This window comes from Neltuma alba, unplaced genomic scaffold, assembly GCF_004799145.2.
Source record: "Neltuma alba isolate B1F8T4 unplaced genomic scaffold, ASM479914v2 tig00011422_pilon, whole genome shotgun sequence".
Taxonomy (NCBI): Eukaryota; Viridiplantae; Streptophyta; class Magnoliopsida; order Fabales; family Fabaceae; genus Neltuma; species Neltuma alba.
Window position 1 is genome coordinate 165,796 of NW_021636106.1, and position 280,154 is coordinate 445,949.

Below are 280,154 nucleotides of genomic sequence, written 5' to 3' on the forward strand. Positions count from 1 at the left end.
ATCATCTGATCACTACCTTTGCTTACACCACGACTTTTGGAAGTTACTGATTGAAGTTACTGATTATGACTTTTCTAGTTCAATTTCCAGTCTACACAAACATATCCCACTTTATACCCACTACTTTTTTTAATTTATGATCTAATCTGAACCATTCACTTGCTATTCCTACGCTCTCATAATTTAGTTTTGCCTTTAGCAAGAAGCTAAATTTGTAAACTTTTCAAACTCTACACCTATTATGAACATTCAAATATGATTCTATAAAAGGGACATATGTGTGTTTATATATATATATATAGAAATTTTCAAAATAAATTAAGGAATGCGTTCTTCAATCATGTTGGAGGAATTTCTCTGGTCAAGATATTTAGTTGCATGTCCTAAAAAGAGTAAACTAGTGTGTGTATACTATGTTACTTTTTCCCAACAGTGTTCTGAATTTTTTTAAATTAAAAGGTTACGATATGAAGTTACAAGCGAGAATTAACCTATAACCTCCTATTTATTGGAGAATTATTCACTGTGTCTTTAGATACAATGTGATTGTTGTTTGGTAAACAAGAATTAGGCTAGTGTTGGCAGGCTACTAGTGATTTGGAATTTTAGATAGCTAGCTAAACATATTAATTAAGGCAGTGTTGTTTGGTATTTGCTTTGGTGATAGAAATTAAGAATGAAGGCAATTGATTCTGGTTGACATGTCACTTTACAAGGGAAGGGCCAATTTGGTCAAGAAGTAATTAGTCGTGCAATACTGTGTGATGTGTGCATTCGAGAGGGTTGGAATATTGGATTATGAATTGAGACCCATGTGAACCCTACACACTTGCCAACAAAATATCCCAACCCTACCTTTTACGCACACAGGCACAAATACAATACATTTAGATATATATAAAAAGTATATAATAAATGTATAACTGAGATAATATCATCCATACAGAATCACATTCTTTCTTTTTTTTTTTTTTGAAATATAGATAATCATAAATGCATAAATATAGACTATATACATTACAGCCTTTATACAGTGTAACATCATTGTCAAAATTTCCTTTGATTCTTTTGAAAGCTTTCTGCTTACATAATCCGATTTATGAAAGATGAATAAATTAAATTAGTCACTTATAACTAATCAGATAAGAGGCCATTCAGATCCTTTTTATGACCCAAAAAAAAAAACGAATATGTAGACGATATATTCGTTGACAGATATAAAAAGAGATGAGTAGATGAATATATATATAAATATATATATAATTATGAAACGTGAATTTCTTATACCATTCTTTCTATAAATACATGTAAATATAAATGGGAAAAAAAATCCAAATTGGATTTAAGAACCGAGTCTCAACCAATATATGAAAAATAAGTTCATCATGTGTGTATATATATTCATACATATATACTGCATCCGATATTTAATATAGGACCTTGTTTGACTTTTATTTTGGTTCTAAATATAAGATCCCAGTTCTCTTTGTCTCTAATATTTACGTATTTTTTTTCTAAGATAATCCTTCTAACAACAGTAGTTCTAGCCAATACACTTGATTAGTAAAAATATTTTAGGAAAGACAACACCTATTTATGACAAATAACTAACTTAATTTATTTTCTTAATCTCCTCAAATTAGTCAACTAGCTCTTATAATTAGTACTGGAGGTAGTATATTGACAGTGATTACTTAACTTATCTAGCTATCTCTTTTTCTTTAACAGACGATTGGATTTATTCAAGAGATTTTCTCCGTTCTTCTTTCCCCATTGGAAATTAAATTAAATTAAATTGACTTAATGACCTGAAACGGGGTGCATTAATGAGACTCCAATAAGTGTTTGAAGAAATTAAAAGGGACCAAAAGTGAGCTTGAGGTCATATATATCTGATCTGTTCAATTCTTTTCGACAGTACTGAAGAGCTCATTTTGGGGCCGGGAAAGGCTTTTTCCGTGTTTCCTGCTTCCTCTTCCTCATCTTCTCTTTCTTCTCCATGGCGGAAAGCTTATAACAACGCAAGTCACAAACAGCTCCAGCTGGAATCTTCTCTCTTTTTCTCTCTCCCCCCCCACGTAAGGTACAGTCCCGTTAAACTGAATTATTAAAGTTGGTCTGTTCGTTACTCTTTGCATTCAAGTGTTCTCAGTACCACTGATCCAAATGATCCTTGATTTGGCATAATTTTCCTGTCAGGCCATCGGATTTTGGCCTCGATTTTATTTCATAAACTTCGAATTTAGTGAATTCAGTTTCTTTGCCCTAATTCTGGAGCAAATTACACAACTTTTCTGCACCAGCTATGGAACTGTAAGCCAAACTGATTTCACCAAAGAATTACTCATTTTTTTATACTTGAACTTAGATCTCTATATCATGATTCTGAACAAACGCGAACGTTTTTCATATCTCTCCATGTATTGAGTATGCCAGAATTTCGGAAAACTGAAACAGACAGCATTAAAGATCATTTTTATATACCAATCCTATGAAATTAAACTTCTTTCTCATGTTTTAGAGCAGTTCGATCGACGAGGAGACTTCATAAGGTACTGTATTGGATGTTATGAAGAAGGAGACAACCAAAGAGAGATAATTAGAAAGAAGAAGATGAGTGAAGATTCAAGAGAAGGCTATTACAAAGCCAAGCAAGAGGGAGCTACCATGAACAACAAGATCGACAAATTCTCAAAGGTACCTTCTTCAAGACAGTGGCCTGGCTTTAGAAATCCAAGAATCGTACGAGTTTCTCGATCTTTCGGAGGAAAAGATAGGCATAGCAAAGTCTTCACCATAAGAGGACTAAGAGACAGAAGGATTAGGCTATCAGTTCCCACAGCAGTTCAGCTTTATGATCTTCAAGATAGGCTTGGATTTAGCCAACCCAGTAAGGTCATAGATTGGTTGCTTGAAGCCACAAAGTATGATATTGATAAGCTCCCACCTCTTCAAATGCCTTATGGCTTCCCTCAATTTCATCCACAAGCCCTACTTCCTCACCACCATGAACCAGCAATATCTTTGCACTCTTCTCTTGATATAGGATCTGTGTTTGAGAAAGGAAAGTGGGTCAAAGCAAGTGAAGAAGAAAATGAGGATAATGGGTTTGGTGAGATCCCATTTCAGAAGCATTTTCCCTCGGGGGCTCATCAGTACTATAATGGCATGCCATGTAATTATAACCCCTATCAGTTGGAACCTGCGAGCCTATCTTTATCCCAATTTGGAAGCCATGGATTAGTGTTTCCTTCACAGACAGAATATGCGAACACTCAAAGCAGTAGCGGCAACGGCGTGCAATTTTCATCTTCTTTGCCTGCTGTAGCACCACAACCTTCTGGTTCTAGTAAATTACTGTTTTGCCCACCTTCTTCTTCTTCTTCTGCTGCCACAGTACCCTCGTTTTTTCTTCCACATCAGATTGCCACCTCAGCAGAAGACAGTGATCCGAGGGGACAATTCAGGAACCATGTTCAGTTCTTGAGCTCGTCAAGTTCTCATGTACCAGCAGCAACTCCTAATTACCCTCACATTTCATGTCTGAAACCTCTCCCAGTACCATTTACTTCTAAGCTTCTTGATTCAGATCATAATAATAATCAACCAAACAAAGGAAGTACCCTTCCATTCATATCTCATAGTTGATATTGTAACCCTAAACAACTTCTTCATCATCATGCGAGATGCTTACTTCTTTTGGATATTCTTCAAAGCAGTCTGTCTATCAACATGCTGAAGCATGCTCCGTTTTATGAAGCTATATGGTGATGAATATACGAACGCACGCTCGTTTGTAAGTATGGCATTACTATATATACGTGTGTGTGTGAGATTATATTTGGGATATGGTTAAGTTTGAATCTGTGGTTTCTGGGTGCTACATATATATACCAGGTGTTGGCAAAACCATATTATTATGGGTGCAATTCAGAAAAAAAATAAAGCTAAAATGACGTTCATTTTGCTTTTATATGCATGCACTTATTTAATTGTTGGGAAAACCCACCACTTTGTTTTCTAATTTCTGTTCATTAGGGCAGTGTCGTCACAGAGAACTTTACCAATTAAGTATGCATCTTGAGATTTTGATCATTTTATATAATTACTTACTTTCATTTCGGAAATGCATCAAATGGATGATCAAGAAATAAGAAGTAACTAACCTTAAAAGCCAATCTCTTATTAGTTGAATCACCCTAACAATTAACCATATATATTATAGGAGAATTTAACTAGGTTTTTAGATAGTTAATAAAGACAGTAATCAATTCATCACGCTACGTACATACCTGGAGAGAGAAGGATCACATACAAGAAAATCCCAGGATGTAGAGGTATATACGTGTGATGTAGATAATTTTATGGACTTGTTGCTTTTAGGCTCAATATGTTTACGAATGTATAATTGAAAAAGCTCACACAATATAGCTACGTACACAGAAGCAGCTCTGTTACACACACACACACACACTGATGTAGTATTGTTGAGCTTGAAAGCAAGAGTGTGTGTGTGTGTGTGTGTATAGCTAGGCATATAAGTAGATGAGGAAAAAGGCTGCTGAAATGCATGCTAGCTAGCTGCTTATATAATTAATGAGAAAGCTGAGTATGTGTTTGTATTATTATTGATTATGTTGCTTCAACTTTAAAACCCTTTTATTTACTCATTCTACTTTATAGAAGCATTGAGAAAACCGAAGCAAATAGAGTTATATTATTGGTCATTATTTCAATTTGGCAAAGCCTGACTAGTGAGAAGGATTACCCATGCAAGGTAAATTTTAAAGCTTCGTACGTATGCCTTGGGTTAATTTGCATAGTAACTGCAGGATAGTCAGTTAGCTGTTTTACGGTCAGGATCATATAGATGGGGTTCTTTTGTTTTCTGCTTTAATGCTATTAGGGTACTGTGTCTACCTTATAAAAGAGGTTAATTTACATGCCACGCCTATATATTCTGGAACTTTTTTTTTTTGGAAAAAAAATAACTGCATGCTATCATACTATTATTATTAAATTATAAAAATATTTGTCTAACGTTGTCTGGTCGCAATTGGTTAGGACGGTTTGAATACTAAGAAATGACGATGATTTAATTATTGCTGGTGGAGACTCTAATTTAAAGAGAGAACTTTACTAGTGTGTATATTCACACATAGTTTCGAAAGATATAAATAATCTTTTCTTGCACCAAATAAAATTAAGAAGCCAGCAGCGTATACTTCTAGCATACATAAACAAAAATAAGTTATTCGTCGTTTCTCACTAAGAAGCTTGATATGTATAAAAATTATTTGTCCATATCTAGCTAGCTAACATTATTAACATGCAATCATATATATATGTGTGTGTGTGTGTGTGTGTAGAAGATGCAAAATAAATGGTGACTTGATAGAGAACTTGTGAGAGGCTTGTAGGGTTAATTAACATATCTCATCAATTCTAGAAATTTTCAGTTAATAATCAAAACTCTCATAATATATTGCATACATACGCAAGGTTCAATAAAGTACGTACCTAACTGAACGAAATTAAATATCACCATTACTAGTCATATGTACTATACATCAAATTATTAAATTAGGCCCACTACTAAATTAATTGTGGGCATGCAGAAACAACTTTTGCAACGATTGTTAAATTCGTCGCTAGTTAATCTCTCTCTCTCTCTCTCTCATATGCATGCAGCTAGCTACAGCAAAACATGCATTAGAGGGTCTGCTGAAAACCTACTACCTTAGTTTTTATCCAACTAAATACGATCAAAACGACCACAATATATTTTACACACACACACACACACCTTAATTTGAAACATGATGAAGAAATATATATTGAAAGGGAAAAAAGGGGAAAATGAGTCCAAATATCAAGGACTGATGATGGACCTCTTTTTAAGATAGGGATAAGACAGTATGTGGCAGAGGAGTGTTCATGTGTGTGCCCTATTTGCACAGCATGTATATTGATGAATTACGCAGAGAAGCATCCATATATATCCCGTGCACAAAGTGGAAAAGGAAGGGATTGATTATAATATATTATTGTTTTTGGAATCTGCAGTTGTCTGACACTGAAAAGGAAGGAACATAAAATCACAAGAAGCAGAGACTGAATTATCAGACATATAAGCAGTCTCTGCATCAATGCGCAATAATATATCACAAGATCCAAGAACAGCGAAATTAAATTCAAGCAGACCCAGTTATGCATCGCTGCACATTATAGGGTCTTAAAAGCCTTCTTCAACTTGGGGTGGCTTCAAACACAGTTAGAAAACGACCAAAGAATACACACATATACATATATACATACCACATACACTTGTTTTTTCTTCTCGATATGAAGTTTCTGCAGTAAAAGGTCTATGATATTTATGACTACTTTTCTAAAATCCTTTAACATGTGTAATTGTCATAAGAACTATTTTAGAGGGAAAATAAATAAATATGTGAGAAAAAATAGATTAAGATCTTATGTTTGGAACCAAATTAAATATCCAATTAGATCTTATATATATCTAAGACCGAAGGGAGTATAATATTGTGACTTATGCATGACTTCTTTAAGTTTGAATATATATGATGACGAAAATAAAGTCAATTAAGAACGCATACTCATTTTGATCTCCAATGTAAATTAATAACTTAGTGGAGAGTACTCATAGTGAAAAATGCAAGTCATATATTGTAAAATATTTGGATTATTAAATATTTTTCTAGTAAATATACCTCATTAATCAGCGAGGGAGAGAGATTAATGATAGTAAATTTATGTAAGAAGGTAAAGTATTTATCAAGAGAAATTCTTCAAAACAAAACAACTGCGGTAAATTTAAGAAGTTAAGCTATCTTTAACAACTTATCTTAATATCAGTGAAGTAATTTAGTTGTGACATACACACAAACTCAAGACCATAGGTAGTAATTAGCTTTTCCAACAAGAGATAAATATGAGTACGGTGATACAATGTTGGAAACAAATTAAAAAGGGGCTGTATATATATATATATATATATATGTCAGCACTATAGTCTAAGCTAGTTAAATATATATTAATTAATGTGATTCTCTGAAAATGAAGTATATAAAACTTCAACATGAGGAGCTTGTTAAATGGGTCATGTCCTGGAGAAGTTGGGAGTTTTCACTTTCAAAGACCATTGAATGAATGTAGAAATGGACAAAAATTAATCCTTGGGTGCTTTAGTAGGTGGGTGTGTGCGTTGTGCATGCGCTTTGTAGGCGTGCAGAGATGAATACATCTTTTGGCCTTCTGTACAAAAGCAAAACAATTTATGTGTGGTCCTTAATTGCTCTTTATAACTAAAACAAGGGACCACTTTTGTTTTCCAGAAAGAACGAACCGCATTCATATATCATCATTCATCATAATAGCTTTGGTTGATTTTTTCCCCCTCGGAGTTTAATTAGGACTATGAAGTCATGCATGTATAGAGAGTATCTCATAAGATTCACAGTTTCCAGAAAATTTGAAGGACTTCATTGCCTCACCAAGACATGATGAGAATATAGGTGGTTCTGGGAGGATTTGGATTCTATTTTTAATTTTAACATTTTGAAATGAGGCCACATTTTTTATTTGAAAAAAAATAGCGTGGAAGCTTAGCAGAACGAGAACATGCCCTTCAACGATAAAAGACAAAAGTAGCGTTTGTAGCTTCCGCTGCCCTTCAACGATGAAAGGAAGCCCCCGGCGAGGATCGAACTCGCGACCTTTCGCTTACGAAGCGAACGCACTACCACTATGCTACGGAGGCCTGGTGATATTTTCGCCCACTAAAAATTTAGTTATTGTAATTGATGCTATATCAATTCTGACGGAATTTACGGGTTATCTATTTGTAATGTCATGCCCACAAAACTACATGCGCACACACGCAGAGAGACGCTCAACTCTTGAAATTCACAATATTGTTAAAAGTCAGTTTCTTTGGTTTTTTTATGGTAACTCCCCCCCCCCCCCAAAAAAAAAAAAAAGAAGGAAAAAGCTATCTGTTCTCCTACATCTTTAACTCACACAAGAACCGTAATATTCTGAAGGACACTTGTTGAGAAAGTTTCAACGCTGTCGGTAGCGTCATGTGACCCTTGAAGGAGGAAACTTTATTTTCCCTTCTATCACTATCATTCGCCAGTTTCTTGTATCCAATTAATTTCATTGACACGTAGAACTTGTAAACACCCGGGACGGAAGTTGGGGAAACATGTGGCTGCTTCTGAGCGAGAGATATTTGAGAGCGTGTATGCTCCAAGTTTATCCCAAGTTAATAATTTTTGTACAGCTCCCCGAAAATAGTCGAGGCTCCTTTATATTGTGTGCGAGCGCATGACCTTGAATATGAGAAAAATATAAACTTCTACCCCAGAGTGAGAGGAACAAAAAAAATAAAAAACAAAAATGAAAATTTGGTTTACATTACGTTGGTCTTCGTTGGTAAATATCTGCAATGCTGAACCAAACATGCAAAACTGTTACATACGCTTCAATATAAGAATTAGTATTATGATCAAAGCCCCATCACTGAAATATTATCAAAGCATCATATCAGACATTACCGTGAAATGCATGAGCAATCGAGCATTACATGGGTAGGAGGATCCCTGAAAGTTTGACTGTTAGTGTACATGGAATAATCAGTCAAGTGACTCATAACCCTTTTGCATTGATTCCTGATGTTCATTTAACAGGGCATTTGCACAGAACAATAAGATATCTCTGGGAACAAAATAGGTAACGTATTGCAAAATTACACTTTCTCTAACTTGTGTCAGAACAGAACTCAAAAGACCTAATAACAAGATTCAGTGTGTACTTCCCTAGGTTGGAAGTCAAGTACTGTAAAACTATATGTAACACCTAAACACGTCTGACTTAAACAGCAGGCACATATATAATCAATACAATGTAAAATCAGAACCAAAACCCAAGTCATCAGAGACTAACAAAAAACTCTCCATTGCATTAAGGGCTTTGCCCTTAATTGGTCAGTAAGATCTTCGCTCCCAGCTAGAAGAGGTTCTGAAATCATTGGAGGCATTTACACTATCTATAACTTTGCGATAATAACGCCAGGATGGATTTGCTTCCCTTATCGGGCGTTGGCCAAATGGATTTGAAGCCACATACTCTCGAACATCTTCAGCCATTGCCAGCCCTTCAAGATAAGTCCGAAGATCACCTCCAGGTCCTGTGGCGACCAGAAAAGAATGCTATTGCCTTTATATACACGTCAGTGTTGTCAAGGAACTAAAACAATCTCCGGCCTATCAAAAGAGAAAAAGGAAAAAGATGTTTTTTTTTTTCTTTTTTTGGGGGGGGGGGGGATCAGAGGATTCTCACCTAACGATGAGTCTCTGAGATCTCGGTAACGGTAAGAATAAGGAAATATCGCGGTGTTCATCTGAATACGATTAGCACAAAGAAGGTAAGCAAGAGCAGGAGATACTATACAAGACTGTAGCCAGGCCTTATAAACCAATAAAAAATATTGCGGCTTACTGGATTAACTAGTGCCTTGTGAGGAGAGTCATCCAACAATAAAGTGTTTGACTCATTGAACTCTCCCTTGTCCCATGGAAGACCAGGTTCAAGCTTTTCCCACAACTTTCTAAGTTCCTTCAACACAAGGGGTTTGTCTCTGTTCTCAACGGTGCTGAAGGCTGTCATAGTACAGTGGGACTGATTCTGCAAACCCCATCATAGAAAACTCAATAGAGTCTAGAAAGATTTTATGCAAAGTGAATAACTAACTGTCATTATTTAATCAGCCGCATCTTTAGCAACAATTCTATGCGAGAAAGAAAGCTCCTTCCCCACTACAATATTAGTTGACCAGCAAGATCGTCTCCGTAACAAGAAGAAAGAATGCATAAATCATAATAAGTGCTCAACCTCTTACCTCCTTAAAAAGCTATTTAGAGTAAAAATAAGCATGCATTACAAAATATACATCTTAATAATGTCCTGAGGGAAGAAATTATATAACGTGACTGCTTGAGTTTATCACCTAACCAAAAACCCCAGCAAAAGATATGCTTCAAACAAAAATAGTTCGACAGTTTACCCAACAAAAGAGTAGCTTGGATGCAGACTTCCCCATAAGAAACTGGATCGCAGCATCAACATTATTCCTGACAATGATCAGATGCAAGTGTGAAAGAACAATTTTCTACATAGATTTGTAAATCCAACATCTCTGATGCTGAAATGCTAATTCAGTACAGCATTGCAGTTTAACCGTACGTCATATTAATAAACAAAAGCAAGCAATCATGTAACATCAGTGAAAGATTGGCAAATACTTGTGTCTTGATGACCAAACACCCACGTGAAATTTGTCAAAGCAGAAATTTAGAAAATCATCACAAAAGGGCCTCTTGAAAACTGCAAGAAGAAAAAAGCAACATATCAGTCAAATTCAATCAAACTTTATATGGGTTTCAAGTCAAAAGACAACAGAAAACAAAACAAGATATTTGACCTGATTTCTTAGAAATCCATGCATCCGGTTCATATCCAAAAGGAACATGATCAACAAAGTCAGCAAGCAATCCATTCACGTCAAGAACAAGAAGCTTCTTCTTTGAGTGGCTAGTAATAGTTCTATCTAGTGGAAAGTGTGATATCATGGAATGATCATCTTTGTTGCAGACTAAGCTTGAATCAGAAACATCACCAGAAGAAGACACATCATTTCTCAAAAATTCAACAGCACTCAGCTTTCTACCATTATCCTCTTCAAGTTGCACCTCAGGGATGTCCATAACAGGCACATCAGTTATCATTTCCTCTGAACCTCCAGCATTTGAGGTAACTTGGTTAGCTTTAGTTTCTCCATCCACCAAGTCAACTGCCAAAGGTTCATCAGAAATTTTATTTGAATAATTTTTATTATCAAATGGTTCCACGTCGTAATTTACACAACTGGAGCCAACTAATTATCCCATAATCATCATGTTTCTTCATCAGATTTTTTAGCATAACCATTGTTATCATCAAGTCCATGTTCATAAGAGATTCAATAGAGTTTTGTTTTGGCTATTGAGGACTTAAAACAACCCTTCTTCTTTACCCAAGCTTGGAACAGTTATAAATTGTATCTTGCACTATGTTCAAATTTGACACTTCTGAGATAGATTCTTTGATAAAATGCTCACCATTTACTAAAATTGAGCAGGATCTGCTGCTTGCTCCCTGAAGATCCAACTTTGAATCGCTGTTCTCTTCTGTAGCCTTTTCAAGCTTATTTTGCTCCTTTCCCACATTTTCTTCAGAACAGTTGCTTCCTGCATGTAAATTTCCTGTTACAGCATTGATGAATAACTATTGAACTAGATGCGATGGAACTATATGTACAGCAGGGACAGAAGTGTCAGTTGAAAAGGTATCAACAATACCATTAAGGTTGCTGATAGTGGCATTATGTATTGGACTCGAACTTTTCCTTCTCTTACTCGTTGTCAAGCTTACTTCTGCACTTCTTTGAGAACTTGACAAATCAGTCATAGTTGAAGAGTCTTTACATGAGTCTTTTCTAGCACCATCAGTCTCCATGAAAGAACCTTCTGGCAAAAAGTCAGGACCTGTATCTATGTTTTCAAAAATACCGTCTCTTTTCCGCTTTGTCGAGCTTCCTTCTAGACTGTTTTGGGAACTTGACAAATCAGTCATCAATGGAGAATCTTTACACAAGTCTTTTATAGTACCATCAACTTTGATTGAAGAAGCTTCCAATGAAAAATCGGGACCCATATCTACCAGTTCACCAACATTATCTCCTTTCTGCTTTGCCAAGCTTTCTTCTGCACATCTTTGGGAACTTGACACATCAGTCACAGCTGGAGACTCTTCACACGAGTCTTTTGTAATAGTGTTGGTAGTCATTGAAGAACCTTCCAGCAACGAATCAGGATCTATGTCAAATAGTTCGACTTCTTTAGTTTACAAGAATCTTCCAAATTATTATTACATCAGACTATGCATATGTTATTCACTACATCATTTTCTATAGGGCCTCCTAAACTAATAGTACAAAAAACACGAGAATCCTCCAGAACAGAATCTCTAAGAGTACCTCCTAAAATATTCATGAGGAGAGACTACAAATTCATTAGCATAGCAGTAGGATTAATCAAAACATTACCCTGTAAAACATCTAATTCAACATTCAATATTTTCAGGAAGCTTAACTCCGTATCACTTTTCTTGATATTTTTCTTTTTGATGTCAAAATAATGTCTACGTTGACCATAGGAGTCAAACTCACTTTCCAGACCTTTCAAAAAGGTAAATTCGTTACGTAGTACCCAGTGTTCACCTTATCTGTTGTTTTATAGGTCGCTACTCGCTAGTTAAGCATAAAATACAATATCTACAATATCTCCCGTTTAAATTCAGCTCTCCATCTTACCACAAGATGCAATGCATAACTCCAGCTTCCCGATGCTATACCATTCTCAAATAAACATCTTCCCCCAACCAAGCATTTTTCCTCATCAATCTTCAGTAATCATTGTTCATATCAATCCAGAAATAAGCTTTAACGAACTCATCTAGTTCAATTCCAGCAACATGAGTCAGCAATTATTATATTATCTTTCTGCCCTTTACTGAGATGCCTGTAACAATTGTGAGTTCAAGAAAAGATTAGCCTACGATGACCAACTGAACTTTCAAACCCATTGTACTCATATCACTGCCTTGAATGTTAGGCGCAGAGTACAGGGCAAAAACACCAAGGCAATCTAATACGATGATGTTGGTTGAAAAGTCAGCAGAAATGATGTCCTAGAGGAACCGAGAGCTAATCAGCAGCAGAAAGTAGATAGCAGAGCAATACGAAGTAAATTACAGAGAAAATGGAGGAAAATGAACCTGAATGGCAGGCGCAAATCGAGGGGAAAGAGAGGAATGTGCCAATAAGCAGTTAATCAGAGACGCCAACACAGAAGAAGAACAAGAAAACGGTGGAAGTGAGAGCGCCGAAAAGGAGCAAGAAAGGACAGCGACAATGAGGAAAATCGATCGCTCTGAGGCCCTAAGGAGGGATTGAAGGGCGGCTTCCCTTTTCAGTCCAAACAATCAGGACAATGGACTCTATCCCAGTGAGGATTTAAGGATTTTGAAACAGTTAAGATGGACAAGATCAAAAAAACCAATTTTCCTGTCAAAAAAATAATAAATAAATAAAATAGATCACCCAACAGATTAACATACCTTGATAATTTTTATGTCAAGTTTGTTGTTTTTTTTTTTTGCTGTAAATAACTCTGTAAGCATTTTGAATAACTTCAACTATTTCACTAAAAAAAACAGTTGGAGGATTCTATTCTAACATGTCATGGAAGAAGAGGATCTGGACAAAAGATATATACAGTAATGGGTCCCACTTATCAAATGAAATCTAGAACTTCTTTTAGTTCAATATGATCACATCATACTTCAAACTTTAAATAAATTTTTATTTAAAATTATCAAATTCACAAATTTAAATAAATTTTTTTTAAAAATATATTTGTTATATAAATTTTTATAACAGATGCTATTGTGTGAAAATTTATACATAATTTTATTTCTCTAACCACTTTGAATAACTTCAACTACTTCATAAAAAAGAGGCATATATGGAGGAGAAAGAAGAGGATTTTGTGAGAAAAAAAAGCTAGACAAAAAAACATATAGTGATGAGTTCCATTTATCAAATCAAACCTAAAACTTCTATTTAGTTATTTTGAGTCATGCATGACATTGCCAAACTTTGATTTTTAAGTAAATTTTTGTTGCCAAACTTTGAATTTTAAGTAATTTTTTTGTTAAAATCTATTAAACTTATGAGTTTATTTAAATAAATTTAAAAGATAGGTTTGTAATGTAAACTCTTAGAATAAATACTTTTAAAAAAAATTATTTTTATTAATAATTAATTAAAACTATCAAAATATACAATCATCAATATTCTTTTCATAACTTTTTGAGTAAATTATCTTGCAATTCCACACAAATAATCTAATTACTAAAAAGTCCACTGAGTTATCAATATATTATGATCTATTGTTATTATTGTTGCATGGAATATTGTTATTATCACAAGACTCATTTGTTGGGAGAGCATAGTAATTTTCTTAATTTTTTTTTTTGTCGAACCTCGCACTTGAGACATTCAATCAATCAATTTAAGGTAAAAATATTAGAGAATAGAATCCATAATATAATATAAAATTCAGAAATTTGCAATATATAAAAGGAGACCCGTATAATAATTCAAAACAAATCCATATTGATGTTCAAATTTATTTTATCTTTTTTTTTTGCCACCACAAATTTATTTTTATCATCAATAAATAATTTTTATGATCAACAACACAAATACATCGAGTTTTGCCAGAGGAGCACGGCATAAAAGATAGCAAATTAATTATGATAACTTTTAGGATGTACTGCGAAATCCGGAAGTAATTTCCCCTTTAATTTTAACATATTAGTTAAATTAGATTTACCAAAACCAAGCTTGTCAATGAGATCATGAATGATGTTTTCTTTCGTTGTTTCTTTTGGGCGACTGAATAATGTGGTATTAACATTTGCATTCTTACCCACTCATTGATCTCATCAGCTGTTTAGATATATAGACTTGTTTGGATCCTTCCATGGAAAAGTTGTTTCATGAGAGAGGAAGGGTAAATAAGAGAAATGACGAAACGAGTAGAAAAATTGACAGATAATTTAAAATTGTGATTTCATTTTTAATCAAATTATCTCTAAGATCAATGTAGATTATTAAGCATATATTAATACTAGAACTAAATCACTATAGTAGGCTTGGGAACATAGGTGATTATTTAATAAAAAAAACAAAGCCCTCCCCCGTTTTTTGTTCTGCTTCTCTATTGCATTTTCTTGTAGTCATCACATCTTTTATAAAAACATCAAAACCTAGGGCAAAACCAAATGCGTAATTGGCAAAAACTAAAATAGTAAAATGGATGAACTCTCCACGAACACTACTATACTAAATATGAAACGGTAGCTATAGATTAGAAGCAACTCACAGCAATCACTGTATAACAAAACAAAATGCATTACATACAAATTAGTCGATGCTTGATCCTGCAGCGACCTGGATTGCTGATTAACCATTGCCCCACACACTCGTCTTCTTGTAAGCATTAAATTAGGCAAAACAAATTTCCAAGAAGCACCAAAACATTCCTATTGAAATTCCACTTCTACCTGATAAGTGGCCGTTAGGAGATTGAGTATGTGGCATGAGTGACGATGGAAGATGAAGAAACATCAGGGCATGACTTCCAAGTTTCACACCTTCACATACTTATCAACATAGCCCTGCAAAATGATTAGAGAAAGGAACGTCACTAAAAGTAAAACAAAATCCCAACGACCAGACGTGGAGTTAACCGTAGATCAACTTTCAAGTATAAAAAAGGCAAGGAGAAAATTTTGCAGCGACAATTTCCAATAGAAAACTCATGAAAATCAAGTTAAAATGTCACAGTACTAGCTACGGGGGTGGGGAATGAGGGATGAGAAAATCACCATCACAAGTTTAGTCAACTTTCGCTGTGAGGAGTCAATGTATTGATTTATCTTTGCCTGAGACTTGGGCACACGGTGACCCTTCATGGCCCCTGACACCTTATCTACAGTCTTTTTCACAATGGTTTTAAAAGCCACCTTACTCATATTACCCTGCCTCCAAGAAGGCTTCAAAACCTCTTTCACAAAGTTTGCAATGGAAACTTTAAATAGTTTCATCGATCTGGAATCCTTGCTCTTCTTTCTTTTACTGGGAGATTTAACTTGATCAATCTCAATCTCACCTGTGGCCATCTTTGCACCATCCGCAGGATTACTTAGGCTCTCATTTTCCACAGCACCTACTTCTGCATCTGCTGTCTCACCATATTCATCATTATTCTGAGATGAGGTAGAGGCAGTAGCACCAACTTCCCATTGCTCGTTCTCTTCCACATCCAATGACTTTAAAGAACTTTTGGGTCTAAGACTGACGTTAGATTCACCAGTAACTTCCTGTTTTTGATCAAGATGAAATTTCCTGAGAGAAGCGGATGATGGTTCTATGCTGTCAAAAAGTGGATCATATTGGTCACTACCAGACCTTGGTAAAATCTGTCCAGTACCTCTAGCAGAATCAGGAGAAGAAGCTGTTTCTCTCGCTCCAGTGCCAAAGAAACCTTGCCCATTTACTGAAGTCCGGTGCACACTAGAAGAAGAGCCATAATTATTAACATGGATCATGTCCTTTTCCTGTTTAAAGATACTTGAACTGAATTTGGAACTGAGTGGCTGTTCAAAGGTAGATGCATAGGGATTATAGTGAGCAGAAATTCTTGATCCCCCAAGGTCCGGAAGAGAAGCTGAATGATTACTATCCAAAACATCTGGTGGATATCTGGATGCAGTTACAGTCTCCCCATGCACACCCAAATTACCATCAGATGCAGAATAATGAGAACCATAAACTGTCTGTTGCTTCTGCAACGACGGATGAATAAAGGTAGCTGACTTAAAATGCTCTTCTGCAGGCAACTTGTAACTTGAAGTCTGCAGTCTGTTGACGCCTGCCTCCCATGAGAAGGGCTTGGATTGTGATTGCAGGCTGGCAAAAGATGGGGAGCTTAAACCTTTTGAATCATGCATCGGAAGTTGCTTATAGTGGTCTTCTTTACTAATTTTAAGGTCCGAGTGTGATTGACTGACTAAGTTTCCCTGAGACAGAGGCCTTGAAGAGAAAGTTTCCACATGTGTGAGAGGTCGAGAATGCTCCTGCACTGTAGGGAAAGCTTGATCCTGAGACTGAGCACCCTGAATGTGAGAAGGCTGCCCAGTCCTCACAGAAGTCTGAGAAACAAAGTCAGTCCTCAGATGCAATTTATTTTCATTAGACTCAGAAGAAACATGAGAGGTTGGAGCCCCCGAATTCAAACTGGAACTATATGCAAATTGCGGCGGCGGCGGAGGCGGTAAAGACGTCCATGAGTTATTAGGTGGTACACAAAAGTGAGGATTTGGAGCATGCAAGATTCCGGGGCAAGGCTCTCTTCTGGTGGATTGGTAAGGAAAAGGTGTATTTTGCTGCATTGCGCCATAACCCTGGGACATTTGTGGTTGGACAGAATTTCCACTGTAAGAATGTGAAATAGCAGGTGGTAGAGGCAATTGGTAAGGATAATGCGGAAAACCCACAGAAATCTGTGCAGGCAAATCTTTTTCTTTAGAAGCCTGAGATCTCAGTGGAGACCGCTCTGATGAAAGATGTTGACTGATCGAACTTGAAGCAGACTGTAGCTGAGTTGATGGTAACATACACGGTAAAGGCTTAACATTAGAGATCTCACCGGAAAAGGCTGTCAATGTGTTACCATCAAGAAATAAATTGGGCACAATGGAATTATTTGCAATCTGTGATGGGCGATCAGAATGTTCCGGCATTCCCATAGAAACATTTGGTTGCAATAGCTGAACAGATGAACCATTTACTGAGGGGAAAACATCCTGACATGCACCATCAGAGAGTTTCAAGGCATTACCATTACTAATAGAGTTGGATGGAAAACCACCAACCAAGAGTTGCTGGCTTGAAGAGGCCTCATTATCATAGATGAAAGTTTTCAGCTCCTCTGCAGCTGCTAAGGTTTCTCTCACTTCAGGGGCAACTTCTCTGGAACTTTCGCATAGGGTTGAAGCAGCATTGACTGGTTGACTATCATGATCTGACACAGTTGACACAATAGCATTCTTAACAGAGTCTTCCTTTCTCTGTTCTACTTCCTGGCCAGTAGAAGAACCACTTACTTTCTGACAAAGTAGCACATCCTTAGTTCTCACTCTTTCACACTCGTCATCAGACACTTTCGCGGACATGCTTTTCTTGGCTTCATGACCCCTAGAAGTTTTTGAAGAAGAGACTTCTAGATCACGTTTATTCCTATGCCGCCTTGAACTAGCATTTTTGTCAGGTTCATGGTGTAAATAACGACAAGATGCTCCCCGGTAGCACTTTCCTCGAAGAAAATCAAAACATTTTCCCTTGCCTCTTTTCTTATTCTCACAACTGAACTCACCTGATCGTCTCAAGATTGGAGACCTGCTCCTGCTCCTGCTCATTCTATTCTGAGGGGACCAGCTAAAACCAAGAAAATTGAAAAAGAAAAAAAATGACATGAATTTGAATAAGTATTTTAAAGCATTACAGAAATCAAACAAAAAAGACAGCAGTTAACCCAAAACAAGAGGGAAATTTTAAGTAAAATTCATGAAATGAAGGAAAAGAACCCGGAAAAGAATAACTGTGCATCTACCACTAACTCTTTGTCTAAGGACAAGTATCAAACTGAGACAGTCATCAAGGCATTGTAAAATTAGAGACAAAAGCACATACCTGCGAGACCGGCTTCTCCTATCTTTTCTTCTCCAGGGACTCCTCTTCCTCCTCCTCCCACTCCTTTCTACAGGAGAACGGCTGCGACTCCAACTTCTGTCTCTTTTATTCCGCCTCCTAGTCCAATGATTTCGAGAATCATCAGAGTCACTGTCTGTAGGATCTTCCCTGGCAACTCTTCCAAATTCATCCACTTTTAAAGGATTCAATTCAAGCTTTGATGTCTTTTTATCACCTTGCTCAGCATTACCACTCTTGCTACTAGTGTTGATGCCGGCACTACTCAAGACATCTCTTCCCTTGGAAGGTTCAATAGATGCAGCAAAATTTACAGAAGCCTGGTTTTCAAGGTTATGTCCAGTACATACATCATTAGTCCCACTTGCAATGGCTGTGTGGGTAACATCATTCTCTTGCACTGGATGTAAAGACATTTTTGATTCATTCAAAGATGTATTGGAAAGCAGCTCACATCCCTTTTGAGTAGCAGAGAAAATTTTGGATCCAACATCTGTCTTCAAATAACTCCCAAGATCTTTATGGGCAACAGATGAGCTAGTGGCAGAAACGGTTGAGACTGTCAAAGTGCTAGCATCTGCAAGGCACGCTTCATCTTCATTACCTGCAGTGTCATCTGAAGCATAATCTTGAAGAAGTTTCATTGGACTACCACTTCTTAATAGTTGTCCAGAATCTCTATCACGATTAGCTATAGCAGGATCAGAAGCGCCATGTTCTGTAAGATCATCTGCCTGAGGAGCTGCACCTTTGCCTTCAGGAAATTTAACCACTTCTACAGAATCACCCATTGTGCAAAGAAACTCGGTAGCTGATTTTGCAGTGTTCATCTGCTCCGATTCAAATAAATGCTCCAGTACTGCATTATGAAAAGCCTTATCAATACAATACAGAAAAAGGCTGTGACTAAGACAACAAAAAGATAACACTAGGATGGCTCTGACATCGGATATCAGAACAGTATCTTAAAACTCAAAATACATAATGCTTTTAAATTTGGATTGGGCTAAAAAAGCAAGGAACTAAGAATTTGGAGGACATGGAACTGTAAAAAACAAAAAGATTCCATCTCCTGAAGAAACCACTCTGGAAAGACCCTAAGCAAAATATAATTGTAGCATTACTTCCAAAATAAACAGACAAAATTGTTGGTGTCAGTTTTCAAGCATACTCTCCCTAATTTCCATGAACATCAATGACCATCAATGATAGTCAGCATTTTATTGTTGCAACCAATTAAAACTTTGAAACTAATACTATAATAATTTTTCCCCGAGTTGTTTATGCATATGAATAGGGTCTCTGCAATAAAACCTTCATATGAGTTGCCGGTTCTTAAGGGTCCAGAGCAGGTGACATCACCGGGAGGGTTGTTTTCTACGGAATTCTGCAGCTGCTGTGTCTGGTTCTTACCATCAAATTCAATGACTTCATCATGCTGCTGGTTTAGAACTTCATCATGTTGCTGGTTCAGAACTTCAGCTGTATTGTTCAGGCCCTGGTCCTTGTCAGAAAGAGTGATATCATCTGGATCAACCCAAGGCAATATTATAAAAAATGATAATTTGATCCAAAACTAAGATATACTTCAGATAGTAATTTAATTGAAATAAAAAAGCAACCCAAATAAGCATATCCAATTTTCAAATGCTTATTCAGCACTCCCATCACTTCTTAGCAATACTCATGCCATACCAGAACCGAAGATTCCACAATTTAATTCCACAAAGAAATAGTCCAAAATCAATATCATTATTTCAGCGGTGGAAACATAAAATATTTCTATTGATAAGTCCAAGGATCAGGATCCAAGCAAGCAAACTAACCTTCCATCTCCATGTCAGAGTCTGCAGCTGAATTGCATTCAGCTACAACATTCAGATGATCATGGTGCCTTGAAGGCCTTGACAATGATTCACTTTTCTTGGCATGCCATCTATATTCCAGAATAAACTTCCTCTTCATCCATAGAAAATATTTGTGGGAAATATCTGCTTCAGTTCCTGAATCACCTCCAAACAGAAATGCATACTCAGGATTCTCACCTTCGTCATGGCGAGTCTTATCTTCAACAGCAGGACCATTCTGTACAATAAGCCGACATAAAGCTTCAATCTTTTCAACAACTGTATCTTCTGTTGGACGACAAGGAGGTGAAGGAAGATCTGAAATTGCATTTGTAGTTGATGACAGCCCATCTCTATCAGGAATAGCTGCCTCTTTACTACTTCCACTCTCCTTAGGAAAAGGAGCAGATCCCAACAGATCAGAAGCTACCACCTCATCAACAGAATCTATGGCTTTCAATTCAGAAATATGAAACTTACTAGACTTACGATCAGAATGCAGGTCATACGGCAAGTTAGAAACATCCCGGTTAGATGCAGAAGTCATAGGAGAGTTAGAAGGTGGCGGAGATGGCAGAATAGGGGGTGGACAAGATGGCAGTGGTGGGCGACTACAGGAAACTACTTGGTCGTTCCCAACAGATGAATGAAGATAAACTTCATCTGGAGTAGAAGCATGAAAACCAGAAGTAGAAGGGGCTGGTGGGGGTGGGGGAATATGCCGAAGGCTCTGTACATCACCTGGCGGTGGGGGGCATGGTGGAACAGAATGTCGATACATTGGCTGTGCATGTGAATGAGACGAGGGAGGCGGAGGAGGGGGTGGAGGTAAAATTCTAGATGATGGCCCCGGGGTCCAAGATGTTTCATGGCGAGGGTTGGAAAGAGGAGGTGGAACTGATGGGCGAATATGATGAGCGTGAACCCCCAAATTCGAAGAATGCTGTGAATTCTGGCCAAAACTAGAGAAAGTTTGAGGCATCAAGCTGTTCCCATGCAACAAAGGGCGAGGAGCAACGTAAGACTGACCATTATTTTGGACCAAACTAGATGAAACTTGCACAGAAGAATTAAGAGGAACTGTAGACGATGAAGCTGGAGGCCCATGCGTATAGATATGAGGAGCAGACAGCCCAACGTGAGGTGGGACGGCAGCAGGTAAATGTTGACCTGGGGGTGCTGGAGAACCTTGCTGGAAGTGAAAGGGGGGAGGCGGAGCTTGGTGGCGTTGTTGATAAGCTGGCTGCATGTGAGGACCGCGATTCACTTGATTATACATCTCACATGCAAAGGCTCAATTAACTAGCGTTGCAAAAACTCCTTTCTTAAAACCCAATCTTCAGTGTTTGGATACTCAATTCAAGACTCCAAAGGATCACCTGAAGGGGAAAAAAAAAAGGATAATTTTAAGAACAGCATAAAGCAGCAAAACGTCGAGGGAAAAACACCCATTAAAAAATTATGCACCATTGTGACAGGGTCATTCAGTCAACAGGATGAGAATACTCCAGAAATTCATGGAGAACATATGATTCCGGAATAACCATAGAAATCAAAAAATCACACGCGACTGACAATTGAAACAACTTCAAGACGCTGTTTTTATGTTAACTCAGATTTTTTTCCCCCTTTCATTTCTTTATAGTGGGTCTACCAAAAATTCGCTCCAGCTAATAACAAGTTCATTGCTCATGCAAGTCAGCAAATGCTCAATACTGCATCCTTTCTGTCTCTTTTCTCTTCATATAAGTTAGAAGATTATACAGATTCCACCCAACAAATTGAAATAAATTTCTTGGACCAATTTTCCCAGTACTTTCTCCTGCGCAACCCAGAATTGCACCACGTGAAGTGCTTCAACCGACAAAGAATAAAATTTGCAATTTTGGGAAAAAGCGTTTTGGCGCCAACTAATCTTTCGGTAAAGGGTAGTGACCAAATATTAAGAGCCCGGAGATTTGAAAGTTTCCATCAACAACCCAACGGTTCGCTTCTTCTTTCGCGTATGGATAGGACCTCAATAAACCGTCATCAACACTTAAATTTCCCCAATTGTCAGAGCTACCATACTGCAAATAAGTAGCATATAGCAAACTTTCCAAAGAAGCAAAACTAAGCAGAAGCAACCTTAACGTCGCGGGCAATCACAAACTTGCACGACTTACCGTATGGAAGTGCGAGAAAATTAGAGCTCTGATCTTTGATATTAGAAGGGGGTAAAGAAATCACTAATTGTCCTTTGAGGACTCTAGGGTTTTCTCATCAGAGTGAGAGTGAGGGCAAAAACAAAAAACTTCCCGCAGCAGAGACCCTAAGTAAGAACCTCCCTTCTGCGCAAGCACATTGGAAATCCGAGACCCAACGCTCTTATCAGCGTGAAAACCAAAAAGTTTCTGCGAACAGATTAATCTAGGAAAGGAAGTTAGAAGGGCCTTGAATCGGAATCGCTGTTGGGAACCTGGGGTGATCTGTATCCTGATTTTCAATTTTGTTTCTTCTTTATTTCCATTTTAACTTCTTTTCTTTTTCAAATGCCTATTTAATTTAATTTAATTTAATTTAATTGCACTAACAATTTTCAAAAATTCGGGGACTTTCTGTTTGGGGGTGGGGAGGCAATAGGGGCTTGTTAAAATCTATGCGATCTAGCATAGATAATCGTCCTACAGATTTTTTATAATTAAGTTGAGCTTGTTCGCCCCCATAATCTGTGTTCTACATTTTATTTTAGCCGGATTTAGCTAGTTTTAAAATTTGTTTCATTAAAAAGAAGATAATACAAAATTTTTCAAAAAAATATAAAACACTGTCATCATCGATAAATAAATCAATTAATATAATTAAAACAATTTTTAATGTTATTTTGATTGTTGAAAATTATTTTGAAGGTAAACCCCTCTCCCAAGGCAATAACTAGTTATGAAATTTGAAAAATTAAATATATGATTTCATATATTAGAAAAAAATTGATAAAATATCAAAGCAAGAGTAAGTTACCAAAATTATTTGCAATAAGAAGATACCTAAGAAACTTTAAAAAAAATTTCATCTGAGTGCTATAAGATTAATTATATTGTACAGTAGTAAATACTAGGCGATAAACAAAAAACAAGAACATAAAATTAGGATAGCAGAAATAAGAATGTTAAAATAAATGTGTGGTTATACATTAAAAAAAAAAGACTCAAAATGAAAATATTAGAACAAGAGAAGGCATTATGCCTATTCAAAAAAAAAAAATAGTTAAACATTGTTTGAAGTGGTTAGAACATATACAAAGGAGGCCATTAAAGGCATGAGTCATCAGTAAGAAGGGTAAATCATACAATTTGAAATCCCATAAATAAAAAAGGCAGAAGAAGACGAGGGAGAACCTTTAATAAGATCATTAAACAAGATCTCCTTATCAACAATATATCTAAAAACTTGATTGTTAATGTGCAATCCATATAGCCGACCCCACCTAATAGGATAAGATTTGTTATTAGAAAAAACTTGATAAAAAAATTTGAAAAAAAAATATTATTAAGAATTATAGACATGATTTCATGTAAATTTTATAATATTGTTGTTGAATATTTTCATTATTCATAGCCAAAATTTGCAAAATGCTAGTCCAATTTGCTATTTTTGGATACTTGCGGTATTTCCAAAGAAAATTATAGATTTAAAGGCTCACATTGTCTCCGTTACATTGGTTTGATTATATCTCAATTAAATTTATTCTCCTGTAACCCCAAAATATTGCCCGACTTAATTAAGCATCCCATGATTATCTTTATCAATATGACGACTATGTATCATAGTCATATTTTCCATTCTTGTCAACCAAACCATTGTTGGTATCCCTCTCTCACACATTGGGCAAACAAAGATAGAAGAGAGCCGCAGCCAGAGGGGAGTAAGAACAAAGAGAATCTTCCAATTTAAACCAAGAGTCCAGACGGTAGTGCAGATCTGTATCCTACCATTCTAGTTTGCTACCAAAAAGAACAAGATAGCTACTGTAGTAAACTTCCAAAAAAAAAAATCTATTTCATTTCTTTTCCTTTTCCTTTTTTTTCCCCCCCTTTTCCCCCATCTTGTAGGGGCTACCATGTTCCATCAGTTAGCAGGTTATCACAAGTTATATGCATCTATGATCACCTTGAGACGAGGAATGTACAAACAGCAAGCATGCTAAGTCTATGCCATTATCGTCAGCAATTATCTCTCGACTCCTGATTTCAAAAGAATTTTGCCAGCTCACTGCATTCTTCTGCCATTGGAGGAGCTGAACTCGAGTAATCTGTCATTTCAACAGTCAGTTAATCAGAATGAAATTCTAACGTTACCAAGAGTCCAATCTGAATAACAGCAAATAATAAACTCCAAGCTCAGAAAACCGGTGTACTTGAAATGTTCATACAATTAAAAAGGGAAACCCTTCCTAAAACAACCATTCAGCTTTGAATCATTTTCCACTAAAGGGTACAATATATATAGCTGAAATCATAATCAATCTCATCTCTGATTCTTCTATTCTTTCCGCTAATGGATAAAACTGAACAAGATTTAGGTTTGATCAGATATACCAGATGCTATCTGACTCCAAATGCAAAATCATGTCCTCTTTTTTTTTTTCGGTGGGGGAGGGGACCATGGCTGATCCAGTCAGACTTTTTTTTGGATAGATTTATTTTTTTCCTATAAAAAAAAATGGTCATTATCACTAGAACAGTTTCATCCTATTCATCCGTCTAACAATCTTACCTAGCAAGATTTTCACAAGAGAAACGAAAAATGGCTTCTTCTGTGAGAATTCTTCAGCAAGGCAAAGAATATCTGCCAACTGTCTTTTGTTTTCATACCTTGATTCGAATGAGATGCAGCACCCTCAGCCACAGCTGGCCTGGGAACTTCTGCATTGAAGCTCGGTGCAGCAGTTGTTTGATGTCTTGGAACTTCATAATTCAAACTTAGTAAACGATTCGCTTGATCATCAGTTGGAAAGCCAGTTCCAGAACAGGGCGCATCATTCAAATTTTGCCCCAGTGAATTTGGTGTCTCATTTTTCTTATTATCATCTTGATTCAAACAAACAGCTCCTGTTTCTGGGTTGGCAGAAACTACCTGCAGTATAGTCCAAAGATAAATAAAGGGACCTTCACGAAAGAGCAGACTACTAGGGATTTGTATCGCACTTGGCCATTTCAGGACATCAGTAACCAACTAGGACTCACTAGATCATATTTGCGCATCACACTCTGAGATCAGATTCATTATAGCTATATAGAATGTAAACCATTCGTGTATCATAACTAGAACCAAGCAAACAACCCTTTATTTGGAAACCCCAACAATGTCAACCTATCGAAATCATAAAAAGAAACATTTGACACGATTTAATTCTGACCAGACAGAAAGAACTTCTACAATGGAAAACATATCTCATAAGCATTGAATGAATTAGATCATAATCAACCACGTTGCATGGGAGGAACACTTGAGGCAAGTTCAACAAGATAGATTTGTGCTATAAGCTATTAGTAGGAAGTAGAGCATCATTCACAAGGAGAATATGTATAAAAACGCTTTAAAAAGTGAAAACAGCAGTCTCAGGCACTAAATATTCTAACTGGCAGTAGTTCTTTCAAAATTCCAGCAATGTAAGAAGCAACAATTTGTGCACGCATGTACACACACATATAGAAAGGATACCAACTTCCATTCAATCAATGACAAATATAATATTTGAAAAACACCAACCAAGCCTGCTTCAAGGACTCTATCCAATGCAAGTATGAATTTAAAAAAAAAGGAAAAAGAAAAGAGAAGAAAACTTAACCTTATGCGGCTCAGAAGCATCAGCAGTTGTGGGAATACTTGATATGAGAGGAGCAACAGCTTCCGAGAGGTTTCCATGACCAACATCTGTCCTTTCATCCGGCTTGAGCACTTTAGAAACCTTTAATTTGTTCGGTCGTGTACCACTTGTGACAGCACTACCAGGTTCATAAGACATCCTTTTCCTGTTTTGAGAATTATAAATCATTTTTTTCTACTGAAGAGCATCAATAATTAATAACAAATTGTCCGCTGAAACATGAAATAAAACAACATCAACAACAACAACAGCTTACCTACTGCTGGAAGCATGGATAGATGGCTGCAGAGAAATTGGTTTGTTTGAAAAGAGAAATCCACGAAGAGGCTTTCCATCAATAACAGTTTCGATAGTGTATCCTTCTGGGATGCTATCAGTAAGCTTGGCTTGAAACGTTTTCTTTCCAAGAGGGAGGGATTGATTTGCTTGGATATTTTGTCTGCCTGTAAACAATATACTGGATTTTCAGCTGTCAACTAGAGGTACTTTGAATATGAATAAAATGCCTTAAACAACCCTTTCCATGAACGTAAGTTATCCATTTTCGTCAACTACAACACGTATATTAGCTGGAATCACGCTGACACTAACTTGACTAAATGAATACTGTGACAGATTAGAATAAGAACAATGATTTAGTGCCTTCAATTTCACTAGCCAAGTCACCCCAATCTTTATATGACCATGACCAACATAGCAAAAGGAGGACATATAAGTATGCTATCAGCTCAACTTCCTGAATCCTGTATGCCGATAGCATTATGTAGAAGTATGGCCCATTAGGAAAAATTTTAGATAATACCATCGGAATTTCCACACATGACACAAATTCTCACTTGGCTGATTAAAATTCAACACTGCAAGGGGCTGGCTAACGTCAGAAACTCCATATCGAACAACACCTTGGTTTTGGATAGCATTGAGGTTCTGCTCTTGGCATTTCAATTTCAATTGCTTCCTTAAAGATAACTTCTCTGGTCTCTGTTCAATCTCCTTAGCAAGCCCTAAAAGTCAGAGAAAATAGAATTATTAAAAGCAACAATTTGTCCCATACTTGATGTCAATATTGTTTTCTTGTGTTTCCTGAAACTCTTCCTATGATGGTAAACAATAATATTAATTGGCATCATTGAAGGAATAAATTACTTATGATTTCATGACCAATAAAATTATCATAAATTATGAAAAGCACTTTCATGAGCATTTAGGTGAAATTATTATTGTGAGTATTTTAAGCACATAATAATTAACAAATTCACAATTCGAAAATATGCTTTCCAATTTATGATGGTAAGATTTCACCATTAAAGCCTGATATAATTCAAAACATCACTTGTTTTTTAAGTAGAATTAATATCCCTTCCGACTTTGACCATACTTAAGTTATATTAATCATTACAGTAAGTGGATGACTAATAAAGAAGTGCTTAATTTGGTACCGTCAAAATGAAACCTGATTTGGTTAGCTAGGTTATGTGTGTTTGCTACAGAAAAAGGTATCAAAACCAGTTCAAATGCCAGGGACATCATAAAAGCAGCCTAGTCGTCAATAGTTTACAGAAATAACAATATCCAAATATTACTAAGTAAATTAAGTAATATGTATAAAAGAAACTTAGCTGAACCTGTGTTTAGGAAATACATATCATCGAGGGCCTCAAGATTTTTATTACAACCACCAATGAATACAAGAACACCACCTATGATTGGGTCCAAACAGTCACCAGATACAGAAAATCTAGCACAAGGACTATCGCCTAGAGTTGCCACCTTGGTCCAAAGACCAGTATCTGCACCAAATCAGAGTTGAAGCATGATGTGAAGGTTAAATAAATAACACTAAAAATATCTAGCTAAAATTTCAGATCTAAAAAGATGACATAAAAGGTTAACTGCATAACCCAATTAATGGGAATCAAGAAGTGACAGGTAATTGAAATGACTACCAATATCAGATTTCAAGAAAATTAAGTGGCCTGTACAAAAGGTTCAAATCAAATGACAGATAGATCAAATATCTTTCTAAGAAGGTTTAAAATTCTGCACCTAACAAATACGTGGGAAATAATATTGTTAAACACTGACATATCCAGCTTTCCTCCATGGAGTCAAAACTATCTACCACCAAGTGTTATGAAAATGATGGAGCTGTTACACTAATAGTCTGAAGTTTCTGTAAACAGAGGTTTTCATAGTAAGGTTCTTCATTTGTTTAAACAGCATAGCAAGAACAGAAATCCAAACATGAAAGTATTAGGAGAGCTACAGTAAACATACCAACATCAAGCATATAAAGATCATTATATAGACTTTGTGAATCTGTAAATCCCCCAAAAACAAACAAGTTCTTCCCAAAAGAAACTGTAGAATGACCAGCCCGAGGTGGTAACAACTGGCCTGACGTATTCAGCTCCCTCCAAATGAGAGTATCTAAGGATAACAAAAATTCCAAAACAAATCATAAATATGCATATAATAACAAATTAAAATATATTTCTATCACCAAAATATATATCTTTCTATGCATTACAGATAACATACCAGTATCAAGGATATGAACATCAGACAAGTAATAGTCATGTCGATCTTCGCCACCAATCACAATAATTTTGTTTTTCCAAGATGAGCAGGTATGGCTATCACGAGGAGATGGTGGAGTGCCTGATGTTGCAGCACACTTCCAAACAAATGTCTCTAAAAGTGAGAGTACAAATGAATTATCAGCATCTTTCCAACCAACCATTTAATTCAAGCTACAGTATAGAAAATTCCTACAAGCACTATGAAGGTTGAGGGGAAGGGATGTGGGGACTAAAATGTTTGGTATCTCAAGCTTTAAGAACTCCGACTAAACCCCAGCTTTTCACTGAGCACACAACCACATACTCAAGATTCCTCTCGTTTTGATTCCTGATTAAAATGATAATGGAGTTACAATTAGTCCCGCATCTCCCCAACAAAAGCTCATAGCCTCTTAAACAAGCTAGACAGTAAATTCCAAGTTCAAGAAAATGTCCCCAAAAAAAAATCATTAAGGATTTCTTTTAGAATATGTATATATGATAGCTGATTTCAACATACTTTTACCGCCTATTTGCAAGTTAACATACCATACTATGGGTATAAATTATATAGTGAACTAGCCTAATCGATAGCTGGCAAATATTTCATGAAAAGTCACCTGTATTCAATATGTACATATCATTATAGTAGACCTCATTGTTTTCTGTAGATTTTCCACAACCGCCAAATATGAAAAGCCGTTTACCAACGAGAGCAGAACTATGACCCTCGCGTGCCTCTGGTCCTTCTCCTCTTATAGTTGGAGAAATCCATGTATGTGATGCTACAAATGATTAAACATCAGTAATCAGCAAGTACATTATGGTGAATTGAAAAGATTCAGCAAAGAGATTACAGGCAAACATAAAGTATTCAACCAAAGCCAGAAAAGCATTAATTTTTTGTTTTTCAAGCTATAATTAATATATGAATTAGACCAACAAACTGATATAGTGAAATAGCAGAATGACGACTCACAAGTGTCTAGTATGTGCAAGTCTCTAAGCGGGTTCGTCCCATCTGTACCCCCAAACACAAACAGATTATCACCAACAGTTGTACAGCTATGGCTGTCCCTAGGAGTTGGTGGGGTGCCTTTGATCACAGGTTGGCTCCAAGTCTGCATGACTGCAAATCAGCGACAAGGAATAACATGAACAATGTTCACATTGAGTTGCCAGAGTGACAGAATAAGCCCGTGAATAAATAAACAAATACATCAAAGCCATTCACATACGAACTAAATAATTGCTATATGAAACCAACCACTAAATGTATCCAACAGTTTTTCTCGCATTTCTAAAACCAACAGAATAAAGAAACAAATGTCGTCCTTAAAAGAGAGAAAAAGGCAACATCAAGCTTGCAAGAAACCAAAAAAGGAAAGAAAGAAACTATCTTTTCTCACAGGATACCGAGTATGTCGCTGGAAGACATGGGAATGAATCCACTAACAAAAAAATGCCGAAAAGAAAGACGAATAGATCCTCTCAAGAGCAAGAAAACTTTGATTCGAAAGCATGACAGCACGCATGCAAGAATTGTTTGAGATGGGGGGACGAAAACAAAGAGCGAGAGTGGCAAAAAAACCTTCAGCACCTGGATTTATTTCACATTTCATCTCAGAACACCGAGCAAACAACAATGCGAAATCAATGCGCCAGCAATGTCTTATTCCAGACAAGATAGCGTGAAAATAGATAAGACGCAGGAGATTGCAGTGTAGACGCACCAGTGTCAAAGACGTGCACTAGGTTCGTCTGACAGTTATCTCTGCCGTAGCCCCCGAAGACATAGAGAAGTCTCCCTCCTTTGATGGCGTTACAGGTGTGACCCCACCTCCTCCCTGGCCCAGAAAACTCATCAGCTCCTCCTCCTTGACCCTGTGTGGGTTTTCCCTGGACCTTTTCCCACCTCATTTTCAAGATTCAATTACAACGAAGCAATTGCTGAGGAAAACCCACAGGAAAAATATAGAAAGTGAAGATTAGGGCGCCGAAAGTAAGATTATCGACCACGGGACTGCTGGAATGCGTATTTTTTCAAAAAAAATTCATTCATGCAACAGAAAATAAGGGGAACAGGAAAAAAAAAATCCTTGAGGGCCTGTTTGGTTTGAGGGGAGGGAGGGAGGGAGGGGAGGGAGGGGAGGTTTTATCCTCACCTTGTTTGGTTTGATTAAAAAAGAGGGGAGGGGAGGGTATTTAATGATCCATTGTTTGGTTCAAGGAGAGGAGGGGAGGGATAGTAATAATCAATTTACCATTTTACCCTTACATATTAGTTTATGTTTTTTATTGATATATTATATAAATTAATTTACATCTTAATTTAAATTATATAATTTAATAAAAATTCAGTCTTATCATGTTAATATGTGTGTTAAAAAATTGGTATAGTAATTTTTTATTCTAATTAATATAATAATATATTTAAAATAATTAAATTAACAAATTTTATATGCTCTAAGAAAAATGAAATTTTATTTTCTTTAGGCTATCTTTTTTTCCAGCTTTAAAATATATTTATAAAAAACAATTAATTTTATATATTATAATTTTTTATTTAAATAATTTTTTATTTATAAATAATTTTTATAATATATTTTTAATTATAATAATGTATATATTTTTTATTTTTTACTTAGGATAATATATTTTTTATTTGAAATAATTATTATAATAATATATTTTATGGGTAGAAGTGGAATATTAAAAAAACCATAAGGGCATAATAGTCCAAAATTTTGACTCCCCTCCAAAAACCCCCAATTTGGAGGGGAGCCAAAATGGGAGAGAGGAGGGGAGGGGACATTTGAGCTCCCCTCCCCTCCAAAATTTTTAACCAAATGAGGGGAGGGGCTCATTTTCCCTCCCCTCCCCTCCAACCAAACACACCCGAAACTCATACCAAGGATAATTCTGATTAAAAAGCTTACATTAAATTTTGCAGAACAAAAAATTATAATTACTAAATTTTATAGGAAGTAATAAAACTTCTCAAACGGAAGTGTCATTACTCATTGGGTATCACGACATGAGTAAAAATGGTAAACCGATAAAGTGATAAAAACCAAAGCCAGTTAAAAAGGATTCAACCTGAGAGCAAGAGGGTTAGTCTGAATCCGAGGAAAAATGGAGAGAAGACTAATCCGAAATGCAAATTAATTATGAAGTGCTTGGAAGAAAATCAACCCATGTTTTTAAAAGTGATTATGTGGGGGGAAAAAAATTTGTCTTAACTTATATGAAAATACACACTTTTTAAAGTTTTTTTTTTAATTACAAAACACCTCCTACATCATACATGGAGAACTTTGATTGGTTGGCCCATTGATAGGTTAGTATAATTGTGGAGTTTGAATTAACTTTTTGAAAATAATATTGCAAATTTTGAGGTGAGTTCATGAGAAAAGTTTTGTGTTAATTTGTATGAAAATATTTTTTGAAATGTTTTTGACACCCACTTATTTGTTTGAACTCAACTTAGCAATGGTGATTTTTACCCTTGCTGGTTTTTGTAAAATTAATATTGAAATAAAATTTAATTAATATAATGTGATTTGTTTAAATAATACTATCTCATGTCCTTAATATAAGACCTCGTTTGATTTTTATTTTGGTCCTAAATATAAGACCCCAATTCACTTTGTCTCTCATATTTATATATTTTTCAAAATAGTTCTTCTAATAATAGTAGTTCTAGCCAATACACTTGATTAGCAGGAATATTTTAAGAAAGACAATACATATTTATTACAAATAACTAATTTAACTTATCTTTTAATCTCCTCAAATTAGTCAACTAATTCTTATAATTAGGATCAGAGGCAATATATTAAATGAAATAAAATGAGTATTCATGTTAAGCAGTAAGTTGAGGCGAATCCAGCAACCAACCGCATTAAACATGTCTGTTTTGACCCAGACATCTCTAGTCTCAATGTCGAACAATCTATTAATACTCTTCCGGTCCTTAATATAAGATCCAATTAGTGAATTGGTTTCGGTCCTAAATATAAGACCCATTTCTCATATTTATCAATTTTCTCTAAATTACCCCTATGGATACTCCCTCAACTATAATCAAGTAGAAGAGGAAGATGGGGTATTAAGAAAGATGATTATAGTATTTTAGAAAAAACATGTCACATTTCTTATAATTAACTAGTTTATCTAACTTCCTTAATCTAATCAAATTAGTTAAATGGGTTTTATATTAAAGACCGGAGGAATAACATTATTCAGATTTAGATGTATAGTTTTAGGAGAAAATGACCAAAAAATAACTGTTAAAATTTGAAATAACAAAATGGGCATGCGAATATATGAAATGACCAAATGGGTATGAGGTATCAATCTAGAATTTTAATAATTCAGTAGAAAGACTAAAATGCCCTTGACACGTATTTGGAGCCAATTTCACTATTCCGGTAATAATAATGACAATATTTATAATGTGAATTACAATTTTCGTAATGAGAGTTACCATCTCATTATTGTCATTTGCAACTCGTTTTATTCAAACCCAAATAACATATATTTGGAACTAATTTCACTACCCCGGTAATGATAATGACAATATTTATAATGTAAATCACAATTTTTTTAATGAGAGTTACCATCTCGCTATTGCCATTTGCAACTCGTTTATTTCAAACCCAAGTAATATGTATTTGGAGCCAATTTCACTATCTTGATGATGATAATAACAACATTTATAATATGAATTATAACTTTCGTAATGAGAGTTAACATTTCGCTATTGCCATTTACAACTCGTTTCTTTCAAACCCAAGTAACATGTATTTGGAGCCAATTTTACTACCCCTGGTAATGATAATGACAATATTTATAATGTGAATTACAACTTTCGTTTTGAGAGTTACCACCTGTTCATGTCTTCAGAGAGGTTCAAGAGTATTTTAGTCTTTCTACCGAATTGGCAGAATTCCAAATTAATACCTCATGCCCATTTGGTCATTTCATATATTCACATACCCATCTTGTCATTTCAAATTTCAACAGTTATTGTTTTGGTCATTTTTCTTAGTCTTAGTGTGCCTATTATTCTGAAACTGCATTTGATTAGTTTAAAGTTTGATGCCAATTATATGAACTACTAACTAAATTATGACGTTTTTATGCTTTGTTGGTTCATCTTAGAATATATTTCAAACATTATGATGTCTATTTAAGAGTAAAAGTGACATCAATAAATTAATGCGTATATTGTTTTTTGGTCAGATATAATTAATGCGTATATACTATAACTTAAGATTTTTTAAAAAAAGACTCCTTTATTTTTGTCATAACTCTCACGCACAATCCTCAATTTTTACTTAATTTTTTGTGCGTTCTTTGATTCATTTCTAAATATTACAACCATTTCAAAGCTAGTGGTTATAATTTTGGGCGTTTTGCTTGCTCCAATTGAAACACTGCTTCTTGTTAATTTGAAAAATATTCAGAAGAACTATGAGCTGCTATAGATATTATTCCTCATCTTTTTAATATAGGACCTAATTAGAATGTTGATTTTAGTTCTAAATATATGACATATTTCTTATATTTACCAATTTTTTTAAATTACCCGTATTAAATAATTAAATACCATAATAATACTTATTACTCATTAATAATACACCTGCATATTTTATAAAATGAGTGAGTTATTATTACTCATTAATTACATAGATACACTAATTCTACCGTTTTATATTTTTTACAAATTATGTTGGAGGTGAGTTAACCATAGTCCAAAATTTTTTAAAATGTCAATTTTTTAAAGAAGTTTTAACCGAGGGTATTTGGAAAATATGTCATATTTATGATTATTACCTAATTTAACTAACTTTTTTAATTTAATCAAAGTAGTTAAATAGCTCTCGTATCAAGGACATAAAAGGGTATTGACTTTTTTTGGTAGTAGAATAGTACTTGTATTAACTGTCTTGAGGCAGATTGATTAGGAAAAACATGTTAATATGGGGAAAAAATGCGCGCTTCATGCAAAACCTTTGGAAATGCAAGTACTTTTTTTTTTTGTGACTAAATTTTAAGAAAAGGGTGGAGTTCACTTATGATCTAAGAGTAGAAAAATTAGCCATTGGCTCTAGTCCTCTCCAACACCGTAGTTTAAACTGGGACGAGGAAAGCTCTAGGTGAGGAATCATCACATGTTATGAGTTTCAAATATGTCTATGCTTCCTCCAACACCTCAACTAATTTCAAGATTGAACCCCTCCATATTGTGAGAAAGTCTGACCCTTTCATCACTTGGACGCGGGGTTGCAAGTACTTTGATTGTGCCGTTGTATTATAGTAGTAATTTTTTAAAAAATTGATTATCATTTCTGCCGGTATGGTCTTTTTTATTACTCCTCCAATCTTAAATATAAGACATTTATACATACTAGTATAAGGATAGTATGACATTTTTATATTGAGTACAGGAGGAGTATTATTTTTAAACTAAAAGGACTAATATTTCATGAGGCAAATAAAAAAAATATTAAAAACTACAAAAATGATGTTCAGGAATTAAAAACTAAAGTGTAACTTATAAATCTCTTAAAAAATAACAAATCAAGATAACCACTGGGTAAAAGGTATTTTTAATCCATAAATTTTGACCTCATTTTAAATTTAGTTTCTGAAATTTAAGACTTCGATTTTATTTTTATTCAGTTGAGAGTAAATTCGCTCACAACCCTCAAAGAGACGGCATCTGGGATGCGGGAGAGAAGAAAAGGAAGCACTTTCTATGTGAGCCAAGCCGTACATGGAAACGGCAATGGTGGCAAGCTTCGCAGCCAGAAGAAGCCTCTGGTGTATCCTCCTAAATCGCGCCCACTACTTTTCAACGGTCTCCAGTTCTATTGACCCCTTTGATACAAAATTATCCCAGCAATCTCAGTACAGGAAAGAGATTTCACTTGCCAACCTCTTCCAAAGGTATGGGTTCCCACCATCACAAATTCAAGGATTTCTCGCAAAGAATCGTTTCCTCTTGAATTCCAATTTACAAGAGTTAGAAAAGTGTCTTTCTACTCTATTATCATTCAGGATTCCGCAAAACTCCTTCATTTCTTTGGTACGCGATTGTCCTGGGATATTGGAACACCAGTTTCTCAAGAAATGGGAAGCATGTTTCTCACAACTGCGCGTTTTGACCCCTTCCCCACTTATGATCAGAAATTTCTTGCAATACTTTAGGAGGTATCACCTAGACCCTGGTGAACTTTCAAAAAGCATTGAGATCTTGAGGGGTTTAGGCTTCACGCATGGTGCTATAGCTCGGGTTTTCGAGGACTTCCCTACTGTGGTCGTGATGCCTGAGGGAGAAATTCTTTCTATAATTGAATTTCTCACGGAAATTGGGATTCCCAGGGACAAGGTTGATCGAGTCATAAGTTTGCATCCTAGAGTTTTGGGACTTGGGATCAAAGACCGGTTGAAACCGTTGCTCTGTGAGTTGAGCGATTTGGGATTTTCTGATGATGAGATTATAAAGGAGATAATTAGGGAGCCCAAGATTCTGGGAATGGAACTAGGGGAATTTTCACGGTGTTTAAAATTGCTCAAGACTTTAGAATGTAGAGAACCTATCAAAGAGAAGATTTTCAGAGAGGGTATACTGAGAGCCGGTTTTGAAGTAAAATTGAGAGTGGATTGCTTGTGTAGTCATGGTTTAATCCGCAGAGATGCTTTCAAGGTCTTGTGGAAAGAACCGAGGTTGATTACTTATGACTTGGAGAACATTGAAAAGAAGATTGACTTTTTAGTACACAGGATGGAATATAGTGTGGATTGTTTACCTGACGTTCCAGAATATTTGGGTGTGAATTTCGAAAAGCAGATTGTGCCTCGACACAATGTGATGGAGTATTTGAAAGCAAAAGGTGCAATTGACTTTGAGGTGAGATTGAAGGACTTGATTAAGCCAAGTAGACTTAGATTTTACAATCTATATGTCAAACCCTACCCAGAATGTGAAAAATTGTATGGGAGATTTTCAGGAAATGTTGAAGTTAAAAGCAAGCATCCAACGGGACTCTGGAAAATCTTTAAACCAAAAAAGTTCCCTGAAACCAACGAAGATGTGAAGAACATGAAGTCCTTTATGGAGGGAGTGGTGTAGTGGATGACACTGTTGATATTGATCCCTCTTTCCTCATGTAGTTGATTGCTTGCTTTTCCTTGGGAAGACTTGTTTGTTCCTGAAGCTGCCGCTTCTTGTACTGTTCAAAGTTGATCGACTTGCTAGATCCATCATGTCCTGTATTGGTTGAGAGCGTTGTTGTGATCCCTGCCTCCATTTCGCCTGCCGAAAAAAGGCCGCGCTTTGAACATCTGCTCATGCAAGGAACTTAAACGGTATGTTGAGGCGATTGAGATGCCAGCAAAAAGACATCATAAAAGAGTAAGCTGAAGAAGCTACAGATGACACTCAGGTGGGTCTGAAAGAATCCTTGCACCTTGCTGCTTGCGTACTCTGCCTCCTCTTTATTCCGAAGAGCTGGACGATAAAACCGTGCCTGTCAATTACCCCCTCCCATTTGTACGTTTACATCTCTGACTTTTTTCTGTCCTTGTTTGCAGGAAACTTAATCCGACGTTCATATTTCGGTGACGTTCATTTTTTCTTGGCGGATCATGTTGGGAACGCGTGGAGATATATAGTGGATAAGAACAGTAACAGCAGGAGAGAGCTCCACGAATTGTTCTTTGGATGCAACTGAAATTCTTTGATTAGATCCTCATTATCTATATATAGAATTAAATGTTTACATGTCATTTGGAAATGTAATTTATTTTTTAAACTCCCTTTAACATTCAGAAAATTATTTAGTTGCATGAAGCTAGTTAAGACCGAAGAAATCCCTAAGCAGCGCTGGGTTGTGCGTGCCGCCTGGGTACATGTGCGTGCGTATGTGTGTGTATATACGTATGTATATGAAGAATTCAATTCAAGGGCCAAATTTGTACTCCGGTTTAAAATATGAGTTAAATTTTATTTAAACTTTATTTATTATGTTTATCAAGAAACTAAATAAAATCAATTTAAAACAATAAATGTGCAAGGTATATATTTGTTTTTCTTAAAATAATTTTATTAATGAAGAGAATCAATAAAAAATGTAATAAATGAATTAACGATAAGAGAGAATACATGATAGTAAAATTAAAAAAATATCATTAAATATTTGGATAAAATTGAATATTATCTTATTAAAAAAAAACCAACCTTTTAAAGAAAATTTAGCTTATATTTTAAACCGGAGGGAGTACTATTTAAAGTCTTCTTAACATAAAAATATTTAATTATAACATACGACACCAACTCTTTAAAATATTTATATATATCATTATATTATATACTAATTTATCAATATATCAAATTAGTTTGAAAAAAAAGATAAATACGTTAAAATAATTTAATAATTTTTTTATAAAAAAATTAGTCAACAAATTAGTCAACTGGGAGAAGGTAGTTCTTTCCAGTAATGCCTAATAGAGGAAGGCGAAGTAAAATTTTGATCCATCATGGATGGCGTATTCTTCAATTTTCAGTCTCTTTGTACGGCACAGCTGGCCCTCAGCCGATGTTCCATTCAGAGTCAGAATAAGAACCCTAGCAAACAGGACTTTATTTTCTTGATAACATGGAGAGCACATAACGCTTCTGAAAAAGAAAAAAAGTGGTCTTAAAGTTCAATTTGGTGTTAGAATTAATATTCTATTAACTAATAACAGAGTAGTTGGGCATTAAAGTTCCGGCACAAATCATTCTGGAAGAGTTATCGTGTGCCGACTGCCTTGGCGGATTGGATAATATATCAGGATTCGAGAGGCCATCGCAATGAATCATACACAGTCAGCTAAGTGACTAGATTTCAGTTTTTGCTGTTTGTAGTTGTCTTCTGACTAAGGAAGTATAAACACCATTCTTGTTGAGAAGTTCATCGTGGGTGCCACTTTCAACTATTTGACCATCCGAAATAACTGCTACAATACTTGCACTTTTAACAGTAGACAGCCTATGAGCAATAACCAGAACTGTCCTTCCCTTCATCAGAGAATCCATGGCATCCTACAAGGTAGACATCAACATCGTAATTTGTTAACTTCTTGGCTGCAACAAAGGAAAGACAAACAGAATAAAGTCTACATGCTTCATCAGGCTGTGATTTTACCTGTACTAGGTATTCGCTTTCAGCATCCAAGGCACTAGTGGCTTCATCCAGGAGAAGAATTTTTGGGTCCATAAGCAGTGCTCTAGCAATAGCTACTCTTTGCTTTTGTCCTCCCGAAAGCCGAACCCCACGTTCTCCAACATGTGTTTGGTATTTATCTGGGAACTTCGATATAAATTCATGTGCATTGGCCATTTTCTGCATATAAATCCATATTCAATGAGGGAACAAGGTTTCAGAGAATAGGGTATATTTGATAAAAGATGATATTGAATCTTACAGCCGCATTTTCTATGTCAACAAGATTAACTTTGCCATCAAGTCCATAGGCTATGTTCTCCCCTATAGAACAGTTGAAAAGGATAGGTTCCTGACTCACTATACTGATCTGCAAATCAAAAGGCAATCTCCATTATTTTTAAGCTCATCATCATCACATAGATATTAGAGATTGGATGATTTTTAGTGTGAGCTTCTTAAATCTAATGTATTGTGCCTTCTGAAACATTTATGAAATTTACAAAAGCATGGTACTGCGTCAATAATTTAAGTTGGTAAAGGTTTGTCCACAGCACATAAATATGTTATATTCAAGACTATATGGTCTGAAATGCAATGATCTGCCAAGTTCATATGAATGTGTACTGACCATAAGGAAGATGTAGACGTGTCTCCCATGAGGGAACAACACATTGCCTACTTACCAATCGTTGGTCCCTGTTCGGGAGTAATTAAAATAAACACATTTTCTAATAATTAACTCTCAGCTCAAGCAACCAAATAACAATAGTAAGATACCTTTTTGTGTAGATGCTCATGTGATATTTCTACCAGAGGAACCCCATTCAGCAGGATCTTTCCCTTGGTTGGGTCATAAAATCTTTCAATCAAGTTAGCTATAGTAGTCTGCAGTAAACAAGAAATAAATCCATGCGCTTAATTTTTCCTCTGTCAACTTCATAGAATACTCCTTTTCTACGCTTCAATCCACAGCATTTCAGTGAACATGGTTGTTGGTCCATATAAAACATGTTACTCGACCTTGTGGAGTCACGTGCTGTGAATTAAAACACACACAAGGAGGGAGGGGGAGGAAAGAGAAGAGCTGAAGAAATGGTAAGAACTATACCTTTCCACCACCGCTAGGACCAACTAGAGCAACCTTTGAGCCAGGCTGCAGTTTCAATGTGATTCCCTACAGATGGCATAATGCGGTAAAATTTGTTATTTACTTTACCATTCAATTTGGATGATATATATGACCCCAGAACACAAAACTACAGAAGCAGGTACCTTGAGTATTGTATGACTTGGACGTGATGGATAGGCAAACCAAACATCATCTAGTTCCACTTCACCATCTTGGCCACTACAGTAATAGACAATTTAGTCTTATTTCTCAGTGCTCAATTAAGTATTTTTGAAGAAGCCTTTCCTCTTATACATCACAAATCCAACCTAAAGTGAAGAATTTTCAATATATGAGCATGATTTTTTGTTTTTTTGAATACATAGGAAGGTAAAGCCTTAGTAAGGGAAAGGAAAAAAGAACATGATTCTGAAGTTCACATAGATAAACATGGAGAGAACAAAAGAGACGTTCCTGAGTCCTGTATTGTCACCCAACATTGTGCCATGGCTGTCTGTTTATTTAATAAAGTTCCATTTAGCAAAACACGGTCAATGGAGATGTTAAAAATTGCAAATCTGCTCACACAAAGAGCTATAGAATACTTTTGAAATGGCATAGCCAGTTTTGGATGCGGTGATAGGTTAAGAGGAAAGTGTGACTATATCATCGTCAATCCCAACTAAAATTTTAGTACAAGAATCCAAAAGGAAAGCCCCTTGGTTTTGGCATTCTAAAACCAGGCGTGTTTGAGGAGAGCAAAAAAGGTTGAGGGGAGGGGGAAAATCTGTGGAAAAGACAAAATTCAGTAGATCGAGGAAACTAACCCCAAAGGACACTTGTTTCCTGACTTAGGCATGGAAGAGACTCGATCCAGAAGTTGAAACACCCGTCTGCTAGCACCTGCAGCTTTCATTGCTACTGTATACAATGATGACAGACCAGATACAGCAGACCCCACTACAAGATTGAGACAGTCAAATATAATCTGTGTCAGTTCAAACGCAGCAGATTAGAATGCCACTGGAAATAAATTAATGCACAATTAGACTAGTACATTGATCAACTAGAGACTATAACATCTGTAGATGATAAAAACTTTCACTTGATGATGTGTAGTGATATCGTTCACATGTAGGTAGTAAAAATTTTTTGGCCAACAAAATAGACATTAGAACTCACCTGTTAAACTATAAAGAATGAAAGATGTAAGGTCACCCGCAGACATGGAACCCTTGATTGTCAAGTTAGCTCCATATATAACAACTACAATAACGGACAGTGTAGATGCTGCATTGAGGCCTCCAGAGAAGAGTCCAACCACTTTCTGTGCATCACCAAGGCACAAGAAGCCCAATGGTTCAGATTGGGAAAGGCTAATAGATGCATATATATTCAAGCACACCGATCAAAATAGAACATGGGCAACTCACAGCCTGTTTAAGTCCAAGCTTAAGTGTTTCTTCAACTTTCTCAGAATATCGTGCTATTTCATGTTCTTCTTGGGCAAAAGATCTCACCGTTCTTATAGCGCCAAAGGATTCCTAATTAACAATCGTACGCAAAATTAATATCAGATAAAAATCTCAGACTCAGCTTTAACTTCCCATAAAATTTACAATTTTTAATAGAATAGACATGCCTCAGCGATCGAAGAAGCTACTGCTGCTGCAGCTTGAGTTTTGTGAGAAAGTTCACGCAAGAACCGGCCAAATTTACGAACAGCAACAGAAATAGCAGGTACAACAGCCAAAGCCAATACTAGATGATTTTGCCAAAAGAAAAATTAGGATGAATGTAGAGAAAATATATGACAGCATGCCTCCATGTGACATTGTGCTTGTGTGCAGTTATTTAAACAAGCATCAATTTACAAGCACGTACAAGTTAACTTCCATGATGTTGCCAACATGAAAGAGAGACCGATAAAGGCAGTTGATAAGTTTCTTAAGGCCTCAGAGAGATTGGTAGTTGCGGCGTTCTTTATTATCTGTGTATCTTCAGATAGCCTGCTTAGAAGCTCTCCAGTTCTAGTAACATCGTAGAAGGCTATCTCCTGCAAATTCATCATGCAGAATAAGCAACACTATGTTCTAAAGCATTCACAAAAAAAGACAAAAAATATTATCTTCTGAGGCGAGGGAAAACAGACCCTCCAAAGTTCAATGTTCTACGCTCCAAATGACCATATATAACATAAACAAGGAGAAGCAATGAAGATTTATCAATGAGAATGTTGGCTTACTTGGTGTACAAGATGACTAAACAATCTTTTTCTCAACCGTGCAACAACCCTTTCGCTGGCAGAAGAGAAAAGCCATGCTCGCAGTGCCGTGGAAACTGAACTGAAAATTTGAGAAAATTTAGAGAACCACTCGGGTTATCAGAAAATAAATATGGTGGATCAAAAACCATAGTTACATCCAGGTCCACCTAATCAAACACAAGATCAAACAGGCAGTGCTCAAGCAAGGATCATACCCCACAACAACAATCAGAGAGATAGATAGTATGGTGCTCTTGACAGCATCCAGAGCTTTAGCTTTCTCCTCAGGGGTTGAAATATTTCCCGAAACAATGTCAATTATCTTCCCACCAAATTTTGGCTGAAGCAGGAAGAAAACAATTCCGCGTTCATTAGAATCTTGGTTTATAAGGATCTGGCCAGCAAATATACATACATACATACCCACACACACACAAACACATATATAACAGGATTTTGAATTTTGCAGAGGCGCAGAAGCCATTGGAAATGATACATACAATTAAGATGCTTGAAGTGGATGCAACCAACAGAGCCACTGTCGCAAGTATCAACTTCCCAGCATCAGGCTTCGCCTGTACTTAATAACAATAAAATGTAAGACTTAAAAAGCCTAGAAATTTTAATGATAACAAAATACTGCCACCAAACCATCCAAAAAAACTCCTGCTAAAAGGATGCCCACTTACAAGTGAAAGCACTCGACAGAATCCCACATTTGCAGCCTGATAATTTTAAGCATAAAATTAGCAATTATGCTAAGAGATACTAAGGAGAGGTTTCAACGAAGTATGAAAAATGATTACCGGTAGAGCGTCACCATGTTCAAGGTCATTCAGCTGATCAGCTGAGGCATCATCTCTCTTTCTTCCTTCCTGTACATAGGGGAAATATAGGTATATTAGGATAAAAGCAATTTTCAAAGTCTGTATAAAATATTTCTCAAAATTGTTTCATTAAACACTGGTTGGTCACTAATAGGATTATCATTATCTTTTTCAAAAATGAAGAGTAAGCCAATAAGCCATCCATTAAACATCTTGTGCAGTTAGTATCGTTTCCATGATGGAAATAACCATGACTGGGGCGTAGCAGTGCTCAGACAAGAATGCCATGCAGAAAACAGTAAGTTCCCATGGACTGGGGGAGATGATTCCTCAGAACACAAGAAATCAAATTCAAATTAAAGCTGAAAACCAAAAGACTCTTGTTCTTAAAGTCCAGAGTTGGAAATGAAACACAGACATAGAAGCATCCGATGGACACCGAACTTCTTCGTTTCAAAACATCTACAGTTGCATTTCCAGGATCAAAACAAAGGACTTAAAACAGAGAGATAAAACTGTAATCATCCAAAGTACCAAACTTCAAGGAAATTAGTAACTTTCACAATTAACAGGTAAAAAGCATATTCCAACGATAATCACGCAAGCCCCACAAGCCATAAAACCGGAAAGCAGGCACAGAAATCTACTTATTAACTCACAAATCAAAATCTGGGCATTATTGACGGCAACCGAAATACCCAAACGAGGAAGAACGGAAATATGAGAGAAAAGAAGCATCCCTGACTTACCCCGTTTTCCAAGAGGGGAGCTCTTTCACTTCTGGTCTCCCGCATCGTCGACTCGGCCAGCAAAACAACTATTGCTATGATGCTATATACTATACATGTCGGTCGTGAAATATACACGAAATTATTTTATTGCTCAAACTGAAAGGGGAAGAGGCCAAATATGAAATATCAGCCAGAACCACGAGTGATCACATATGGCTCAGTCATGAACTCATACCCAAAAGAGGTGCCGAGAAGTCAACAAGGGAAATTCCGGCTTCGGTTGAACCTGTACGTCATACTTAATATTGCAGAGAATTAACTTTATAAAAAATAAAAAATAAAGTTGGAACAAATTTTGTCCACGCAAATTTCGGAATTTAAAAATGAGACCCGGGGCTCGATGCGCGTGGCTTATAACTACTACAAGATAAAATATTTGATGGGCATTCTATGGGCAAAACCTCATGAGTTTTTGCCCTTGTCATAAGCGGTGAGGGAAAGTTACTATATGGTGATAACGACATATACAACTTTTACAAGTTCTTGTTCTTGATGGTCATAAATAATAATACTAATGGTCATGAGGAGTTTGGAACAGACAAAGAGAAAGACGCCAGCAGCATCGTCATCTTCAGTCGAATGAGCAACTTTTGCAGGCTTGTTTGTTTGCTTTGATTCGTTAACGTGTGGTCCTTGGAGTCATATGCATTTTGATTCCCACCTACAATAGTTATTACTGTACCATCTTCCAAATTATCTTTATTGATCGTACGTATTCCCAATTAAAAGAAAACCATAATTGAGTAAAATCAAAATATATTTATTAATAATAACCAACTTAACCAATTTTTTAATATCTCTAAATTAATTATCTAATTTTTATATTTTATTAATGTTAGTGCCTATTTCGTTAAGTAGTGAGAACTCAAATAAACCCGTTTAAATCAAAATAAATGATTACAAAGCATTTTTATCCTGTTTGTATAATTTTATGAAATCTCGATAAATCGTAATTTTACTCTTCCACCGCATTTTTAGAATAAGTATCAAGGAGTAGCTTATGCATTTGAAGGATCCTGATCAATTTTTATCAACTAAATTTTTTTCAATTTACCTCCACACACTTTTCTGAAAATCTCTCCCCAAATAATTATATTTTAATAATATTTATTAAATTCATGCCTTTTGATAATTATATATCCATAAATAATTTTAATAAATAAAAACCAAACATAATCATAATTTTTAAAGTCACTTGTAAAAAAAATATTTAAATATAAATCATAATTAACCATGATAATCTAAAATGACGGTGCATTTAAAATTCACTGTCCCTTTGTCAGTATTAAGGCGTGAGGAGGGCCTGAGAGGGGCTTCCGAATGCACTCGATCAAGGCCCACCGTATATGCTATCTTCGTTTTTGATGCTGCTTTGATTTTAAAATATTGAGTAATTTTGAAAAAATTGATAAATATAAAAAATAAGTCTTATATTGTTCACAAAAAAAAAGGGTCTTATATTTAGAATCAAAATTAACTCAACAACTGGGTCTTATATTAAGGACCCATTTAACTAATTTGATTAGATTAAGGATAAGTTAGTTAATTCTAAAAAATGTGACACGTTTTTTCTAAAACACCATAATCATCTTTCTTAATACCCCTCTCCCTCTTCTACTTGATTATGGTTAAGAGAGTATCCATAGTGATAATTTAGAGAAAATTGATAAATATGAGAAATGGGTCTTATATTTATGACCAAAACCAACTTAATAATTGGGTTCTATATTAAGAATCGGAGGAGTATTTAATATGAGATAATGGTTTAAAAATCAGATAATTTCCAGAAAAAACTTAAATATCCAAATATTTGGACATAATAAATCCGTTTGTGAGTGTTTCTGTTTTTGTCAGTTTTATTTTTTGGGGGAAACAAGGGCTTGCTTGCAGATGAAGCGGGGCAAGAATAAGAAGAAAGTTAGTGGGCCTCTTGTTAAAATTTAGCAAGTTTTAGCCCAACATACCCGAAAGTCCAATCCTATGCTTTATCTATGTGATCAACAACGGAAAATTTTGGCGGCCCTGTGGGCCGGCCTATGAGGTATTAACAACAAAAAGAGAGCTTTTATTTTATTTATTTATTTATTTGCATCATAACCATGATCATATAAAGTATCTAGTGTGCATATTACTAAACCGGGCTCAATCATTGTCGATCGTAATTAAAAGGGGAGTAAGATCATTTTACCAAATTCTAAAATCACATTTTGGCATAAGATCTTGTCTAACGTTTTGTGATTTTGAGAGATTGATTTGAGTTTTGACTAATTCACGGTATCAGACTGTCTCTTTCCCTTTTTGAACCAAGTAATTTTTAAAATAAAAAAGTACTACATCTATTTTCTAATATAAAAATTAGTTTAATTTTTAATTTGATTTTAAATATAAGACTTCTATCTATTCTATCTCTCATATTTATTTATTTTTTTTAAAATAGTTACACATGTTAAAAATTCGATCAAATTGTAGTTCTAATTAATATACGTGATTAGTAAGTATATTTTAAAGAAAACAATACCTATTATTATAAATAATTAATTTAATCAACTATCTCAACCTACTCAAATTAATCAACTCCTGTATCAATCACTGGAGCTACAGTATTATCATAAGGAGGTTTCCCGCGAATAAGTGGTTAGTTAGTTAATATGGGTATTATTTTTCATATGAAGTGCTGACTCCGTATCAATGTTTCGGAAGGGAATGCTCAGTTAAGTGATTACGGCAAGATTCGTTTTCCGAGTATTGAGTATTCCATTTTTCCCATTTTCTCAAAATCTGGCTTTTAATGCGGCGGTGGAAATTTCGTGACCAGAGGAGTTGAGAAGCGACTTTCTGTCTGCTTCATGCCTTTCAAGTTTTTCGAGACTTTCGATTTGAAATTTGCATTATTTCATATATTAATAATAATAACTAGTAATTCATTCAAATGCTTATCTTGGTTCGCAATGGTGTTTTGCTTTGTTGCAAGGACAGTGAACAAGATGACTGATTGGACTTAATTAATATACAACAATGAAATGGGATGTCATTAGCTGGACTCCAGATGGCTACGTTGTAAGCAATAAAACTTTTTAAATATGATAAAGTGCCAGGAATCAGTGATATGATGCTAATTGTGCACATGTTATGTTCTTGTTAGAGGACCTAGAACAGAAAAAGAATTGATATCAATGTAAAATATAAAATCTACAGTATCCGTGTAATGTGCGAGAACCCAACTAGTCTGACCTAAACAATATCCTTATTTTAACAGGCTTCACTAGTTATTATTCTTTGATGTTGTACGTTGCTATTCTGTTACTTGCTATCATCTCCCATATTTTTCTGCTTTCCTAGCATTTTGAATCCTTCTTGTTTGGTTGTGCAGGCCGTTGTTTCAATGTACAGCTTTCAACAGTATTAGCGTGGAGGTGGGCGAAAGAGGAAGTTATTTGGAACATGATGGGAGGCCAAACCACAGAGCAAGGAGATTGCTCAAGGTTCAAAGGGAACATCCCACGATGCTGTAAGAAGGATCCTACAGTGGTGGATTTATTGCCAGGAACTCCTTACAATCAACAGATTGCAAATTGTTGCAGAGGAGGAGTACTAAATTCATGGGCTCAGGACCCAGCCACTTCAGTTAGTTCATTTCAGCTAAGTGTAGGTTCTGCAGGAAAATCTAACCAAACCGTCAAATTGCCCAAAAATTTCACCCTCAGGGCACCAGGTCCAGGATATACTTGTGGTCCTGCAAAGAAAGTGAAACCAACGAAATTTATTACTAATGACAAGAGGAGAACCACTCAAGCATTGAGTAAGTAACTTTCCAAAGAGCTTTGTCTTGGAAATTCACAGATACTTGTGTCCTAAACTTTGTTGATGAAAGTCAAACATAAATATGCGCATATAAGCGCTTGAATGCCGCATTTCCAATTGTTATCAATGGCAGTATTCTCTTTGGTGATAAAATGGAATTAACTTCTCAGTAAACAAATATGTTATGGAACTAGCTTGAAATATTGTTCGTGTTTTTGACATTGATCAGAAGAGTTCTAAGCCGGAAAGGCAAATTTGTTCGTTCCAACACAGCCCGCATCTTGTGTGGCATTGACCTGGAATATTACCTGCACATACTCTCAATTCCTAGCTCAAAAGACACCAACTTGTTGCGTGTCTCTCTCATCTTTCTATAACGAGACAATAGTACACTGCCCAGCTTGTGCCTGTGGCTGCCGAAACAGAACAGACGCTGGGAGCTGCGTGGAGTAAGAAATTGGTTTAATCTTTTTTCAGAAACTTGATAATTCCTTTTCATGTTTCCATGCTGCATTTTCTAAGTAAACTTCATCACCCCTTCCCTTCTCGGATTTCATCTTGCAGCCGAGATCATCCAATATTAGCTTCAGTTGTATCGCCTCCAGGAAAAGCCGTCAACTCACCTCCTTTGGTTCAGTGTACCAGCCATACGTGCCCAATTCGAGTGCATTAGCGTGTGAGGGTCAACTATAAAGAGTACTGGAGAGTGAAAGTCACAATCACAAATTTCAATCACAGGATGAACTATACACAGTGGAACCTTGTGGCGCAGCATCCAAATTTTGATAATTTGACCCAAATTTTCAGCTTTAATTACAAGCCATTAGCACCTTATGAGGGATTAAGTAGGTGGCATCCTTCCTAATTATAAATCTTGTTGAGATAGCAATCCACTGCTTTATATAACTGTTGTGGTATCTAATTTTGCAGACGATATTGGCATGATGTGGGGAGTTAAATTCTACAACGATTTGCTTACTTCAGCTGGACCGCTTGGGAATGTGCAAAGTGAGCTCTTGCTTTGAAAGGACAAGTTCACTTTCACATTTGACAAGGGATGGGCTTTCCCATGAAGGATTTATTTCAATGGGGATAATTGCGTCATGCCACCTCCAGATTCCTACCCATGGTTGCCAAATGCAAGTTCAAAACTTGTTTCGTCTCTTCTTTCTCCAATCTTAGCTATCCTACCTTCCCTGGTGATCATATTGACTCCTGCATAAAGAATCATGTCTATAGATAAGTAAAGGTTCGACTATTCTGGAATATTCGATGATTCTCAGGTGCTCTGGGTTATCAGAACTAAAGGCAAATCTGTTGCCCAGAATGCATTGAAGCTGCAACTGAAACAGTAGAAAGTGACGTATGACTGTTCTGTGACTTCCATGTTCACATTCATAGCCGATCCACTGTATAATTGTCCAGATTATAAGCTCGAATTAACGTAGATTGTTGGCATTATATTGTAAATGCAAGTAGAACTTATACTGAATTTATTTAAGATTGGCCCTGTTTGGAGTCGATCGCATTCTCCGGTCCCCAAAATCCATTAGTCTTGTATTTCGAAGAAAAATTATATCATGCAAACATACACTTGGCAGAGATACTTCATAGTATGTAACTCAAAGTCATGGGAGATTCTAACTTACAACTCAAATAAATCCGTTCGATCAAAATCAAAACCATCCGTCTTACATATTTCAGCTAAATTGTCCCACTCTACTGTGTCAATGTACAACTGTCATCACCATATGAAAAAATATGCTAAAAGCCACATAGATTGCCACGAATGAAACACTTGTTGGTAGTTTATCAGCGGAATTTGGCAAGGTAGGGTACGAGTCTGGAGGCGGTAGCATGCACTCGTCACCATTGAAGTAGACCTTCCTGGGAAACGCCCATCCCTGCTTGAGTGTGAAAGTGTTCTTGTCCTTCTTCATAAGCACCTCAGACTGAACATTCCCTAGAGGCCCAGCTTGCATCAACATGTCATTGTAGTATTTCAAGCCGTAGAACATGCCTGTGTCATCTGCATATTTACGGAGTCAACATGAACTTAGTTACAGAAACCTTTTTCATGGGGCTTTAACACAGAAAAGGACACAATTATTAAAAGAAATTTACTTATGGATTCATAAGGAAGAACTGGCTTGTATTGAAAGCTAAAAACTTGGGTGACATTGTTGAGGTTGGGATGCTGTGCAACAAGAGTCCATTGACTATAGTTATTTCGATAGTCGAAGTTAATGATCGCGATCTTGGCTCTCCAATAATCATGATAGTTGAATTTCACATGCCAGTGAACCCTAACACGGCACATGTGGTGTGTGCATTGTAACAATGGCGGGTTATTGACCTTCTTGAGGGTGTTTTTTTCATCTTCTTGCGGTATCTTTGAGCCGCTCCTATGAAAAAGGTAAAAATTACTTTCAATATGAACCAAATGAAGCATGTATTATAGAGATCTTCAGGCTTGAGGATCCCACTAATTACTAGCTTTAAGGCACATTCATTTTGAAAGCAGCATCAGGTTCTTGATTCACAGATTGCAAAGACTAGATGAAGCTTGAAGATGACTTACGTGACGCAGGTATCATTATTCTGACAACCACAAGCACAGGGTGGGCAAGGTGTGATTTTATCACTGTAGAAAGATGAGAAAGAAACACAGCAACTCGGGTTCTTGGAGGCAAGAAACTGGGAATAAGTACATGTGGCATTCCAGGACACTGCATTGGAACCAGGAACAAGAAGCATCAATGACAATGACTCCACGATAACATGTAATATGACCCTTCATGACAAACAGAAGCAGATATTGGATGAACATATGCTTACTCAGGGCTTGAGTTTTGCGCCTATGATCATCTGAGGCGATGACAGTGGATGGAACAACCTTGGCAGGGCCACATGAGTATCCCGGTCCTGGTCCTAGAAGCTTGAAGTTCCTGGGGAGTTTCACAGTCTTGTTGGAAGTGCCAGATTGGCCGACGGCAATCTGAAAAGCTGAGAATGCAGCCGTAGGTTCTTGTCCCCAAGATGTTAGGACACCCCCCTTGCAGCAGTTTTGATACTGCATATTGTAAGGAGCCCCTGGAAGCAAATCCACCACTTGAGGATTTCTCTTGCAACTATGTGGAATTTTTAACTTAAACTTAGAACAATCTCCTTGTTCTGTAGCCTGTGCTCCCATCATTGTCCATATTATCTCTTTTTTCGCCCATGTCCACCCTAATGTCCATCCTGGGTTCATGATATTACGGTACAACTGAAAGTTGAATATCGTCACTGTAGCCTGACAAGATTCAACCAAAACATTGCTCAGTCGCGAATAACTAGGAACCTTATTGGGTGATTAATTTGTTCTTTCTGAAATTCAACGTGCAAAATTTGGGAATCAGAGAGATGTTTCAAATCTGTTTTCCTCATACGCTATTAGGAATATTTGTCTTAAGAAACATGAATATACTACACAAAACGTGTTTGTGTTTTGGACAGGTATCCAACGAAATAAATTCTGTTTCTGGAGGACTGGTGCTTCATAATTTTATTCAAGTCAGAATTGATCATATAACTGAAAGTTACCAAATATCCATCTGAAGTCCAGGACATAATATCCCATCTTATGGTCACGTTCCCAGTTGGATCCAAAGGATCATATGCCACTGCAAACACAAGAACAACGACAACAAGAGATTAGGATGAATCCAAGAACAATCAACGTATTCTCAAAACACAGAAAATTCATTTCGTACCCGCCGGCGAGATTACAACAAAACACAGAGCAATTAAGGCGACGAGCTTCAGCTCTTTAACGTTATCAAATCCCATGGCTTAGAGTTTAGAAAAGAACCAGTTCCGATGTGGGAGGCCATGTACTGCAACCTCTTCGTTTTTAAAACAAGAGGATCCAGGTGAAGTTTGAGGTAGTAGTAGTTGTAAGGTCCTTGTGATATCATATTCATTTGAAGCATTCTGTCTCCATCTCTCGCATCATTTCGCATCTTCATAATCAGTTTTATCTCTCCCCTTCAGTATCAACGAGTTCGATCGAACGAAGCTTCCGTAATGAAGGATGGAGAAGCTGGTGGGGTATTTTCAGTGATGAGTTTGATTGCTAAAGCTCAAACATTTGTCATTGGAAGGTGATCGAGCTAGCTCAAAGAAGACAAGCTCTCTATTTCTCTTGTTTAATTTTTTCACAGTTGTTCTGACACGATTTATGATTCATGAACATGCATGTGATTACGTGAATATTAATATTTAATATTGAAATATGATAAAATTCAAAACGGTGGACTCGATGAGAATTGTCTGCAAGCAGTTAAAAATGTAATATTATTGAATTATACAATTTATTCACGCGCTGTATTTTTTTTTCTTTTTTATAAAAAAAGGCAGCGGCATTCTTGGGCTTCTCACAGTAATGAATTTAAGTCACCGCATTCTGTTTATGGAATAGCTAATTAATTAATTAATTAATTAAAAAATATCAGCATGATGATGTGATTTATGGAGATTTACATAGGGAATAATTAAATCATTTCTTGTCAGTACGTCAGCAAGATTAAGATGCGGCAGTCCTGTTAATGAATCTGCCTAGTCTGGCCTTTTTTTTTTTTGATGGAAACCTAGTCTGGCCTTTATTGCATATCATTCTCAACTAATTCTCACGTGTTAAAAATAAGTTTTAAATAACTAATTTATGAAAAATAAAAAAAATAGTTAAAATTAGGTGAAAACAATAAATATGTTAGAAATATAATTTTATTTCTAAATATATCCTTATAATAAGTAAAAAAAAAAAGATAAAAGATAGTATGTGGAGAAATGTGACAAGAGAGTATGACAAAAAAGAAAAAATAAATAATTAAAAGCAAAAATGGTAAAAATGAATTAATTGTTTATACAAGTACTAAATTGAAGCTTATAGAATGGATCATACCCTTCTCTAAATTCGAAACTTATAAATAGAACTAGAGAAAGTAACAGTTAAAACATTAAATATGTCCAAAATTTATAGTTTTTCCCAAAACTGCCCCTAACTTAAATTTATAACTTTATGTGCCCTTAAGGCTCCACACTTACAACAATTGCACAATAAAGCAGCTATCAAGGCAACTTGCTCTTTCCATAATTCCTTTAGCTTGGAATAATAGTTTGAGACAAACAAATTTTCTTTTTGAAATGAGTTGATTTCTTTATAAATTGCAAAAATTCTCGAACCAGTCACATTATCAAATCTTTCTTTCAATCATTCCATACAAGGTGGGCATCTTGATAGAATACCACCCAATTAGCTAGGCCCTTGAAGAGGGAACTCAAGACCTAAGAAAGCACCATTGCGTTGCATCATTCCCATTGATCTTGTATCTGATGATCTTGAAATTTTTTTTGTGCAAGATCTGTTAATAAACCCAAACTTCTGTTTTCCTATTATTACGATTCGCGTTGCTTTACTCCATATAATATAATTCTCACTCCTAGTAAGAACTTGCGAAATAATAGTTGTTCTCGGTATATTGGATGGATAAAGGTATGGAGAGTGCATGAATGTCAATCCAGCTGCCAGTGAATCACTTGAGTTGCTCTCTGTCATGCGAAAATCATCTCTACATTGCAATTTTTGCATTAGAATCTCATAGTCATTCGATTTTGGGTTCTTCTTCAAACACAATGTTTCCGCGCCCTTCTCAAATCTTCTTAAACATAATAACCTTGTTGTGCCCTAATATTCTAAAATGAATCTCATAATTATTGTATCAGGCTACTAAAACTGGCTCTGATACCATGTTAACATCTGCGCAGGAAAGGTTGAGAAAATCAAAACTTTCTTATTTCATGATAAAATGATAATGGGTTCTATAAGACAGAGTACTCAAGGTCTATATTTATAATGTGAATACAAACACAAACATATGTGTTTTAAGCCAAAGCCCAATACTTGTAACTAAATTAACACGGATACAAAACAATACAGAATATATTTCTAACAGTTTAATTCTCCTAACAATAATTTGTTGGCCTAACATAATGTCATTTATTTTGTTCATAACTTTCCTACCCACGAGAGCAAAAACAAGCCTCCTAACCAATAAGTCGAGACAAAGAAAGATACATATTTAACTTCAAAAATGCATACAAAAGAAAAAATTAAAATGGTATCAGGAGTAATAAAAATCTAACTGATTTCTGTACAGTACAATTATAAATAGAATTAAAAAAAAAAGTAGAAACATCCTAATAGAAAATAGAAAATAAGCACAGCAAATAAGCTCTTGCATTAAACATCGGCTTCCGTTGAGGACTCGAAGCCTCCTCAAGGATAGGAGACCTTGGTCTCTCTAGATGCTCCATAAGCAACAGCATTAGCAACCCCATAAAACTAAAGAATACACTTAGGCAACTCTAACAACAATGACTGAATGGCTATATATTAAGTCACATACCATCTTTGATTCATTTTTACAAAGTGTATACTACTATAGTAAATTTATAAAATCATTAATTAAGTTTAAGAAATGATATGATAATCATGATTTAGCAATTAATGTCAGATTAGTTATGAGTAATACATCTAGTTAGCTCATAAAGGTTCTTTTTCAACCTCCATGTTATATTAATTAAAGTCAAATTTAAATAGTAAGATTTGCCTCCTAATGTTGTGTTCAATTTATGAGAGAGTCAATTCTACTTGTCTTTAGCTTCAAGATGCATATAAAGGTATCAAGTAAATAGTAATGTTGTTATTAGAGTTGGCTAAACATGCTAACAACAACACAGCAATAATAATGATTGATTAACTATATATTAAGTCACACACCATGAAAACAATAAATAAGTGAAAATTGGAAAAAAAAATGAACAAATGTATTTCTTGCTAAAAAAAAGCAAATGAAAGGACAAAGATGAAGATGCTAAATAGTTGGGAAAAAAATCAGGGGGCTAGACCCACCTCATTATAAAAATCAAACGATAATTTTAAACCCCGTCTTTTTATTTTCATCATTTGTTTAGATAAGAATTAAATCATAATTTTAAAAGTGATTTTATAATATACAAAGTAAATATATAAAAGAAGTTTTATCGTAATTCATATTAAAGCACTTTTAGCCATGGTAATTATGAATTAATTTTAAATTTATATCAATATGAATACGTGGTTGTTATATAATCATAAATATTAAATAATATGGGTTAGGAGGTGGTTACTAATCCAATGCGTCACATTAATTGGATAACGGTTATCCTAATTCTATGACACTGTGAGGGTAGCCAGTGGTTAGTTTTATTAGTACTCATTAGTCATTAGTCACTCAACGTAGTAGTATATAAGTATATGATACCCGAGTCCCTGTATAATATATTTAGCCTTATCTCTGGTTTCTCTTCCTTCCCTCTCTCTTTCCTTAATTATTTACAATACCATATTAATGGACCTTTGGCTTCGATCATAAACTTATCCATTCGTTGTCGTCTGCGCTGATATTAAAGAAGAATTGTATATACGTTCCCTATAGTAACTATTTAATTTCTATTGCTCATCCATCAATCACTTTAAGGTTGACTGTACCTTCAGGATGGAAGGGGGTATCCCTTCTCTGGTTCAATTGCTTGAATTTGATAATGTAAAATGTAATATTATTGAATCATACGACATATTCACGTGCTGTATTATGTGGTTTATGGAGTTTTACAGAGGAAATAGTTAAATCATTTCTTGTCAGTATGTCATCGAGATCAAGATGTGGCAATCCTGTTAATGAGTCTGCCTAGTGCAATCAGATCTAAAGTAACTGTCTTATAGTTGATAAAGCCAAATTATTTGATCCTTATGTCTTATAAGCAACAGCAAGTATAATTTTTTTTTTCCGGGTGTATATATTTTCTGAGTGAATTGCTGTAAGGTCGCAAAAAATATACAGCTGCTAAAGAATGCATAAACTAAATGAATTTTTCAGATTTATTATTACTAAGAGTTTTTCTCTCTACATATACAAATTAATTTTACCTTTTTTTCTCTCTTTTCAACAATACTTAAATAAAAGTAAAATTATAAAATGATTTTTTTTGACCAAGAATAAAATTATAAAATGATTATCAAATATCTTATAAATGATTCATATTTAATTTACAATAACTACTAAAGTGGCAGCAAGCGAAAGATATAGCAGAGTCATTTATTGTGAGTTTGTCATCAATTAATGAATTTGCCTTTTACAACCTACTAGTAGTCCTACTCTGCCATCTTAAGTTGGTAGAAGGGTTGTTTAAATTAAGCTTAAATTATAATTTTAAAAGTAATTTTATGATATATAAAATATAATATGTAGAGAAATTTATTTTAATTTTTTAAAAAAAATTAAATTTTAAAAGTATTTTTTATCTAATGCCAAACACGCAGCCAAAAATAAATGATGCCCCCAGCCTACCTACGGATGCGCGTCATACCGCCAATGTTGCCATCGAAACCTTCATTTAAAAGTTGCTTGACATTTATTAAATGGCATATCACTCTGATGCTATTTATAATTAAAAAAAATTCTTAAATACAAGGAAAAATAATAAAAAAGACCCTGAAAATAAAAAAAAACATATAAAAATCTATTCACAAAAATTATTGTCAGAATTCATACTAATATTATAATGGATTCCCATTTATAATTTTTCTATTTCGACGGTCTTGTTTTGCGATTTTTATAAGATAATGAGTTTTTTTATTTATTTTTATTGATTTAATAAATGCAAAGAAAGATAAAATTAATCAGTGAGAAAAACATAAATAAATTTTTAATACTTTTTCAATAATAACAAATAAAAAAATTATAAATTTAATGTATTTTTTGGTTTGTTAGTGACTTTGAAATATAAGTAATTTATAAATAAGAAGCTTTTTTTTTTTGTCATCGTATTCGTCTAACCAAAAATTACTCTTGATTTTTTTTGTGCCATCATTGATTTTCATTTTTATTTTTATTTTTTGGGTTTGACTAATGTGTCCTGAATGCAAAATCAACGATCCCATGGCCAATTGACATGAAATTCAACAGAGATGCTTGGTTGGGTGAGGGATTGGGAGAGAGTGCACTAATAATATTCAGTGATGATTCCATTACCCAATTTTTTAATATAAGATCTAATTAGAAAGTTAATATTAATCTTATATATAAAATCTATTTAACATATTCATCAAATTTTTTTAAAATTAATCTTATTGATATTCTCCTAATAATAATCAAGTAGGAGAGAAAAAAAAGAATTAAGAAAAATATTTAGGATATTTTGAAAAAAATATATCACATAAACTAATTTAACTAACATGTTGATCTACTCAAATTAGTTGATTAGATCTTATATTAAGGACTGGTGGAGTATTAATAATGGTATATTTGGTTTTAAGTAAATTCTCTCATGGTGAACACAATTAATCAAAATGAAACCAAATTTTAAGGATGAAAAATTTAAAATCATTTGTTTAAATTTCATCAAATAGAAGGATAAATTTTGGAAAAAAAAATAGTATTATGCTTTTAAATTATATTTTATGTTTAACTTTATGTATAAAACATCCCTATTACCAATGTTTAACATGCCGTCAAATACACGTTCAAAAAAAAAACATGCCGTCAAATAGCGTGTGCTTCCTTATTTGAGGATACAATTGAACATATTTGTTAAATGTAGCCCAAAAGATGACAATTACTCCAAAAAAGTAGACAAAGTAAAATAAAGTCAAATTTCATAAACTAAAATAAGTCCCTGAATTTTTTATTCTTTATTTTATAAATTCTAATAGTACTATTATATAAACATAAAATGTATATATTATTTAATATTAGTTATAAACAATTATTCTAAAGATATTGAATTATTATAATGATTTTAATTTTTCAGCAAAAAATTAATTGTTCTAAAAAATTTTCCTAAATTAATTAATTCTATTACTTTTTTATTACAAATTATTAATTAATTTAATTATTAATATTTTATATTTCAGTATTAATCTATTAATTAAGCTTATATTTAATTAATAAATAAAAATTAAAACTACATGGACCTGATTAAAAATTTAGTGAATTATAAGGACTTAATTAAAAGAAAAATAAATACAAGGACCTAATTAAAAAAACAAAAGTATAAGGACCTAATAAAAAGAAAAAACTATAGGGACCTGATTCAAATTTTGTTGAAATTATAAGGACTTACGGATTATTAATACCCCCAATGTTTAAACATGCCGTCAAATAGCGTGTGCTTCCTTATTTGAGGATACAATTGAACATATTTGTTAAATGTAGCCCAAAAGATGACAATTTACTCCAAAAAAGTAGACAAAGTAAAATAAAGTCAAATTTCATAAACTAAAATAACAGGTTTTAAATTTCAGTAATGAAAACAAAATGGAAGATCAAATTTTAGGAATAAAAATTACTCGTTTAAATTTTAAAGAATAAAATCAAAATGGAATCAAATTTTATACATTAAAGATGATATTAACTTAAAAACATAAATTAAAAAATTAAAATAAATTAAAATATTATTATATTTAAAGTTTGAGAATCGATAGAGTGAAAAAATCATTTCGTTTGAGAGGGGACATTGAAAGAGTGGCCTGGCACCTAGCTGGACTCGTCGGTGCCCCTGCCTCGCGCCGACGCTCATCGCCCCACCTTCCTGTGTTCATGCCCCCACTTGCTCTCGTTTTTAATTTAATTTCACAAATTAAAAAATTATAACCAAAACATTTTATTTTAAAAATAAAAATCTTAAACATATTCTTGTAATTTATTCATCTAGTTCTGTAACACACCCCCCTCTAAATTTCTCCATCAACATGGGGCTTTGTTTCTGTCTCCGGCACCCCCTCTAATAAAGGAGAGTCAAATTGACTATTATATGTGGATTAAAGGCTCCATAATGCTTTATCACTTAAAAAATACTCCTCTCATCCTACTTATAGAATAGAGAGAAGATTTTTTTTTAGTCTTATTGAGAAATTTTTTTATAAAGATATATAATTTTATCTTTTGTTTATTATTGTATTGATTTTGTTTACATGAAGTATGATTATACTCTCCGGTCCTTATTATAAGACCCCATTTGACTTTTTATTTGGTCCTAATTATAAGATCCCAATCCATTTTGTCTTTTATATTTATGCATTTTTTTTCTGCTACTCCCGCCAATCACGTCCCTGTTCTCTCCTGCCCACTTTTAAGTTTTTTTTTTCCACACTCGCCTGCCCGCCCCCTTAGGGTTAAGGCGGTGTTTGGCCATTGCCAAAATTATTTTTTTAAAATATTTTTTATAAATTAAGATAAATTTCTCTACATATTTATTTTGTATATAATAAAATTATTTTTAAAATAATGATTTAATTTCCATTCAAAATACATTCTAAGCTTAGTAATTCTGATTCTAAATATAAAAGTTAATTAAAACTTTAATATTATTATAATTATAAAATTTTAATTTATTTTTTTGTGTAAAAAAATCACTTGGTCTTTCTCTAACGAATTTATTTTGTCTCTCTCTCATTTATTTTTTTTTAAAAAATTCATATAATGATTAGATGTGTTAAAGAGTTTGCATTATAATACATATATTAATGAAAATATTTTAAAAAAGACAATACCTATTTATTACAAATATTTAATTTAAATAAATTTTTCAATATTAGCTGCTATTTATTTTTTAAAGGTTTATATTACTATTATTATTAACTCTTATAATCCAAGTTTTAATTTTTTGATTTTCCTATTTTTTTCTTTTAAAAATAAAATTTTGGATATAAGTTTAACATTAAATATATTAACCAAAATCAAAACTTATATTAAAAATATAAATAAAAAAGCAACTTTTGCATGTGTGAGTCATTCCAACTAAAAAAATTGCCAAATTGGAACATTTTTTATTTATACTTTTAATGGATTTTTGTTTTAATTTTTACATTCACAATGTCATTAACGTTGTTATACTCATATCCAAATTCTTTATAAAATTATAAGGATTCACATTTTGAATTGAATAAGTTATAGGAATAAGAAATTCTGATTTAAAACACTAAAACCAAAATTCATTCAAATTATAAATATCAATCCCATTTTAAATTTGAAGGTTTCTTCAAACCCGACTTTTATTGGTCCCATTTAAGAAATGTCTTGATAGAATTAAAATTATGATTTTAAAAGCATTTTTTACGGTTTTAAAATCTGAAGGCTTGTTTTTATTTTTTCAAACAACAGTAAACTTTTGCATTACTACATTGCATATATAAGTTTTGAATAGTAAATCAAAATTTAAAATTTGAAATAGTAAAAATTCAAGCACGTCTTCTGAAGTCTATGTTTTAATTCAAAAATATAAATCTCTTGTAATCCTTCGTTTAAGGGGTGTTTGGATTGAAATTAAATCATGATTTTTAAAAGTGCTTTTACGATTTACAAAATAAATATATAGAGGAGTTTGTCTCATTTTACGAAAAAAATGTTTCTTAGAAGTATTTTTGAACATTCCCAAACACCCCCTAAATAATTATAATATAATCAACCTTCTAATGAAAGAAGCATTCTTATCCTGTGAATTTAAGAAATTCAATTATACAAACTAAATAATTTATAAGCATTTATTTGAAATGACTTATAAATAGTTTATAAAATGTTTTTTAATTGTGATGTGCGAAATACTTTTATCTTGACTTATATAAATATACTTATTAATCATGAATCCAAATAAGTTGTATATTTAATACTCTTTCGGTTTTTAATATAAGACTCATTTAACTAATTTGATTAGATTAAAAAAGTTAGGTAAGTAGGTTAATTATAAAAAATATGACATGTTTTTTCTAAAATACCACGATCATCTTTCTTAATACCCCATCTTTCTCTTCTACTTGATTATGATTGAAGGAGTATGCAAAGGGATAATTTAGAAAAAATTGATAAATATGAGAAATATGTCTTATATTTAAGATCAAAACCAACTTAATATTGGGTCATATATTAAGGACCGAATAAGTATTTTGCTTGGGGAAGGGAAGCACCCTACTTTATAGCTAAATCTGTGAGAATTTTAGATGTCACTCTCAAGTCCTGCCAAATTGCAAGGACAAGATCCCACTGATTAATTAGAATTTTAGTTCGAAGTCCATGCAAAAATTCCCTTGATCAATGGCCAATTAGTCAAGCTCGTTTGATTATCGAAGCTTTTGTCAAACATTCCCCTTAACTGAAAATTAATTGTATCGTTTTGTTCTACGTAGTAATTTTTGTTTGGCATGGAACAATCCCCATCATAAATTGTTGGGTAAGAAAATGGGTCAGAAAGATAATTTCAAAACAGTTAAAATATACATTTAATTCTTTAATTTTATATAAAATTTTAGTTTGATTTGTTAACTTTAAAAAATATACTTTTAGTTTTATCTTTTAATCTTAAAATTATTAGTCTTAAAAGATAATTTTTTGTAATAATTATGGTTGTTTTAAAAATTAAACTTAATATTATAGCATGTGATGATATTTTATCAACATTTAAAAACTCAATGTCATCATTTTTTGTCAATGGTTTTAGGATTAGATGATTAAAAGCTTACTTTTTAAAATCAAGGCACGAAAATAAAACTTTATGTAAAATTGAAGAACTAAAGTATACTTTAAGAACTTATACCTGACCTGACAAAACAAATTTATAATAAAACTAAAATAAATATAAATATGATTTTATGGTTGAAAAGGTCACCTCTAATTATTGAATATTAATGTATGAAAAGTGTGAAGCGTTAAGATCTTGTTAGAGAAAAAGAAACAGATATTATATTTCCTGTAAAGAAAAAACATACTCCTCCTCCGGTCCTTAATATAAGACCTATTTAACTAATTTGATTAGATTAAGGAAGTTAGGTAAGTTAGTTAATTATAAAAAATGTGACATGTTTTTCCTAAAATACCATAATCATCTTTTTTAATACATTTTTTTCCTCTTCTACTTGATTATGGTTGAGGGAGTATCCATAGGGATAATTTAGAAAAAATTGATAAATATGAAAAATGGGTTTTATATTTAGGACCAAAACCAACTCACCAATTGGGTTTTATATTAAGGACCAGAGGAGTAGTATTAAAGGGCGTAATTTTTTTCTCAAGTTAACAAATTTTATCATTAAATCATATACTATCTCATATCCTAATTATAAGAGCTAGTTGACTAATTTGAGAAAATTAAAGAAAAAATTAAGTTAATTATTTGTAATAAATAAGTGTTGTCTTTCCTAAAATATCTTTGCTAATCAAGTGTATTGGTTGGAACTATCATTGTTAGAAGGAGCATCTTGAAGGAAAAAAAGTATAAATATGAGAGACAAAATAGATTGGGTTTTATATTTAGAACCAAAATAAAAGTCAAACAAGATCTTATATTAAGAACTGGAAGTAGTGTAGAAAGTTTTTAGAATTTAAATTTTGTATATACTTATAAAATATTGCTATCATTGTTTTTCCTTACGTTCCATTTCAAACAATTATTTCCCTTCAAAAAGGATGCATTGAAAATTAGATGTGAGCAACAAAACAATCCATGTGTGTTCTATCTTTAACGTTACAAATCACATTTTCTCATTTGCTACGTTCATGTGTCGACCCCTTTTATCACATTTATCATCCAAGTCACCGAACTTTCCCTAAATTACTGAATCACTGCACACAAATAATATGATCACCAGGCACCGTTACAAAACAACTTTCAATACCAACTATTAGTTTGATTAACTAGTAAAAAAAATTAATACTTAGTTAGAAATATTATATTGAAAAAATCAATACTCTACATAAAATACGTTATATACTCTATGAAATATACTGGGGCTTTTATATAATAGGACCATTGGCCAATTGTAGGTTTTCTTTAAAAAACTATTTTTGGCGAAAAAGAAGACCGTCGGCCTGAAGTCGATTTTATGCATTCAAGAATTGTTTCCTCACTTTTTATTGAATATAAATAACATGATCTTAAAGAGTTATGAGAAAGATCTAAATTTTAATGGGATGCATTATCTTTTAAATAATTAATGCACGTATTGTTCAGATCAACATTCTATGCACACTAATACATTATTAAAAAAAAAGCTAAAATATACAATTGTTCCTTTTACTTAATACATGATTTCAATTTAGTCTTTTAATTTTAAAAATAATATTTTTAAACATTTAATTTTAAAATTATTAACAGAAAATATGACATCAAGATATTTAATGTTGATAAAAAAGCTCTTAAATGTTAATATGTTTAGTTTAATTCTCAAAACAACTATAATTATTACGAAAAATCATCATTTAAGTTTAATAATTTTAGGATTAAAAGATAAAAAATATACTTTTTAACATTAAGAGACTAAATTAAAATTTTGTGTAAAATTAAAAGACCAAGTATATATTTTGGTCTAAGAAAAACCCTACAAAAAAATTTAATAATTACTAATTTCTAAATAAGTAATTCTTATAAAAAATGTGCTGTTATTTGCAAGTTAAATGTAAACAACACTTATTGCAAAAGTATGAAACAATCCTCATTTGATGTTAGTAATTTTCAGGTTTGATTTTTCCTAAATTATATATAAAAGATATTTACGATTTAATTTTTTTCCCTTTAGCTTGCTTTTAAATATATGTATAATTATTTATTATTGACAAGTGATGAGGACTCTGGCCAAAAAAAAAAAGTGTATCCGTCTCGTCTAAATAAATACGTAATAAAATATATGCTATGAGAAGAATATATTTTTTTTAAAAGAGAAAAGGAAAGATGTCCGCCTTGGGGAAGTTGAGGACCTTCACATGATTGACATACTTGGCAAAAGAAAATCAGAATGAATTAAAAAAAAAAAAAAAAGGTGAAGAAAGCATAATTCCGAGATCACGCTGAGCCTGTCCGGCACGTGCCACGCGTCTAGCACCCATTTTTCAAATACAAAAACCCCTCCTCTTCGTCCTCAACCCAAAGCTACCCGAGCTTCATTTCTCTTTCTTCTCTCTGATTCTGCCGTCTCCGATCTCCCTATTATTCATCCCACCATGTACGGAGCGGCGGTCAGTCCCACTCCTCTTCTCAAAGATGAGCTCGACATCGTCATTCCGACGATCAGGAACCTTGATTTCTTGGAGATGTGGAGGCCTTTCTTTCAGCCTTACCACCTCATAATTGTGCAAGATGGTGATCCTTCTAAGACCATTAAGGTCCCTGAAGGTTTCGATTATGAACTTTACAACCGCAACGATATCAATCGGATCTTGGGTCCTAAGGCCTCTTGCATTTCCTTCAAGGACTCTGCTTGTCGCTGCTTTGGTTACATGGTGTCTAAGAAGAAGTACGTCTACACTATTGACGACGATTGCTTTGTAAGTCAATACTTTTCCTACTTTCTTTTATTACACTTACGGCTTCGCTTTTTTTCTTCTGCGAGTCATTCGGAAATGGGATGTCAGTTACGTCTTGTTAGATTTTCGGATCTACGTGGGTTCTTTCCTCCACTTTCCCAATCTCTTTTCTGGAATATTGAATTTTGCATTTTAATTGCCGATGCTGTTAGTTCTTGTGTAGATGTGGTTCCGTGTGTGACAATTTCCCTTCTTGTTCTGTTTTCTCTGATATCACCGTACGATCTGAATATTTTTCTATTACTAGAGTCAGTCATCCCAATATGGCCATGTACGGAGCGGCGATCAGTCCCACCTCCTCTTCTCAAAGATGAGCTCGACATCGTCATTCCGACGATCAGGAACCTTGATTTCTTGGAGATGTGGAGGCCTTTCTTTCAGCCTTACCACCTCATAATTGTGCAAGATGGTGATCCTTCTAAGACCATTAAGGTCCCTGAAGGTTTCGATTATGAACTTTACAACCGCAACGATATCAATCGGATCTTGGGTCCTAAGGCCTCTTGCATTTCCTTCAAGGACTCTGCTTGTCGCTGCTTTGGTTACATGGTGTCTAAGAAGAAGTACGTCTACACTATTGACGACGATTGCTTTGTAAGTCAATACTTTTCCTACTTTCTTTTATTACACTTACGGCTTCGCTTTTTTTCTTCTGCGAGTCATTCGGAAATGGGATGTCAGTTACGTCTTGTTAGATTTTCGGATCTACGTGGGTTCTTCCTCCACTTTCCCAATCTCTTTCTGGAATATTGAATTTTGCATTTTAATTGCCGATGCTGTTAGTTCTTGTGTAGATGTGGTTCCGTGTGTGACAATTTCCCTTCTTGTTCTGTTTTCTCTGATATCACCGTACGATCTGAATATTTTTCTATTACTAGAGTCAGTCATCCCAATATAGCTCTTTGTTTTCTTTTATTAAGAGTACAAACTCTTGTGTTTGGCTAAACCTCACATGTTACTTGATCTATATAGTTAGGCAGACCCACAGAATTCGAAGAACTCACCAGGTTTTCTTAACGTTTGATATGTTCTTTCCTCGCTTCATCGTAGATCTTATTATCTTTGCTGAAATTCTCAGATCCTTAAATTTTTTTTGTTAATAAATTTGAATTGGAATGAGTTTTGAATTTGGATCAGCAGCAATATATTGCCGCAGATTTCATCACCCATTCAATGCATTGGTGCTTTGCAATAAGACCCCTCTAGTTCTCTTGTCTGTATTTGACTTGCGCGGAGCTAAAATCTTCTTTTAAGTCAATAGTCCCTCTAGATCTGCTACCACATGACCGCATGTTATTTTCTGATAACTGTAATTATTTGATTTGTTATTCAAGACATCAAGAAAGGGAGTTAGATCTGATACATATCGTAATAATTTTCAGGTTGCTAAAGACCCATCTGGGAAGGACATTAATGCCCTTGAGCAGCATATCAAGAACCTTCTGACTCCATCAACCCCGTTTTTCTTTAATACTCTTTATGATCCATACGCAGAAGGTGCAGATTTCGTCCGTGGCTATCCATTCAGCTTACGTGAAGGTGTCCCAACAGCTGTTTCTCATGGTCTTTGGCTCAACATTCCTGACTATGATGCCCCAACTCAGATGGTGAAGCCATTGGAAAGAAACACTAGGTATGGCATCCTTGGTAGCGCCTAATGATATATCATTTTTGTTTGCTTTTGTTATTTTTTCTTTTCTGAAGCAATTAATGCTCACCATTTCTTTTGCTTTCTCCTAGGTACGTAGATGCCGTTATGACCATACCAAAGGGAACCCTGTTTCCCATGTGTGGAATGAACTTGGCTTTTAACCGTGAACTGATTGGCCCTGCAATGTACTTCGGACTCATGGGCGATGGCCAACCCATTGGACGCTACGATGATATGTGGGCTGGCTGGTGCACCAAGGTATATTCCGTTCTAAAATTTTCAATTTAGCTTCCTCTCTTTCAGCTTACACGGCACATTACTTAAAGAATTTAATTATGTAAGCTTTGAGCTCACTATAGTTTCTATCAATATAATGAAGGTCATATGCGATCATCTGGGATTGGGCGTGAAGACAGGTTTGCCCTACATCTTTCACAGCAAAGCTAGCAACCCCTTCGTGAACCTGAAGAAAGAGTACAAAGGAATTTTCTGGCAGGAAGAGCTGATTCCATTTTTCCAGTCTGCTTCTCTTCCAAAGGAATGCACTACCGTTCAGAAGTGCTATGTCGAACTCGCCAAGCAAGTGAAGGCAAAACTTGGAAAGGTTGACGAGTACTTCGTCAAGCTTGCAGATGCCATGGAGACATGGATTGAAGCTTGGGACGAATTAAACGCATCTGGTGCAAAATCCGATGCATTGCCCAATGGTCCGGCGAAGTAAAATATTGAGAACTGTTCTTTCCTTGGTAGTTTCGGAGTTATCCTTTTTGTCCAAGGTTCAGCGCGGCTCTAGGATAAATTATTGGACATTGCAGAGGCTGAGGCTATGCTTGTTATTTTACATGTCCCTAGAACAATAAAATTCGAAGCACCCCGTTATTGCTATTCTTTTTTTTTTTTTTTGCCTTTCCAAATATAGGCTGGGATGTGTAACTTCTTTTATTGACCATTTTAGTCTTTTAACTTCATATTGGATTATTGCTTTTGGAATATTTATCAGGACTGAGTTTGCTATGATTGTGTTGTGTCGTTTGTGCTTTCCTTGTCCCTCCATTTCCCCCATTTTGTCTTCCTTTCCTTTTCCTACTTTGTTAAAGCCTTCCTAGGTAATCATTGCGTGGTTTGAATTTCAAATTCGAAAGGCCAATTTTGTTTGGGGGGCCGGCCATCAAAAGGCTGAACGACTAGCTTGATCTGTTGGATAGTTAGCTTACTTCATAATGAACAATATTGTGGGCTTGGTAGATGTCTATTTCAGAAGACAACGGTCAAATGGTTGTCAAGAAGATTGCGAAGAAAAAAATGCCTGAGTCGAAAGTTAATTTTTTTCTCTAAAAAAAAAAAGAAAACAAAATAATAATCTAGTTAATAAAGAAAGTACATGAAATTGGAATTCTCTCTGCAAATCTTCGAAACAGAACACTAATTTTGTTTTATATTCTTACGAGGGTGACAAGCCAACATGAGATCATCGTCACAAAAGAAAGGAGTCAATTTCAAGTAAGGAGATTTTCACTAAAAAAAAAAAAACCATAGAAAAGAACAAGAAGGAGATTTTGAATTGACAGTGATCTTGCAGAGGGGCCAGATGAGGGAAGGCTTTCATGAAAAGAAGAAAAAGAAGCTTTGGTGGGAGAAAATGTCTAGGGCATGAGTTGCAGAGAAGGAAAAAAAATAGTGCGGGCAACAATAATCATGACAGCTCTATACATTAAAAATAGGGAAAATAATATTGAAGAACCATCAATATTTATCAAGAATGGCTATAGAAATTTACCAACAGACCATTATACGATCAATAGAAAATTACCGTCATCTTTTCTTCCCTCCAATCAATTTAAACTTTCTCCTTTCCCGATGTTGTTGGCGATTTTACAAATTGAGATTGGTGATGTTTTGCAAAAAGTAGTACCTTCCTGTCATAGGATGATGGTACGAGAAGCATCATGTCTGATTTTGGTTTGGAAGAGGATAGATATTCATGTATGTATGTTTTATCCTACTCGAAAAGGGTCAGCTTTCAATTCTCGGCGGGAGATAGTGTGATTAACGCAGATGAACGGACGGGCAAGCAAAAGGGAAATATATGCATAATAGAGCTAGGCTAATAATAAAATCGTCTTTTCACTTGCCATTTTTCTGAATCCTAGTAGTTTGTGAATTGCTAACTTTAATAAATTCTCTATAGATAAGATGATACTGAAAATAACAACGCAATGAATATCGCATTTAGGATTAATATTTAGGGAAAATAATTAAAAAAAAGAGTTGAAAATTGTAATATTTCAATTCAAACACTCAAGATTTCAGAATCCCATGAAAAAAAGTAATACCTAATATGGTATTTTGCAAATGTAACTAAATGACAAAAATATTTTTGTATAACAAAAATTTATTAATAAGTTATAAACTGACAATAATAAGTGTGAAAAGCAAATGACAAGAAATATATATTAACAATGATGAGTTATTTATTAATAAGTTATAAACTAATAATAATAAGTATTAAATAGCCAATGACAAAAAATGACAAGTTTGATGGCTTTTTTTTTTTAAAAAAAAATTGATACACAAGTATTTTAATCATTTGGCTATATTTATAAAATACCAGATCAGATATCATTTTTTCCTTTAAGATTTTGAAGTTTTAGCCTTTTAGGTTCCTAAACTAAAATATTATAATTTTTAACTTTTTTTTGTTATTTTTCCTAATATTTACTGATGAATGTCTTTGTCCTTGCTCTTTCATGACGGTACCAAACATAGCTACGTATAGAGGTTTGACAGAGAAATATGAATCCACATCTGGATTTCTCGTATCAGGAGGATACAGTTCATTTCTTGTTAGGTGCGGCGGACGGTGGAGAGTCATAATGCAGTGCGGTAGGATACGGCAGCCGATTATGGGCGAGGCGACTCTTCTGTGAGAGAAAAAGACAAACTGTTCCAAGTTTTTTCTTCATAAATGTGACCAGTAGATCAACGACATGGAAATCTGAAACATAATTTCGTAGAAACGCCAAAATGGAAGAGTTTCCGTCTCGGTGATATTGCTATTTTCTTCTTCACTTGTTACGCATTGGACTGAACGGACACGTGGGTTAATGAAATTGATACTTCTGTTCTTTCCTGGCTGTTTCCAGGCGTCTCAATGCAAGGAATCCCTTGTGCCGCCCACCACCCAAGTATGGTGCCGTATTTTACGTTCACCTAGACGATGCTAAATGTAAATATCTTTGCCGACAGGGACCATGATGTTAAACGCAAATGGTATTTTCTGTTGATACCATGTTTACAGCTTGAAACTTTTGTCTTGATTTTTTAACGTGGCGTTATGATAGTACATGATTAGGGAAGGTCAACAACACAGTCAGCATTTGAGATTTTCACAAAATCAAACCAGTTTTGATCGACATTTGGCTCTAATGAAGCAGGCGGCATCTGTTTAGATTGAGGGACCATTATGTGCCACTGTCAACCATTGTTACTGATAAAAACTAGATTAGTTGGTAAGTTCATGATAATGACTTTGAAATCCGTGTCAGCTTAAGCAAGCTAATCAACCTAGTTTGCATCGTGAGAATGGAAGATGCCCATCTCAAGGTTGTCCTTTCCGGTGGCTTTCGATGCTTCCATTTGCACTTAAGATCATGAGCACAGGTGTCTTCTACACTGTTTTGTTTCCTGTATCAATAAAGAGTGAAGTCTATTCTTTAGTAGGAAATTTGAAAAGAAAATAACTTCCACTGATTTGTCATTATACCTTCCACCACAGAAGAAACATAACTTCAAGGCAGTGAATAATATGTTGTCAAGCGATCTATACAAAAGTGTCGTAAAGGGTAATCTAATTTATATGAAGTGGAATCACTAACCTCATCCAGAGTACTTTAAGCAGTCCGAAGAGACCGGGAAGAATCATTTTCTTGCTTCGCCTGCGAGGATTGCCTCTGATGCTCAACTCGCTGGAGCTGTGATGATAGTTGAAGCAAGTCAATAGTAGGGCCATCTTCACAGGAAAGACCATCTTTTATGTTCACAAAACCTGGCCCCTGGAACATGCCATCTGACATTTCAAAATGGAGAATATTACTATTGTCTGATACCAGCACAGGACTAAGATGACTTCCATCAGTGGCAGGATTCATCTCAGATCGAAACCTATCTGAAACTCCTGCACTTGCAGAAGCCTGTGAGCTCATTCCTACGATGTTCTCAGTAAGCTGACTCTGGCTGTAATTACTATGGCTGCTGCTTGGAATGACCAATGGGCGAGCCATGGGGATTCCTGATGAGTGGCTTGAAGAGTTCCGGGATTGAGATGACAGAAGAGAGAGAGCACAGCCAGAATCTGAAACTCCCGATAGTCCCTGAATCGTTGATGTGGTATCATAAACGTTGAAGTCCTCACTTCTTAAGGAAGTGTCTTGGAATAAAGGTTGCGCCACAGAATTTGGACCCATGGCAGGAGGTGGATACTGACTGTTGTTCTCACAGAAGATGCTTCCAGTACTGGATGTAGCACCATTTTCATGAAGAAAAGGAAACTGTCTTTCATTATATGAAGGGAATAGAGATCTTGACGGAGGGTGTCCATTTGCGATAGGAACAGCAGGAAGATGCCTAAAATCATTCCCATCTTCGTTCTTTATAGGTCTCCACCAGTCATTTGTCCCATATTTATCGGAGCGCAAAGTCCCGGTAGGAAGTATTTCTTGGCAGATAAAAGATGCACTTGTTGGCATGATGCCCTGGAATCTACCATCTGCAAAACCACACAATCTCCATCAAATTTCGAAGCAAACAACTTAACTAACACAAGATGACTGCAGAAGCAGTTAGTGGCTAAATTAAAGATATCCTCCAGGGGATTGAGTCATTATTCTGGTTGAGTAAGTCATTTATGCTTCACATCGAGCACGTGAACAAATAACCCAGACTATACGAGTATGACTTCAAATTTATCTGCCATGTAACTCTAGGGACTATGTGTGAATATATTGATAAAAAATAAACATTTTGAAACAACAGGGACAAAAAGATAGAAACAGAAGTATTACAGAAGAGTAACCGTTGGATTAATCAGCATATCCTTGAATAAACCACCAACGGACACGAAATAGAATATAATGTTGAAAAGCTGCATCATTTATCATAGAGTTACATGGTACAATGAATAGGAGTCAAGCTATGTCCAAGTTTGGTACAGAGAATTTAAGAAGATGAAAAGAGACCACGATGGGAAAGAAAAGTAATTTTATAGATGAAAAATGTCTTCTATATCCTAGAATAAAACAAAGCAATAGAAATCAAAAGTTACTGTTGAGTAATAATACGAGTATAATAGATGTTAGATATTTCGATTGTGCAGTGGAAAGGGAATCCCCTTCGATTGGCTATATATCAAACAGGGATTTGCCATATTTAATAAGAACAAAAACTTAGGCTTACTATTGTATGACATTGCAAAGGCACATAAACCTTAGAAGAGATGGAAATAAACCAAAACTAGCCCGCTTCTCAAAAAGACTTGCTGTCAATCACATAAGGCATGAAGAATCATGAAGTTATAACAATACACCACTTTCAAGCTTTAGAAGATGCCATGAACTAACATAAGAGGTGAGAATTTAAGGAAGAACATGGATGGAAGAAAGGCTTAAAGGGCCAAAAGGAAGAGCTCAAAGACTGTATTATTACCACTGTATGGTGGAAGCAATCTTGCAGCCTTTCCAGAGTGAACACCGACTTGTGGCTTTCGCCGGCGCTCGTTATGACCTTGAAGGCGTTTGCGACAGCTACGCTTACCATCATCAAATTCAGCCAGCAAGTGGAACCTGGAATAACCAAACATCACAGCTCTGCTATAAATCATTACAACATAGCATCTTTTCACAAGCCGATTCATCATTCATCTTGTAATAAATGAAGCGGTAAAGCTGACAGGATAAGAATTACAACGTCACTAAACATAATCATGAGAAGTAATCTACTCAGATAGATGAAAAGTAGCACCCCAACAATGATTAGGCCTGATTTCTTCATGTAACAAGTCGGGCAGCCAATATTTTTCATTAGGAACACAAGAATTTGACACACACACACACCCCCTTTTCCCAATACTGAAAATACCAAGTACTTGTGAAACAGTAAGGAAAAGAATTTGAACAAGAAAAATGGGAAGACAGAAGAAAAACAAGAGAAGACAAAACATTCGATAACATATTATTGAGAAGCCCAAATAGAAAGGTGAGAGCAGGAAAAATTGACCAACCTACTACATTGCTGACAAAATCTCTGTTCGATGCCGTTGACTATAACTTTGGAAGTCTTCGAGTGAGCCTCGCAAACTTTGTGCCTCTTGTGGTAGTCTTTAGAGGCGCTCAGATCCTTATTACATCCATAAACTTGACAGTACGCGGTTTGTGAATGAACCCCCGAACCTCGTACTCTCTTGGTCGGAGCCGATGATTCTGAAGAAGATAAAATAGGGGTTCCTTTGGAGAATGCCGAATCCATGGCTTCTCTGGGATCGCCAAATCGTCCAAGCTTCAAATCAATGAGCGAATCTCGACCGTTAGATTCAACCACGGAGTTAGAAAGCTTCGAATTGGAGTCTTCAACTCCAGAAATCGCAATTGGGGCAGCAACCATAGAAGGACCACCGTCGAGCTTTCTGTTCGACACACTACTAATTGGATCATCGGACAATTGTTTGTCCAACATTTCTGGAAAACCCGTTTCCTCAAAACCTTGATATTCTACATTTGGCTGACCGGAGGATAACATGTCGCTGGAGATACCAGAGGGACTCTTCAATTCCCATCCCAAGATGGAACCTTTACTCCTGGGAAGTGTATTAGGAGGTGAGTGTGTATCGTTGGACACAAACCCTTTTTCTTCAGAATCATAACTCCAGGACTCCATCTCATGAACAAGAATCAGAGCGCAAGAGAAAGCAAAGAAGCCCACTTTGCTAATACTTACGTGGCCAAAATTCAGATTGAACTTGGATTAGCTTAGCTCCAACCAAGCAAAAGCTAACGATACTTATGGAGCCATGAATGCTAAACTAGACACAGATATAGAAAAGGAGACAAATTAGACACCCTGAAGCCACGACTTTTTGAAGTTCTTTAATTTCTGAGGGATAAAATAAATTGAATAAGGATAACCCATAATAAAGAACTCGAAGCCCAGGTAACCAAAGAAACAGCAAAGAAGCTACCAAAGAAAGGAAAAAGAAAGGTCAGAAGACTCGGAAGTCAGAAGCCCACGTGATGTGAAAGGAGAAGCGGTTAAGAAACAGGTTTATTTGCTCAATGTGAGGAAGACAGTGTCAGCTTAAGCAGAGGACTGAATGAAGGTGAAAAAACGCAATTCAGACAGTGAATGAGAAAGAGAGAAATAAAGAAATAAAGATGAAAGTGGATGAGAAAAAGGAAGAACAGTGGATGCCTAAAGCACGAATAAGAAGTAGTAGTGTGCTTGTACGAGTGGGATTGTGAAATGTGGATGAGGCAGAGGCAGGATTAAACTGAGCGTCCCCCAAACTCCATGGAAATGGAAGAGCTCGCGGTTTCCAATTTTAGAGAGAGACAGCGAGACTGTGTCCACATTCAAGAGCTTTTTCACCGCCCTTTCGCTTCGTTTAGCAAGGAGTATTAATAAATCCCCCGCCACACCGAAGCTTGCGTGAAAAAATTTTCTTTTTCCAGAAAAATTATTGATAAATCTGAAGGTCAACTTAAAGATTCATAAGTCAAATTTTTGTGATTTTATATTTGTATAAATCAAGTTCTAATGTCTACTCTGCTGATATTATTTATAAGATAAAGAGAAGACGTTTTTTGTCCTACTTATAAAACTAAGAAAGAAGTTTTTTGTACAAATATACAATATTATCCTTTCTTTATTATCAAGTATAATGTATATTAATAGTTAAAAAGTTGTTAAATTTTAAATGAGAGTTGATAAAATTTAAAGCTTTTTTTAATCTATGTGAAATATATTGAAAATGGTAAATAAATAGAATTAAATGGGGACAAGTCAAACCTAAAAAGCTTATAAAAAATTGAATTTATTGAAATTTCTCTATATTAATTCTCTTATCTAAGATGTGTGGATTATTTTCCTTTCATTTTGCTATCATTATTATTGAAGAATTGCCCATCGGCTGTAGGTAGGGGTGCACCAAAACCGGACTAGACCGGATTAAGCATCAATCTGAAGTCTAGTGAAAAAGCATCGGGTTGGACATTTTGGTCTTCAGTCTGGTCCAATCTGAGTAGCCCTGGGACTAAGACCGGGTTGGACTCGGTCCACTGGGTTACCAGACTGGTCTAGGTTGTTTTTTTTTTTTTTTAACTTCATTTCATATGTGTTTTGATGCTTTTTTTTTTATAAAAAATATTTTTACAGCATATTTTGCTACTTTATTCCAAATGTTCTAAAGTATATTGAGGTTTTCCATTAAATAAATAGAGCTTTCCATTTTTTTTTACTCATCTAAAATTAAATAAACATAGCTATTTCTGGGAAGATGAGATTCTTACATGATCTATATATCACAAAATAAATAAGATCATATTTAATATTGACAACATTCAGCGAAAAAAAATAAAAGAACAAACAAACAAAAATTCAAATAACCCAATTTTAATCCTAAACTTTCATTTAAATCATCACCAGATACTGAAACTACAAATTGAAAGGAAAAAGTATGTTCAGGTCAAGAAGTTGATTGCTTGTTGGGTTGGGCTCAAATTTAATATATCCATTAAATGATTAAGCACTTATAGATGCTTTTTAGAAAAAAAGTTACCTGGACCGGGTTAGACCACATGGTCTGACACATCAGTCATTAACCTGGTCTAACCCGGTATTTTAGTCTGACTTGATTAGTCCTGTCTCCTCATCGTTTTTTTTTTTAGACTGGGTTGGATCGGGTTTGTATAGGTCAGACCGAGTCGACTGAGCTTCAGATTTTTTTGTGCATCCCTAGTCCTATAGGAACTGAACTCCGGTCCCCGTAGATGGAAAACGTACTATTATTTTTGGTAAGAGATAAATGCTTTCAATTCTTGAAGAACCAAAAAAATGGACTCCCTGCGCAAAGACCTCTACATTTCCTTGGAAAGGCTTTGAATATTAAATCATTATTTTGAATTCTAATGCACAAAATATTTTTCGAGAAAGATCTTCCTATTTATGCAAATATTAAAATTTCAAGAAAACTACAATTTTCAAGTAAAATGATATAAAAAAACTACAAGTTCATGGTAAAATCATCTTTGAGAAGAGAAAATGAGGTTTTACACTAATTATGAAGCCATATCAGGCAAGCTCTTTTACTGTTCAATTCATGGTTGTTAACGTGGTAATGGTTAATTGATCTAGTTGGTCCCCTTACCAATTTTAAAGAGGAAAGGAAGGAATATTCTTGTAGAAAACATGGAGAAGGAGAAAGAGAAATATAAAAACTTGACTCTCTAACCTCCATAATTTTTTTTATTTTTTAACAAAAAAATTACAAAAGAAAAAATTATACTCCCTCCGTTCCTTATTATAAGAGACAAATAACCGAAGTACGTTGATCAAAAAAACAGTTAAAATTAGTTAATAACAATTAATGTGTAAAAAGTATAATTTTTTCCAAAAATGCCCTCATTAATAAGGAGAGAGAGCATGAGAGAGAATAATTAAATTATTAAAAGAAAGAGAAGTGGGAAGGAGAGAGAGTGTGAGTTGGAGATAATAAATATGGATAAAATAGTAAATCAACACAAAAAAGTAGAGACAACTTGTAAGTGTCTCTTATATATAGGAATATGCTATAAGCATCAAATGTTTCTTATAATAAGGAACGGAGGGAGTAGTAATTAACCTAACCACATGGATAAGACGGAGGAAATATAAAGTGTAGCTGAGGTCCAAGGACTATCCATGCACCGTCAAACCCGTCATGCTGGGATTTAACAGACAGGCCCCACGACATAACAAGCTCCGACTCTCATTCTGGTGACACGTAGTACTCTTGCATTAATGGCATGGGCGCGTAAGTCCACGGCCCTTGGGCAGAGAGTGACGTAGGCACGTAGCAACAAGCACGATGTTAATCCGAGCAAATGGGGCATGGCCCGCAACCCATTTCGGGACATTCTTATTTAGGGGGCGGGAAATTCTTATTCAAGAGGTGTCAAATTAAATTATGATTTTAAAAATTATTTTATTTTATTTTTAATTTTTAATATAAAATCTCGTTTAATTTCTATTTTGATCCTAAATATAAGATTTCAATCCATTTTGTCCTTAATATTTATATTTTTTTAATATAGTTTTTTTAATAATGATAGTTCTAATCAGCACACTGGATTAGTAAGGATATTTTAGAAAAGACAACACATATTTACTACAAATAACTAACTTAACTTATTCTATTAATATCCTCAAATCAGTCAACTAGCTTTTATAATTAAGACTAATGTAGTAATATATAAAATAAAGTAAGCATGTAAGAAGAATTTTATTTCAATTTATTTTAAAATATTTTTAAAAAGTATTTTTGTTAGAATCTAAACACCCACTTAATGGAAATTGAAAAGAAAAATCAACACCCTCCTTTCTCTTGGCTTCCCTTCTTATAAGAAATCGACAAAAAAATCCCAATCAGATCTCATTATTAACTATGGATCAACACGTCATCTATTCGTATACCACATCTTGAAATTTCGCTATCACATTTTTATTAATAAAATATATCAAAATTACGTGCCTCTTATTTGTTAATATCTTCTTATGCCAACATACAAAAAGCTGCTTGGTGCGCTATACTTAATTTTAAGATAATGGAAATAAGATTAGAATTGAAATTGAAATTAGGGTTGAGAGTAAGTTACAAAATCATATTTGGTGTGTGCTAGGATAATTCTCGTAAGGTTGGGATTTCTCATTTATATGAATGCAGAGTTAACCTCGTCAAAATAGGAAATAAAAAACATTTTTCATACACCAACTGTTAGTGCTTTTGATCTATGTGCATCAATTAACTTGTACGCTATATTTTTTTTTTATAACTTAAGGTATTTTTAAATCAAATTGGACTTGAGACTAATTTTTGTCCGATCAATAGCATTATGATTAAAAACCTTCTAACAAATACGTTTCATGTTATTCAAATTTATGTTTTTCTTTTTACGGGGATGAAACTGCCTATCATTTCAACAAACAACTTGCTGGTAACTTGTACCTTATATTTGATGATAAAAAATGGGATAAAACGGAATATCTTTTACTAATAACAAAACTTAACTTTTTTTGATGTGAAGAAGACAAAGATAAATCTTTCTCAAGTAAGTTTGTTTAAATGCATAAAGACCAGAAATTGAATCTCTCTTGCAGAGTTATAATTGAAGTTTTGTATTATTTAAAAAGTAACATGACAATGGAGTGTTAGTGATTGGTAAGGGAACCTACTGCACCAACTAAGAGGAATAACCAAACACTCTCCCATGAACAAAGCTGTCCTCTAATCCAACCACTCATCTTTCTATAATGGTCCCCCCCTACCTTTCATTTTTAGGGTTTCATGTAAATTATTGCCCCATGTTTCTCCTTTATGTGACCCCACACACCAGTTTCAGATTTCTATATCCCTTTCCTCGATATCATTCACTTTTATGTCCCTTTGCTCTTTCAACCTTAATCACATTCTCTTTTGTTTGACACAGTTTTCTTGTTTATGGTTTATATATTAAACACATCAGCGTGTTAGATTTCTGTAAGGTTTGTTTGTTTGATCTGTATAAATCAGTCAGGTGAAACATCTGAGACAAAATATCAGTTATCAGATATGATTTCATTTTCATCCAAGACGAGCCAAAACCTATATATAATTCCTTTTCTCTTCCTTAACTACTGCTGTTAATTATTTGGCTGATTAGTTCTTGATTAAATTTGGCCTTTGTGGTGTAGAAGGAATTCCATCCATATGGACCCACCCTGCTTCATTATTTGACCAAAAGTGAGAGCACAAGTGGAAACAGTCATGTACTTCTCTCTTTTCCCTTCATCAATTCACTTGTTGCTTTATATTTGTCATCTAACATGCTGGTCTCTGTTCTCTCTCAACTTTTCTTAATTTCTTAGAGACACAGGTTAACTTAAAACACAGTTAATTAAGGTTGACTGTAATTTATTACATTGTGTCTTTAGTTTGCTCCCTCCAACTCAAACCTCCCCCCCCCTCTCCCTCTGCAAAACAAGAAATTTAATTGAATTGGTTGAGACTTCCCAACCAGCCTGAGAATATTTACTCCTAGAATTATTAGAAACCCCACTGAGATTGATTAGCAGGAAACAGATTCAATGTTTGGCAACACATCACCACAATTTTGCCATTTTTAGAGAGTGGTAATGGAGGCCCACCTTCACCTGCACACAACAAAACAATGACACAAATATTAAAAGTTTGCCCATTGAGTTTGGTGTTCTGGTTGGACCATTAATTGCACATATGTATTAGTGTGTCTGATAATTGATAATTAGTTGAAAGTTGTTGTAATAGCCACGCATAAAAATGTAGATTGTGTGGTCAATTGGCAATCCAACGCTCCAAAAACGTTGGACTTATTTATTTATTGAACTCAGTGAAACCGATGTTGCAAGAGAGTCTGTCTGCTCGATCCATCACTGTACATGCTGTACAGTGGTCCTCCTCCAAAGTTCAATCATGTGTATATATTATATATAAAAATATATTATAACTTGTGGTTTGAGAAGAATTATGAGTTTAGAGTTTGTCGTGTAGGATATATATGGTTATTGAACTCTTGATGAAGGCACTTAGATGCAATGGATACTAACGCGTGACGCTAATAAAAGCTGTGTTTGGACTTGACAAAGAGAATAGAGGGACAAGACTTTCACTTTCTCACTTTTGATGAGAAAATTAAAGAAACAAAGAAGGTTAGGAAGAAGAGAGAGAAAAGTTATTCTGCGTGTGCTGACAAAGTGTACAATGATTAGTCTCATGTTTGATGTGGTTTTTCTTTGTTTTTTATTTAAGATTTTGGAGAACTTGAGTACGTGTTGTGTGATGTGTGGTATTGAGTTTCCTGTTGCGTGTCTTGAAGGAATAGTACAATATAAAACGCACTGCGTCTGCAATAATGCCTGCCTGATATACGTGTGCTGTAGATTAGCATATTGCAATATGAAGCGTCCATTCTCTAATTATTTCGTTTCTGTGGGACTTTTCAACTATCCAATCAAATCATCACGTCCCCTCTACACTTGGCATTCACTTACACCTCAATTGTTCTTCCTTTTTTAATCCAGGATATACCATCAGACTCTCAGGCTCAAAGTGGTTTGCTTTTGCATTCCCTCCCTCGAGAAGAAGAGAAGTGTTTGATTGAGAATAGAAACTACACAAGTAAGTTTCATATAATTGTGTTAACCCGTTTCTTTAATCTCAGCGAGAAGGGGGGGAGATTTGGATTAAAAAACAGCGCAGTGATAAGAATTTACTGTCCAAAGAAAATTCAAAGTGCAGTTGCTGGGCTGCTTCGGGGTCATGGAAGCAAGGAAGAGCCCAATAAGAGTGGAAGTGGCCCAGTAAGAGAATGATGCGAGTGATGGCATTTATTTGATCCAGTAAAGTAAATGACAAGTGCAGGCAATGTTTTTTTTTTTTGGGGTTCTTTTTGCCTGATGTTGCTCCAAATTACTGAGAAGTAATGTGGATATATGATCAAATTTTGTTTAGTCAACTTGTTGTGTCTACTCATTCATTTATTCCCATTGGTTTTGATACGTACATTGCCCACAGCCTTCTTTATTAAGGCCTGATTATGCGAAACTATATATGAATTGACCGACCAATTGGGTTGCGGTAGAAATATAATAAAGTTCTATATATAATTGGCCGCCATAGATAAAAGCATTACTCATTGTGATTAATTAGTGAGGATTTGACATATCCTTAACAAACCAATTAGGCATATCTTCCCTTGAACAGCAACTAAAGATATGCTTCTTCTTTTTTATTGGCTGCGATGTTTTGTGTTTATTTCCACCTTTTAGATAAGATAATAATACAGTCGTCCTCCACAGGGGCTTCTCTCCTTTCTAAGCAAAAATGACAAAAGTGGTAGGCATTGGTGTGGCTATAAATTATTAGTACGTAGGAGGATATACGAAATAAAGCTTCACAGAGCAAGGCTTGGGAGTGATTATTAATATTAGTAGAAAGACGAATTTGACTTGAACTGGGCAATGGGGCTCATTTAATGGTCCAGAAATTAAAGGGAACTGTTTGTTCATGTGGTTGTGTTTCAAGAAGGGCCATCTTGACAATCCTGTTGATGATGATGATGGCGTTTTGAAACTGCACGTAGCTTTGTTTCCACAAATGCATTATTGAAGCCGACACACCCAAGCTCAAACTTTGTCCTATATCTTTCTCCCATTCTAATATTCATTCAGTAAATAGCATACCAGCAGCAGAAACATATGAAAACTGATGAGTTGAAGCCCCTGAGTTCTATTAACTATATATGCACAATGGCCAACTTGCTTTCATCATTTACTATATTAAGTAGCATACAAATCATGTTATTATTATTGAGAGAGAAAAGAAAAACAAATAGATGAAGTTCAGTTTATTAAATGTAGACGTGGAAGGAGGAACAGTGGATTGGATAGATGAGAAGTGATGTGATGAAGAGGGAAGAGAGGAGAATCACGTGGGCTACTGAGAATAGGGACAATCACTTGAACCTTTGTATGCCAGAAGCAGAAGAAGATGAAGATGAAGAAGAAGCATATATGTGTGTGTGTATTATCTCTCTTTTTAAAACCTTAATAATTTGGACAAGAGAGTCAAGCCAACCAGCGCCACATACACTTCTTTACGGAGCTAGTTCAGAATCTACGTGTCATCCATACTTTTAAATATGAGCCTCTGTGTCTTGTATCTGATATGAGGAGAGATATGCAAAAATAAAGATGGGGTGTGTGGAAAAATTCAAAGTGGAGGTCGCATCGAGGCCCCACGACTGTGGCTACTTGATGAAGCGTCTATTCCATGCAGCCACATCAAGTTGGCCCACCCCCCCACACCCACTTCTCCTAACAAACTTTTATTACTGCCCTTCCATGGAGATTCGTTTTTGCTGCTTATTGTCTTACGTATCTCTTGTTTTATTCATTCAGAACATGGAGATAAACTCAAACAACTTATTGAAATGAAAGTTTTCTCGAAGTTAGAGCTAGTGGGTTCAATCTCACTAATATAGACTATATAATATGTATTAACTAGAGATAACAAAAATGAAATGAGATCAGATTTATAAGCAAATTAAAGATTAAGTGATAATGGTTAGTAGTGTTGGGGAAGGTGATGGGAAGGGGGTGCTTTTATGAATGAAAACGTGGCCCCCACCTTGTCAGTGACATCCACTCATCCTCTCCATAGGTTTCTCTACCCTCTTTACAACGTTATTGGTATATTGATCCAATGATGGAAGGGAAATGGGAAAGAGAAGGGAGACAGAGATGCTAGAGAGGAAGATTGAGGAGGATCCATTGTACCAAAACAGCCACACTAAATACAGAAGCAGATATTTTCTCTTCTTGTTTTGTTGCCGCCTTCGGCCTCTGAGTCTACTTTCATTTAATTTCTCTGATCGAATATATATATCATCTGTGTGTGTATATATACCCATTTTCATCCACAGAGAAATAAACCAATATACTACGTGGAATTCGAAGCACCATCAAGAGGATGAAATCTAGGCCACTCGTAAGTCGACACCTAGCCCTGAACTCTGACTCAACTCTTTCTTGCAGTCTCAGACAATACCCCCACTCTTTCTTTATCAAATTAACTGTTTGAACCGTTGGTTTTCTTATTGTCTCTCGTTTCCCCACAATCCAACTGTCTCTAGCTTCATCATTTTCGTTTCATTTCTAACTCACAAGATTTTAATAAACTGGTTAATGTGTTTTCATTTCCGTAATCTACAGTGATAAGTTCGTCAATAACGTTCCATTAATAGCCAACGCACGACTTGTACTGCGTCTTACGTTAATAACCTAACGTCACTCGCATAATTAAACAAATCGTCATTCTTTCAGTAGCACGCCTCAACACATATATAGATAGCAGCTGAGCTGTAAATGTTGAGCTATTCAGAACCATAACGAACGACCCACACGAGAGAAATGAACTTATTCGGATTTTTTACGATGTGGGAAGAAAAACTCGAGTTTAACAACTTGACGATATCATACTAATTGAATTATTATGGACTAATAAGAAGTGCGCCAAAAATTCTCTTTTTAATGTGTTCTTTTGAACTCATAAAAATGTTCTTAACTAAAGTTATCTCCCAAGCATTTATGAGAGGGTGAACAAGATTCTGAATCAACTTGTGTTTTGAAACTTGTTTCCCCTCATGTCACTAAGCACTTAGTCTGTTATACATGGGACGAGGTATTAACTAAACGACTGTATCAGATAACTAATCAGGTGCTAGAGTTAGTTGCCTTCTTGGACTTTGTCCAAATTAAACCATTTCTTCCTCCAGCGACCTCACAGGGATGTACTCTTTCATGCTAATATAGGAATCAAAATAGATTCCATGGCAAATATGGCAACACAGTCGTCAGTTATAGGAGGATGAGTCATCAGGGGAACTCCAGTTCAAATCAACTAAGAACCCAGTCAACTTATTGATGGATATAACTTTCCATTTATATATGAAATTTACATCATCACATGGATGGATCTCCCAAGCATTTCAGTGATCCAGCTATAATACAAGCAAGCTAGCTTGAAGCCATTGGTTGGGAGAAACTTAAGGTCTTTTTTTTCCACCTCTTTTTGTGGTCCGTAGTACATCATATGAACTAGTGGAGAATGAAAATGGAATGAAAAATTTACAAGTATGGATTCATCTATACTGATATATAATATATGCTGTGTATAATATATAATATTGATGATTCATTTTGAGATAATATAAGGAATTGTTACTTCTCAAACATTTCCATTAGTAAGCGCAAAGTATTGTAATGAAGCAATCAATCAAGGCCTGCTAAATGCATTTCTTGAGTCCGACGTCGGACAACTGTACATTTAATCAAGTTTAGATGTTATGTCTGGTTCACTTTCATCATTGCATATATGGGAAACAATGGACAAAGAATGATCAATTTGATCTTTAATAGATTAAGATAACAAACAAACGCAACTTAGATATTATTGTGAGAAATCAGAAATGTAAGAAAGTACGAACCCAATTTATTACATTTTTTAAAGGAGAACAAACATGTACATATTTGTGACATTGCGTGGTGCAGAGATGAAGACCAAAATCTAAACCAATAAGGGGAGCCTTTTCAGGGTTTCCACTTTTATTTCTTATACTCCACTATTGTTTTTAACCCTTTTGGTACCCTAGACACTGAGACCATTTAAGAAAGTACTCTCATCTCTTAACCAATACTGGAAAGAGAGAAAGTTTGTATTTTTGAAAGAGAGCTAGAAAGAGAAAAAGAAAGAAGATGGGAAGAGGCAGAGTTGAGCTCAAGAGAATAGAGAACAAAATCAATAGGCAGGTTACATTCGCTAAGAGAAGAAATGGGCTTCTCAAGAAGGCTTATGAACTCTCTGTCCTCTGTGATGCTGAGGTTGCCCTCATCATCTTCTCCAATCGTGGCAAGCTCTATGAGTTCAGCAGTGGCTCCAGGTATATATATTTCCCCTTCCCCCTCCTCAAATCTTTCTTATATGCATCTGCGTGTTTCGTCAATATTAATTATTCTGTCCATTAAAACAACAAGCATTTTCCGCTATGTGTATTCATTATTAGTTTTGTGCAAGATCTCTGCTTTGTTTCCTGTGCCTGTATTATGGGTTCTGATATATTCATATCTCATAAGCAAAAAGAAAAAACAAAAACAAAAATGATCTCTCACTTATTTTTCTTTCTTTTGGCCATTTCTTTATCATTTTCCAAAACTGTATCAAGGGCGAACTGCAGTGAAGTTTCCAGTCTTCTGACTGTTTGTTTTCCAGAGTAATAAACTGAAAAGTGGTATTTCTACTTCTTCATGTTTTCGTTTTCCTGAACAATAAGCTGATGAAAAAAAGTGGTTTTTTTTTCCTCCTCTTCATACGAAGATCTGAAGCATTTTTCATTCTCTCACCTCAAGTATAAAAGAGAAGTGCCGCAAAGAAGGGGAAAAAATTGTTTTGCCATGTCAAAGTTCCTTGTCGGAAGAATTCATATTGCTGGGTTGTTTCCAGACGGGGGTCATAAATATCCTCCTTGAGCTAGGGCAAGATTCCTTAGCCATAAGAAACCTTGTAAAAAGTTCTTTTCTTTTCCGTTTCCCTCCTTTCCTTCAAAGACAGCTCTAATTTTCTGAGTCGTCCATAAAAAGGAGTTCTATATCAGATTCCAATAATTTCTTGCAATTGTTTGTCAAGAAGAAATGTGGGAGGGTATCTTTTTCTACCCATGAGATAGAAGCAGGAGCTAGCCCTAGAAACCACCGGAGCAGACATTAACATTAAGAGTACAGGGTTCCACTGTTATGATTTGGTGGCAGAGATGGGATGTTTGATGTGGAAACCTGCACTGTACATCGCAATTTAAGACTTGATTTGAGAGGGAGAGAGAAAAAGAAATGCCGGTGAACTTCTAAAGCTGCAATTGAGCTTAAAATCCTTAAAAACCGTTGTGGAATAGCTGTTTGGGGCTATCGAGAAGACAAGCTGGGAGGATTTTTCTCACTATAATATTTTCAACCTTTCAATATTATATTAAAAACAATATATTTCTAGTCTTTTGGTTTTTCCAGTAGTAATTTTTCTTACTGCGCTCTTGTGTTTTGTGTAATGAGAAACCTTCTTTGTTTACCTTATTTCACATGCAAAGTAAATAATTTAATTTTCACAACGTTGTTGTGATGCTGTAGGGTTAGCAAGTATTGTCTTTTTGGGGCTTCATAAATTTGATTGTTTGAACTTAGACATGCCAATTTGTTTTCTTTTACTTTTCTCGGGTGCTACACAAAAGGACTCCTTGTGAATGCCGATGTCAGTATTCCATCTTGCTAGATGCTTTCACTGGTTTTACTACTACCCTAGTTTTCTCAATCAGGGAGACGCTTGTAGGGACATTTGACTCTTAAGAGTGCTATGGTTTTAGAGAAAATTCTAGGCACTTATAATTTGTATATAATAAGCTAATTTGATGAACTTTTATGCTTTTCTGCTAACTGTTTCTGCATGTTCTATTTAATTTAAAAAATTATAATTAGATGAGTTCTTTTTCATTTCTGAATTTCTCGAACTTCTTGATTTTTTTTGAAGTTTTGACATTAATTATTAAAAAAACCCGTCGTAAGTATTCGGTAACTATAAAATCCATTATTGCTTAGTGATCTTTTGTAATTTTTTTTTCTTCCAAAGAGCTAAAAGTTGCCCCTGGGAAGTAAAAGATGCTGTTATAATACTCTATGCTTGTTGGCCTATGTGACAGCATGACGAAAACTCTGGAGAAGTACCAGAAGTCCAGCTATGGTGCACTGGAGTCCAGCCAGCCAATGAGTGACACTCAGGCATTAATTCCATAAATTGATCTGCAACTCTATCTCATACTAGGTTTAGAGTTTTGACTATTAGATGCACCTGGAGTTTCTCATTTATTATTAATAAGATATTAAAACAAGTCCAATAATAAACCGCCGATAGTTTCAACTTTCAACTTCTAGAGTTAGCCTTTTATAGAGTTACTCATGCCTTAATTTCCTATTTTGCGAAAACATCTATCCAAATAAGCATTATTACCAACCCTAGATATGCATAATTAAGCATATAAGTTTAAAGTTGATTCTTTATATAGAACCAGTCTATACAACATATAGCGCGCTGGCGACAGATTCTAAAATATAACACGACTATGTTTTATGCAAGAGCGTTTACGTTAAACAATGATGGTGAAGTAAGTATATATACAAGAATTTAAAGGAAAAGAAAGAATCTGATAGCAAACGTGACATTTAGCAGAGTAGCTATCAGGAATACCTGAGACTTAAAGCAAGGGTCGAAGTCCTACAACGTTCGCAGAGGTAACTAATTAAAGACTCTGGTTATATGTGTATAAATATATGAAATGTTGGATTCAGAACGTGTCAACGTTTTAAGTTTTAAATACATATGCATATAAAGGAACCTTCTTGGGGAAGATCTGGCCCAAATGAACACAAAGGAGCTGGAGCAGCTTGAGAATCAAGTCGAGGCAGCACTGAAGAATATCAGGTCCACAAAGGTATATATATACATATATAAGCACGTTGATCTCTATTTCAACTATATATATGTATCGTCTGATTAGCTATGATCAAAATGTTAATTTCAAAATTAGTCTTATCCCACATTTAGAATACGAAACTTGTAAGCTAAGCTCTTGGCGGTTTTAATCCTTGACATGACAGCGCACAAGAATATAAAGCAGTAGCTTGGGTTGTTTTATATTTGTACTTTCAAATGCCTCCAAGGTGTCATCGTTCATGGATTATTTATTTTAATTTGAACGTGATATATATAATTTGACTTATACTCTTTACTTGTTTCCCAGACTCAGTATATGCTTGACCAGCTTGCTGATCTTCAGAACCGGGTATGTATATCATTTTCTCCAAAAACTGTTTCTGATGTCATCAAGTATATATATTACCACCTACATTCATTCTCAGATGATATAATAGCAATAAAAATTAAATATAACATCATATATATATATATACACACAGTCTTCGATCGGTCGTGGATTATACTAACTGACTAAAAGCATATGCAGGAGAAAGTGCTGGAGGAAACTAATAGAGCTCTGAGGAGTAAGGTATACACATTAATCTCAGCAAAGACCACATCTTTATTCGATTCAAAAGCTGAGACTATAATCACTATACAACTTGTCTGTTTCAATAATGAGTACGAAAACCGTGCATAAACACACAAACACAATCACCCATCTTGCTTTGAACAAAAGGGTCTTTGTACAATTATGCCCTAAATATGTGATATGGTTGAAACATGGAAACGCAGTTAGAAGAAAAAAGCAACTCGCAAGTTGCTCTAAGAATGGGTTGGGAAGGGGCGGGAGGGTCTGAAGCGATCCATTACCCTCGTTTTCCTGATCAATCTGAAGCATTTTTCCAGCCTTTGGGAGTCAATCCCAATTTGCAAATCGGGTATATATAGTTTTATTTCTTTTCTCTTTTTCCTTTTTCACTCACGCTAGCTCTCTCTGCTATTCCATGCTTTTGGTTTCTGAGGATTTTGTGTGTTTTGTGGAATCAAAGCAGATATAATCAGGTTGGAGGGGAGGATGTAAATGTTGGAGGAGCAGCATTGAACGTTCATGGATTCGTGCCCGGGTGGATGCTTTAATACGGCTATGGCCACCACAATTCATGGATTTATATGTATGTGTGGATGCTCAATTCTGGGTTTGTTTTGAATATGAACCTCTCTGTGTATTTACCATTTGTAGAATATGAATAAGTTTTAACTTTTACGTGTGCCCAGTTGTATCGGAGACTCTTCATAATTTAGTTCAGGTTAAGCCCTTATGTATGTAAGCTTTCATCTTATGTATATTTTTGCAGACGCCAGATTGAAATGTCTCTATGTTTTTGTGCAAGTCTTCAAAGGATTATTGGCAAGAAGAACTAATGTGGGAAATAATAAAGAACAAATCGGAAATATATGTACGCATGTGTGTGTACACATATGAGCTTTTTGGGCTTGGACTAGCACTGTTTTTTTTTTTTTGGGTCAAAGGATTAGCGCTGGGTTAGTGGTTAGCTGGTTAAAACGAGTCGCAGTCTCGCAGAGACAAACAGTAGGGCACAGTTACACAAAAAAAAAAAGTAAGGAAATAATTTTAGCATTAATCCAGCACTACGACAGAGTTAATAACCAACCGTTTTTTTTTCCCTTAAGTATAAGTATTCTCTTATTAAAAGCAGTTTTATTTGAGACACTCTTAGACACTAAATATTAACACATCTCCTAACAAAAATTTTAATTTTGATTCGTCGTGTTGTGATCTGCTAGACACAACTCCCTCTAATACAATTGACGGTTTAATTGGATTGGTTTGGGCATGAATTGGAGGGAGGCCTAGGTTTGTTTTTTAGAAAAGTCATTAAATTAAAATATACAATCACAATAGTTGTAGTATCTGGAACAAAATTTTCTTTAATTGCTCTGTCAAAGGTAGATGATATTTATGTGTGCAGTGTGAGTCCTAAGCCAGTGACATATATATATATATAATCCTAAGCCAGTATGTATATATAAAGTCCTAAGCCAGTTGGTCCAACACTAAGAGTCATAAAAGATCTCAAGCATAAAGGTCCAAAAAAAAAAAACATCTCTTGCCACTTCCCCTTTTGTGTTGGGCTTAGATCTCATTTATAGGTCCGTTTAGATTAACGATTGGAAAATTAGCTTATTAGAAAAGTAGCTTTTGAAAAAGTGAAGTTAGGTAAAAGCTAAATTGGATAAGTTGAATTGTGTTTGGATTGAAGTTTAAAAAAGTTAGTTTGTAAAAGTGAGATTGGTAAAATGTTGTTTGTATTATGATTGAGTAAAAGTAAGTTTGGTTGTAAAGTTATCAAAATGGGTATGAGTTTTAATAAACAATGAAACATGGTTAACAAAATGATTTTACATAATACAGTGAAATTAAAATAATTTAAGATAAAGAAGTCAAATTGAATGAATGAATTAAATTTTAAAACTTCATAAAAATCATAAAAAAATATTGTAATTAGTAGCTACACATATCAAAGGTTTCATCGAATGATAATTATAATTAATATACATAATTAGTAAAGGTATTTTGAAAAAGATAATATATATTTATTATAAATAACTAACTTAACAAATTTTTTTAATCTACTCAAAGTATTCAATTAGCTCTTATATTAAGAAGTGGAGGTAGTACTTTAATTTAAATTGAAAATTAAATTTGTTAGGGTATCGTGAAATAAAAAAATCAAGATGAATGTGTCTTTACGTAATATCGTGAATACATTAATTTTCATTATAAAACTACAGCTTATCATATTTGAAGCCTCAGGCCTTGTAGTTGTGGTTTTGAAACCTCTTGGTCTGTGACAAAATCACTATAAAATATCAAGAACAAGAGAGCAACATGAATTTCTTGTAACTTTTTACGTTAAAATTTGTCATTATACGCTGCTAACTTATTATAAAATTTCTTGGTAATTATATTTTTTTGTCATTTAACAAGGCCTCCCCTCTCTAGCACATCGCCCACAATTTAAAAGATGAATTGCACTGAACAAGATAATAAATATGAAAAGTAAGAGAAGTAGAATCGAAATAAATAGGCAGCACGTACGTGTATTTTTTGATTTCGAAGTAAGATGAAGATTAAGGTTAATTAATTAACTAATTAAGTGTATGTGGTGCTTAGCTAGAAAAGGGCATGGAAAAAGAACAGTGATCAGAAACAATGAGTGTTGACTTTTTTTCCAGATTAGTGACTGCAAATTGTACAGGAATCGCAATTATTGGCTATCTCTGTCGCCTGCGTGTTACTAACTGTAAAAAGCTTCATTTAAAGCCGAAAGCTGTAACATCTTCAAGTAAATTATATGAAATTATGAATATATTAATCAACCTCCCCTCTTTGTCTTTTTCTTTTTAATTTTTATAATAATGTTTCTTTGGTTATCAAAAAAAAAAACCTCCACATTTTATACCCTTTTTTTTTCGCATATGAACTTGGTTTTTTTTTCCCCAATTTAATTGGTGGGTGGCAAAGATGCCATTCTTTTCCATTTTCTATCATGACTTTCCATACCAAATTTGGCCAATCAAGATAAGGTGGGGGAAAAGACCAACGAAAAAGACTCCGAACCTAATGAATTGATGAAAAAGAGTTTTCCCAATCCCTATTTCCTTTTCCATTCCCATCATTTTATACCCAAAGCATAGGATCAAACGCACATTTATCATATAATAACGAATACTACCTCTATCTTAAATATAAAAGTTAGTTAAAGATTTAATTTGATTCTAAATATAAGACTTTAATCTATCTTGTTTCTCATATTCTTTATTTTTTCTAAAGTAGTACCCATAATAATTGCATATGTTAAGAGATTTTTATCCTAGCGTACATAATTAACAAAAGTATTTTAGAAAAAATAATACATATTTACTACAAATATTTTATTTTAGAAAAAACAACACATATTTACTACAAATATTTAATTTAACTAATTTTTTTTAATATTTACAAAAATTAGAAGGGGAGGTAATATAATAATGACAGGGGATGGGAGATGTTAAAATTACAGCAAACCTGCTTTTACCGACCTTTTTTTTTTTTCACCTAAAAGAGCATGCACTAACATGGACAATTTTCATGCTGCTAGATTATAAGATTGACTTATGCCACTTCACTTTTTTATCAAATCGGCCCCCTCTCGTATTTGCTAAAGGGGGGAAAAAAGATGCTTTTGATAATCTAGTCTAATATCACTAGGACAGATAACAAAACTTGTAATAATTGTTGGGGTGTGAATTATAAATAAATAATAATGATAATAATATATAAAAAGTCAATCTCTTGTTAAGTAAATTTCAAGAAATGACTGAACATATATAGGTGAGAAATGCTAGAAGATCAAACAAGCCGGTGACTAATTGGTGAAGAGACGCTTTTGGTGGGGCAAGGGTTAAAGGGAGTGTTCGCATACCTTCAAAAGTATCTTTTAAAAATAATTTTATGTAAGTTGAGGTAAAAATCTTATTACATATATACTTCGTACATCACAAAATCATTTTTAAAATTAAGATTTGCATTCCAACTAAATACTCCCAAACTCATATACGTAACTTGTAGTTGATTTTGCGTTTTCATTATGATTCGCCGTAACATTTCATATGTTGCTGAACCACCCAAACAGTACACAAAGACAAGTCCTACACACTAAAACAGCGAAACACACTTCAATCCCGTCTCGCTTTCTTTTATGTAAGTTCGTCCCTGTGCTTAACTTGTCAAGGCTGTGGGATGGGGCCCACGCCCCCTGTAATTAACCACTAAAGTACTCTTCATAATTATGATTATTTAGAGTCAATGACGTGCTAAATCAGGGGAAAATAATTAGCTGTTTGTTATCAACAGTGGGTTAAGCTTACAGCAATCAGAAGGTTATGTCTTATGTGGGCGTGTGCGTGTGTTTAATTATAATTATTACGCCATTGTTTTTCCTGGAAAGCTGCACGAGGCCTTGCGTTGATCGTGTCATGTCCCTAAGGAAATTGGATAAATTTGGCGAGGGAGGGCCTCCGGACATTTGACTTTCCGTGATTTTCTACGGAATCACGATTCTGCTGCGTCGGCTGACTTAATTATAAGTCACTTAAACTAATTTGTCAGAATAAAATAATACTCTTAAATTCTTAACATAGAATCTAATTAACTAATTTAAGTAAATTACGGATATTAGTTTAATTATTTGTTATTATATGCTTTTTCTAAAACATTCTAAGCATCTTTTTTAAAATTAGTTATTATTATATGTTCTTTCTAAAATATCCTAAGTATTTTTCTTAATTCTCTCACTCCTTTTCCGATTTGATCATTGTTAGAAAAATATTAATATGGTTAATTTGAAAAAAAAAATTGACAAACATGTGAAATATGTCTTATATATATGATCGATATTAATTTCTTAATTAGGTTTTATATTAAAGACCAGAGGAGTAGTAATTAACTTATTAAATATGTCTTAAATTGATTTTTTTTTCCAACTTTACTATATTCAATGAGGATGTGTAAGAGGAAAAAAATACAAAAAAATACATTTAAGTATTTGATGCAGAGATAAAATTGACAGTATTAACCCTGAGAATGACTATATTTGGACAAAACCGTACTTTTAGAAGCGATTTATATTATAAACAAGAAGTAATGTTTTTTTTCCTTTTAACTAAAAAAGTAAGCATTGAGAATATGAAATTATAAACAGTAGTATTCAACCCGCGTCTTCTTATTTAGATGAAGAATTATATTTTTTTGATTTTACATAAAGTTTTAAAGGAGATGTATTGTTTATGACTTGATGTAAGTTTTAATTTATATATTAAGATGTCAATATGTAAATGCGTGGATGTTAAGAAGTTGAGAGATACTACTAATAAAAGACAAACGAGTGCATTAAACGGAGGATCACCAGAGAGGATTCAGGATTATACGTAATAAGTTAGACATTTTATTTTATTTTATCGTGAAAAAACATGCTCAGCACATGAAAAAAAGAATCTCCTAAAATAGCTTAATTAGTCCCATGGCAAACCTAAGGAATAGACATCAGATAATTGTCTGTGAATAACTTATAATTTAGTAATATGAAACTTTTTTTTTTGAATGAAAGTTGGAAGTTCAGTTGTTTATAACTCTAATTAAATTGTTAATTTCTTTTCTCTTTTTTACCATGTTAGTATAAAAGTATACTTTTAGTCCTTTAACTTTATACAATGTTTCATTTTGGTCTTTTAACTTTAGAAAGTAAATTTTTAGTCATCTAATCCTAAAAATGTTAACAAAAAATGATAATATCAAGCATATGAATACTGATAAAATATTACTAAGTGCTAACATATTAAGTTTAATATTCAAAGCAATTATGATTGTTATACAAAATTATTATTTAAGATTAATAATTTTGAGGTTAAAACACTAAAAATATACTTTTTAAAGTTAATGGACCAAAATAAAACCTTATGTAAAGTTAAAGAACTAAAATTATATTTTAGGTATTTTCTTCATAGATGGTTAGTTAGTTTCTCTAATTAAAAAAAAAATGATCGTCTTCCTTATTGTTTTTTAATTTACAGGAAATTCGTAGCATCTAAATCTAAATACTCCTCCAGTCCTAAATATAAGACTATTTTTATAATGTAAAATTATAATATAAAAAGAGTCTTATATTTAGAAGTGGAAGAGTATATTTTAATTTCAATTGGCCTCTCTATGGTACGCTACATGTTTGCACAATAACCACATAAAATAAATTAAGACAGGGAAAGCTTTTTTTTTTTATAGTTTTTTTTTCCTCCTGTACTAAATGTATCTAAGAAAACTTGGATGTAACACGTTTATTGAATGTTGACAAAATTGCCATATTTATATGGACATCATCTTTTAATTTTGTTGGTGAATATTGAAAGCGTGGCCCCCCAAGCTGTCCATATTTTGACTTTGTAAACCACAAGCACAACGACCACATAAACTTATTATTTTTTTATTTACAACAAATTACAATAAACCTATACATAATCTATGTTATACACAGAATAATGATTTTTCCGGAGTTATATTAGCCAGCCTCAAGTGTGTGCGCTCGCATACGTGTGATAATTGACTAGTCCATGTTTATCATCAAGAATCAATGTTTTCTTAAAATGAATTTTGCTTATCATTAACCGTTGCGAAGTCAATTAAGCATTTGCTTCAAAATAAAGTAAAATTATTAAACCATCTATATTTTGTCCTCCCCCCCCCTCAAAGTTACGTACGCTTTTCAGGACAGTGTGTTCTTTCCTGCGTTTTCTGTTCCACTCCACTCAAACTCCTTTTTTTTTTTTTTTAACCACTGCAAAGAAGCAAGAAAATATTTTTTTATAAATAACTAAAATTAATACACATTTTTTAATAAATAACTAACTCAGTTAATTATAAATTAGTTATCCATTTTTTTATTTAAGACTAGAGGAAGTAATATTTAAAATAAATCATATTAATTATGAATAGCATATTTTTTTTAAACCCCCCATGATACGAGAAAATGTTCTCTTTTTTTGGCGCCTAAACATGCCATGAAAATGTTTAATTGCAATTAATTCTTTTTTTAATTGGTTTTCTTCAGACTCGAAAAAAAAAATGTATTGTTTCTTGTTGTCTTCAAATTCTCAAATGCACAGGAAGGGTGGGATTAATTACTCTCTAATCTAGTCGCATTAAAAGCTTTTCTTGTAGGTGAGGTGATAAATTTATTTTCATTTTTGTTCGGGCCTTTTTTTTTTTTGCCATTAAAGGAGAATCTCATGAGGAACTTTAATCGATTAGTACCTTGATCTTTAATTTTAAAAATCCCAAAAAAATATTTTTTAAATTTTAAAATCTCGAATAAAAAATTACTGCAAAATTATGTCGCCATTTACTTTTCAAGTATAGTCAATTATTATAAACGTGTATTAAACAAGGCTATTTGACATTTTAAAATTCAAGAAGTATTTTTTTAGAATTTTTCTGAAAAACCCTAAACCCTGAAAACAAAGACAGGACATGGTTTTACAAGTGCATTAATGATGAAGACATGTAAAGTTAATGAGCTTTATTTTTAGTTTTTGTAGGCATTTTTTACGTTCATCTCATGTATTTATTTTATATTCTGTAAGTCATGATTGAAAAACTCTTTATAAGTTTCAAACCATAAGTTTTGATCCTTTAAAGAATAAAATAATCTAAATTTTTATTAGATTATAGGGACTAATGTTTTAAATAAAAAATATTTAAAAATTAAAACTTATAGTTTGAAACGTATGGGACTAGAATTAAAATATGAATAAATTAAAGGAGAAAAGTTTATATTAATTCTAATTTTTATATCAATTTTTAGTATTTGAGATCCAAAAGCGACAAATTCTACGCATCCCACGTAGCATATTCTTTGTTGGGGCGGGGGGTGGGGAGTCATAGTGGAAGACCATATATTAAAAAAATGCAAATAATTGAGTATAAAAAGAATAAAAGTACAATACGCTTCGCTTATTAAAAGGTGCGATGGGGAATGAATCGATGTCACAAATAACTCGATCGTGGCTTTGTCCTTGATATTCACATCTTTTAACAAATTCCAACCGGCCTCACCCTATTGGCCGAGTCAGCGTTAAACTAACAAACTGCATCACAAAACGGTATAAAATTATTTATTTATATATAACGTATTTGTACCTTATTCTTACATACCAATTAATACATTAAACTAATAAAAGTTTTCATGTCTGCCCCTATGAAAAAAAAAGAACATTAAAAAAAGATGCTTCGTGTATTTTCTCTCACATATTTTTATCTTACTCAATAGGAATAAAATTGAAAAAATATTACTCTTCTAGTCATTAATATAAGACTTAATTATTGAGTTGATTTTGGTTCTAAATATAAGACCTATTTCTTATATTTATTAATAAATTATCCCTATGGATACTTTTTCAACTATGATCAAGTAGAAAAGAAAAAGGGGATGTTGAAGAAGATGATTATGATGTTTTATGAAAAATATGGCATATTCCTCCGGTTCTTAATATAAGACACATTTAACTAATTTGATTAAATTAAAGAAGTTAGATAAGTTAGTTAATTATAAGAAAAATGACACATTTTTCCTAAAACCATAATCATCTTTCTTAATACCACATCTCCCTCTTCTATTTGATTATGGTTGATAGAGTATCCGTAGGTGTAATTTAGAGAAAATTGATAAATATGAGAAATGGGTCTTATATTTAAAACCAAAACCAACTCAAGAATTGGATCCTATATTAAGGACCGGAGGAGTATTTCTTATAATTAACTAACTTAACTAACTTTTTTAATCTAGTCAAATTATTAATTGAATAGGTCTTATATTAAAGACCGGAGGAGCATTAATCATCCAATATGAAACAAACTTTTTCCCCCCATAAATGACTTATATATTGCTATAATCTTAATTAATCATCCAAACTCATCTCCATATGGTGATAAATAACCCTCAATTCGTCCTTTCCCGTCACTTGTTCTCCACAAACTTCCAACCTCATGGATATATTTTTCTAAAGCTTACGCAACATGCACATCACTTGCTAACTAACTGGACCAAATTAAAAATAGTACTGTGCAAATTTTCCACAGGTTTGTGAATAGAATGGATCTATCTGGATCATTTAATTAATGTAAATTTTATAAGTTTTTCAAAGTACGAACGTGTGTTTAAAAACAAGCATCTTCACCAAAACCCCCCCCAAAAAAAAAAGTCAGTCTTACGCATGATTATGATTTATGATCGCGCATCATTGGTTGGGGGAAATAAGCCATATATTAAATTTCAAAGATAATTTTTACCTGCCTATCAATATCATATTATCTCATTAAAAAAAGCAAATTGGTGAAAAGTTTCTGTCCAAAAATTTTATTGACAATAAGAACACGAATTCAAATACTATTATTTCTTGTGTATGAAATCTCGTAGAGTATCAATATTTTCCGTGTAAAAACACAGCAAAACGTTGTGACTAATAAAATTTTTACACAGGAATTTTTCTTTCATTTTTTCCCCAAAAAAAAAAATACGGCTACAAGTTAGATTATCTTCCACCGTTCTTTCCGTCTTTTCAATTGATATTTCTTCTCATTGTTTTGATCCCTATTCAATTAGCACAACCCAGGAGAATTCTTTTCTAATAATTTTGTGAAGAAGACAAATTTATTGATCTATGTAGATGCACATGTGGAACTATGATAGTTATTCCCGGTTCTTGATTCCATTTTTCACATTTTTCTTCTGATGCAATCATTAACTTTAATGGTAAAGTGACAGCAGTCAGTAGTGATGGAATATTTCTTCAAATAAAGGATGAAGAAAGCCCGGTCGGTGGCTTATCTAGTTATCTTGTAAAAAGAGGAGAAAAAGAAAAAGAAATTAAAGAAAAAACAGAGAAAAGAAACCAGAAAAGAAATATGTGTAATGTGTTGAGATTTTGGTTAAAAAAAAAAAAGGTAATATGTTGAGATTGTAATTTTTGGATTTGGAGGAAATTCTATCCACTCTAAATTTAAAATATATATTCCATTCAAAATAAAACGATATTATTTTATCAAAATTTTAAATTGTTGTGGTTTTACTTCTGTCTTATACTTTTATGCAAAATTTAACAATGCTTTGAATCAAGTACATATTAATGAAGTTAAGCGATAAGTCTTCTATAAACAACAAAAGTATCTCTTATAATTTAATCCGTCATATGCATTTATCCTTAGATATAAATTTCATTAATTTTAACTTATAGACGAAATAAATTAAAACTAATTTATAAAATTTCATGAACTTCATGAAATCTTTTCATTTATTTAAAACCGTTTTAACACTGATGCATTTTTATAAATAAAATTTAAAAAATAAAATCACGTGATAAAATAATAAAGACTTAATTCAAATAAAATAAATTATAAGAACCTGATTTAAAATTGAGATAAATTAGAAGAATATGTGGACTGATTTTTCCTTAAAAGGTGGAGATTAGAAAAGAAAGGGACAATCTGGGGATGTGACGAGATAAAGCAAGTGAGAATAACATTAAGCAGATGCTTGGGGATTAAAGAAGAGGGCCAGTTGAGCAAGTAGGCAATTAGTAATTAGCACTAATAAGTCAGTGATTATATAGTGATTAGTAATGAGAAGATAAGAAAAGGAGGAAGGGAGATGACTGAGGAGTGGGGCCCAGACAGTAACGGACTGTCATGACAGAACGTGGAGCCAATCTCCATTAGACAACGTTCTCATCTCAAAGCATTCTGGTTTTCTAAAACCACTTCTCTTTCCTCTCCGGTTTCCGCCCTGCTTTTTGTCTTTTCTTCCCCGTTCATCTTCCCTCACTGTTTAATTATTTCCATTTATGTATCTTTAACCTCTTAACCTTCAACATAAATCAAATGCATCATTAGTTTCTCCTGCAATTGCAGAACCATATTTCCTTCTCCCCCTTGCTTCCTCCTCACTTATTCTCTCTCTCTCTCTCTTCCCTGAGTCACAACTCGATCGAGACGTACGGAATACAATATTAGTACCTTGGCAACAAGAAAGAAACATCAATACGAGGTGGGTTAATATATGGATGTGTGTGTGTGTGTTTGTATAGACATAAACACACAAGGGCGTGTGTGTGTCGTCTGTGTTGATTGATTTAGCGTATTTTCAGAGAGAATTGTGGGCGATCATGGGGAGGGGAAGAGTACAGCTGAAGAGGATCGAGAACAAGATCAACAGACAAGTGACTTTCTCGAAAAGAAGGTCTGGTTTGCAGAAGAAAGCCCACGAGATCTCTGTCCTTTGCGATGCCGAGGTTGCCCTTATCGTCTTCTCCACCAAGGGCAAGCTCTCTCAATACTCCAGCGACCCCTGGTACCCTACTTAAACCCTACTTCTCCCTTCTTCTGCTTACGATCTTTAATTTCCAAATTATTATCTCTCTTCTCGCGATCTATATATTCTCTTACTAGCTATATATATATATATATATCTCTCTCTCTCTCTCTCTTCTCCAGTAATATTTCCCTATATCGTGCCATCTTCAGAATAATGCTCATGTTTGACTCTTGTGTGTTTACGTTAATTAATCCGTTCAAGTCAGTGCCAGTTGGGTTTTGATAGAGTAATTATCAATCCTTAATTTCATGTGTATGTATCTATATATATGTGTGTGTGTCATTGGATTTTCTTGGCAAGATCTTTTGTCTCTAGTAGAGATGCTCCGCATGCATCCTACTTTGCACAAACTTGATGCAAACACCAGAAAATGAAATTTCTTCTTCTTTCTGATTCTGTTGCATCCACAGAGAAAGAGGACCATTTACGTTGGTATATGGATTTGGCGCATGTGTTTTATAGTACGGACGGACACAGAGATGCTCCTATAATAGGTATATGGTATAGGTGTCTTTCAATGGCACTGGGGCTGTCATGAAAACTCAGGTTTTAATAACGGGACAAATTTTTGGTTCAGGTAGATAAACACTGTCTGTAAATAAAAACAAGACTTGTTCCGACAAGAAAATATTTAGGAATATATCAGTGGAAACACACACAGCAACAGAGTCAAAATCACAGGCACAAGGCGGTGAAAAGAGCAGAAAAGACAATTTTTTTTCAAGTTGAAGGGACATCAATTACATTTCATCTGATTGTCTATTCACATGTGTTGTTTCTGCTGCTATTCCAGCTCACCAAAAAATTACCTCATCGACATCACCATGGAATTTCTGTACCATCCGTACGCCACGGAGCCTATATTATATTATCTCCTTCATGGTTGCTACCTGATTGGATTTATCCTTTTCCTTTGGTGTTTTATTGTTGGAGGGGAAATTACATGCCCAGCCATAGGTTTTTAAAAGTTTGGACTTGAAAAACCTTAAATACAATAATCATTTTCAATTCCTTTCATATTGTTACACGTCTAAATCTTTTATAAAACTGTAGCCTTTTATTTGACAGTAAACTTCTTAAAATCTGATTCAGTAGTTAGAAATAAATATCATTTTAAAATCATAAGACAGTAAAATACCTTACAGTCAAAGTGACTCTGACAAAATGTTTTAGGGATCTGTTGAGTGCTTTAATTTCTCATGCAATAATGATAGAATGAGATGTGAATCTACCTTCATAATGTAACAAAGAAATGTTTAATTTGTCAGAAAAACACACTTTAATTTGTCACTTGCATACATGACCAATTATTTATTCTTGGTCCTAGGAAAATATTAGCTGTATTCTCTCCACCTATTCATAAAGGAAAAATGCAAGTTATTGAAGTTTTTGAAAGGCAACTTGTGATTAGTTCAGCTGAATGAAGATGAAGAGAGGACATACGGGATAGATTACGCATATATTTTCAACTCTTCTAGAGACAATATGTGTCGAAGGCTTTTATATATGTGTCCGAGTTAGGAAGAAAGAAAGAGAAGGAGCTAAAGAAATAGAAAGTGATGGGGGGAAAAATAGAATACGGATAGTTAAATGACAATTTACGTTCACTATATTTGGAAAACATTTGTCTTCGAAGACATTTTATGTTGGGGACATGCATGGTATCAACTATAAAGTAATTGCTGATGGTTATTGAAAAGCTATGCTCAAGAACCAAAAGAAAACTTGTTCCAAAGATCCTAAATGGGATGTGTCGTGTCTCTGTGCAAGGATTAAATTCAGATGCGTAGGAAATATGAGTTGAGGATTATATTATCTTATTGACAGAACATGGGAAGACTATCTGTGGGAAGTACTGCATGATGATTTGCAGGAAAGACTCAAATTAATTAGTAAATCTTAAAAGAACTTTGGTTCCGATCCAAGGATGAAATATCTACAATCATAAAAAATATTGATATCTCGAGTATATATATTTCACTCCACAGCGTACATGTATAGATTACTTGAAAGTATGAGTGTATGACCCTCTGAATGGATTTAGATTTTCACATCATCAATACCAGGACTTGAAAGTGACGTATAAGGATGAAATTGAAAAGCGATGAAGCCATCTTGTATTCATACTCAAATTTAACTCATTTATATAGTTTTAATCCCCCCCCGGGGGGGGGGGGGGCGCCAACAAAATAAATGGCACGTTGGTAACTCATAAATGGTAAACAATGCTCTACTGGTCTAAAATGTAAGAGCTAGTAGTAGTAGAGTTAGTTTTGGTTTTGAGTGTAAGACTTCAATCCATCTTATTTTTATTTTCCATGTATATCATTTTTTTCTAAACTACCCTTATTATACTACCTCAACATAACAATCTTTTATGGATTGGAGAAATAGCATATATAGTATCTTTGTACTACTCCCGGTCTTTAATATAAGACCTTGTTTAAATTTTATTTTGGTCCTAAATATAAGATTGTAATCCACTTTGTCTCTCATATTTATACATTTTTTCCAAGTAATTCTTCTAATAATAGTAGTTTTAGCTAATGCACTTGATTAGTAAGAATATTTTAGAAAAGACAATACTTATTTATTACAAATAACTAACTCAGCTTATTTTCTTAATTTCTTCAAATTAGTTAACTAACTCTTATCATTAGGACCGGAGGTAGTATATACGTTTGGACCAATGAGTGATTAATAGCTTAATGTATAGGAAAAGTATTTTGTGCGCGTGTGTGTGCAGTGGATATTGCATGTTTCCAAATGATACCGTACGTTTATATACTAATTGTCTTACTATTAATTTATTGAACAGCATGGAAAAAATACTTGAACGCTATGACAGGTATTCGTATACAGAAAGGCAGCGAGCTGCACCTGATCGTTCATCAACTGTACGTCTTCCTCCTCTTTCTAAATCAACCCCACTCCACTCAACGCTCTTTTGGTTATAATTTGCTGATCATTGGGGTCTGGCCTGAAACATCCTTCTTGGTGCATGACTTTCCAAGTCAGATCATTATCCGAATCATCAGGGTTGTTGGTTCAATTAATGTTTTCTTAAGTTACGCGATGACTAAAAAAAAGGTCCCCGTTATACAGCTCTTAGGTGTGACATAATGATATATACATGATGTGAATATCTTGCTGCTGTTAGGAAAACTGGACTCTAGAGCACGCAAAGCTTAAGGCTAGGATGGAGGTCCTGCAAAGAAATCAAAAGTAAGGGATTAAGATTAAGAACCCGCCGTACAATTATGAAAAGACGCAACAAATTAAAGCAGCTGACAGCTTCTTCTTCTTCTTCTTCTTCTTATTATTATTATTATTATTATTTTCCTAGGCATTATATGGGAGAAGACCTGGAAGGCCTAAGTCTAAAAGAGCTTCAGACTTTGGAGCATCAGCTAGATAGTGCTCTCAAACATATCAGAACGCGCAAGGTACGACTAAAATCATGCACAAATTAAACACTCTCCTCCATGATTATTGACAATGTTGTTGCTTCATCTGGAGATCACACACAGGCACACATACACACAGACAGCGATTTTATTTAAGTGTTTCACTGTGCAGAACCAGCTCATGCATGAATCAATTTCTGAGTATCAGAAAAAGGTGAGCCTCATTATTATTATTGTTTTCCCCGTTGCATTTGACTTGCTAGACGTTATAAGTTGTTGAGGTGTTAGCGAGTAGCGACTATATATAATACTTGTGTTTTACTATAAGCAGGATAAGAAACTGCAGGAACAAAACAACTTGCTGGTTAAGAAGGTACGTAAGCAACATGCTCGGTTTCCATTAAGCTGCAACCTGCAAGTTTTGGGGCTTATGTATATGTGTATATGTATCTTGACGTCATGATGTGGGCGATGAAATGGATAGATAAAGGAGAAAGAGAAGGCGATGGCACAACAGGCAAATGGGGAAAAGCACAATATAAACCATGAACAACCACCACAATTGCCACCCTCGCATAACATGGGGTTAGTATCCTTCCTCAAACAATCCTAAGTGGTCTCGTAACTGTCCTCTAATTTTGTGAATTTGATGCAGAGGGTCGTCCCTAGAAGAAAGGGATGGTGGAGAAGATAACCAAGGATTGACGACTCAGACCAGCCCTTTGCTTCCCCCATGGATGCTTCCCCCGGTCAACGGATGAGAGTATGTTCGAGTGCTATATATCTTCATATATGCTACCGTATATAAATTAAAAGATCTTGTCTGGAGCAACGTTTCTTAATTGTGATGGTAAGAGGAATATATATTTATTTACATAAATGTAAAGGGTAAGTACGCGATGATTAAGTTCAATGCGTACGGACGGCGGTGAAATATATATGACCAGATTTTTTAGCAACGAGGTTCGGCTTGATTTTTTTTTTTTCAAAAATGTATTTGATTTAACAATGGAAGATCGCTAATTAATAATTATCTACTCCCTCTGTCCCTTATTATAAGATTCAATTTTTGAATAAGTTTGTTCCTTTTTATAAGATCCTTTTTAAATTGTCTAAATATTTAATGCAATATTATCTATTTTACCCCTAATTTAATGTGTTTAATACATTCTCTTTATTCATTTATTTACTATTATTCTTTCATATTTATCTGTTTATATATTGGGATATATTTGGAAAAAAACTGTATTTACTCCATATTAATTGCTTTTAATTAATTTTAACTATTTTCTTAACCGTATAATGTAGTTAAAAAGATTTTATAATAAAAGACGGAGTAGTATTATTTATGCCATGCTTTGGTGTGAGCAGAGAGTTGTATTGGAATGGGTGTCTGGCATGAATATTGATTATTTTTCAATCAATGCCATCACCAATATTGCTAATTTCCTGGCCATGAGAGTATTTAAAAGTTGTGCTACCTCCCTTCCTTAATATTATTTTTAATGTTTAATATAAAAACTAGTTTACTAGTTTGAATAAATTAAAATTTTTTGTTAAGTTAGTTATTCATAACAAATAGCACTTCAGGTCTTTAATACAAGAGTTATTTTGATTTTTAATTTGATTCTAAATATAAAATTTTAATCTACTTGTCTCTCATATTTATCCATGTTTTTCAAAGTAGTTCATGTAATAGTTGCACATGTAAAAAGTTTCATCAAATAGTATTTCTAACCAATATACATGATTAATAAAGGTATGGCAGGAAAGACATTACCTATTTATTGTAACTAACTCACTTAACAAACTTTCTTAATTCACTCAGATTAATCAACTAGCTCTTATATTAAGGACCGAAGGTAGTAGGTGTTATCTTTTCTAAAATATTTCTGTTAATCATGTGTATTAACTAGAGCTGTCATTTGATGAAACTCTTAACATGTACAACTACTACAAGGATTACTTAAAAAAAAAAGATAAATATAAGAGATAAAGTGGATTAGGTTCTTATATCTAGGACCAAACAAAATATCAAACTAGCTTTTATATTAGGGATCGGAAGTAGTATAAGAAATAGATAACTAATTTGGTGACGTTAAAAAAATTAGTTATATTAGTCATTTATAATAAATAAGTGTTGTTTTGCCTATAATATTCTTGTCAATCATGTATATTAGCTAAAATTATTATTCAATGTAACTTTTAATAGTGCAACTATTACAAGAATTATTTTAAAAAAATAAATAAATACAAGAAACAAAGTGAATTGGAATCTTATATTTAGAACTAAATTGAATGTTAAATTAGTTCTTATATTAAGTACTAGAAGTAATTTTTTTTTGGGCCAAAAGAATCTTAAAAGTTGTATTGAAACTTCTACTTGCAACATTTTAAATATAAGAGTCATCAATAATGACACCAAAGAGTCGTGCGTCAAAATCCCTACCTCTGTTTTTAACATCAGAGTTAACTAAATTGAGAAAATTAAAAAAAAAAGTTAAATTGACTTCTTAAATTATCCTTATTCAATCATATATATTGAAACTACATTTTCATAAATATCTCTTACAATTAATAGGGATATTGTTAAGAACACATTATAAATCCAGGATACAAAATAGATTGGGGTCTTATATTTAGAACTATGAACTAGCTTTTATATTTAGTACGGAGAGCTGTAAGTGATAAGTGTTCACCAATTGCATGGTACCTCGGTGGTTAAGTTTGTTCTACGACTTATTACTTCCTGGTTAACGATACTGACATTCTATTTAACAATTAGATTTATGTAGATCAGTGTTTAATTATGTTTGTGGTGTGTGAGGGGGGAGTGACCCAAAACTACCGAGTGTTGGGCTTAATGAATGGGCTAGTTTGAAAAAACTGGGCCCTGTGATCCAATCAAAGAACCTGGGGGGTGTTCAGGCCGCCGCCCAACTAGTCGTCACGTGATTTCGCGTGTTGTTGCTTCAAGGTCGCCCCTGATCTTTCTTTCTTTACGCTTTTTTCTTTTCCCGAAAAAAAAAGAGAAAGAAATAAAAAACTCACTGCATTATTCTGATCTCCTATTAAAAAGCATTAGCAATATAAGTTTACAAAAGAAGATTAAATCTGTAACTTTTCACCCACAATAAAACATGATATTTCATGAAAAGAAAATCATTATCAATAAACCCCAATAAAGAGTGAGTAATTACTATTTATTACTTATTTGACCCTAAATATAAGACCCAATTCTCACTAAAAAAACTTTATTAGTTTATCCCATGACTGTAAATTTTGTTTTAATCCATGGTCCTTATCATCTCCCCCATTTTCACTGTCACTAAATACAAAGATGGAACCTTTTTCCTAATTGGTGTAACTTCCGTTACAATTCAACTATCTTCTGATTCTTATTCTTGAAATCCCCAGTCCTCAGCAAGTGCAGGCGGATTTATGCCCTTGAATCAGGGAGGCAATCTTCTGGTTGAAGTTTTAATATGGACTTCCATTTATATTTTACTTCTACATGGGAGCTTGTTTCTTTCAGGACCTAAAACTAACCCAAGTAATAAAACTTTAATTTATATATAGCTGTGTCATGTGCAGAATAGATGGATTACTGTGATAAAGAGAATAATATACTACTACCTCCGGTCTAATTATAAGAGTTATTTAATTAATTTGAAGATATTAAAAAAATAAGTTAAGTTAGTTATTTGTCATAAATAGATATTGTCTTTTCTAAAATATCTTTACTAATCAAATGTCTTAGCTAAAACTATAATTGTTAAAAGAACTACCTTGGAAAAAATATATAAATATGAGAAACAAAATATATTAGGATCTTATATTTAAGATCAAAATAAAAATCAAATAAGATCTTATATAAAGAACCAGAAGTAATACATTATTCTATTATATGCTAAAATTTATTTCATACTTCTCTTGTCTAGTTCAATAATGGTTTATGTCCAATCTGACTTGTTAAGAAAGTTTTGAAAGAATGAGAATGAGAAAAAAGAAAAGAAAATTTAAAGATACAGTCAACATTGTTGAAAGTTTTAACAGAAGTTCTCATAAAAATTTTTAGTTGGTAACGAAAGAGTTGAGCGGGCAACAAAAATTTTTCGAAAAGCAATTTACAATTAAACCCGACAAATATTTTGAATCTGATTTTGTAGTCTATATTACTATTTTTTATTTTTAATATAAGGTCTTATTTAATTTTTAATATTTTAAGAAAGACAACACCTGTTTATTACAAATAACTAACTTAACTTCTTCATTAATCTTTTTAAATTAGTCAGTTAACTCTTATAATTAAGATCGGAGGTAGTATTAAACAACTATATAAAAATAAAAAAATAAAAAAATACTAAGGATAATAATGCCTTTATGGCATAAATTAATAGTAAAATGAATTTTATTACTTTCAAGCAATTACTTTTTTTTTTTCAATGAAATTAATGTAACCCGACGAAACTCTTATTAAAAAAAAACCGACAGAACAAAACACGATCCGGCAAAAAAAAAAAAAGGATCTCGTCTGTAAGAAGCAGCGGGTGCATTTCTCTTCGTCGATGAACAAAGCATCCCACACTTGGTCGAGCTCGCCGTCGGACACCGTTCACCGTCGTCAGCCCTGCGTGGTTGTTCCTGGGCAAGTGTTGAACAAGGTTCGAATCTTAGGGCTCCGGTGGGATTGATTTGTCCATTCTGGCTTTAAATCTAGATTTGAATTTGTTCCCCGCGTCATCTATTCCCTGCGTGGTTGTCAACCCTGTGTCGGACGCCGTCGCATCGTTTCTTGCTTTGTTTGAACTTTTTATTTTAATCTGGCTTTGAATCTGGTCGTGTAATTGTTGTTTGAATATTGATCCTCTTGAATAAGGATGGAATCTACTCCTTTTTAAATTTGTTTTAAAAATTTGATTACTAGCTCTTATTTCAATGGTGTGTAATCGGCTATTATACTTCTGCCATCTTCATTTTGATTGCTACCGACTTATATACTTGGGATGGTTTTCTTGTGCAATGTTGGATTTGTTGTGTATTGGCATTCTGTTCTCTTTATATTATCATCAATTTAGAAAACTGTCAAGGTATTTATAGTGCATGATTTGGTAAATGACTTGCTCGAGTTGTGTCTAATAATTTACAAGCTTGTGTTTAAATTGTCATTCTTCAGTGGCTTGGAAGAGTTGCCTGAATCAATTGGCTCACCAAGGCAAAATCAAGTTGTGTCCACTCAGACGATGAAGATGAAGATGAACATTGGGTTATAGCCTAGTGCACCAAAACCATAAAAAACCCTTTCTTTATGATGGATTTTTGATCTGATACAAAATTTGGTTCGGTCTTATTTCCTGGTTTGGTGGTGAATTGTGGACGGGGTCATTGAAAAATGCGACGACGGGCAGCCGAGTATCGGCGCCCGGTTCGACGGAGGTTTTCTTATTGGATCTGGGTCCTTCTCAGCCTGTTCTGTATTGCAGGCCTGGTTTTGTTTGTTGTACAACACAATCATGAAGAAGATCAGGTTGAATATCCGGTGCAGGTAAGAACTGTGGACCTTTCTTTTTCCTGAGGCATGTTTTTCTTTGTATTCGTTACTCATTGACTCATTCAATGCAATAGGACACCAGAGATTCTCATTTGATCTTAGATCACCATAATGATTGAAGTAGAAAGTACATGCTGCTCGAATGGTATCGTAGTTCGGTCAATTCTATTGATATGCGATTGCATTGGTTTTCATGGGTTCTCCTTTTACTATCCTAATGCTATTGATATTGTTTGAATCAATAAATCTAAGGCTTTTCTTAGTGCAATCAATAAATCTGAAAGAAGTTGCTCCCTCAAAACCACCATAGGAGGGTAAGGTGGAGTAGGTCTAGTGGGTGCAAGAATGGGAATGCTTTCTAGCTATTTGCCCATCTTTGGCTTTTTTCCATTTTGAACGATGTGAGAGGAATTTTTGTTTCTATCTGCAATGCAAATCAGAAGAAAACCTCTGGTTCTTATTCAAATGTTCTGAATTAATAGAATTGCACTAAGCTCACACTGAGGCCAAAGTCGGCATTTTGCAGAGCAAATTTAATTTGCAATCTCAGGCAGTGTTTGGATGGAATCAAAACTATGGTTTTAAAAGTGCTTTTACGGTATACGAAGTAAATAGATAGAGGAGTTTATCTCGATTTGCGGAAAAGTGCTTTTAAAAAGCACTTTTCATACTTCCCAAACACCCCCTCAGTCTTGATTGTAATTTGCGGCAGGTCTAGCTTTCACTAGAAGAACTTTGATTGTTGTCTAACACATGCATTATTATGGTTAACATAATGATAATTTAATTTAAAGTTATTTAAGAGGTCAATTTCCATTGAAATTTTAGGATGGTTTATTGTTTATTGGGAGTGGCTTGGCTTGCTCATTGGTTCTCTTTCCGGTCTCATAACGACTTTTGTTTTGCATGAAAATTCAAATTTAGTTGTATTTGGGTACCCTCTAGCATTTGTGTTTGTTACGTCAGAAGGTCGTTTGAAAAAAATACTTGCAATTCATAATTATCGTCAATACATAAATCTATATATAATATCAAATCGTTAGCAAACCGCACTATTCGTTATACCCAGTCTACAGGAGTCTTTAATTTTTTGTGCTATTGCGACCTCCACATAAACTGTGATTGTCACCCTTCATTTCTCCTGTCATGAAAGTACCTGCTTTCAATAGCCATTTCCCCCTTCTCTTTCCTTCAATAGTAATATTTTACCCTATCCAAGTTTTTTCAGCGGTGTTAATCATTGTTTTCGTTTCATTGTTTAAGTTGCGCAGATGATTTTCATTTCCATATGCTGTTTAATGTTTGTTAAGTTAGTGCCTTCTCCCCTCCCTTCTGAATATTTACAGAACAAGTTACTGTCTTTTTCAGGAGAGATATGCACGAGTTGGATATGTCACTAAAAGGACTTTGAATTTTACAGAAGAAATATTAAGTGCAACCTCATATTCACGGCAGTTAGCTGAGCAAATGACTCTAGCTAAGGCGTATGTAATTATTGCCAAAGAGCACAATAGCCTTCACCTAGCCTGGGAGCTCAGCTCCAAGATCAGGAGCTGCCAGCTTTTGCTTTCAAGAGCTGCTATGACAGGGAAGCCGGTGACCCTGGAAGAAGCTGGACCAATCATCACAAGCCTATCTTCTCTGATATTTAAGGCACAAGATCTCCATTATGACATTGCAACCACAATCATGACAATGAAATCGCATATTCAAGCTCTTGAAGAGCGTGCAAATGCGGCAACAGTTCAAAGTACTGTATTTGGTCAACTAGCTGCTGAAGCTCTACCCAAGAGTCTTCATTGCCTAAATATCAAACTTATGTCTGACTGGTTAAAGAAGCCATCCCTTCAAGAGCTCTCACATGAGAAGAGAAACTCCCCACGGTTGATGGACAACAATCTTTATCATTTTTGCATATTTTCAGATAATGTGTTGGCTACATCTGTAGTTGTCAACTCAACTGTCTCCAACGCAGACCATCCAAAACAGTTGGTGTTCCACATTGTTACCAATGGTGTCAATTATGGGGCAATGCAATCATGGTTCCTCAGTAGTGACTTTAAAGGGGCCACCATAGAAGTGCAGAACATTGAGGAGTTTCATTGGTTGAATGCGTCATATTCTCCTATCGTCAAGCAACTTCTTAGTGCAGACTCACAAGCCTTCTATTTTGGGGGTTATCGAAATGTAAATGAAGTTGAACCAAAAATGAGGAACCCTAAGTATTTGTATTTACTGAACCATCTCCGGTTTTACATCCCTGAGATATATCCACAACTGGAGAAGGTTGTTTTCTTAGACGATGATGTTGTTGTCCAGAAGGATCTGACCCTGCTTTTCTCCTTGGATTTGCATGGAAATGTGAATGGTGCAGTTGAAACTTGTCTTGAAGCATTTCATCGTTACTACAAATATCTCAATTTCTCAAATCCAGTTATAAGCTCGAAGTTTGATCCCCAGGCTTGTGGATGGGCATTTGGCATGAACATTTTTGACTTGGTTGCATGGAGGAAAGCAAATGTGACTGCAAGATATCACTATTGGCAGGAGCAGAATGGGGACGGCACACTGTGGAAAGTGGGCACCCTTCCTCCTGGTCTCCTAAGTTTTTATGGTCTGACAGAGCCACTTGATAGGAGATGGCATGTTATGGGATTAGGTTATGACCTAAATATTGACAACCGCTTGATTGAAAGTGCAGCAGTTATTCACTTTAACGGGAACATGAAGCCATGGCTGAAGGTGGCTATTGACAGGTATAAACCACTTTGGGACAGGTACATCAATCAGAGTCACCCTTATCTTCAAGATTGTGCTACAAGTTGAAATGTGCTACTTCTCATGAATGATGATGGGCTATGCAGTCTCAGATATTTTGGACTCTTGATCTGTGGTTGCAGCATTGTAGAGTCAGAAGTAGAAAATTTTGATTTTGGAGTTTTGTTTTCTTCTTTTTCCCTTTTCAACCAGTGATTTGAAAGAGAAAAGAATGATTTCTTATACACAAGAAAGCTCAAACGTGCTAGGTGAAGAGATGTGGGATGATCCATTTTTTGCTGATGGGGAATTCTAATCCCCCCGTCTGCAAACTGTAGAATTATTTGTTCTTCAGTAATTCTTGTAATAATTTATCTGCTCTTTGAAATAGTAATGTAATCGAATGGAAACCATTTTCTTCCCTTCTCCCAAATTGTGCATATTTTGTATTCTTGTGCCAGTCAGTTTTATTCAGTGGAATGGTTGTTTGTCTGCCAAGCCAATGGCATTATCAGTCCTTCATAAATCATGGTTGCCTGCACTGTGTGAACTCAACTCTTACCTTTTTATGACGGCGTTGGTTAAGAGCTTTGCTCTATCTTTTAAGGTGGAAGAAAGCACAAAAGTTTGACGTGAGGGTTTCTTTTAGAGATCGGAGCAGCAACAAGGAACAAAGAAAGAGATTAGGTAAGTATATGACCACAATAACGTTGATGGTAACAACAGGCCATAGTTTAACAATTAGCACAGCCGAAATCTTTTTTTTTTTTTTGGGGGGGGGGGTATCTTCTGTCGGTGGGAGGAAGACGTGTCACTCTGAATCGAGCATGGCGAATCTTTTTATGTTATAATATATTTACGCTTACTTAGTTTTACCAAATAAATAAATCAGTAAATCATTTGACAGAACAATGCTAGTTTAACTGATCAATTACACTAATTCGCATTATCAAAACTAAAAAATTGATTAGATACTTTAACATAAATAAAATATGCAAGCACAATTATACAGTCATCAGACAATTTTTGGTTCGAGGTTGTAAGAATACTTCATACAAGTGAACACTTAGTTATTCTTTTCATTGAATTGTAAAAGAAGCTAATGCCTTATTATACTTTAAAGTATAATTTTACAGAACTAAGCTGATCATTCTTATTTTAGAATTACCATCATAGTGCATGCATAGGCGCACTTCTAGTTTTATATACAAGTCATTTATAATATTATTTTATCTCAATACCCTATAAATAGGACCAAAAAATATTCTCTCTCACTCTCTGTTTTATAAGTAGGACCAGGGGAATATCAATTTTTATTGTCTCACTACCTTATTAAATATGGGCATATATTGAAAGAAAAAAAGTAATAGTATCTAATACTCTTTGAAAATATCAGTTGCCTTATAAAAATATTAAGAATATCTTCTAAAAAGCGCCATATAATAGAAACCGGGTGATAATAAGAAAGGGCTCATTAAATTAAATTAGGTAGACTTAAATGTTGTAATAGCTGTACTTAAAGAATGAAATGCCATTTTGTCTGTGTGAATTTCAATGAAAGGAAAAAGGATGGTGACTGGGATTTTGGTGCTCCAATGAACATAATCATGGACGGTTGTCAACTATAAATGTCCACAAATTTCTCATCTTTTTATGTGTTGAACCATAACCGACTCATTGCTCATTATTATGTGATGAACACTGTAACTCCCTTGACCATGAATGTCCCTTTTTCAAATTCAAATGCCAATTTCCCCCTTCTGCTTCCACCCTCATCCATCACCATTGTCTCCTCCATTTCTCAAACATCGTCGTCTCCTAAGCCTCACAACACGTCACGACGACAGATTACAACTCACAAACATGTTCACTACATGGACGATAACGAGGTTTGTCAGATGGAGAGTTAGGGACTGGGCTTCATGTTTCTTGACTTTAGGTAAATCCTAGTAGAAGGGAAACTCTTCAAGCCATCTTCAAAGAAAAAGGACAAACTTTCACTCTTAACTTTGATTTTTCTCAACATTGCAGATGCTGAACCTGCTTCGTCACCTAGAATGGCAGTCGACAAGAGAAAAGACAGTCGAGTCAATCATGGATATGACAAGAAGTTGACGCGACCCAGCAAAAAGAGAGAGACAAAGAATCGGAGAGAAAAAGATAAAAAGGAGGCTTCAGTTGAACTCACATTGGATGATTCAAGCTGGTCACCCTTTGCAGATGAAGACTATATTGTGTTCTGCTTCAGAGAGGATGGAGCATTCGATGTTATAAAAGATGGCAAAAGCGTCAAGTCTGAACCTCCATGTGGTTTCGATGGGAGTTCCAGAAACCCAAGGCCAGTGAATCGCAAGGTACATAGCCATTACCAGTTATGTTTTTCGACAACAAAAAAGAATGATACAAAAGCTGAAAACTTTGATCTGTTTTCCTTTCTGGAATTGAAAATGCAGCTTAACTATGGTGAGGATGCAGAACAAGTTAGTAAACCGGGCATGCACGACGGCAGATCATATCCTTCAGGCTCTTATAAACAGGTTCGCTGCCATTTGCCACACCACCATGAATCTGTTCTATTGCAGTGACGTCCCAAAATAACTATCCCCACGTTACTGTGACTTTGTTTTAGGACGAGGAAACAGACATCATATGCATGAGTAGACAGCAAAATAGAGACAACTTCAAAAGGGCATGTCAAGGTGGGGAGGTTGAAGATCGAGCAGTGATGTCCTCTGGATCAAGGGATTCTAATCAATCTGAAGGCAGTACAGGTTCCTTTGCATTCCCAGTGTAAGTTAATGTTAATGGTTTTTTCTTAGATTTTTCTTCTTCTTTTTTCCTTTTTCAATGGAACAATGTCTAATGTTGTCTTCCACTGTGATTTTCTGTGAACAATGCAGGTTAGGTTGGGAATGGCTGGGCAGCCCAGTGCAATTGCCAAGAACAGAGAGTATGCGCCCAAGCAAGCAGAAGGTCCGGTTTCTGCGTTTTCAGTGTTGTAGATTCTGATATAATTTCTCAATAGTTGCTCATTCTTTTCTTTGAATTTTTCTTCCCCTTGAATTGTTACATATTTTTATCATTTCTTTTTGGTACGTACCACACTGATCATAGTATTGGTGACCTTTCATCAATAAACCCTTCTGTCGGTTCTGTTTGTCCTGGATTTTAGAAGACAAGAGGAGAAAATAAAGGGAAAGGGCATAGTTTGCTTAGGAATTGGCAATTGCCACTCTCATTCATCACTCATTGGCCCCTAAAAAGATTTTCAATAGACAAGAAAAGAAACCCAAGTAAAAAGTCGCTTTAACACGTGTTAATCGTGATCACCGTTTAGAAAACCTGAAAGTGAAAAGGCCTTGTGAATTTCTAGTACCTGGAAGTTTGACTGAAGAATTGCCATGTCATTATAGCAAGTTAAATCGCAGGCTTTAGGTACACTTGAGCTAAGTTTAATCCCAAGTTGATGGAATGTCAAGTTTTTTTCTTTCCCCCGGGTAAACTACTTTACATCTCAATTTTTCTCCTGCTACTGTAAAAGAAAAGTAAGAACCCGTTACAGATTTTATTTCCATATCTATCTAAACCCATAACAGGGCAAATACACTTGATCTTTTCCCACATAGGATGCTTTTACCATCAAGAATAGCTTACAAAGCCTTCCCACGAATCGGAAGAATCCTTTGAACATCACCTCACTTAATGGCCAATAGAAACAAGTATATGGCCACTTTATGAAAGCGAGATCATCATGCAAAGATGCCATAGAAAAGCCACCTAATATGGCAAAATCACAGGCTCAGATTCTTGGATTTGAAAACAAGAGGTTGAAGATGTAGGGGGTATTTGGGTTTGCTTAAAAGTGCTTTCCAAAAGCATTCTTTTACGGATTAAGATAAACTCCTCCATATACTTACTTCGTATATCGTAAAATCACTTTTAAAACTATGGTTTGGTTTCTATCCAAACACTTCTGTAATCTTAACTTGCAGTAGCAACCACAATACAAGTTTTTCTTGCTTCTTCCATTTTCCCCATCTCCATCTCTGTGCAAATTATATGTTATCCTGTTTTAATGAACAAACAAGTTTAATTGAAAAGGTGAATAGTCAAGAAATATGCATCACTTATTCATACAAATCTCTGTTTAGAGTAGTATTTCATCCGGTCTTTATTATAAGTTTCGAATGACTAATTTTTAGGTAACAAAAATTAGTTAAAACAATAAATAAGTTAAAAAAAATACTCTTATGATAAGTCAAAAAAAGGATGAAAGAAAATGTATGAGGAAATGTAGCGAGCCAGAAATAATTAAGGGTAACATTTAAAAAATGCATTAAATGTTAAAACAAACCTAAATTAAAGCTTATAAAATAAATTATACTTCTTCTCAAATTTGAAGCTTATAAATAAGACCGCAGGAATTAGACTATAAACCTAACATACCAGTGAGAGGAATGTTCATCAACTCAATTATTGTCAGGTGATCTGAATTATACTGTTTGATTTCGTCAAGCCTTCAAGCTGTAAGATAAACGTTGAGATATATCCTTCCATGGAATTTAGCTTTACTAGTTTCTCCACTTTCTTGTTGGAAGCCATTGCTTGCCATTGTACTCTATCTTTTTTTTAATATAAAATCTAATTAACTAATTAAAGTATATTAATAATATCAATCAAATTATTTAATGTGATATGTTTTTTTTTAACACTCTAATAATCTTCTTTAATTTCTTTCCTCCCTTTCTTACTTAACTATTGTTGGAGGAACATAATGAATTAATTTTAAAAAAATTGATAAATATAAAAAAATAAGTCTTATTAGGTCCTGGATATATTGTGTTTTTCAGAGCACCTTTTTTGTCTGCCAGCTTGATCTTTTTTTTTTTGGCCATCTACCAGCTTGATCTGAGAAAAGTAAACTTCAATTAATTAGGATTGGGTCTAGCGGAAGGGGTTAGCCTCTCATAACGTGGTGAACTAAGGTTCGAATCCGTGCTGAGAGAGGTGCTTACATTTAGTGCCTGATAGTACTTCTAATAGGAGGATACCTATACTTTAGCGTAAAAAGTAAACTTCAATAGTTTGCTCTCAGGGATAGACCTCTATATGTCGGATAAAGAAATAGGACAACAAAGTAAGAGATTTGAACATGATGTGTTTTGGTCATAATAGGATAAACGATTTCAGCGGGCCGACACACATCAAATTTCAGAATCACAGCACTTGGACGTTTTGAACAATAATCTTTGATCTCGGATAGAGACAACACCAAAAGAATCTATGAAAAATACTAAAACCTAACATAATTAAATCCATTATAATTCTAGTATGCGAAATTCGTAACAATCTTGGATCGAAAATACTCCTCCAGTACTTAATATAAAACCTATTTAACTAATTTGATTAGATTAATAAAGTTAGATAAGTTAGTTAATTATAAGAAATATGATATGTTTTTCCTAAAACATTATAATCATTTTTTTAATATCCTTCCTCCCTCACTTACTTGATTATGGTTGATGGAGTATTTATAGGGTAATTTAGGAAAAACTGATAAATATAAAAAATAGTTTTTATATTTAAAACTAAAATTAATTTAATAATTAAGTCCTATATTAAAAATTAGAGGAGCATTTGCAAATTTGAAAACGGTGTTCTAGTTTTATTTGAGAAGTTTGGATGGCAAAATCTTTCAAGACTTTCAAAGTCTTTACATTGAGATGGACTTTACTGTAGACGGATTTCGAGCCCAAATTCGAAAAGCGTACAATGAAGGAGGAGGAGCACGAAGAATCACCCCTTCATGCCTTCATCACCAAGCATGCTTTATTTTAATGGTAGAAGATTAATGAACCATCCTTGCCACTTGCTCTACTCCACATGGAGAGCCAGATCTCTTACCATTAATGTAAACCTACCAGAAATGAAGAAAAGGGGAAAATTTTGGGAAACGAAGCAATGAGACAGATAAGGAAAACATTATTGCAGTCTTGGTCTTACAGATAATGATTCTTCCAAAGGTGTCTAGGTGCAGACCGTAAATCCCCAGTGTATCCAGGAACTGCTTGCTTTACTTTCCTAATCACATACTACGAATTTTTTTCCCAATAGAATTGTAGAATGTGATGGTTTTTTTTTTTAACAAAAAAAGCGGATATTAAATAATTTGGGAGGTGAAATTACGATATCACTCCTGCTGCAGCTCACATTCATTTATAATCATAACTGCAACTGCCAGCCCCTCTTCTAATTCATAAAGACAGGAGAAAAAATAATAAAATCTTGTTTCGAAGCTTGTTTCTAAAGGAAGGTGGGGACGGTGATCATCCAACCTGCAAAGGGTGGGAGTCAATATTCAGAAAAGTCGTCAACTTCAATCCATATTATATTCAGGCCCAAGAAAAAGAAATAAAAATTGTGAGTTTCTGATGCGTCTCCCGCTACTATGATGAAAGCTATTATCAAACGCTGGGCGTGTGTGTGTGTGTGTTGAAAGGATTACACAAACATGCCCCATGAAAACGGAGGGAAGGTGGCAAGGCTAGCATATTTGTGTCGGCAATATGGCCACACTGTTACGGGCATGTTTGGGACTTAGCCATGATGTTCAGATCGAAGCGTCCATATCCTAGTTTCTGGAAGTTGCAGGCTACACTGCACTGCTAATCGTTGAGCACTTGAGCTTATTCTGACATTTAATACTGGTGCGACTCATCCGGAAGCGCGCATATTGCTCTGTTCAAGCGTCTTCTTCTTTTCTAGATGATTTGTGATCTCATTACCATATGTCCATCATCAGTATGGCGTTTTCATTTATATGAGTGCATGCATCCCCGTGCTTAACTTGCGAAGATAACGTAAATTTTAAATAACTAATTTGTAGATAATAAATAATTAATTAAAATTAATTTAAAATAATAAATATATTATAAATATATTTTCATTTCTAAATATGTTTTTATATAAATAAATAAAAATATGTACAGAAAAATGTGATAAGAAAAAGATAATTAATAACAATTGAAAGTTATAAAATAGATCAAAACTTATAAATAAACTGGACAGACGGAAATAGATTAATTATGCAGAATATCTCTTGCGAAGGCTGAGAAATAAGACGACAGATGGTTGAATCATGAATGTGAAAGGGGCAGTGAGCGTAGACATGAGGATGGCAATGCCGGCCAATCGAGGATTGTTAGTTTGGGGCCACTCTACTTAATGCAACTCGACCCCGCCACCTAGAAGGGTGGCGCCACACTCCCCCGCCGTATTGGAATTTCCAAGTTCCTTAGCTTTGCTTTCCCACAGCGCCCTCAAAACCCCTATTATGATGCTGTCCCATGAATTGGTTCACACACCAAACCCAGGACGACCTCCTCTTGTTCCCACACTCCCCCTCACCCCTCATCATCCTTCCGCCCCTGTTTTCGTGTTTTTGGCCTAATCACATGAAGTCCCGAATCCATCCTGTTTATAATCTTAGGTTGTTAACGTCGGCGTTATATTTATCACCCCGTACGCCACATTCTTTGTCTTGTCAGGTATTCCCACGTGTCCTCTCACCCCTCGTTCGCCGTCGTTTTCGCCACGTGGACCTCATGTCCTCCTCCGAACACCTCTTTCTACTTGGCTTCTTTATTCATATCATATGCTGTGTGCGCGGTGCACCACCGTAGGATGATCGCCATTATTGGCGTCACTTTCACCATTCAGCTCATCCGTCTTCAACCTCATGCCCTTTCAATCACCACCCTTCTGTATCTTCCTATCTATCAGACTACGTTCTTCACACTTTCAATGTTAACTAAACAACCACCCAATTTCAATCAAAACACACTCTAATTTTTTCCCCTATTTTTCTAATAATCAAGTCACATCCTTCTCAGTTCTCATACATATATTCAAGCATAAACCCAGAAATTCCAGGCAGCAAAAAAAAAAAAAAAAGTAGAGAAAACCAGCCATACGAGTTAGTTGTACATGCACATCACTAACATCAAACCCGGCCCCCAAACATCTTCACAAGAAAAATAGAAACCATCAAAAGAAGATTTTACATCTCATAATTATACCAAATCCTTTCGGCCTCGATTCCCTTTTTTTGGTTTATTTTCAAATTTTCTTTGCTTCCTTTTAAGTTTATAAAAAAAAATTAAAAAGGAAAAAAAGGTGAGAGACTTGAAGCTCGGACGGAAGCTTATCAAGGAAGATGAAAGAGACTGGGATTTTCTTGATCAGTCCAGTGAGTGTGACTCCAGTAAGAATGATCTACGGTGTTAGGCAGATCAAACAAACCTTGGTCTGAGCCTCCTTGCCAATCCAACGATCCGAACCCACCGTTCTCGTTCTTACTCTGCAACGCCGACAAATCCACCGGCACCGTCGGTTCGAGCAACGACCCTGGTACGATCTCCGGCAGCTTCAACTCCTGCGCAGAAATCATCTCACCCATCCCCGGCTCTTTCTGCTGCGCCTGCTGCCACGCCCCCGCTAATGGGTCATTCCCGGCCATGCCTTCCTGTTGAGTAGTACTACCGAACCGAAACGACGTCGACTCCGGAATATTCCCGAACCCGAACGACAATGCTTCGCTTGTTGTAGTGATCAGGCTCGTAAAGCTCCCTATCTCCGAGAAAATACTGCAGTCCCCTCCTTGCTCCATCAATCCCGACTCCAAGTTAGGGTTCGAAGTCTGATTGGTAAGCAGCTCCGGTTTCGAAGACGAAGGCGCCGATAACGCTTCAGTGGCGGCGGCGAGGCTGGAGCTGTCGCTGCTGGAATGAGAGCTCGTCTTATGGTTCTCTTGGGGCGGCGGCGGCGGCGGGGGTCGTGTCGGCGTGGGGGGACGTTCTGAAGAGGAGGAGGCTTTGGGCTTGGATCGCTTGGATTTACGGCATCCTCCGCCGACGGGGACGTTGCGGAGGACACCACCTTTAGTCCAGTATCGACGGCAATTCTTGCAGAAATGGCGAGGTTGGGAAAGGTTGTAATTGTTGTAGTAGCAGAACTTGGTGTTGAGGGAGTCGCACCTCGGGCACTTCAAGGCCTGCTGGTTCTGGTGATGATTCGGCCTCACTCTCCTGTCTCCGCCGCCAGTTCCACCTCCACTGCCGTCGAAAAATCTACCACCCCCAATAGAATGTATTTCCTGCATTTGGTCGCAAATCGCGGCTCAGGCTCAGCTCCGCCCGTATGTCCGGCAAGAAATGAAATTATCACTGGTCCGAAGAGTAAAACTGGAGGGAAATCAACAAAAAAGCGCGCCTTGAAACTCTGCGTCTAAATTTCACAGCTGAATGTTGCGTGAAGGATAGAGATTATGGAGAGAGCAAGGGGTGAGAATTCAGAAGTGAGAGAGAGGAGTCTTCCAGCGTGTCAGTGTTGCATGTGTGCGTGTTCATTGGAGAGTGGGGGAGAGAGTGAGAACCAGAGAGAGAGAGAGTTCCCTTACTTCCCAGTTCTGATCTGACAAATATCCCTGTACTCACTGTATCTATCTTCTATTTCTACTATTCTCCCACTCAATTGACGGAAATGTCCCTAGCTCCTTCCCGAAACTACACTGCGTGCCCCGCGCTAGAGGTCAAAATACACAAATAACCCCACTAAGCCCAAACCCAACCCGCAACCGATTCTAGGTGCTTAGGCGTGACGTGGAAATTTCAAAGACACATCGACGAGCACAAATGGGTTGGACCGTACGGTAAAAAGGAGATGGGAGAGGAAAGAAGAGCCGTCCGTGAGGTACACGTGGACGGAGGAGGGAAGGCGATCTTGGCATTTTCCCTGTTTTTCAAAGAAGAATAACATAAAATCTTTTATTTTTCATTTGTTACCGAGGGAGACACAAGATCGGAGTGGTCGATGGTGGGGACCACAACACTAGGGGGAGGGAATGGGGAGGGTGGGAGGAGAAACGAGGAACGAGTGGTGGAATGGACGCCACGTGGAGGGATGTAATTGGGAAGGTGTGAGAAATGAAGCACTGGAGTGAACAGCGCAGGATACTGCACTGTACGATGTATGTGCCCTCCGTAACTGGTGGTGCTGAACAATCTGAACCTGATTCGTGGGATTTCATGTCTCCAGTACCACCATATACCATTCTTAACACATGTTTAACAACACTATTTCCTTCCTATCCTGACTATAAAATGAAATATAAATAAAATCTTATAATTAGTATAAAAAATAATAATAATTAAAAAAATGAACCTAAATTTCCCCCTTCCTTGGATCATCCGTACACTACCGTATTCGATTGGAGGAATGCCTTTTAACTTGTTTAATTTGATTTTTTTAATATTTTATTATCATATTATATTAGATAACCTAAGTTGGTCATCTAATTTATTACTATTATTGCCACTAATTTTTAGCTAAAATGATATCTGGATGTTTTACTCATGTATTAATTTTTTTTTGTTTTATTGCATTAATGAACAATGGGTTCATGTTTAGTTTCGAAGATCAAGATCTCAAGATTTACATGCACTATTGAGGACTGCTTGGTTGATTTGGAAAGGATGTGAAGGACCATGCAGTGTCATAAAATTTCAAAACAATAATACCAATGCATTGTTTTGTCATTGTGAACAGGAAAATAAATTATAAATATTTCATTAATTTTTTTGCAAATTATCCAAATAAGTGTTAGTAATAGTACCTGATGTAGTATCACTATTTACTAGTAAAAGTTTTTGATGTCAGTGCTAATTGTACAAATTAGTGGACTAATAAATAGTGGGCGCGTGAGCTGGCCAACTGCTATAACAGAAAAATTCTCTCACATCCTAGTCCACACCAAGAAAGCAGAGTCTTAGGTGCAACGTGCAAGGTACAAGATCACAAGATTAAGATGTAGTTTTACTCTGAAAATTTCGCTTGACAATAATGTTGTCTTGAAAGTTTGTTGAGTTCAAAGTTATCAAAATTTAATAATATTGTTTTTTATTGTTAAAAACAATCAATATTAATATTTTAACTGTAAAATTTAATTTTTTTAACAAGATAAGGTAGCATTGCTGCATGTTAGAAATTTTCAGGACAACATTGAACCTAAAAAATTTCTGAGACAATATTGATCCTAACAAAAAATTTCGGAATAGATTTATACCTTAATTATATGTGCGTATCAAGAATGTTTTGCGAATGAAGTCACTGTCTAAGCCATAGCATTAAGCAACAGTAACATGTTGAGAAGCACATGCGCATTGATTCTCTTCCCCACCTTCTTGTGGCTGTTCTTTAAATATTAGGTGATGCCGCATGTACAGTTATAGTTGTTGCTCATCATTTTCATATATTTTTTCCTGTTCTGGCTCCCCCATTTTGATTCAACCCCTTTAACTAATTTTGTGAAATTAAGGTCAGAGGATCTGAACCTCAAAGCAACCATACCCATCAATGACAATGGCTCATCTTCATTTTCATATCATAGTGTTTGGCTTGTTTCAGTTTATACAAGACATATATGTTACTTATTTGTCTAGACGTTTGAAACGGCAGCTGCCATAGTTTTGTAATTAATTCATATGGTAAGGTGTCTAAAACTGGGCCAAGAGCAAGGGGAAGAAAAATCCGGACGAGTTTAAATGCGTGGAGAAAATGTGGCCAGTGACCGGCCTATTCATATTATTGCCGGAGAGGATGCCGAAAGGAAGCGTTTAGGGTTTAGATAAACCATCACGTCACGATAATGGGGCTGCATTTAATTCCATTTAAACCCTCACTGCAACCCCATTTAAAGTTTCACAACTCATTCTGGCTAGCTACTTGGTGGTTTATCTGAATAAATATGCTCCTTTTCCACCTAACACGGTGCTGATACAGTAATTTATGATTAAGGTTAAACCCGGAAGAAGTATGATTTAAAAGTGAGATTAGATTTAGGAGAATAATTAGTATAATGAGATGGAGGACCAGAAAGGGAGGGAATGTGGCGAACATGAGAAGGGATGAAGTGAAGCGGAAGGTGGGAGTGAGAGGTGAGGTAAGAGAAACAGAATGGTGATGAGGGAGAAACCAACTTAACATGGAAGACAAGCATCATTGAGGAGGTGCATGTGTTGGGTTTTTGACACATCATCATCATCATCATCATCTCTCGAATTTTTTCAACAATGCGTGTTCTGCTTCCGTTATCATTGTGTGGCCACCATGTTCCAACTTGCCCTACGTTTCTTCAACAACTCATAAAAACATACTGCCCCAGAGAACACTAAATTCATCCTCCTTCATTACTCAAATAGTAATTGTTTGCGTGAAAAAATGAATTGGTCCCAAGAACAACCCAAAAAAAGGAAGAAGAATGCGCCGGCTGAAGAAATGAAGTGTGTCTCATGTTGTAGTGGATGCACAACATCCACCAGTGGAAACAAAGCAGGATGAGTGCACCGATTGGCACCGAAAATCAAAGAAGATGCAATGTGGAAAACATCAAGGCATCACTTATGAATAGGAGGCGTCTGATCTATAGAGACTACACAATCATCACTTGAAAACTCATGCATGCTCTTTGTTAAAATCACTAATTACTTTTCGCCGTGTTTTGCTTGCATTTCATTAGTCCATGTTCTTTTATTCTTTTCATTTCCCTTGTGTTCACACGGCAACATTTCACCGTCATTCCATGCAATTCTATTTGCTAGTCGGCTTCTTATTAGCATCTGAAAAAACTGTGATTAAGAGGTTTTGGGAACTGTTTGTCTGATGTAGAAATCAGATTACATTGAGACCACCTGAATCTCTGCTACGCTTCACAACAAATTTTATGATGAGTAACACACACGCGCGCGCGCGCACACACGCACGCACCAAAAGATATAGAAACACTGACGTGGGAATAACTTAGCTTGTTGAATTTCTTGTAACAGTGAATGAAAAACCAGATTCAGAGCCGTCCATTGACTTTTATTATAAGGGATGATATATTGTGCGTGAAGTTCAAAGTTTGAAGCTAAGGTACCAAAGGAAGTGGAGCGTTCCACTTCCATAAACAGCAAGAGGGTCGGTGCTTGCCTACTCAAACCACCAACTCATAAATGGCTCTCAAGTCATCAGAACACATCTCATCTTTGAACTACTCGGGTCATGTCGTCATGATGACTCACGCGCATTCTCTCTTTTCTCGTTTTCAATTATTCCTATTTCTTTGTGTGTGTGTGTGTGTATATATATATATATATATATATATATTCTCGAGCCCCATTCCATATTTGTTGTTTGGGTTCACGGAAAATCTGTTGCCTCACAGATAGGGGTTGACGGTGTTAGTGAAGGAGAATGGTGGGAGGAGATGGCGAGAGAGGGAGATAGGAGACAAGGTCACATGCACATGGGACGGTGGTGGGCAGAATATCCCATTAGGTCTTCTTCTGGTACTTGTCCACATCCATCCCTCTCATATTCTTACCTTTCTCATTTACACTCCACATAATACTACCATCAATGAGTTAAATAAATACAAATCTTGGTAAGCCGAGGAACCAATGTTAAACCAGTCTGGACATTGTACTGATGGGCTACTGACTCATTAAATAGTGGTCAAATAGATCTCAGTCAAATTAATATTTTAAATAGTACATTCATATATGAAGAAATAACTTACAATATTTACACACACACATATTGATCAAACCGGCCGGTTCTAAGAATCGTGGAAAAAAGAGGGTGGTGTGGTGTGGGGATGGTGGTGAGGAATGGGGCCAAAAGCTTTCACAATCCTTCAGATTGGAATAGATTTCCTGTCTTGTTTCGTGCTGTCCTTTTCGGCCGCCCTCACCCCTCTCTTTAGGCCTCCCCTTCACCCCAGGCCCAACTTTGGCCCCACTTCTCTTATCTTTTCCTCTTCTCCTTGCCAAATTCATTTCTTGAAATTAAAACCCAGGTTTTTCGTGTTATATATATATATATATATATATATAAAACATGTTTCGAGTAATTTTCCTTGCTCATTGTGCTTCTCTGTGTTCTGCACTTGTAAGTTGTAACTTAGGCTTTTCTTTCTTATTCTTTTATAGTAAAAGTTGTAAGCATCAGATTGGATAAGCTCGATGAAATGAGTCACTAGCGTTGCTGGAAATCAAACATGCTAGATTTCCGTGATGAACTCAACCCAGCGACTCCTCCTTGACAAAACTCACTTGGACAAGACGTCCCTCTCTTTCATGCATCAATCTCAAAACTCCATTTTCAAGCCTCTATTCATGATTACTCACTGAAAATCCTCCTTATTTTCCTTTAATCGTATCACCCTTTCACGAATGTAAATAGAATCCAAATACTTACTTAACATGAGCTAATAACTCATTCATGGAAAAAACACTTTCAATAAAATATTATTTATTACTAGATTTCACAATTGTCTAATCAAGCTACTAATTAACTTTCTTAATTGACATGTGTACAAGCTTAAACAATACTCACCACTCAATCTCCCACGTACTCCAAGGTCACGTTTTTTGGTTTGAAGTCATTGGTTCTGGCCGGATTTCACTGTGAATGAGACCCTACCAAACTAAAATGGTAATATCCCATTTCTACTACACGAAACTGCTTTTGGAATTCAATTTTCCTGGCCCACGGCCACCTCCGCATGTTAATTTTCTTTTTGTTTTCTCAAAAAAAAATCGATACAATTTCATGGGAAAATGAAAGGTGTTACGTTAACTTGTGAAGTTCTGATTTTTTTTTTTCTTTTGGGTATGAACATTAAATCAAGTGAAAGGGAAAAATAAATAGACAAGCCCCAGTAAAAGAGACGACAGATAACACGCAACAAGGCATCGTCACTGTTGGATAGTGGCTCTTGTTAATGTCACACTACTGGTTTGGTCCCAATCTATCAAATCTGGCACGCCATTTTTTACACTATCGTTGCTTACAAATACAAACCAACAACCCCTTTTTATCTCACTGTCATGTCACTCTCATGCATGGCCTGCCATATAATTTCTTCTTTAATTATCGTTTTCGAACACCCGCACACCTCCCATTCTTCGATCAAGTCAACATTAGCCAGTCTTCATCTCCCAAGTTTAATCTCAATAGCAATATTATTGCCTAACCTGAGCATCCCTTTCGAACGATGCACACACACATCCTTCATCAGCTTCTTCTATACTTATCATATGGTCCCAAACCTAACTTTGATCGTCTTGTTCCATCAGCCAACTATTATATTATATTATATTATACATCGCCGCTTAAACAGTAACAACAATTGACCATTAAATGTTGTTATTATGCATAGTAGTGAGCCCAGCTGCTTGCTGCAGAATATGAAGCTGACGACACAGCAGAAGTTTGAATGGAGGGTGGTTTTTGTTTTGGCAATTTTGTTGCCAGGAAAGGACATGTCTCTGAGATGTAACTTTGAAGAACACGAAACCTCAAATATTGCAATAAGCATCAAATGTGTGCACATGGCAGAGAGGGAGTTAGATATTGACTGCTTCGTCCATAACAGCTCACAACTTGATGACTGTAATAATCATCGTAGTATTACTAGCCAGACATGGCTATAAAACCAGAATTTATTTCATGGGGTCTACTGTTACTTGCTAATGAAGGTTCGTGAGATAGCATTGTTGATATTAATTTCACGTATTTTGGATAGTTGAAACGATAGAGGCTTTGCAAACCCTATAAAAATCGATCGACTTCTTCCTAAAGAAGATAAAGAAACTAATTAATGTGATGATGAGATTTAATTTTGATAGCAAACTATTCTTCGTACGTGTTGATAAATTTTATGAATAACTATCTCTTGCCCCCTTGATTTTTTTGTTGAGTTATGAAATATCTTACCAAGATTTTTCATCCCGTATCTTATCGTGCATGAGATTCTGATGTCTTAAGATCACATTACCCCCCGAAGTTCAGCTAAGTCGTGACCTTTTATTTATGTCCATGTAATATATTTATCTATGAAAAAATGTATAATATAATTATTATAAGCCTCGAAGTTTTGTTTAATATAAATAAATATGATGAAACGTGAAAAGCAAATAATGATGACATAATCTTATAAACAAAATAACTATTTACTTTCCAGATAAAAATAATTATTGTAAGTAATTATTAATAATTAATTAATTATGGTATATATTTTAATATTGTGCAGAAAAATGAAAAACACGTATCCTTATAGCCAAATTGTAACCCAAAAAAAAAAATCACGTAAACTGCAAAGCGGATCATATATAACCCGCCTGATTAGTCAATTTAGGTCGTAAAGTCCCAACAAGTATACTAGCGTACAGGAATCGATCTCTTTCTCGCTGTCCGCGTGCATGCACTCCAATTTCTTTCTTTTTTTTTTTTTGGAGACATAGACCTTAAATATCTAACGATGAATGCGCACCTTGTCTGCAAATCAAACAAACACATGTCTCGTCGCTTACCAAGAAGATAACCCGTATGATCTTTGTGTGTGTTGTGTAGTCACAGACACGGTCGTGCGAAACGACTGTGTTGGTCATTGGGCTGAAATTCGATGACAAATTTTCCGTTTTGGTTAAATGATTTTCTCGGTTCTGTGTTTTCCCCTGTCCTCGATTGGCTGTACGTACTGTGTCTGTAATGATCTGATATGTTGATGAACCACACGATCTTTGTTTTCGTGATATGTCGACGATCAAATTAAATGTTCTGAAACTTCAGTTCTCTTTGTTGGTGGAGTCCTATCTACTTGTCATACGGGTATGCCTGGGGACTGAATGTTATACGCTGTCTGTGCCCTTGCGCTCATATAATGATTAAAAACTTGAGATCTTTGTTTCTGGATAAAAATGTCCGAGACAGAGAGGGACAAACAGGTGACGCAGATTTGAGAAGTGCATGATCATTGATTGTTTGCAGACAAGCTTTTACCCCTCCATAAATGCTTGATGCTTAAAATCTTAACACAGCCAGAATTAAATGCACTTAACTGTATATCATAAGATGTGTAACATTAGAGAAGTTGACAGATGCTGAAAATTTCAGGCACAGCTGCTCTGTTCTGTTTCCCTCCGCATCACCGTACAGAATTGAGTTAAGGTTCAGGAATTAAAAAAGGGACCTTACTCCCTGAAGTCCCCAGGAAGGAGAAAGAAGGTTTGTGGGATACGTATGAAAAAACCTATGCACGCATTATAATTATACACTACACGTATAAAATATGGAGTATGATATATCTTCAAACTTTGCCTGAGTGGATCATAGGTTACCATTCAATAATCTACAGTACTGACTTGATAATGTTATCACTTCAAACATAAATGGACGGTTTGTTATTTTTTGGCGTTAAGCCTAATGATTAATTTGTACTAAAACATTAATATTGTAAGAGGCATACATGATGAAGAGGATTCAGGAATTAATGGACCAAAAAACAGAAAGTAAAGAAAAAAAATTCGGGGGAAGTGTTGATGGTTTGGCAAGAGCGGGACGTGGCGCGGAATGCTCTGTGATCCGTTGCCCAATCAAGCAACGATGGCTCATGTTCCGTGCCTTCCTGGTTCTGAAAGAAGAAGAAGAAGAAAGAAGGTGAAACATGGAGTTGTGGAACAAAGCTCGGAGCTTTGCGGAGGAAACAGCCAAGCGCACTCAGGAGATCACAAAGGAAGCCGCAAAGAGATCCCAAGACCTGCCCTTGGGCGCTACGAAATTTTCCGAGGTTGTAGCGGAGGCCACCAAGCGCTCCAAGGAAATCGCGGCTGAAGCGTCCAAGCGAGCCGACCAGCTCAGACTCGAAGCCATCAAGCGAGCCGAGGGAATCAAAACATTCGCCGATGGGATTAATGCCCCGGGTCGCATTGCGCTCCTCGAACCCTATGTGGGCTCTGACATCGATGAGAAGGGTCTCGAAAGGTTTGGCATCACCGACGAGTTGAGAGAGTTCGTTCAGGGGATCACTCTGACCACATTTCAAGATTTCCCTCTCGCAGGTAATTTGCTATATGCACATTTGATTAACTAACTTACAGGAGTAACGTAGGTTGATTTCAAACAATGTGGAGGAAACACGTAACGAAATTAGGGGTGTTAAGCTTACACAGAAGCTTTATGCCTCTGTAAACCAACAGATTAATTAATGCGCTAAAATAAAGTTCCCTCTGTGCATGACGAGATTATCTGAATAAGGGTTCCCATTTGCAGATGATATCCAGGAGCCTGATGTTCCTGCAGTTTCGAATGTGTCCCCCGATCTTAGCGAGTGGCAAGAAAAACACGCCACTCTCGTTCTTTCTAAAGTCAAGGTAGTGTTATTCTTATCCCAGAGCTCCAAAGAAGCCGTGAATGACTATTACTAGACATTCACTAAAACTGGAAAAAAGAAATGTCAATAGAAGCTATGCAAGACCATTGCCCTTGAATAGTGGAGTACTTCTGTGTTATAACTATGCAAGTTCACTGCATGTTTTTCAATGCATTCACTTCCTTTAAGGGAAGTCAGCATCTTTGAATTATGAGATGTTTGGTATAATGACCTCCAAGTGTGCTGATGGAACAAATGTGGGGAGGATCAAAGACAAAAAAGCCACTAATTATCATTGTCTTATTTGGATGAAGTTGTCATGTGATTGTGAGATAGTCGCCTAGATTTTGGGTTGGGTCGTGACTCATGCCTCAGTATTATTTTGTATTCAGTATCAATTTCTAGTTCTTTAATTAACGTATTGGAGAATTGATACTTTCTCATTCTTTATTGCAGGAGATTTCAAAATTAAGATACGAGCTTTGTCCCCGTGTCATGAAAGAGAGGAAATTCTGGAAAATATATTTTATACTTGTGCACAATCATATTGCACCGTAAGTAATTTGTCTCTTAGCTTGGGTATTTTGTTTTTATTGCTTGAGTTGTGACTGTGCTTCTGACCTCGACCGTTTCGATACAGAATTATTTACTCTGTACATTCAGAAGAAATTATTCAATTATGTGATCCCGGAAGGAATTCTTGTTATTTCTGAAGTGAAACTTAAAAAGATATCTTTCATCTGCCTTTTTCGTTTTTGGTGAATATCACTTGTAGTTGATTCTTCACAGATATCATTGATTTGTTTTAAAGTAGGATTTAGAGTAGGATTTATGTTTATATTAATCCACTTAGTTCCTAAAGCGTCTGGAAGAATCATTTCTTATCCTTGAGGCTTGAAAATCCTATGTTATTTAGGCATTGGAAGTTGAAGGAATTTTCCCCAAAGTGATATGTTCATGGAAGTTGTTCAAATTGCAATTTGGATTTCTAAGGAAGAGCCAGTACCGGCAGTTGAATGCTATCGGCATCCATGATGGTTTCAATTTTCGACAATTATTCTGTGCAGTCCATTTACAAGAATATTGGATGAGTATACAATGTCCCAATTAAAAATGATTTTGGTAAAGTATTTTGTCAGCATCACTAAAAGCATTAATCTACTCTGGAGATAAGATTGGATGTACATGTTCTACATGCGGGAAGCTCTAGCATCTCCCTCATTCTACTGCACTTACCTATTTTATAGCTGTTCTGATTTTTTACTTGTCTTCAACTGCCCTGTGTCATAATTTCCTTAGCTATCAGAAGCAGTATATGGAAGATGCTAAAGTCAAATCGTCTGACCAAGAAAAGGATCAACAAGCAATGAAGCCACCAAATGTTGGATTGGCCTCTAATCAAGTGATAGAAGTGAAAAAGAACGGACCTACAACCTCAACTGAGCAAGACTTGGATGTATTTCTCCTGGGAGATATAGGTGACAGTGATGATGAAGCAGGTACACTTCGTTGATTTTAGCCCTTAGAATCTGATGTTGATTTATGGACACCGCACATTTATGTTTGGTCCGTCTCCTATTGTAAGTAGTGCCACGATGATCAGGAGAAAGTTAAGCAGTTAATAGCAAAATCTACATGATATATGCCATAAAATATTGCAATTTATCTATTGTCACTTGGAATAGTCTTAGAAGCCAAATCTTGATCTGGATTCCACATTTTCCAACATTTCTGGTCTTTCAGATGATGGAAGTGGAGACATCGATTTTGGTCTGGACAAAATGAATAATTTGGTAAGCACAATATGTTTTGTCCTATTGCAGCCGGATTTTATCGTCCTTTTGTCTTATGTCTTCCCTTTTGTTCGTATATTCGGTACAGATTTCACAGTAGACCTGCCAGTAAACTTTTAAAGCAATACTTTTGAGTGGAATTCTTGCCTGTCTCTTTTTCACCGACTTATCTTCTATGTTCTTGAGGCTAGGCTGAGTAAATCAAATCCTTCCAAGTGTTCCTGCAGATTTATGCCTTTTCATGGCTTAGGTAATGAAGCCATTCCTCTGTCTGAAAACAAATGGGTTGAAGTAGTTTGGCCCAGCTTCCTGTTGCTTTTCGATGGTTAGAGAAGTAATTTTTTTCTGCTCAATTTAAATCAAAATTTAAATAACCAAATGTACACTGATCTCGAGACCACCAATACTCAGACATAAATCTGCGAAATAGGGATGACAAATTGAATTATTATGCTGATAATTCCATTATTGAATAGATTGAGTTTGAACTGAATATTCTTCTTCATGAGTTATACATGGGCCACCCTATTGTACAAATAAAAGTAAAAATTAATTAAGTCTCTAATTACAAATAGGCTAGAATAAATGTTCGAGTTTGAGGCCTAAAATGATGTTCAGGTTGCACACCATAGAGATGCTGATAAGAAAAAGTAGGAAGACATGCTGTAAGTATGACAGACAACCATTGCTAACTCCCTTGCACCAATCATGAAAAAATGTCCAACATCTGAAAGATGCATCGAAAAAATGGTGTTAACATCTGTCATCTGCGACAAAAATGTGTATCAATTTTATGTTTTGTTTAATCCATAATAGTATAAAAAGAGTTGGTAAACAGAGAAAACAAGTCTCGAGCACAGCTCAGATTCTTTCGTATGTTCTTCTTTGAATGCATAGTGAGTTATTTTATGGAGGATTCATGAGTCAAAAAGACCTATGAGAAGGGCCTGAGATTTAATAGCCCTGATGAATCTCAAAAGGCCACAACCTAAAATATGCTCTTCGGCCCTTTGAATGATGATGTGGACGACAAAATATTCCAAAAGGAACTTGTGGTCAGCAATTGGCCCCTCAATGAAAACAATGAGTTTTTAAAGCCCGTTGTTGACACTTTACCAAAACAAGAAAGGGCCATTAGCACAGCCTTGCAGTGCAGAGAAGTTTTAAACAAGAAACAATGCTTCATCTTCTGGCATTCATACTCTGCATGCAAAAACCCTTCCCTCAGTTAAAATCTAGCTATTCAGCTGAGATTTTGGACCATAACACTTGTATCGTCGACATTCTAAACAACATCAAAAACACCAGTTCGTCTATCGAAAAAACATTAAGAGACATTCATTTTGAAAAAAAAAATATTCATGGCATACTAGGATAGGATCACAACATGGTGATACCATGTGTAACACTTTAGTCATATATGGACATAAAACAAAGCGGAAGCACAATATCAGCATGAATCTGACTATGTTTTTTGCTAGAGCAGGGGAGTAAAAGCCTGTTCAACCAAGCATGACACAACCCTTTTATCTCTCTCACGAATATTTATTTATGTTGTCATTGAAATATTCTCTGGAACTGACTTTCGTTTGATGGTAGTATTAATATGATGTCAGAACTTGGTTGAATGATCAGGATGATAAGAAAGAGAAGTCGTAGATGTGGAGACAACATTGCGGAGAATATTCATCATGAAATGTATCTTCAAGGAATGGCATAATAGACTGTATGATTAGGGACCGTGGCTGCGCTGTTTCATGATTTCACCACTTGTTCTTCTTCCAACCCAGTCGGGGCCGTGGTTTTGTCTTGTAAAGCAGGTTTTCTTTATGATGTATATGTTTTGGAATACGTAATTTTTTGTATGTATATAAAAGCATAACCATTCTCCCTCTCGTTCTTCCTTCAGAAAACTAAACTTGCAATTACTGCCATATGCGGATAAATCTGCTTTACGTTTTAGTATTACTTTGCTAATTTTTTTCATGAAGAAATCGAAATACAGTGATAATAACGATAAAAGAACATGTAAATTATTGCATCTAAAATTTAAAATTTTCTACTTTCCAAAACTAGGATGTTGATATTACAAGTTGCAATTGAGTTAGCTACAAACAGGGGCAGCCCTATATATATATATATTTATAGAGAGAGAGAGAGAGAGAGAGAGAGAGAGATTAGATGAGCTAAACAGGAAGAGCTTGTGATTTGTGAGGTTAGTGTTAGTTTTTTCCTCCAGCTCTGCAGTGACGTCTAAGACAAGCATGCTGGGAAATTCCATCTCATCATCATCATCATCTGAAATCGCCAAATTTGATGCCGCATGCTTCTTGTGGTTTTCTTTTCTTGCCCCATTTTTCAATTAATAATTGGGCTTTCGAGTTAAATTCAGGAACTGGTCGTAACTTTTGATTAGGTTCCTTCATTTTGGCTTGACTCACAAGTTTTTTTTAAAGTGTTCCCAAGAAACTCACTGGATGGATCCCTTTGATCTAGATCAACCTTCTTATTCCCCATCTTTCTCTTTGTACAAGGAGCATGATTTTTTCTTTTTCTTTTTTTTAAAATCCTTATCAAACCAAAAGGTTTTACGCATGATTACTTTATTCTTTTTATTTTTCTTCCACGAACTGTCATCTTCCTTGTTTACAAGAAGCTTTGTTTTTATGTGTTTGTTATGTTTGCCTTGAAGATTTCAATATACCATGTTTCATTTCTCGTCTTTTCTGATGATTTGGAATATTCTGCCAAGAGCTAACAATATAATTTCACACTATTTTTTTGCCCCTCTTCTTTTTCTCGACCACCTTTTGCTTATTAATTGCAACTTCAATAGGGATGCATAAATCATGTGACCAATTCTTTAGGAGCTTTGATGTTGCACTTTATTGTTCACTTTTTTTCTCATCTGCTTTTCTTTTGAGAGAGAGAGTGAATGCAAACTTTTTCAGCTGTGTTCTATTTATAAACATTAATTTACAGGGAATTTTATTGAGAAAAATCAATTAACTACAGAGGCCTTTGAACCTCTAGTCAAGTCAATGTGCCTTTTGATTGGTAAAACGAGTCACTTCACATTCACTAAAGTTAAAGGCTCACATTTTGCAATTATTAGAGTAATCCTGGTGTTCTCTTGTCATGAGGTAGAATCCCATGACTCCATATCTCTCTTTTTTTTTTTTCCAACTGTTTTTCCATAAATTGAAAGATACAGAAAAAAATTAGTTAAAATGACCTGCTTGAAAGTTGTACTGAGCAATGGAACCAGTCTTTATTTTATGCAATTGAAGATATGTTATACAGAATTTAATAAGGTTTGCACATATTGAAGATGAGTTGCCCAGCGTCTTTTTTATCAATAAAATTTACAAACAGGTACTAATAATCAGTCTCATGCGTCGTTATTGAATGTATAGTGTATGGAATATCTTGACTTTATCAGAGAGGTCAGGGGGAAAAAAATCAACTTCGCGTGTTTTTGCTTATCTATTTTTTAATGAGTCCTAATTAAGATCAAATCCTGGGTTTAAATTAATTACTAGCTGATTCTTCATATTCATTCATCTTCTCGAGGTTCATCAAATTAAATGTTACAGGGCAAACCAGTGGGCCCGAATTAAGCAGAAATTGACTTGTTCCTTCCAGTTATACCCTCCTTGAATAATGAATACGGAGTACTAATTAATTATTGCCATCATATTTTTTTAATAAAAAATTGAAGCAGCCGTTTGTACATTAAAAATAAAATGAAATGCAATTATTATTGTCGAGCAAAGCATCTCAAATCCTGATCTTTTTCCAAACCTCCTAGTCCCACGCCATTCTGCTAATTTATTGCCTTTTATAATTTTATTCAGGATGAATAATCAACGAGAAAGCTCTCTCTGAATAAAAGAAACACACACAAAAATATGTAATTATTAAGTCGTTATTGGTTATGTAAGCTTCATTTTCTTTATAACTAGTTGCAGGCTCTCTGATAAAAGAATTAATTGCATTATTCATGACTTTCTGAATAACATGATTTATTCTGGTTTTTGCATTATTATACTGATAGCATATTTATATAATTTTTCTATATTTCTGTAAAACGAGATCCTTCAATAGGATTGTAAATCGTTGTTTTTTTCAGGAGAATATAATCATGTAATAGCAAGTTCTATAAATCGTCTACTAGTCTACAAGAAATTTTACAGTATTCATATTTTAATTAAAAAGTTAATAGTCTAAATATATATTAAAAAAAACAAGTGAAATAAGAATCTTACCACGAGATGGAAAAGCAAGGTTATGACAATAATATATATAGAGACACAGATAAAAGGATTTGTTATATATAGATTGCTTATATATAGTAAATAGGACGTCATACATATAAATACAATATGGAATAATAGATCAGACACAACCGTTACATATAAGTGACGATTACTTTAATCTAGGACAACTGAACAAGTCGTAGGGCTTGACTTGGCTTGGGCATATATGTTCAAAGTTGAAGGAATTGCCATAAAAAATGACAAAATAATAATAAATGGGGAATTGTGTGTGTGTGGATAATGAGTTGCATTATTATTATTGTTGTTGTTTTCTGTTTTTGAGAAAAATATTGAAGAAAATGAATGATGGGGGGGGGGATTAATTAAAAGAGGGCAGAGGGCTAACTTTACAAGTTGGATATGTTTTTAGAATACGAAAGGAATCAGAATTCAGAAGCACCCACACCCTTTATTCACTACCAAAACTTCATAACTCTCCATATACAGCTTGGATATATGGTTCTTTTTGTTCATTACGTCATATGTTGAAAAAGATAAACGGAAGAAATTAGAGGAAATTACAATAAGGTTTAAAAAAATTATAAAACAAATATAAAAAATTGTCATTTTTTATTTTACAACTTGTCATTACAGGCTACTTAGGTTATTATTGAGATTTTTTAATAACTATTTTTTTAGATCTCATTATAATTCTTTTAATAAATTACATGTTAGGCGCAAAAGACTTCACAGATTTAATTTTTTTTTAAAAATCTTCCTAACATCTTTTTGAATATGTATATTTAAAAGGGAAAATTACCATGTAGTCTCCTATAAGTAATTGCTCTAATAATTTTAAAAAAAATTCAGAACAAGTGATCGATCACAATGACAATGACAAAGGGTTGTAACATATTAATATTGGCAATCCAATAAATTTTTTAACGATTAGAATTTTTTTTTATAGAAATGCACAATAATTTTTTTCGTCTTTAAACCATGGGTTCATATATATTATAGGAACCAGTTTCAACACTCGTCACTTTAATAAACACTCTAAACTATCATATGTGGACCGTTTATATCTCATTTAGATGGTTTAGATTTAAAATTTTTTATTAATTATTTTAAAATAGGAAAAAAAAATTTTTTGAAAGAATGATAGTTAAGAGATTATCCTTATTTTAAATTATGTATATTAAAATAATTATTTTAAATAATTAAAAATAAAATAAAAAACCAAATATGAACTAGTCGAATAAAATATTTAGATTTGACGAGTTTAAAGTTCTTATTGAAATGAAAAGCATCAAAACTAATTCCATATTTTATAATATACATACACACGGACACAGAGAGGCGGGTGTGGGGAGCGTAAAAGTGAATAAGAAGGACGGAATGGAAGGCAGTGTTTGGGAGGGATCCCGTGATACCCGAAGAATGAGAGAGAGGCGGTCAAGTGTTATTCCTTGTGCGCCTACCTTATCACCATCATTATCATGAACAAGCATGACATGCCCCCATATTCACCCAAACCTCTCATTCCTGCTGCTTCTTATATCATCACCAACCCAACCTTCCTTCATTATTATAACTCACAAATTATTACTTGTGTGTGTGTGTGTATAAATGTCTGTGTTTGATTCATTGTGTGGTTGGATAATGGGTCGGTCATGACCTATACTAGAGGAGGCGGCCTTGATATGCATATATGAGAAATACGGCTGCCTTTCATTCATGCTTGTGACATTCCTCACCTACGCCTACCACCAATTCCTCTTCTTTTCATCCTTTTTTCTTTTTTTAAATTCTTTTAGATATGTCCTCACTTCCCCCATTTTCATCCATCACCCCTCCTACATTTTCCACTTTATTATACCCACCCCCATGTCTTCTGCTATTCTTGTTCTTTCTACTAACCACTCGGCCAAAAAAAAAAGTGGCTAATAACTTCCACAACCGCACCTTATTATGTGTCGTCCGTCGTCGTATTTCTTTAAATGCCTCTCTTTTAGATTTGGATGCCCCCCCCCCCACCTCTTTCTGACGTCTTACCAGCCATTCATCAATTCCCATAAATGGTTTGAGAATTGTTTGTCCTCAATTTTTACAAGTTATTTATATCATATCATTCAAATATATCTTGAATCTAAATATAAAACTCTTTTTGTAATGTAATTTTAAATTACACTATAAAAAAAATCTTATATTTAGGATTGGAAGGAGTATACATCTATAACATCTCCGTCTCAAACATATACTATTAACATTTGACTCATTTCATAAAATTGACAAGAGAATTCCATTTTTTGGTGGTCAAGAAGAGAGAATTTTTCAACCTACGCTGCTGCTCAATATTATCGTGAACAAAGATATGATTCACATTTAACGTTCGCGGTGTAATTCCAGTGTTCCACATGATGCCTTTCCCTTTGACTTATTTGACACATGCTTATTCATTGCATTCTGCCATTCTCAGTGTGCGCGCGCTGTTTAATCCCAATACACATGATCCGCTCCTCAGCTCTTGTATCTCCAATATTTGCCTATTTCACTCAACCTACGCTGCTGCTCAATATTATCGTGAACAAAGATATGATTCACTTTTAAGTACTCATACTCATGATTCATTAATCTTATTTCCGATCCTCAATATGACATGTAATTAACTAACTTAAAAAGAATTAAAAAAATACAAATTACTTAATTTTAGTATATAATATATTATATGATTTTTTTAAAATATTTGTGTTAGTCAATGCTTCTTACTTCCTACGTGGCACCGTCTTTATCCCTAACCAACCCCCTCACACTTACTTCCCCCTCTCAAACACACGCTCCCATTCAACCGTGCATTGCACCCGCCACTCAAGCTCAAAAAGCCACCCCCTTGTAGGACCCACTTCGTACGGACGCGGTGTGGTACGCTGCCGGTGCAGGACTGTGTGTTTGTCATTCATCTGCCATTGGTGCGTAAGTACGGGGAGACATACGCCCGTGACACCTGTCCTCGAACTAGATCTGACGGTCCGAATCAAAGGACCGTTTTGACCTCTCCTTCATCGACCGTGTCACAACCGGCGAACAGCCGACGGAATTCTTGACGGCGATGACATGTCACGTTCCCGCTTGTCACCGTAATCTGTTTTTTAAAAAAAAAACACTTTTCCCCGAAAATTATAAATTAAATTATTACAGCTGGATTCCCTCATTTGTGAGGGCAATGATAATTTTCAAAAAAGAAAGGGAGTAAAGATTGCCAATCTCATAGACTCCTGACTCTCCTGTTTGGGCAGCCCTGCCGCCTTCCATGCCGTCATTTATGTGTTTGTCTCATTTTATTTACTTATTTGCATTTTACTTCACATTGACGTGTTTTGGACCCCCCCCTCAAAAAAAAAAAAAACTTGGTTTCTTCACATCATAAAGAGCCGTAGTTCTCGCATGATCCGTTTATTAGCAACTACTTAATTACCACATAGAAAACGATCTTCGTTAATTGATCGTATTAAGGAATTTGAATGTCCCTGGCAAAAACTGTGTGTGATTTTTCTCGCGCACCGGGTTACTAATTTATTCCTGCACATCAATATGCATATTAATTGCGATGTGCGTGTGAAATTAGGAAATTTTTTTGTCCCAACGAAAATAGAAAAATCTGTCCAAATATATTTCACTTTTCCTTTTTATGGATGCGTTGGATATGAGAGTTGACTCGTAACCGGAAAATCCGCGGAAAATATCGCGATATATTGTCGGCGTCGACAACCGGATTGGTATGGTCTCGAGATCCAACGGCTCCCGCATTCAGTTCAGAAAGCCCGCAATGAAGTATCGCCACGCGGCGAAGCTGGACGGATGGATGGCGAACACTTGTGAGAGAGAAATGAATTGCTGTGGGCCCATCATATGATAGGCATTTATGATCGTTGGATCGAGCTTAACCCAAACACCGTGAACCCTGGTTTTGATGTAGTGCCTCGCGGCTCGCATCTGTGTGTATGCTCTTGTTTGCGTGCGAAGGCGCATGTGTGAGTGTGAATGAATGTCATTGTTGGATCTCTCCCCTCTCTCGCGACGCGTTTTTATTCGGTTCCTTTCTCGCCTTCTTTTTCTTTTTTATGTGTCTCTGTGCTTGGCACTCATATCCCCTAATAATTATTGTACTCGCACCCGGTTACTCGCCGGCCATTCGAGCCGCGAGTGCCCGGCGATCATTCCGGTTTATTGAGGACCTTTGAGCTTGTGGGGTTGTCCAACTAGGAAAGATCTTGTCGATTTCCTGTGCGGTTTCGATTTTGATGAGCGCCGCTGGGCTTTTCTGCTGAGAGACTTCGTTCATTGCTCAAATCTTAAGGCGAGTGGATGGTAATGCACCTTGGAGTTAAGGCTTGTGGTGTGCTTCTTGGACTCGAAATTGTTGAGTACGCGGGAAATTTTTGTTTGCATTGGTGGTGAGAAGGTCCTTAGCCATATAGTCGTGATCCGGAACTATTTTTGGCAAGGTCGGATCTTTGAGATTCCGACTGGAGGAAGCTGGAAAAGGGGGAAAACAAAAAAGACGTTCGTTGATTGAATCTACATTCGGAGTTTTACAATTCCATCGCAATTTTTTCTTTCTTTTCTGGGTCCTGCATTGACCAAATTGAGAGAAAATTAATGTCCATGTTGTTGTAGAAGGAGCTGAAAAACCTTGCATTTAAGTTGGGTTTCGCTGGTTTTTAGTCGGTGAGGTTGACTGGTGTGAAGGCATTGCGTTGAGATGTGCAGGACCGAAAGGACTGGAAAGAAGTGCGACGATTTTGGAGATAAGAGAGATAAGCTTAGAGGAGGCCTCATGGGATTGAAGACATTAGGGGAGAATAGGGTGGAGAAGCTTAAAAATTCCATGGCCGTGTCTTCAAGGTCGAAAATGAAGATGTGGATGATACGTGCTACAACTTCGGTTATACTTTGGACGTGCATCGTTCAGTTAACGGCGTTGGGTGATATATGGGGGCCAAGGGTTTTGAAGGGCTGGCCTTCTTGTTTTACACACGAGTCCGCGGCCGTTGTGATGGATGCCGAGTTGCCTTCGACCCCTGTCAGAGTTCTCCCACCTAAGAGTGAGTTATCTATTTATCAAATTCCTCGCAGAGGGACAATTTACGTTAGAGCAGTCATTCTTGTTGGGCTGAGATTTCCACAATTGTGTTAATTTCAACTCTTGTCGTAGAGCGTAATAATCTTCCGCTGTTTCGCTCGGTTTCTCGAAATTTTGAGGTGTCGATTTTACGTTCTGTTTTGATGAATGTACTTTGGAAACAGTTTTGTATGGCTTTTCAATTCTCAACTTTCCTTTCCTCTGATGCCATCTGTATGGATGGAAATGTGCGAATTTTAAAGAATTGATGCATTTCCAAAGTCGAAGCTATTCATATTCCCTGGTCTTCTTCAGTTGTTACTTTTGGCATCTTGATTGAATTATACATCCCAGTTGTTGCTGTGAGATAGATGTTTGTCCTTAGATTTAATCATGTCCTTAATACTTTATTTTACAAATCAACTCCTCGCCCTCCCTTTTCTTTCTGCAGTTTTCTTTGATTTCGTATGCGTATTTTTCCTTTTTTCGTGGTGCTTATTATTGTTTCTTCACCTAAAGTTGTTTTTAAAATCCTGCCTGTAACCAGGAGTTTATAAAAATAACGGTTACCTGATGGTCTCATGCAACGGAGGACTGAACCAAATGCGATCAGCGGTGAGTGGTTCACACGTGATTGGCATTACCTTGTTGGTGCAACTAAAATACGTTGCCATCTTACCTTTGACTGTTACTAACTCTTAAATGTGTATGCTGTACAGATTTGTGACATGGTAGCGATCGCTAGATATCTGAATGTGACACTTATTGTACCTGAACTGGATAAAGCCTCCTTCTGGGCTGATCCCAGGTGTGTTTTCAATCTCATCTTGGTACATGACTCACCGGACAACGGCCTTGCCAATGTTAATGACCGCTTACAACTTTCTTTTGCAGCGAGTTCCAAGATATATTCGATGTGGATCATTTTATTACTTCCTTGAGAGATGAGGTGCGGATATTAAAAGAGTTGCCCCCAAGACTTAAGCTGAGAGTGGAACAGGGTTTACATTACAGCATGCCACCAATTAGTTGGTCTGACATATCATACTATAAGAACCAGGTCAGTTTTCATTATGTGACATGTTTTTAGTTTTCCTTATCTGGAAAAACTTCAACTTAGCTTGTGAATGTAGCTTTCTTATTTGGCCTCTTGGTTATGTTATTTAAATATCTTTTGTTTGCTAACTAAAATCAATCAACCTGTTGATTCTTTCAGATTCTACCTTTGATACAAAAGTATAAAGTTGTCCATCTGAATCGAACTGATGCTCGATTGGCCAATAATGGTCAACCCTTAGATATTCAAAAACTGCGTTGTCGAGTTAATTTTGGTGCCCTGAGATTTACTTCTCAAATAGAGGGGTTGGGTAGAAAGGTAATCAAGCTGCTGCGGCAAAATGGTCCATTCCTGGTACTTCATTTGAGGTATGAGATGGATATGCTGGCATTTTCTGGGTGTACTCAAGGTTGCAACAGTGAAGAGGTGGAAGAGTTGACAAGAATGAGGTCAGCCAATCTGCATTGTTCAGTTTGTTCTTTAATTTTCAAATTTTAGTAGTCAGTATTCACTGTGGGTGTTGAAAGTATATTTCTACGTGCTTGCCTCATAATGCTATCCCTTTATCTTTGGCAGATATGCTTATCCTTGGTGGAAAGAAAAAGTAATAAATTCTGATTTGAAAAGAAAAGACGGTTTGTGTCCTTTAACACCCGAGGAAACAGCCCTTACGCTTAGGGCCCTTGACATTGATCAGAACATTCAGATCTACATTGCAGCTGGGGAAATATATGGTGGGCAAAGGCGAATGGCAAATCTTGCAAAAGAGTATCCAAGATTGGTGAGTACTTCAAAAGTTAAGGGCAAATTCCTCTTGGTTTGTTTCCCCTTTCTAACTGTTTGTATTCGGACTCGTTGAAACAGGTCAGGAAGGAGACGCTGTTAGAGCCATCTGACCTTCAGTTCTTCCAAAATCATTCATCTCAGATGGCAGCACTGGATTATCTTGTCTCATTAGAGAGTGATATCTTTGTCCCCACGTATGATGGAAATATGGCCAAAGTAGTTGAAGGTCATCGCAGGTACATTTCTGCTGACAATTCGATTCTGTTCTGAAGTACATTGGAAAGTGTCAGTTGTGTTATTGATTTACTCTTCTTTTCCCCTTACTCTTCTTTCCACTTACGATAGCAAATTGGTTTTATTATGTATCATAGCTGTATATTTCATTTTTTTTAGTGAAATGACTTGGTCCCCTTCAATGCTTTTACAGATATCTTGGGTTCAAGAAGACAATTTTATTGGACAGACAGCTCCTGGTTGATTTGATCGATCAGTACCATAATGGAGTGTTAAACTGGGATGAATTCTCTTCAGCTGTGAAGAGATCTCATGCGGGTCGGATGGGCAGCCCAAGCAAAAGAATAGTAATACCTGACAGGCCAAAAGAAGAGGATTATTTTTATGCCAATCCTGAGGAATGCTTAGAGCACTCACAAGACGATGATCCACTCAGAAGTACGTGAGAAATGTATTTGGGAAAATAATGGGATTTACCTGTGTCGCTTCCTGGTATGGTGCGCTCAGACTTTCTACCACATACTGATCTACACGATCTCAGGCTCGTAGCCAAGATGACAACTTTTTGTCTTAGAAGGGGCAATTGATCTTGAATTTTAAAAAGCTCGGGGAGGTTAAGTGAAACAGCAGTCGGGAAATAGTTTTTATATATATTTTTACATATTGCAAATAATCCCAATCACATTCATGTATAGAAGCTACCCTGACATTGCGGGGCGAGAGCTTATTAAACTGCATTGTACACGAGAGAGATTGTTATACAGATTTGGATTAATGGAACCTGCAGTTCTTGGAAGCTTACCTGTTAGTCCCGCATTATTATTGCCTTTGCCTGATATAATTATGTATTATATAGCCTGTAATATAATTTGATAAAGATTAGGTCGAGAGATGAATGAAAACGAACCAATTAGAAAAAGTTGCTGGTGGTCCCTCTGGGAGTTGTTTTTTGCTCTAGGTTTATTCCATTAATGATGTACTCCTGCATTATGTGGTTGTTGGAAGATGCCTCGTAATAAAGAAATTGTCGGGGTTCCATTATGAACTTAATTAAAATTTGAAATATTTTTAAAATAACAGTCATTATGTGCTTCTTGCTATTGAGAAAAATACTTTAAAGACAAAATTGCACTAAAAATTAAGTTAAAATATTGTGTGCTATTAGGACAATGTATTAGGAAGTTTAATACCAAAAAAAAAAAAGGGGTTTAGAATACTGAGTGTTAGGTGCTAAATGTAACTTTACTTTTTAATAAATTACGTTTTGAGGTCGAATTCGTGGAAGAAATTGCCGTATCATATGAACATTGTATCATTTATAGCATTATAATTTGGCATCAATCAAGTTTTGTCATATCTTACGTACAGTTATAATGTGAAATAACGAAAATCAAGCACAGACGTAATTGACAACCACCAAGATAAAAATTGATTTTAAAAAAAACAAAAATGAAAAATGAAATCAAGTCTGATCAAGATATTTGTTTAAATATTTTATAATGAATTTGATAGATAATTTATTTCCAATTTAAGTTTTCTAAACAATAGAAACGTATACGGTATTTCCTCATTCCAAATGCACTGGGATGGAGCATTACCAGCACACAAGTATTGTCAACAATTAATTAATTAACCGAAAGATGGTTTTTCCCATAATGGTGATGCAATGATGGCCACTTAAATTTGATAAACTAAAAGGAGAAAAAAAAAACATAATTGGCGCGTTTATTTATTCACAAGTGCACATTGAAATTATATAATCTAGTGAAGGTTGTGAGGCGCATAACGGTGGAAAATCATATAATTCTACATTATCAATATCTTTTTGTTTTATTCCAACATTTGATGGCCACAAACATGAAAGTGGTTAAGCTGTGTGCTTCGCCTTTTTCAGAAGTGGATCACCACTTTGAAAAATTCTCCCAGAAAACTATGTCTTCTTTGACACCGACCAAGTGGCAGACACCTCCATCTTCTTCAATCCTATGGATTTAATGGAACACTGCTAAGTTAGGCTTTATTATTATATTATATTCAAATAAACCAAACTTCAAAAATTTATCTTTTTCAGTTTTTCATTTGGTCGAAAATGGTTAATAAAAGGTTAGAAGTATCTTGTTTGAATTGGAGTCGGCGAAACTGAGTCATGATATACCCAGGCTGGACTGATGGAAACTGCTCTCCAAACATTGCTTCGTTGATCAGCCAAAATGATCACAGGATCATTAATTTTAAATTAATTAACAATATTGTTATAAGTTGGAGAAATCTAGGATCGTCTTTGGGGGAAAGAAGAATATAGAAAGCTGAAGAAGATCCCAAGAAAGTTCTCACGAAATTTTCAAGATTTACAAGGTTAATTCCTCAATTAATTAATTAACTAGGTTGAAGGATCCAAGAAACCACTTGTAATTTAGAACCCAGCCATTTGACAAGTCATTATGTGCTGCTGAAGCCTATACCGAGATGCTGTCTAGGGTTGAGCCAAATGCTTGTGTTTAAAGTGATTGATTCTTTGGTCAGTCATGGTCTGAATCTGCATCTGAGTCTGCAGTGGATAATCTTCTTCACCAACGAGGCTTCGTAGTTGCTGTTATGTGGTTCTATTAGGCTTCACCATATTCCTTACATTTTACTTGATCAAAACTTTAAGTTCTAATCCAAGCATTTTATGACTTGTTAACTCGTAGATTTGGACTGTTATCAGCACGTCAATGACAAAGTACCATTAAGAACTACCACCTCCGGTCCTTAATATAAGGACCCAATTTGACTTTTATTTTAATCTTAAATATAAGACCCCAATCCACTTTGTTTTTCATATTTACTCAATTTTTTTCAAGATAATCCTTCTAATAATTATAGTTTTAGTTAATACACTTGATTAGCAAAGATATTTTAGGAAAAACAATACCTATTTAGGACAAATAATTAACTCAACTTACTTCCTTAATCTCCTCAAATTAGTCAACTGGCTCAGGACCAGAGATAGTAATATTTAATTTCACGTGCCTCCATTCTCGAATTATTTTTTTAATACTGAAGTAAGTTTATGTTCTGGGTGTGATAATCACATTTTTACTTCTTTTTCTCACTATGCCACCTCTCCTCAAGTCATGGATCCACTGTGCAAACCAAATTAGAATTAAACAATTCTCAGATTTCATTGGAAAAGATCAAATCTTTAAGTGACGAAGAAGCAACTGACCCTGAGAATTACAGAAAGTTTGCATTATATTTGTTAGAATACACCCACTCAAACACGTTTCTGTCATGAGATTATGGGACGCCTGATCCCATATCGCTGCAGCAGAAGATAAGAAAAACGGGTTATGGATTTCTGCGGAATAGAATGGACCACCACCTTCAAAATGAAAACTGCTAAAATGGCACCATGTGTTCAATTATTAATAAAGTCCGTGTTGGCAGCTGATCCAATGTTGCTGCATTCAATGTTGCAGAATAAAATATTAGCAAGAGGCGTCAACATAATCAGACAGGCTCATCGCACCATCAACATAACAATGAAGGTGGTAAATTTTGATGTCACTTATCAAGTGTCATTTTTATAGGTTTCTACAAGAAGCTTAATAATTGCAAATCTCAGGTGATTGCTCTCGTAATATGTTAATAAACCATTACATCACAGTAAGTTTACCTTGTTCAATTTTTTCACTGAATGTCTGAATCTACCCCAATTTTTTCTTCAAAAGAAGAATTCACAAGATGGACCAAAAAGCTTAAAGCTATAATGGAATCCAGCAACAACTTGTTAGCGTCACTTTGTTTATTCCCTTCGTTTTTCTGAAGTTGTCCCTTTGTGCTAAAGGTGCATTGCACGGAAAGTATGCATTTTGATAAATTTTTAAGCAATACGGAAAGGGTCTGACACAAATATTCAGAAAGAGAACAACAGGTCACACTATGCTCCAGATTTTAAAAAAGTACTTTTAAGACCACACAACCAATGTTGAAAAAATACAACACAGAAAGGACCAAGAGTTAATACAATACTTTACATGAATGGAAGCCTTGATAGGGAAAAAAAACAGCTTCTCAATCGGAATGGAAGCCTCTATAATTAAATAATATAGAAACTAAATTATTCATATTATTTTGTTGGGGGAATCTAAAGGACCCAACAGAACTAAGACAATGCATGTACAGTCGACCTCACCCTTCTCGCTGATAAGATGCCAGCAGAAGCAGACTTGAATGACCCATTCAAAAATTAACTGTAGAGAAAGAAAAAAGTAGCCAAAATTTGAATAAAATGTATAGTAAGGAACGAATGAATATGAAAGTTGAATCAGCTTCTGCTTGTCTTTAGCTTCTTTACTGCTAGGTCAGTCTCCTCTACGCTACAAACTTTAGAGCGCTTCATCCCTTGGTTGCTAGAAGTAACTTCATCCTATAGCAAAATGATTGAAATATTAGCCGAGAGTTGAGAACTCTACAGTATGAAAGCCTCAGTAATAATTCTAATATCCATGTATTATAAATGAAAAACAGGCAAAGGGTCAATGCAGGATGATATATACCTTAACCCCAGAAGTTGGTCCAATTGGTCTGATGTTTGCTCGCTTGCCAAGCTCAATTTGCACGGAGATGTTAGCCTGTGACAAATCCACTCCTGAATTCTTCAGTGCTTGTGTTAGTGAATCCAACAACCTGTCCAACGTATAAGATTCCATTTAATGAATCAGAAATAAAAAATGCCATGATTTCACAGCTTGCAATATTGCAACCTAATAACTAAGTTTTAAGATGGGCCTCTGAAAGTAATATAGTTGAGCCGACCAAAAAAATTATGAATGAAAATATGATCAGAGGCAGACGAAATCTCTGACTTCATATGCTCAAAAGTTCAAATTTTGTGCCAAGGTCGGCCAAGCCAATACTTTGAGCAAAAATAAGGACTATTTTTACACATTGTATTGGCCTTTTGAGTAACCTGCCACAACTCTATTTTGTTTGCATTGATTCGTGCATTATGCACAACTTGAAAATAGTTGATAAGAAATAAAACTTCAATTTTTTCTCAAAAAACAAAAAAAAATCAAATTAAGAATAAAATCAACAATTTCTCACCCTTTTGAGTACACACTTGATATGCTAATGGCACCGCTTTCAATAGTGAGCTCTTTCTCTTTAAGCTTATCACTAGCAGCAGTCACCCCTGTAGCAGAAGAGTAAGTCTGAGATTGTCCTAAGGGATTATACACGATGTTTTCAGCATCTGAGGCTAGCCTGTGTGTGGGCTGAGACACCAATCTACCTGGGCCGCCACTGTGGCTAGGATTGAAGAAATTTGGCTGTGAAGGGTTAGGAATTGGCATGGCCTTATTGGTTATTCCAGGATGTTGATTCATTGCCCTCACTGTAGTTGCAGAACTAGTGCCAGCATCTACGTTCTTTGTGCCCCCAGTAATTGTTGGGGAGATACTAAAATTTTCCTCCTCCCTCTTTGAAGGAAACAGTACCATTGAAGAAGGACCTGACCCACTATTTATTACACGAGATGGATCATCATAGCTTTCTGAAGGCCTGTGATTGTTCTTCTGTTTAAAATTGAAGACGGATAATCAGTTTTTAGGTGAAGAGGTCACAGTCAAATCAATTCACTTCTTTAGTTATAAGAGGTCACACACAAGCATCGGTACTCATTTCAGTCATACCGATCTGCCTAAGCTGGATCTACTCCAACAAGGAGATCAAACCAAATGATGGACGGATGACAAGGCTAGTCAATTATTGTTTTCTTTCTTTAAATTCTCCACAAGTCATGAAAGGAAATAAGATTGTTACCCTTGGGGTCAATTTCTCTCTCTCTTGATTCCAAACTTGGTATGAATCTTCGTGCTTATGAACCTTTTCTTGTAAAAATTGAATGTACTCAATGACCTGCAAATAAGTCAGATAAAATGTGGTTCAGCAATTAACAATTAACAATTCAAGTAATAAGATATCCATCAAACCAAATGAATTTACCTCCAACAGAAAAGATGCCTTGTCTCTTTTCTGGTCACTGTGTGGAATAATCTCTCTCAACATCTGGAATCTACATTGTTAATTCAAATAGTATATCAGATTTAACCAAAAGTATCAGTCCTGATTCATGATCTATCAACAATGTGCCCCAGGGCCAATCAACTAAATAAATTCTTATATCGTCTTATAAAATACTAATCTGACAGATGTTATAAATTGCAACCAGACGCAATAGACAGAATAATTGAAAAGCTCTCATCATCTTCCACAACTTTCAACACTCAAAGTTTATATACACAAAAAATGTAAATCTGGCATTGGCGCACTTCAGTGCCATCACTTATTAAAGAAACGTAACCATTGCGATAGAATAAGATAGTTTCATCGCATTATTGAGGTTTTGTGCGTGTAGAAAGGTCTATGCAATTTCGTTATCACCGAGAGAAAGTTGTAACAGTTGACTCAAATGATTTATGCACGGTAAATAATACTTGCCTGTCATTAATTTTGCTCCTTCTTCGCTGTTCTGTTTCAGAATGTTTTGATCGTGGTGTGTTTGGCCTTTGGTCAGAACTCTTTCCATCCACTTTCACTCTCAATTCGCCTGCAAATAATAACGCAGTTTAACCCTGGTTCAACACATTTGAAAGACCCCAACGCCAACCAAAATTGATGACAGACAAGCATATCAAACTGCTACAGCAGTGGCGGCTGAAGTCCAATATCGGAAGCAAAAGGTTAAAATGTCTAAGGGGCTTCTTGCGTGAAAACTCATTGCACAGCATTCTCAATCATAACATGATTAGTTCCGCGAAATACACTCGAAAGATACTCTACTACTTATATATATATATATATATATATATATATATATATATATATATAAACGTTTCTAAGCAGTGTTACCTCTCTGGGTATTTGAAGATTCTTTCTTAAAAATGAATGCTTCTTCATTGTCTGGCTCCTCATCCTGAGAGCAATCCTTGGCGGACTTTATCATATCAATAAAACTCTGGTTTTTCTGCCCAGTTTTCCTGTTGAATTAATACCCAGAAATCCAAACAAACAAGTAAGTAACTCATTTAAAAGAGAGACTAGTTTGCATATAATGATCTAGCGATAACAAGAGGCACACAAAAAGTGGTTGACTTACTGAGTGGAAGTGACAGAATTGAAGCTATGCTGACTATTCTTAACAAATGACTGACATGCTCTCTCAGTCAGCGACCACTGCCCTGTCTTGGCTGCGCACTCTGGCGGAAGAAAGCAGCAAGTTAGAACCATTGAGGACATGATACAAAGAGGTTGTAATATTGTCCCATTATAATTACCATTAGAAGACATAATTATATTGGAGTCTGTCTTAACGTCAATAACTTTCTGGTTCACACACATGCAGATGGTATTTATATATGAGACCAATATAAAGAAGCTCCCAACATTTATTTCATGGTGCATGTATGAACAAATTGGAATTAGCTTTTATTACCTGATATAACGGGTTTATCTCCCACGTTATTCTCCTTCCCTGTCTTTCCCTTCTTAACGGCAGACTCTTCCCACAAAGCGAAACCACTTCCAGTATATGAACTGCAGTTTGAGTTCTCCTCATTTCTATCTGTACTTGCTTCACAAGGAGACACACTGAAAAAGGAAGCCTCCGGCTTTGGAACCCTGGGATCACTAAAATACGAGACGTGGCTGATACTGTAAGTCCCAATGCCTCCAGGAAGGATGTGCTCAACACATGGCGGCGGCGGCGGCGGTGCAGGAGGTGGTGACTTTTGAACCACTGATGATATCTCATCCGATGCTTCTTCCTTGGCGTTTGCTTTCTTCTCAAAACGTTCTAGTGGCTGCAAGAAGTCATGCGTTTTCAGGTAACTTCCTGTTCACACATGAGAAAGCCCAAGGATGCTGTTCAGATTTAACGATACGTTTTACCAGGAAAGGAAGAACGTGTGAATGAAAAAGCTAAACCGTGAAGATTTGAATAATGGGCGATACTTCATTTTCATTTTTAGCAGGACCACAAGAAGGTCGTTTGTTTTTTTGTTACTAACTTGTTACAACGTTAAAAGACGCGTATCAGAGCACGAACCAACGACCGGTAAGTTAATACTGCAACTGTTATTAAATTAGCGTTCAGATTTTATCAGCAATGTCACCATATGGTACAGGATATTTTCAAACATGGTTCCCAGCAATACTCGAATTCTTCAGCCTTCCAAGATAAATATGTGCATGACTCCATAATTAGAATGAAGCGAACAGGCCGATTATGAACCGAGATTAGTCTAGCTGCTTCTACTGAAAATGATATAATAAGTCGCTCACTACATATTAATTAATTTCGATAATATACTGAAAAAGAAGAACAGAAAAAGGCCATAAATGCGCAGTTTGGAGAAAAAGCAGAACCCAGCTTTGGAAAGCATTAAAGGCAGTGCCAAAACCAAAACTATCCATTTCGGCCGAAAAAGACAAACCTTTCACTTTGAAGGAAATATATATATAAATATATATATATATATATATATATATATTACACCGAAGTGAAAGACCTAAATACCGAATCTTTCATTTTCATTTTCATTTTCATTCGCTTCTCGGTGACGGTGAAACATTTGGATGCCGTAATTTCAAGAATGGGGAGAAAAAGGCGTCCACACGAATGCCATTTTCCGTCCTTCCCAGCTCCACGAGGCCTGACGGGGAGACGTCAAATCATCTGCTCAAAGTCAAGTGCAAATCGGGACCTACCATCACCCAGTCCCCCATGTAATCCGACGGTCCTAAATACTTGGTGATTGCTACTTTTCAATTTGACGTGAAAGCCTTACGAAGAAACTATATTAAATCATACTTTAAAAAAAAAAAAAAGGAAAATAAGTGGCCCAGTAGATTCATGGCCCAGATCCATGATTCAACTGCAGTCCCGTGCACAAACACCAACCGAGATGGATAATTACCATAATTCTTTTATTTTATTTTATTTTTATCATGATGCATGCAATAACAATAACCATCCCGCCGGGAAAAAAAAAATTCACATTCAGAGTCAACATGTTTTCTTCGATAATTGCTAAAACTCTTTGCTCTTGATATGAGGACGTTAAAAGAAAAATGGATTACCTTGAGATGGTGGCCTCGGATCTTGTTGGGCAGTTGAATGACTGTACAGTGAGAGAAAGTCATGGGTCGGTTTTCTTGCTGCAACGCAACAAAAAGGGGGGAAAGAATTAGGAAATCTCACTTCAAAGAAAGTCATAGGAGGTTATAGATGAAGAATAGCAGTTGCAGCAATTGAACTACCTTCGGTTCCGAAGGAACGCGCCTGAGGGAGCTCCATGCATCCAAAGCTATTTCAAAACCTTCTCTTGCCGGTTGATTCAATGGAATTTTGAATTGTTTGTGTCTCAGAAGCTGAATTCTCACACAATTCAGCTTAGCTTAAACTGAATTCTCCGAAATTCGAAAGCGAAGCGTGTGGTTCAGGACTCCAAGCTCGGATCAATACGATGCAGGCAATTTTCAGATCCGAAATCCACACAGAAATCTTTCTTTTTTCTCCTCCTTCTTTGATAGTATTCCTGTACGTCTTGTCTTTGATAATTACGCAGCCCAGGGTGAAGATCAGATACGCATTCCTTTTCTCAAATTATAAATGTCTGCCTACCCATCAGCTGTTCAGACTTCAGAGCGAAGAGATCATGACGTACAAGATGCTACCAGAAAATCGGAATCCATACTGAAGAGATTACTTAGAATCTGAAAAATCAGTTTACACCTAATTAAAACCATAAATTTTAGCGCTTCATTCTGATCGTGTTTGCAGCAGAAAAATCACAGTAGCATAATTCAGCTTTTTGAGAAGGGAAAAAAATTTAAAAAGGAACCGGGGAAACATATATTAACTACCCAGAAAGCCAGAAGCAACAATCAAAAGAAATTTCGGGAATTTAGCACCATAACAAAGAGGACAAAAACTAAGAAGACGAGGGATCCAAAGGACAAGGCTGAAGCATTCGAATTTCGCGAGCAAGTAGTAGGAAAAAAGATAATTAGCAGACAACGTGCAGAGCAATTGTTTCAGGCTTACTTGAGGCTGGCAGGAATCGGAAGACAGAAACTGGAGAGTGGACAGTGAGATGGGAGCACAGAAGAATCAAAGGAAGAAGAAGGAAAAATATCAGCGAACTTTTAAAAAAAAGAAACCAATCTGTCACTTTCTGCTTTGGAATCGTTTGATCTGTGAGGAGGGTGGCCTTCAGGTCGGGCTCTGGTCTCTGCCTTTCTCTCTCTCTCTCTTTTTTTCTCTCGGTGTCTGTTGGGGTGAAAGATCTTTTTATAGCACAAGAGTTCCTCGCATTCTGTGTTCTAGGCTTTCAAGTTTCAACTGAACTCCTCCGTCTCCGTCTCCGTGAAGCTAAACTCCGTTAGAGACGTCGTTGCGGCGGCCAACGCCGTTTTGTCATATAAAAATATGATAGTAATAAATAAACGGTTTATTCTAATGCGACACGTTGCCGTTTACCCCAATGCTGGCACACTGCATTATGTTATGCGATGTTCATGTTTCGGCGATCCCCATACTATTATCTTTTTATTATTTTTCTCCAATCCCCATTCTTATCTATCTCATTTCTGTTTTCTTCCCTTGAATTTTTTAAGGCAGCATGATACTCGGAAGTGGAACCAATGCTTTATTTTATTTAGTTATTTAACTCTAAATATAAGAGTTAATTAAGATATTGGTTTCTGTTTTTAATATAAAACTTGTGTTCCTTTTACCTGTGATATTTATTATTTTTTAAACTAATTTATGTAACATGCAAATTGATATATAACACAGTTGCGTATGAGTATTTTCAGGAGTTCGGCTCATATTCATTATAATTAAGTCAAAACAGGAGAAGTGACTTTTAGTTATTTTTAACTGAAATAATTATTGAGAATTTGAAATTTAAAAATGTCTGATCACAAAGACACAGAGTGTATTTTTTTTTAGGGGTTTTTAACATAAATCATGTCATTAAATTTAGAACACGAAGGTACAATTTTTAATTCATCGTTTTAGAATTTGTTTTGGAAAAACTTATGGTAAATCGAATGGAAGTTAAAAATGCATTAAATTTTAATGGCATATAGTTAATAAAATTTGAAATATTTTTTGTTTTGATAAAATGAGTTAAAAGCATGTGATAAATATAATCAGAGGTGTATGTGTTTGTGTAGAGCCGAGGCTGGGGATGGGAATTTGAAGATCGGGGTGAAGGAGAACATTAAGGCTTTGTTTGGTTTAATGGAGGAGAAGGGAGGGGAGATCATGGGTTTTGTTTGGTTGGAGGGGAAGGAAGGGAAGAGGAGATTTCTTATTTGGTTCACAAGGAGAGGGGAGGGGAGGGGATTATAAATTGACAAATATGCCCTTATCTCTATATTTAGACTGATTTATTCTTTTATTACAATATTTATATCAAAATTATTATTTCCGAATTTATCAATTTCAAAAAAAACCAATTACCTCACTTATATGTGATAAAAAAATTATGAAATAAAAGTATAATATATATTAGAAAAGTGAATGGGAGAAAAAAAAGGCAAGACCTTAACTATATAATAATACCCTCCACATATTAGGAAATAAAAAATATATATGATATTAACAGTGTCATTTTATAATTATAATATATATTAATATATATAATTAATTAATATATTAACATATATGCATATTATATTTGTGTGTGTATATATAAAACTGAACAACCGTAGAAGGGAATGTGAAGGTAATCATATAAAACCAAAAAAATATCAAGAGAACATCACTAGAATATTCAAAAAATAATATGAACATATTTGTCAAGATTCTCATAATATTTTTTTCCCTCCAAAAACTCTCAATTTAAGAGGAGAGGACCTCCTTTAAAAAAACCCAAACCAAACAAAGTCTAAGAAGGGAAAAAAACCCGGGGGGTTAATTGGGAGGGGGAGAGGGGGCGAAGGAAGGAGGAAAAACAGAAGGCAGTTGATGATGAGGGGCGGGGTCACGTGAGAGGAGTTGAGTCAGCAAAGGTAGGTGTTGACGTGCCATTAACAGAGGAACCCATGAATTAATGAACACTGATGCTCATGATTAGAGCGCGCTTCCCGAGCTGATTATGTCTTTATTACTCTCACTCCCCCCCTCCCTCCCTAATCTCAACCCTCGTCCGCCTCCTCCTTTCTTTTTAATTGATGATAATAATAATGGTGTTGCCAGGGATCTCCGCACCAGAGCACCGCAGGCCTGGCCACCCCCCAGGATGTCCTTTCGCCCCCACCATCACCCCCCCCCCTCACGTGCTGATCCCCCTCTCCTTCCTCCGTTCTCCCGATTGCTTATCATCCGTCTCTGACTTGGGGTGTGTTTCGAATCACATTTGGACCTTTAAACTGACTTCTCTATCGGTAAAAGGAGCTTTTTTTATTTAGGATGTGTTTAGAATCACATTTTTGCAATCTAACTTCTGTCACTGAAACGGACTTATACAATAAGTTCAAAAAAGCTGCTTTTATCCAATCTAACTTCTGTAAAAGTCAGATTGAAAAAAAAGTTACTTCTCCACCGCTAATCCAAACACATCCTTCCTCTTCTTTTTTTCAGCGAGAGATTTTATCTTATCACTGATATGAGCTTTTTTTTAAAAAGTAAAAAAAAAATTGGAGAAGTTAGTTTAGTCTCACCTATAATCTCGTCTTGTTTCAGGGTTTATGCCTCCAGTTTTTTTTTTTTTTTTTAAAATGTTCATGTGACTATCTCAACTAAAAAATTCGCTAAAAAAACAATGAATATGTAAAAGAATAGCAGTATAATTTATGTTCGAGAGGGGAGAATGAAAAGGAGGCATGTGAGTTATATTCATTTGTCGTTTTTCATTTCTCCGACAATCATGGCGGCTCCCCACCATTCCCCCCTCTACATTCCGCACCGCTCGCCCCAGCTTGTACTCCCAATCTCCCCCTCCCTTTACACTTGCCATATTCCTTCTCCTTTTCTTCGCCTTCTTCTCTCACCACCATTATCTCGCGCGCGCGCGAGCACGCAATCTTGTGTATAAATTTCGTAAAATAATCACAATATACACACACACACACACAGGTGTGCCCAAAACACGTGCGCCTTCCCCCTCCACCCCTCACCGCCCCCTCTTGCCCTCCCCCATTGCCCAACTTGGCAGCCACACCGCCCCCGCCCCCTACCTCCTTTTTTTATTTTCTTGGGAAAATGTTTATTCTTCGTTCTTGTTTCCCATACCTAATTCTCTCTCTCTCTCTCTCTGCATATATTTTCTGTGAGGGGAAAAAAAAAAAAAAGGGGAAATGGATATGTGAGGAAGAAGATAAAGAAAAACAGGGGGAGGGAGGCACTGTGTACTTGACTTGGCGGATGTGAAGACAGCGGACAGAAGCGGAGGCCTACATCCATAGGCCCTTGTCGCCACTCGTTGGCACGTCCTGCCATCCTGTCTTTTCATCATCCCCCCCCTCCCTCCCTCCTTTTTATTTCTCTTTTTCTTCTTTTTTTTCCCATTATTTTTTATTAAATTTACAATTTCAATCTTACAGTTAAAATTTTTAAATAATTGAGGCTCAATATTAGAGATCTAAACCCTATTGATTAGGCCTTTTCTTTTCACCTCAACCTATTCATTGCGACTCAGGAGCTGCCCTATTGAGGCTATTTCGCATAGGAGTCAGTTCGTCTCCCTTTTTAAATTGGAAAAAAAAGAAGGGAGAAATCAGTACGAACCGGAGAGAAAAACGCATTGTTATATTTTTTTCAAAAAAACAAAAAGCAAGGAAACAGAAAGACGAACGGAACGTGGAGAAGCCATCAGGCGTCGCTTTCGTGCCTGTCGTTGCACATATCCGTGGTAGTGGATGGGGCCACGTGAGTTGACCCCCCAACTCACGTGCACTTCTACTATGCCATTACCACCCCCAACTTGCTCCCCTTTCCATTTGCACCCCTCGAATTCCAACCAAAAAAAAAAAAAAAAGCTTTCGAGTCACCCTGTGCTTTTGATTAATTACAAATTTACAATGCAAACTATATTATTCATTGTTAGAGCTCATCTTTCACTTCGGCAAACCAGATCCATATATGCTGGGTGTCTACTGTCCAGGGGAAAATGATTTAAACCTTACGTTAAATATATCCATATATATATATAAATTCATCATAAACTAAATTTTATAGCACCATCCAAACAACATGCACTACTGTATAATTATTTATTCCTCATTACAACAAGGTGCCATTTCACTTGGACGGCCAGCTCACATTTTTATTCATATCTATACATTAAAAGTAAACCGTATTTAAGTTCCCTCTTCTCTTCGCACGTCTGTAAAATTTAGTTGTGCCTTTTCTGTTGTTGACAAAAGTTTCACGTAACCAGCATCAAAACCTATTCAGATTACAAGACTGCTTTGGTTAATTTTTGTTTTATAATAATAATAATATAATTTGTATACTCACAAGCATTGTTAAATTTGAGCAGTATATATGACCCACATTTAATTTATTTCCCCCACATAACATGCCTCTCAACTGACAAATAAATTATGTGCGAGAGAAATAGTGAGAGCCGCTGTGTCGAATCAAATTATAATCTATAAGCAAAGAAATAGACTTGGATATGTGCATATCAGCATCACTCTTTTATGTTAACCGTATACGAAATATTAAATACAAGTCATTCAGAATAGACTAAACTTTTTTTTAAAATAAAAGAATGCATAAATGGAATATAGAGCCCATTAACACCCGTGTTAATAAAAGGTAGCATTAGCCATTAATATTTCTGTGAGCTGAGCTGAAACTGGAACAGCTGTGACTTGTGAATGCACGATTTGAAACCTTCAAATTAATGTTGTTTAATAAAATCAAAGCCTGAAGCAATGTTTCGATCCAAAATTATGTCCAAGTGTGATGTATACGCGACAACAAATCCCAACACATTGATTGCAAATGTTTGACTATACAAATACATACGTAAAATGTATGTAATCCTAAAAACTAATATGAGTACAACAAAAACACAAAGATCTTGCATTATACTGCCTCCAATCTTTAATATAAGAGTTAACCGACTAATTTGAGTAGATTAAAAAAATTAATTAAGATAGTTATTGGTAATAAATAGGTATTATTTTTCTTAAAGTATCATTACTAATTAAGTATATTTGTTAAAACTACTATTATTACGATAACTATCTTAAAAAAACAAATAAATATAAGAGACAAAATAGATTGTGGTCTTATATTTATAATCAAAATAAAAACTAAACAAACTTTTATATTAAGAATTAAAGGTAATATATATATATACGTACACATATGCGTCGTTCTTCTTGTTCTCTTTTCATTCTTTTCTTTTCACCACAGTGTTTTTATCGCCCTTCAAAGCAACCAGATTAACCGTACGATATTTTATTACTACTACCTTCAGTCCTTAATATAAGACCCTATTTGACTTTTATTTTGGTCCTAAATATAAGACCATAATCCACTTTGTCTCTCATATTTACTCATTTTTTTCAAGATAATCCTTCTAATAATTATAATTCTAGTGAATACACTTGATTAGCAAGGATATTTTAGGAAAAACAACATCTATTTAGGACAAATAACTAATTTAACTTACTTCTTTAATCTCCTCAAATTAGTTAACTGGCTCTTATAATTAGGACCGTAGGTAGTATTATTCTTCAAATAAATGAGAACAGGTTCAAGAGACGCGTATATTGCTAGTTCACACACACACACACACCGTGGTATTGCCTCCAATTAAGATACATCCATGAAAAGTCATAATTAATCATTCTAATCCAGTGTCCTACATTAAATTAGAGGGGAAGGAGGGAGGGTTTAGTTAAATATAATCAATTAGATTAAAGCAAAGATTCCAGAACACAAGAAAGAGAGAGGAAATCGGTTCATGTACAGAGTTGGAAACGCATAGAACAGTGTCAAAAGTGCTATAATAAAATGAATTAATTAGCCTGGCTAATAAAGTGTATCACCCGCGGGGTGTGCTTCCTCTGCTTTTATACATTTAATTTCTACTAATTAATTCATTAATACGGATTACAAAATCCCTTCTTCTTTAAATCGTTTAAAATATAAGAAAGATGCTGCGCAGAACGTGACGCTCAATTCAAATGCAATGCACTTTCTCGAGCACTAGTCCATCTATTATATATTGCTGCTTATTTTTCTAATGCAAATCCCAATCATTAGCTTCTCTTTTATTGTTATTCTACTGTTTTGTTGTTTGTTCGTCGAATTATTGGGTTCTATACATATACACCCACAAAACAGCTCAATTGATTTGTACGAACACATACTCTGATACCCAAATTTATGCTGAGATACCTTTACTTTCTAGAAAAAATTGACTTGTTATTATCATGATTAACGTAGAAACGACAACATTAAAGCAGCGGCTGGCTGGTTGGCTTGCTTAGTAAGAAAGAAAGATGGGAGGATTATATTCGTTTATCAGTTTAGAACAAAGTGATTTCAAAAAATAATAATCCTCTAGTTTTTAACGTATGATGACCTAACTGAAGAGTTAACTTTGGTCCTCAAATTACTCTTAATGATATTCTTTTAATAATAATCAAGTAAGATAGAGATGAATGCTATTGAGAAAAATAAGTAGGATGTTTAGTAAAAAAACGTGTTATATTTATTATATCTACTCATCTAGTTCTCCATATCTAATGATTTTAATTAAGTTTTATATTAAAAATTATAAAAAAAATATTAATTAACTTTTTTTAAATGTAAAAAGTGAATTTTTGTGTAATCCAGGAAAGGATTTAGGGAAGATAAGGCGTTTGGGGAAAAGCGAAAGAGGGGGAAGCGTAAATAGCGGAATAGGACAGAGTTAGAAAATGGCAAGCAGGGAAACAAGGCATCGACATTCTCTTTGAGGAATCTGTTTAGGGATCAGTTAACAATTCTTTTTTAAAAAAAAAAAATTTCCTCACTCTCTCTTCCCACCTAATCCTTTCTATTTTTTTAATTCACTCCTCTCCCTATTACTGCATTTTTTTAATATCCTTATCATCATATTTTTTTATAAAAATAATAACTGCATAGTCATCAGCAAAAATTTACTACATTTATTTTAAAAAATACATGATTGTTAAAAAAAATTAACAATACTAACTAAAATATGAATCAACTTGTGGTTATTTTCCTCTGGGATTTGTCCAAGTGAAAGTGATTCGTTGGAATTTATAAATTAAATTGATAGGTTTGTTTCTTGCTGGAAGCTAAGTCAATGAATAAAATAGGAGGGGGGATAAAGAGGCGTGAGTGATAAGTGGGAGGGACGCGTGTAAGAATCTCCGCCCAATCCGCATTGCATCACGTGACCAAAAAAGCGGGGTTGCGCACCTTCTGGGGTTCACGTGGCCAACTCACCAAACCTTCTGCTGGGCCCCGCCAATATTGGGTCATCCCCCTCTGCCCCGCTTCCTTTCAAGTTTTTATTAATTAAGCAACCATTCCCAAAAGCAACTCCTCATTAAGCAAAAACTCAAAACCAAACACTTCGCTCCACAAAACGGATCACAAATTAAATTAAGGACTCACTCACTGTAATATTCGACCCAGAAAATTTAGGCAAAAAAAGTAATAAACCTGTTTTCAATTAATATAGCCAGATCATAAAAAATAGGGAGGGGGTGAGTAGAGGGAGGGGGGCATGTGAGGAGGGACGCAATAAGGAATCGTCTTTATGAACAAAATGACGTGAAACGGGGACCCACCCAGAAACGGGTGAATAAGGATGTATGAGAGAGAGTCTGTTATGTAGACGTGAGCATGTTACGAAGCGCACGTGACCGGGGACGCATCCCCTCACGTGCGCCCATTCCCTGCCGCCTCGCGTGCCTTCCCTCCTCCGGCCCCGTTACGTCTCCTTTCCTGCCCCCACCATCCTTTCTCCCCCTGTTGCTTCTCTCCCACCATTTATTCATTCCTTCTCATTTTCTTTCACAAATTAATTCCACAATTAGATTTCCCACATCAAATTTATTTATTCCCCCCCTTTTTTTTATTAAGAAGATACGCCATCTTGTCCCCAAAAAAAAAAAGGAAAAAAAAAGACGACACGCCTCACAAACAAACGCTTATAATTGGATCCTTCACATAACAGTTTTTTAAAGTGATGGGAGATTTATTAGTTTATGCAAAATACACATGGATGCCTTAGTCCGAACCAGGCACTTATATTATTCATATTAAAAAAGGCCGAAATTGGAGGAAGCTGTGGCCATCTGGTGCCTATATATACATATATATACACACACAATAAAGTGATTTATATTTGACAATGCGTTGGCAAACAAATGGGCCTCCGCAAAAGGAAAAGGTGGTCTAAAATGTTATTTGTTGTTATTATCACTCTCTCACCAACATTTGTTTGTTTATGATCACCCAGATATATATATTTTTAAAAAAAAGGTTGGGGAGAATTTGACAGGAGGGGAGTGGCATAAATAGGAGAAATATTTGATATTTTGATGGGAAGATATTATTAATTTGATTGAGGAAGGGTTGTGGAGGAAAAAGAGTGGTGGGGGAATAGGAAGAAGGGAATGGATGTGAAGGCACGTGCCATTAGAGTAGGTGCTGGGTGGATGGCGGTGCGTGTCGCTTTCGCCCTCGTGAAGTTGTCACGTGGGGGTGAGTACTGGGCCCACTCCCTTAAAAATAAAACTCAGTGGGGGCATGTGCTTTCCCCTCTCTCCTGACCTGTCCTTCATGGGTCATTCAAAAATCTGCTACCCACTGGGCCCCCTCCCTTCTTTTCCTCTTTTTTCCTGACGTGGCTCCCTCACGTGCCCCCTTCCTACGTGACCCCACCACCGCCCCCAACCGTCCCATACCAGCATACCATACCCCCCCACTCTCCAAATGGGTAAGAGCAGCCTCCGCCAACATCATGCAACATCTCCTTCTTACACCTTCGTTTAATTTCCCGCACCCTTGCCACAAATATTTGTCAATGCACATGTACTAATAACTTACTTTCATTTCACCCAAAAAGACCTACCTTCTTTCAATATAAAATTAGACACAAAAGTGTTGGCAAAAAAAAAAAATTAAACACAAAATATATTAAGCAGTGCAGCATTATTGAACCCAACATACTCAGTTTCTATTACATTGCCCGAGTTGGGCCTCCGTTTACGGAACCCATGGCTGAAGATTGGGTCAGAGAAGTTAGGCCCGAGAAAAATTACGATATTAACAGAATTGGAGGCTCTTTGCCACGTCTAAATGTAAACTTCTTCACGTTCCTCAACCTAGCTCAACTTCCCGGAGCTTGCTTAGCTTAGAGTTCAATATAATTACGGAGCGAATTTCAACTTTAACCATTTTTCTTTTTCTTTTTGGGTTTTAAACAACAGATTTGCTGGTGCAGTTGCTTGAGCTATGGCCTATAAAGTAGCTCAAGTTTAATACCTGAGTCCCCCGGGGGGGGGGGGGGGAAGAGATTTCAATAGCTGCATAGGGCCCAGTTGAGATTCAACTTCTACTTGTGACTTATGAGACATGTTAATTTACCCAAGACTAGAACACGATCATTACGTATACACATTAAGAGTTACAGAATTTCTCCTAGCGTTGCCAGGAGATTGGCAAACAATAAGCCTCACAATCAGATTACCTCAGGAAGATCCACCCCCACCCACCTTCTCCATCATAGTGGAGTTGACCACATTCTTGACAAACATGTAAAAACATTGTCGGCAACAATTAGGCATTAAGGTGGACTTGTGAAAACGCTCATTATCACCCCTATGACTGCATAAAGAGCTCGAGGAGCTTACGCCCAGCTTTTCATGCTCCAATCGACAAGCGGCCAAGATGGTGTGGGTTGAGTGCCTGGCAATTTCCTTGAATGCATCAGCACCTGCATCACCAATGTCTTCTTCAATGTGTTGCTCTAATTTAAGGAAGTCACGTTTGTCATTCCATTGCATCAACGCTTTATAACACACATATGGTATGAAGGGCCTAAGAGATAAGTTATGTGAAGTAAATCAATAACAAAAGAAACAAGGAAGTGGCAGCATATGAAAACTAGCACAGCAGTCCAGCAAAACTTAGACCACGGTTTGCTCCAGCTACTGCTTTGGTATGCAGATGAAATTATGTAAAGTTTTCAATCAGCAATGATGTGTGCCTGTTAGAAAGATCAAAAGGAAAAAAAATACCTAATCGTTTATCTTTACTGAGGACTTTCAGATTGAGCTTGACAAGAGACTTGATCTCGTTTTTAGCATCTTCACTTTCTTGCGAGTTTGCATCCCCAGTTTTTTTAGACAACCGCTTTTTTTCACCTGCATCCCTGCTTGACGAAGACGCACTACCAAACTTGCCATCAGAAGGAGCAGAACCCACTGAAGTTACTACCCAAGAAGAACTACTTTGTTCCTTTGCAAAATTTCTCTCCCCATTTTCACGATGGGGAGCACATAGAATGCTACTCAGCGCTTTTCTAGGCAATGAAGGCTCATAGCATTCTTCCAAATGAGAAGCTTGGTCCTTAATATTTGTTGTCCCCTTATGCGTGACCCCACTATGCTTTTTCCCTCCCAACTCTAGAGGCCAGCGATTGTCCATATCCTTATTAAAACTAGAAAAGCTGCATCGCTTCTCATTTCCTGTGGATCTTCCACATGAATGAAGTTTCAATTCTTGATCATTACAATGAATTCTTGGTGCTTTTCTAGGTCCTACAAGTAATCCCTGTGGAAAAATGCTGCCTTTATGATGAGTCTTTCCCATCATCTTTGCTCTCTCCAGCATTTTCCAAGCCTTGTTGACATCTTCTGAGTCTCCCTCATTCAATTTGTTATTAGAAGGGCTACCATGAATTGTAGATTGCTGATGGCTCATGGAAGCCGAAGAATGCATTTGATATGACTTTCCATGAGATAAGGAATAAGTGTTCTGCTGTTTACCATGTCTAACACCAGATTCAGACGAATCGGAAGAGAACCTTAATGAACCATTTCTCAAGGCATTCCAGTTTTCACGAAAAGCTCGTATATTACGTTGCACATTGCGACATCGGCGCAATGTGCGGGCACTCAAGTCACGACTTATATCTTTGTTTCTATTCACCCTGTCAGGTAAAGGGGTAAAACTTATGTCATGATTTCTATCTTTGTTTCTATGCGCCCTATAAGGTAAAGGGGTAACAAGAGGAGACGGTCTTGACCTTTGGACCCTCTGGCTGTTTGGCTCTCTCACAATATCAAGGATTGTTACACTTGACTCAGCTGTCGGTATGTCACATTGATGGTCTACATCGTTATTGTCATTAATTGCCCTGGAAACAGTACAATCTTGACAAAACCAATCACCTTCGGGCACAACATATCCAAGGCCAACACAATATGTATGAGAAGCAGTATCACAAAGATCACATAGTAGAAGAAAACTTTCATCTTCCTCGCCGTTACAGACACTACACCTAGTTTCAGCATAAGGATCCGCAGGACCTGTTGTGATATTTCCATGAACATGGTAAACCTACAAGAGACTAAAGTTTAGCATTCTAATATTTGTTAAGTTAAATTTAACACACAATATAGCAAAAATCATCAACATGATGCAATAAAAGCATAGCAGAAAATCCGTAGACAACAAGCAATAACTAAATTAACACAACCAAACTTGTCGCCAACAGAATAAATTGGGAAAAACTTAATACGGGGATAAAATGGAAAGAAATTGGCAATTAAAAAGAGGGGTGGGGGGGGGGGACACTCAAGGAAGGTGTGAGACCTGGTCACGAATAGGGACTCTAACAAGACGCGAGGAGAGGAAGACGCCGGGCTTAGGGGGGCGACGAACGGTGGAGAATCTTTGCCGACAGAGGGGGCATCGAGACTCATGCTTGGACCATTCCATGATGCAGACGAAGCAAAAAAAATGATTGCAACAATCAATTTCACCTCTGATTGAGGTGGCATGATCGGCGTAGCAAATTCCACAAGAATCAGGTTGGTCATCCTCGAACGAAGGTGGCAAGTCGAGGTGATGATCGGATTCCTCCTGGTCTTGGATTTTGAGCCGTTTATTCGGGGAGCTCGGAACAAACGACATTGTCGTGTGAGCTGAGCTCCGAGGCGGTCCTCAAAAGAACCAGTTATTCCGTTATCGCTTCAACCAAGGTACGAACAAGCAGAAGCGCAAGACCAGAGAATGCATTTTTTTGCCCCCTTTTGTTTTTTTAAGGTCCTTCGAAGCTGAATAACTGGAGCGGCGGAAATTCCAGCAAAACGGTAATGGAAGAGGATAATGGACAATTCACAAGTGTCAGATTGGCCCAGTTCGTTTTTCTTCAATGCCCTATACTAGTTTCAATAGGCCCAAATTCCTTGCATTCGGATCAGCCCAACATAATACTGCTGATGATTATGATGAAAGCCATCCTTTATCGACCGCAACAACAACGTAACAGAAGGTACCAAATGGCAACTGCGGAATGGAAAACTCATAAACTTCTTCAATGACAACTGGCTTTTTGCAAACCAGAAAATTAAAAATATGTGTTTGAGGGAGATTACAAGTGAAGAAACTGAAAGCTCAGTTGTAGATTGGACTCTAAATGGAAGTTGGGACTTTAAAAGACTTGAAAAAATAATTAACACAGATGCTCTTCAGCACCCCGCCAGTCGTTTACCTCCTAATGAAGAAGCTGGAAATGATACTTTAATTTGGAATGCTACGGGTGATGGTCAATTCAGCATCAAGAGCGCCTACTTCCTGCTGGAGGAAAATCCTATCTCTCTTTATAGTCCTATATATAAACGCATCTGGAAGTGGAAAGGAGCAGAAAGAATCCGAGTGTTTCTTTGGCGTGCTTTTAATGACAGACTTCCTACAAATGCCTGGAGAAGCACCTGGTGGCAGACATCTCCAGTATGTACCTATTGTAATGAGGGAACTGAAAATCTCTTGCATATCTTGAGCGATTGTGTTTATGCCAAATCCCTGTGGATAAGTATTTTAAACCATATGTACTGGGACTCTTTCTTTAACCTTGCTCTGAAAGACTGGATTGCTGCTAATCTGTCTAATGATTTTAGCAAATTTGGACCTGATAACTAGGAATGCTTATGGGGAGTGGCTGTTTGGAAACTATGGAGTTGGAGAAATGAAGCTATCTTTTCTGAAAATTATGAGAAGCCTCATGATCCAGCAAGTGTAATCCTTAATATATGGCAGAATTATACTTTGCAGCAAGTTCATCACCAAGCAGTGGAGCAAGACCCTGTCAACTTGAATTCGAAATGGACTCCCCCTTCACTTGGATGGATCCAAATCAACGTTGATGGTGCAATGGTCAAAAACTCTTGCAAGGCCGGATGTGGAGGGGTCTTTAGAGATCATAATGGCAACTGGATAGTTGGTTTTACCTATAAGATCGGAAAATGCAATGTACAAGAGGCTGAGGAATGGGCTATTTATAAAGGCCTAAACATAGCTTGGCAATTTGGATTCAGACAGATTATGCTTGAGTCAGATGCAAAAAATGTTATAGACTTATTATTAGAAAAAAAATTCTTGCAACACGAGCAATCTGATGATCAGAGAAATTCAAAGTATGCTTAAATACAACTGGAAGGTAAAGCTGCAAAGAACTCCCAGAGAAAGTAATGGAGTTGCTGATGCACTAGCCAAGAAAGGGTTATCTGAATCCTCCTTATTTGATGATCTAAGGGCAATTGTGGAAGCTGTGAAACTGGGAGCTAGTCCCCATTTATTCTAGTTTTTTTCCTTTTGGGCTTTGGTCCTCTTTGTTACCAAAAAAAAAAAACAACAACAACAACGTAACATAAACACCAAAAATGTCAGATAAAAAATGGGATTCTTTTGACGATGTCTTGATTTAGTCGGAATTTACATATTCTTTTTTTCAATCCCAACGCGAACTACATGCATGTTTTTTTTTTTTTTTGCCAGCGAACTACATACATATTTTAAATCAATGATATATTATACATATTAATTATTAACATTATCTCGCCATTATAGATGTTGTAAGACCAACTTATTTTTATTGATTATATCACTCTGGAGAGACCTTAGTTAGCTGGGAAATTTAAAAAACAAAAAACCAAAACAAAACATATCTTGTCCTCGAGATTTTATTATTGTAGGAATTTATGACACGGTGTTATTCTTTGTTTATGCACATCAATCCATCTACGCTATTTAAAAAAATCATAAAACAAAAAATTGGACCAAATCGGCCAGTTCAATTGGAAAACTAATGAACCGACAAGTGATCCGATCAAGAGTTGAACCAATGTCGAATAGGTCAAATCAGTGAAAACTAGTAATGAACTTGTTTGAGCAATTATGTTGCTATTGGTTTTTTTTTTTTAATTCAGCTCTTAATATTTTAATCACTATAAATTAGAATGAATTTTAATAATGATTTTAGTATCAATTATTATTAATTTTAGTTATTGAAGTATTGTAAATATCAAAATTCTCAATATTATTGCACTTTTTTATTGTCACAATCAAACTATTCTTATATTTCCTTATATTTTGTTATTAGTGTTATGAAATGGATCTAAAATGAAACCACAAAAGTAAAATAGAGAAAGATGAAGACAAGAGAATGAGAGAATTTTTGTATTTCTTTACTTGCACTACAATACAAATAACATGCCCTATTAATAGGTATAGTCTTACAATTGTCTTTAAATGACAAATAGTGGATAATCAATCCCATGAATGTGAATAGAGGTGAGTTACAAGAGTGAATGGATAGTGGAAGAGTAATGGATAATGGAGAAGTAATAGATGGTGGAGGTAGTGGAAGTTATTTGGAGAAAATAAAGAGGAATGGATAAATAGACATCCACATAATATTCATAACAATTAGTAATTATTAATATTGTTGTATTTTTTATTTTTAATTAAATTATTTTATTTTAATATGACCGGTCTGGCTTCGAATTGATTCTTGTCTGGCCAATTGACGTTCGAACTACTGTCACAATCGATTTAGTATTTGGTTTGGTTTTTTCTGCCGGAAAAAAAATCTATGAATGATGATGTAGGCATCAAACTCTGGGGATGACTCTAGCGAAGTTGTTGGCATTAATTTTGGGCTTTTGTAAAGTGTCCTAGGGTGCCAAGATCCTCTGTTTCTTTATGTTTTTATATGTATATTATTTCTGGTTTACGCTTAATCCAGGCTTTACTGAAACTGCATTGCTCATATATATATATGAGCTGAGAGATAAGAATACTCAAATTTCTGATCTTTCTGCGTGGAGGAGTTGGAGAGTGAAGACTCCCTTTCTTTGGGCCCCTTTGGTTCAACTACACATTGATGCTAAGCTGTAATGCAATCTTCCTTATCATAAATGGGTTTGCATTTGGGTGTTTTATACTAACTTTCCCTCTTAGTTAAACACAGCTCTTAATATAAGATCCAGCTGATTAATATAAGAAAATTATTAAAAACTAAACTACTTATATATTAATTTATAAGTGAGGTAAATTAATTTAAAAATAATAAATACAAATGCTTTAAATAATTTAAATAATTTAGTAATTTTTTTATTTCTTCAAATTAATGAACTGAATTTTATATTAATAACGGGTAGATATCAGCTCACGGGTGGGCCGACAAACTATTAGCTGACGTATTAGCTTACGTGTGGGACAACAGCAAAGCAAATAACTCTGGTGGGCAAGAAATATAAACCATGATGTGCTGTCTTGATTAAGAAATGTCCTCTCTTCTAGTAGAACTGCTGTAGAATTTGGAGTAGAAAGTAAGCCTTTCCCTGTTGGCATGCCACTTCACCATGACTACTCCACTACACAAATGAATACTCATACAGTTACAATTACAATCATCCAGAGCGACGATCAGCTTCATAAACACAATTAGCATCTCACAGGAAACATGAAAAAGGAGCTATTGAAAGCGTTCAAAGATCGCCAAGCTCGAAAAAGTGCTTCACCAAAGCATCCAACTCTTTCTGGGAGCTTCCTTCTGGTGCCACCGCTTCTAAAGCCGCTTTCTTTAGCTCTTTCGCTCGTGCTCTCTGCGTGCTATTTTCTTGCAACGATCTCTTTATCACCTCACTCAGCTCCGTCGCCTCAGGAACGTTTTCCGTTATCCCCTCGGCGGCTCGAAGTCCCGCACCCAGTTCATCCACTATCAGCTTCGCATTCGTGTACTGGTCTGCACCCATCGGCCACGTCACCATCACTACTCCGGGGACTAGCCCTTCCAGCACCGAGTTCCACCCACAGTGCGTCAGGAACGAACCCACGGCTCTGTGACCCAATATGGCGAGCTGTGGCGACCACCCTCTGATCACCAAACCCCTTCCTCTCACTCTTTCCTCGAAGTCCTCCGAGATGACGCCGACGTCTTGCCCCACGTGTCTCTCGTCTGGGCCCCTCACGGACAGAATGAACTGGACCCCACTCACTTCCAATGCGGTGGTCAGCACCTCCATTTGGCTGCTGGTCAAAACAGTGCGGCTTCCGAAGCAGACATAGATCACGGAACAGTCGGGGCGAGAGTCGAGCCACGTCATCAAATCGTGACACGGGACGGAGCTGGAGCCTCCTCGGTCGGCGGAGCCCCCGTCGTCGCCATCCCTGGGCGGCAAAACGGGACCGACCGCCCACACACGGTCGTGCCCGAGGTCGGTCTTCATGTGATTCAGGTAAACTTGCTCCAATTCAGAGAATGTGTTGAACACGATACCCCAGCTAGCTATGTTGTCCAGCATATTTTCCCTGTGAAAATCCCATTCCGGGTCTCCTTTCTTGTTCTCCCTATAGTGACGATTGATTTGCCACCAAGGGTATACCGGAGAGTTGGGAATGTTAGAGAAGGAAATAAGAGAGGTGGCACTGCCCGGGTCTGGATTGACGGGGAGATGGCGCCAGAGAGAGTAGGAGAAGGACAGGGCGAAGGCGCCGGAAGGAGAGAAGACGAGACGAGGAATAGAGAGGTCACGGGCAAGGTGGCGGGTCCAGCCGAGGAAGAAATCGGAAATGATGGCGACGGGAGGGGAAGGATGGGATTGAACCCAGGAAAGAAGGAAGGGGTGGTGAAGGTGGCGCATGGAGGAGACGAGAGGGAAGAGGCGCTTCTGGTGAGGATCGGGGAGGAGGAGGGGTTGAAGAAAAGGAGCGTGAGAAAGAAGAAGAGGTTGGAGCAGAGGGAGGTTGGGAGGGGTGATCAAAACGGTGACGTAGACGCGGCGAGAAACGATGCGTTTAGCGAGATCAAGGAGAGGTATAATGTGGCCGGAAGAAGGGAATGGATAGGCAAGGACATGGAGGGGTTTGCGTGAAGGAGTCATGGTGATGATGCAGTAGAAGGAGGAAGATGAGGACAGCTTGAATTGAGGGGAAGTATGAAATTATGAATAAGAAGGGAGTGACGGAAATTGGAAAGCAGAGCTGCGACTCCTTTTGGAACCTTTTTGTTCTTTCTGGGGGGCTTCCCACGTCACTCCTGACGCCATCTCTATTTTTTAATATCTTTATGTTGACTTATTACATCATCCATGACTCCCTTCCGAAAGCGAAAGCAGGACGAAAGTAATTGGAGGACCCACAACCAATTAAAATAAATTTTTTTATACATTTATCTTAGGAGAAATCATAAAAAAAACCTTAAAATTTGAAAAACGCATTTCAAAAGCCATGACAATTTTATTGTGGATTTCATAACTTTATGATATATTATTATTATAAAAAATTATAGTAAAATTGTCATATGTCTCTATACGTGTTTTTCAAATTCTAGAATATTTAATTGTGATTTTTTTATCTTTAACGTCATAAAATTATTTTTAAAAAACTAATTCAAACTCCTCTTAAAAAATATAAATATTATAGGCATGAACTATGGAAGTAGCTTTACGTCCGATAAGGCCAGGGGACTACAAAGTTTCCACTTCCTTTCTGATATTAAATGAGTAATCCTTTTGTCATGGTTTATAAAATATGGAAAAAAAATTTATAACGGTTTACGTTAAAATGTTCAAAAGTGTTTATCAATCGCTGATTCAAACAAACACTTAAATTTCAGATCCATAACCATATTATAATATTAAATAAAAATTATATATAAATAAATTTAAATATTTAAAAATTTAGGGTTAATATAAACTTTAGTCCATTTAGTTTGTCTTGATTTTAGTTTTGTTCTCTCAAGTTTTAAATCATAAATTTTGATTTCTTAAGTTTCTTTTTATTTATAATATTGATCCTATAATCCAATAAAAACTTAGATCATTATCATTTTGTCCTTTGAGGGACCAAAATCTATAACTTGAAACTTGAGAAACCAAAACCAAAATAAGAATAAGCTTTGAAAGATCAAAGATTATATCAACCTAAATCTTGAATAAATTAGAATTGCAATAAATAAATATTTAAAATTTGATTTAAATATTTCGTAAATGTAGACTTCAGTCATTGAGTGTTAACATAATGACAGTGATAATAAGCGGGAAAAAAGGTTAATGGAGACATTTGTCAGACGGCGCCCCACCCATAGCCCTTTTTATCCGACATCTCTTCGCCTTTTTATCCCACGTGGCTATAGTCTATAGACTATACAAGTTTCCTGTGCATTATTTAGATTCGAAGAATAAGTTCTATTATTTTACAATGTATAACTAGTGCATTTTGTTCTATTACAATTCTATGACAAATCTGAACAGTGTCTGAGAGTTTCTGTTTTTTCAAATAAAAACATTCTTGGTCTGCCAAATATTAAATTTTAACACTGACGATAATGATCCTAGCAGATTTTAAAAATATGATAGCTATTATATATATCTTACCTATTTCTTAATCAAAAAGTAGTAGGAGCATTTCTTCTTACATCAAACAGGTGCTTAAATCCGTGGCAGCATGAATTTTCGTATCTCACTATCTTATTGATGATTATTATTATTATTATTACTACTACTCCACCGCTTATGATTAAAATGATGCTTGGTCCGTTTATTGAGAAGGAAGATCATATCCCTTGTTGAGCAGTTCATCATTTGAATTTTAATTCAATCATAGCTAATTTCAAAATCCACGTCTCAGATGCTTGTTATTTACTGTGCATTTAGGGTCTCTACACAACTGCGGATTTGGGCTTTTGATTTAACATTTCCGATGTGTGTACTACTTTGGTTCTTATTATAAATTATTCGTAAAGAAAATTCTTGATTCTAAATATAAGTTACTTATAAGATATTTAATTATTATTTTTTAATTTTACTCTTACTTAATTCTTGTTGGAAAGATTTAAAGAAGAGAGGGAGGTGAAAACGATTTGTAAATGCAAAGGGAGAAAAAACCTTCAATAAGAGTAAATTTGAGAAGTTTTATCTGTCTGATAAATTTGTTGATATATAAAAATGAGTTACAAATTACTTATAATAAAAACAAATGGATATGTAATAACTAAGGAGTATTGCATACGTGTGCGCGTTTTGTCAGGGACCTATTGAAGGCCTCAAGCTGAGATATTTCACGCACCAATCTCTGATATAATGGCGTGCAAGTTACGTAACATTGTCATCACCCACCTTTGAACTACACAAAACTTTTACTACCTTTTAGTCTTTTACTGGTTAAGTGCAATTATGGTTTCATTTACAGTTTGCTGTCCTCTACCTCTAATAAAGAAGCCAGCCCACTTTTTACCCAAATTAAAGGATGGAATTTTGCTAATTCTGGTCCTGGCCATCTTTCTCTTATTGCTATCTTACCGCGTTTTTTAGCCTTATTTCGTCTGAAAACGACGAGGGCAGTGCCTTGAGCGATTAATTAAGATAATGCTGCATTTATTATCTACTTTCTTGTCTCTTTTTGCATATCAATTATACATATACGCCCCTGATTATTGAATTATTTCAATAGAGTAAAGTTGTTCCAAGCATAATACATATACATATATATATGTTACTTTTACTCTCGATTGATCCTACTCGTATTCTTAACTTTCCACCTCTGCATAAGCAAGTTGCACTACTGCACTTGGCATAATTCAAGTTACTTGAATGCCAAGAAACACTAATGTCTTCTAATGCTGCAACGAAAGTGATATTGTTATCTAAAAATATCTTTAAGGGCCCCCTCTGTTTAATTCAGCTACTTGGTACATTAAAGATTTTATCTTTTATATTCTGAGATTTGCATCTCTGATTAGTCTTGAAGACCTCAGGTAATATATTCTTATTTTCTCTCTCTCACCAACCTTGAGATTTTGGGACATGGAGGGCCATGAAGCTGAGAAACTCTATGGAATACCTAGTTCAAGCTCAACCCAGCATCCCCAGTTTGCTTCTGCAACAGAGAAACCCATTCTGAACATGGAAACAGTGGAAGAGTACCATGTTTTGGCTCATTTGGATCAATTTCAAAGCTCACATTACATTCCACTTTACTACTCACAAGTTCATCACCTTCCTAGTAGTCTGAATCAAATCCAACGGCACAAATCCTCTCCAGATGCATCCCTTCACAGTAACAACAATGAAGTAAAAGCCATTGTTGATGATCAGAAGAGAAGAAGAATGCTTTCTAACAGAGAATCTGCGCGCAAATCGCGAATACGGAAGAAGCAACAAATAGAATCCCTTCAGTTTCGTGTAAATGATCTGCAAACTATGAATGATCAACTCTCTCGAAAGATCATCGGCTTACTGGAATGTAATCAGCAAATGCTCCAGCAGAATGTTCAGCTTAAGGAGAAGGTTTCCTCTCTGCAAGAAGCCCTCTCCGAATTGCTAATCCCCAATGGCCCTGTAGCCGAGGTTTCGCAGGCATAGTGCTATTGACATCTATTAAGGTACTTCCAAGATATAGGACTGAACTTTATTACGATGAAGAAGCGATTGAATTCTAATAGCAAATGTTTGTTGTGTGCTTTACGTATATTATTGTCTAAACTCATAATATTGCAATTAAATCAAGGGTCTGATCCTCGAAATAGTTTGATTTCGCAAGTCAGTTAATGGAAATGAGAAACAACACACCCTAACACAATTAAAAAAGGTTTTCTATTTCTTCGTCAAACATATCAGTCACCATGCTTCATGCCCATTTTTATGAGATTATTGAAGTGAGCGTGTCTCATTTATCCAAGGCATGCATGAGATAGTCACCTAGAATGAGGCCTCGTGTGTTTTTCATAGACTAACTTTCGTGAGAGGGATCTACCTGGGATCCATGATGAAATCTGATCTTATCTGTCTTTTCTGAAATTCTCCAGACGACGGTGTTTGTGTGTACAAGAGATCTCACCAGAGCATTTGTGAAGGAAAGGCTTTAATATGTAACACTGAAGAGCTTCATTTCAAAAATTATGTTCTGAATTCCCGTCTCAAGTTATAATGCATCTTTGTGCTTGAAATCATGAAAAAAGCAGATTGTCTTTTCTTTTTTGTTCTCTTTTTTCCTTCTGTAACTCTCAGCGTTTTGGGGTTTATACGCCAACTTACCCATCCTATGGTGTGCTCTGATTTTGAACGGTAAAAGACAAATAAGATCAAAGTAGAGCGAAAAGGATGTTATTTGATATTAGAAGTGATTTTGGGAAGAATGGGAACCTTTTGGGCGAGATGACATGACAATGGTGGCGCCATGGAAGCCACTTGCAGCCTCTGTAATTGATTTCCCGTGTTGTGGTTGTCCGCTGTTGGAATTTTACGAGTTTTTCTTCCCGACTCCGCGGCCTTTTTTTTTTGGTGGACAATGATGATCTTTCTTTCTTTCCTTTTTTTTTCCGGCTAAAGTCTACTTTTGATTTTTTAATTTTATATAAGGTTTAATTTATTTTTTTAATTTTAAAAAAATATATTTTTAGTTTTTTATTTTAAAATAGTTAAAAAAAATAATGATATTGAGATCTGAATATTAATAAAACATTCTTAGATGCTAACATATTAACTTTAATTTTAAAAACAATCAGGATTCTTATAAAAAAAACCCATCATTATTCATTCGTGACCAATAATTTAAAGTTAAAGGATTAAAAATATGTTTTTTAAAATTAAGAGACAAAATTAAAATTACATATTATTTTAAATCTTCTATATGTTATACAGTTTAAAAAAGAAGAAGAAAGAAATTCAGTCACAGCCATGTTAAAAGATAAAATTTTCGAAGAGTTCAAATTACATATTATTTAATTTTATTGGAAATTTAACTACTTTAAATTGAAAAATATAAACGCATTTAATTCCTAAAATTTATTATTCATATAATACTTTTATTAACATAAATTTAATTCATATAATATTATTAAAATTGATAGTTTTATCATTCATTAAAATAATCTTACAAATTATTCTGCAAACATGCTCCTTATCTTTCATGGTTATTTTACTTTATCATCAACCCACGGTTTCGTAATCTGAGCTGAAGAGAGCATCAGTTGCCGGAATACTCATAAATAATCAGGAATTATCAAGGAAATAAAGCAACATGTATTTCATTCGGAAAATATAATATAATATACTTATATATTTATTTATTTATTGCAACATGGATTCAAGGAAATTTGCTGTACGCATAATTTTTTTGACCTGATGCTATATGCTTATACAAGGATTGGCATTTGGGGAAGACGACTAAGAGGATAACTGGACAAGTACAACGATGGGCAACAGTGAGTGTTGAAGAGGAACACCCTAAGTCATCTCCTTCTTTGGACGAAAAAGAGATATGAGAATAAATATTGATGTAATAAATTATCAACAAGGGCTACAGGGAACTAAGGTAATCTTTTATCAATGTCAATATGGGATTGGCATAAGGATATCCTTCCAACCTCTCAAACATGATTCCATCCATCCGGGCTTGAACCCCGTCAGAAAGTGTCAAGCTTTGTGACAGCTCCTTCAATGTTCTGTCTACTCCGGCTAGGGTGCTCCCAATGCCACTTAAAATCTCTGGTAGGGAAGGGCTGGCTCTTGAGAGCTCCACGATTGTAACCTGGCATGTCCCCCACAATTACAGAATCACCATGAAAACTCATTATTTTCAACATATAACCATATATACACATTGGCCACTAAAAAGGCATTTCCAAATAAACCTGTTTGTCTTCAGGTATGTTGGCCCTCGATTTTGCTATGGCAATTGCACGAGAAAGGCCACCGATAGCATCAACCAAACCATGCGCAGCTGCATCTTTACCAGTCCAAACTCTCCCCTGTGCAACCTGCTCCATCTTATCTACCTATTGACAAAAAATAGTAGCTTTCACTTGAATCTATCTATAGGGAGGAAGAAAAGAAAGCGGAGAACTAGAATGATAATCAAAACATACAGTCATGGATCTGGAAAATGCTGCCTTATCTCGAAATTGCTTGTAAGCATGCTGTGCAGATTTGGCAAATAACTCGGCTTCATCCGTTCTGCACAAGCAAATGAAGATGAGATAAAAATATTTCTCCACCCCACATTCATCATATACGAGCAAATAACTTGGCATGGTATGCTGGTTAATATTCTCTCCTCCACAAGAATTTTTACCAGGTCATATTACCTAAAAGGGCGTTGTTCTGCAGCAAGTATCTCGGCATATCTTCCCCTTGATATGATTTCTTTATTAAATCCAATCTTCTCGTACAGTTTACCCAGGTTGAATTTTCCTATAAGAAAATGTAATCAGAGCAACAGATTATAAATTGCACATACGATACGGAAGACATTTTAATTTTTTTTTCCCACGAAATTCATTTTTAAGAAAATTACCCAAATGCTATTGCATTTTTCAAAGAAATAAATGGCTTTTAGGTCAAAAATAGAATGCAGAGGATGCTAATTCCCATTTTATGAGGGGTTTAGTAGTTCAATATATATCATGCCTTTATTTCGTCTTCTCTTTCTTAATGCGTAAAATAAAACACGCAGTGCCATGTGCATAGAGAATTAGAGTGTGTGGGCGTGGGGTTTTGGTTTCTCTCTCTCTCTCTCTCTCTCTCTCTCTGGGGGGGGGTGTGGGCCGTAAAAAAAAAGTCCCACATTGGGCAATACCAATGTAGACTTCCAAATGCGTATATGTAAGTTCCTCATCTATTTATCATTTTTAACGTGCATGTTGTTCGTAGGAAACTTTGCACAACGTTTCCTTTGGTTCTCCATATTTTCACTTATTTGAACAAGATCAACAATATTAGTGTTAGATTTAGTTAAGTTATCCGATTTCCATGCCCCAATTCTTTCCCTATCAAAGCACTAGGCTCACCTGTAACCACTCCAATCGAACCAGTTAAAGTAAGGCTTTCTGCAACAATAGTTCCCGCTGCCATTGCCATATAATATCCTCCACTTGCTGCCACATCAGACATGGAAGCAATGACTGGTTTTGAAGCAGCCAAAAGTCTGATTTCTCTCCACATCCTGCAGACCATGACGCAAGAGTATGTTAGCTGAACCAGCAGGTTGTCCTTCTCACACTCTCCTGTCTTCATTGCAAAATCAACAAAATACTTAGAATCCAGTCCTTAAGAGAGATTTATTTAAAATTTAGATAGATCACTAAAGATATGATTAACTCTTAAAAGTGTCAACGAATAGTCAACAATTTCTTACAATTCCCATATCTACAGAGCTATTTTCAAACATAAAATTAACTTGGAGGGAAATTTACCAGCACTTACAGATCAGACGCAAGAGCATCACCTCCAGGACTGTCAATTCGGATAATAGCAGCCTTATATTTTTTGGACTCTGAGGAGCAAGAAAACATCACATGTGACCAGGAGGCAGACTATGACATTTTATAACCAGTTCGCGAGAATAAACTGCAAGAATACTGTCAAAGGCTTCGGGTTTGTTAAACCACACCAAAGATGAACAATGAAGATCTTGGCAACCCCCCTGGTTACAGTCTTACTGTTGCATGCATATGAATGGAATTGAATCCCCACATTCCACTTGGTTGAACATAAAAAATGAGCAGTTCTGCTAAAAATATATTTATTATGTACGGAATTATATGTGTTTACTTGTCTCCTTCAAATTTTCTCTAGCCGGTGAATCTCTCTGCCTTAGTGACTGAGAGTTGAGAAATCTCGTAAGTTGTTATAACAAAGTTTACATACTCCACTTTCAGGCCTCGAGTGCTGGGGAGGAAACCATACATCTGAACAAGTTTTGTAGTATAGAAATGTAATATTTTGCTTCACATCCATTTGTAAGGATGTGTATAATTGTGCTAAACAGGAGAATATTTATGATATTGGTACGTACGTTTATATCACTATAATGTGTAGTGGAGCATGGCAAGCATTAACATTTCACATCTATAGCAAATTCTACTTGGCCTTCTCTGTAATCTTAGAGAAGTTAAAATATTGAGCGTACCTCTGACACTGCGAATCTTCTCAATAAACTTCTCCCCAACTATCCCTGAGCCGGAAACACTTAATGGACCCTCAACACGGCTAATACTCCCCGAGGCTCGGATGAGAGCTATCAAGTCTTTACCACCTGATATTCCAACGGTCCATTTCCTAACTCTGGAATACTTTCTGTAATTAATCACGCAAAAAGTTTACCTTTGGACAGTTAACACGACTTAATTTCAGGTTCTTATTAAACAGAAAGAGCAACTTTGAGCAGGGAATCAGTAGAATAGAATAAGTAACCATAAAAATGAAATATACATTAATATGCCACATATAGGAGAACTGAAGATTCCTGTCTGTATGAGTGCAAAAGAAAAAATTCCTAACAATATGAAGGTAGCTATAAGTCCATTTTCATCCATACCAATTTCCCAGTTTACATCAAAATCCAAACATAAAGATTTTTAAGTTTTCTTAATATTTAGAAATGATCAAAGGACTTGGAAGATTACAGATGCAAGTTTGCATCGGCATGGGCATCAGGGAAATAACCTGTAATCCACCATAGGAAGATCTTTATCTGTTTTCACTCCAAGTCTCTCTTTCAGCATGGAAATAACCTGCAGCACATTCAATGTTGCACATCCTTTTAACCTCCTTTGATATATGTGCACTCTCATCCTTGAAAACAATAAGTTAACTATTTCTGATAAGATGTGTGCGTGTAGTTAACTGTGAGAACAATAAACTCCGTGAGCTAGTCAAAGTAGCAAATGCATGTAAAATAAGACTGTACCTCATCATCATAAGTTATGTTAGTTATGAAGCCCTCTTCTTTCAGCTTGTCTACTTGATAGACTCCCTCATTTATGAAGTTCTCAATATCTTCTCTTTTTTTCCCTATATCAAAATTTTCAAAGCCCAGAAGTTAATTATTACTTTAAGATAAAACTAAAACTTTCATTGCAAGTGCACCTTTTGCAGAGGAAACTTTGTCCAGCCAATTTGTGTAGATATTATCAAGCAATGTAGTCAGCATCTCACTATTTGCCTCAGATATGGTTCTACGGGCCAGTTGATCCCCAGCGCTTTTGTATTTGCCAATCCTTTCTACTTGTGGTTCAATTCCTATGTTATCTAAAACACCTGAAAAGAAGTAATAAATGACCGCAAGAAATTAGTTTCATCATGACTTTCTTAAAAGTAGACAGAGACCAGAGGATTTAAATAAGTGCAAGTAGTTACTGATGAATCTCCTTTAATGCAGCTTAAAACTGCAAAGAATGAATATTTACATGAACTTGTGCTTATAATCAGGATTGCCTCCATTAGGATGATACTTGTGCTTATAAACAAGACCAGAATATTTACATGATCAAGCCAAGTACCAAATAATTAGTTGGTGAAAAAAAATGTGCCAAATATTTCCCTTTCAAGGAGAATACCTCAACATATTATGTACTCACATATTACTCTGAAAGCTGCTAATACAGAAACCTCTCACATGCAACCCCCTTGAATCAGGGAAAAGTCTTGAAGCTAATTACCTCAAAATACATCAGACAACGCACTCAAGGTGAGAACAGGTTCTGACATTCCAAATAAACATCAGATGCATCAAGCAACTGACATAAAAGGCAATCTATCTAGCTCATTTGCCAAGATTTAAGATCATGTAAAAGTAGGAAATAGTCATAAAACGAGGCGTTAAAGTTGCAAACCCCCCCCCCAAAAAAAAAACACTCCTAACGAGGAATTGTGATAAAAACAAGTTATTACTTTAATATATGACAAGAGAAGAAAAATCATCTTACCCCTGAGGAATGAGGCTTGAACAGTCAAGCCAAACAAAGAAAAATAGGCACTTGGAGGGGCATATATCTCGTCACAAGCGCAAGCAAGGTAGTATTCTTTTTCCTGACATGAAGGGACATAAGCCACAACAAATTTTCCTGCAAGTAGCATCAGCAACAAATGCTATTGATATTCACAAGTATCAATAATCACCACTATATGTCATTCAGCAAATCAACATATCAGCGGAGACTTGAGGAAGGGCATACTACTATAATATTTAGATATATAAACCTCAGGTACAACCTAGAAAATGCTACCTCGGCATTTTAATTTATAACTTGTGATTCATGCAATGGCAATCATGTAGGGGCATAGGAAGATAACGACACAAGCAATTCTACAAATTAAAGTGCCATGACCGACCTTACTTGTTAGCCATCAAACACATTCTATTTTTCAGTGTGCAAGTTCTCCCACTGTCCCACATCCCTCCTTCCCAACAGGAAAGGCAAAGTCTACGCCTTAAGAAAATAGCATTAATTAAAAACAAGTTTACATTAGATAAAAGCTATCGTACAAATGTACTCTTCAAGAAACACGACCATTAGATTGAAAGCTGTTATAATACATGCTATTTAAATTGCATCCAAGTTGGACACATAAGCCTAGTTACTGTGTAATGTCAATTCAAATATAAATATTCATTACAAATTTCATATTTGCTGCAACATAGAAATTAAAAAAGTATCATTCTCCAATAACATCTAATTTGGCATGCAGGTTTAGATTTTTTTTTTTCTTTTGGTAAAATGTACACCAGTTTCATTTGATCTAAACCAATTTAAGCTCCTATGAAATAACATAACAGGCAAAACTCTAGTCTGAAAACGCCGTAATAGAAATCAGGAGGTGAAACTAAATATACCTGACTGTTTGAAGTTCAGTATGTGCCTTCGAATTTCTTCTACTTTACCCCACCCACAATTCAAAATGTCAATGTGGAGATAGACACCAGAAATACGAGGATCATATGCTGCTTTCAGAAAGTTCTCACAAATCTGAGGTAGAGATAATCCGCGAGAGAATCTACTCTTTGTTTGATCGGATATCTGAACAAATGAGAGAACAGCGCGTTTATACTCCAAAACAAAAATTCCAAAGCTAATTCTAGCTTTACAGCTGCAGAACTTGATTCAGCGATTGAAAAGGCTACAATCGAACTTAGCTATCTTATCCTTCTGTTAGTTCCTCCAATAAGACATAAACACCTAAAAACAGTCTTTGGAATGATTCAAAGCTAGAAACTCATATCGAAGGATGAGGAGGAAACCTGGCCGCGCAACTTCATTGTGAGAACGCTGCCCTTGCGAACACGCTCCCAAGGGAAGGCAACCAGCATCTTGAGCTTCACTAGAAATCCTCTCCATCCAGTAACTGGTTCAAATTCAAATTCCCCGGTCGGATAATCCTCATCAGCAGTTTGAACAAACTGCTTATTGATTCCATCCTTCCCGACAGCTTCTTCCTCGTCTTTAGTCTCTGAAGATGAAGAATCGAATGCACAAACTGATAGGTCTCGACGGGACTGAGATAGGCAGATACTTCGAAGGTGCGATTGAGAAGAAAACGAAACCGAGAAGCGACTTCGAAAATGGAGGCGAGAAACGGAGGCAATAGAGACAGAGGAGGGAGTGGCAAGGAAGGTGGTGCATCGGTGACCGGAGCTGAGGTGAGGGCTGTGGAGAAGCAGCTTCGACATTTCTGTGAGGAAGGAGGATCAGTTCTACGACATTTCTGGTGAAGAAACGGATCAAAGGGAGTCACAACCCAACTGACACTGGGAAGGAGCGACGTGGTTCACTTCCCTCCACGTCGTCGTTTGTTATCAGTTTACCGTTATCTCTTCTCGCGGTTTATAGATGTTCCTGCAAAGCTTCTCCATATAATTCCCGAGAGAGAGAAAGAAAGTTCTTTCTTGATTAATTTGATAGAATGAAGAGTCTCACAATCTTATGGAAATTACTTTGTCAAACTATGTGAGGAGTTATTCTATGTAACATTTGTGCAATCTGGTTGCTTAAATTTGTTTTTATTTAGGAAGTTGAATTTTTTTTAGATAAATATATTATTTTTTTAATTAGAAAAAAATCATCATTTAATTACTATAGCTTTAGCTCAATTAAATTTTAATTTCTAAATATTGACTTGGTAAAACGTAATCTTTAAAATGTGATTTGATGACTCTTATCATATTTTAACTATTTAAAACATTATGGTGGTTAAAAAAAACTATGTAAAACATTAGTTTTTAACATTCAAGAAATAGCTGTAGCTTTTATAGTTTTATTTTATAAAATATCGAGCTAACATTTTAAACAGTTAAAAATATATAATAAGAGGGTGTTTGGATTAATTTTATGAAAATTCTTTTATGATATATGAAGTTAGTACGTAAAACGAGTTTGTTTCAATCCAAACACTTTTTAAAGCTTTTAAAAAGGTGCTTTCAAGTAATGTCCAAACAAAACTTTTTTTATTTAGTTATCTTAGACCATGGAAAATCATTTTTAAAAAACCAATCTAATTCAAACACCAGGAAAGTACGAATATGGAGAGGGATTAATTATGAATCACAACTAAAAATGAAAGTGAGGAGAACAAGGCAGAATGAAATTGCAATTGGAAGCTATACATGCAGATAGGGATGGGGGGATGCTTTGTAATGGGCGTCTCTGTGATGGAAAGCGACTTGGTGTATCCTGAGAGCAAGCATGACTTATTGATTAGAATCTGCCTCATTTGAAGGACACAGTATCAGATGGTAGTTAATGCACAAACCCAGTACCACAATTCATTGCCATGTGATATCCCATTAACTCTCTCAACCTTCCCCTCCTGCCCCCTTTACCGTATTCCACTGCACATGCACCAGCCATCAGAGTGAAAGAGATTGTGATCCATTTTTAGTGGAGATTAATTAGTTCATGTAGACTCGGAGCTGATTTTATAAGCAAATTTGGCGATCCATTAAGCATATATAGTTACTAGTTTGATCTCTGTATAAACTTGCTCATACTTAATTAATTTCCTAATCTCGCATTATATGATGATATTATTAAGGGCCTGTTTGGGTATCTCAAAACCGTGGTTTCAGAAGCACTTTTCCGCAAAACGAGATAATCTCCTCCACATATTTATTTCGTAATCCGTAAAAGCACTTCTGAAACCATGGTTTGGTTTCTATCCAAACACACCCTAAGAACTAGTTGACTTTCAATTTTATTTTAAATATAAAATTTCAGTCTATTTTGTTTTTCATATTTATTTTTGTTTTTCAAAGTAGTCCAGTAAACTGTAATAATTGCACATGTTAAAAGTTTTATTAAATAGTAGTTCTAACTAATACACATGATTAGCAAAGATATTTTAAAAAAGATAATATTTATTTATTACAAATAAATAACTAAATTTATTTTTTTAATCTACTCAAATTAGTCTACTAGCTCTTATATTAAGGATTGGAGGTAGGTAATATTAAGGACTTGGTCGGTTTCTATATCTCAGGTGTTCTTTATGTTGTCAGTTGCCTCCACGAAGAAATCGGTGCATATTGTTACTTTCCTACAGCCTTTGACTCCAAATAAGTTGTAACCCCTCGTCTATTCCATGTGCTCAACTATCCTGATCATCTTACTCAATTATTATTTAGAACTATATAATCCCTCGTCTATTCCATGTGCTTAACTATCTTGATCAGAATGGATCTTACTTAATTATTATTTAGAGCTATATAACTAATTTGAGTTAAATAAATTAGTTAGTTATAACAAATATATTATCATTTTCTTAAAGTACCTTTATAAAATATTAAATTATATATTAGTTTATAAGTTAGATACATTAGTTTAAAATAATATAAATATAAAAAATGAAGTGGATTATTAAGATATTGTATTTACTAAATCCAATTCTTAATTAACTTTTATGTTAGGACACGGAGGGAATAGTTTTTTCCTTTCTACAAAGCCACAGTTCCAAGAACCTTCATGGTCTTTGATGAATCCCTTACAAGCGGCCTGGACAACATTATGGACTGATCCATCAAGTCCCACCTCATCAAGATCTGGCGGTAACCAATACATTGTTAATTTTTATTTGGAAAGTTTGATGTTGTTATCCTTCATATTGAATGGTAAATTTGCATAATTAACACGTAATTGAAATAGAAAACAAAACGCGAACCAACCATACCATTCACAGTAAGATCATTGATATTATCGTGTTCCTTTGGTCAGCTTATTTTATTTTATTTTATTTTTTGCTTAATAATATCACTAGGAAGTATTGTATGTATTGTTCTTTAATAAATGAGTTTGGTAAATATATAAACAAACATTATTCATAGTTAATTATTGCTTCACGCCAAAAGATGAAGTCGAAGTTTAAAGGGGGGAAAAGGTTAATTATCTCCCAGAAACATCAATCTGCTTTAGTAGATTTATGCTGTTAATTAGCTCCGAATCCACGCATGAATATATGAAAGAAATTGCGTCCACCAACTAATATAACAAGACAACTCAACACAGCTTAATTAATTGCATCGCCATAACTGAATCAGTATCCTCTAATATAATAGACCTCTACTTGATACATATGCCCTCTTTCCTTAATATTTGCATTCCATGCAAATGTGATTGCCTCACGAGATTACACATCCAAGCTAAACAAGACAGACACAAACTTTCAGCTTTGCGAACACACACAGACACACACACACGACTTTTCTTCACTCATTCGATATCTTCAAGCTTTTGTAATTATAATCGCAACTCTGGAAATACAGGTAATAAAACCCAAGAAACAATCAACCTACTGAGCACAGAGATACAACTATTTCCTTTTACCCATCCTGAAATTTCTTCTCACCTTGCCATCGTCTTGATCTGGAGCCTCACCTTCGTCGTCAATGAATACCGTTTCATTGTCTTCCTCCTTTCTTTCTGCTATTTGCTTAACTCTGGTTCTGTTGTTTTCTTTCTTTGCCAGGAAAGACTTCTCATCTTGCTCCTGATCTTCTGCCATGCCATAGCCTCCTTCAATATTCTCCCATGGATTTACATAGTGACTTGGGCCTGAAGAAGCATCAGACGCCATGGAGTCGTCACTTTCATCATCTTCCACCTCAGCTTGAGGGGTATGGTCGTTATCTACATCCTCATCTTCATCGTAATCATCTATGGTGGATCCAATATACATGGTCCATCCAGATTCGCCGCTGTAACATTCCTCTGCACCTCCGTTGCTCTGGGATTGTTCCATCCTGAGAGAGCAAGAAGGAGAAGCAGGTTCAAATGAGAATGGTAAAAGCAGCTGTTTATTCTTTATAGACACCTGAAAATACCAGCTCCTTTTTCATTAATTTGAACGAATATATATATTTTAGGCACTTAAAAGATCACATTCTATTTAATGGCTTAGAAGCACTCACCACACCCCCTGGAAATCTAAATATACATTAATTCTCTGACTTATGGAGCAGCAGAGACAGCTAGAAGCTGTCAATGAAAGTGAAATGGATCTTACAAAAAGCATAAATACCAGAGACATAGGGTTGTTCGTCCGGGTCATTGGGTTTCATAAGATAAGATGCAATCATCATTATTTCTCTGCATCCGTCATTAATAAAAGATGTAGCTTTTAATGCAAAAAAGACAGATTACCACAAGGTAGAAAGAAAACTAGGAGAGAATATAAGACCCATAGTTTAAACAGGACATCTTCATATTACCTGATTCAGCTTCCACCCCTTTAATTATCTTGTCCTGTCATTTAAAAAAAAGGCAGGCTTTTTCACTTGCGGAAAACTGCAAAATCCAACTGGAGTTCAAGAGCTTTCAGATTGAACCCACAGCCAAGGAGCCTCTGGTCCTATCTGCAACTTTATCCTCTCCAATTTACTGCGCTTCTCTTGGGTCGTTGGGGGGAAGAACAAAGACAATATCCTAGTTCCTTAGTCATATGGGTTTTTAATCATGTGCTGCTACTGTGCCCCTCCAATTCTAATTATTAAGTTTTGATAAATCGTTCTCAAATATTGATACACTAAAGGGGGGTGTTTGGATATAACCAAACCATGATTTGGAGAATAGCTTCTGGAGAGAATAGATTTTTTGAAGAATAGATTTTGTGAAAAAATGATTCTGAAAAGTGAGAGTATTTGGATAGTTGTTATCAGAAACACTTTTTACATGTACAAATTACTAAAAAAAGACATAAATTAATATGATAATTACAGAAAAAATATATTTTATGATATATTTTAATTTGAAGGAATAAAATTGTTAATAATATATTTTTTATTAACATAATTAATAATACATAAGATAATATAATTAATAAATAATTAATATGTATATATATTTATAAGATATAAGATTAAATATATTTATAAAAAAATATGTTTATAAAAAAAACAACAAGATACATATCCTATAGACTCTCACACTCTCTTTTTTTTCCAAAAGCAAAAATTTTTTGCTTTTCCCAAAACCATGGTTTTGGTTTTTTTAAGAGTGTTTGGGTAATTTTTTTCCAAACCATCCCCAAACCATGGTTTGGGTTGGAACCCAAACACCCCCTAAGTTTAATTTTTCAAAATAATAATGATAACTAAGAAAATCATCATTTAAAACTAAAGCCATTAGCATTGAAAGACTGAAAAATATGTCTTATAAAATTAAAAGAACCAGCTAACATTAAAAAATTGAAGTATATTTTTGCCTATATAATTTAATATATCTATCGGGAAGTGGAAGTGCATGGTAACCTCTTATTTAGAGCGGGGAAAACGGGCCGAGCCTGTCGGGCCGGTTCCTTTTAGACCCTGAAATTATGAAGGTCGGGCTTGATATTTTTCTTTTAAAATGAGAAATAAGCCCTGGAGGGCCGAGGGCTTAAAAGGACCGGCCCTTTTAAGCCATTTTATAATTTTTTTATTTTTTAAATTTTTTATATAATATTAATGTTATTAATTTTTTACATTGTTAATAATATTTCAAATATTTAGTTATTATTATCATTTTAAAATTAAATTTAGTTTTAGACAATAATTTATCCAATTAAATTATTAAAAAGTGGGTTAATTTGGACTTTAATAATGATTTGATTTATATTATATGCGTTGATATTTTTAAACTATATATATTTGATAATAGAATATTTTTATACTTATATAACTTGTGATTCTATAATTTGAATTAGAAATTCATGAGTTTCAACAACAATATTTCTCTCATTAAAGTAAAATAATAGTTAGATTGCAAAGTTTAAAAATAAAATTCTTATAAAGAAGAAAAACTTGATATTTTTGTTACGAAAGAAAAGCATACTTATGAAGAAAAATAATTAATTATAGTGATGATGAAGCTTCAAAAGATTAATGATAGTGTTTATTTATTGCACAATTGCATTATAGATAAAACTTTTAGATGTTGTTATCTTGTTAATGAATGTTTTAGATGTTCTTAGATGTTGATGAATATTTATATATGATAATATTTTATATTTGTGACTTAATTTTATTCATATTTATATCTTTTATTAATAATTTTATTGGTTTATTTTTATATTTTTATAAAAAAAATGATAAATATAAAAAATAGAATTTTTTCTTAAACGGGCCAAAAGCCCGCGGGCCGGCCCTGACCCTGTAGTTTAAGGCCGGGCCTAGCAAATTGGAGTATTTTTAAAATTTCAGCCCTGGAAGGCCGGTCCTTTTAAGTCTGCCAGCCTTAAAGGGTCGGCCCTGATTCCCGGCTCTACTCTTATCATAATTGTATGGAAGGAAACACGTAGCCCCTACCTTTTCCGTCGTTCCAAAACAGACACCAGTCAATATTGTTTTTAGAACAGCTAGGGGGTCTTCTCTCCCATCTGAAAAGAACATTTTGTTAGGTGGAAGCAATAGTGATCTGAACACAGAACTTTTACTACAGCCTTAACTAGTGAAAAGACGTCTTTGACATTTGAAATGACTCGTTCCACTTCACCTACTATGTACATGAATAATGCACATCTCTCAGTGATTCACTGCCTTTCTTGGTTTGGAAGCATTCAAAGAGTTGATGATCTTAAAACAATAAAACAATATTATATAGGAAGTATTTATATAGAAACCAAACTATAGTTTCAGAAGTGTTTTTATGGATTACGAAATAAATATGTAGAGAAGGTTATCTCGTGTTGTGAAAAAGTACTTCTAAAACCGTGGTTTTGAAAATGCCAAACACCCTCATCAATAAAGTGAGACAATCACATTCAGACATTTACACAAACACAAGGCGCACAGTAAAAGGGTGAAAAAAAATTACCAGTCATGAGACTTGTGTAATTGTGCACATGATAATTGACTAATCTGAACAGATGGGGTCATCTCCTTTTGGAACGTCAGGAACAAAACGAACAAATTAAAGAGATCAGAAGGTTTCGTGTGAAGACCGAAGATTAGGCCAAAGCATGCATGGCCCGTAATGATGGGATATTACGGGACAAAGTTAGGTCCAGTTTTATTCTTCTTGCTTGTCTTTCTGAGGGCTTCCGCGTGAGGAAGAAAGAAGTATGTGGTTCATTTGCACCAAGACACTATTTCCATAGCTGTGTGATCAATCGGAGATTCTATTCTAATCATGTGTGATCGCACGGACAAGGGATTAAAAATGTGATTCATACCGGATATGTCTGTCGTCGCCTGAATGGAAAAGTGAAGAATAAACAAGCATTTATTTCTCGTCATTGGATTTTGTTTCTGATCGTGTTTTGCCACACCTCAACACGGACTCTTTTTTGACCTTTTGTTGCTTCTCTCGTGGCGATGGGATGCATATCCCGCGGAGGCGGATGCAATACGAGCCATCCACGCATACACAATCATATTATATTTACTCATACGTGTCAAGTTTGTTTAGAGCATTCTCAAGTATTTCCTCCTTTGGTGGCCGGGGGAAAAAGTATTACCTGGGAAGCATTGTCAACAAGATCACGGACTCAAATCCAAAATCTTGTATTCAAAGTGCCACATGACTCTTTAAACATCCAACCAACTCTTACCCATATAATATAATAACTAGATAACTAATTTGATAATATTAAAAAAATTAGTTAAGTTACAAACTGTTGGTTAATATAATAAGTAGTCTCACTTTATAAAAGAATAATAACAATTCAAATTTCAAAAAAAAACGTATTTTTAGGAAGGATTTTAACATTAACGCTCATATCCTGACAGAGATTAGTCTCAAGTTTAAAGTCATTTGAGAGACTTTGAGTTTCCCAAAAAAAAGGAGAAAAAAAGGATACTAACTTTCTTAAAATACTTTTACTAATCTTATATATAAGAACAATCTCTTGATGGAATCTTTTAACATGCATGGGCCATCAATAAAGATATTTTTTTAAAAAATTATAAATTTAAAAGATAAAATGAATTGAGATCTTATTATGACTAATCTTTTGTGTAGCGTACAATTGTCTGGAATGCATGTCCCAACAATTTTTTTTCCCCACACTTAATCATTAGGGATCGAATATTTTTTTTCCACAAACAATTAATGTTATCGAATAGCGTCATAAAAAGCTTAAAATGACGACTCTGTTAATAGTAACGCAGCTGCAACTTTTTGTTACTGATAGATAACTAACAAGGTCTGTCTCTACTCTTCTATACTCACAGACTGACCTTTAATTAGTTATTTTGACCTGCCACTATCTTGTTTACCGAAGTTATTTTGACTTAAACATCTTCTGCAATCAAACATCGAACAATCAACAAATAGAAATTCAAGCTTTTTAGCCGTGTCTTCTTAAAAAAGATTTGGATTTGGCGTAGATACATATCTGCGTATATTTGATTGATCAAACATTAAAATATGATTGAGATGGTTTAAAATTATATATATATATATATTCTATTTTTAATATAAATTATTTTTTATATAAATGGATAAATAAAAATTGTTTAAAACAAAATTAAAATATAAAAAATATATATTAAACAGTAGACCTAGTTAATGAATGTGGTTTCATCTTCATTAATTTTTTTTTCACTTTTTTGTTTTCCATGTTTAATACGCTCATTATAGTTTACAGAAAGTTAGGGAAAATACAAAAAAAAAAAAAATAAGTATTAGATTTTAAAACTTTAAATCAGTATTGGTTACTATATTTATAAAGAAAATACATGACTACACTCTAAAAGCAATGACAGCATATTTTTGTAGTAATTTTTGATTTAGAATTTTAAAATTCAAGGGTCATTTTTAGGGGATTTTCCCAAAAAGTTATGTGTAATTTTTACATAACCATATCAAATAATTAAATAAGTTGATTTTTTTAATCTCTATAAATTAATTAATCATGTCTAATGTCTTATATTTAAAACGGAAGCATAAAATTTAAATTATGTGTGTCAAATCCAAATAATGATTTTCGCAATTAATTTATAAGCTCTATAATTTTGTCCACTTTCTTTAGTTAGGTTGCTCTATGTTTATCTGAAAAATTGTCAAACTTGTAAGGGAGAAATTGTGCAAATGTGTTTGGCACTGTGCCAAACTCACCTGTTGAAGTATGAGCATGTTTGCCAAATTATCTGTTAATTAGGAAGGATGCAATGATAAAGGCAAGTTGGGCAATGCTTTCAATTTAGGCTTCCAAGTTCCGACCCAAAAAAAAATAAAAATTTAAGGATGAAACTTAATTATATCTTATCATGGAGACTTTTGATGCTGATTTAAAAATGGTTAATATTTAACCTCGCATTTTGCAATTTTCATTAAAATAAATAAGAAAAACTATAAAAGGCCTGTTGTAATAGGGACGTGACGAGATAGACACGAACATGGAGAGTAATAAATTAAATAAAACTGTGGACTTTTAGTTTTAGATGAAGCCATTCTTAGCGCAATATTAGCTTTAATCATGCTTAGATGGTTTCCCCCCACTTTTCAATCTTTAGTTGTTAATGTTATAAATAAAAATAATTGAGTTTGATGAGGAAAAGTTCAATTTCAAAACATCAGATGTAATAACCATATAAGTTTACCCCTTTCCATGCAACTGATGAAGAATGGAGATCAATTTAAAATTCATCCATATATGCATATTTAAATATATATTAATCTTTGCTGCCCCCAAAAATAAAGACTTTTATTTATTTCCATGCACCTGATGAAGAATGGAGATCAATTTAAAATTCATCCATATATATATAAATATATATTAATCTTTGCTGCCCCCAAAAATGAAGACTTTTATTTTGTCCCAAAAAGCTAAGATTAACTTTTTTGATTTGTCCTCACCAATAAAGTTTTGTTAATTTTTTTTTGACCAGCAATAAAGTTTTGTTATTATTTCATACAAGTAAAGTTGTAGTTATTAAAGTGAACTAGTTTTTGAAATTTAGTAATTATTCTTATAAAATATTTTACATAATATTATTAAATGACTTTCGTGGTCCAACGATAATATAATTTTTAGGAAGTTCAAATCCTACATTAATCACTTTAATCCCAAAAATTCTCTAGTTGTCGTTGCCAGAACTCCAATAGTGGCAGCTGGCAATGGAAGTCGAAGAAGGACTTTTTTTTTTAAACATAAGAGCACTTAATCTTTTCACAAAAAAATTAATTTTAAAATAGGACTTATGCAATTTCACGGGATCATTATTATGCGTTTTGCATATTTTGGTGCCGATAATATTTTTATTATAAATTTTAAAAATGACATTAAAAGTAAAAATCCAAATGGTTGACTTTTTATGTTTGCATCCTTTTTTTAAGGAGAAAAACATTAAAAATTAAAAATTTAAGGGATTACTCCACCAAATACAGTGAATCAAAGCTGCCATGGCCCTACATTCATGCATCCCATCCATGCTCATATTCACCCTTCAATTAAATGTCTAAATATTTCTTATTTCCGACCAAAAATCATTTTTTAATCCGGCCCGCTAGCCGCCTTGTTTGAAAATGCATTTCTTCAAGCACCTACGTGAAGGACTCTATGTATATCCTATCTTTAGAAAACTAATTTATAAATATTAAAAAAATTAGTTAAATTAATTATTTGTAATAAATTAATATTATTTTTTAAAAAATATTTTTATTAATTATGTGTACTAATAAAAACTTTTTTTTAACATATTATTTTTAAAGAATAAGTAAATATAGGAGATAAAGTAGATTGAGATGTTATATTTAAAAGCAAATTAAATTTCTAACTAATTTTTATATTCAAGACAGAAATAAATCATGGAATATTGTACTGTTGGCCGAAGAGATATACAGCTTGAACAGCAGAAGGAATTAAGTGTGGGGAATTTTTGGCCGGCAATATAAACGTGATGCATCATAAGTGGGCCTTTATATTTGTGCAGTATGACCTCTAATGGCCCATGTTAACACTCCCAAATTAGACCCAAACCGCTACACATGGACCCAGAGGAGATACTTTGCATCATTCCGGACAGCATTTAAGTTTAACCTGATAACTCACAAGAATTGAGGATGTGTTTGGATGAAACCAAACCGTGTTTTGAAAAAGTGATTCTAGAAAATAGATTCTGGGAAGAATAGATTCTGAAAAGAATAGATTTTATGAAAAAGTGATTTTGAAAAGTGAGATTGTTTGGATAGTTGTTATCAAAAGCACTTTTTATATATACAAATTACTAAAAAAAGATATAAGTTAATATGATAATTACAGAAAAAATAGATTTTATGATATATTTTAATTTGAAGGAATAAAATTGTTAATAATATATTTTTTATTAACATAATTAATAATACATAAGATAATATAATTATTAATTAATTAATATGTATATATATTTATAAAATATAGGATTAAATATGTCTATAAAAAAATATGTTTATAAAAAAAATAACAAGATACATATCCTATAGGCTCTCACATTCTCCCTTTTTTCTCCAAAAGCAAAATTTTTTTGCTTTTTCCAAAACCATGGTTTTGGTTTTTGGGTGATTTATTCCCCAAACCATGGTTTGGGGTGTCACCCAAACACAGCCTGAGTCTAATATAAGGAGTTGGTCTTTTATAGTGTAATGAATTGGTGTTTAAATTTTTTCAGGAAGAGATACCCATATTTAGTGTTTGTTAGTGCTTTGAATATGATTGCTTGTAATAGAAAAATAGTTGTGCCCAGGAAAAAAAAGTTTAATGTTGTGTCTCGAATTGAATTGCTTTCAGTAGCACAAAAACACTAGTATCTAATAGAAGAATACCTGTGCTTATTAAAAATAAGTTTAATGTTGTCTTACTAATGGAATCTAAGTGTAATGGAATGAGTTGACCACTTGTAATGTCATGAATTAAATTTTAAATTTTTCGTAAATAAATATCTATATTTAGTGTCTAATAATATCTTAATAAGAATTGTATCCTATAGGAAGGTACCTATGTTTATACAAGAAAAGTTTTCATTAACGTGATGCTTGACATGAGATGCTGTTTCAGATTAAACCGCTGTGCGTCCGAATTCCACATATGTTTAAATGTGTGTGGAGAACGGGTTGGGAATAACATCAAGTGGCATAATGGGTCCGAATTTACCTAACCAAACTAAGAAAGGGAACACAAGAATGTCAAAAGCTCTCTCGCTCGTCTCTATCTTGCAAGCCTAAAAGCCTGCCTTTTTCATGTTTGCTTTCTCGGTTATTCAACAGCATCAAACTCTCCTCCCCTTTTTTTTGGGGGGAAAAAATCTTGATTTGATTTTAAAAAAACACTAAAATATCCTCAAAATGTTAAAAGATAAATTATAGTGGCTGAATTTTAAAATCCCAAATCTGACTTCTTGTACTATTTAAAAATTTTAAAATATTATAAATGATAACATTGCCCTTACTCCTAATGATTACTTTCGCATAGTTATTGACTAAATTATTAACAACTTTTGTTTTCAAAGTTTCAGTAACTATTTTTGTATAACTATTGACTATACAAGAGTAGTAAATAATTAAAGAAAAAGTAGTCATTAGATCTCCAATAATACTTAATGTATTATTTTAATTTTTGAAATAAAAGTAGTCAATAGCGATACTAGAATAGTTAATAACTAAACAATAGTAGTTATCAGAGTTTTAAAAATAAATGTAGTCAATAGATAAAAATAGTAGTCAATACATAAGAAATGATAGTTAACAGAACTCTAGCGATCAGTCACTGGAGTTCCAGTAACATCTCGTTGGAGCTTTAGTGGTAGGCTATCGGTAGGGTTGCTGGCATAGGAGCTCTAGCGGTGGAAAACTAACTAAGGATGTTGAAGTGGCAATATTAAAAAAAAATATATTGAAAGGTATTTATGTAATTTTGCAAGATTTAAAACTTTCAAAATAGTATTAGAGATTTGAATTGAGATTTTGAAATTCACTTATACTGATTTGTTCTTTAACAATTTTTAGGGTATTTTATTGTCTTTTTCCCTTTGATTTAAACTATCTTTGCCCCTTTTTGATATTAAAAAATCATGGTTATTTAAAAAAACTTAAATGTAACATGTCATATTTATTATTTTTTAATATTTAAAATTTTAATTTTGTCATTTTTTATAAACAAATTTTACAGTGTTACGATTTAAAAGACTAAAAAACACTTTATAAAATTAAAAGATTAAAATAAAATTTTATATAAAATTAGAGGATCGTATACGTATTTTTGTCAGTACGAAGCCCAGTTTGATAATATATCCCTTATAAACTTATCGTAGAAAAAACTAGCAAAAGTCTTTTATTAAAAATTTTATTAATAAGAATAATCTAATAAATCTTTATAAACAAAAAGTATCTATACAAACAGAGTACCAAAACTTCAATTTAATTCATTCTCTCACCAACAAAATTTTTAATGGGTTTTTTCTTTTTTATATTCCTTTTGTCATATCCTTTTATATCTAAAGAAGAGCCTACCCTACTAACAAGTTGTTGGCTGAGATGGTAGCAGCCTCATCTCCATAAAGAGAAGAATACAAATTCAAATTTCAAAAACTATATTTATTGAGAGAACTATTCAGGCTTGAAAGGGATTAATCTTAAATCCAATGTGACTTAAGAATACTCTTATTTCACTTGAAAAAAAAAAAAGGAGCCCAGAAGAGTCAATTTCTCCCAAAATACAACCAGAACATATGTAGGAGCGTACATAATATTTATATGCAACCAATACATATATAGTATAGGATTAGCATGATTTTATATAAAATAGAATGAATTATAACTTTTAATTCATTATTTGTAATTGGGTATAGATATGATTATTGATTTAATTTTTATATAACTAACATAATAATTAATTATCAATAATACGTTATATAATTTGAAATATTATTATCCATAAACCACGAGAAATTTAAATTTTTAAATATTTAAATGGCGCACCACCGGTTCATATTAAGAATAATACTTATAACGCAAACAATACACACACGTATAACGTTTTGTATAAGATAGAATGAATGACCACTTTCAATTTATGAGAACTTGTAGATATAATTATTAATTTAATTTTTACATGGTTAACGCATCTAATGATTAACTTAGTCTTTTATTTTGTCTGATTTCAAATTCAGACAGAATGTACGCTCCTCAGTCCTCGAACTATTTATATGGTTGGGAATTTTCAATCACTTGTTGCCTGAACAAGAACCTCACATCAATTTGACCACGCCATGCACACGAGCCTCAAAATTTGAAACCAAAACCCCCATATGCCGCAAGAGCAGTTGTTTGAAAATTCAAACATAGTCTACTAAAAAAAAAAGTCAAACACAGACACAATATTCAATATACTCTTTTAATTTTAAATGTAAAACTCATTTTATAGTATAAATTATATGATAAAATAAACATTACATTTAGGATTGGAGAAGTATAATGGCCAAATCAAATACTTTCTGGTTTGGGATGAAGGCAGCTGAATACAGAAATTGAAAAAATTAATTAACCTGAGTTATTTATAAAAAAATGTGTTAATTTTTTAAATAACCCTTGGGTTAATACAAATTTTAGTCCCTCAAATTTGGACCCAATTTGGTATTGGTCCTTGAAATTTAAAACGTGTAGTATTGGTCCCTGAAATTATGTTCGTTTCAGACCGTTGGTCCCTGGCATCTTAGCACCGTTAAATTCTACTGACGTGGCGTTAACACCGTTAAACTGATGAGTTGGCATATGACCTGGACATGATATTGATCCCTCAAATTTGGGACCATTTTGGTATTGGTCCCTGAAATTTAAAACTGATGGTATTGGTCCCTCAAATTATATCTGTTTCTAGCATTTGGTCCCTGATAGCTTTAGGCCCTCCTCTTTTTATCTGTTCCTGTAGAACCCTCTACTTTGCTGTCAGCGGCTCTGGTGGCTTGCTGGTTGTGCCTGCCTTTTTGTTGGAGTTGCTAGTGAGGTTCTTGTTGCTTTTTCTCAAGCTTCTTACTCTGGTAATGGGCTTCTCTTTTTTCTTGGGAGGTTCATCATCGTCTGTACTAGAAGAAGATGACTTCAATGGGAGTGGTTTTGTATCTGAAGCCGGCTTCTTCTTCTCATGAACTGTTAAGTCACCTTTTTGCCCAAAGGTAGCAGATGAGGTAGAAGGTTTAGCTGAGAATGCAATGCGTTTCCTCCACAATAATATAAGAGCAGAAACTCTATGTTTTGACAAAAGTGAATCCCAGATTGCATAGATTCTCTTTGACCATAGCCTTCCATTGCTCATGCCACATCATCAAGTTTTAGTTGCCAAGTCAAATGCCATATCATAGGTTAACAAAGTTAGAGCCAACTCAGACAAATTTGATGGCGTAAAGCTATCAAGAACCAACGGCCAGAAACAGATATAATTTGAGGGACTAATACCATCTATTTTAAATTTCAGGGACCAATACCAAAATGGCCTCAAATTTGAGGGACCAATACCATGTCCAGGTCATATGCCACATATATGCCAACTCATCGGTTAATAGTGTTAACGCCACGTCAGCAAAATTTAACGGTGCCAAGATGTCAGGGACTAACGGTCTGAAACGGATATAATTTCATGGACCAATACCTCACGTTTTAAATTTCAGGGACCAATACCAAATTGGGTCCAAATTTGAGGGACCAAAATTTGTATTAACCCATAACCCTTTAATTATTTATATTAGAATACTACTAATTCATGGATATAAACTTCTCTTTAATATATGTAATAACAAGAATACTTTAAAAATTTTTGAATATTAGAAGCAAAATATTAAACATACTCCTCCTATTTTAAATGTAAAACTCATCTTATAATATAGATTACACTATAAAATAAGTTTTACATTTAGAATTGGAGGAGTATAATGGTCAAATCAAATAATTTTTGGTTTGGGATGAGGGCAGCTGAATACAGAAATTAAAAAAATAAATTAACTTGAGTTATTTATAAAAAAAATGTGTTAATTTTTTAAATAAGCCTTTAATTATTTATATTAGAATACTACTAATTCATGGATATAAACTTCCCTTTAATATATCTAATAACAAGAAGAGTTTAAAAAATCATTAATATTAGAAATAAAACAGACTAAGATTCTTATTTATAAGTTAAATAATTTTTTCAATTAGTGATTGTATTTAAGATTGGAAAAAAAATAATATTTACTTTGGAGTTCTCAAATTCGCAAAAAAGTCTTTATCTCTCAGAAGAAATTAACTTATGAGAGACACTTCAAATGTGACATTCATTTTAATTGGAAGAAACTAATAAAACCTTACTGAAATGATACGTGGATCCGAGTAATAGGATACGTTGATTTTTTTTGTGAAATCGTCATATACGCTACATGGAAAGTGGTATGGTATATGGTTGGTCTTGGATATTCTTATCCCGTTTTATACTTGCGATGTGAACAGGGAAAAACCTAAGAATTATTTTTAAGGTTTCAGTCTTTTAACTTTTGGCAATATCTCATGAATAATTTAATTTATTAGTGTGTATTGTATATTCCCTTTGATTCTAAATATAAAGTTTAGTTCATAGTGTAATTTACACTATAAATTAAGTTTTATATTTTATGACTGGAGATAATATACAGTACCATACTAAGCTGTAAAAACTCTTTTAATCTAATTTTTTTCATCCAATCTAAACTATCATAAATAGGTAATGAATCATATTTACTCATGTTTTTAGAGTAAATTATAAAGATCAATAAAACTCATTTAGTATTTTTAGAATCATTTTTGTCATCCAAATTCACGCACTCATCATATCCTCAAAGGTTGACTTAATTAAGAGGGTGCGTAATGTTAATTGAGCCAAATGGCTCCTACTAAACTAAAATTAAAATGAGTATTAAATCAGTATTTTCTCCAAATTATTTTTATAATACAAAACATCAAATCACACTCGGAAAATGGAAGCGGAAGGAGCATATATTGTTACCGTTCAGATAAATTAGAGGAAGAAGAGGGAAGTGGAGGGGTGCGCGCGTCTCTCTCTATATATAAAGGCAGAACGCAACAAACAATGAATATTGAGCCTCGCGGGAAATCACTAGAAATCACGCACTACCATCAACTCTATACTCTCATCAATTTTACATACTAGCTAGATACTGCTCTTCTGACTCCTTTTTCTGCAGTTGAAAATCAAACTGCGCATTACACATCTCACCAAAACCAAAAACTACTGTTAATTTCGAGTTATATAGGTGGTTGCTGCATGATGAACAGCCCAACAGATCATCAAGAGAAGGGGCAGTTAGTGGCGAAGAGAAGAAAATACACCAACACAGAAGCTTCCAGAGCTCCAAGGCGACGATTCTGCAGCAGCAGCAACAAGAAGAATGAAGGAGGAGGGGTGTCGACGACGTTGAAGTTGTACGAAGATCCATGGAAGATCAAGAAGACCCTGACGGAGAGCGACCTGGGAATCTCGAGCCGTCTGCTGCTGGCCACAGATTTGGTGAAGAGCCAGATCCTTCCTATGCTCGGGCTCGATCATGCACGAGCCGCCGACTCCGACGAAGGCACCTCCGTTAGTGTTTGGGACTTGGATTCCAAATCCATGCACCACCTCGTCCTCAAGCGGTGGCCTTCCTCGAAGAGCTATGTTTTCATTGGCAAGTGGAACCAGGATTTCGTCAGGAGGAGGGAGCTCAAGAAAGGGGACGAGATTGGGTTTCAGTGGGATCCTTATAACTCCCTTTTCAACTTCTGCGTTCTTAAACGGGCTTAAAATGAATTAATCTGCGCCATATACACAAGTACTATCAGTTTCTGTGACTCTGTTCAATTCCCCAATGTTACGTCTACGTTACGTACAATAATAGTACTGATAGATGTTGCAATAAGTTGATGCTCAGATCTGTACCGTGTAATTCAGAAATAATTACTACCTTCAACTCTTAATATAAGATTTTGTTTGATTTTTATTTTGATCTTAAATATAAGATCTCAATCCAATTTATTTCTCATATTTATGTATTTTTTTTAAGGTAATCCTTCTAATAATAATAGTTTTAGCCAATACACTTGATTAGTAAGGATATTTTAGGAAAGATAATATCTATTTATTACAAATAACTAACTTAACTTATTTTTTTAATATATTTAAATTAGTTAACTAGCTTTTATATTTAGAACATGAGGTAGAATAATATAAGTTAATAGCGTAGTTTTTTATTTGATGATCTTGCTGGCTAGAGGGGTTTTGAACAACGATCGACCCTAGCTAGCTAGATGATGAAATCTTTGTCAGGCAAGACCATTGGCTCGTCGAGAATAGAATCTTGATATAGACTCAGTGGTTAACAGCCGAAAGGTCGCAGGCGAAACCGGTAGAATTTCGAAATAGACGTGTAAATAAATTACGTAAAATTAAGTATGGTCTCACTGCTGTTTAATTAATTTCTCAAAGAGGATATGACAAACCAAGTGGTGGAGATAGAGGGCTGCAGCGGCTGATGGCAATTCTTGGAACAGTAAACTTTGAGTTTGCTAGAGTCTTCACATTTGAATTGACCAAAATCGAAGGAAATGGGAAGTTACATTTTAAGACTCTTACCATTGTTTTTATCTAAACCAAGTCTTCCCTTTTTTTTTTCCTACTTATGTAGTTCAAATATGCCCTAAGTTATTTGAGTACAGTAGTCATTTTGGACACACCCACCCACCATCTTTTCGTCTAGGATTGAAATTCATTGTCGTACCCCGTTATTTGCCCGATCTGTTTCTGTAGTTAGTGAACTTAGCTGATCAGTTCATATATCATCGTTATTCAGTTATCCTTATATTCTTCGGTAAGTCTGCAAATAATGAAAATATGCATGGCAAAAAGAAATATATCGAATGATTTAGAAGATGTAGGGTGCCCGTTGTAAACGTAAAGTATTCATCAACGATGTGCCATGTGTCCATTTGATTTATTTGTTTATATTTGTTTTTATATATATATATATATATATTACTTTTATTTTGGCGTTAAGATTTTGCTAACATAGTCTCAAGCCCTCATGAAGAAAAAGAAGAGCGATCGGCAGCCAAGAGGAAAGAGACGAGAGAGAAAAGAGGATTAGATAAGAATTTTTTTCACGGTGAAAAGTTTGACATATTGCATTGTTCTGATGGTCATAACATCTACGAATCAAAAAATTGAACCCCCTTTGTGAACGGAGATACGCTAAGCAAGGGCAGAAGCCAATGACAAAGAAGAAGTTGATACGAAAAGTAAGAAGCAAATATTGAGGCTCACATAAACCTGTCACCATTTTCCCTTCTCCTCTCAATATCATCTGGGTTGATGTATATTTCAGTGGCAAGCATTTGAACAAAGGTCACAGTAACCCAAGAATCCAAAGTAGGAAGCTTTATGAGTGGAGATTTGTGATCGAGGAGAAGGGCCAATGGATAGACAGAAATAGATAACCCACGGCAGTGAATATGCATTATTTGTGAATCAAACCAAAAGGGTATTACGAGTAGTCCATTATATGGCTCTCCATGAAATTGAAATCCAGTTGTTGCATTCTGTGGTTCAGTTTGGTCAAAACTTATGAGTTACCTACGGTGGGATGTGGGAATGAGAGAATCCAAATTGGTTTAATTATCTGTACATCGCATCAACCTTAGCTTGTTTGTGGAAATTTATGTTGAATTACTTTCAACTTGAAGGTTGTTCTTTTAGTCTAAGGTAATTTTGACATACAAGTGAATATGTGTGTGTGTGTCAATAACTTGATATAAATAGTGACAAATTTTTATGATTTGGCCGGTTCTAAATAAATTGGTCAAATTAAAGGTATATTGGGGGATTATGGGACACATGCATCTCTTGAATAATGTGAATCATATAAAGCAATAGTAGTGGATAAGATAAAATGTGCCAATTAAATTAAAAGGGATGACACTTGAAGCCAGAATTACTTCTCTCCTACCAGAAATGGGAATTTTAAAGACGGGAGGGTATCAGGGAAATGAAGATGGAATATATGAGAGTATGGGTTTCCTCACTTTTGACACGTGTTGAGATACCTAAAGTGAAGAGACGAGGAAGGGATAAAATTATAGCTCAATTTTTTTCTGGAGCCTTCTCTTTCTCCTGTGGCTGTCACACCAATAAAATTCCCACTCTTCTTTTCCATCTGTTCAGATCATCAGATTCTCTTCCCTCCACTTTCTGCCTTTTCCTATTGGAATTTCCACCATGTATTAAAAGGGAAGAAAAACGTATAATTATTTATCTTGCAAAATGGCCTAATAATGAGTCTGTTTGGAATCACGATTAAAAATGTTTATAAACACATTTTATGTAAGTTGAGACAAGACTCTTCTTTATATTTATCTTGTATTACATAAATTATGATTGAAAAGCTATTTATAGACTATTTCAAATGGGCTTAATAATAGGAAGTTTTCCTTACCTTGCTAGCCACCTTTATCTTAAAAAAACTTTCTATCATCAATCCATTAAAAGAATTTCACCAAAAACCCCTTCACTCATCCTCGAATTGAAACCTGGTTTTGAGCTGTTGTAAACAAGACTGATCATTATTGTTTGAAAAAATATTACAAACTTTTATATTGGTTTGTGATACAATCTACGTAGAATGATAATTATTTTCTACCAAAATATTAATTAAAGAGCCTTTTGATCTATGTTAAAGGTTCTTTTTACACCAGTAAAACTTTGAGCGGCGAACTATACATTAAAGTTTTAAGAACTTCAGAACAAGAAAAAGGAAAAAATTTATAAATGTGCATGTATATCCACACCTATCATCACTTGAGGAAGAGAATATATAGAATTGATTGAACATGATTCTCCCATTCAATTTGCTGAGAGCTCAGTTTACTCCGCATCAAACCAAATTCTTAAAGTAACATGGAAAGATGTGCATACGTGGAAAGTTCAAGCCAGCCTAGCCACATTTTTATCAACTCCCAAAAAAAAAAAAGAGGATCATCCTCTTCAACGACTGAACATGCACGCATTTCCATACATTCGCACACTATAATTTCTCTCATTTACCCAAAAAAATTCCCCATCTGTCTAGCTCCTTTACTTAATGTTGAATTTCTGGATCAAATCAATCATTTTGCTAACGAAATATATGGAATAATATGTTTTCGTTTTGACAAACAAATAAGGAGATAACAATACAGTCTTCAATTTTGGATTAGCTTAAAATTAAAGAGGGTTGGACCAATTATGTGGGATTCAATTCGCCATCACTCCATACTTCAGTGATATTTTTGTCATCATTCGGACAATTTATCAAGTACAATATCCATAATTCAAGGATATCTTTTTCATTAGGACAATGTACCAAGTAACTAACGAGGATTGAGTCTAATAGAAGAAATTAGTTTCTTACAACATGGTGAATTAAGATTCAAAAATTTGTTAGGAGAGATGTCCATGTTTAGCACCTGAGTGCTTCAAATAGGATTGTCTTTAATAGGAGGACACTTATGCGTAACAAAAAATAAAGACAATGTACCAAGAAGAATATAATCTGAAATTGCTACCTAGAAGTTATAGTCAAAGAGCTTACATATTTATCCATAAAGGGAGATTTAAGATGAGTTGATGAGGGATTAACGAGTGAATTGAGGAAATAAGAAATCTCGAGAAGAGCGTGGTCCAAGGGGGATATAGACAAAGGGGGGCACAAGCCAATGACAATGGAGAAACTGATGCTTATCAAATTAAATTGACAAAAGATGCAAAGGGAGGGTTGAAGGGGGACTAGGATGCCAAAATGCTCTTAACCATAACTATGGAATCCTCTCTCATTATTCTGGGGGGTTCCTTTTATCTCTATACTACCCTATAAAGCTAAAAGCGCACCTCTTGCTTTTTCCTAAAGATCAACCCCTCCCGGATATGTCATGCCAACCTCCTTTCTCATCTTCTCTACTCTTCAATTCCTTGGTCTCTCTACACCACCCATTCCCGTTAAGATCAGTTTATTTTCTACGTACGATTTCCGCGGTTTATCTTCTCTTTCTCTCTATAAACTCATCTGGTCTTATTTATAAGTTACTTCCAACATATTTTACACAGATCAAGAAAAACCTTAAACTTCATTAACTCTCATTTAAAATTTAACAACTTTTCAATATTATCCCTATTTAATATGTATTATATTTTATGTAAATAAAGTCAGCATAATAATAAATGAAGGTGAAATTATATATCCATATAAAAAGTTTCTCTCAGTGCCTATAAATAGGACTAAAAAAGTCTTTTCTTTTTACCTTATAAATAGGACTAGAGGAATATATATATCATTCCGTACTCACCAAGGATATTATTTAGTATCATACTCAACTTTCTATCTTATTTTATTCCTCCATTTTTGTTGTTGTTGTTGTTTCCCATTCTACATTCCGTTTGCAATTTCTCTTTTAGGTTCACATTTATCTATGGGCATTGTCTATAGGCTTTAATGTGCATCTTTTATAAAGAAACTCTTGAATATATTTACATCAAGGAGGTGTGGAAAATGATTTCTCTTCTAATATGAAGTTGCAGCTGCAGTGGAAGCACAATGGAGAGAAACTTCACAGAAATTAAGTTTATGAGCAAATTTTAAATGCTAACGTCTAGTGATGAGCTTGAAAATGGGAGGAAAAAATAATGGGTCAGGAATTTGCAATCCGGCCAGCCCCATTCTTCGACTCGTAATTTTTTGTGTTATATATATATATATATATATATATATATATATTGTCTCTATTAAGCTTGATTTTATTCAATATGGGGTTTTCAGCATCAACTCAAGTCTATTGGACAACTTAACAAATCTGCCTCTCAAGCATGATTTTTACTCTATCATGCTACAAATACACAGTCTCTGCTTCCGCAGGCCGACTCCATTTTCGGCTTCAAATGTTTACGCAATGATGAGCTTTCAGTGATGTTTTTTTTTTTTTTTTAACATAGGTCCTGATTGAAATTAGGTTCTGATGTCACCTGTTGAGAATTGCATTAGCAAGAAATCTGAGAAAAGAATTGAAGAATTAGAAATTATAAAAAAGTGAAATAAGAGAAAATAATAGATGGCACACTTTAATGTCAGAAAATTGTCGCTATGAAGGAAAAAGTAAAATCACGAACAATGAATGAGAAATTTCACTATGAAAAATAGAATTTACAATGGCCATATCACATTGGATAAAGTTGGGTTTAATAATAGATCTCTAATAAAATGGAATAATATGTAAACTTGAGCTTTAAGGTTTTAAGTGTAATGTCCTCTCCTCCTGTTTATGAATTTCGCTCCTCGTTCTTAATAACTGGTAGGAGGGTCAAATTTTGCTTGATCCTCATATAAACACACGTTTGAAGCTCACATGCAACTGTACACGTTTGAAGTTAGAAAATGGCCCTGATCTTTGTTTTGCTTAGTAACTCGGTGTTAGTAATGCGGGGTGCTAATAAACTCCTATATAAGGAGAAGATTGTTAGGATGCGTAAGTATGTGAGATATCTAACTTTATCTGGTATGAGACTGCTCACATCAACTTAAATTCATTCACACGTAAACTAACCTAACAATTACCTAACAAATTCACCCGTCTAGCTAATTAAAACTCGGTAAAAAAAAGCTTATAAGTACTCCTTAATATATTGTAGCTGGGTTTTACATAGAAATTAGAAACTAGATCACATTCAATTAGATAAGCTGCCGCGGCTGAGATGTTCAATGGAGAGGCACGGCTTCATCTGAGGTTAAGTCTTGTCTCTTAACAAATCTGCCCTTAACTCTGGGTCGTTTCTCAGCGTAGGCTTTCCTGTAAGCATATCTGATTCTCTTCTCGAACTTTCTAGATTTCTTCTTCTCTCTGTATTTCTCCACTCCAGCTTTCCTGTTCATATGTCCAAAGTGGATTTGCATTGGAACTGAAGCACTTGGAAATGTCTCTGTTCCTTTGGGAAATCTGAACCCTGGCATGTCACACATCGTCCCACTTTGCAGCATTTGAGAACCCATACATGGAACAGCTACCTGATTTTCATTAAACCCAAACTTTAAGGGGGCAAAAAGAAAAGAACACGAGGATTAGTCATGGAACAAAACATGATGCGATCAATATCTCGTTCAAGTAAAAAACAAAGGCAGACATGTATTTCATCAAGGATCATGCTAAAAAATGGAAACCGCCGCATCAGGAACTTGAGTTTTGAAATTTTGCTAACTTCTGAAGGGGAAGATTCAAGTGCTTTTTTCTCTGGTAAAAAGAATTCAAGGTCTTCTAAGTACGGCCCACACAAACATTATAGAAAGCAGAACCAAACAAATGTACAGTCAACTTAAAATATAATCCCCTTAAATACCATGCCGTGTAAAGCACCAAAGGTCATTCGTGAAAACTCACCTTCTGAAGGTAGCATTTACAGGATGATTAATAATTCTCAAATTTAAGCTGAGCCACACAACGCTTTGGATGCATTATGCTCAGCAGAGAAGAGACATATTAGTCTCTAATCATATAAGCATGCTTCATAGTGAAAAAAGCTATCTCTGCTGTAATCAATCTAGATGCCGCCCACAAAACAAAAGTGAGAAGAATTTACACAACACAGTAATCAATCATCCTAGAACAACCCAAAAACATGCAGAAAATACACAGTGAACGCAGTTTCATACTGATGATCATCGAAATTTATAGTGATACTAATACGAATAATCATCTTACGCTCCGGCAATTCGAGGCGTAATTAGTGAAAGCCACTCTTGATGGTTTCTTCTCCACGTTGAAGTAAATATTTTGCTGGTGTTGTGGCTGCAATTGCTTAGGCTGAGCTGCAACCGATTGAACTGGCACAACACTGTCACTTTCTTTCATCTCTTCAGAGAAGCTATAAGCTTGCTTCCCCTGATCACGATCTTCCTGGAAATTTTTGAACTTTGTGGATGAATCACTCTCTTCAACAAGCCCCACGTAAGCATGGTGATCATCCTCTGCTACTCCGAACATAAAACCATCATCAACCTGGCTGTCTATAGTATCAGCAGAATCAAGCAGTAACCACGAATCAGCTTCTTGCTCGTCCACTTCCTTGCTACTTATGTTGTTTTTGACGACAACCTCGTAATTAGGCTGTTCATCGGGAGTTGCCACGTTGTCGTTGAGTATATGAGACAAGGGAGACACAGGGACCCTATTGTGTCGGCTAGCAATTGGATTGGCAGAGTGAATTTCAAAGTCACAGTCGACACACAGCGAAGCATCATCGGCCTTGCAGATGAAAGCCACCGGAGCGTTCTCACACGATCCGCAAAGTTTCACACGATTGTGGCACCAACAAGGAGACCCCATCGCGTGAATTTGTCCATCACAGGAAGAACAGAGGTACGCTGAATCGTTGTGACAGTAAAGCGTGGAAGCAGACAACCGGCAAGAATCACAGAGCCGTACCCAGTTACTGGGATGGCCACCGCCGTAGTCCATTTTCATCATTCTAAGCTAAAGCTGATTTTTTGGGGCAATGGGTATTTTTTTTTCCTGGTTCATGTATGAAGTGAGCAAGCAAGCTAGTGTAATATAGGTGAAAAAGATAGAGAAGAGAACCCGAAAAGCGCAAAGCGTTCGAGTTTTTTTGTGGTTGAGGGAGATTGATCTATGATCTTGTGGTTAGCTGTACTCTGGTGAGTGGGTGCGTGTTCCTCGCTTTTTGCTTTCGAATCTTTTGCAGCACACGGGGGGATTCAGTATTCATATTGTCAATCATGGTTTTCCACGACGATGATTCTTAATAAAACACCCATATCACAAAAAGGGACAGACACAGAGCATAAGGCAACCTTACTTAGTAGCAGTGTGAATGATGATGATGATGAATGAGGCGAACTCAGTCTCATGAGTGGGGGGGGGGGGGAGCTTGTGACTGATTGTTCATGTGGTGGAAATGACAAAATGTTCGGACTTGCAGATTCTGATTTTGACCTCGCACGTTGGACCATGGTATAAAGCAAATTCCATCACTTTGATGTTCTTGTCACAACCTCTAATGACGATGCTTCCTGCGACATTTTTCTGTGTCTTAACTGGTGCTTGTCTGTAACTAACCATAACACCAAATTGTCCCCAGATAAGCTCCACAAATGCGATGATCATCAAAAAGCGAAAAGCCCTTTAAGGGCTTTCATTTCTTTGTCTTCAATCTATCTAGTCGGCATCCACAGATGCTGTACGGAATGACCTAAAGATTTTTTCTTTATGCTTTTTTGTTTTACTATACTGGACGCTCTCTCACTCATTAGCCACTCTATTGCAGGTAGATTCTCTGCTACTCAATTATTTTCGCAGTTTTTTGGCCAAAAAAAAATTATTTTCGCAGTTGAATAACTATCAGGAGAAGCATTTATACTTTTTGGGTAATTAATATTATAGAAAGTTTTTCAACTTCTATCTACCTCGTTCTCTATATGTTTATCATCTTATTTTTTTTGGGCATAAAATTTTCTTTTGAAATTTGGAGGGGGGAAAAAAAGGATTTAGATAGCTGCCTAGCTAGTTCACAGCTGTAGTTTAAATTTTGATACGGGGCACTATTCTTATTGTAACCTAGGCTTATAATCTGGCGTTCAGTGATTCTCTGTTTTTTCGGCCAAACAGCGAGTCTCATGACTATTGTATTATTACTAGACAAAATTTCGATAAGAAAAATTCAGATATACTGTAATTAGTAAATTGCAAAGAGCCAAAAAAAAAAAAAAACACTTCAACACATAGATCTGCTGTGTGGCTTGGATTCAGGTGAAGCGTTAATGTGCTTTATGCTTGCAAGCTACGAGGAGACCTGATTCACCTGGCATCTTGTGGTCTTTTTCAGAAATACAATGAAGATGAACAATTCTACACCCGCATTCTGAACCTGATGCGTAATCATTACGTTCCTTTCATTTTTTTTTTGGAGTTACTTAGAATAGTTTATAAAGAGTTTTTAACTGTGATTTACGAAATACATGATAAATATATGATATAAATTGTGTCTTAACGTATAAATTCTGTCTTAACTTACGTGAAAATACTTCTTATCAAATACGGACACAAAAAAACTCTTGTTCTTTTTAAATAGACATTTTTTTTCATTTTATATAAGATATGAATAAACAGTATTAAATACTCTTTTCAATGCTTAATATAAAAATTATTTAATTAATTTAGGTGGAATAAAAAAATTAATTAATTATAACTAATATGACACAACTTTTTAAAATACTTTTATATAACAATATATTGCCAATCAGTTTATAAATGAGGTAACTCAATTTGTGGAAAAACATATAGGACAATAAATTAAAGTTTTATATTTAGAATTAAATTTAAATTCTTATGTTGGGGACTCAAGAGAGAGTACCATTTATGGCTTAAGAATACTCATATTGATTATAAATTTAATATTATATTAAAATATTTTTATTTCTCCTTGTTTCCAAGCGCAAGCAATAGCTTTATCGGTCTAATAGGCCATGTAGCCATGTTATCGAGAGCCATGTTACTACAGCAAAGAACAGCCACAATCATTAGCCTTGATCCACAGTCCACAGGCCACAGGCCACGGGCCACATAATGAGCACCACAAGTATGGGATCCAAGATAGAAGTGCAGGAACAATGACAACAGGGCAAATACATATTATATTCTTAATGTAAAATTATATTATAAAATGAGTTTTATATTTAAGATCGAAAGAGTATTAAGTATTACAAATCTACTAGGTAAGTAAAAATAAATTACATGAAATTTATGTTAATTCGTAAAAGACAACAGGAGATTGACCATTTCATAGATTACAGAGGAAAAAAAATATGTGAAATTTGACAAACAGTATATTAAAAAAAACCAACGCAGACTACCAAAACCACCACAAAAAATAAAAAATCGTTCAGGGTGTAAGGAACTGCTAATGCTAATGCTTCTAATCTAATATATCACTGCTGATAGAAACAGCACTCGAAATTTTCTCGATGGCTACAATATTCAAGGTTAACCATGCTCTGCTGGAACCTTCATATTTACTCAAGGAGAGAACTTTGCAATCAGCTTATCAACGTGGATAATGATATCATTTATCCGGGGCCTCACAGCGGCCTGAGGTTGAAGCATCCATGTCACAAACTGATGAAGAGCTTCTGGATATGGGGGCTTGGGTCCAGCTGGCCATTTGACCTGAGCATTTACAATGGCCAATTGCAGGCTTCCTCCAGATTCTCCAAGTGCGTATTCAAATGGAGATACGCCATACCTACAGAATAAGTCAGGCAACTATGAACAAACATACTAAACCAGCCAAAATATTGCAAGCAAAAAGGGGGGGAAATCCATTCCCACGATGAGGATAGTTATAATGGCATTGAGTCGCCTATAAAACTGGAGGTTGAACTCGTAAAAGAGAAAACAAAGCTGGATAAAAGAACATAACCGAAAATAAAAAGCCGTAGGTCTGCTTTCTGAAATATTAGTTTACACAAACAAACATGCCAGGATTAGGAGGGGCTGACATTGAATCTAATGGCCACTCCCTGTTCTTTCCTCATCATACAAACTATGCACACCCTAAACTCTTAACACATCTGTTAATCTCCAATATCTGAATGTTTATATGGACATCAAGGCTTCAGAATCAAAATGCAATGCATACACAAAAAGCTAAGCACATATGAAGCGATAAGACTAATGTTATTTTGTGGAATCAAGGCACAGACAATATAAATTAATGACACAAAAATTTAAAACATCATATTCAAAGAAGGATTAATCCTCACATTATCGCATACAATGTGCATCCCAGTGACCAAATATCAGTCCTTTCATCAATATCAGCATGGCTTGCGCAATCCCACAGCTCAGGAGCGCGGAAAGGAGCAGAGCAGTGTTCAGCTGCCCATTCCTATCAAGAAGTTAAAAATGTAACAATCAGCTGACAGAAAAATCCAATCCTGGTAACTGAAATGAAACTTTGGTCACATGAAACATCAACACCATATAATGAATAAAGTGATGAATGAAGCACCTGTAGCTGTAATGCCTCTTGTCGGGAGCGAATTTGCCTCTTGGCAGGTCGAGCACTGCCAAAATCCATCAATATGGCAAGAGGCGGCTGCCCTTTCCTATACGTTATCAGAACATTTCCAGGTTTGACATCATTATGTGCATATGGAGGATCTAGACCATGCATATGCTCCAGTCCTGCACAAAGCTGTTGAGTTGATTTCACCAGTTAAAAGGCTTAGTACATTTAAGCTATAGCTTTGTCAGCAGTATAAATCCTTCAAACGTAGATAAAAGAAAAGCAATTTATAACGTATGTTCTAAAAATGAACCAGTTATCAAAGATAAGAAACGGTTCATGGTTTACCGGCTCGACTTGTAAGTTTTCCTCATATATATTTCATTAAAAAAATAACAGGATACGTAATACGGGTATCATGTTTAAAAAAAAAAGGACGTATGTGTTATCAAATATGTAAGAGAAGCATAAATATTTTATAAATTAATTAAATATCTAACAATATGAAAATTAGCTGATTTTTGTTTCATAGTACTAGGATAACATTTAACGAATGCTGGCTTTCAACTAGTCTTTTTCTCTTGACGATTTTTAATTAGTTAGTTACATTCCAAGAATTTTCCTCTTTTTTCTTTTTTATTTGCATGTGTGTGTAACTAGTGCTTTTAAGTTTTCATCTTCACATTTTAGTTTTGAAAGGCTTCTCAACTAAATTGAGTCAATAGCTTATGTCTACATTTCTTCATCAGACCAAAAGTCCCGTCCTTTTATTATTCCAGGTTAATGGATAAACAGAGGGAGCGAGAGAGATAAAAAGAGGTGATGATGAGAAAGCAAGCAATGCATTTTTGGATCAGGACCATGTCATCTTGTCTTCTTTAAACAGTAACTCCACATTTTGTTTTCTCTTCTCTAAACCATCCATCTCTGCTCTAGCCCTCTTTTTCCTGTTCTGGCATTTTTCTAAAGTTTCAGCTATGGAATAGAACTCAGCAATGAAAAGAAGTGCTCAATGCTGGACTATAAATAAAAAAAGGGACATAGCACGCTTAGCTACTGGTACTTTAACCCTGACGTGTCAACCAGACCAAATAAGCTGCTCGTTTAGTGATTGAACGGACTGGCTTGGCTCTTAGAACCACGTAGGAAACTAAGACAGGCAATAGAAAACCAAATTTCTTCTATCTCATTGTTAATCTTTAGGTAACTAACCTATGTCACAGAAATTGCCAGATTGATATTATAAAAAAGAGCCGCCTTGATAGCCAGACTGTTGGCAAGTTATTATTTTTAGTTGCTAGATTGATATTTAAAAACACAACCCCACACACACATAAAAAGGAGTGAACTGGGGAACAAAACAGATGATCTTTTTACCTGCCGAAATATTTGAAGAACATCAGAGGTAGAATAGAACTCCTTCTTGGCTTTCATTGTTTTGGCATTGTCTAGCAACGTTCCATCCAAGTGAACCGGAAATAGCAAGTATGCTTCATGGTTCCACGATGTTTCTTGGGTAGGCTGTCAGCAAAAATCACATCTTAAAAACATAAGCGTAGTCAAAAGAACAGGGAAGGAATGAAATAAACCTAATGCAGCAAGGAATTAACACAATGTTACACATCCCAGCACTAAGAATATATCTTCGATTTTTATGAGCCCCACTGTAACAGCATAAGTATTTTTCAAATTAGAAAACCTAGAGAATATCCATGCCACACCTCATAGCTGCATAATTCCCAATCAAGCGTTAAAAAACTAGGTCCTCAGCAATATAAGATAGAGGTGCTGCTATACAAGGCTCTAAAATTAGTATTGATATTTTCATAAGCCATGAGACCAGCACCATGGACCTTCTTATAGAATTTATCAAACTGTTGTATAGGAGCCTAGCACCACTGTTGGCTGCAATTAATTACATTACCCTATAAAATTTGTTTAGATGAAAATTACCTTAACAGAGATGATTGCATGATCAAGAAGTGGGAGCAGATTTCGATGACTAAACAGCGATGAGACACGGATCTCCTCCCTCACCAACTCCAGCTGTTCACCATTCTGAATGAGGATCTTTTTCATAGCATAAGTTCCATCCTCTGCAGAAAGGAAGACCATAGCGAAGTTCATAATTCGTAATTATATAGAAAGTCATAACTGCAGACAAACAACCACGAAAATTTAAACTTACAAATCACCACCATCACAGCGAGAAACTTACAAATTCGTAATTATTTATCAAAATTTTTTATTCATAATTCATGACGGGATAGTTGTCGTCCCCATTCTATCAAAAACACATTACTTCGCCGCATAATCACTAGACGCTAACTAGCACACAACAAGAAAGAAGCAAGCACACAGATCTCATTCAATAGTAAACACGTCTATCGTGCCCGAAGACCAGATGGACTTAAAGTTCATAAAATTTTTTATCCAAGCTCAAAAATCAGAAATCGCATACAACAATCTAAATCTAAATCTCTAATGAATTCAGTTTAGATAGGAAGGAGGGGTACTCTAATGAATTTAGTATTAAGAAGCTCCGATCAATATTGATCAGGTTGGAATACGCGACAAAATCTAAATCTCTATATACCTTTATTTCTATTATATTTCTCCCTGACTCGGGAATATAGGAAATTACTATCAGATTCCAATAGGAATAACGCAGATCACAAAGTGATGCACATTTTATACAGTAAGGCGCAAAGAATGCTTCGGCCTAAGAAGGAGAACAAACGAACCAGAGACATGAGAGGAGTCTTTGAGCTTCTTAGAGAGACCACTGCCAGCAGAGGCGGGAGAGGAGTCAGCGACCACCTCCTTAACCAAATAGACGAAGGCGAACCCACCTTCCCCAAGCTGCCTGACGATTCGGAATCGGTTGTCATTGATCCAGACATCCCCTCCTCCATTAACGGCGTCGTAGAGAGCATTCAACCCGGAAAACGAGCACCCATCTCTTTCTTCTACTTCCACTGCTTCTACAAGTGCATGCAGATCCCCAAATCCCTCCTTTTGTCTCACCCTTTCAGCCAAACTTCCGGTGCAAAGAAATGAAAACAGGAGTCCAAGAAGGAATTTGGAATCCGGGAACCTGATTTCACCACAATTGAGTAACCGGAATGATTTTTATTACCCTCCCTTGACTCTGTTGTATAAGTATTCAATCCCCGGATCTCTCCAATTTCAACCAGAGTACCAAACCAAGCACATTTTTTTTATTTTGGCACTGAGGCACTCGCTCGTTGATTTGCAGACTCCCGTGTAAGTCAAATCAAATCAAGGGTTTGATTCGCACGCTCCCGTATAAGTCAAATCAATCAAGGGCACATGATGATAAATTTTCCCCCATTCTAACGTTATTATTTTAAGAGTTGAAAAACAAAAAAATTAGGTCCATGCACACGATTTTTTCTTGGTACGTTGCCTTCTTCGCGAGACCAAAGGGAGGAAAAAAATAGTACTCGTATTTGGTTATAATACTGCAATAGTAACTTGTTTTAATATGCATTTTTTAAAAAATCTGAATATTATGCTTTTGATTTTTGTCGGTGGAAAAGAGAATGCATACTGATTTCGGGCTCCTTTATTACCGTTTCTTTTAATGATTTTTCTTTCAAGTAAAAAAAATTGATTTTTTTTAATAAGAAAAGAATTATTTTAAAAGTCTGATGCAGTAAATAGATAATGCAGCAATTTTTAACAAGCGCGAGAATGATGGGCGGCAGAACTAGAGTCTCATTCTTAAGTCCGAAATTCTGTTTAGGGCCTTCCACGTGTCTTGTAAGCCAGATTTATAACAGAATCGCATGCCCCGATCTTTCAAGTCCTAACAGGTTGAAGGGCGTCAAGCCGTCAACTGAAAGATCCAACAAGTTCTTTACTCTTACTCGAAAGGTTCGCTTCTCGTGTTTTCTAGTTGCCTCAGTCCATTCTCTGCTGTTAACAAATGATCGCTGGATAATCACTCTCATCAAAATTTTAATTTTATTATTTTGTTGTGGGTGGCCGTACCTCCAGTTTTCATTGCTTAGCTGTTGATTTTTGTCCAGACTTCGCAGTACAATTTGATATTCGCCGAGAGCGTATATTAATTTGTAAGTTTATCACGGTGTTCCTCTCTGTTACAGTTCCTCAGGCTTTATCCTGTACATTATTTTTTTGTTCCTGGTTTATATCGCGTGGGATGGAGTTGCTCTATATATTTCTACTTCCTTGTTTTCGATTTAAATTACAATTCCTCTTAAACTTCTTTTCTTTCTGTTTTGCTGTGTGAAATTTTTTGGATTTCTGCATAATTTCTTTTTGTGGACATATTCTTTGATGTAGTGGAACAGTAACTGTTTTCGCTAATGTAGGATGGCAGAAGCTAGTCTTTAATGTTTCATATGAGTTGAAGTTGCTGATATCCATTAGAATGATATTATCAGTCAATGGCTGCATATCCAGTAAATTTTACATGCAAAAGTCAAATGTGTTCACTGTTGTTTCTATAGGATATGTTTCTTTTCTTTCCTTTTTCCTTTCTTTTTCATTTTTATGAATAAGTGGTAATATATGTTTCAAAGGTGAGTTATATACTACGTCATGATTCTATGTGCAGTTTATGCAGTTTGACGTCATTCAATTTGTTGTAATGTTGTTTGCATATCTTAATTTGACACTTTCATTCCCAGGTCCTTTTTGGTTGCCTATAACGTGGACATCCCTACTTTCCTTAATGGCACCACAAGATACTGCTTCTGGTGTTGAAATACCCCAGAGAACTTCTGGTCTACTGCGGGATCAGGTTCAGCTAATAAAAAGAAAGGATTCTGATCGCTATGAAATTGTCTCCATCCCAGATTCTCTCTCATTTGAGAAAGGCTTCTTCATAGTTATTCGTGCATGCCAATTGCTGGCTCAAAAGAATGATGGGATAATATTAGTAGGAGTCGCTGGACCCTCTGGAGCTGGGAAGACTGTTTTCACTGAGAAGGTCCTCAGCTTCATGCCAAGCGTTGCTGTCATAACAATGGACGACTATAATGATTCTAGTCGAATCATAGATGGCAACTTTGATGGTAAGTTTTATTCTCATCAATTGCATTAAGTCCATGACATGATTCAATTGGTTTCATTGATCTGGGAAGACGTTCTTGTTTCTCGTTTATTGGCATGCTCAGAATTTATTTTGCCCATTCATTATCAAGAACTTCTCCCAGTCGTTCATCTTTCTTGTGAACTTCCTAGAAATAGGACAGATTCAATGCAATCCAGACTTCTAATGTCGTGATTCTTGAAAACAGACCCTCGGCTGACAGATTATGATACATTGCTCGAAAATATACGGGGTCTCAAAGCTGGCAAGCCAGTTCAGGTTCCAATATATGATTTCAAGTCTAGCTCTCGCATAGGCTACAGGTTGTGTGCCTTTCCACATATATATTTTTTTTTTGGGGGGATATGAAAAAGCTTGTTTTGTGGCTGTAGCAAAAACTATGCCTCATAGTGAAGAATCTGAAAATAGTGCGTGCGCAGAGAATGTAATAGCAATTCATGCTAACTGTTGATTGAAGTTATTACTATATCTGCTGGCCTTACATGGTGAAAACACTACAGTGTCTGGTTATCTGAAGATAGTAGTTCTAATAGTTCACAGGAACATGGCACTACAACATTTACACACTATCTCTCTGGTCAAATTCTTAAAGACACGCATATGAAATGCATGTGCACTTCCATGCACATGACTCTCCAACAGCCTCAAACACTGATATAGACATGCATAGAAAACACATATATGGTCTACATATGGATGTTGATTATGTTGGGAGGGAGTATGGTGCAGGCTATTTAAGTTTTGATGCACATAAAGTACATATAGATAGTATCCTATTATTTCAGCTTCAATTCAGTAACATATTTACTATTCATTTCTCAACTTCCTTTTGTACCATTTTTCTTGCAGGACGGTTGAAGTCCCTAGCTCCCGTATCGTCATAATAGAAGGCATCTATGCCTTGAGTGAAAAGTTACGTCCTTTGCTGGATCTTCGGGTGTCTGTCACTGGAGGAGTACACTTCGACCTTGTCAAGCGGGTCTTGCGGGATATTCAACGTGCTGGTCAAGAGCCTGAAGAAATAATTCAACAAATTTCTGAAACGGTTTTTCCCTGATCCCACGCTAGATTTTCCCTTTTCTTGAAATAATTGACTATAAAAGGGATCAGCTTTAATTGTAACCTGTTACGTTGTTTCTTGTGCAGGTATACCCGATGTATAAAGCCTTTATTGAGCCAGATCTCCAAACAGCACATATTAAAATCATAAACAAGTTTAATCCATTCTCTGGATTCCAGAATCCCACCTACATATTGAAGGTGATCCTCTTGTCTTTTGTCATGATTTACATTCAACAAGTGCTTTCTTCGTGATTTATTATTAAGTAATTTTCATTGATTCTGATGTTGTAGTCAGCAAAGGCTGTGACAGAGGATCAAATCAAAGCCGTTATTGCTGCAGAGCATACTGAAACCAGGGAGGAAACGTATGACATATATCTTCTACCACCTGGGGAAGATCCTGAAGCATGTCAATCATACTTGAGGATGAGAAACCGGGATGGAAAGTACAATCTTATGTTTGAGGTTAGGTGATTAAACAACTCTTTTTGGATAGGTATTGATTTTTTCTTTTTGGAGAAAATGTATAATGAGCAATAATTTTATGGGATTGTTTCAGTAGGATTTTGTTTCATGATAAACAATTTCTATCTTTGATCAAGGAGCGAAGTATCTTGTACAAGAATTGAAATTATTTTCTGTATCAAAATTCAGAAGCGCATTCTATATGCTCCTGAGCTTTTCCCAAACTCTGCTAAAATATGGTTTTTTCCTTGTTTTCAGGAATGGGTTACAGACAGTCCATTCATAATATCTCCTAGAATTACTTTTGAGGTTAGTGTACGCCTTCTGGGAGGGCTGATGGCCTTGGGGTACACAATTGCGGCTATCCTGAAAAGAAACAGCCATATCTTTCATGATGACAAAGTCTCCATAAAAACTGATTGGTTGGAACAACTAAATCGCCTATATGTTCAGGTGTAGTAGCATATCATTCAGAATTTTCTTGCTTTGCTTACGTGGGTTGATAATGCGAGAGTCTGCCTTTTTTTTTTTTTTAAATGAACTGAACATTTTATTTATAAAATTGTAGGATGACTGTAATTAATCATGAAATCTGTCTGAAGTCATCGAAGGTATCATTCAAAGAATTCGGAACCTCTATATTCACAATAGTCAATGCATATGGGGAGATAGAGAAATAGAGATGATTGTTGTAAAAATGAAATATAAACCTCATACATAATCACATTCTTTGGTGTCACTTTCTCTATAAATGTACGATTGCATTAATGTCGAGGATCCAATTTGCATTCAAAGATGCCTTTTCTTGATTTGCTATGCTAATCATATAACCGGTCTGCTGATAGGGTACAGTAAATTTTCCAATACTTGCTGAGGACCCGATCAATGTCCTGACATACAATTCTGCTTTTACGATTGTCTTATTGATGTCTATCCCTCAGTGATTTCTCCTGCATGCTGGAAAAAATTTACAACAAATGTTGTGCTTGTTGATTTTTGTCTTCTGTCTCTTGGCAATCAAGGCCCATGCCATGGTTGTAGGCATTATTTATCTTAGGTCCAGGCACTTGAAACTTTGGGCTTTGCTTGGACCAGATTCCCAGATTCATTTCTATTTAATTTTTTTCACTATTTTATGCTCAAATATTTGCTTCATTTTGTGATAAAGGTGCAAGGGAGAGATAGAAACTATGTTAAATCTGTGGCTGAGAAGCTGGAGTTGGATGGTTCTTATGTTCCTCGCACCTACATTGAACAAATTCAGCTGGAGAAGCTTATAAATGATGTGATGGTATGACCTCTTCGATAAATTTACTTGTGCTTCACGTATTTGTATACTAATTTGGTCAAAGTGCAGGCATTGCCAGATGATCTGAAGACCAAACTCAGTCTAGACGATGATGTGGTTTTGAGCCCCAAAGAAGCCCTTTCCAGAGCTTCTGCAGATAGGAGAATGAAGTACCTAAATCGGTACGTTTTAATTATCTTAGAAACCGGTGATATGCCTCCCGCTTTCTTTCATGATAAGAAGATCAAGTTCTGACTTCAATTGAAATTGAAAATAGAGAGTAAAACCTTATGATGTTTTCCCATGTGTGTTTCTTGCAGCAATTTCTCCCACTCATTTTCAAGTCAAAGAGACAAGAGTCTATCTAAGTTGACTAGATTAGCTATAAATAACCGAAGATTTGATGGACGTGCTCTAGAATCACCTGCAGCAATCGCAAACCAAGTAAGATATATCGCTTTCAGAAGTCATACCCTGGCAATCATTTTGGCTTCTGCATTCATCAAAGCGCAAAGAGACATAACCTACTGTATCTCTTTGTGGATTTCATGGGGGAAAAGTAGCTGAATTAGTTGCTAGAAAGGGTGAAAGGGATAACATCGAAAACGTAATATGCAATTGTACTGCAAATTGGAAAAAACATAAATGAAAGGAATATTCAATTTTAGTGGAAGTCTATTCATGTATTTGTTTGGCATAGAGGGGTGGCAAGAATTGATAGCTGTCTGCACGGGTAGAAGTTCCTTCTGTTTTTTTTTTTTTTTCACCCAGCTAATTGATTCAATTAATCTCACTCATGATTTCTTTTCGGTCCAGGGAGTCATTACACAACTTTCTGATCAAATTTCTACGTTAAATGAGAGAATGGATGAGTTCACATCCCGTATTGAAGAGCTGAATTCTAAATTTGCAAACAGAAAAGTATCCGCCAGTCAGCAGAACTTGGCTTTACAGGCTGAAGCTTGCAATGGCTCGGGACCCACTTCCCTCTTCCTTACTGGGTTGGGTAATGGTTCGTTGCTGCCTAATTCTTCATCATCTTCCCAACTGGCGAGGGAGTCCCCACTGATGGAAGAGGTAAGTCCCTTCCTTTTTTTTTTCTGGGACAGTTTTAGTTGACTTTTCTCTTCGCCTTCATCCCAAGTAATTGGATATATTTACTGTTCAAAACCCGATTATGTTTAGATGTTTGCATTATGGGTTGGATAATGCTAGTGAAAATGCACACTCAACAGTCACACTCCAACTCGTTTTCATCAGGTTGTACTTATTGCACGAGGACAACGTCAAATCATGCATCAACTAGATAGTCTGAGCAATCTTTTGCATGAATATTGCGGAGAAAGAGCACGTCTAGGAAGGGTAAACCAAGCAAGTAGGATGCCTGATGTTGACTTCGCCATCCCGCTTTTTCTGACCGTGGCAATTGGAGCTGCTGGCGTCTTTTTGTTCAAGGGCTTTACATCCCATAAATAACATGTCCTTCTGCGAAACAATTTGTGAACACCATCGCCCTTTCCTGGAGTTTTGCTGGACAATTGACCGGACATTAGTGACAAGAGGCAAACATTAATTCCAACCTTATATGAAGTAATATCGGATGGCCAATGGCCAGTAGAATTTGAATGATGTGTGCTTTTCCAATACAAGCATATGTACATCTGCTTTCCCGTCCCACCATACCAATATCCTTGGTGGGAATGCTGAGCTGACTATAACTTGTAGCCTTTTGTTGTTATTATATATCATGCAGATTGGAAAGGCCATCGGATGTAATGGAAAGCAGCTTGATTTCTCTGGCTTGCTTTTCACTGTAAATTATTACGGCTTACGTTTCGTTGTAAATTTTGTTGTTAGACTGAAGCAGGGAAAGTATAGGTCTTTAACGCAACAATTATCTGGCAATTTCACTGTTTTCTCACCTCTTAACTATCTTGCCGTTTTAGAAAGTGTTTAGATAAAAATAAAATCATAATTTTAAAAATAATTTTTACAGTATACGAAATAAATATATAAAAAAATTTATTTCGATTTGTAAAAAAATATTTTTAAAAAATATTTTTATAGCTTTCCAAACACCCCTTAAACGAACAACTGAATAGTTTCATGGGCAGGGCTCGTTCCCATCGGTGAGTAGAGTAGTGGACGTCGCTGCAGCGTGAGGGGTAGAGTGAAATGGAGTATATGGAAACTAAGGGTAGATACTTGAATTTGTTTCCATTGAGAACGGATAACGACAGCATGGTTATCCGTAGATTACAGGGGGGCGTAGGTACGGAGCGACAAAAAACTAAGGAACCAATACGGGCCTTTACACGAATAAAACACATACCATTAAAAGCAGAGTCAAGGAGAGGTCACAAGTGCTCCCGTCTCTTCCACTCTCAGTTAACAGGAACAATATGCAAGTGACCCATAATAGCAATCGTTGGACTCCATTGATTCATACAGTTGCCCTATGATTTGGCCAGTGTGATTTCAGAGATTTTCCCGCCTGATTTGCCACCCGACAAGTTGATCCCGAGACCGCCCAACAATATACTCGATAAGGAAAGAAATTGCCAAACAAAAATAAACAAACAGAAAAAGGGGGGAAAATAGATCATATGAGAGATAATATCAGCAATTTGTCCATGGTAAAATGCTTTAACTGGCCAAAGCAAAGAGTACAAAATGAATTCGTGCTTCAAAAAAGAGAAGCAGTAACTTCATTAACTTCCGATACAACTTGATCATAATCTGACTTCAGTTTTTCTTGTTCCCCTTTATCTAATTCCCCCTTAGCAGGCTTGGTCATCACTAAAACGCAACAAGTTGGCCTCTTAGTCACTCCTGCACTTGCAAGGTCCTGGAAAATCACACAAGAGAATGCCTACGTTAACATAATCCCATAATTTTTCTTAAAATATTTCAACATCACATAATGGCATAGCACGTCTTATTTTATATAATTAAAAAAGAGAGAGGGACAAGGTAAAATTGATTTCTTACTTCTTTCGATGGGACATATATGTATGGGATTTCAGCTTCTTCACATAAGATAGGAAGATGAGTGATCACATCAATCGGCGAAATATTGCCAGCTATAACACATAATCTGCATTAACCAAAACAGAAAATTAGGGATAGATTAATTTTCCTTTTCATGCAATTGACCAGAAAGCAACTAGATGAAAACCAAAAAGACAAAGGTTAAACGAGCATCTTTCAAGGAACTACTAGGGCTTAGGAGCATTCTTGATGAAGTTGTTAATTGCAGATGTTTCAGAAACCAACAGGTCCCATGTCCCTTTTCTACTTAATAAATCAGATTATATTAATAAATTGGATAATATTCTGCTAAGCTGGGCGATTCTTTTGCCGCAATGCAGAGAGCAAAAAACTTAATGCTTAAGAATCAATCAGAGCAATACCATTTCGAGACATTTTAGTCAGTCTTCCCTGACAACAAAATGTCAACTAATTCTCTTTAGACAGAGGATCGCATTTTCACAGAATACTAACCCTTTATGACCACGCCTTATACTTTTAACCACTTCCTTTACTCCTCTCTTTAAGCACTTGTGTTCAGAAGCTGAAAGAATAAGAAAACGAATTGTTGCAGGTGAGCACTTGTTCTACATTAAAATAAGCACTACATATGTAAAACCTAATGGCTGGATACAGTAATTTTAGAAGAAAAAAGAAGATATGATGCATGATTAAAACACATTCCACGATCACAGGAAGGAAATTGCGTCATATCATATCCAAGCTACCAAAAACGTATCCAGCGATTGCTAACAGAATGAAAATGTGATACCAAGCATAGAAAAACAACCAGCTAAGACAAGAAAGAAAGAAAAAGATGCACATGGGGCATAATACCTCGACGAACAAGTTTAAGAGTTCGCTTGCAGAGCTTCTTCCCAGCCAGAGGTTTGGCAATCGGAGACAGGCCTAGCATCTTCTTCTTCTCCTTCTGCGCCGACTTCTCGGCTTCACCATCGCTCCCCATCTCTTCCCGGAAGTGAAGGAATGACAGTCGGGGAAGAAGAATACAGCAGCTAGGGTTTAATGTAGGGTTTCTCTTTTGTCGCTCCATAAAATCCCATTATGTATTTTTATATCTGGGCCTAACTTCCCTGCTTTTTCATGTGAGAAGACGGTGATTGGGCTCAATAAAACCCAGCAACTATGGGCCTGACCCTTGTTCTTGGGCTTCAATGGACTGCCGGCGTCCAGTATAACATAGACCTGTCAAGGAAAATAAATTATGACCCATTTAAGAGGAAAGATTACATGTAATCCTGATACAAAAGTTTGATTCAATTGTTTGTTTGGACTTTATAATATAAAGAAGATTACATCTTGATATCCTGATTCTCTTAAAAGTTTGCATCCCAATTATATAGATAGACCTTATAAATAGGAATTATACAAGAAGAAAAATACATTATTACCCTTAAAAACAAGATAATCTACTTGGACCCCCTCCTCCATCTTGCACTGCCATCATTTTGATTACCACATGCTTTGCCTTGACAGTGCCATCGCGGCCATGAAACCCCGTCCCCAACCTCACCCTCTTACTTTCCATCCACTCATCATCTTTTTTTTTTTTTAAGCCTAACATCTAGCCTTCAACCCTAAAATCAAAACCTCTCAGAAGTCTTTCAATTTGGAGATCTATTTACGTATTTATTATTAGATGCGTTCCTGACCAATCACTTCCTCATCTCACTCCTCCTTGTTTCTTCAACTCATAAGAATTTTTTTCATTGTTATGTTTTTGCGATGATTTCTGATTTTGTGGGAAGAAAAATATTTTCTTGGCTAATTTGCGGTGCAGGAGGGAGGCATTTCTCTTCTGTTTTTTTTTTTCCTTGTCTGATAAGGATATTGTTGTCTTTTTAATTTATTTGTAATTAAGTAAATATGAAAAATATATTTTATTATCTTATTTCTAATATTGTATCAAACAAACTTATTATAATTATTATTACATTTCCACCCGTTTCCTTGCATCACAATTGCAGGTGCTCCAATTACATTTTCTTCATTCGTAGCGTTTGATTGGATCAAAATTAGATGAACACTAATAATCTTATAACATCAATGAGAACTCTCATCGTCCACTGCCACTGAGGAAGCAGTACTGCTCTCCTTCATAGTTGTCTAGGCAAAAGTCCCATTTTAAAAATAAGAATGACTGACAAAAATCATTATCTAAAATAAAAATCTTAGAGTTAAAAAACTGAAAATATGCCTTAAAAATTCAAAACTGAAACATAGTATTAGGAGATTTTTTTTGGCCAAAAAAGTTAGAAGATTGAAGGTATATTTTTATCCAAGTTAAAAAGAAATTTATATTTTTATCATAAAAATATCTACGGGACAGGTTTAATTTAAAAATTACAATTAAAATGTTAATTAAGATTTCTATACTATACAAATATTATTAGCCTGAGAATCAGGATTAAGAATATGTCACGTGAGCATATTAAAAGTAGCAGAGAAAAATTATTCCACGCTAATCTTGAACTTTAGTAAATACTACTCCTCCGGTCCTTATTATAAGACCCCATTTGACTTTTTATTTGGTCCTAATTATAAGACCCCAATCCATTTTGTCTCTTATATTTATGTATTTTTTTCCAAGATAATCCTTCTAATAATGATAGTTTTAGCCAATATACTTAATTAGCAAGGATATTTTAGGAATGACAACACTTATTTATTATAAATAACCAATTTAACTTACTTCCTTAATCTCCTCAAATAAGTCAATTGAGTCTTATAATTAGGACCGGAGGAGTATTTTTTATTTTTAATATAAGAGTTAGTTTAACTTTTAATTTGGTTATCAATATAAGATTCTGATTTATTTTGTTTCTTATATTTATCTATTTTTTCAAAATAACTTTGTAATAATTACATATGCTAAATGTTTAATCAAATGACACTTGATTCACAAGAGTTTTAAGTAAGATAATATCTATTTATTACAAATAACTAACCTAACTAATTTTTTTATCTACTTAAATTAGTTAAATACTTTTCGGATCCTAAATATAAGACTCTTATACTAGTATAAGAGTCTTATATTTAGGACCGGGAAGTAATTCTTATATTAAAATATGGAGGTGGTAATATGAATCCCAAACTCTGTTTTTTGGCCTGAAATAAGAATCCTAAACTTTAATAAGAGAATAAATTCCGTTGGCAAAAAAAGAGAGGGAGAGAATAAATACCGTTGGGAAAAAAAAAAAAAGGAGAATAAATTCGATGGTAAAAGAAGATAACAAGGGAGTAAATTCTCCCGCGGCGCGAGCTGTTTTTTGTGGGCGCCACTGAGCGAAGCACCATCTTGGGCATTCCAAAACCTAACGCAGAAGCCGTCTCCGTTGAAACTTGAAACAGAGGAGGTCGCCTGGTTGCAATCGGGACTTCGAGAGACAACCATGCCTACCATCGGTGTCGGGCGGGATCGTCTGTTCGCAGCTCTAGGAAGGACTTACAGTGAGCTTCATTTCCCTTTTCAATCTATCCAGCATTTCAAATGCGCGACAGTTACTGACACTTGCTGTCGTTTTTAATTTCCAGCACAAGAAGAATTCGAAGACCTGTGCTTCAGTTTTGGAATCGAGCTTGACGACGTTGTAAGCTCTTTGACCAAAACTTAAACGTTTTGATAGAAATGTGATTCATCTTACTGATACAATGTGATTCTGACAGACTACTGAGAAAGCAATTGTGAGAAAAGAAAAGCATTTGGAGAAGAAGTTGATGAAGGTGAAGAAGTTATCTACAAAATCGAAGTTCCGGCCAATAGGTACCCTTACATTTAAATTCTTTTCCCTTAATTACCTCGTGCATGCAGATGCAATCAAAATGTAGGTGTAAATTGGCCCTTGCTTCCCAAAAAAGAGTCTTTGATATGACCTTGTAAATGCGTTAAATGTTATTGCTGGTTGACGAATTTTCCTTTCAGGGCACTGGCAAGCCCAACTTCCATTTTAAGTTTACTTAATGATTTACAGTCTTCTGGCTCGAGCCTACGTATAATCAATCGGGGTTGAACCACTTGTTTATATTTAACGGTTTCATCTTATGTTTCTCCTTGAATTTGGGATTTTTTTTTTTTTTTTGGGTTTGGGTTGCAAGCTTTGTACTTTCTGAGAGATTAGCGATGATAATGAAGTATGCTGTACGGAATTAATGCTTGAACGAAGCTAAGATGCTTTTACTTGCACAGATATGACCTGCTTTGCCTTGAAGGGCTAGCTCAAGCCCTCCGAGTGTTCTGTGGTGTCCAGGAAATCCCTACGTACAGTTTGGCTGACATTAGTAAAGATGCAATGCTCAAAATGCATGTTAAGCCAGAGGTAGTTATGCTATCCCTGAACCACTTTTTCAAGGCCATTTACTGATTGGAAACTGAGATGTGTCTCTCGTGTTAATCATTGTAGACATCTTTGATTCGTCCATATATTGTTTGTGCCATACTGAGAGGGGTAACATTTGATCAAGCAAGATACAACAGCTTTATTGATCTCCAAGACAAGCTTCATCAAAACATTTGCCGGTAATGTTGTTTGACTCACTTATTTGCTATCCATATTCTCTTTGGGCACGGTTGGTTACTGGTTTATATGTTTTATATCATTTTTAAATCTTTAGATTCTTTATTTTCTTAGCTTTCAAGGAAAACTGGGTAATCCTTGTTCATTGGTTTATCAAATTATGCTGTTTTAATTCTAAACTGCATTGCCTTTTTTTAGGATCATTTCAACACTTTATCTCTATGTTTAATCTTCATTTTGTTTTTTCAGGCGAAGAACTCTTGTTGCAATTGGCACTCATGATCTTGATAAGTTGGAAGGCCCTTTCACTTATGAGGTTTCTGCTAAAATATAAACCATGAATATTCTGTGTTATATATATAGGATAGTAAGAAAAACATAATAGGAATTCAGGATCTAGAAGGACTCTTGGGGTATTATGTTGAAAGTTGAAACCTACTTATTAGGAACTTGGAACTTGCTGCCTAGCCTATGCATCTTTTTTATCACTAAACGTATCTTCTTACAATCTGTGTTACAACATCTCTTTCTCTATTGGTTAGTGTGGCATACACTTTCATTTGAGTTGACTGTATGATAGATGGTCTTAAACCATGTTTGAAATCACTGATTGGTAGTGTTTATGTTAAGATCCGGTTAGAAGTTGCTAGTTATGTTCGTTTCTAAGTCAATCTATTTAAGATTTTATCCTGATACAAAGTTGGTATGAAATTTTTGAAGTAGATAAGATTTTGTTGGATTTGTTAATTATTAGGAAGGATTTATTTGGAATTGAAATAGTATTTGGTATGATTATACTCCTCCGGTCCTTAATATAAGACCCGTTTAACTCATTTGATTAGATTAAGGAAGCTAGGTAAGTTAGCTAATTATAAGAAAAGTGACACATTTTTTCTAAAACACCATAATTATTTTTCTTAATACCCTTTCTCCCTCTTTTACTTGATTATGAGGGAGTATCTATGAGAATAATTTAAAGAAAACTGATAAATATGAGACATGGGTCTTATATTTAGGACCAAAATCAATTCAATAATTGAGTCCTATATTAAGGACCGGAGGAGTATTATTAGGAGGATTTAGATAGGATTTAATTGTATTAGTAGGATTTGAACTATATCTGCTAGGACTTATGCCTGTAAATAAGGGCAGCATACCTGCTTCATTTTTGTCATTTAGGAACACTGAAATTATTAAGATTATTCTCGTGGTCTCTGTTCCTTTCTCTCTCTTTTCCCCTCTTTCTCTCTCTTTCCGATCTAAATTCCATAGTAGAAGCGTTGAAGGATTCTGCTTTTCTTTTTTCTTTTTTTCCCCCTGGTTGGAGTTATATGGCCTACTTAGCTCCATTCTATTGTTGCCCGAATACTTTGAATACTTAATTAATTGTTGTGCGTCAAAGTTTATTGGTATCATAAATGCTGGATGATGCTGTAGGTAAATTTAACAGGCTTTACTGCAAAGCTACGCCATTGATAATTCTTACCTTGTGTGTTTTTTACCCCCAGGCTTTACCTCCTTCAAGTATAAATTTTGTGCCACTAAAGCAGGTATTTCTTTTAAAACTAACATATCTTTGAAATTGCATACTGCTACCACTTCATTTAGTTACTCTTATTTTATTGATTTATTGTGCAACGCATATGGCTTAAACAGTCCTCTGTTGCATGATACTAATAGGATAAAAGCGTTTTAAACTACTCTGGATTTTTGTTTTGAAATTCAACTTTCATCTTCTTTTCCCTTTGGGTGCTGTAGGAAAAGAACTTCAGGGCTGATGAGCTTATGGAGTTTTACAAAGTGAGTTCTTACAAATATTTCTTTATTGGCTTTAGCATATCCAACTAAGGGTTTTTATTTGTGCACCTCCTTGGAATTCATTCAATTATGGGTCGATAGTTTATTAAAGTATCTTTTAATAGGATGTTGTTGTTTAGAGACAACTCTAAATATTTACCTGGTTTATGTTTGACAGTCGGATTTGAAGCTGAAGAAATTCTTGCACATAATTGAAGGCTCACCAGTATTCCCTGTTATATATGACTCTAAGAGGTATTATATTTCTTTAGCATACTGATCATCAAATAGCTTATAATGTTTCAAAACATTTTGCCATTGTACGTGTTTAGCTGTTGCAAACTTGTGTTTGCATCCAGGATGCCCTATTCACATTTAATTTTGTTGAATCACTATGGATGCTGACTTTGATCACTTTTTTTTTTTTGGTAATATATACTGTTTACAGTGTTGCTAGATACAATTTTGAAGATACTGTCTAATAATTGCCAAACAAATGTAAAATATAAGATCATAGATAGTTTTGTTTCTCCTTAGCTTATAGGTAATGTTTATTGGGTTAACTTGCAGAAGCAGCCTTGTTGATTTTGCTTCTTCTCTGTTTCCGTACATTGTAATTTTTGCAAGCTGATATAGTAGCACTTGACCTTATTCGCACCCAAATTATGTTGTGCAATTCAATTTTTGACATGTTATACTCTTTTGACAGAACTGTTTTATCTTTACCCCCAATTATAAACGGTGCACGTTCAGCCATCACTCTAGAGACAAAGAACGTATTTATTGAATGTACTGCTACTGATCTGACAAAGGCAAAGATTGTTTTGAATACAATGGTAGAGAACTGTAGCTTACTGCGTTGTCTCTATTCAACCTCATTTTTTCTCTTTTCCATTATGTTGATGGTGGCAGCCTATTCTATCTTTTGTCAGGTAACAGCCTTTTCAGAATACTGTGAGAAGAAGTTTGTAATTGAACCAGTTGAAGTGATTTCCTCTGATGGAAAGTCATGCATATATCCTGATTTATCTATCTACAATATGGAAGTTTCTCTGTCTTACATAACTGGACTGATTGGGGTGTCATTGGAAATGGAAGAGGTATTTATTTCATGTACCTTTCTTATGTAGATTGTATATGTGCTTCATAATCTTTAACAAATGATTATTAGCCCGATGAACCCAATAAATTTGTGGGCTGAGTTTATAAGAGGCAAAGGTCCAATATGCTGGATAAGGACAAGTCTAAGTCTGATTATGATGGTAAGAGGACTAAAGGTGGACCCAAGCCTGCTAATGCTGAAGGCTGAGGCCAATGACTATTACCCAGGATTTTTTTCCTACGGAGTGGGCAAGGAAAGACACGTTGACTGGGGAGATTCCCGAACCTCTTGAGTTCAGGGATCATTTTCTATTTCTGCTATTGTTCACTGTCCTCTATTTTCTTGCTTTTTCCAGCTGTCCGGTCACTGTAGCCAAGTATTATTAACTTTTGACTACCTTGACCTCTGCGTCCTCTTCCATTCCTCATAGAAGAGGCTTTGTACTGACTCTCCTACTTGTTATGGATCAATTATTAATACCAAGTTACATCAAAGCAACATATAGATTAAGTGGATTGTTCCTTTTCTTGCAAATTGGCTGTTGATAATCTTTGGCTGATCATTTAATTCTTGTCCATGTCATGGCTTTCTTTATGGTCCATTGCCTTAAGCACATATGCTAACTTTATCTTGTTTAACGCAGGACTCAGGGCTCTGATGTTTTCTGAACTAATTAAAGCATTAAATAATGCTTAATTTGCTGTTCTTGTTGCTTAAGAGATATCCTTTTCTTCAGGTCACTGGACTATTAAATCGAATGCAGCTGCTTGCCAAACAATCTGTGGCTGACAATAAGCAGGGTAACATTGTTGTATCTGTTCCTCCTTCCAGAAGTGACGTTCTTCACCCATGTGATGTTATGGAGGTATTGGCAGGAATTTGCTTGGTCAATGAACTGTTGCCATTCAAATTGTCAAAGACCTGGATCCATTAAATGCATATTGTGCTGACAGCTTGTTGATATGTGCGTGTTTCAATTTTCTCTCTGTAGGATGTTGCAATTGCTTATGGATTCAATGCTATTAAGGATAAAGCAATCATTGATAATAAGGGCTCTAAGAGGTTGGCTGCTTCCTTGAGATTACTTCCTTTGAATGAACTCAGCGATCTTATCAGAAAAGAGGTATAATGCAAGTGCTTTAACCATTATGGTTTAAGGTTCATGCTTTTCAGGCTTAAAATATATTCTGCTCTTTTTCTTTTTCTTTTCTGGATAACAAAAATACATGCCACTCTTATCTATAAAATAATCCATTAAATGTTTAAAGTAAATCATTTTCATTATATGTTAGGCTTAATTTATTTAAATTTTTCTATTTATCTGAGTCTCATCATTCCCTAATCTTCTTTGCAGGTGGCAATGATGGGATTCACAGAGGTCTTGACTTTTATACTTTGCTCTTCTAAGGAAAATTTGGCATGCTGAATCGTAAAGATGACGAAACAATATCCGTTGTCATTGGAAACCCTAGATCTTCAGATTTTGAGGTCTGCATGCATTATATCAGCATATAAGTTTGAGTACTCATTGTTTGCTCAGCAGTTCCCTGACCTTCACAAAGTTCATTACGCTTATCTTCCCTTTTAGTTGCCTCACTATGATATTTTTCATGCTTCAATTCTCAGATGGCTTTAGTTCTAGATATTAATACTTTATCCTATTCTCACAGGCTGTTAGAACTAGTCTTATGCCAGGCATTTTGAAAACTGTGGCTCACAATAAGGACCATCCGAAGCCCATAAAGGTATCATTTTAGCTCTTACCCATATCTGTTAACCTGTTGGATTTTTGAACTTAATCAGCTAAATTTGTTTATTACTTTTCAATAAGAACATCAACTTAATTGATGACCTATGCATAAATTAGTTGGAGTCTCAACCACCTTTTTTTAATAAAGGCTTCAATGTTGCCTTTTGAGTTCTCTGCCGATTGCACTATCTGTTTGTTGGCACTAAAGTATCTTTGGTCTTAGTCTTGTGTTACTATAAAGTATTTGATAACTATACCTCTGCATCATAACAAGTTTCTGGATTCATCCCTTTGCTATCTGTTGGTTCAGATTTTTGAAGTTGGTGATATTGTGGTCTTGGATGACACAAAAGATGTTGGTGCCAGAAATCAACGCCAACTTGCTGCGCTTTACTGTGGTTCTAATGCAGGATTTGAGGTATAATAAGCATTGATGTCATGGAACTTCATTTAGTATTTTTGCTCTTTGAATACCGAGTTATCATACATAATACTTTTATGTAGTGCTTACTGTACCTGACCAAGTTGGGATTTTTTAAATAAAAACAAAAGCATGAAGGACAGAGCTATACTTGTTTTTCTTTTGGGAAAAAAAAATGTCCCTAGATTGCTTTTTTTATTTTGCCCCAGAGCTTCAAGTTCTCACTTGCCTTACCCCTTATAAAGTTTATGGTTGATAATAAATACTCCTGCTCCTCACTGTTACAATGAATTCCCTCTAGAGATAAGAAAAGTAAATTGGATTATCATACTTCTAAATTTTATTTCAATGATATGCAGATAGTTCATGGCTTGGTTGACAGAGTAATGGAAAAGAACGGGGTTCCTTTTGTTTCACCTGGTGATAGAACAGGTTATTATATTGTGCGATCAGATGTAAGTATATATTGCATAGATGTTCTCTTGCGTGTGAATGTTTGTGTTCCAAGCTCTTCTCCGTAAAGTTTTATGCTGCTGCTGATTACTTGACGTAACTGCTTAATGAAGGAGCCCGAGTTTCTTGCGGGTAGGCAAGCTAAAATCGTTTACAAAGGACACCACATCGGCACTTTTGGCATTGTTCACCCGGAGGTACTTGTGATTACTAAAATTCTGTTGGCTTGATTTAGGGCTTATTTGGCAATGTTGTGAGCCTTAAAAGCTGCTGCGATGTTGACGATATGGAAGATTGTGGAAGAACATTCAAACTGCCGTTTGATAAAAACATTATTTAAGATGCTATAAATTGAATAATATTCACAATGTTTGGTAAATATCCTTATAAGCAACTATGTGTTGGGTGCTTCTCAGAAGAACCACAATTATTGAAGATATCAAATGCAAATTTCTACACTTTGCTGTCACAAACCACCAGAAGCAAAAGACCACGTCATTCACAAATAGGGCCTTAGCATGGAAAGTTATTAGTTCGTTTTGCATGCCTATGTTTATAGGGGTTTGTTTTATTATCTTTGTAATTGTCTGTTGTTTGTCTAACAAGCTAATATGCCCATAAATGCCGGTGCGAGAGGTATTGTCTAGCGAGTGGAAATAATTAGAAGGAGGCATGGAGTGCATACTTCAGTGTTCCAACGATGTAATTATATCTCAGTGGCAATAGTTGTGTCTATTTGACTTGGCACATTTTCCTCAACATTTCATATTATTTGTATCTAGAAGTTTCAGAATGTCCTTGCAGGTGCAAACCAATCAGATAATGTGCTTTGGGGTCAGATGCATTATAACCAATAATGCTTATGTTTTCTTTCAGGTATTAAGCAACTTTGACATTCCTGATCCCTGCTCCTTCGCAGAACTCAACATTGAAAGCTTCTTATAGAGATTAACTAACTGGAGATGTGAGTGTCTTCATCAATATTATCTGTTGTAAGTCATTGACAATGCAGTTTGTATTTTCTTCATCAAGTAGCTTTACTCAGCTATTCACACCATCATCCCTCAATTATTACTCCCCTCCTCTCTCCCGGGTAATTTTGTTTGGGCTGATATTCGCCGACTTTTCTGCAGGTAAGCTGGTGTTCCCCCACTGCCTCTTTTGATTCACATTGCACCTTCAAGCTGTGAATTAGGAGCTCTACCGCTTGACTGCTTTGTTCATCATACATGGGTTTCCTGGGAACTTAAAGCAACTGTAACTGGGAAAATGGAATAACATATTTGCCCGAAAAGGGCTGTTTATTTACTTGACAGTTTTGATTATTGGAAGCTATTTGCTACCTGATAAAAATGACTTCCGAGTTGCATAGCTTTATATGGGAAGGAAGAAAAAACTTTGATTTTGGCCTTACAGGCTTTGTATTTGATAAATTCGAATTTTATTTGATGCTAAAGGGGAGTGGCGAGAATGTTTGCTAATCAAGGGGAAGTCAGTGGACATAGCATTTCATATTGCGTGATTCTTTAGAAGTCCATTTACTACTTCTGTTATTAATTATAAGAACTAGTTAGTTAATTTGAAGAGATTAAGAAAAGAAGTTAAATTAGTTATTTGTAATAAATATGTAGTCTTTTTTAAAATATCTTTACTAATTAAGTGTATTGGTAAAACTAACATTGTTAGAAGGATTACTTTAAGAAAAAATGCATAAATATAATAGACAAAATGGATTGGATTGTTATATTTAAAACTAAAATAAAAGTCAAATAAAATTTTATATTAAGGATCAGAAGTAGTAATATTTTTCGGGGATAATTAGGTTGCTAGTTTTTATAGTTTCATCCAATTTTAAATTAGATCTATGTAGTTTTTTTTATTATTATATTTAAATCCTTATTGTTTGCTCAATTTTGATGAGTCCTTCCATTACTAACATTGTTAGTTTAAGTAGATAAGGGCTTATGTGGCAGCATTCATTGTCTTCTTCCTCAGCTTCTCTCCCTCTCTCTTCCTTTCAATCTCCTTTAAACCACCCGATGCTCTCTCTACATAATGATCGTCTTACTTGCCCATCTTTTCAACTAATAAGGCCCACTGTCCTTCCTCACTCCCCCTTCTATTCTCACTCTCACTCTCTCTCCCCCTTCCTTTCTCTCTCTCTACTACCTTCACTGTCATGAGAGATTCTTTCAAGAACAACAAGTTCTTCCCATGATAATCATGGTGAAGAACCCAATCAGACAAGAAAATGCGGTAAGTTAGAAACGAAACTATCTCCAAACATTTGTTGGTGAGCTCGCAGGAGGTTGATACCGTCGCTGTTATGACTTCTAGTGGAAACTCAATATTTTACTGTCCAAGGGTTTAACAATACAATTAATACATGGAGAATTTTGACACCATGAATGTTAGAGACCATATCGTCTTCATTCGTAGAAATTAGAGAGAGAGAGAAACGAAGGAGAGAGAGAGTGAGAATGGAAGGGGGAGTGAGGAAGGAGAGCGGGGGTTTGTTAGTTGAAAAGGTGGGCAAGCAGAACAATGATGATGCAGAGGGAGTATCGGGTGGTTTAAAGGAGATTGAGGGGAGGAGGGAGGGAGAGGTGAGGTAGAAGACAATGAATACCTGCCACGTAAACCTTTCTCTACTTAAACTAATAGTGTTGGAACTGAAGGACCTTATCAAAACTGAGCAAACAATAAAGATATGATAAAAGAAAAAAAAATATAGAGACCTAATTCAAAACTGAATGAAATTATAAAGACTAGCAAACTAATTATCCCATATTTTTCGTCTGGTAAAAAGAGCGCATAGTATACAAAGGGAAAGAGATAACGTCATGCTTGGTCGGAGTTCAAAAAACGAGTATTTAAGGATACAATGAAAAGTGAGAAATTTCATGCCATTTTTTGGGGGATGTCTTCTTCCATTGCTTCATATATCTGCTACCCTCTTTTACCCCCACATGAGCATGACGTCGCTTTTTGTGTCGTATCAACTAATTTGATTTTTTTTTAAGTTAATACAATTCTTGTTCCTCAAATTTTAATAATAGGATTACATGTTCAAAATTTTTATTCAATTATAAGGATTAATATTCTAAATAAAAAGAAATTAAAAGGATTAAAACCTGTGATTTAAAACTTGTGAGATTAAAATCAAAATAAAAATAAACTTAAGGTTTGATGGTCTAAAAGTCATATTAACTCTTTTATTATTATTATTATTATTATTATTATTATTATTATTATTATTATTATTGTGTTATTTATTTTAATTAAAAATAAATGTCAATCATTCAAATCAAGTATTTGATCAAAAAAATTATGCTTACTACGCAAAGAAATTATCTACAAAATGAGTCTTAGATTATTAGATAATTAATTTACAATAAAAAGGGATCTTAATTATTTCAACGAATGCTATTTTTGATTCTTAACGTAACTTAAATTTTAAAAAAATTTAAACTACAGAGTGAGTGTTATATTATATCATATTATATTATAGGAAAAATTAATCTTTTAGTTCTCTAATTTTTAACTCACTTTTAACTCAATTTTCTAACTATGACTTGACGCGACTCAGTCCCTAAACTTTCAAGTTAGTTATGATTTAGTCCCTTAACTTTACACATTTAATAATTTAATCCTTTTTCATATATAAATTATGTTGAGTTATCAATTAATTATCTGATGTGGCAAAAATATTATTTAAAAGTATTAAAAATGGCAATCAGAGCTTCCTGTATGGGGAAAAAAACATAAGCTTTCTTCTTTCTTCTTCATCCACCTCGACAAGGCCAACAGATGCAATAAGAATAGATGTGAAAAACAAGTAAATAAAAGTTTGGTGGACCAAAAATAGAGATTACTGGAAACCATAGCAATTTTATGCCATACATGAGACTCCATTTGAACTATGCTCCTCTAACCTGGTCTCCAAATGTCAAAAGTAACGGACATAAAGGTGCCAAGGTGCTTTTAGTTGTGTAATTGATTCAACTTCAAGGATACAATTCGATAGTGCTAATTTATATTGGAATTATATAGTGTTGTCATGGGCTTGGGCTGCATACGGTGCGGCTGACTTATATTGGGTGCACATTTGTAGCCTTTTTTGAATTTTCCCAGCGTGGCCCACCGGAGTGGTTGAGGAAGAAAGCTGATGCTCTTTTTTTCCCCCCTCATGCTGGAAGCTCTAATTGCAATTTTTAATACTTCTAAATAATATTTTTGCCACATCAGATAATTAATGATTACTCAACATAATTTATATTAAATGTGAAAAGTTAAAGGACTAAGTCATAACCGAGTTGAAAGTTCAGAGACTGAGTCACGTCGAGTCATAGATAGAAGATTAAATTAAAAATAAGTTAAAAATTAGAGGGCCAAAAGATTAATTTTTCCTATATTATATTATATTATATTATATTAAAGATCGGAGGAAGTATTTGATATTACTGATCTACTCCCCCCCTAATCCGACGTTGAAATGAACACGATGATGAGAATCGGTTAATGGAATACCTTGCACTCCCTGATCTCACATTCTATTTGTTGATAATTTCTCCATTCATTTCAAGTTTGAGGGCAAGCCTTTCAAAACGAACACGGCGAGAAGCGGTGTCTCCATACGTCAAGCATGATCAAAATCGGGAGCTCATGGAATGACTCCAAAGAGGACACTTGGGTCGGGAAGAAAACTCTCAAGCTTCAATGGATTTGCCACAAAAACTGCAAAAAACTGTCGTCAAGAGGCCGCGACTCTTGTGACTTGCTCGATAATCTTTGACTTTACGTGCCGCAAATGTTGTTCTTATTCACAGGTCATTCCAAAAGATCTAGCAAACTATGAGCGCAGTTTCAGACTAATTTCGGCCCCAAATTCATCTTTCTGGCTCACAATTGCGACAAGGATGATGTTCGGCATTGTGAGGGAAGGGACCATAGAAGGTTTTGTATAGATAGCTAATAAATTCATGAACCTTGGCCTCAGGACCTTGGGGTTGATTAGCATTTAGCAATCATGTCGAATATAGCTATCCTTGTTGTTTTCGCTCTCCTCATTTGTTCCTCCTCTGTCGCTAACTCCAACAGATTATTGAGTAGGCAATTTCTGCCACCACCACTCACAGGTCCAGAATCTCTGGCATTTGACTCAGTCGGTGAAGGACCTTACACTGGTGCTTCTGACGGAAGAATCTTAAAATATGTAGGACCAAGTGATGGTTTTGTTGAATTTGCTTCCTCCTCGCCATGCAGGTAATTTTTTGATTCTGCACATGCCCTTTAAGAGAGGTCTGCTTCTGATTAAAACTAGATGTTTGATGCTTCAGGAACAAAACCATCTGTGATGGGATTTCTGATTTTTCAGAAATTCAAAAAACATGTGGGAGGCCATTGGGATTGGCTTTCAATTATCAGACAAGCGAACTGTACATAGCAGATGCTTATTTTGGACTCATGAAGGTGCCTTCCTCTGGAGGGTCTCCAACCCAAGTTGTTTCTTGTGTAGAAGGGAAATCTTTTCGATTTCTAGCAGGCTTGGATATAGACCCTCAAACTGGAGTTGTTTATTTCACAGAAGCTAGCACCACTTACCAGATCAGGTAAATAATCCTTTCCTCTTGGTTGTCTTCACAAGGTTGCATAGCTGGGGATGTTGAAACTATCATTGCCCACGATAAATATCAGACCCAACTGATTGACCTAACAGGGGAAACAAAAAAGGACACCAATCTTTTCATTGGGTCAGATTAACAACATTCAAAGGAGTTAGCTCAATCAAATAGCATGCCTTCTTGCGAGATCTGCAGAAGAGATTAAAATCAGATAATACTAGCCATGCACCCAAAAAGTAATGGAAGAGCCGGCTAGGAACTAGAGAACCAATATAGAAATTAGCAGACCTATAAAAAATGATCAGGAACTAATGAACTGGGATTTTTCATACTTCTTTCTTCTTATTATTGAAACCACGGTGGATTGGATACTAAAAACATCAAATGTACGGAACAAAATTTTCAGAGATCTACCGACACTACTTAGGAGTGGAGATAATTCGGGAAGCCTGGTCAAATTCGACCCATGCACCATGGAAACGAGTGTGTTGCTTAGAGATCTAGCAGTGCCATCTGGGGTGGCTGTAAGCAAAGACGGTTCATATGTGTTAGTGAGCGAGTTCATGGCCAACAGAGTCCAGAGATTCTGGCTGGAAGGTGACAAACAAAACACATCAGAAATATTCTTACAGCTCCCTGGAAAACCAGATAATATCAAGAGGAACTCAGCGGGGGACTTCTGGGTGGCGGTGAACAACCAGGTGGGATCGCCACCACCGTCAAGGCCGCCGGTTCTGCCTCTGGCAGTGAGAGTGGATGGGAATGGTTTTGTTTTGCAAGAAGTGGCCCTGGTTGAGGAATATGGTACTGAAATGGTGAGTGAAGTTCAGGAGTTTAACGGGAAGCTGTATTCTGCTTCCCTTGATGTTTCCTATGTCAATGTTTTCATGCCTTAAGAGATAATACTAATGTTTTTAAGCTTCCAAACCAAACCCAGCTTGCCACGTTGCTACGGTACGGTGGCATAAGATACTAATGGAGAACATGTCATTTATCAAATAATTCAGAGAGATTTATAATATCTCTTTCCTTCTCTATTGCAGTACACGCGCGGCTTTTCCCAATACGCCATACTTTTCCCACATACATGAACAATATGTTTCTACAAATTTAAACATAGAATGTATTACAAATTTTTCATGAAATAATAAACCAAAAGATTAATGATTTTTTTCAATAATAGAACATTAACATTGTAAACCAAGATAGTTAAACAGCGTTCACCCAAAAAAAAAAACATAGGTAAATATCATTACGTTGATTTGATTAAAAAAAATGTACACTTGTCTACCAATATGTACAAGTATACATTTGATTCTTTAATAACAAATTAAATCTAATAATTTCTTGCAAAATAAATATTTTTGTTATCGTGTTCTATTTTCTATAATCACCTTAGTTATTTTCATATACGGAATAATTAAATGTTTAGACTATAAGATTAATTTTAATTTAAATACCAGAAAAAATATTTTGATAAAAGAATATTTAAATGTTATTGAACAGATGTAGGGGTGAGAGAATTTTTTTTGGGGACAAAAGAGCGAAAATTTATCATAATAATTAATTGTTAAACTTTAGTTTTAAAAAAAAGAGGGAAAAAAATAGAAAAGGATGAGAGGGGGGAAATTCCGGTAATGGGCTCGGGTTGGGTAATGGGCTATTTTCGACCATGGAAAAAGAAATGGACAACCCGAACTACCGAAATTGGTGACCCGTCTTTTTGGTTCGAAGGAAAACAGATTTACGGGAGAAACTGGAAAAATCAGCAAATTTTTCTGAAAAATTTTGCATTTTGCACTGCTTTGCTCTCACATCAATTGTTCTCACACAGATTTACTTATGGATGGCCATTAAAATAAAAATGCCTCCAAAATTACAAAAATTATCCGATAAGGTGGACATGGTCTTCGCTTCCTTCCGTAGATACTTTAGCATGAAGCAGCAAAGCTCCAAGGTCCAGCTTTTGTACGACCACTGCAACAAGATCTTCACGCCTTCCGGAACACCTCGTCCTTCTTCTCAAGCCTTACAGAAGCTCTCTTCAGTTCTTGGTATTTTTTATTGAACTTTAGATGTGCATTTTTTCTATTGTTATGCTCTTCGACTTATAGTTTTACTCAGTCGTAAAACTATGCTTATGGGTAGCTCAAACAAATAGTGCTCGTAGCTAGTGCTGCAAGTAGCGACTATTGTCAATGTTGTTATGGGTGTTAAAGTAAAACGCTGGAATTAATTCTTTCATATTAGAATAGAATTAACATTGCAATGCTTGAAATTTTCGACTCTAATTTGAAGGATGGAACGCATTTCATTTTATCTGTAGAAACTGTGAGGAATAAATAATTTTGTAATTAATACTGATTGAGAAAGATATTAGAACTATAAAACTTGTGCACTCATGGACCTGTGTAAACTGGCTTTCCAGGGGGCGTGTCATTGGCTGGTTCTAGAAAATTTTTACTTTTTGAGAAAAATCATAATTGGTGGCTTAATATGATTTGGAGGACATCAATTCAAGAATCTTTTTTCTGGCCTCTGTAACTCTGAAGTGCTTCATAAAAGATTAATCTATTTCTGCGTAAAACTCAGCCTGTTGCTTAAACTATCAAGTAATTTTACAGTAGCCTTAGAATTTGATATTGGTATTAGACAGTTGTCTAGTTTGTTTTATTTATCAAAATAAATTTTTGGAGGAAAACTTGAAATAAAACTGTTCTCTATGTTTAGATTGTAAGCTATGCTGCAGCCCGGTTAATATGTTTGAGGGAAATAAAATCCATTTCTAAGGCAAGGAAAAAGAAGACGTATGCAATATATAATATGTACTAAACTTCCCTGGTTGCTGCTTTGCATGAATGATCTTTCGAGTCTCTTTACTGACAAAATACAGATAACTTTATGATCTCAAGAGGTTGGAATTTAACTCTGGTTAGAATACTATGATGAATGATTTTTCATGCGCTGTTAACAATGCATGACTTAGCAGACACTGTTCAACCAGCTGATGTTGGGCTTAAAGAGGAAACTTCAGATGATGATCGAGGCCATGGATTCTTTGGAATTACCCAACTGAATAGGGTAGCTCGATGGGCTCAACCAATAACATATGTGGATATTCATGAAGGTGACAGTTTTACGGTGAGCTTTGATGTGACATTTACTCAGTTACAGAACCGACATGTCAAACCTCTAGACTCACAAGTGATGAGTTAGTGATCTGACTTGCAATTTTATATTTGTCTCTTGTTCATATTATGTGTGGCCTGAAGGGCAGTAGCAAATAAAAAAGAAGGGGTAGAAGGTGAAAATGAAACCCATTAGCCATAGCCCTTTGAGTATCTGCTGGTCATTCAAATGGGAACTAGTATTTGCATGCTGATTTCTTAAACTTAAGCTGACATTTACTCTAGCCATTTGCTAGCAGCACATATACTGTTCAGCTTCTCTTCTCTCATTCTATGCTGTTAATTTGTAAATTTTACTCTTAATTGAAAGAAACATAGTAAAATAGTATTAGTGTAACTAGGCCAATAGTTTATCTTGCCATTTGTGTAAGCTTCATTTCTGGGGTCTAGGCTTGTTTGTGTTTATATGTCGTTTATGTTTTATCTATCTTCTAAAGAAACAAGTGCCTTTGTATTTAATTTACCAAAAGTACCTGATTATCGGTACATGTGTGACTCAGAACTCAGGTTTATCTAAACTGTTCCTTATTTTCTTGCAGTCAGACTGATCATGATGTCTGTATCTAAAAATTAATCATAATGATTTTCTTGTGATTTTTCCACCCACTGTGAAATGGAATTTACTCTTAAGAATAAAACAAATTCATTTGGTGCAGATGTGTATATTCTGCTTTCCTACTTCTTCGGTGATTCCACTCCATGATCACCCGGGGATGACTGTATTTAGCAAACTCCTCTATGGTTCTTTGCATGTGAAAGCTTATGACTGGGTCGAGCCTCCCTGCATTGTAGAAAACAAGGAACCTGGAAGTGCTCCAGGTATGACATAATTATATTACATTTTTCACTTCCTTTCTTTAGTTCATCCTTGAAAGTGAAGACCTTGTCCTGCCAAAGTGTAGTCTTCCTTACAGAACTCAAAATATCTACAATACATGTCATTTAAAAGGAAAATTATGTAAGAAAAGAAGTAGACCACTGCTTGAAAAATCAATATATTTTCATAGACTTCTCAAACCACAAGTCTCCTGGCTGGGAACTATGAGCACGCAGATGCAGATGTGATGGCGATCAACTCTAAGCTCATGATGATGACTCGTGTAATAGTCATCCTGAACATCTATTATCTAATGCTCATATAGTTGATTGTCTTAAATCTACTGGACTCTATAATCAATAGGACTCATGGTTTGTTTTCCCCTGTATAATGTGGTCTATCTTTGTTTTTGGTTTATTTATTCTATTAATTTATTCTATTAATGATATCAAACCTCAATAGGTCACAAAATTTATTGCCTCTCTTCCTCCTTCTCTACGATGAAGGTAACAATAATGATGTCTAGTGATGCAATCAATTGCCTTCATATGATGGCAGCCATTTTTTTTCTGATTAACATAGTAAATGGTTTGAATCAGCACAAGACGAGCAAATGGTTGCAACTTACAAGTCAGAATGATTTCACTATGTGATGTAACACACTCACACACTTGTACAGATGCAAACAAAGGGGATTATGAGGGAGACAGATAGGGGAAGAGAGAATCGAGTAACAGAAATGGAGGGGGAAGAAACAGAGCGAAAGAGCTTTTTTTTTTTGGGGGGGGGGGGTCATAAGCAGCAAATCGCATTATTCATCAAAATATACTTGCATGTGCTGCATGGTGGCTATTTACAGAAGCCACTACTCAGGTTTCCTTCTTATGAAGGAAGCATAAAAAATAAAATAAAGGTTTCCTTCTCAAGAAGGAAACATCCCACTTGCAGCCCATATGCTAAATAAAGTGAAAAAGAAAGTAATAAAATACGAAAGTAAGATAGACTCCCTTCTACATGAGGTTTCTTCAAAATATATCGATTCTTATATTCCTTTGCTATGATATCAAATTTGGTTTATAATAACTATGAATTCTACTTCTGTTATTGCTGAGGACCCAATTTGTATATTACTCATGAACTCTCTTCTTGAACATCGAGCACCCAAATTTGTTTGATCATATATGGTATTCTGGAGCTTTTTCTTGGACATCAGTCAATTTGGAAATCATCACTTCTTGCCTTATACTTCCTGCCTTTCTCTGTCAAGTAATTTATAATTCTTCCGAGCATCTCTTATTTTCGGTTTTTCCCCTTCCTTGTAGTACGACTGGCGAAGTTGGCAGTTGATAAAGTTTTGACTGCACCATGCGAGACATCAGTTCTGTATCCAAAGGAAGGTGGTAATCTGCACTGTTTCACGGCAGTGACCCCCTGTGCTGTGCTAGACATTCTCGCACCTCCTTACAGTGAAGATGCAGGAAGGAAGTGCACATACTATCACGATTATCCTTATTCAGCATTTGGTAATTAACTGCTAACAAACGTTGCCTATATTCTGTGGATCATACTACTGATTGAACCCCAAGTTGCAAACGAGGACTGCTTTAGTTCAATTGCGTTTTCCCATTCTAAAGTATGCCAATGCTGCTTAAAATTCTTGTAAACTCGTTTGTTCATTTGGAATCGGATATCAGAGCCATATCTCAGAGTTTTCTGTTTGTTACTACACTGCAGCAACGGGAAATGGATCTAAGGTATGTGATGGAAAAGAGGAGGAATATGCTTGGCTTGCTGAGATAGAAACGCCTAGTGACCTTTCCATGCGGCAGGGGGTTTACTCTGGTCCGGCTATCCAGACCTAGCTCTGGCTGTATGTTTCCCGTTTGATGTGTGGGTGACATGAATGCTGGAAAATATCTGCCATCCTTTTACTCCTGGAGGATCTAAAGTAATTATACGTAGCATTTTCTGGTGGATTCCTTTTCGTGTATGCATACTTGGGAGTAAAGTCTTGATTCAGAATCCGTATTACCGTATTTATCCCTTTTTCTTTTTCTTCGGGATGTATCATCTTTTTATCCGAGAGTCATAAATCCTGTAAATATTCAGTCAAAGGTTATGGCTATAGTGATAACTGGATTTTCTCGTCACATGTCTCCTTCCGTTCCTTGGATGTGATTTTCTATTCGAAACATGCCTGACACTAAATGTAGGTAATTTTCCCGATAAAAATTCAAACGTTATAGGGTGTGTTTGGATTAGCGGTGGGAGAAGTAACTTTTTTTCAAGGGGGAATTTCACTGTAGGACCGTAGAAGGCAAATAATTTCAAAGAGCCCCCAAAACTTTCTGAAACCTCACTGCAGGACCAAGGGACCAATCTGATATTAATTTTTAGAGTGAGATTACAATAATACCCCTCCCTTTTTATTTTATTAAAAAATAAATATTTACCGGAGTTACTGTTCCGGCTACCGGTCGGACCGGCGCCGGCGGGTGGCCGCCGTCGGGATCCGGTCACCGGTGGCCGGAACAGTAACTCCGGCGGGACTTCCGGTGGCCGGAGTTTTTTTGTTTAAAACAAAGTGGCCAAGGGAGGGTTTGAACCCAGGACCCCTTGGCACACCAAAAAGGTTGTAACCACCAAGCCAAGCAACCCATTCAATCATAAAATGCAAATAAAACTACATATAACAAAATAAACGCAACAGTCCAAATGTAAGTGAACAAGTGAAATTAGACGATTTACAAGTGGAATTCAGAAATTTGCAACAAAAGTTAGGCAATTTACAAATAACATAATAGAAGTCATAACCCAAAATGCAAGTGTTTAGATGCAAATGAGCAAGTAAAATTTGAAGATTTACAATAAAAGTTTATGGATTTACAACCCAAATTTGGCAAACACAAGAGAATTCACAACCTAAAATGTAAGTGTTTGAATGTAAATGAACAAGTGAAATTAGACGATTTACAAGTGTAATTAAGCAATTTACAACAAAAATTAGACAATTTACAAATAACATAATAGAAGTCATAACCCCAAATGCAAGTGTTTAAGTGCAAATGAGCAAGTGAAATTTGAAGATTTATAATAAAAGTTTATGGATTTACAACCCAAATTTAGCAAACACAAGAAAATTCACAACCCAAAATGTAAGTGTTTGAGTGTAAGTGAACAAGTGAAATTAGACGATTTACAAGTGTAATTCAGCAATTTACAACAAAAATTAGACAATTTACAAATAACATAATAGAAGTCATAACCTCAAATGCAAGTGTTTAAGTGCAAATGAGCAAGTGAAATTTGAAGATTTACAATAAAATTTTATGAATTTACAACCCAAATTTGATAAACACAAGAGAATTCACAACCCAAAATGTAAGTGTTTGAGTGTAAGTGAACAAGTGAAATTAGACGATTTACAAGTGGAATTCAGAAATTTGCAACAAAAGTTAGGCAATTTACAAATAACATAATAGAAGTCATAACCCAAAATGCAAGTGTTTAAGTGCAAATGAGCAAGTAAAATTTGAAGATTTACAATAAAAGTTTATGGATTTACAACCCAAATTTGTTAAACACAAGAGAATTCACAACTCAAAATGTAAGTGTTTGAGTGTAAGTGAACAAGTGAAATTAGACGATTTACAAGTGGAATTTAGAAATTTACAACAAAAATTAGGCAATTTACAAATAACATAATAGAAGTCATAACCCCAAATGCAAGTGTTTAAGTGCAAATGAGCAAGTGAAATTGTCGAATTTCACTTGCAAATCTATAAACTTTTGTTGTAAATCTTCAAATTTTATTTGCTCATTTGCACTTAAACACTTGCATTTGGGGTTATGACTTCTATTATGTTATTTGTAAATTGTCTAATTTTTGTTGTAAATTGCTTAATTACACTTGTAAATCGTCTAATTTCACTTGTTCATTTACATTCAAACACTTACATTTTAGGTTGTGAATTCTCTTATGTTTGCCAAATTTGGGTTGTAAATCCATAAACTTTTATTGTAAATCTTCAAATTTTACTTGCTCATTTGCATCTAAACACTTGCATTTTGGGTTATGACTTCTATTATGTTATTTGTAAATTGCCTAACTTTTGTTGCAAATTTCTGAATTCCACTTGTAAATCGTCTAATTTCACTTGTTCACTTACATTTGGACTGTTGCGTTTATTTTGTTATATGTAGTTTTATTTGCATTTTATGATTGAATGGGTTGCTTGGCTTGGTGGTTACAACTCTTTTGGTGTGCCAAGGGGTCCTGGGTTCAAACCCTCCCTTGGCCACTTTGTTTTAAACAAAAAAACTCCGGCCACCGGAAGTCCCGCCGGAGTTACTGTTCCGGCCACCGGTGACCGGATCCCGACGGCGGCCACCTGAGCGCCGGTGGCCGGACCTCCGACCTCCGGTGGCCGGAACAGTAACTCCGGTAAATATTTATTTTTTAATAAAATAAAAGGGGAGGGGTATTATTGTAATCTCACTCTAAAAATTAATATCAGATTGGTCCCTTGGTCCTGCAGTGAGGTTTCAGAAAGTTTTGGGGGCTCTTTGATATTAATTGTCTTCTACGGTCCTACAGTGAAATTTTCCCTTTTTTCAATCTGACTTTTACAAAAGTCAGATTGGGTAAAAGTCAGATAGGATAATGTGATTTATGTTTGGATTGGATTTTGTAAAAAAGTCAGTTTGAGAAATGTAAACTTGTTTGGATGACTAATAAAAAAGTTAGTTTATATGTAAAATGAACAAAAAGGATATGAATTTTATTAAGTAATACTACTTCCAGTCCTTAGTATAAGAGCTAGTTTTGATTTTAAATTTGATTCTAAATATAAAACAATAACTATTTATTATAAATAACTAATTTAACTAACTTTTCTAGTCTCTCCAAATTAATTAACTAGCTCTTATATTAAGAATTGGAGGTAGTACATATTTACTATTAAATGTATATAATGTGACAATTGTAAAAAAAAAATTCAAAATAAAATCATTTAAAATAAAAAATTAATTTATTATTAGAAAGAAATTAAAAAATGCTACCTTTCCACGGCACTGTTACTTTCCACCGGTAAAAGCAGGATTGAAGAGCTTCTTCCATAAGTCCATTTGAGATCTAAAAGTCAGATTATATAAACGCTGTGCCAAACACTACATTTTCTGAAAAAGCACCGTTTGCCATTTGAATCGCACGTTTTGGTGTCCAAACGTGAATGCAAACAGGCCCATAATCTTCCGTCAGACCCAAATCCCGTTGTGTGGAGGAAAATGTTTTTTCACATATGCATATATGTGTATGTATATTTTATACATTTTGCTGAATGCGCGCGCACACAAGGTTTAGTTGCTATATGAGAGCCGTGCTTATGGGAAAACTTTTTTTTTTTTAACTTCAAAAAAGAATCTTGGATTTTTTATAATTACATTTGAAAACTTATCTAATACATATTAAGGTTTTGATACCTCACTGTTATTAGTAGATTGCATGGGATTTCTTTCAAATGAATTGGGAGTAATTTTCTATTCAAAAAAAAAAAAAAGAGTGACGGTCAAATCCAAAACGACAACCGTTTCCCGCCCGGAAGTTTGTTACAATATCCAGATCGTCTTGCTCTTTCTCTTCTTCGCTGGCCATGATTTGCTCACCCATAACGGAAATCCAATCGGCTGTTCCAATCACAATTAATAAATCCATTCTTACTTCCTAACCATTGCCTTCGCGTCCGTCGGCTTCCGCCGCTGGCGCCGCCGGGAATTGCGATGGTCCACAGAAGCAATGCCGTGGTAGGTGTCTTCAACGTGCTGACATTGCTCTTGGGTCTCGCTGCAGTCGGTGGCTCGATCTACATAATCATCCTTGGCGGTCACGCCTCCGACTGTCAGAAACTTCTCCGGAACCCACTATTGATCGGCGGCGTCTTGCTGGTGTTAGTTTCGACGCTTGGGATCGTGGGCTCTTTGGGCCGCGTCAATGTGGTTATGTCAATCTTCCTGCTTGTGACGTTCCTGCTGATCGTGATTCTCATATTCTGGACCGTCTTCGCGTTGTTCGGGACTCACACGAAGTTAGGGCAGCGGATATGGCAACATTATAAGGTCACTGATTTCAAGCATTGGCTGCAGCGTTACGTGATTGACGACTACCAGCATTGGAAAGCGATCAAGAGTTGTTTAATCGATGCCCATGTGTGTCGGAACCTTGCCGTTGACGATGATCAGAACGACGGATATCTGATTTTCAGGCGCTTGTCTATCACCCAGGTTAGTCTTCGTTGTTCCTCCGCAAGAGTCAATATGTCGTACTATGCCTTAATAACCGCGTCTATACATGCATGACCTAACATTTAGACGTACTACCTTTCACACACAAAAAAATGGCGGGTTTGATCAGAAGAAAGGACCAATATAGTATGGTTACGAATGCAGCTCACTATTTGCAAAGATTTAAAATCTAAACAAACCCCTATGTTCTACATTTATGAGTCTGCATGAGAAGTACTCTGCCATGCAATTGTCACAATTAGCTCTAAATCCTCGCCTTTATGTGTATTAGCGTGGTCGATACCACCTATGATTCCATGATGAGATATGTCAGTAGTTAGAAAGAGACTTCAAATTTAAAACTAGGCCAATTTCAGGGGCTCTCAAGAATATTAATTATTTAGGCTTAACGGACGTGTACCATGTGTTTGACCAAACGAAAGAAATACTATCTCCGGTCCTTAATATAAAATTTTATTTTCTAAATATAAGACCCCAATCTATTTTGTTTTTTATATTTATTTTTTTCCTAAGGTAGTCCTTCTAATAATGATGGTTCTAACTAATACACTTAATTAGTAAGGATATTTTAAGAAAGACAACACTTATTTATCACAAATAACTAACTTAACTTATTTCCTTAATCTCTTTAAATTAGTCAACTAGGTCTTATAATTAGGATTGAAGGTAGTATGTAATCTTAAAACACCGGATCAGATAACTAAAACCTCTGCTTCTTCTGCTCAGTCCTCTACGGATATTAAAATGAATGTTTATTGAAGAATGGGTTTGGGTATGTGCAGTCAGGGTGTTGTAAGCCGCCATTGTACTGTGGATTTAGAATGGAGAATGTGACTTTCTGGGTAGAGCCGACGACCGGTCCAGTAGAAAAGGATAGTGATTGCGAGAGATGGAACAATAGGCAAGACAAGTTATGTTACGATTGCAATTCGTGCAAGGGAGGGGTGCTGGCCGACACAAAGCTGCACTGGCGGCGTATCACAATCTGGACCACCCTCGTAATCATTTATTTGACAATCTCATACGTCTTGAGCTGCTACGCCCTCTGGAACAATCGATCAGATTCCCGCCCAAGCAAGCACCACACACAGCCAGCACTAAATAACCCTTGATGATAGCCAGCCAACCACGATATGTATCTTCTTCCTTATCAATGGTAGAAATGGAACCAGGGTCTTACTTCTTGTGTAATTGTTGTACTAATATCCCATAGGCTTCATGTTTCCAGGAGGTACATATGGGTCGGATTTGTACATCTGCTCTCATTTTGTTCTAATGAACAAATTTTGACATGCAGTCATCTGATCTTTCTTTCTTTCTTTCTCCTTCTTCTCTCTTTCCTTTTTTTATTTTTGTGTATGAGCGTTTAGACTACTTTTTTATGTTACTTGACCACATATTGGGGTATCTTCCAGACAAACATGAACTATGTGACAACCACCGTTGTATTTTAATAACACTTCCCATCCAGACCACCGGAAATTCCATTATAATGAAAACACCGTCGAAAAGCTAAAAGGTTGTGGTGTTGTTGAATATTGACTATCACCAAAGTTGAATTATGTGGAATTCTAAAAGGCCTTAGAATATGTGAAGAGGGTGTCCGCAACATAGTGGTTTCTAGTGATTCGATTGAAGTTGTGAACCTAATCAGAAGAGGCGAGCCAATGAATTCTTGGCATTTCAAGTTAAAGTAATATAATATTCATATTTCGTAGGATGCGCTGCAGTGGTTACTACGCTCTCATTCAAAAACCAGATTTGTTCGGCTATCAGCCTTGGAGGTCTCTTTAAAAGTACAGGAAATTGAATGAAGAAGAATAGTTATCAGTATCACTTCACTTCAGAAAAGTAAAAGCAAGGAACAAGAAGAGATAAGCCACCAATGATGTTAAGAGTTCAAGTGTCCAAGTTGGGGGTAGCAACATAGATGGAATATTGGGTAGTGGTACTAGCGATAAGCCACAGATCCTGCCACCAACAAGTGCTCCAAACCTATAATTGAGAGATTAAACAATGCAGAAAATGAACAAACTAAAATCAGAAGGAAAGCATATGTTGGTGCAAGCTGTCTAATTCCCTTGTAACTTACCCTGTAATGGATGCTCTCGCCAAGCTCTTCATCTTTTCGTTAAGAAAATATATGCAGGCGGCCAAAGAGATTGCTACCTGGTCCAAAGATCAAAACGTTCAAATGAATATGCAAGAATGAGAGAGAGCAGCAACGCATAGACGATTATCATATTATCATTTTCTACGTTTCTGGTAAATATACAACACATAGCATAAACCTTAGACCAAGTAGCCAGAAGAGGGGGATGAATATAATGACACATCTTACTGAAACACATGTAAAAGAGATAAAAAAAAACAACAAACCTGAAACGCAAGTCCACTTTCAGCAGAATTCATTATACTCCAGCCCCCCATAAAGGCAAAAAGAAACAATCTTCTGAGGATAACATCGGTTGTTGGAAGTTCAGCATAGTTGAGCAAGTTCTGAACCCAAGGTGGTGACTCTTCCACTTTCTATTTCAGCCGGCTTTTTAAATTAATTTTTGTTTTCTTCCTTTGTCTGAAACTTGCCATTAGTATTTTTTCAAATGCTGCTTCTATTGATTCTTCACTTCTTTCATGCCCAGCATATTGTTGCAGCAGAAAATTTCTTGAACCCTAGTTCCTCCTCAGAAGCATCATAGCTTACCCCAAGGCGTCTGTAAGGATCCCAAACACTGAAACGAGGAAACTTTCGAACACTACCTACAAGGAAAAAATAAGTGTACCATCAACTGATCAGTAAGGAAGAATAGGAAGCACAGAATAAGTGTCCATTTGGCAAAAGATATAGTTCAATTGACACTCAGGCTATCGATCAATGTCCAATCAATGACCAAAAGCTACCAAACAAGAAACATAATAAAGAAATTCATCGTTAATGGATCCATAGCTAATGGCCAAGCCTAAGTGTGGAAGTGTGGAATGTGTGAGGTTTTGGGGGGGGAGGGGGCTGCTGTGTATATTTGGCGCAGAGGAGTTTAGTGTAGGGTTAAGCAGATGGTGAATATCTGTGAGGGAGATAGGGGTGAGAACGGGTGTACAGGGCAGCCCTTAGTTCGGGGAATTACTTATCAGACCCTCAATAACCTGACTTTGGCCTAAGTGGGATGAAGAATCCTATTGAGTACCTTATAATACTCAATGTAGAACTTAGTATCCCATGTTACCAAGTATCCATCAAATACATGAAAGCCATAATAAGAAATGATGGTCGCATACTTGTATACTAAGACATCGGACATAACCAAAAAAGCCAACCTCATATAAGAGGAATTTCTGAAACAATCGGAACATTGGTATTAAAAGCTTTGGCCCACTGGTTCAGTAATCAAAGTATGGTTCTGGGCTTGACAATGTCAGTTAAGCACCATCCTACTTTGAGGTTATGAAATAATTGAGCTTGAATGGCCATTTAGTGAACATCGAGATAGAAGGTAATACCTCCTCCGTATGGCGCATCCACTGCGCATTTGATCCTCCATGAAACACTGCAATGTGCTGTCAGCTTCCTCGCATTTCCTTGGAGGGGCCTGAAGATGATTCAATCAAGGGAATCAAAAGAAGAAGAAACGACAGAACTTTATACAATGGAAAGAAAAATGAATGATGAATTAGGAGATCAACAAACATAACTAGCCTTAACCATATGGAAATTCAGAAGTTTTTTAAAACTTTAAAAAAATTCGAAAAAAGTAAATTAACTGTTGAAAATATTCAACAGGGATATCATGAATGAATAGTAAAGTACTCTTTCGGCTCTTAATATAGGACCTAATTGTTGAGTTGGTTTTGGTTTTAAACACAAGACCCATTTTTTATATTTATCTATTTTCTCTAAATTACCCCTAGGATACTCCCTCAACTATAATCAAGTAAAAGAGAAAGAAAGGTATTAAGAAAGATAATTATGGTATTTTAAGAAAAACGTATAATATTTTTTATAATAACTAACTTATCTAATTTCTTTGCCTAATCAAATTAATTAAATGGGTCTTGTATTAAGGACTGGAAGAGTAATATTACTAATATATCCTACTTTGATATAACATATTCATATTGATAATATCGATTTTTTTTCTTTGTTTATCAAGCTACCCACATAACAAATTTGACGAATAGAAAAAACAATCTCATTCTGAATTAGCCAAGCATATACAGCATCAGAGAATCAAGAGAAGCAACAGAAACTTGCACAAGCAATAAGAATACACACAAGAAGAAGAGAGGGGGAGGGTACAATTTCTTGCCGAGCAAAGCGGTGGCGAAATTGGAAGTCGAGGGCGAAAGTGCGACCATATTGTTATGCTGGTAGCGTAGCCTAAATGCCTAATACAGTAATAGGGAGGACACCATGGGAATTTCAAAGGAGGGTTCAGAAATGGAAAGGCTGAGGCTAAGTTCCCCCGCGCCTTGCCGTTTTGGTCGGGTTTGGGTCGCTGGAGGAAAACTCAAAACTGAAAGAAGAGGAAAAACCTCGCGGATTACCTAAGGGATAACAAGTTTAGGGGGACCCCCCCCCCCAAAAAAAAAAAGGACTTACCACTGAGCAACAACGGGTAAAAATTAAAAGAAAAATAGTAAATAAAAACTTCTAATATGTGAAATTACTATTTGGAACATTTAATTTAGAAAATGACAAATAAAGATCTAATTCTATATAATAAATATGAAATCTTAATGAAATGTCTGAAATCACAACTCAGATATGCCAAATGACAAGTTGACTTTGGAAAATGACAAATTCATTTTGACGAATGACAATTTCGGTAGACCAAATCACAACTTGGCTGAGAGAGATTTTAGACATTTCACCAAGATTTCATATTTGTAATATAGTACTGAGTCTTTATTTATTATTTTTCAAATTGAGGGTCTCAAATAACAATTTCCCATATTATGAGTCTTTATTTGTTATTTTTTCAAAATTAAAACAAGCCCGTATTTCCCAAAATATTAGTATCTTTTCTGGTCCCAAAAAATTAGTATCTTCTGTCTAAGGTGAAAAATGAATGGACTTGAGAATAGGGATACTTTATGGTAATTAGTCATAATTCAAGAAACCCAACATACAATGTCAAGTGATCTGGTATTAATCATAGTACTAAATTATATTAGTCCTATTTATAGTACAGAGGGAATAAATTTTTTTGTCCTCTTTATAAGGCAGAAAGAGAAAATTTTTATATAAATGTATAATTTTATTCTTTATTTATTATTGTGTTAACTTTGTTTTCATAGAGTATAATGTATATTAAGTAAAGATAAAGTTGAAAATTTGTTAAATTTTAAATAGAAGCTAATAAAGTTTAAGATTTTTCTTGTTTGCGTAAAATATGTTAAAAGTGACTTGTAAATAGGACCATGGGAGTAACTTTTTCAGACGTGACATTTAATATTCAACAATGCTTCATATAGGATTGCTTCTAATTAGGGGTGGAAACAGGTCAGGCTAAGCTTTGTCCTTAACAGGTCAGATTGTTTAGTAACAAACTGGTTTGAGCCTGGCTTGTAGCCTGTTATAGGTTTTTTTTAAAGCTTGAGCCTGAGTTTGTTAAAAAAATCTGTAATTTTAAAAATTTTACAATGCATAATAAAAAATACACGGGCTAATTAATAAAAAAATAAAATATATATACTACATAACAATTATTTATTATTATATTTTATTTAAATTTTAATTATGGTTAATATTATTGCAAATAAGTTATAAGTATATATTGAAATTTAAAATAAGACTGGATATAAGTACAAAATTAAAATTAAGATAAATAAACAGATTAGGTCAGGCCTGATAGACTTAAGAGACTTTTGAAAAAGCATAGACCTAACCTATTAGGCTAAAAAAGTCATCAAAAAGGATTGAGTCTTTTTTTATTTTGAAACAGGCCAGGCCAGGTTAAGTCACAGGATGCCTGGCCGTTTTCACCCCTATCTCTAATAGAAGGACACCTATACATAGGGGAAAAAATTAAGACATGATAAAAGAAAGATAAAATTAATAAATGTTGCTAAATATTTAGTAAGTCAGAGAAATCGAAGTACTGCTGCTCAATGTATGTCTCCCAGGAATATAGTAGTGTTAAATACTGAAGGTTGGAGTTTTGCTGCTCATTTTGCCAATAGAACTTTTGCAATTCACGCAACTATACTGGTAATGGTATTAACAAACTTCAGGTTTTTTTTTTTAAATGAGCATATAATCAGGTAGTTTCGGCGGCAAAAAAAAAAATAATAATAATAAGGAGGAGGAAGAAGGAAAAAGAACAGGTCTTCAGCCTGACACCTAAGCATTGTGATATGAATCATATGATACATAATAAAGTCAAGAGCATTTCAATGCATAGAACTCTCGGCACTTTTCTATCCTATCTGCTTTAATTTGATTCCCACTAAACCCGACACAAAAAATAATCTGTGAACTAGCCTCCTTCATACAGCGATTGAACATTTGGCTTCGAATATCACTATCCTTCATTTACATTACATCTTCGTCCCCCCGTGTTAAACATTAGCGCCTTATCATTATAATGCCCATTTTTCTCAGGCGGCCACGATGCAGCCATTACTACCACAACATAACAAACACTTTATAGTAATAATAAATGCATTAATGCTTCAAAATAATTTCCTTTAAAAATAAATTGCCATTAATTTAACTCATTTAATTTTGCTGGTAAAAAAAATCATTTAATTTTTATCTTAAATACACTGCGTTTTATTCACAATTTCTTGGTGCTAAATTCAGTTATTTTTTTGAAATTTGAATTATATATTTTTTTAAAAAATTTTGAACTGTACTATAAAACAATAAATATAACATCTGGAAACCAATCAAATGACAGAAAAGGGAGGAATAATGTCGAAAGCTAAATGGCCAATGGTGTGAGATAATAATTGAATGAGTCATCAAGTCGGGACTCGGGAACAAGGAATCTCCCCATAGGATATTCTCGGCATCAACCAGTTACTTACTATTCATAGACTCGATTGTTTCCCCAATCTAAACTTGGACTTTGCTTTATTTACTCCAGATGACGACAGAAATTACCCGTCTTTTAGACTCTGTTTGGATGGAGAATTCACCTGAATATGTCTCAAAGAACGAACCAGTATTCGTAAACAGTATAAGTAAACCAATTTGCATTAGCAAGAAGTTTATAAAATTTCTCTCTTATTATCTGATAAGTTGGGGAAAAAAAATCTAAATCTATAAGATTACTTACCAAAATATTATGAGTAGGCCAATGAGTTCTATGGACTCGTGACAACAATTGATCCAAACTGAGCCTTAGTCGGATTGGATATGATTAACTCATATAAGAATTTGATCCAGATTCCCGTAAACATCATTAGCAACTAGATTCTCCATCAAGTTGTACTCCATCCACTGTAGCCTCCTTTCTTAGTCGTCATGTTTAATATTGTTCAGTAGGCCTGGCCTACCCCCTGGAGTAAATCTTACTTTCCAAGGATACCTTTTCCTTTACAAGAAAGCAACAAGCAGGGACCTTCAAACCATCATTATGCCCAAGAAAATGATATACTAGAACCAGAGCAATTCACATTTCATCCCCAGATCATCTTCAGAAAACTCTACCATCAAAATAAGGAGCTCCAAATTTTAGAACTGAATGGAGACATCTTCTCTGTTTGAGTGCATAACATGCCAAGCCAATGTTTGGGGCAATTAATCATAGAATGAAAAGGTCGCCGCTTGAAACATATCTTACACAAAAAAGAGGTGGCACCAATGTGAACTATATTAAGCATGCCCGATCTGCAACTTCCAGCCAATTAACACGTAATAAGCTAGGAGGTTGCAGTACCAAAGTCTCTATCAGAAAAAACCATAGTTCTTTTCAGCTTTTTATATAGACGTAATTAATGCCTCGAACAAGGATTGATATTTTATATTTGAACGGGGAAAAATGAAGGCGATAATTTCAAGAAGAAAAATACAATGGAGAAAATGGATAGTACCAAAGAGGATTATAAGAACACAATGAAGTATACATATAATTTAAAGTGGATGGTACCAAAGAAGATTATTTCTCACAACTTGAAAAAGACACCAGTTGAAAACAACTTATTTACTGGTAAGAGACTGTGGAATCTCGGCAATATTCCGATGGGGCTATACCTATATAGCAGGAAAAGGACCCTCAAGATGATAAAAACTTGAAAAGCGATTGACCCATAAAACACATGACAAAAGAGTCAGCTGGGAGAATGCTCTTATCTTGTTGAGAGGCTTGAGAGTAGAAGAGTAAAAAAAATGAACACTGAAAGTAAAAGTAGAAATCCGTCTACGAATAATGCAATAGATGATGAACCACCCCACTTAATATAAGATCCAGTTTGCCAGCACAGGAGCATCACAAACTGGATTGTCGGCAGCCGCAATATTATAGCCAATATCTTGGAAGGTCAGTTCATCCAACCTGATAGTTACATATCATACTCCTACAATGAAAATCATCCATGTATGATATTATAATGCATGATCACATATGTAAGTTGGAACCCGAAACATCTAATTTTTTGAACGATAATCGATAGGATTATGCAAATTGATTCAAAATGATAGCAGCTGGCGAATCGATCATTAAGAGGCCATACAACACTATTACTGGAAATCAAGCAAGAGGTTCCAAGAAAATATTAACAAAGAAACTCTCAACAAGAAACTACTGGTAACTGCTCAAACGAGGATAAAAGCAACAAAACTAAGCTGCGTCATTCTAAATCTAAGACAAACACATATAGTCCCCGGGTTGGTGGGGAAAAAATTAAAAACTAGCTCTATAAATGATTCTAAATAACGAGGTAATTTTTCTTTTAAACTAAAAAAACTCGTGCTCGTGGTTTTCTCACAGTTTCTCGGCAACCAAACAGATGACATCGAAAATAGTGAAAGAGACCAAGTAGGCATTGGATGCAGAGGTTTATCGATCGATTCATGCTTTGTGTTCTCCCACACAAAAGATCAGGAAGAGATCGATGAACCGCTGCATCCAGTGTCTTCGCCCCAGCTCCATGTAGATTCACATAAAAAACACAATATCAACAAAATAAATTGAGGGGGGAAAAAAAACTCCGACCTCGTTGTTTTTCCCTCTGAAAGGAAAACCGACAAAATGCCAAGCACATAGAAAAAACAGCATGAACAAAGAGAGATTCCAAGATCCAGCACGTTCTTACGAACAAAAGTAGTCGAACTCGATTATAAAAAAAAATCAAACATGGCGAACCGGTGAATTTTACAGCAGAGAGTCAGAGATCTCGCCTTACATAAACAGAAATTATGTAACACGAGGATTCAAAGCTAGAACTAGCTATCACTTTTTCTCACGGAAAAAGGGTTGAGAACATGAGCATGAATCAGAAGACTAAAAGAGAATAGTCATCACCATTGCCGTTTCTGCGCTTTGGCTCTTTTTTTCCTCTCTCTCTCTCTCTTCGCCCACCCTTGATGTGAGTCATTCCCAGACGCGCTGGGACTTCTCAAGGAAAATGAATTCGGGATCTGGTTTTGTTTTTATCTGGAAGTGAAGTTACCATCTAGCCCCTGCTCCCTAAACAGTCGAAGACAAATGATGCTTTTATTGCACGAATATCGAATTCATTTATCAGCACGTTTAATATGAATTGAGGTAAAAAAAAAATTTCATATATTTATCCTATATTTTATAAATGATAATTTTTTTTGTAAACAGGATATCTTTTTATTGGAGGTAGTCATGTTAAGATACTATTAGAATACTATCTCCGGTCTTTAATATAAGATCCTGTTTAATTTTTATTTTGATCATAAATATAAGACTTCAATCCACTTTATCTCTCATATTTACTTAATTTTTTCAAGATAGTCCTTCTAATAATTATAATTTTAGTCAATACACTTGATGAGTAAGGATATTTTAGAAAAGACAACACCTATTTAGGATAAATAACTAACTCAACTTACTTCATTAATCTCCTCAAATTAGTCAACTGGCTCTTATAATTAAGATCGGAGGTAGTATTAAATATAGGCACATCTTCTAATAAGAATTCAAACCTTAATTTATTATACTACGAGAGACTAGTATTTTCTATTAGACTAACTTTCTGTTAGTTTTATAAATGAGAATTGAAAAACTGTTCATATAGCCTTTCAGATGAGCCCATGATCATTTTTTTGTCCACGAGGAAACTAATCAATTCAAAAATTCTTTGCAGAGAGATTCGCAGCCCCCACCCCTTCGGCATAAATAGTATCTTTCTTATTTTTATTATAAAATTTTATAAAATTAAAAAGATACTACTTTTAGTCCTTAATATAAGAGTTAGTTTGATTTTAATTTGATCTTAAATATATATCTCAATTCACCTTGTCTCTCATATTAATCTATTTTTTTCAAAATAGCCCTTGTGATAGTTGCACATATTAGAGATTCCATCAAGTGGTAATTCTAACTAGTAGACATGATTGGTAAGAGTGTTTTAGAGAATTCAGCTTGAATAAATAATTAACTTAACAAATATTTTTAATTTACTTAAATTAGTCAACTAGCTTTTATATGAAGGACTGGAGATACTACATGAGAAGAATAAAAATAATGAAAAATTTTATATTTTAAGAATTGTGATAAAAATTATTAAGAGTTAATATGCATCTAGTACCCCAAAATATTTTTTTAAGTGCATTGAGCACTCTAAAATATTCTGTGGTGCATCCAATATTCCAATACCTCCGAAATATCTTTTAGATGCATCCAGCACCCTGAAATATTTTTTTTATGCACAAAAAATATTTTTAAATGTTGGACGTACCTAAAAAAATACTTTGAAGTATTAGATACACCTAAAAAAATATTTTAAGGCGCTAAATACACTATAAAATATTTTAGAGTACTCGATGTACCTGAAAAAATATTTTGAAATGCTGAATGCATTTTAATCCAATTATCAATAACTCTAGATTCTTTTTTTATGACCAAAAGTATCCATTAGATCTGGATCTCACGAGCCCGAATTGTAAGTTAAATTATTCACAACTCTATGAATAATGTAATATTTAATGATCCATGTATTAAGGTAGAGCAAATTGCATCAGTTAAATTATAAACAGGGCAGCTCATTTTTGTAATTATGCAAGGATTAATTTTATTGATATAATGATATATCAAGTGAATGTTTAGTTTAACTTATTTTAAGTAGTTTTATGCTATAAAAAATAAAAATATGAGGGGAATTTTGTTTCGCCAGCACTTTACAGTAGCACAGTAACTTATTAATTGCTAAACTCATTAATGTTTCATTTGGGTGTTAATAGATGGCAGTGTATTAGGATGGAAAACGACTTCCTTACAATCATTTTGTTTCATGGGAAGGAGCGGCCATCTGATTTTATCCACTCAGTTTATGAACTGGTTTGTGGCGAGATACGTGGAAGTAATTTTCTTTGTTTTTTAGGAGAAAACTTCGAATAAGGAAACTTGATCAGTTTTACTACATATAAATATATAGGAGTTTGATAGTACTCTTCCGGTCCTTAATATATGATTCAATTATTGAGTTAGTTTTGGTTCTAAATATAAAACTCATTTTTCATATTTATCAATTTTCTCTAAATTACCCCTATAGATACTCTTTCAATCATAATCAAGTAGAAGAGGAAGAGGGAGTATTAAGAAAGATGATTACGGTATTTTAGGAAAAATATGTCATATTTTTTAAAACTAACTAATTTACCTAACTTCCTTAATCTAACCAAATTAGTTAAATAAGTCTTATATTAAGGGCCGAAGGAGTATATAATTAATTTTCTTATTTAATACTCCATTTCATCCTTATTATAAGACAATTTCAATTAATTCACACAAACTAAATAATAATAATTAACTCATTAAATAAGTCTTAAATTATTAAAAAAATTTAACCTTACCCCATATCAATAAAGCATTGATGAAAAGAGAAAAATGGGAAGAGCCAACAAATGTGGAGCCAGCTTAATTAGTGACACTGATCTATTGGGTCCAAGCCCTGAGCAGGCAGTTACATTTTCCCGGTTCAACACCAAAATTAGTTGGACTGATATTGGTTGGTTTGTTGCTAAAGGGCCAAAAAGAGGCCTTTTATGGTAGCAACTATGAAGTACCGGCTAAAGGTACCATATTGTAGTATTTACAAATACTGTACGTTTAGGGATCCATTTTGCTTTTTATTTCATGATTTTTCCCGCTGCTTTTCAGTCAATTTCTTTTTTTCTGGGAGGATGAATATAAGTGGCATATCAAATGCTTTGAGTATTTAAATGAAAATCAAACTATATTTTAAAAGTAATTTTACAATATAAAAAATAAGTATATGTAATAGAAGTTCGTGTGAAAGCACTTTTTTTAAAAAGTAATTTGGGTATCCCAGACATTCCAGAAATAATCAAGTAGAGAAGACTAAGGGAGTGTTTGGATGAAAACCAAACTATAATTTTAAAAATGCTTTTACGATTTATAAAATAAATATGTGGAGGAGTTTGTCTTATTATGCGAAAAAATGCTTATGAGAATCACTTTTCAATTTACCAAATACCCTCTAAACTGTCCAAATCTCTGGGTATTAAAATTTTGTATGCCAAAAATTTACGTGATTCTCTAACCCGATAAAAATCCATTGAATAGGAAAAATAAGCATAAATGACTTTAAATTTTATTAATAATATATATTTTTTGGGGAGAAATACATAATCAAAGGATGTTTACATGTTAAGGAATCGCCTTATGGATGGGCATTAAAGTCATAAGCTGAGAGAGGACTCCTTTACATGCATGCATGAAGATGAGACCCACTTTTACCAATGAGAAAAGGCCTTTTATTTATTTACTCCTATATCCAAAAGCCTACTACTTTCTGACTGCAGCAAAAGGAGGCTTGCATGCTAAACACTCGTAAAGTAACCCCATCAAAATATCAAAGAACCATACTCCCTTCTCCTCCTTCTGCCCTTTTTGCCCCCTTTCCACGTCGATATTCCACGAGCCATTGTCATACATCTCGTTAAGCAACTTGCAGGAAGGAACGAAGAAAGAAAGAAAGATCCTTTATTTATATGTATGCGCTTCATCTCCAAGCTAATTAAGCTTGTTATTATTTCACTCATTTACAGGTATTACTGCATCGTCGCCGTCGATGAATCTACAGCCGGAGCAGCAGCAGCAAGCCGGTCCAGGAGAGGCGCAGATTCCGACGACTGTGACTACTCCGGAAACCGTACCGACCCCTAGTGCCTGGGAATCCTCTGGTTCTGTTGGGCCTTTCTTTGCGGTCATTTCTGTGCTTACTATTCTCGCTGTTCTTTCCTGCTATCTGGGACGAAAGTGGAACCCTAGGCCCCTCACCCCTTTGGAGAGCATCGAGAACGAGAACAGAAGCTGCTTTGGCTGGCTCAAGCTCTTACGTCGCCGCCCATGTATACCTGGGCCTGTTCAAGTTAACAACGTTAATAAGTCGCCGGAGATGATCATGGCTTCTGCTAAACACAGTGATGATGATTGTACAGTTGAAGAAGGTGAGGACGCTGCACAACAAAACCTGCACCCTCAGGTTTAATTAGTCATTGTTATTGCCTACGCATTTCGTTTTTGTGAAATTGATAACGCGCTTGTATTCTAAACACTTTATTTATCTAATAAATATATAACTTGTCGGGAGACTCCGTGCATTCATCTAGTGACACATGATGGTTTCGATTCTGATATATATAAACCTGGCAATGGCGTTGATGAAAATGATATTCAAATTTATTACATAGAAACGTTATAATAAGAGTTGAGAAACGAGTGTCGATCGTTTTCGTCATTTAAACACCCGAAGATGTCGTGCTTTAACAGGAATAAAATTGGGGGAAAAGGCCCAGTGGTAATTAATAATATGTAAAAGGTGTCTGAATCCTTCAAGGGAACTGGAAAAAAGAAAAAAGAATAAGAAAGACGCGTGTTTGGCTGTATGCCAATTGCCGAGCAGAGAAGTTCATCATTATCTGGGCTAGCTGGTGATTTTGCAGAGAACAATATATATATATATATATATATATATATGTATGTATATATATTATCGGTTTTTGCTTATTAATTAAATATGATACGTTCTATTCAGAATGGAGACAACGTAACGCCACCTCAGCTTTAGCTGGGCTATAGCCTTGGGAAGGGAAGGGGAGAGGCACATGGACTGCCATAAATTTGGACTTAATAAAGACACCCTTTAAAAAGTTAAAAACAAATTAATCCAGCACTCAAATCCTAGCCTAGCCCCACATAATAAAGCAATCAAAAGAAAACCGACCTAACATCTGACTGAACAATTTTAATGTAATCTAATACATTTTCAAACGTTAATATTAATAACCAAACGATACCTTGTGAGTTTCCAAGAAGGCACATGGATTACTTCAGACTCAGAGTACTTAGACGCCTTACAGAATCGTTGTCATATTCCTTCGTGCCACACCGACTCGCTTCCCTTTCGTCTTCTCCCTTTCAACATCTCTGCGACTTCGTTTCATTCTTCTCATATTTCGGCAGATCACATTGAGATATATTGAGATGTCGTCAAAGCCTCTCCAAGTCGATCAGCTTAAGCAACTAAGGGACGTTTTTGCTCGATTCGACATGGACTCCGACGGCAGCCTGACCGTCCTAGAGCTAGCGGCGCTCCTCCGCTCTCTTGGCCTGAAGCCCACCGGAGATCAAATCCACGCGCTGTTATCCACCATGGACTCCAACGGCAATGGGTCGGTGGAGTTCGATGAATTGGTGAAAGCGATACTGCCAGACTTGAAGAACGAAGAGGTGATCGTGAATCAAGAGAAGCTGCTAGAGGTGTTCAAGTGCTTCGATCGCGACGGAAATGGGTACATATCGGCGGCGGAGTTAGCCAGAGCAATGGCCAGAATGGGTCAGCCTCTTACTTACAGAGAGCTCACACAGATGATCAAAGACGCGGATGAAGATGGCGATGGCGTGATTAGCTTCAGTGAGTTCGCCAATGTAATGGCCAAGTCTGCCTCTGATTTCTTTGGCCTCGCATCGCCATAACCATATAGCTCCTCATTGTATCATATGAATTTCGATTCTTCAAGGATTATGTATGCCTGCCTGTATGGCATTTTTCTCTCTTCTCTTTCCTGATAAGGCACAGAGTTGACTTCGCTCACAGATCTATCCTCTTTTTCTTTCCTGTTCAATAATACTCCTGGAACTAATTATCTAAGTTGGAGAAATGAAAAATATTAGTTAAATTAATTAATATGATATGTTTCTAAAATATTATAATTATTTTTCTTAATTTTTTTCCTTCTCGTATTTAGATTATTGTTGTGTATCAACGTCAACTTGCTAATTAGAACTTGCATTAAAAACTTGAGAGTATTATACAAGTTTTTAGGAGGTAAAAAAAGTCTAACTTCGAACAGATCACATCTACATAAGCTGGTACTTACTAATCAGCTAGATCCAAACTTCTTAGCCAAGGGAAAACCTATACACAGAAACAAATGAATTTCTTGTACTATTATTTATAGATTTTATCCTCTAATTTTTAAAATTATATATTATACATAAAAAATTAATTTCAAATAAATGATAGACGACGACCATTATGCCCTTATAGTTTTTTTAATATTTCACTTCTACCTATAAAATATATTATTATAATATTTATTTCAAATAAAAAATATATTATCCTAAGTAAAAAATAAAAAATAAATACATTATTATAAAAATTATTTAAAATAAAAAATTGTTTAAATAAAAAATTATAATATTATAAAATCAATTGTTTTTTATAAATATATTATTTATTAAATATATTTTAAAGCTGGAAAAAAAGAGCCTAAAGAGAATAAAATTTCATTTTTCTTAGAGCATATAAAATTTGTTATTTGATATTTTAAATATATTATTATATTAATTAGAATAAAAAATTACTGTACCAATTTTTTAATACACATATTAACATGATAAGACTGAATTTTTATTAAATTATATGATTTAAATTAAGATGTAAATTAATTTATATAATATATCAATAAAAAACATAAACTAATATGTAAGGGTAAAATGGTAAATTGATTATTACTATCCCTCCCCTCCCATTCTTGAACCAAACAAGGGATCATTAAATACCCTTCCCTCTCCTCTTTTTTAATCAAACCAAACAAGGTGAGGATGAAACACTCCCTCCCCTCCCCTCCCCTAACCCTCCCTCCCCTCCCTCCCCTCAAACTAAACAGGCCCTAAGGCAAGAGTGTCCCCGAGCTCTCGCGCGCGCATACATACATACATACTTATTTATTTATCTATCTACATCCATCCTCTATGGCTTTTTCAATAGTTTTACCCAAAAATTAGAAAATGTATTGGTGTTCAGAGTGTTTCTTTTTTTTTGACCAGCAGGTGTTTATAGTGTTTACACTTTAGAGACCTATCAGATTTTGATTTCCCGGCGAATTAAGAGAGTGATGGGTCCGTTTAGATGAACTGTGCCATGAATAGTACTACATCTAGTCCTACTGATAAAAGTTAGTTGACTAATTTAAAAAGATTAAGAAAAAAATTAAGTTAGTTATTTGTAATAAATAGGTGTTGTTTTTCCTAAAATATCCTTACTAATCAAGTATATTGACTAGAACTATTATTATTAGAAAGACTATCTTAGAAAAAAATACATAATATGAGAGGCAAAATAAATTAGGGTCTTATATTTAGGACCAAAATAAAAGTTAAACAAGATCTTATATTAAGGATCGGAGGTACTATTTACTAGGGACAATGACGTCTAATACTAAATTCATAAATCTTTTATTAAATAACGTTTACTATCGGAAAAGTTGTAAACCACCTTAGTGAATGACAACTGCTCATACATTCACACTTCTGCTGATAAATTTACACTCTGTAGAATAAATTTGAGGCCTTTCTAATAATTAATTTAGAAATCTGGTCCTTTAACATAACTTCTCTGAATATTCTGGATCTTCTAGAATGAGATATTCTGATCTGAACATAAGGAAGAGTGTTAAAATATCTAGCCTTCTGTATATACACACGCAGAAAACTTCGTCTATAAAGTAAATACTAATGCTGACCCCACAAAACAGTATTAATATTTTTAAAACATTAGAACCTCTTGGAATTGATTCTGGTGCTCATCATTTAGACAAGCATCTTAAATTTATAAGATTTAAATCATTCATATCTCATTTAGATGATTCGGATTTGATTTTTTTTTATTTGTTCAATATAATTATTTTAATATATATAATCTAAAATAGAGATAATCATTTAACTATTATTTTTTTAAAAAAAAATTTTATATTTAAAAATAATTAACTAAAGATTTTAAATCTGAACCGTTCAGATCAGATATAGATGGTCCAGATCTGATAAGTTTAAAATGCTCATCAAAACAATGAGTATTGAAACTAATTCCAGGAACTCTCACCTCTTTTCACCTAAACTTTTTCCAAGAAATGTTTGAAGATTTAGCCATAAATATGGATCATAACTATGGCATAAAGAATATTTGGATAATGTCATAAATTTTATACTCCTCCAGTTCTAAATATAAAACCCTTATGCACACTATAAAAAAGGTTTTATATTTAGGACTGGAAGAGTATTTCATATTGAATGTTGATATTCATCATATATTCATACACTACTGACCATTGCCTTGCATCTAATCTCCAAGTAGTCAAACTTATTCCACGCCAAGTGTAGCTTTAAGAAATCAAGATCTTCGGAAGAACAAAAAACCTCCAGATCCTACATTGCTTCATTTCGCTGTCTTCCTAGCAGAGAACTGGAAGACCCATCTCTACCTTAAATATATACAATTGGCTCAATGTTGGGGGGGGGGGGGGGTATACAAAGCAAAGTTAATAAAAATGCCCATTAAGGGATGCTCTCAGAGTTATCTTCAAACCGTTTAGATGCCTCAAACCGAGCTGTGAAGCCCACGGTCGTGTGGCGTATAGATCTAGACCGTACCACACTACAATATTCTGGATCATTTACTCGGCCATCCTTATTGATCCAATGTATCATTTGATGGTATGAAGGGAAAAACCTCATCTTTATCGAAGCACAGGCGAAATATGGAATGAGGCATGCAACAACAACAAGCAAAGTGACGAGCCAGTAGGAAGGGGCAGGCGCACAAGCTTCAATGAAGACCTTATAAGCAGTGGTAGATATGGTAGGATCCATGGCTCCATAGGCAAGAAGGAATAAATACCAGAAAAGAATGCTACCCCAGATGAAAATATGGTGTATGAAAGTGAAGTAATTGATTGATACTGCCATTTGGCAATTCACCACCCACACTACACAAGTGTAAATGGCGGCTCCAAGGATTTCTAGCCCGACAACTTCGCCGCTTTTTCGGAAGGCTTGACTTTCCAGTGCACTGATGCAGAGGAAGAATATCAGAGTGGCACTTAGCAAACCGTTGAATTGCCAACTGAGTATCCTGGTCCATCTGAACAGGCTATTTTGCACGCCTTCTTGGTATAACAATGGAAACTGTGTGATGAACACAGAAGCAAAGAGGTCATGAGAAGGAAACAGCTAAAAAAAAAAAAAAAATTGACTGCCAATCAAGCTACTAAATTGTATAAAGGGGTTACCTTGAGACAGAATTCTGCAGAGACATCTTGGTCAAGCACACCTAAGGCGATCACCGGAAGTGACGTGAAGAGTACGTTATACAGTGATAAATACCAATCATTATATACTGGTTGTCCGGAGAATGATGCATATATCTCAAAGAAGAAGAGGGTGAAGCCAAAAGTAATGTTCTTGTAGAAGAAGTAACAGACCTACCAGACAGAAAAAAGACTAGTATGTCAGTAATAAAACAGATAAAGGCAAAAGTTTGGCAAGATGCCAACACTTCGTTGTGATAATGAAGTTGAAAAGACAGGCTGAGTACCATGGATGAGATCCTTCTGTAACACCAATGTCCATGCACAAGAAGTAAGCGCTCTAAGAACCGAAATTGGGCAATGGCAATGTCACTTGACATAACAGCCTGAAAATTTAAGTGCAGCACAAAATTCAGTGTTGGGGTTATAGAGTGGGAAGGAAAAATCAAACTGAAAAACGGTAAGCTGTGCGGTATTTCGAACTTGCCTGCATTCCCTCAGCACCACTGATACCAATTCCAATGTCAGCTTCTTGGAGCATCCCAACATCATTTGCTCCATCACCAATTGCTAGAGTTGTCCTAGCAGTTTTAGTCTTAACTAGCCTCGTAACCTGCATTATGAAAATGAAATCAACAAGTTTTAAAATAAAACTTTTTTTTCACATAACAAAGAAACAGAATATGACAGCACTAAAAAAAGGGTGAATGCAGAAATGAGTTATGAAGTAATAAAGGAAACATACAAGTGCTTTCTGTTTGGGAGATGAACGACAGCATATGACAGATGCACAGCCAATGGCAAGTTCAAGAAACGAGTCCTTCACATCATCTTCCAATGCATAAGTGAGAGACTTCCCATCAATGATCAGAGCAAATGCCTCGGGATTTTCATCTGATGTAGATAATGACGCCTTCCCCTCCTGTATCTGATGAAGAACACTTGCCTTGATTGCCTAAAGAACAACCAAAATCTCATCAGCACATATCAAAATAGAATGTATAAGTAGGCACAGATCTTTAAAATTTTTGGGTCCATTTAGTTCATGAAATAATAGAAATGGGAATGAGAATGAGGTTTGATGGAGCGAAATATGCATGTTAGGCATGTCAAGGATAAGAATGGACATTTGTGTTTGGTTGGATAATGATGCCCCTAATATTAAAATATAGTAAAATATTCATTATTTGTTTTTTCAATTAGAATAGACAGAATTAAGTGATTGGATTTAAAGGTCTACCTCAGCAGCAGCAGACTTGTCCTCCAATTTCTCCAGTGATTTGATTTCTGGAGTTTCGGAACTAATTATAATTTGTTTCATTCCTTGCCTTAGTAAGCTACAAGCAAATCTGCAGTCACAAGAAATAAAAAGAAAGTAGTGACATCATATTATTTACAAATACGATTTCAAAATCTCTAACATATTCTTTGAACTTACCCAATATTGATTGCTGTCTCCATTTTATCACCAGTCAAAACCCAGAGCTTAATTCCAGCCTGTGCAAGCTTGTCGATGCATTCTGGAACCTAACCAACAAATGCATAACAATTCATAGAAACACAAGATGCTAATATCCGTCAAAGAGTTCTTTCTCAGGCACTCAATTATTTGAACTCATAACTCATAATTGAAGTAAGTAATATAAGCACTTGCATGGCAAGAGTGTGATATCTTTTTACTAGTATTTGTTGCACCTTGACTTCTTCCTTCTAGCTTTAAAGACCAAAAAAATAATGAAGTAAATGGATCAATTATTACACATACCCCATTTTGAAGTTTGTCTTCAACGGCAGTAGCCCCAAGAAGAATTAAATCCTTCTCAATCTGTTCTGCTATTTCTTCTACAATCTGCTCTCGATCTGCACTCACTATGCTCTTGGCCTCCGTGAATTCTCTGTTAAATCGGTTGTACTCTTCCTCATCAAGTTCACGATACGCAAGTATCAATGTCCTCAGACCAGCATCAGCATACTCATTAATGTGCTCCCGAGTTTTCTCTTCAAACTCTCTTCCATTCTTTGAAAGTCTTTCAAACATGACACTGTTTGAGAGAAAAACCATAGAAAGGCATGTTAATGTTTTGAACTTCTGAAACAAACTAGAGATGATACTCACTGAGTATCTACCCATATCGCATATAAAATTTGGACAAGAAAGTGGAGGAGGCCTAATTTCTCCCTTACAAATAGGTACAACTCTAATTAACTAAATTTGGAAACAAATAACTGGGAGGGGCTTACATTCTAGAAGGAGGTGTACATGGATTAATCTATAATACACAAGATTTAAGATATGAACAAGATTATAAACCTGTCAGCTCCTTTGGAAAGTAACAGCAGATTCCCGTCCTCATCTCTTACAATTACAGACATCCGCTTTCTTGCACTGCTAAACTCTATTACGTTTAGAAGTTTGTAGGATCTGCCAACTTGAAAAATAGTCAATAAACATCTCGAGTTTCATAAGCAGGAAAGGAGAAAAAAGTCCATATACAATAACAAGAACCTGACCTTTCAACCTTCCTGCCAGATAGAGGATCAAACTCATGCAGTAAAATGGTCGTCTGTGTCCTTTCATAGAACTCAAACCCAAGTTCTCTAGCAGCAATCACAAATGCTGCCTCATCCGGTGATTCAGCTTCATATGAAACTTTACCAGTTTCTTCATCAACTTCAGGTATTGCAGTATGGCATACAGCCAGCAATCTTAAGAAGTTTTGGATTACTTTCGCATGAGGCTCGTTAACCCAATTCCCATTCATGATCCTTTCATCTAGAAAGTTAAACCCTTTAACAGGTGGCTTTGCTACAGCAATCTGTGCAACATTGTCATCTTTTTCTACTGACACTTGTTCTCGCGGTGACCCTTTCCTTCTTGCTAGAGCTCTCTCGACTTCTGTAACACCTTGTCCATAAGCAACCCCAGCAATGGAACATTTGATAAATTCCATGGAGTTACAAGTCAAAGTTCCTGTTTTGTCAGAAAGTATGGTATGAACTTGGCCAAGTTCTTCGTTCAAATTTGAGGTACGAGCACGTGCTGGCTTGTCAGTTTCCTCATAATACATGTGCAAGTCCTGGTTGATGAAAAAGCTCTGAAGAATTTTCACAATTTCTATTGACACATACAGGGAAATGGGAATGAAGTAACCATACAACATAAGGAAAGTTAAGAAATGCAACATTGCTGCAACTGCTGCTCTATTAGGATCATAAAAAATCGAAGTATCATCTGGTCTAAGGTACCATCTTGTCATTTTACCGTTTTCAATGTCTTCACTTGTATAAATCCCAAAGAAAACAGACCCAACAAAAGAAATCATGAACAATAAACCGAATAAGAGGTAGACAATATTGTCCATCCGTCTTTCAATGTTGCTTCTCTTTGAAGGAGGCTCTGTTGAGTTCTGCACAACCTTTGTATCGTGACCGGTAAAGATTACCACACCATAAATAAAATCCGTGTTCCTCAGCTTAGAGTCCCTAAGCAAAAGTTGCTGAGGTGTGAGAGGGTACTGTTGACCCTCCAGCTCCATAGATCCTATAAACGAGTACAAATTTGCATTTGGATCTTCACATGCGATAGTGGCCTTGAAATTTTGAAAGCTTGAGTCTTCTTGCAATTTTGAAGTTTCTTCCGATGCTTGTTTCAGTTTAAGGTTTGTTTCTCCATCAAGATTCGTGGTCTCCACATAGCAAATTGCATCATCGTAGCTTGATGAAAGTAAGATGAGATCAGCGGGAAAGAATTCATCTTTCTCAACCTTTACTACGTCCCCAACTTTTAGATCCCTCCATTTTGCAGAATCAAAACCTCCTCCACGATGTACTTTAACCTTTCTGTTATTCATCTCAATATCCTGATGCAATCATAAAACTAAATTATCTGACCTAAGAATTATCAGGAGAAACATAAATAAGCAAAAATCAAATTCAACATGTGATCCCACCAAGCCTTCTATAACCTCTGTCAAAAAAACAGAAAGAAAGAAATTGCAGTTGCTGGGATGAATATTGTCCCTGTGCATGTTTCTGTGTTTATGTGTTGGAAAGAAACAAGTGTCTAGTAATAAAGCAATCACTGTAACGACATATAGCCTGTGTTTCATAATTTTTTTTCTATCACCACTACGAAATTGGGTTGTTTAAGGAAAATGACACCACAAAAAAGAAGAAGAAGAAGAAGAAGAAGCTAGCGGGAAAAGCTGATATAACATCATAGAACATTACCTGCTTCCTCCTCCTCCAATCCTCAATAATCTCTTTCCCCATTGTAAGAGCAACCACAAACGTAAGAGGAAAAATGGAGCTGAAAGGTGACTCCCAAGGAGTGACAGGGAAGAAAGCCAGGATTGCAGATAAGAGGAAAAAGAAATTGGCAACTCTTCTAAATTGCTCAAACAATGACTTGGGAAGAAACGAAACCAAAGTGTACTTGGTTGTTCTGACGTAGTTATCACCATAATTGATAAGACTAGCCTCAGCTCGTTCTGGATCGTTGCAATATACTATTCTTGAAAACCCAGGCCCTCCAATCAGTGAATGCTCCCCAATGAACGACGCTTTCCCACATGAAAAGGCATGGATTCTGCTAAAGTTAGGCCTCTTTCTTCTACGACCAGCCATTTTTCGACTATTAAAGCCCCAAAGGCCTCGAACTTTATCTGCTTCAACTCGTTTTAAGTAGCCTCTAAACACTCAACAATCCTCAAAACTGGATAGAAACAGAGCACTTTGAACAAGAGGAGCCAATAAGGAATCAGAGCATCTCCTTTTTTAAAATCCAAAACGCAGCTCTACCCCCAGAATGATATACCAAGAAAAGGGAAGTTTTGAACTGAAGTCACAAGATTGAAGTGGGAATATGTCTGTTTTGACTCTGAGAGTTGAAAGGTAGGGAAGGTCGAGAGAGAAACAAAGATAGAGGGCACTGACTCTGCACTGCTCAATTGCTCATCTTTCGTTCTTTCATTGGGATAGAAGCTAAAATGTGAGTGCTTTTTCCCAGTTTGACTCGTAGCTAAGAAAATAGTTTAAGAACGTGCACATGGCCAATGGGTTTTTCGTCCTTATTCAGTAGTTTGGACTCCAAGGCTCATACTCAACTACCTCAATAAAATATCCCTACAGCTATTTTACATTGGGATATGGGCATGAATCTATCAACAATGAACTAGGAACAATAGTGACCACTTCGTTGCATAAATCCGTCCGCTTCTTGGCATGCATTTCTTCCAGAAGGTTTGCGAATGGAAATTAATAAAAATAATTTAAAAATCAGTAGAAAAAAATGGAGTCAGAAATTTACAAAACAACTAATGGGAAAGTAATGCGGAAATCACAAAGTTGAAATTATATGAAGGAACAACTCAGTAGACGTATTCATTCACGTTATGTTACCTCATTTGCATCTCACGTTTTCTTATCTTGGCAAATAAAGCTAAATCGGTGATTATGAAAGAATATAAGTTATAGTATTGGTATTACTACTTCTGATACCTAATATAAGAACTCATTTGATTTTTATTTTAGTCCTAAATATAAAATCTAATTCAGTTTGTCTCTCATATTTGTTCTTTTTTTAAATAGTACTTGTAATAATGGTAGTTCTAGCCAATACATTTGATTAGCAAAGATAGTTTATGAAAATAAACAGCTATTTATTACAAATAACTAATTTAACTATTTTTTTAATCTACTTAAATTAGTTAATTGTCTCTTATATTGAAACCCGGAAACAGTACTTAATAATAATAGCATGATACGCATGTAATTTAATGGAAAAAAAAGAAGAAGAAGAAGATGTTTTTATCTCTTTCCGGTCAAAAATTTGGGGGGCTCGCAAAGGGAGGAGGGGAATTGAAAAAAAGTTTAATTAGATAAAGTTAATGTGATGAAGAAGTAAAAGGCCCTACCTACCATGCAATTAGTCAAAGATAGGGAGTCCATAAGAAGGCCCCCCCCGGGGGGGGGGGGGACAAAAGGAGCGATCTTCATCGTATTAATCATTATTCTCCGGTGCATGCTGACGACTCTAAAATCACCAATCTGTGAGCAAAGGAAAGTTACAATTACATTCATAACACTTTCCGTTTACTTGTCTCATTTTTGGTATAAAATAAGGATCAGGGGGGAAAAGAACTAAAGAACGTCACAGATGACGCCAAACGTTTTACGATTTGAAAATTTGCAATCATGTGCCCATCGCACATGATCTTTTGCGTCTCAACTATTGGCACCAACTTTTTTGCCGGCCAGCCACATCTCAATCCATCGCATTATATTATATAGATTTTTATATAAGAGTTAGATAATTAATTTAAAGATATTAAAAAATTAGTTAATTTAATTATTTATCATAAATATATTAATCTCTTTAAATTATCCTCTTAATGATTAGAATTATTAGGATATTTTAAGAAAAGATGTGAGACAAAATGAATTAAAATATTATATTTATGACTAAATTCAAACCTAAACTAAATCTTATATTAAAGACTAAAAGTAATATTATATTATACTTTTCCCAGTCCTATGAAATATAGTTTCTGGGATAGCATGATTTTACTTATAAGATATACTAAAAAGTGTTTGAAATGTTAACCAATTTTTTTTTTCATTTTGTCCTAATTGATGGTATATTATGTCACCACATTAATTAACTACCTTGTCCTCTCTCATTTTTTTTTCCATACTTATTCTCTTTCTCATTCTCAATGGTATTTTTTTTTGGGTAAGATATAAATAATGGCATTTACAATAAGAAAAACTATTTTGAAGGTACTTTATACTTCTTTTGAATTTTTAATTTGGTACATATGTATTTTTCTCTTAATTAGATTTTTAATTTTACTTTATTAATATCGTTAACTCTTATATAGAGATTAAAAATACTAATAGAACAAAATTATAAAAATTAATGTTGCTAAAAAAAAGTAAAATTAAATAATTTAATTAAAGGACAAAACACATAGGTATTAAATTAAAAATTCAGAAAAAGTATAGGTACTTTAAAATAGTTTTTTCTTTACAATATATATTATATTTATGGTAGTCACCTAATTTTAGCTAAATTTTAATTTTATGTTAATTGGTTATTTTTATCTTATATATAATATGGGATGGTATGTTACATTTTCCTTGGATTGTCCTTGCATGATTGAACTTCTTCTAACCCCGAAGATTTCCCCATTTATTTGAGTTTAGATCCCACGCAGTGTGAGGAGGCTCATTATCATTGGGTTTCGTTGATATCCCCGCCAAAATAGAGAAAATGTAAGCAACTTTGTCATTATTATTGGCCAGCAGCAACTTTGAAATTATCCCCGTTAATTATTCAAACAATGATCAGGTGGCAGCTCATCACAAGAAGTCAAGAAAAAACAAGACAGGTTACGAAGCGGCTCATCAATATGAAAGATATCTGGGAACATTCATGAAAGCCTAGCTAATGAATAAATAAATACATAATTCCTACTGTATTCGGATGAAAAACAGCAACAATATGCTCAAGTGAAATTCTAGAATGAATTAAGGATACAATCAGGGCAAGCAAACTAAAATGATTCAGCGCCGAATTTTAAAATTCCATTTACATTTACATTGTGTCAAAAATTATGAATTGTCCTATGGTGATTACTCCTAATAGACTGAGGCAATCAAAAATTGAGAGTTATCCCACGTGAATAAATTTAACCATAATTATCAAGAATATTTCACCCTCAAAAGCCATATTTTCGACATTTTCGCCATTTTTTTTATACTGTATTATAGTAGCAAATATTCTCTATAGTGATTTTAGAATCTCCTCTTGAGACATTTGCTCTTTCTCCCTAAAGACAGCTATAGACCAACTTACACACGTTTTTTTTCCATAAAACAAAACAGTTACATTGCATTTTCATTTAATGATAAATTTATAATTACAATATTCTCCACTAAATTAAATCCATCTTTTTCAAAAAGGATGTTGTAATTAGGTTTTGGCATTTGCCCATCTTATTTTTTGGTTTTTTTTTTTTTCTTTTGGGGGTGGGTTTGTGGATCCAACATCACCATCCAAAATACAAATAGTCCTCCACCAGAGTTACAAAAAACGAGTGTCAATCTTGTTCATTGTATGAAATTGGAAAAATGATCTACACTATTGATAACTTGTGAATAGTGTAATTTGTTACGAGTTTTTAGCTTACCTATAGATTTTATTTCAAAAAAAAAAAAAAAAAAACTCATTCACTCCCTGGCCCAAAAAAAAAAAAAAAAAACTCATTCACTCCCTCCGCTTTTTCTCTCTTATGGCATCTGCATGGTCCTTCTCCTTTCTGTGACGAGACGATCTACTTGGAGAGTCTCGTTTTCGACGATCACGGTGTTTTGAGCGCTTTCTACTTCTACCTTTCTCTCGAGAAGACCCTTTGTTTCTACCTTTAGACCTTGGATAATGAGAATCATCATCATATCTAGACGAATCACTTCCTGAATCGTGCCTCCTTCCTCGATGATGCTTGGCATGTTTTCTGCTCCTTTCTTCTTCAGACGACGAAGAGCAACTATAATCATGATGTCGGGTTGAAGGTGTTTTGATTTTCCTTGCATCACCTTTCTCGCCGTTGAACTTACTTGACTTGCTTTCAGCACCCACGCTAGTTCCCTTGGTTTTGCTGCTACCACGTTCATGCCTGGTGCGTTTTCTGCTCCTTTCATCTTCAGAAGATGAACCGCCGCCATAATTATTGTGGTGAGTCGGAGGTGTTTCGACATTTCTGTCACCATCCGTCTCCCTAACGAACTTACTTGACACAGCTTCAGCAGTATTAGTTCCCCTGGCTTTACGGCTACCACTTTCAAGCATATTTCCATAAGTGGGGTCCCTTTCTGAGATGCCAACAGCATCGTCCTGGGCATGTTGGTTTAAAGAGACATCCCCATCACTTCTAATACTTGGAATGCCATTTCTTGCATTTTCATTAGAAGTTTCTTTCTGAGAACCAGGATTTCTGGATTTTGGCGCAGTATAAGGCATGTCAGGAGGAACCTCAAGCCCCAGTTCTTTACCCAAAGATTCCAGGAAGTCACCAGCAATCAAACGGCTTAATGCAGTATTAGCAACTTCAGCTTTCTTTTCTTGGTTATCCTCTTTGATAACATTAGATCCTTCCCCTTCATCATCTGAATCGTCAGAGAAAATAGCCTGGTGATGCATAAAATGTTACCAACAGAAAGTTAGGAGGTTCTTGGGTTCCTAGAGGAATCCCTATCAGGTAGGTTGTGCATCATACAAATATGTATGTTGCCACCCAAAAAAAATGTAATTGAAAAATGATAATCTCTAGATTAGATTATCCCTAGGGGTCAAATGCCAGTGATCACAGCACAGAGAATAGAGATTGGGACCCTTTGAGGTTCTAGAGAAATTTGCACAATGAACTTCAGAAAGACAATTAAGTTGATGGGAGATCCACATTCAAGAAATAAGCAAGGCTCAAGGACCGATTCCCATATCTTGTCTTTTAATCTATGAAATTTACAGTTTAAATTCCTCTCAAACTTTGGCAGATCCCAATCCACAACAAAGGCATCTCTCCGATCTGACTCATTTGAGGCAGCAACCAATGAAAGGGCTTTTCGATAATTATGGCAAGGATTTCTATTCATTCCGGCCAACGGTTTAAGGCAAATGGCGAGGGAAATACTGGAGGGTAATTGAATGCTATAGGAGGTCATAACCTACAGATTTTGGCTTTGAAAATAATTCACATGGGGAATTTTTCCCTGATGTCTTTCATCTTTTTCATATTCTCATGTATTTCTTATATTCTCTTTATTTTTGTCGACTGTTGCATCAATTCCATATTTGGAATGCTATCCTAGCTGATGAGCATTTGATCTTATCAGAAGGGCAGGAATGCATCTGAGACTATGAACTATTAGAGCTCAAGGACAGACAACAGAATACAACTTGAATTGGTGCCTACTAGATGAAAATATGCACAATTAATTAACCAATACCTTGTAGAGATCAACTGGCCTTTCAACATTTTCAACTTCTACCTCCTCCTCAGTTTCATGCTCAGCATCTTTCTTTGTTGCATTGTCATTTTCAAATTGAGGCACACGTGAGATGTTTTTCTTGGCATTAGCTGGCTCTTCAATTCTCACATCTTTGACTGAATCTGATGTGAAGATCAGCGAATCCATTTTACTTCTAATCCGCGGCGCTGGAGGTGGCTACAAAGGACATGTAATACATTTTATATAAATTTTTCTGTAACAGTAAAAATCCTTGCCCCTTTCCACATAGTAGTACCCCATAGCTATCATAATAAATTCATATTCATTTCAATCAATGAGTAAGAGCTTGGCTCAAAACATTTACTAATAAATCCTCAGCAACCATACAAAAAGTGAAAATCATATATACTATATTAAACATGGAAACCATTTTTTTGGAAAAAAATGAAATGTAGCAGGCTACTTGAAATACCTTCCCCATGTAAGGATCAATGAGATCAAAGCGCTTGCAGAGAAGAGGAGAAGGACGCCATTGAAACTCTTCCCTCTTTGGGTGAATTTTCTTTGCTATGGAATCTTCAGTTTGCAAATCTTTCTTTGGCTGTTAGCAAAAGGTATATTAGACAGCTTGAATACAAAACTAAAGGGAAAGAAACAGCAGAAACATCAGCTTATCTATACCTCTACTCCACCAGAAGTAAACTGCAAGGCGCCAGCTGAGGCGAAATCCACAGCAGATGGATTGGACAGTTTGCTTCCCTTGCCCCATTTCCCCTTTTCTATTGCATCTGCGGCAGCCTCAAAATCTAGTCTCTCCCTAGCACGAGCAGCTTCTGACATATTACCAGCTAAACTAGAACTTGTAGAACGTAATCCCCCTTCATACTTCTCCTTCAGAAACCTCTCAAATCTTTCTTGCTTTGCAGGGTCATCTTTGAAAGGCTTCTCAAGCCCTGGTAACTCACTCTGTCAAGAAGGAAAAAATAAGGATCAGCAAAGGTCTGGACCATACCCTTGTTGAGATTCCTAGGAAATAAATTTTGCCAAAGCAATTAACTTGGTGTATGATGTCAACCGAAGCCACATATTGGTCAGCTAGCCCAAAGCAAAACAAGATGCTCTCTAATTGGGAGTGCAAGTGATCAACACGAAAGGCCTGTTACTTACTAATGATGCAGGCTTAGTAAATGTATCTGTGAGATTAAATTGGAGCTGAACATTAGAAGCTACAGGTGGGGTCGGATCTTGAAAGCTTCTTTCTAAAGGCTTTTCCCCTAAGATCTGTCCTCGGTTCTCAGCTGTCAGCCTCTGTGCACCTGCAGCTGAAGGCAGTCTCCCATCCAATGGCTGCTTCATTTGATCACTGCGTTTTTGAAGTGCCTCCCAAAGTTTTCTTGCATAATATTCATGGCCAGTACCTCCCGAAAGGAAGTTGAACAATGGATTTGACTGATTTTTTTCTCTAGATAGATCCTCAAATAATTTACCGCATCGAGCTACCAAATTTGCAACCCCTTCAATTAATATTTTTAAATTGATATCCTCAGGAGGAGGAACCTCAGGTGGAGGAACATCATAGTGCTTGCGGTCAATCTCCAGAGGTCCAGAAAATGTGTGGCGGGGTACAAAATCCTTGGGAATCACAGGAACTTCAAATCTAAAACGCAATTAATAATATCATTTTAAAGGTGGAATCATGTGTAAAAAAATAAACAGAAAAAGGAATGGAAAGATAGGCCAGTGGAAAGCCTTAATTCTCAAAAGAAATCATCGCAATGTTTTAACTTGTATCAAAGTTCCTTGCGTCCAAACATTACAATAAACTAAAAACAGTGCTAAAACTTTGAACCAAACTGCTTCTACTTACCTTTCCATCTGAAAGTCTGAGTTGGACGCAACCCGAAAGCCAGGCAGACTGCCCTGGTTCTTTTTGTTAACCTTTTTCTTCTTCTCCAATTTTGAAGGCTCATCAACTTCGTGAACATAAGTATCATATTCATGCCCTAAACCCAAAAAAAAAAAAAAACAAACAAAAGAAGTCCACTTAGTTATAACAAATCTAACAGTTCTATTAATGTGAAATTTGCAAAATTAATGATGAGGACGGTGAAGGCATCATTGCATTATCATTTGATGCAAACCTCATTAGTCTGATAATGATGCTATCTAATTTTTCAACAGCTGTATTATACTGAGTTGCAGAGGTGGTAAGGAGAAAAAGTATCTTAACATCAATAACTAAAGGGAACCGGTGATATCAGATTATTTTGAGGTTTCACTGCGTTTTTCTCAATCTGGAGCACATAGAGGGTTTTGCTCAGCAGAAACTCAAGAGAAATGGGGGAAGAATTATTGTACTAGATTCAAGTTTCACTTATTTTTTATTCTTCTCATCAAAGGAAGCTTCACTCACCTTCTCAACCATATCTATGAGAAAAATTTATCATTCGGTTATTTAAAAAAGTACACAGACATACATGTATTCAGGACTGATAAAACTCAAGTAATAAGCATTATCTTTAGCAAGGAAAAACTGAAGGTGCTTTTGATTAGGTTTCTCACTAGGAAATGCAATCTCTACAGAAGTCAAGCATCACCACCAAGTTTTATCAATTATAATACAACATGACAGTGTCAAACTACAAACCCGCATATACATCCACATCCTCATCATCAAGTTCTTCAAGTGCTCCAATTCCAAAACCAGGGGCAACATTTCCTGCTGATGAATTGAAACTATAAGTTAATACAACATAGGAGAAGACCTAATGAGAAGACATGCATGACTAATAAGAACAAGGTTAGAATCAAGTTCTTACACTTCGAACCAAAAAGACTATCTTTCATGGAAAAACCTTTGCTATACCCAGATCCACTTTTGCTAGACGTGCGTAGTCTTTTTTTCTCTGGAGAAAAAGAAAGAATACATAAAACCTCAAGTTCTAGCGATCAGACCACAGGCTCCATAAATAGATCGAGAAAGAGTATACCCCTAAATTCAGGAGCATGCTTGTAAGGATCAAAACCTAAACCATAAAGGTCTTGCTTTGGGCTGAGTATGTAAACCTGAGAAAAAGAAGAAAAATCAAAGATGTAGACTATATGCCTGCCATGAATGAAAATAAAAATGCCAGATAAAATTTGAGTTAACAGATAAGTTTTAATTAAAAGCAGAAGGGTTAAATTAATCTGAGCCCAATGTCATGAGAAAATAAGATTATTTTTGTGTAGACAACAAAAAATTTTTATCCTTGGGGAGAGACTTAAACAAACACAGAAAGATCGTGTTGCAGTTATAACAATCTTGCCACGTAGACAGCTTATACATCACTTGAATGCACAAATTATGACACACAAGCCTTCAAGGGTGTTCCTAGCCTTTTGATAATTTATGGAATAGGATTAAGGGTGTTTCTCTGGTTTTATGTTCATGGTTTCCCCAAGAGCTTGTCTCTGTCAGCTATGCAGAGGGTTTGGGCAGCTTTGTTGCAAGTTCAAGATACTGAATTTTTGCTTATCTCTCTCAAGAAGGATATAATACCCTCCTCTTTCGTGTCTTACTTTCTAGAAAACATTTTTCCTTTCACACCTTAAGGTTAAATATAGTTTATAAAGTCAAAAGAGAAATTCTCTACAACATTCACCAGACAAAACCAGGAAAAACCGGATAAATATCCCCTTATGCAATTAAAATTGAGGACTGACTTTAACTTCTCATCTTAGGATTAGGTGGAAGATTATCACATCAGTGGCAACTCTTCTGGATTAAGGTTCTCGGGGATACTAATGCCCCCCCACCCCACCCAAAGAAAAAAAAATTCCTTGGACCCAAAAAAATCATACAAGAATCAATGAATCGTATCTACAGAATTTTCTACTTAATAAGAGACATCGTATTGGAAAGATGAGAAAGTACAGAGTGCTGAGGATAAGAAATCCTCAAGTCAGAAAAATTTAGGGGGGGAAAAAACAACTATAGTGAGGCAAAATATCTCACCGGTGTGCTTTTAGAGGATGAAATATCATCATTTACAGTCTGCTCAAGAAAATCATGCATGCCCGCCTTCATAGGCTCTGAATCAGTCGCATGCACTTCCAGATCATCCGTACTAAATGCTAGAAAAGCTCTCCGGGCTTTTCTTCTGGCATCTGTGCAGAGAGCAACTAAATTATTTCAGAGGTATTTCAAGAAACCTACCAATTATACAGAAATGTAACTAGTGCTGACCAAAACGAGGAAAAACACTATATTATACTTTCATAACCCAACAATAAGATAATCCAATGTTGGATTAAACTACTCTCTTCGTCTGAAAATAAAAACAAAAGGAAACAGGTTGAGGCATCAAGTCTCAGATTTATACTAATATGAGGGGGAAAAATAGCACTGGTTCTAGAAACTAAGAAAAGCATACCATAAAGCGCACTTGCACGTGAATCCTTAATGGAACGACCACGTCGCCATCCCATCTTCAACAGCAATTTTACCCCTAATAAAATATAATAAAAGAGAGCAAAGAGATAAGCATCTTTATGGAAGAAACTACGCAGATTTATATTACTAAATTAAGTTTTAGTGGAACAGACCAACAGACTCTGTGGCTGGAAGAACTAATTCATCAGGGGCTGGTCCAGGAATAATTGATGGCCTACAATGAATGGTAAAGGCAAAAGGATAAACAAAGATGTGTCACAATGCTTGGAAAAGGTAAACAAATAGACAAAATTAATATCCATATCATACACGATCACTCATTCCACGTCAATAGATGTAAAGATACAGAGAGACTATAGTTATTAAAGGAAGGCAAATGTTAAACTGCTTCAAAGGAAACAATCAAATCAAATGCATTACAATGCGAAGCTTCTGAAATTTATTTGAACACATCACCAAATCCAACAATAATCAAGCCACAAGTTCAAACATAATAACTTCATCCATTGCAACTACAACTGAAAAATTATATTAGAATGTAGAACTAAGTTAATTCTTCCAGAACCAAGAAAATAATATGGAAAAATAGCATTTGAATTATACCCTGAGAGTGGCCACCATTTGGATCAAAACTTGGCAATGCAAAAATTACAAGTATTATGCTTTATTACCCTTTTGTTTCTCTGTCTCTCTTTGGGTGAAAAATTTCATGTAAAGAATGAAAAAAATATAGGAGTTCGTTATCCTCTACTCAAAAGAAAGTAACAAAAGAAGCCCCCCCCCCCAAAAAAAAAAACAGTTTTTGTCGTTGCAGTGAAGTTCTCCAAACACTTTAGATTTTTGTTCGCAAAATTTCCCCCA

General features: G+C 35.4%; 35 protein-coding genes, 1 long non-coding RNA gene, 1 other non-coding gene and 2 pseudogenes across 60 annotated transcripts in view; 19 read left to right on the top strand and 20 right to left on the bottom strand.

Annotated features, from left to right (window-relative positions):
* Window positions 1-1,949: 1,949 nt before the first annotated feature.
* Window positions 1,950-3,970, top strand: LOC114713328 (transcription factor TCP17). Its single transcript, XM_028897948.1, has 2 exons — window positions 1,950-2,078; window positions 2,527-3,970. The coding sequence occupies exon 2, from the start codon at window positions 2,614-2,616 to the stop codon at window positions 3,646-3,648; it is 1,035 nt and encodes a 344-aa protein (XP_028753781.1). The 5' UTR covers window positions 1,950-2,078; window positions 2,527-2,613; the 3' UTR covers window positions 3,649-3,970.
* A 3,741-nt stretch (window positions 3,971-7,711) lies between these two features.
* Window positions 7,712-7,783, bottom strand: TRNAT-CGU (transfer RNA threonine (anticodon CGU)). The gene has a single exon. It is a non-coding gene; the product is annotated as a tRNA-Thr (tRNA).
* An 886-nt stretch (window positions 7,784-8,669) lies between these two features.
* On the bottom strand, window positions 8,670-13,109 carry LOC114713342 (uncharacterized). Of its 4 annotated transcripts, none has more exons than XM_028897970.1 (10): window positions 12,901-13,109; window positions 12,437-12,644; window positions 11,424-11,918; window positions 11,184-11,327; window positions 10,508-10,876; window positions 10,329-10,410; window positions 10,091-10,157; window positions 9,526-9,711; window positions 9,367-9,427; window positions 8,670-9,214 (listed from the first exon to the last, which is right to left on the bottom strand). In XM_028897970.1, exons 3-10 carry the CDS (start codon window positions 11,908-11,910, stop codon window positions 9,012-9,014), a joined length of 1,599 nt encoding a protein of 532 aa, XP_028753803.1. In that variant the 5' UTR covers window positions 11,911-11,918; window positions 12,437-12,644; window positions 12,901-13,109; the 3' UTR covers window positions 8,670-9,011. The 4 variants fall into 4 exon arrangements, with proteins under 4 accessions (XP_028753803.1, XP_028753805.1, XP_028753802.1 ...); XM_028897972.1 differs by having other exon boundaries at window positions 11,184-11,312; window positions 11,424-11,939; XM_028897969.1 differs by having other exon boundaries at window positions 11,424-11,939.
* A 1,896-nt stretch (window positions 13,110-15,005) lies between these two features.
* On the bottom strand, window positions 15,006-22,782 carry LOC114713312 (uncharacterized). 3 transcript variants are annotated; one of them, XM_028897928.1, is made up of 6 exons: window positions 22,476-22,782; window positions 20,290-21,689; window positions 19,877-19,990; window positions 18,446-19,322; window positions 15,580-18,190; window positions 15,006-15,369 (listed from the first exon to the last, which is right to left on the bottom strand). In XM_028897928.1, exons 2-6 carry the CDS (start codon window positions 21,587-21,589, stop codon window positions 15,340-15,342), a joined length of 4,932 nt encoding a protein of 1,643 aa, XP_028753761.1. In that variant the 5' UTR covers window positions 21,590-21,689; window positions 22,476-22,782; the 3' UTR covers window positions 15,006-15,339. The 3 variants fall into 3 exon arrangements, with proteins under 3 accessions (XP_028753761.1, XP_028753760.1, XP_028753759.1); XM_028897927.1 differs by having other exon boundaries at window positions 19,826-19,990; XM_028897926.1 differs by having other exon boundaries at window positions 19,778-19,990.
* A 1,426-nt stretch (window positions 22,783-24,208) lies between these two features.
* Window positions 24,209-30,775, bottom strand: LOC114713346 (tip elongation aberrant protein 1). 4 transcript variants are annotated; one of them, XM_028897977.1, is made up of 11 exons: window positions 30,471-30,775; window positions 29,717-29,866; window positions 29,358-29,522; window positions 28,718-28,870; window positions 28,454-28,606; window positions 27,802-27,966; window positions 27,079-27,180; window positions 26,433-26,619; window positions 26,138-26,321; window positions 25,161-25,422; window positions 24,209-24,598 (listed from the first exon to the last, which is right to left on the bottom strand). In XM_028897977.1, the coding sequence occupies exons 1-11, from the start codon at window positions 30,655-30,657 to the stop codon at window positions 24,537-24,539; spliced, it is 1,770 nt and encodes a 589-aa protein (XP_028753810.1). In that variant the 5' UTR covers window positions 30,658-30,775; the 3' UTR covers window positions 24,209-24,536. The 4 variants fall into 4 exon arrangements, with proteins under 4 accessions (XP_028753810.1, XP_028753809.1, XP_028753812.1 ...); XM_028897976.1 differs by having other exon boundaries at window positions 27,013-27,180; XM_028897979.1 differs by lacking the exon at window positions 30,471-30,775 and adding an exon at window positions 30,338-30,399 and having other exon boundaries at window positions 27,013-27,180.
* Window positions 30,776-35,475: 4,700 nt separating this feature from the next.
* Window positions 35,476-37,730, top strand: LOC114713347 (transcription termination factor MTERF15, mitochondrial). Of its 3 annotated transcripts, none has more exons than XM_028897981.1 (2): window positions 35,476-37,197; window positions 37,342-37,730. In XM_028897981.1, exon 1 carries the CDS (start codon window positions 35,522-35,524, stop codon window positions 36,878-36,880), a length of 1,359 nt encoding a protein of 452 aa, XP_028753814.1. In that variant the 5' UTR covers window positions 35,476-35,521; the 3' UTR covers window positions 36,881-37,197; window positions 37,342-37,730. The 3 variants fall into 3 exon arrangements, with proteins under 3 accessions (XP_028753814.1, XP_028753813.1, XP_028753815.1); XM_028897980.1 differs by having other exon boundaries at window positions 35,476-37,193; XM_028897982.1 differs by having other exon boundaries at window positions 35,476-35,694; window positions 35,806-37,730.
* Window positions 37,731-38,360: 630 nt separating this feature from the next.
* LOC114713345 (ABC transporter B family member 25) lies at window positions 38,361-44,207 on the bottom strand. The gene is made up of 18 exons (XM_028897974.1): window positions 44,125-44,207; window positions 43,908-44,045; window positions 43,138-43,206; window positions 43,021-43,056; window positions 42,832-42,906; window positions 42,547-42,671; window positions 42,311-42,410; window positions 41,950-42,121; window positions 41,708-41,826; window positions 41,499-41,609; window positions 41,248-41,392; window positions 40,893-41,025; window positions 40,230-40,305; window positions 40,066-40,131; window positions 39,735-39,842; window positions 39,217-39,324; window positions 38,937-39,134; window positions 38,361-38,833 (listed from the first exon to the last, which is right to left on the bottom strand). The coding sequence occupies exons 2-18, from the start codon at window positions 43,950-43,952 to the stop codon at window positions 38,630-38,632; spliced, it is 1,890 nt and encodes a 629-aa protein (XP_028753807.1). The 5' UTR covers window positions 43,953-44,045; window positions 44,125-44,207; the 3' UTR covers window positions 38,361-38,629.
* Window positions 44,208-46,949: 2,742 nt separating this feature from the next.
* Window positions 46,950-48,973, top strand: LOC114713349 (protein COBRA-like; annotated as a pseudogene).
* A 309-nt stretch (window positions 48,974-49,282) lies between these two features.
* Window positions 49,283-51,604, bottom strand: LOC114713348 (COBRA-like protein 4). The gene is made up of 6 exons (XM_028897983.1): window positions 51,506-51,604; window positions 51,336-51,415; window positions 50,589-51,045; window positions 50,332-50,479; window positions 49,875-50,155; window positions 49,283-49,779 (listed from the first exon to the last, which is right to left on the bottom strand). Exons 1-6 carry the CDS (start codon window positions 51,579-51,581, stop codon window positions 49,478-49,480), a joined length of 1,344 nt encoding a protein of 447 aa, XP_028753816.1. The 5' UTR covers window positions 51,582-51,604; the 3' UTR covers window positions 49,283-49,477.
* A 12,150-nt stretch (window positions 51,605-63,754) lies between these two features.
* LOC114713315 (UDP-arabinopyranose mutase 1) lies at window positions 63,755-66,851 on the top strand. Of its 3 annotated transcripts, none has more exons than XM_028897931.1 (4): window positions 63,755-64,144; window positions 65,566-65,816; window positions 65,924-66,092; window positions 66,247-66,851. In XM_028897931.1, the coding sequence occupies exons 1-4, from the start codon at window positions 63,821-63,823 to the stop codon at window positions 66,553-66,555; spliced, it is 1,053 nt and encodes a 350-aa protein (XP_028753764.1). In that variant the 5' UTR covers window positions 63,755-63,820; the 3' UTR covers window positions 66,556-66,851. The 3 variants fall into 3 exon arrangements, with proteins under 3 accessions (XP_028753764.1, XP_028753763.1, XP_028753765.1); XM_028897930.1 differs by having other exon boundaries at window positions 63,762-64,144; window positions 66,214-66,851; XM_028897932.1 differs by lacking the exon at window positions 63,755-64,144 and adding an exon at window positions 64,443-64,777 and having other exon boundaries at window positions 66,214-66,851.
* A 2,235-nt stretch (window positions 66,852-69,086) lies between these two features.
* On the bottom strand, window positions 69,087-73,423 carry LOC114713313 (squamosa promoter-binding-like protein 6). Its single transcript, XM_028897929.1, has 4 exons — window positions 72,109-73,423; window positions 71,535-71,671; window positions 69,710-70,599; window positions 69,087-69,518 (listed from the first exon to the last, which is right to left on the bottom strand). The coding sequence occupies exons 1-3, from the start codon at window positions 72,759-72,761 to the stop codon at window positions 69,725-69,727; spliced, it is 1,665 nt and encodes a 554-aa protein (XP_028753762.1). The 5' UTR covers window positions 72,762-73,423; the 3' UTR covers window positions 69,087-69,518; window positions 69,710-69,724.
* A 9,982-nt stretch (window positions 73,424-83,405) lies between these two features.
* Window positions 83,406-87,303, top strand: LOC114713323 (MADS-box protein EJ2-like). The gene is made up of 8 exons (XM_028897940.1): window positions 83,406-83,590; window positions 85,391-85,469; window positions 85,918-85,979; window positions 86,080-86,179; window positions 86,489-86,530; window positions 86,711-86,752; window positions 86,959-87,104; window positions 87,219-87,303. Exons 1-8 carry the CDS (start codon window positions 83,406-83,408, stop codon window positions 87,301-87,303), a joined length of 741 nt encoding a protein of 246 aa, XP_028753773.1.
* Window positions 87,304-97,698: 10,395 nt separating this feature from the next.
* On the top strand, window positions 97,699-102,504 carry LOC114713322 (truncated transcription factor CAULIFLOWER A-like). Its single transcript, XM_028897939.1, has 9 exons — window positions 97,699-97,820; window positions 97,921-98,123; window positions 100,966-101,044; window positions 101,308-101,372; window positions 101,494-101,593; window positions 101,727-101,768; window positions 101,886-101,927; window positions 102,039-102,139; window positions 102,210-102,504. Exons 2-9 carry the CDS (start codon window positions 97,939-97,941, stop codon window positions 102,313-102,315), a joined length of 720 nt encoding a protein of 239 aa, XP_028753772.1. The 5' UTR covers window positions 97,699-97,820; window positions 97,921-97,938; the 3' UTR covers window positions 102,316-102,504.
* Window positions 102,505-106,088: 3,584 nt separating this feature from the next.
* LOC114713341 (probable galacturonosyltransferase 11) lies at window positions 106,089-110,322 on the top strand. The gene is made up of 3 exons (XM_028897968.1): window positions 106,089-106,218; window positions 106,731-107,099; window positions 108,474-110,322. Exons 2-3 carry the CDS (start codon window positions 106,947-106,949, stop codon window positions 109,929-109,931), a joined length of 1,611 nt encoding a protein of 536 aa, XP_028753801.1. The 5' UTR covers window positions 106,089-106,218; window positions 106,731-106,946; the 3' UTR covers window positions 109,932-110,322.
* Window positions 110,323-111,910: 1,588 nt separating this feature from the next.
* Window positions 111,911-112,914, top strand: LOC114713309 (protein BREAKING OF ASYMMETRY IN THE STOMATAL LINEAGE). Its single transcript, XM_028897924.1, has 4 exons — window positions 111,911-112,216; window positions 112,316-112,399; window positions 112,492-112,652; window positions 112,763-112,914. The coding sequence occupies exons 1-4, from the start codon at window positions 111,920-111,922 to the stop codon at window positions 112,869-112,871; spliced, it is 651 nt and encodes a 216-aa protein (XP_028753757.1). The 5' UTR covers window positions 111,911-111,919; the 3' UTR covers window positions 112,872-112,914.
* Window positions 112,915-117,688: 4,774 nt separating this feature from the next.
* LOC114713296 (dof zinc finger protein DOF5.4) lies at window positions 117,689-119,320 on the bottom strand. Its single transcript, XM_028897905.1, has one exon. The coding sequence runs from the start codon at window positions 119,020-119,022 to the stop codon at window positions 118,069-118,071; it is 954 nt and encodes a 317-aa protein (XP_028753738.1). The 5' UTR covers window positions 119,023-119,320; the 3' UTR covers window positions 117,689-118,068.
* Window positions 119,321-127,252: 7,932 nt separating this feature from the next.
* Window positions 127,253-131,785, top strand: LOC114713340 (uncharacterized). Of its 3 annotated transcripts, XM_028897966.1 has the most exons (6): window positions 127,253-127,801; window positions 128,013-128,113; window positions 128,569-128,666; window positions 129,412-129,611; window positions 129,856-129,905; window positions 131,541-131,785. In XM_028897966.1, the coding sequence occupies exons 1-6, from the start codon at window positions 127,408-127,410 to the stop codon at window positions 131,562-131,564; spliced, it is 867 nt and encodes a 288-aa protein (XP_028753799.1). In that variant the 5' UTR covers window positions 127,253-127,407; the 3' UTR covers window positions 131,565-131,785. The 3 variants fall into 3 exon arrangements, with proteins under 3 accessions (XP_028753799.1, XP_028753798.1, XP_028753800.1); XM_028897965.1 differs by lacking the exon at window positions 131,541-131,785 and having other exon boundaries at window positions 129,856-130,057; XM_028897967.1 differs by lacking the exons at window positions 129,412-129,611; window positions 129,856-129,905; window positions 131,541-131,785 and having other exon boundaries at window positions 128,569-128,670.
* A 6,403-nt stretch (window positions 131,786-138,188) lies between these two features.
* Window positions 138,189-142,162, top strand: LOC114713338 (rhamnogalacturonan I rhamnosyltransferase 1). Its single transcript, XM_028897961.1, has 8 exons — window positions 138,189-139,269; window positions 139,834-139,901; window positions 140,006-140,094; window positions 140,181-140,346; window positions 140,503-140,792; window positions 140,920-141,124; window positions 141,208-141,365; window positions 141,557-142,162. Exons 1-8 carry the CDS (start codon window positions 138,927-138,929, stop codon window positions 141,807-141,809), a joined length of 1,572 nt encoding a protein of 523 aa, XP_028753794.1. The 5' UTR covers window positions 138,189-138,926; the 3' UTR covers window positions 141,810-142,162.
* Window positions 142,163-145,260: 3,098 nt separating this feature from the next.
* On the bottom strand, window positions 145,261-151,678 carry LOC114713329 (transcription factor BIM1). 3 transcript variants are annotated; one of them, XM_028897952.1, is made up of 13 exons: window positions 151,457-151,676; window positions 150,670-151,125; window positions 150,490-150,567; window positions 148,844-149,242; window positions 148,508-148,607; window positions 148,261-148,388; window positions 147,850-147,958; window positions 147,355-147,424; window positions 147,172-147,267; window positions 146,642-146,924; window positions 146,455-146,542; window positions 145,905-146,034; window positions 145,261-145,774 (listed from the first exon to the last, which is right to left on the bottom strand). In XM_028897952.1, the coding sequence occupies exons 2-13, from the start codon at window positions 150,704-150,706 to the stop codon at window positions 145,673-145,675; spliced, it is 1,620 nt and encodes a 539-aa protein (XP_028753785.1). In that variant the 5' UTR covers window positions 150,707-151,125; window positions 151,457-151,676; the 3' UTR covers window positions 145,261-145,672. The 3 variants fall into 3 exon arrangements, with proteins under 3 accessions (XP_028753785.1, XP_028753784.1, XP_028753782.1); XM_028897951.1 differs by having other exon boundaries at window positions 146,455-146,924; window positions 148,508-148,598; window positions 151,457-151,678; XM_028897949.1 differs by having other exon boundaries at window positions 146,455-146,924; window positions 151,457-151,677.
* A 9,266-nt stretch (window positions 151,679-160,944) lies between these two features.
* On the bottom strand, window positions 160,945-163,653 carry LOC114713298 (uncharacterized). Of its 3 annotated transcripts, none has more exons than XM_028897907.1 (3): window positions 163,223-163,653; window positions 161,644-162,967; window positions 160,945-161,339 (listed from the first exon to the last, which is right to left on the bottom strand). In XM_028897907.1, exons 1-3 carry the CDS (start codon window positions 163,541-163,543, stop codon window positions 161,095-161,097), a joined length of 1,890 nt encoding a protein of 629 aa, XP_028753740.1. In that variant the 5' UTR covers window positions 163,544-163,653; the 3' UTR covers window positions 160,945-161,094. The 3 variants fall into 3 exon arrangements, with proteins under 3 accessions (XP_028753740.1, XP_028753741.1, XP_028753742.1); XM_028897908.1 differs by having other exon boundaries at window positions 160,945-161,443; XM_028897909.1 differs by having other exon boundaries at window positions 163,393-163,560.
* Window positions 163,654-167,160: 3,507 nt separating this feature from the next.
* Window positions 167,161-168,836, bottom strand: LOC114713325 (flavonol 3-O-glucosyltransferase UGT89B1-like). Its single transcript, XM_028897943.1, has one exon. The coding sequence runs from the start codon at window positions 168,793-168,795 to the stop codon at window positions 167,401-167,403; it is 1,395 nt and encodes a 464-aa protein (XP_028753776.1). The 5' UTR covers window positions 168,796-168,836; the 3' UTR covers window positions 167,161-167,400.
* A 2,881-nt stretch (window positions 168,837-171,717) lies between these two features.
* On the top strand, window positions 171,718-172,275 carry LOC114713319 (basic leucine zipper 43-like). The gene has a single exon (XM_028897934.1). It carries the CDS (start codon window positions 171,718-171,720, stop codon window positions 172,273-172,275), a length of 558 nt encoding a protein of 185 aa, XP_028753767.1.
* Window positions 172,276-173,935: 1,660 nt separating this feature from the next.
* On the bottom strand, window positions 173,936-180,456 carry LOC114713324 (serine protease SPPA, chloroplastic). 2 transcript variants are annotated; one of them, XM_028897942.1, is made up of 14 exons: window positions 179,933-180,456; window positions 179,528-179,711; window positions 178,620-178,757; window positions 177,781-177,951; window positions 177,602-177,705; window positions 177,358-177,425; window positions 176,822-176,988; window positions 176,116-176,185; window positions 175,701-175,855; window positions 174,999-175,104; window positions 174,780-174,867; window positions 174,546-174,689; window positions 174,279-174,442; window positions 173,936-174,150 (listed from the first exon to the last, which is right to left on the bottom strand). In XM_028897942.1, the coding sequence occupies exons 1-14, from the start codon at window positions 180,359-180,361 to the stop codon at window positions 174,144-174,146; spliced, it is 1,995 nt and encodes a 664-aa protein (XP_028753775.1). In that variant the 5' UTR covers window positions 180,362-180,456; the 3' UTR covers window positions 173,936-174,143. The 2 variants fall into 2 exon arrangements, with proteins under 2 accessions (XP_028753775.1, XP_028753774.1); XM_028897941.1 differs by having other exon boundaries at window positions 173,936-174,442.
* Window positions 180,457-183,310: 2,854 nt separating this feature from the next.
* Window positions 183,311-184,441, bottom strand: LOC114713300 (uncharacterized). The gene is made up of 2 exons (XM_028897910.1): window positions 184,391-184,441; window positions 183,311-183,922 (listed from the first exon to the last, which is right to left on the bottom strand). Exon 2 carries the CDS (start codon window positions 183,919-183,921, stop codon window positions 183,493-183,495), a length of 429 nt encoding a protein of 142 aa, XP_028753743.1. The 5' UTR covers window position 183,922; window positions 184,391-184,441; the 3' UTR covers window positions 183,311-183,492.
* A 12,785-nt stretch (window positions 184,442-197,226) lies between these two features.
* Window positions 197,227-198,027, top strand: LOC114713293 (B3 domain-containing protein At2g33720-like). Its single transcript, XM_028897902.1, has one exon. The coding sequence runs from the start codon at window positions 197,362-197,364 to the stop codon at window positions 197,875-197,877; it is 516 nt and encodes a 171-aa protein (XP_028753735.1). The 5' UTR covers window positions 197,227-197,361; the 3' UTR covers window positions 197,878-198,027.
* A 5,588-nt stretch (window positions 198,028-203,615) lies between these two features.
* On the bottom strand, window positions 203,616-205,670 carry LOC114713339 (zinc finger protein CONSTANS-LIKE 1). 2 transcript variants are annotated; one of them, XM_028897964.1, is made up of 2 exons: window positions 204,846-205,670; window positions 203,616-204,154 (listed from the first exon to the last, which is right to left on the bottom strand). In XM_028897964.1, exons 1-2 carry the CDS (start codon window positions 205,608-205,610, stop codon window positions 203,849-203,851), a joined length of 1,071 nt encoding a protein of 356 aa, XP_028753797.1. In that variant the 5' UTR covers window positions 205,611-205,670; the 3' UTR covers window positions 203,616-203,848. The 2 variants fall into 2 exon arrangements, with proteins under 2 accessions (XP_028753797.1, XP_028753796.1); XM_028897963.1 differs by having other exon boundaries at window positions 203,616-204,175.
* Window positions 205,671-207,852: 2,182 nt separating this feature from the next.
* Window positions 207,853-212,382, bottom strand: LOC114713320 (probable serine/threonine-protein kinase DDB_G0291350). The gene is made up of 7 exons (XM_028897935.1): window positions 212,369-212,382; window positions 211,911-212,263; window positions 211,120-211,262; window positions 210,544-210,687; window positions 209,170-209,355; window positions 208,922-209,046; window positions 207,853-208,401 (listed from the first exon to the last, which is right to left on the bottom strand). The coding sequence occupies exons 1-7, from the start codon at window positions 212,380-212,382 to the stop codon at window positions 208,176-208,178; spliced, it is 1,191 nt and encodes a 396-aa protein (XP_028753768.1). The 3' UTR covers window positions 207,853-208,175.
* A 598-nt stretch (window positions 212,383-212,980) lies between these two features.
* Window positions 212,981-218,888, top strand: LOC114713321 (inorganic pyrophosphatase TTM1). 2 transcript variants are annotated; one of them, XM_028897937.1, is made up of 12 exons: window positions 212,981-213,066; window positions 213,846-214,232; window positions 214,458-214,572; window positions 215,120-215,315; window positions 215,417-215,530; window positions 215,624-215,797; window positions 216,056-216,250; window positions 216,966-217,088; window positions 217,155-217,267; window positions 217,406-217,529; window positions 217,902-218,162; window positions 218,346-218,888. In XM_028897937.1, the coding sequence occupies exons 2-12, from the start codon at window positions 213,890-213,892 to the stop codon at window positions 218,559-218,561; spliced, it is 1,974 nt and encodes a 657-aa protein (XP_028753770.1). In that variant the 5' UTR covers window positions 212,981-213,066; window positions 213,846-213,889; the 3' UTR covers window positions 218,562-218,888. The 2 variants fall into 2 exon arrangements, with proteins under 2 accessions (XP_028753770.1, XP_028753769.1); XM_028897936.1 differs by lacking the exon at window positions 212,981-213,066 and adding an exon at window positions 213,113-213,266.
* A 606-nt stretch (window positions 218,889-219,494) lies between these two features.
* Window positions 219,495-221,145, bottom strand: LOC114713289 (H/ACA ribonucleoprotein complex subunit 2-like protein). The gene is made up of 4 exons (XM_028897900.1): window positions 220,953-221,145; window positions 220,590-220,659; window positions 220,077-220,182; window positions 219,495-219,933 (listed from the first exon to the last, which is right to left on the bottom strand). Exons 1-4 carry the CDS (start codon window positions 221,080-221,082, stop codon window positions 219,772-219,774), a joined length of 468 nt encoding a protein of 155 aa, XP_028753733.1. The 5' UTR covers window positions 221,083-221,145; the 3' UTR covers window positions 219,495-219,771.
* Window positions 221,146-223,484: 2,339 nt separating this feature from the next.
* Window positions 223,485-231,586, top strand: LOC114713280 (phenylalanine--tRNA ligase beta subunit, cytoplasmic-like). Its single transcript, XM_028897891.1, is given in 22 exon segments — window positions 223,485-223,586; window positions 223,671-223,726; window positions 223,803-223,839; window positions 223,842-223,899; window positions 224,323-224,452; window positions 224,537-224,652; window positions 224,900-224,966; window positions 226,159-226,200; window positions 226,409-226,450; window positions 226,626-226,702; window positions 227,157-227,283; window positions 227,380-227,547; window positions 228,286-228,414; window positions 228,541-228,672; window positions 228,904-228,958; window positions 228,961-229,037; window positions 229,220-229,294; window positions 229,610-229,717; window positions 230,080-230,175; window positions 230,287-230,370; window positions 231,050-231,165; window positions 231,307-231,586. Coding segments are annotated over 21 exon segments (1,803 nt in total). The 5' UTR covers window positions 223,485-223,528; the 3' UTR covers window positions 231,119-231,165; window positions 231,307-231,586.
* LOC114713282 (plant cysteine oxidase 3-like) lies at window positions 223,689-241,952 on the top strand. Of its 2 annotated transcripts, XM_028897894.1 has the most exons (6): window positions 223,689-223,692; window positions 237,755-237,851; window positions 238,787-238,938; window positions 239,642-239,804; window positions 241,125-241,325; window positions 241,537-241,952. In XM_028897894.1, exons 4-6 carry the CDS (start codon window positions 239,642-239,644, stop codon window positions 241,662-241,664), a joined length of 492 nt encoding a protein of 163 aa, XP_028753727.1. In that variant the 5' UTR covers window positions 223,689-223,692; window positions 237,755-237,851; window positions 238,787-238,938; the 3' UTR covers window positions 241,665-241,952. The 2 variants fall into 2 exon arrangements, with proteins under 2 accessions (XP_028753727.1, XP_028753726.1); XM_028897893.1 differs by lacking the exon at window positions 223,689-223,692 and having other exon boundaries at window positions 237,563-237,851.
* On the top strand, window positions 235,203-236,693 carry LOC114713281 (protein STRICTOSIDINE SYNTHASE-LIKE 11-like). The gene is made up of 3 exons (XM_028897892.1): window positions 235,203-235,438; window positions 235,513-235,785; window positions 236,204-236,693. The coding sequence occupies exons 1-3, from the start codon at window positions 235,203-235,205 to the stop codon at window positions 236,691-236,693; spliced, it is 999 nt and encodes a 332-aa protein (XP_028753725.1).
* Window positions 241,953-245,557: 3,605 nt separating the features above from the next.
* Window positions 245,558-247,364, top strand: LOC114713283 (tetraspanin-11-like). The gene is made up of 2 exons (XM_028897895.1): window positions 245,558-246,081; window positions 246,885-247,364. The coding sequence occupies exons 1-2, from the start codon at window positions 245,581-245,583 to the stop codon at window positions 247,212-247,214; spliced, it is 831 nt and encodes a 276-aa protein (XP_028753728.1). The 5' UTR covers window positions 245,558-245,580; the 3' UTR covers window positions 247,215-247,364.
* Window positions 247,365-247,783: 419 nt separating this feature from the next.
* LOC114713285 (protein CHAPERONE-LIKE PROTEIN OF POR1, chloroplastic-like) lies at window positions 247,784-250,539 on the bottom strand (annotated as a pseudogene).
* A 2,469-nt stretch (window positions 250,540-253,008) lies between these two features.
* On the bottom strand, window positions 253,009-255,653 carry LOC114713292 (uncharacterized). Its single transcript, XR_003737326.1, has 2 exons — window positions 253,383-255,653; window positions 253,009-253,242 (listed from the first exon to the last, which is right to left on the bottom strand). It is a non-coding gene; the product is annotated as an uncharacterized LOC114713292 (long non-coding RNA).
* Window positions 255,654-259,159: 3,506 nt separating this feature from the next.
* LOC114713291 (uncharacterized) lies at window positions 259,160-259,858 on the top strand. Its single transcript, XM_028897901.1, has one exon. It carries the CDS (start codon window positions 259,330-259,332, stop codon window positions 259,747-259,749), a length of 420 nt encoding a protein of 139 aa, XP_028753734.1. The 5' UTR covers window positions 259,160-259,329; the 3' UTR covers window positions 259,750-259,858.
* A 662-nt stretch (window positions 259,859-260,520) lies between these two features.
* LOC114713286 (probable calcium-binding protein CML15) lies at window positions 260,521-261,356 on the top strand. The gene has a single exon (XM_028897897.1). The coding sequence runs from the start codon at window positions 260,745-260,747 to the stop codon at window positions 261,234-261,236; it is 492 nt and encodes a 163-aa protein (XP_028753730.1). The 5' UTR covers window positions 260,521-260,744; the 3' UTR covers window positions 261,237-261,356.
* A 2,493-nt stretch (window positions 261,357-263,849) lies between these two features.
* LOC114713277 (putative phospholipid-transporting ATPase 9) lies at window positions 263,850-269,805 on the bottom strand. The gene is made up of 11 exons (XM_028897888.1): window positions 269,078-269,805; window positions 267,359-268,707; window positions 267,159-267,269; window positions 266,613-266,889; window positions 266,286-266,374; window positions 266,088-266,196; window positions 265,593-265,802; window positions 265,335-265,460; window positions 265,135-265,233; window positions 264,830-265,021; window positions 263,850-264,725 (listed from the first exon to the last, which is right to left on the bottom strand). The coding sequence occupies exons 1-11, from the start codon at window positions 269,471-269,473 to the stop codon at window positions 264,096-264,098; spliced, it is 3,588 nt and encodes a 1,195-aa protein (XP_028753721.1). The 5' UTR covers window positions 269,474-269,805; the 3' UTR covers window positions 263,850-264,095.
* A 3,103-nt stretch (window positions 269,806-272,908) lies between these two features.
* LOC114713279 (G patch domain-containing protein TGH) overlaps window positions 272,909-280,154 on the bottom strand; it is a 9,407-nt gene continuing 2,161 nt past the window's right edge. Inside the window, exons 5-16 of one of the 2 annotated variants that reach the window (XM_028897889.1) lie at window positions 279,446-279,507; window positions 279,274-279,348; window positions 278,856-279,007; window positions 277,849-277,924; window positions 277,678-277,764; window positions 277,506-277,580; window positions 276,726-276,861; window positions 276,026-276,515; window positions 275,540-275,824; window positions 275,331-275,459; window positions 274,856-275,074; window positions 272,909-274,037 (exon numbers count right to left, since the gene is read on the bottom strand). In XM_028897889.1, the coding sequence (XP_028753722.1) occupies window positions 273,117-274,037; window positions 274,856-275,074; window positions 275,331-275,459; window positions 275,540-275,824; window positions 276,026-276,515; window positions 276,726-276,861; window positions 277,506-277,580; window positions 277,678-277,764; window positions 277,849-277,924; window positions 278,856-279,007; window positions 279,274-279,348; window positions 279,446-279,507 (2,707 nt within the window). In that variant the 3' untranslated portion in view covers window positions 272,909-273,116. The remainder of the gene's footprint in view (window positions 274,038-274,855; window positions 275,075-275,330; window positions 275,460-275,539; window positions 275,825-276,025; window positions 276,516-276,725; window positions 276,862-277,505; window positions 277,581-277,677; window positions 277,765-277,848; window positions 277,925-278,855; window positions 279,008-279,273; window positions 279,349-279,445; window positions 279,508-280,154) is intronic. The other variant, XM_028897890.1, reaches the window with a different exon arrangement.

Excerpts from the sequence above, each read along its gene's own strand:
- LOC114713328 (XM_028897948.1), top strand. The coding sequence starts at position 2,614 with ATGAGTGAAGATTCAAGAGAAGGCTATTACAAAGCCAAGCAAGAGGGA.
- LOC114713342 (XM_028897971.1), bottom strand. The coding sequence starts at position 11,910 with ATGACTACCAACACTATTACAAAAGACTCGTGTGAAGAGTCTCCAGCT. Across the intron at positions 11,328-11,423 it reads CACTATCAGCAACCTTAATG|GAAATTTACATGCAGGAAGC; the intron begins GTATTGTTGATA and ends ATGCTGTAACAG. Across the intron at positions 10,877-11,183 it reads CTGCTCAATTTTAGTAAATG|TTGACTTGGTGGATGGAGAA; the intron begins GTGAGCATTTTA and ends AACCTTTGGCAG.
- LOC114713312 (XM_028897926.1), bottom strand. The coding sequence starts at position 21,589 with ATGTATAATCAAGTGAATCGCGGTCCTCACATGCAGCCAGCTTATCAA. Across the intron at positions 19,991-20,289 it reads CTCTGACATGGAGATGGAAG|ATGATATCACTCTTTCTGAC; the intron begins GTTAGTTTGCTT and ends GGGTTGATCCAG. Across the intron at positions 19,323-19,777 it reads AACCGGCAACTCATATGAAG|TACTGGAGCATTTATTTGAA; the intron begins GTTTTATTGCAG and ends TTCATAATGCAG.
- LOC114713346 (XM_028897976.1), bottom strand. The coding sequence starts at position 30,657 with ATGAGGTGGGAAAAGGTCCAGGGAAAACCCACACAGGGTCAAGGAGGA. Across the intron at positions 29,867-30,470 it reads AGTGCACGTCTTTGACACTG|TCATGCAGACTTGGAGCCAA; the intron begins GTGCGTCTACAC and ends GCTGATTTGCAG. Across the intron at positions 29,523-29,716 it reads CTTGCACATACTAGACACTT|CATCACATACATGGATTTCT; the intron begins GTGAGTCGTCAT and ends AATCATTTGTAG.
- LOC114713347 (XM_028897981.1), top strand. The coding sequence starts at position 35,522 with ATGGAAACGGCAATGGTGGCAAGCTTCGCAGCCAGAAGAAGCCTCTGG.
- LOC114713345 (XM_028897974.1), bottom strand. The coding sequence starts at position 43,952 with ATGCGGGAGACCAGAAGTGAAAGAGCTCCCCTCTTGGAAAACGGG. Across the intron at positions 42,672-42,831 it reads CCACTTCAAGCATCTTAATT|CCAAAATTTGGTGGGAAGAT; the intron begins GTATGTATCATT and ends TTCCTGCTTCAG. Across the intron at positions 42,122-42,310 it reads TTAGTCATCTTGTACACCAA|GAGATAGCCTTCTACGATGT; the intron begins GTAAGCCAACAT and ends ATGAATTTGCAG.
- LOC114713348 (XM_028897983.1), bottom strand. The coding sequence starts at position 51,581 with ATGGGATTTGATAACGTTAAAGAGCTGAAGCTCGTCGCCTTAATTGCT. Across the intron at positions 51,046-51,335 it reads GGACTTCAGATGGATATTTG|GCTACAGTGACGATATTCAA; the intron begins GTAACTTTCAGT and ends GAATCTTGTCAG. Across the intron at positions 49,780-49,874 it reads TCTTCCTTATGAATCCATAA|ATGACACAGGCATGTTCTAC; the intron begins GTAAATTTCTTT and ends GTAAATATGCAG.
- LOC114713315 (XM_028897930.1), top strand. The coding sequence starts at position 63,821 with ATGTACGGAGCGGCGGTCAGTCCCACTCCTCTTCTCAAAGATGAGCTC. Across the intron at positions 64,145-65,565 it reads CTATTGACGACGATTGCTTT|GTTGCTAAAGACCCATCTGG; the intron begins GTAAGTCAATAC and ends AATAATTTTCAG. Across the intron at positions 65,817-65,923 it reads CCATTGGAAAGAAACACTAG|GTACGTAGATGCCGTTATGA; the intron begins GTATGGCATCCT and ends GCTTTCTCCTAG.
- LOC114713313 (XM_028897929.1), bottom strand. The coding sequence starts at position 72,761 with ATGGAGTCCTGGAGTTATGATTCTGAAGAAAAAGGGTTTGTGTCCAAC. Across the intron at positions 71,672-72,108 it reads TTTTGTCAGCAATGTAGTAG|GTTCCACTTGCTGGCTGAAT; the intron begins GTTGGTCAATTT and ends TGGTTATTCCAG. Across the intron at positions 70,600-71,534 it reads ATTGCTTCCACCATACAGTG|ATGGTAGATTCCAGGGCATC; the intron begins GTAATAATACAG and ends GTGGTTTTGCAG.
- LOC114713323 (XM_028897940.1), top strand. The coding sequence starts at position 83,406 with ATGGGAAGAGGCAGAGTTGAGCTCAAGAGAATAGAGAACAAAATCAAT. Across the intron at positions 86,531-86,710 it reads TTGCTGATCTTCAGAACCGG|GAGAAAGTGCTGGAGGAAAC; the intron begins GTATGTATATCA and ends AAGCATATGCAG. Across the intron at positions 86,753-86,958 it reads ATAGAGCTCTGAGGAGTAAG|TTAGAAGAAAAAAGCAACTC; the intron begins GTATACACATTA and ends ATGGAAACGCAG.
- LOC114713322 (XM_028897939.1), top strand. The coding sequence starts at position 97,939 with ATGGGGAGGGGAAGAGTACAGCTGAAGAGGATCGAGAACAAGATCAAC. Across the intron at positions 101,045-101,307 it reads CACCTGATCGTTCATCAACT|GAAAACTGGACTCTAGAGCA; the intron begins GTACGTCTTCCT and ends TGCTGCTGTTAG. Across the intron at positions 101,769-101,885 it reads TTTCTGAGTATCAGAAAAAG|GATAAGAAACTGCAGGAACA; the intron begins GTGAGCCTCATT and ends TACTATAAGCAG.
- LOC114713341 (XM_028897968.1), top strand. The coding sequence starts at position 106,947 with ATGCGACGACGGGCAGCCGAGTATCGGCGCCCGGTTCGACGGAGGTTT. Across the intron at positions 107,100-108,473 it reads AGGTTGAATATCCGGTGCAG|GAGAGATATGCACGAGTTGG; the intron begins GTAAGAACTGTG and ends TGTCTTTTTCAG.
- LOC114713309 (XM_028897924.1), top strand. The coding sequence starts at position 111,920 with ATGGCAGTCGACAAGAGAAAAGACAGTCGAGTCAATCATGGATATGAC. Across the intron at positions 112,217-112,315 it reads CAAGGCCAGTGAATCGCAAG|CTTAACTATGGTGAGGATGC; the intron begins GTACATAGCCAT and ends TTGAAAATGCAG. Across the intron at positions 112,400-112,491 it reads CTTCAGGCTCTTATAAACAG|GACGAGGAAACAGACATCAT; the intron begins GTTCGCTGCCAT and ends ACTTTGTTTTAG.
- LOC114713296 (XM_028897905.1), bottom strand. The coding sequence starts at position 119,022 with ATGCAGGAAATACATTCTATTGGGGGTGGTAGATTTTTCGACGGCAGT.
- LOC114713340 (XM_028897965.1), top strand. The coding sequence starts at position 127,408 with ATGGAGTTGTGGAACAAAGCTCGGAGCTTTGCGGAGGAAACAGCCAAG. Across the intron at positions 128,114-128,568 it reads TCGTTCTTTCTAAAGTCAAG|GAGATTTCAAAATTAAGATA; the intron begins GTAGTGTTATTC and ends TCTTTATTGCAG. Across the intron at positions 128,667-129,411 it reads GTGCACAATCATATTGCACC|CTATCAGAAGCAGTATATGG; the intron begins GTAAGTAATTTG and ends TAATTTCCTTAG.
- LOC114713338 (XM_028897961.1), top strand. The coding sequence starts at position 138,927 with ATGTGCAGGACCGAAAGGACTGGAAAGAAGTGCGACGATTTTGGAGAT. Across the intron at positions 139,270-139,833 it reads CAGAGTTCTCCCACCTAAGA|GAGTTTATAAAAATAACGGT; the intron begins GTGAGTTATCTA and ends GCCTGTAACCAG. Across the intron at positions 141,125-141,207 it reads CAAAAGAGTATCCAAGATTG|GTCAGGAAGGAGACGCTGTT; the intron begins GTGAGTACTTCA and ends TCGTTGAAACAG.
- LOC114713329 (XM_028897949.1), bottom strand. The coding sequence starts at position 150,706 with ATGGAGCTCCCTCAGGCGCGTTCCTTCGGAACCGAAG. Across the intron at positions 148,608-148,843 it reads AGATAAACCCGTTATATCAG|AGTGCGCAGCCAAGACAGGG; the intron begins GTAATAAAAGCT and ends TTCTTCCGCCAG. Across the intron at positions 146,035-146,454 it reads TCAAGTGTGTACTCAAAAGG|GTTGTTGGATTCACTAACAC; the intron begins GTGAGAAATTGT and ends TACGTTGGACAG.
- LOC114713298 (XM_028897907.1), bottom strand. The coding sequence starts at position 163,543 with ATGTCGTTTGTTCCGAGCTCCCCGAATAAACGGCTCAAAATCCAAGAC. Across the intron at positions 162,968-163,222 it reads GAGTCCCTATTCGTGACCAG|GTTTACCATGTTCATGGAAA; the intron begins GTCTCACACCTT and ends AGTCTCTTGTAG. Across the intron at positions 161,340-161,643 it reads CAGTAAAGATAAACGATTAG|GTGCTGATGCATTCAAGGAA; the intron begins GTATTTTTTTTC and ends TTGGTGATGCAG.
- LOC114713325 (XM_028897943.1), bottom strand. The coding sequence starts at position 168,795 with ATGACTCCTTCACGCAAACCCCTCCATGTCCTTGCCTATCCATTCCCT.
- LOC114713319 (XM_028897934.1), top strand. The coding sequence starts at position 171,718 with ATGGAGGGCCATGAAGCTGAGAAACTCTATGGAATACCTAGTTCAAGC.
- LOC114713324 (XM_028897941.1), bottom strand. The coding sequence starts at position 180,361 with ATGTCGAAGCTGCTTCTCCACAGCCCTCACCTCAGCTCCGGTCACCGA. Across the intron at positions 177,426-177,601 it reads ACATAACTTATGATGATGAG|GTTATTTCCATGCTGAAAGA; the intron begins GTACAGTCTTAT and ends AATGTGCTGCAG. Across the intron at positions 174,868-174,998 it reads GCAGAACAACGCCCTTTTAG|AACGGATGAAGCCGAGTTAT; the intron begins GTAATATGACCT and ends TTGCTTGTGCAG.
- LOC114713300 (XM_028897910.1), bottom strand. The coding sequence starts at position 183,921 with ATGGAACAATCCCAGAGCAACGGAGGTGCAGAGGAATGTTACAGCGGC.
- LOC114713293 (XM_028897902.1), top strand. The coding sequence starts at position 197,362 with ATGATGAACAGCCCAACAGATCATCAAGAGAAGGGGCAGTTAGTGGCG.
- LOC114713339 (XM_028897963.1), bottom strand. The coding sequence starts at position 205,610 with ATGATGAAAATGGACTACGGCGGTGGCCATCCCAGTAACTGGGTACGG. Across the intron at positions 204,176-204,845 it reads ACGCCTCGAATTGCCGGAGC|TTTGGGTTTAATGAAAATCA; the intron begins GTAAGATGATTA and ends GCCCCCTTAAAG.
- LOC114713320 (XM_028897935.1), bottom strand. Across the intron at positions 209,356-210,543 it reads TTCTTCAAATATTTCGGCAG|CTTTGTGCAGGACTGGAGCA; the intron begins GTAAAAAGATCA and ends TCAACTCAACAG. Across the intron at positions 208,402-208,921 it reads TGCACATTGTATGCGATAAT|GTATGGCGTATCTCCATTTG; the intron begins GTGAGGATTAAT and ends CTTATTCTGTAG.
- LOC114713321 (XM_028897937.1), top strand. The coding sequence starts at position 213,890 with ATGGCACCACAAGATACTGCTTCTGGTGTTGAAATACCCCAGAGAACT. Across the intron at positions 216,251-216,965 it reads TAAATCGCCTATATGTTCAG|GTGCAAGGGAGAGATAGAAA; the intron begins GTGTAGTAGCAT and ends TTTGTGATAAAG. Across the intron at positions 218,163-218,345 it reads AGTCCCCACTGATGGAAGAG|GTTGTACTTATTGCACGAGG; the intron begins GTAAGTCCCTTC and ends CGTTTTCATCAG.
- LOC114713289 (XM_028897900.1), bottom strand. The coding sequence starts at position 221,082 with ATGGGGAGCGATGGTGAAGCCGAGAAGTCGGCGCAGAAGGAGAAGAAG. Across the intron at positions 220,660-220,952 it reads TCTTAAACTTGTTCGTCGAG|CTTCTGAACACAAGTGCTTA; the intron begins GTATTATGCCCC and ends TTATTCTTTCAG. Across the intron at positions 220,183-220,589 it reads ATAAGGCGTGGTCATAAAGG|ATTATGTGTTATAGCTGGCA; the intron begins GTTAGTATTCTG and ends TGGTTAATGCAG.
- LOC114713281 (XM_028897892.1), top strand. The coding sequence starts at position 235,203 with ATGTCGAATATAGCTATCCTTGTTGTTTTCGCTCTCCTCATTTGTTCC. Across the intron at positions 235,439-235,512 it reads GCTTCCTCCTCGCCATGCAG|GAACAAAACCATCTGTGATG; the intron begins GTAATTTTTTGA and ends TTGATGCTTCAG. Across the intron at positions 235,786-236,203 it reads AGCACCACTTACCAGATCAG|AGATCTACCGACACTACTTA; the intron begins GTAAATAATCCT and ends CAAAATTTTCAG.
- LOC114713282 (XM_028897893.1), top strand. The coding sequence starts at position 237,644 with ATGGCCATTAAAATAAAAATGCCTCCAAAATTACAAAAATTATCCGAT. Across the intron at positions 238,939-239,641 it reads ATGAAGGTGACAGTTTTACG|ATGTGTATATTCTGCTTTCC; the intron begins GTGAGCTTTGAT and ends CATTTGGTGCAG. Across the intron at positions 241,326-241,536 it reads TTATCCTTATTCAGCATTTG|CAACGGGAAATGGATCTAAG; the intron begins GTAATTAACTGC and ends ACTACACTGCAG.
- LOC114713283 (XM_028897895.1), top strand. The coding sequence starts at position 245,581 with ATGGTCCACAGAAGCAATGCCGTGGTAGGTGTCTTCAACGTGCTGACA. Across the intron at positions 246,082-246,884 it reads GGCGCTTGTCTATCACCCAG|TCAGGGTGTTGTAAGCCGCC; the intron begins GTTAGTCTTCGT and ends GGGTATGTGCAG.
- LOC114713291 (XM_028897901.1), top strand. The coding sequence starts at position 259,330 with ATGAATCTACAGCCGGAGCAGCAGCAGCAAGCCGGTCCAGGAGAGGCG.
- LOC114713286 (XM_028897897.1), top strand. The coding sequence starts at position 260,745 with ATGTCGTCAAAGCCTCTCCAAGTCGATCAGCTTAAGCAACTAAGGGAC.
- LOC114713277 (XM_028897888.1), bottom strand. The coding sequence starts at position 269,473 with ATGGCTGGTCGTAGAAGAAAGAGGCCTAACTTTAGCAGAATCCATGCC. Across the intron at positions 268,708-269,077 it reads ATTGGAGGAGGAGGAAGCAG|GATATTGAGATGAATAACAG; the intron begins GTAATGTTCTAT and ends TGATTGCATCAG. Across the intron at positions 265,022-265,134 it reads ACAGAAGGATCTCATCCATG|GTCTGTTACTTCTTCTACAA; the intron begins GTACTCAGCCTG and ends TCTGTCTGGTAG.